The 250,889-nt window shown below is 39.0% G+C and overlaps 6 protein-coding genes and 2 pseudogenes across 18 annotated transcripts; 5 read left to right on the plus strand and 3 right to left on the minus strand.

The window, feature by feature from the left end:
* Positions 1-340: 340 nt before the first annotated feature.
* Positions 341-15,093, minus strand: LOC127617224 (ER membrane protein complex subunit 5). Its single transcript, XM_052089159.1, has 4 exons — positions 14,963-15,093; positions 2,256-2,308; positions 2,045-2,148; positions 341-1,150 (listed from the first exon to the last, which is right to left on the minus strand). Exons 1-4 carry the CDS (start codon positions 15,039-15,041, stop codon positions 997-999), a joined length of 390 nt encoding a protein of 129 aa, XP_051945119.1. The 5' UTR covers positions 15,042-15,093; the 3' UTR covers positions 341-996.
* A 10,249-nt stretch (positions 15,094-25,342) lies between these two features.
* On the plus strand, positions 25,343-39,752 carry LOC127663118 (four and a half LIM domains protein 1-like). Of its 2 annotated transcripts, none has more exons than XM_052154573.1 (6): positions 25,343-25,494; positions 36,594-36,775; positions 36,868-37,045; positions 38,444-38,613; positions 38,928-39,114; positions 39,326-39,752. In XM_052154573.1, exons 2-6 carry the CDS (start codon positions 36,620-36,622, stop codon positions 39,478-39,480), a joined length of 846 nt encoding a protein of 281 aa, XP_052010533.1. In that variant the 5' UTR covers positions 25,343-25,494; positions 36,594-36,619; the 3' UTR covers positions 39,481-39,752. The 2 variants fall into 2 exon arrangements, with proteins under 2 accessions (XP_052010533.1, XP_052010532.1); XM_052154572.1 differs by lacking the exon at positions 25,343-25,494 and adding an exon at positions 32,192-32,359.
* On the minus strand, positions 39,544-125,232 carry LOC127663102 (ensconsin-like). Of its 8 annotated transcripts, none has more exons than XM_052154541.1 (21): positions 125,190-125,232; positions 83,105-83,206; positions 76,733-76,813; positions 75,340-75,503; positions 70,752-70,860; positions 70,308-70,406; positions 61,562-61,660; positions 60,662-60,757; positions 59,871-59,966; positions 57,108-57,233; positions 54,866-54,981; positions 49,838-49,974; positions 49,445-49,686; positions 46,458-46,593; positions 44,499-44,679; positions 44,315-44,419; positions 44,141-44,194; positions 43,742-43,814; positions 43,452-43,641; positions 42,774-43,015; positions 39,544-42,519 (listed from the first exon to the last, which is right to left on the minus strand). In XM_052154541.1, exons 1-21 carry the CDS (start codon positions 125,191-125,193, stop codon positions 42,512-42,514), a joined length of 2,460 nt encoding a protein of 819 aa, XP_052010501.1. In that variant the 5' UTR covers positions 125,194-125,232; the 3' UTR covers positions 39,544-42,511. The 8 variants fall into 8 exon arrangements, with proteins under 8 accessions (XP_052010501.1, XP_052010502.1, XP_052010503.1 ...); XM_052154542.1 differs by having other exon boundaries at positions 46,458-46,569; positions 54,866-55,005; XM_052154543.1 differs by lacking the exon at positions 70,308-70,406 and having other exon boundaries at positions 54,866-55,005.
* Positions 125,233-157,581: 32,349 nt separating this feature from the next.
* LOC127663121 (transcription cofactor vestigial-like protein 1) lies at positions 157,582-161,094 on the plus strand. Of its 2 annotated transcripts, none has more exons than XM_052154583.1 (4): positions 157,582-157,719; positions 159,557-159,750; positions 159,849-160,247; positions 160,365-161,094. In XM_052154583.1, exons 2-4 carry the CDS (start codon positions 159,564-159,566, stop codon positions 160,403-160,405), a joined length of 627 nt encoding a protein of 208 aa, XP_052010543.1. In that variant the 5' UTR covers positions 157,582-157,719; positions 159,557-159,563; the 3' UTR covers positions 160,406-161,094. The 2 variants fall into 2 exon arrangements, with proteins under 2 accessions (XP_052010543.1, XP_052010544.1); XM_052154584.1 differs by having other exon boundaries at positions 157,602-157,671.
* A 9,050-nt stretch (positions 161,095-170,144) lies between these two features.
* LOC127663112 (pinopsin-like) lies at positions 170,145-178,239 on the plus strand (annotated as a pseudogene).
* Positions 178,240-178,798: 559 nt separating this feature from the next.
* On the plus strand, positions 178,799-188,035 carry LOC127663447 (filamin-A-like; annotated as a pseudogene).
* A 2,968-nt stretch (positions 188,036-191,003) lies between these two features.
* On the plus strand, positions 191,004-194,102 carry LOC127663119 (uncharacterized). Of its 2 annotated transcripts, none has more exons than XM_052154575.1 (5): positions 191,004-191,180; positions 192,435-192,572; positions 192,751-192,772; positions 193,073-193,147; positions 193,302-194,102. In XM_052154575.1, the coding sequence occupies exons 1-5, from the start codon at positions 191,004-191,006 to the stop codon at positions 193,685-193,687; spliced, it is 798 nt and encodes a 265-aa protein (XP_052010535.1). In that variant the 3' UTR covers positions 193,688-194,102. The 2 variants fall into 2 exon arrangements, with proteins under 2 accessions (XP_052010535.1, XP_052010536.1); XM_052154576.1 differs by having other exon boundaries at positions 192,438-192,572.
* A 926-nt stretch (positions 194,103-195,028) lies between these two features.
* On the minus strand, positions 195,029-249,309 carry LOC127663106 (rho guanine nucleotide exchange factor 6-like). Of its 3 annotated transcripts, none has more exons than XM_052154556.1 (20): positions 249,014-249,309; positions 219,875-219,996; positions 219,354-219,558; positions 219,166-219,236; positions 216,274-216,368; positions 216,048-216,143; positions 215,541-215,663; positions 210,691-210,829; positions 210,159-210,218; positions 209,018-209,164; positions 208,107-208,193; positions 207,896-207,977; positions 206,706-206,821; positions 206,418-206,585; positions 203,502-203,522; positions 199,940-200,030; positions 199,720-199,806; positions 199,130-199,226; positions 198,099-198,153; positions 195,029-197,655 (listed from the first exon to the last, which is right to left on the minus strand). In XM_052154556.1, exons 3-20 carry the CDS (start codon positions 219,553-219,555, stop codon positions 197,533-197,535), a joined length of 1,860 nt encoding a protein of 619 aa, XP_052010516.1. In that variant the 5' UTR covers positions 219,556-219,558; positions 219,875-219,996; positions 249,014-249,309; the 3' UTR covers positions 195,029-197,532. The 3 variants fall into 3 exon arrangements, with proteins under 3 accessions (XP_052010516.1, XP_052010518.1, XP_052010517.1); XM_052154558.1 differs by lacking the exon at positions 249,014-249,309 and adding an exon at positions 240,510-240,589; XM_052154557.1 differs by lacking the exon at positions 203,502-203,522.
* Positions 249,310-250,889: the final 1,580 nt, after the last annotated feature.

Genomic DNA, 250,889 nt, shown 5'->3' on the forward strand with positions numbered 1-250,889 from the left:
AGACTGTTTCAACTTCCCATTCTCTACTTACCATACATGGATAACAATAGGTAACCAAGTTGATGTCTCTCACCCAAATAAAGTTCCAATGAAAACATTAAAAGTTTATAGCATGGCATGAGACTTCCTAGTCATTTAGAAGGTCTTGTAAAGAACGTTAAATGAACATGATTAATCTTATATCTTCATGATATTCTCTGACAGAGAGAACACTCCAGTTTCAAAAACAATGGATACATCCTGCTTTTAGAATAAAGGGGCAAAAATGAGTGGATAACCTAGTTACAAATTCCTCAATACAATTTAAAAATTTATTAAGGTAAAAATAAGAAGTTGAGTCTCAACATGAAATAAAACAGAAAACATTGCCCCCCCTCAAAGAACAAATGTACCATTAATTCCAACTGAGCGTTCACATTATTAGAATTGCTATTAATCTACTTCATCTATCTTTCCCATGTTCAGATGTTTTAATAATTTGAATTAGTTTCAAGATTATTTGCATAACACGCTCAATTTTGCAGTTGAGCAGTCAGGTACTGGTTCTGTACACAAATACAATGTATGGTCCATAGTATTAACCTTATTTTGCAAGGGTGCAGGGAAGAACCTCTTGCAGTTAGGGTCAGCTGCGCAGCCAAAATTAAGGCAAAAACCATCATTGTACATGATAGGATTTGTGCCTTTTGTTCAACAGAAGGATGAAACCCCTTTCTGTGAGCCCATTGGAGGGCTACAGGTGTAACCTACTGACTTAAGACTCCAAAGCAATAACAAGTATTTACAAACATATCAGCTGGAAAAGGGGTTGGCACAGTCCATTGACATAATAGTAACCACAAGAAATGTATGTTTGTACAGCATATTCACATATACATAAAGACAGGAAAATATGCTTATTTTCCCTTTCCAACTGAGGAGATAACAAATAAATCAAAAGAAAAAAACAAAACAATAACAAAGCAAACAGGCAAGGCAGCCCACTGAAGTCCAGTCTCAGTGAAAATTTTCCAGCTTGCGTAACCGCAGGGGATTGGAGTGCAAGGCCTGGGCACTCGGAGTGGCTTCTTCCTCTGGAGCACGGAAGAGTACACTTCCTCGATGATTGAACAAGTACAAAGATGGGTGATTTCTCAATGTGTCAAATGTCCTGGTTGACACAAAAAAAGAAGAGACATGCTAAATTCTGACAATCAAACTCCATGAGGACTAAATGGCAAACATCTTCAGTAGCAATGTATGGAACATATGGAAATTAAACATTGTTGCTGGGTCACTTGTAATAGTGACGAGCTATCAAGAGAGCAAACGCGTAGTGTTAATTCTTTATTTTTAAATATATCTCGAGAAGTTGAGGTTGAGGTTGTTCACCCAAAAATTCAAATTCTCTCATCATTTACTCACCCTCATCCATTCCAGACATGCATGACTTTCTTTTGCAAAACACAATTTACTATTTTTAGAAGAATATTTCAGCTCTGTAGGTCCATACAATGCAAGTAAATAGTGATCAGAACTTTGCTCCAGAAATCATGTATAAAATCACCAAGGACACCAACATTTGCTCCAAGGTAAATTAAAGCTAATATCTTACGTTAATAAATTTAAGTATTGATTCAGGTCTCAGTAAAGGCAATAGTAAAAAAAGAATTCACAGCATCACAGTGAACATGTTATGAGACGTCATGAGGAGTTCTGTTCACTAACACAAATGTTATCTGGTGTGTAATTGCCATCAAATGACACTTTTCAATTTTCAAGTGACTGTGATAATCTTTTGCCTCTCAAATTTTTTATTCAGTCTCCACAGTTTTATATCAAATTATAGTGTAATTTACATCAGATAAATATGCTTTACAATGTCACTCTCCATTCCAGCCCACATAAGAATATTGTTAATTCCGTTTATGAGAATATTTAGCCAAAAACCGCGCCATTCATGGCAATCTCCCATTGATTCCTATGAGGAGTTCTGCAAAGCTTGTCAGAGCGAGCAATGGTAGCGGAGCTTAGTGAAGTGTCAATTACATCTGCATGTTCTTACTTGTTTTTGAGCTCTGAGGAAGCATCCATGTCTTTGAACTCGCCTGAGATGTGCACTATTCCATAACACGTGACCACAAATGACAACAATGTCTGTAACACTATCTGAAAACACAAGACAAGAAAAGCTGTATTAAGACAAATAATATATAAATACACATTATTGTTATTGATTCAATATAATCAGTCAATTGCATTGAAATGCAACTTACATCTATAGGTAATGTTTCATTTTCTTTTTCTGTCAGTCTCATGTACGATCGGTCTGAAAGAGAAAGAAAACATGGTTAATTTTATGCTTTTAAACCTTAAACGCAATACTCTGGGGTCAGATTCACGATGAAGCTATAGCTCTGTTTCAATTACGATATAAACTGATTGGCGTCCTCCACAGTCCCGCTTGAGTGGTCATGCAATGAAGATTTCCTGTGTAATTAAACCAGTCATTATATTAAAATAGTGGTAGGCTTGACACAATAGTGGTATTTTTGACAACTGTAGCTATTTTCATATTTCATAACACAAACTTTGTTATGCACAATACAGTAAGATGATTGACTTGGTGTGTTCTCAGTGTTATTTATAATTTGTTAACCATTTAAGTTCTCTTGCATTGTTGTCGCCAGGATATCCATGGCTCCAGCAGGAAAGGCACAGCCCACTTCCAGAAAGGAGTAAAGGGGAGCAGCAGCTCCTTTGCATTTAAAGCTACATACACTAAAACAGCCCGTTTGGAACGGGGCTACAAAACAGGCGAATAAACGATCTGAGGTATTTTGAGCTGAAACTTCACAGACATATTCTGGGGACACCTGAGACTTATATTAAATCACGTAAAAAGGGGCATAATATGTCCCCTTTAAGACAAATAATAAGAAGTTCATAAGAATGTTCCTAAGTGCAATTCTTGAAAAATTCTTAAGTTCTCAAATATCTTAATTTTTTCTTAAGAATAAAAACAGGCTTTGACATTGTCTGATCAGCCTGCTTGTGGGGTTGCCTTGTCTAATAGCATACAACAAATTCAATATGTGAATAAATGTATCCATTACCTATCTTTTTTTTATTTTTAATGTAGCAAGCACCTTGCGATATTTTTATTTTTTTAAGTAAAGGGTGTGAGATGTGTTAGATTAACGACATTAACCGTCATAGGAGAACTTCTTTGCAGCTAACAATTTGATACATTTTAATTTGGCATGGAGAAAAAGAACAAAAACTGCATTAGACAAAATGTTCTTGAGGAAATTACAGCAAGGAAAAAGTTCTCCTTGGGAAGCTTGATAATTATAACACGTCAGAAAATAAGAGGTGTGTAAATGAGAAAGGGTGGGGGAGGCGGTCTTCGCTGTGCCCAACTCTGATAGGGATGTGGCTGGGCGGTGAAAAAGAAAGTCTCAGTTATCTAATGTTGTAATTATAATGTTTCTATGAACTCTAAAGATCGTGGAGAGAGAGAGTGCTATATGCAGCACATCAGTTTGAATTAGAATGATTGGTCATCACATTAAGAAGCTTCAAAACAACATTTATAGTTTGAATTTGGTGATAATTAACATGGTTAGAAAGCTGAAAATATAAATATAATTAAAAAAAAAAAACATTTCAAAGAACCCAGTAAATTAATTAAACACACCTTTAAGAATTTAAGACAACTGTGAAGTTATCCTTACTTTAAGATGTTATTTACTATGATTTTTAATAAACAAATTTAGAGATTTTTTTCTTAAGAACAATCTTGAGAAAAAAAGATAAGAACTTATGAGGTTTTTTCGGGAATACAATATTAATTACTTTTTTCTTAAGTAAAATGGTAATTAAGAAGAACTTAAGAATGTTTTGTGAATCTGGCCCCTGGTCTTTAGTGACACAAGACATTATTCCACCACCTGTACTTCATAAATTTTTTGGAGTTGTGCCCACAACTCTTTAGTATTCCTCAACCATTCTCTTCTGAGATGTGTAAAATAAATAAATGCCAAAATTGCAAAAAAAAAGGTGTATATGGTCATTGGAGACGCTAGGTATGTAGTAGTGTTGATTTGTTTTGTTTTTTGCACTTCTTTAAATAATATTTTAATGATTATTTCATATCCATATGTTTACTATCACATATTTCTTTGTGTATTACAAGACAAATTCGTACTATATTCATACAAATCACAATTATATCATGTCGATTTTATGTACAACAATGGTGAATTATCAGTATCCCCTATGCGAGTACACACATATTATACATGCTATTTGTAACGCTGACGTTTCAGTAATTGACTTTAGATTTGACATTGCTTTTTGATGAATAAGCGACATGGAAGTAAACTATAGCAAGTGTAACACATGAACAGTATTATTTGGCTCTAGTCATTTGTGCATAATAATTAAATTATGTAAGTTGTGCATCTATTTAGACTCAAAAAGTGCCTGAGATAATACATACAATTTTGTGAGAAAGTATTTGCCCCCATCCTTATTTCTTCTGTTTTTGTGTATATCTCATACTATATAGTTATAAAAATTCAAACAAAATCTAACTTAAAACAAAGGCAACCTGAGTAAACACAAAATACAGTTTTTAAATGATAAAGCTATTTACTGAAGCAAATCCAATATCCAATATAGTGTTGTCAAAAATACCGGTACCAAGTCGGTACTCAAACAAAAAATTATTTACGATACCAGAATTTCTGAAGGTACCGGGGTACCGAGTACTGGGTCTACCCGGTACCCATGCTGAGCGGGAACTTTCGAATGCTCACAACAAGCAAAAGATTGCGGCAAGCAAATTAACTGCTGCTCAGTCTCAACTGAATCATGTCGAAATGAAAAGTGGAAAAAGCCAGGTAATTTGAGGCTGATGAAAAGGGCTGATTTTTTTACAAAAAAACCTATTTGTAAACGCTGCTTTCGCAATTTTCTGACGAAAGGAGGGAACACATCAAACTTAAAGCACATGAAAGACAGACACCCGGATTTATTCAAGCAAATAAAGCAGGCGAGTTTAAACTTTCAGTTTATTTTATGTATTTCCCAAAGTATTAGGGAATGATTAAAAAAAAAGTACATTCAGAACCATGTACCGGCGGAGCTCTTTAAAGGAAACATCCCGACATTAAATCTTAAATGCAGTCAAATGTATTGCATAATTGTTTTATTAAAGTTCAAATAATACAGAAACAGATCATGTTAATAACTATAAACACAGAAAATGTCATTTCTCTGTGTGGTCGGTGCCTCTTCTATGAGTTGCGCTAATGTCCCGATCTAAGGGGGAGAGATTGAAACTGCTCCCGGCTGAGAGAGACTCTGCCTCGGGGAACTCATCCCTCGCGCGCACACTTAATGCAGCTAGATTAGAACGCGATTGCTCGTGACTTTAATCGTAATATGATATATCTAAATATATGTCCATATGCATTTCTTATCATGAAGAAAAATTGCAGCTTTATTAATAAGAGAGCACTTTGCACATTAGTTTGGAAATTGTTTTTTATTAATTCTACTGTATGCTTGTTTATTTAGGTTTTGTTTTTTAGTACTTGGTAAAAACAAATTAAAAGTTGCAAAAGTTGAAGCAAATCTTATATAAGTGTTCAAAAATACTTTAAGCATACATTGTTCAGTTTTGTTATAATTAAAAAATTATATATTTAAATTAAAGTGTTGCTCAATGGCATATTTTTGTTCTTAGTTCTGCTGCTAATGTTTTGTAGACTTTGTTATTAAAGGAGTGTTGTTCAGAAACCTGTTTTTGTGTTTTGCGTTGGTACCGAAAATAGTATCGAGTACCGTGAAATTTCACTGGTATTGGTACTGACTACTGAAATTTTGGTACCGTGACAACACTAATCCAATACCAACTTGGCCTGCATGGTAAAGTATTTGCCCCTTAGTTACTAAATCCCCAAATCTATGAAAATGCATTCATAATGGGGTTCAGCTGAACTAAACACATTTAATGCCGATTAATGCCAATCAAATCAACACCTATATAGAACTTTTTCCACAGCATGAAGGTGGCTAAAAGGTCTCACCCAGTAGCACACTATGCCAAGGTCAAAAGAAATTCCAGAAATGATTAGGAAAAAGGTGATTGAAATACATAATTCTGGGAAGGGTTACAAAGCTATTTCAAAAGCTCTGGGACTCCAAAGAACCACAGCGAGAGCCATTATCTCCGGACTTAAAGCATCAACAACGAAAAGGTAAGTATACAGTACACGTTGTCATATCATTATAAAGTAATTAATTTGTTGACTAGATGCTACATTAGTAGAGAACAGCAGTATTTCTGCTGACAAGCCTGAAGGAACGCTAACTTTAAAGTTAACCTCAAGTGGTTAGAACAATGTGAAAAATATACACGCAAGTCCTACCCAAATGTTTAAATGTCATGATTGTTACCATTTATTTGCATTAGTTTATAACCAGCTGGCCACGTTTATGCATTCGTTAGCCACCAAATAGTGACAATAATTAATATAGCTGAGAGAAACTTATGAAGTCAGAAACTTCAATGATAATTAAAACAGAATCCTCACTGTAATACGATGACTTCAGATATCAGATCGATCACATTCTTGTGCTAAAAAAGGCTAGACATGGTAAAACAAATACAATTTAACAGAAAGCAGGTGTCTCAATATGCTTTTAAAATTATTTTTAAAAAACAGCGCTCCTGCATTATATGCTGAATAAAGCGTTCGGTGTGGACAATCCCTTACAGCTGGTGGAGGTCTTTGCCCTTTGCATCTTGCTCTCTTATAAGCATTTCTCAGATTAAGCAATGAGTTGTTTAAATGCTTTGTCAGGAAAGATGTTCAACTTTAAATGTGTCCCGAGATCGGTTCCAGTCTGCTGTGTTCTGTCTGATTGAACAGCCCCTGGCCTGGGCTCATAGTTTGAGCCGCTTCACCACCGAGTTCAGCCAAATACCACTGCTATCTGTTAATATTGCTACTCTAGTACAACTGTACTGAATAAAAAAAACAACGTGTTATTTTGCTGTTCAGTCTGGAGTAGTAGGAATCAGTTGCAAGTGAACACCACGTGACCTGTCTATTGAAGCACCCCTCTCCTCCTCATTTTACTTTTGACTTAACATTTGAGAATATGGAAAGACTAAAACGTTATTAATTTTATGCACATTATTGAAAATGAAATGCTCTTTTTTTTTTTAACAGCCAGGATAGGAATGTTCTATGCCATAATATAATGGTGCTGAATGGTTTAGGTATTTATTGCATCATCTTGTGGACTTAAGAAACAACATCAATTTAAAAATCAGTTGACTTTAAAATTTGAATATTAGTTCATATATATATTAATATTTATTTCAATTTAAAAAAGTACAATACATTTTCATGATTCAGTAAGTACTGTTTATTTTTGTAATAAAGTTCAGAACTAATTTACTTTGAGTAATTTTCACTATAAATTTTAAAAACTATCCGTTGATTATCAGTTATCGGCAGGTACTACCCAACCTGGTTATAGGTATTGGGAAATCCACTATCGGTCGACCTCTAGTTTGGTTGCAGGTGCTGCTGCTTAAGGTGTCACAACCAGCTATTAGGTTTAAGGAGGTAGTTAGATTTTCACATAGGTGATATAGTTGTTGGATAACTTTTTTTGCTTCAAGTAAAAACAAACATATAAATAAAAAATATATATAATTATAATATATATATATATATATATATATATATATATATATACACACATATACACACACACATATTTTTATTATTTATTTATTTGAAAAATGTACTTTGCGTTTACTCAGGTTGCCTTAGTTTTATGTTGTATCTCGTTTGAAGATCTAAAGCAATTTAATATGACATAATATACACAGAAAAAGAAGAAATCAGGAAGGGGGCAACTACCTTTTTACAGCACTGTATGTGTAGCTCAATGTATGTTTGACAGCCAGTTGCGTCTAATGAAATCTCAGTGTGAAAGTTCATCTCATCTCTATGATATATGAAAAATAAAACATCAAAATATGGATATATTCTATTCTGTTATTTTCTCATTTTAATTTTTACACTCTCTCTGCATTTTCTAGATCCATTTGTGATAGATATACGTGTCGGGTCTCTAAAGCCCTAATAATGTAATAATATTTTGGTGAAATAACCATGCATTTAATTGGGGCATTAGAGAGGCATTAAACCATCCCCTCTAAACAAAATTGTCCTGGGTTAAAATAGATTTTCTTTTAGCAGCACTATAACAGAAATAACAAATAGCATCCTTGCACATTAAAAGTCTTTACATATACTTGGTGTGTCACATAAACTACAACACATAGAGACTGTATCACCTAAATATCTCATAGAGACTGTATCACCTAAATATCTCATAGAGACTGTGTCTGTTCCACGAACTACGAAACACAATACCCTCAATAAATAATTTAGAAAAAATTTGATTACGGTCAAACTTGAACAAATTAAAAGTACACATCATATAAAAATAGGGCTACTAAACATTAGATCTCTTTCTACCAAAGCACTAATTGTCAATGAAATGATTACAGATCATATAGATTGGATGCGCTCTGTTTGACTGAAACCTGGCTTAAACCGGATGATTATATTAGTTTAAATGAATCTACTCCCCCAGGTTATTGTTATAAACATGAGCCTCGTCTGAAGGGTCGAGGAGGTGGTGTTACTACAATTTACAGTGAAGTTTTTGGTGTTACTCAGAGGACAGGATATAAATGTAAGTCTTTTGAACTAATAATGCTTAATGTGACACCGTCAAATATAAATAAAAAATCTCTGTCGTCCTTTACCCTTGCTAAAGTGTATAGATCACCCGGGCCTTATTCAGATTTCCTTAGTGAATTTGCAAATTTTTTATCAGATCTTGTAGTTACTGTAGATAGAGCCTTAATTGTTGGTGACTTCAACATTCACATATCCACGGTTGTCAAACTGGGGTACGCGTACCCCCAGGCGTACGTGGACTGATTTCAGGGGGTATGCGAAAAAAGATCGTTTTTTATTTAAGGGGCTACCGGAGGAGTTTTGAGATCTGTAGTCAAAAAAGACTTGACCCTCCCTTCGCCAGCAATAATGTTTTCTATAACCCTCCAAAATGATTGTGAAAAAAGGCATGACCCTCCCCGATAATTTATTGATTTCTTCTGTACTGGTTTGCGCTTGGCAAAGATGTTCAGATAGCCATTGTTTTTTTTACAACCAAACGACTAAACTCCTGCTTTCTCATCTTACTAGGGCTGTAACGATAGACCAAACCTACAATTCGGTTCATATCATGATTTTTGATTTTAGATTTGAAAAAAATCATGTTTTCGGTGCTGATGCAGTGGTGACGCGTTCATGTAACATGCAAGGGTGGCGCTGCCAATAAAGTATCTAAAAGCTGCCACAAAGAACCGGCAAAATTAATGATTATGAATATGTCAAATATAGCAAGGAGACATTTTAATTGTTTATTAATAAACAAGTGTTTGTCAGTGTCGACTGCAAAGATGAAGTTGGCGATGTTGACTCGCGATCTTCAGTAGGCCTATAGTGAACGCGCCAGAGAGAAATGCACATTTCATACGGATTACACAAGCAGAGAGTCTGATTTCTTTCGTTTTGAAGTGTTCTGTTAAAAAGTAGACATTTCAAGTTTTCTATATATTTCTCAGGCCTGTGAGGCAAGTACCTTATACGCTGTGTTTCGGTTCATTTATTAGACGAGAGTCCAGTTCACGCGCCGGCGCCTCCGTGTCATGATGATCTATTTTCTTCTATATTTACTTCTTATTTATTAAATCCAGGCAATTGGTTGATGAAACATTGATTAAAATTAAGATACAATTAATAAAAAACGAAATTCACTTTAAAGAAAGTTTTAAAGTCACTTTCAGAGCGGTCATGTCCAGTAACGGAGAACTGTCACGTCCAGTAACATTGTTTTTTCCTCATAAATGCGAACACGTAAAATTTAATAAAAATAATATTTTAAGTTCTGTGGAGGCCGACCCTCATCCGGTGGGTAGTATTAGCTACTTTTGTTTTGCGCAGTGTAGTTCATAGAATTACTAAAACATATTTTGCCACCTAAAAGTTAAAGATTTTTTGTGTCACGTCACATGTGTATTTCCCTCGTATTAAATATAAAACGTGTAGACTGATATTTTTCTAATGTCTGGAGCTTTATTAAGGAGTATGTATATATAAACAGACGTTTCAGTATTAAATGCATTTTCTGAGAATTTATATTTCAAGTTTTGACTGCAAATGTCACGTCCATAACGCTGGAATTGCCCAATTTTAAAGAATTTATTCTCAACTAGTTTTTTGGCGTAGGTCTACGTATTTTATTATATTAACTTCTACTAATAGTATTTAATTTAAGACCAAGTATAGGTACAGACTGTTTGTGGAAAATGATCTAAGACTGAAACTGTCCCCAATTCGGCCTAACATCGCTGCATTATGTAAGAACATCCAGGCACTTCCCTCACATTGATTAAACTGGTGATGTGGATGGAGAGGTGGTAGGCCTATTCTGTGTGGTTTAATACAATTTAGTTTACTGTTTACTATTTAGCTTACTATTGTTAATGTGTTCTCTTTTTTATTATTATTTTACAACAGAGAAGTTACGAAAATATACAATGTTATCATATGTGAAAAGCAATACTTATCAGTATGTGAAAAGTTAACAAAATCTTTAATGAGATGTTGGCTATGTGTTGTAGGCCTATTGTGTGTGAGATTGGGTGCATATCTGTTTAAAATCATTATATTCAGCACATTTGTATCATATGTTGACTTTTGATGAGATTTGTATCATATTTTTATGATTCTATTCACTATTCTCGACAAAATTGATCAAAATAAATATTATTAAATAAAAAAACCCTTGTTGTTCACAATTGGTGGACTCCGGAAGATCTATAATGTCTCAGGGGGTACATGCCTGTTACAAGTTTGGGAACCACTGACATAGATAATGAAAATGATACATTGGGATTAGCATTTATCGATATTCTCAACTCTCTTGGAGTCAGACAAAATGTAACAGGACCAACTCATCGCCATAATCATACGCTAGATTTAATTCTTTCATATGGAGTTGATGTTGATAATATAGAAATTCTGCAGCAGAGTGATGACATCTCGGATCATTACCTCGTCTCTTGCATGCTGCAATCAGCTAATGTTACTCAATCTACACCACGCTATCGTTCAGGTAGAACTATTCTTTCGACCACTAATGATAGCTTCACTAACACTCTTCCAGATCTATCTCATACTCAATAAACCCCAAAGCCCAGAAGCACTTGATGAAATAACAAAAAAGTTAAATACAGTCTTCTCTAGCACCCTTGATGTTGTCGCCCCACTTCGATTAAAGAAAATTAAAGAAATAAGCCTTGCACCATGGTACAATGATCACACTCATGCTCTCAAGAGAGCAGCTCGGAAAATGGAGTGCATGTGGAAAAATACAAAATTAGAAATATTTTGTGGTGCATGGAAGGATAGTGTCTGTAGATACTGACAGGCACTAAAAGCTGCCAGGTCAGCATATTTTAGTACACTCATAGAAAATAACCACAACAATCCTAGATGTTTATTCAGTACTGTGGCTAAATTGGTTAGGAATAAAGCCTCAACCGAACCAGATATTACGTCACAGCTCAAGAGTAATGACTTCATGAATTTCTTTACAGATAAAATTGAAATAATCAGAAATAAAATTGGAATTATGCAATCATCTGTCATAGCACCTCAGAAAACAGTGTCGAATAATTTCCCTCATGTGCAACTTCAATCCTTCGCTATCATAGGTCATGAAGAGCTAACAAAACTTATCGAAACATCAAAAGCCACAACTTGTTTGTTAGATCCTATACCAACTAAGCTCTTAAAAGAGGTATCTCCTGTAATATCAGAACCCTCTTCTTAATATCATTAACTCCTCGCTATGCTTAGGACATGTCCCAAGAAACTTTAAAATGGCAATTATCAAACCGCTAATTAAGAAGCCACAACTTGATCCTGGAGAACTTGCTAATTATAGACTGATTTCAAATCTCCCGTTTATGTCAAAAATACTAGAAAAGGTAGTATCCTCCCAAATATGTTCATTTCTACAGAGAAATAGTATATATGAAGAATTTCAATCAGGATTTAGGCCTCATCACTGTACAGAGACTGCACTTATCAGAGTTACAAATTACTTGCTCCTATCATCTGATCGCGGCTGCATTTCTCTTCTAGTGCTTTTAGATCTTAGTGCTGCATTCGACACAATAGATCACAACATTCTCTTGAATAGGCTGGAGAATTATGTTGGAATTTGTGGAATGGCATTAGCATGGTTTAGGTCATATTTAGCAGACCGCTACCACTTTGCCTATGTAAATGAGGAATTGTCAAACCAAACAAAAGTAAAATATGGAGTGCCACAGGGATCAGTTTTAGGGCCTCTGCTTTTCTCCATGTATATGCTTCACCTGGGAGATATTATCAGGAATCGTGGAATAAGTTTCCACTGCTACGCTGACGATACACAACTTTATATTTCTTCAAAACCTGATGAGATTTCACAATTCTCAAAATTAGCAGAGTGTATCAATGAAATAATAGATTGGATGGCCAGAAATTTCCTTCTACTCAATTCTGACAAAACAGAGGTTCTAATTATTGGACCAAAAAAAAAAAAAAAGCCACTAAAATATAATTTGACTCTAGATGGATGTTCTGTTACATCATCTTCAACAGCGAAGACCTTAGGTGTTATATTTGATACCAATCTGTCCTTTGAAAATCAAATTACAAATGTTTGTAGAACAGCATTCTTCCACCTAAGAAATATTGCTAAATTAAGGCATATGCTCTCGGTTGCTGATGCTGAAAAACTAATTAATGCGTTCATGACCTCAAGACTAGATTATTGTAATGCATTACTGGGAGGATGTCCAGCAAGATCAATAAATAAACTTCAGTTGGTTCAAAATGCAGCAGCCAGAGTGCTGACGAGAACCAAGAATTATGATCATATTTAGCCCCATTTCATCATCGTTACACTGGCTACCTGTTAAATTCTGTATTGATTTTAAAATTCTGTTAACTACGTACAAAGCTTTGAATGGTCTAGCTCCACAGTACTTAAGTGATCTTCTACCAAGCTATATTCCAACACGTTCATTAAGATCGCAAAATTCTGGCCTATTAATAGTTCCTAGAATATCAAAATCCACTAAAGGAGGAAGATCATTTTCATATTTGGCTCCAAAACTATGGAATAGTCTCCAAAACACTGTTCGAGATGCAGACACACTCTCTCAGTCTAAGTCTAGACTAAAGACTCATCTATTTAGCCAGGCATACACCTAATTTATCCTCCAACCCACAATTAGGCTGCTTTAATTGGGTCTGCAGGAACCAGAAACATTGAGCATGATCTCTAACTCTGCAATAAATTAAATGTCATCTACGCTTACATCTTTTTATTTGTTTCCCTGTCTCAACCTCGGGACTCCTATCCTGAGGTCACCAGAACCGGCTGGATCCAGCACCATTTCTGCTTCATGTTGGACTCCACTGCTACATGTCGCAGAATGATGACTAAATGCAGCCGGTGCCAGCCAAACATCACTTCAATCTATTATGACGGACTTCAGAGGATGAAATGTTTCCAACTCCAACCTGCATCACCTCGGTCTATTTATGGACTACGATCTTGAAATGAAATGCTTAGACTAACTATTGCCAACAAAAGCCTTCATCAGCCAATTATCAAGGACAATTGCATCTATGTGAACTTCTGCAATTAATCTAGATGGACTTCAAAGACTTTGGTTATTAATCTTACAGTTCAAACATAATCGATGTTTAATCGCTGACCCTTAACACTTAGTTTAATAATTTTAAACCATGATGTTACCTATACATAATCAATATTTACATTACATTCATAATGTTAGCCAGAGGGGAACTGGCCCCCAAAGTGAGTCTGGTTTCTCCCAAGGTTATTTTTCTCCATTAATCTACATCTTATGGAGTTTTGTGTTCCTTGCCACAGTCACCTACAGCTTGCTCACTGGAGTTATTAATACAATTATCATTTAATTATTTTTAAACACTATTAAAAATAGTATTTTATCTAAATTACACAATGATGATTAATCGACTTTATAGACATTACAGTTTTATCGTCTGTTAATGCTGATATTCTGTAAAGCTGCTTTGAAACGATGTGTGTTATGAAAGGCGCTATACAAATAAAATTGACTTGACTTGTTTCCCGACAGTGTGTGCCGAGATTTTGTACAAGTTCCAAAAACTCAAGAAATACTGCACGTTATGGTGTAATAGCAGACAAATGAGTGACGAGGTGTCATCTTACGGCAGACAGCGATATATGATGGTGCCTCATATGAAAAGGAAAAAGAGCAATGATCAATTCTACATTTATTTAATGAACTTTCCGTCCCTTATTAGCTTAGCTAAAGATAGAAAGTGTTAATGTAACATTAATAAGGCTTTACAAAAACAATACGATAAAACTCGCATACACGCATGACACGATATTTAATCTACATTAATATTTCATAAGTGTCAGCCAGACTGTTATGGTCAGAGATGAAATGGTAGAAAACAATTTCATTCACTGTGTTCTATTGATTTAACGGCTGTGACCCAACATATAGTGAGTTGCCTACTTAGACTGCATTTCTGTGCTATAACGTGCCCCAAAGTGCTGTCTAGATAGGCAGCTCACCAGGCTTTTGAGACACAATCAATGCGTCGTCTAAACTGAAATGCACGTTGAACTCTGCAGAGACGCCGCACACATCGCCTGTATCGAAACAGCTACAGCTTTCCGAAAATCAACCCACCAGTCTATTAGCTCCCGTTTCTGGGTGAACAATACTTACGCTGTGCCGCTGAAAACGCTGCGTGTGCCAGGGCGAAAAGGCCTACACCGACAACACCTTTCCAAAAGGACGAGGCCATTTTTACTCGAGAGCAACTGACGAGGCGCGTGAAGCTCTCCACATTGAGCGCTTCGTCGTCATCACCACCGCCGCACTAATCCCACTTCCGGTTTCCCACTTCTACATTTTATTGCGAAATTAATTGTATTGTAAAGCCCCTAACTTTATATCTTACTGTATCATGTATTTACCCCTTTAATGTATGTGTGTGTGTGTGTGTGTGCATGTATATATGTATGTATATATATATTAGTTTTCTTGTCATTTCTAAGACAGTGTATTTTTGTTATTACTGTACTGTATCTTTCCTTTAAATTTTGTAAACTAGTTTTTCTAACTACTCTATTTTTTTAATGAGACCTAATCTTAATTAAAATCCTTCCAGTTTCCCACTGCTTATGAGCGAAGACAATAATCTAATATTGAAATTAAATAATTACATATAAAAATTACAATTAGATGGTGACATGTAAGTTTAAACTTTTTTTTTTTCCTGAAACAAAAAAGGAATCTTTATCACAGATGATATTTTTTTTCAGTCCATTCCTTCTAAGCCAGAACTTGCTACCCAACACAAAGATAAGAGTGGAAAATGTTAAATGAACAAAAATGAAGTCATGTAAATAAAGACAAAAATTGTCTTAAAATTGTGTTGCCTTGTTAACTGCAACTAATTTTGTTAGTGCTGATACATGATACTTCATCGTTTTAAACCGGGCACTTTTCTCTTTTTTCTCTCTTCCATAAAGTGACAAAGTATATAAAGTAATCTTAAATCATTTTAAAAATAAGTGATTAAACAAATATAAAAAATTACATTTTTGTAGTCACATGCACACATGCAAAAAAGGAATCTTTAAAGACTACATTTTTTTAGTCCATTCAATGTAGGAAATAAGAGTGGAAAAAGTTACTGAAGCAAAATAAAGTCTTAAAATCATGCAGCCTTGTTTACAGAGTGATTGAACATAATTTTCCCTTTATACAGTTATATGTCTGAACAAGTCTATCTCCATCCTCAAGTTTCAGCTTAAAACTCATTTATTTAATGAACATTCCATCCCTTATTAGCTTAGCTTACATACTAAAGATAGTGAGTGTTAATGTAACAATAAAAAGGCTTTACAAAAACACTATGATAAAACTTGCATATGAGTGACATAAGACAATCGAACACTGCAATCATTCGTGCGAGGTTTACGATTCCCACAGTGGATGAACTGTTGCAAAGATGAGGTTGAATGGATGAGATGTTTTTAGCAAACTAGACCTGAAATGGGGGTACCATCAGCTGGAATTGACCCCAGGGTCGAGACACATCACAACCTTTGCCATTCACAACAGCATATATAGGTTCAAAAGGCTGGTATTTGGAGTTTCTTCGGCAAGTGAGCAGTACCAGCACGAAATAGCTACTGTTCTAGCTGACATTGAAGGAGTAGAGAACATATCCGATGACATAATCATCCATGCACCTGATAAAGAGTCCCATGATAAAAGAATGCACGCAGCACTAAAGAGACTGGAAAGTGGCGGCTTGACTCTGAATGCAGAGAAGTGCCAGTTTAACATGGACAAATTGGTGTTTATGGGCATGCTGTTATCAGAGAAAGGCATAGGCCCAACGCAAGAAAGGGTGAGTGCAGTCGTGGAGGCAAGAGAGCCCGAGAGTGCTTCAGAGGTGAGAAGTTTTCTCGGTTTAGCCGGCTATAGTAGCCGTTTCATACCTCAGTTCGCAAGTATCTCAGAAACTTTGCGCAGACTGACAAAAAAGAACATCAAATTTCATTTTGGCACTGAGCAAAAGATATCTTTCAAAATTCTCAAAGATAAGTTGGCTGAAGCCACGACGGTGGCTTATTTTGACAAAGACTCACCAACGAAAGTCATTGCTGATGCTGGACCGAAGGGCATCGGAGCAGTACTAGTGCAGGACCAAAGAGGAGGAATGGTTCCTGTCTGCTATGTGAGCAGGAGCTTGACAGAGTGTGAACCGAGATATTCGCAAACAGAGCGTGAAGCACTTGCACTGGTGTGGGCATGTGAACTACTGCACCAATACTTTTATGGTTGAAAGTTGTATCTGGTCACAGACCACAAGGCATTGGAGGCAGTTTATAGCCCTCATTCAAGATAATGTGCACGAATCGAAAGGTGGGTCCTACAGCCCTATGATTTTCGGGTGATTCATATACCTGGAATGCATAAAATTGCGGATCCTCTCTCACGCCTGCTAGGGCCATCTATGTGAGGTTCATAGCTGTTTGTGCGACACCAAACGCCCTGACTACCAAGGTTGAGCAGATCTCTGCAAATGATGTTGAATTAGAGACTGAGAACTGCCATTCAAACAGGCTGTTTCGATGACTGCCCTGCATACAGACATGTTGCAGGTGAGTTGTGTCATTGGCAAAATAATGCTCAGAGAAACAAGGATTGTGGTGACACAGTCGCTGCGAGGAAGAGCATTACAGTTGGCTCATGAGGGTCATCTTAGTGTAGTTGGAACAAAACAACACCTGAGAACAAAGGCTTGGTGGCCTGGAATGGACAAGGCCGCAGAAAGGTTTCTGAGGATATGTCACGGTTGTCAGCTGGTAGCGAAACCAGATGTTCCTGAACCAATATCTCCCACAGTGATGCTTGGACCTGCTTGGCCCATTACCTGATGGACATTCGATTCTGGTTGTTGTTGACTATTAGGTACTAAAAATATTCAATCCTCAAATCCACAACTGCAGAAGAAGTGATAGATAGTTTGGAGGACGTTTTCAGTCGGCACGGACTTTCCTTAACAATCAGGTCAGATTGTGGACTGCAATTCAAGTCCAGTCAATTTCAGAAGTTTTGTCAGGAGAACGGAATCCACCACATCAAAACAACTCCAAAGTGGGCGCAAGCAAATGGACAAGTGGAAAGACAAAACGCATCATTGATGAAACGAGTAGGGATTGCCCATGCTGAAGGCCAGGAGTTGAAATGAGAGCTATGCAAATATGTGACTGTCTACAACATGTCCATACAACACGCCACAATGGGCAAAAGCCCAGCGGAATTTCTTTTTCAGAGGAAGATAAGCGGAAAGTTACCAGACATCACAACACCAAGCAGTGATCTTGAAGCTTGAGACAGAGACACAGAGCAAAAATGAAAAGCCAAGATATACACAGACCATAGACAAGGCGCTAAGACATCAGACATAGAGGTCAGAGATCAAGTGCTTGTGAAGCAGGATAAAACAGAAAAATTCACATCAACATTTCACAGTATGCCTCGCAAAGTCGTAAACAGAAAAGGTAACAATGTTATTGTTCAGTCACCCACTGGAGCGAAATATGCCCGGAACACAACGTTTGTCAAGAAGTTTCATGCAGTGGAAACACAGACAGTGAATGGTGATATTAAATGTGCTCAAGAGCCAAGTTGTGATTGGGAACAAAAGGGAATTGCAGAGGAATGCAAAATTAACTGTGAAACATTTCAGAGAGAAGAACAAACCCTTAAAACATACAGGCCTCAGAGACAAATCAAATTGCCTGAAAGGTTTAGAGATTATCTTATTGAGTGACTAATGTAATTCAAAAGGATTGCCGGGGGAGAAATGAGATGGAGTTGAAACGTTTTAGGTTCAATGAGTTCCATAGACATTAAAGGTTATGTGAGTTAAAATATGTGTTGAAATATAGGGGATGTTCTATGAAAGTGTAAAAGCTGATGAAAAAAGAAAAAAAAAAAACAGGAGTAGCTATATGTGTCCTGAATGTTCTGAACTGTGTAAGTTGTAAGAAAATGTGAATTGCTTGATGGGATAAGTTCATATTCAAGTAGAGGGGGGATGTTGTGTATTGATGTGACATCATGACATGGAGGTAGAGGAATAAAGATGGATGACAAGTTCAATCTGGAATCTGTGTGGTTCGACCTGAAATAAAGTGTGGGGTTACAACAGGCACCTTCGGTTAATTTTCTTTAATACGCCTGTGCTTTACAAAGAAATATCATAATAACACATTATTACTTTGATTATGAGGAGATTTTTTTTTTTTTTAACTATTTTAATTTAATTATTAAAATTTCTTCCCTTTTTCCGGATGGCTAAAAGTTCACCTTGCACCTAGCCGCTTCTGCCCCTATTCTGTGCAAGTCAGTGTACTGTAGCAATCTATCTCTGGAAGTGTTTTTTTTCTTGGACCATTGAAATTTCTTGTTAGGACTAAATGTACACTGATTGTAAAGTGACCTTGAGCTTTTGGAAAGGCATTTTATATACCTGACACATTTTTTAGGCCTGTTATTTCATATATAGTATGTTAGATATTATTTATTTAATATATTTCTTTATTCAATAATTTTATTTAAGTTTGGATAGTTTTATATTTTCTGTCATATGCTACTACCCTGGCAATAAACAAGATATACAATAAACATCCTGACACAAACAAATAATATTACATAACAACAAAAACAACAACAACAACAATAATAATAATAATAATAATAATAGTAAATATAGCGGCAAGTAGTGATGATGGGCCCAAGCACAACTGGTCCAGTTCCACCCGGTGGCTTTCAGAAAACAATGCAATGTGGACACATGCATTTGGCATAATTCTAAACATTTTGAAGCAATTTTGGTAAATATAAGAGGACTAATTTAAAGTCTGCTGTAAGAGCTACACTTCCTGCTGCCAGTTGGTGGTGCTATGACCGTGACCCATAATAGACGCATCCATGTGATCTGCCCTCATTACCAAACATACAGCTGAAATTTCATCAAAATCACACAAAGCACACAGAATATATAAGGCACTTCTGTGTGTGTGTGTGTGTGTGTGTATATATATATATATATATATATATATATATATATATATATATATATATATATATATATACTATATTATATATATATATATATATATACACATGCACCAGTAGAACGGTCATTAAGACACTAACAGCTTACAAATGGTTTGCAATTAAGGTTAAAGTTATAAAAACGTATGACACTAAAAAGACCTCTCTGCTGACTCACCGGCAACAACGTCGCCTATAGGCACAAACCCACCTTCGCTGGACCAGACAGGACTGGCAAAAAGTGCTCTTCACAGTCACAGTTTTTTTTTCTCACCAGGGGTGATGGTCGGACTTGCGTTTATCATCGAAGGAATGAGCGTTACACCGAGGCCTGTACTCTAGAGCGGGATCAATTTGAAGGTGGAGGGTCCGTCATGGTCTGGGGCAGTGTGTCACAGCATCATCAGACTGAGCTTGTTGTCATTGCAGGCAATCTCAACGCTGTGCGTTACAGGGAAGACATCCTCCTCCCTCATGTGGTACCCTTCCTGCAGGCTCATCCAGACATGACCCTCCAGCATGACATTGCCACCAGCCATACTGCTCGTTCTGTGCATGATTTCCTGCAAGACAGGAATGTCAGTGTTCTGCCATGACCAGCGATCTCAATCCCATTGAGCACGTCTGGGACCTGTTTGATTGGAGGTTGAGGGCTAAGGCCAGGGCCATTCCCCCTAGAAATGTCTGGGAACTTGCAAGTGCCTTGGTGGAAGAGTGGTGGAACATCTAACAATGGCAAATCTGGTCCATATGGAGGAGATGCACTGCAGTAATTAATGCAGCTGGTGGCCACACTAGATACTGACTGTTACTTTGCTCATGGACACATTATTTCATTTCTGTTAGTCATTTTATTTCTTAGTTTTTGTTCAGCAGAAGAAAGTCATACACATCTGGGATGGCATGAGGGTGAGTAAATTATAAGAACATTAAAATTTTTGTGTGAACTACCTCTTTAAGACCAGCTATGAGGTTACATTTTTAGTTTTTTGTGGTGTTAGTGTTTCATTACATTTTGTTAATGTTTGCAGTTTTATTTTTGACAGTGTTGGAGTGGACACAGATCAATACTCTGTAAGAAGGCATTGGGCTATCATAGAAATTCATACAATGTCAGGTCAGAAGTGTCCTTTAATGATGCTTCTCCTCTCGGTGTATGTATGCAGATGGAGTGGAGAGGTGCATGAAACAGGAGAGTGCCTGGCTGTTCAAGATCTGGTACAACTTTGATCACAAGTATCCTTTATAGTGTACAGCTCCCATTAGTGACCATCTAAAAGAGCATAAAGGATCTGTCAGATTCAGGATTCTGTCCAGAGACAAAATCAGAGCTTTTAAGTTTATATATGTCTGATCAGCTCAACAACTTAATATCCAAGACAAAAATGAGTTCTGAGAGATAAGACTAATATTGTCAGCATTAGCTTGTCCACAAGCGTACAAGGTTTGTACTGTATTTATGTTGCACTAACATGTGGTTTATTTGTAGTGTTGCATGAAATTAACCTAAAATGGAGTTTAAAGTCATAAGAATTTTAGTAAATGTTTGATCAGGCAATTAAAACAGTTTATTTGTGTGTTTATGAAATACTGCCAGATGGTAACAGACAATATAAGTGTTTTGTAGGGAAAGGCCTCGCAAACTCACAATTGATTGCCATTTTAGAGACTGGAACAGCTGACTTAAATTACCCCTCACATATAGCTGATTATCCAATAGTCTGTGAATAGACAGTGAAGGGTGGATTCATGTATTCAGCTGAGGCTTAAACATCTGCTAGTGCTCTGTTATTTGTAACACATCTATTGCAATGACTTGGATGAAGAGCAACTTCATTTAGGTCAAATAAGTTTAGGTCAGCATATTGCTGAAAATGGCTTTATTTGTTCATATTTATAAATTTTATTTGATCAATTAAAAAAAATATATATTTGTCTGATATTTATTAGGGTAGATAATATGTAGAAAACTTTTGGAAATAAGTAGACTAAAATGGAAATTTGACATACTTTGACCAGCAATAATGGACCCAAGTTTTCCCAGCAGAACATTGCCCAGAGCATCAAACTGTCTCCGCCGGCCTGCCTTCAGCTAGTGCATCCTGCTGCCATCTCTTCCTCAGGTAAACGATGCACACGGCCATCCACATGATCTAAAAGAAAATGTGATTAATTAGACCAGGCCACCCTCTTCCAATTACTCCATGGTCTAGTTCTGATGTTCAAGTTCCCATTGAAGATGCTTTTGGCGGTGGACAGGGGTCAGCATGGGCTCTCTGACTGGTCTGCGGCTATGCAGCCCTATACGCATCAAGCTGTGATGCACTGTGTGTTTTGACACCTTTCTATCATGGCCAGCATTACGTTTTTCAGCAATTTGTGCTACCGTAGCTCTTCTGTGGGATCGGACCAGATGGGCTAGTCTCCCCATGCATATCAATGAGCCTTGGGTACCCATGACCCCGTCGCCGGTTCTCCTTCCTTGGACCACTTTGGGTAGGTACTAAACGTTGCATACCCATACCGGGAACACATCACAAGACCTGCCATTCTGGAGTTGTACTGACCCAGTCTACTAGCATCACAATTTTGCCCTTATAAAGTCGCTCCGATCCTTACGCTTGCCCATTTTTTCCTGCTTCCAACACATGAAATTCAAGAACTGAGTGTTCATTTACTACCTAATATATCCCACATATATAATATTGGTGTGCCAAAGTAGTCTACCAAGTAGTTGAAGCAATTAAATCCTCTTATATAGAGATTAATTCAACTATATGACACATTAGGATGTTCTGTACAAGTGAAAGACATTTTTACATTAAATAATCTGTGAATCCTATTTATTCAGGGGTGTGATAACTTTAAATATAATTCTTTTTTTAAACAGTCTTGAGCATACAGTACATGAACAAATAAATCCCAGATTTTACACTAGGCAGACCTGTGCATCCCAGCTAGTCCAATGTAGCAGAAGTGTGTTGCATGGGCTTAAATAGTTTTACTGGTACGTAGCTATGTGCAGCCTCTTTTCTAATGTGTTGCAGGTACTGACTGTGTACATGTGTAAATATTCTCATCTGTTCATGTGCATACAGTGGTCAATAAACGGAAGCCTGTGCTTTCAATTAAATGAAGTTTTCATGATGTTATGTCATTTGATTTTTACGAAACCGTTTAATTTCTTAGTATGCTTTGACATTGTTCCTGTTTTGGAACTGTGTAGATGCTTTCCCACTTTCTCATACTAATGTCTGTCGAGTAACTCATCACTGGATTTACATAATAGATGGAGCAGTTTTCTCTCGTTCACTGGAAATGCCCCATGCTGAAGAGAGGCCTGTCTTGATGAAGTGATCTGGTAACACGTTCCTTATATGGTCAGATTTCTCCACAAGAACCCATCCTATGCACAAAATGACTGGAAATGTAACAGGGAAGGCTTTCTTCTATGCCTAGTGTAACTTTTAATAATAGTCTGAATACTTTTGAAGCTAATCACTTATTTCAACATTGCAGAGTTTTGCAACATCTCAGCATGCTTGATCCAGAAATGTTTTTTCTCTTTCAGTGAATGTTATTGCAACCCTTCTCTTTAGCATAGAATCACATGTATTGCTTGTGTTTAGCATATCTTATTTTTTGTTTCTTTTAATGGGTGTTTTGGTTTTTATTTTTTTCAGTGTAGCATTAAGAGAAATTTGGAGGCTCTTGGCCATGTGCTGCTCTGTCTCTTCTCTTCTCTGTAATACTGTATGTGCAGAATTTGCCCATTTCTGAAAGTGCTCTAATATTTTGTTCTATTTTAATTACTTATTTTTTATTTTTTATTCAGATTTCAGATATTCTGTTTTAATGTGCAATTAAAACACATTAATTATGATTTGGAGAGATTTTTTTGGACACTATGATTAATAAAATTCCACCTTGAAAAGTGTGTTTCCATGTGCGATAACTATGGATTTCTTTGTCCTATCAACAAATGTATTTTTCTCTTGTATAGATGACATGTTGGAGTGCAACACCAAAGTACATTTTTTGACCATCCATACTTCCTGCCTAAAAGGTATAATGTCAAATTGAATAATAACTGAAAATATATTTTTTTAGCGCTCACATTTTGTGTTCTGTCAGCAGTGATGTAGCATAAGAGTCTCTGAGCAGGATCCAAATATCCAAACAAAAGTTATAAGCTGTTACTTTTGGGTATGTGATTTTAGTGAAACCCATCTAAATGCCTTTTAGGGTGTAAGAGGTTTGCCTGTCAATTATACAAATAATTGCTGAAGAATAACTAATCATCATTGTTGTTATTATTGTAATTATAATTCAACAGCATTTAATTCATTTGTCCCAGATATTGCCGCAGGTGACTGGACAACAAATAACCATAAATACCATATGCCTACTGCTTCCATACCTTTCACAGAGTTTGTTCTCCTGGACATGGACTGATGACAGGATGGAGGTTGTTTAAAGGTGATGGTATTTTTTGTGCACTCTGAAATGTTGTGTTAATTCCATGGCCCTGTAGATATAATGAATGTCATATAGGAGTTTGTTCACTATGTGGGTTAAGGGCCTCTCGGTACAGCCTGGAACATCTGTGAATTTGTGAAAGTCTTTCCTCTTTGTGGTCTGTGTCTTCTCTTTTCAATAGCTATGTGGGAATGTATTCTGCATAGACTAAATCATCAAGGATTACGCATTTCTAATTGTAAAGTATGAGATGACTAAAGTCGGAGCTATTTAAGTTTGTATGCACTCCATATATATATATTTTTTTTTGTTAAATATCAGATTACAAAGTTATCATAATCAACAGCGATTTATCAACAAAAACACACTGAATTCTAAATGAAATGCTATAAACATTTACATATTTCTCCTGAACAGATCACAAAACTAAAAATCTTTAATAAATAATTATGCAGCACTACTGAGATCACCAATTACCACAACTGCATGAGCATTTCTTCCTTTTCTCCATAGATTTTTAGCCCTATGGGTTGAGCTTGTTGATATGAACTAAGAGTGTTTGGGTCATGTTGTAGATTCCAGGGGGGTTGGGTAACCCAATAATCAAAACAAGCAAGTATGTTGTGCTGAAGGACTCCAGCCAGGTCTCCTAAGAAACCAAATTGTCCCTGTTGCTAGGGAGGGTAGAGTCACATGGGGTAACCTCATTGTGGTCGCTATAATGTGGTTCGCTCTTGGTGGGGCGCGTGGTGAGTTGTGCGTGGATACCGTGGAGAATAACGTGAAGCCTCCACAAATGCTATTTCTCTGCGGTAACACACTCAACAAGCCATGTGATAAGAAGCACGGATTGATAGTCTCAGGCAACTGAGATTCGTCCTCCGAGACCCAGATTGAGGCAAGTCACTATGACTTGGAGCGCATTGAGAACTAGGCATTCCAAATTTGAGAGAAAAAAAAAAAACAAGCAAGTACAGCCCCCCCCCCCAAATTTCAGGCTAAATCATCGCCCTTGGTTTGGGTCATTTTCTGACTTTTGCCCTCCTCCTTATGCATATGCTTTTAAAGCACGGTGACTGCAGACACCACCTCTCATCACGAGGAGAACTGCGACTCTCACTGTTCAGTGCGCACTGGTAAGTGTGAATCTATGGATTACGGTAGATACTTTTATGTATATGTCGCTGTTTTGTGAATATGCATTTATTCTGCATAAATTTTTTATTTAATATTAGCCTGAATGATGATCCTAGGCAATGTCCATGAATGTAACACTGTATTTTTCTCCTGAAATTACCCAATGTAACAGGTGGACTTCATCTTTATGACGTGTGTTTTTAAATGCTTATTATTGGTTATTATTTTTATTATCAGTACATTTTAATTATGTTTTTATATTAGGTTGCCTATTATTTAAGGCGCTCCCATCCACACATCAAAATTAACAATACATGCTTAAATATGAAAACAATGTCTATGATTTCAAGAAAATGTATCACATTAACTATGTTTCCATCCAAGGATTTTTGGTGAAAAAAGTTTTAGCGCATCAAAATAAAGGTGATGGAAACGCCACAAATGTCACACATGTCAACATAATATTTTTCCGTGTAACTCAAGTGCATAAACTTTATGTCGATACATCAAATGTCGCTGAAAAAATGGTTTGGAAACACTTTTTGTCGACAAAATTGGCATTAACGCAAAAATGTAGTGTCACATGACAGAGTTAGCTGTTAATGACGACAGTATTGAAAGCCAATTTATGTGATTATGGATTGATCTTTATGGCATATAGATCCGATCTGCAAACATGACACTTCCAGGAGTTCCAACACAAATATCTGGTATCATGCACATCGACAAGTGCACGGAAAACAAATGAATAATCCATTCTTTGCGATTAATATAATATCTGTATCCATCCATTTATTTATTAAATTTACTTTTCTACACCATTCAAAATAATAGACGGCAGTCACGGTATTAGCCCATAAAACATAATTTCGGTTCACAAAGATGTTTTAAATTAAGAATAAATAGGCCTACACAATACTAGGAGAAAAGATTTTTTTCTTTACACTATTAAATCATTGTTTAGTTTACTTTTGACAAAATGCCAGCAAAATCCCCTGTATTAAATTAAACAAATTACCAAACAAAAAGAGCATTACATTAAAAAATGTATTAAATGAATTTATTTTTAGACCTATATATGCCTTCTCTTTTCTCAAACTTAAATTAGCTTTACCCTGTTCTGTAGAAAAGTCGGCTGAATGACGTCCTAAGAATGTTCTGCACTTTTTTTCCAAGACTAAACTATCAGAACTATTTGTCCAATGCTGAGTTCACGTTCAGAAAATGAGCTTTTGAACATTTTAAAACGTTTAAATACTTTAAATCTAACCATCTTTACCTCAGATCACATTTACTGCTTCTTCAGAAAATGTCAATTTGCATTATGAAGCTACAATAAAATTTAGATAATAATCAAGTTCAGGTGGTCGTTAAAAGTTGCTGGAGAAATATGCGTGACATAATACTGTTGTGATGGCGATGCTTAGATTAGAAGATTGTTCAAAATATTGAATATCATGAAGGTATCACATGTGAACCCTGATATTTCACTGCATAATTTGTTTTCTTTAATAGCTGTGCACACTGCATATACACATCGATTGATGGTCCTTATACTGAGACAGAAAGTTCCCGCCACTACTTTGTGCTGGTTGCCAGCTTGAACAGGGCCATGACGATCCACTTTCAGGTCGGAACCGGTGCCAACCTGCGTGCGATAGGTGCAACATCAGGACCAATATTACAGTCCTATCAGAAGGGCAACTGTTCCCTTTTGATTGTAATTCCTCCTCTTCTGATTGTTTTTATTTGTTCATTAAAATTATAGTAAACTGGCAAATTTTAAAAAATTAGGGACATCTGGGAGGCGAATTGGCGATAAACACATTTCTGAATGGAAACGGCTTCAGGGCAGATTTATTTTGCGCTAAACCAAAACTTGTGCGACAGTGTTTTTTTTTTGTTGTTGTTGTTTTTTACGTCATCACGCGCACTTTATCAATAAAAGGCCATTTGAATGGAAACGGGCAGAAGGCGGCAAATGTCGCAATTTTATTTTTCGCACTTTCACTTTGTCGGTAACAAAATAGCGCGAAAGGTGGATGGAAAAAGGCTATGCATAATATTCGATGCTCTACTTAATCGTCAGCATTTAGTTTTTGCGGTAAAATTAGGTTTATGTGTGCAAAAAAGGACAAATGTCGTCATGATGAGGTTATCCAAGGCCAGTCAACACATTTCCATTGTTATTGATATCCAAACAAATAATTCAGTTAAGCGTTCTGTTAAGTTTTCTCAAACTTGATCATTTTTACACCTACAGAACTGTAGTTTTCAATTGTAAAGTTTGAATTACAACTTGAATTACAGCAAATGTTGTAATCTCGCTTGTCTTGTCCCCTTGTGGAGCATCTGAGGTCCCGTTATCTCTTTGGATCATAATACTCCATCCGACTCACATAGTGTGCCTTATCCACTGCGTGCACATTACATCCTCTATTCACAATTATAGCATTTAAACCTGATGATACTGCTGAATATTTATGTCAAGAGAAATTTAAGAGAGCTTTTGGATCGCAAACCGAATAAGTCACTGAGGCAACTGAACATTCTCAGGCTTTTACACCCACACCGTTGTCATCCACTAAGAGGCGTGTTTATGTCTCTTATAACAGCAGCTTTGAGAGCACTGCTTTTGAGGTCCTAATTAGGTAATGTGTTGCTGTCGAGACTGTGACCTCATTCTGTACAGTGGGGGCAGTGTTGAGTCGCTTCAGCTGTTTTTCTTCACTCCTGTCCTGTGCCAGTTGTGACTCTGAATGAGAAGTCCCAGTTAGTCATCTATTAACCTTGTCCGACCCCGCGTCCTTTATGTTTGTGTTTTATGTTCTCTATATACTGCGCATAATTTAATTTAATTTAAACCGACTGATCGTATGGTTGTTATCCTTGAACAACAGGTGTATTCCTTTAAAATCCTTTAAAAACAGCATGTATTTCTGTTAATCAGCAGTATTCTGACATATATCCTTGATGTATTTCCTAGATATCTCTTATATGATATGTTTCTGGCATGGTGTTTTGCCTTGATGAGTTAAATATCTTTGGAGCTTGTATTTTCTTTCATTTATCAAATGATAATGTGAAGGAACAAACAAGGCCGCCTCATTGTAAGGGTTTGCTGTAATGGAGGTGAAAAGTAAAAGGTATGGTGAGGACAAGGCTGGTTTATCTCTTACACAAATGTTTCTAAGTTAATGTATTCTTACCATGAACTATGACATATATCCAAAATATGTGACGTTACCAGCTGATGTATGTTTTTTAAAAAATAGATAGGCGGGGGATTTTCCACCAATATTTAATTAATGAAGGAAATAAAACATATTGGTGGCAAGGGAAAAAGACGAGGGCAATAATCCCATTGGTCAGAGATAGTGGGTAAAAGATAACAAAAGGTATATAACTTAGAACTTAGGAGGATAAAGTCAGGACAGACAGCTGGCTGGACTCATGTTTGTTGGTTTTCAATAGACTACAACTTTGGCATCTGGAACTCAAGACTCCGAGAGTTTTCTTACAACTTAGAGAGATTCATCGCGATTTTCCACGACAATCGCAGCTTTAGTAAAGGGTTAAACTTTCGACACACAGAGTCATGTGACAAAACAACATGGTGCATATTACAGCGGAGTTTGTCTTTGGGAGAAACACCAACAAAACTACACAGCCTGGCCAAAAAAAAAAAAAGCATACTCTAATATTCTGTTGGACCAACTTTAGCTTTGACTATAGCATGCATTTATCATGGCATTGTTTCGACAACCTTATGCAGCGTCACAACATATATTATTGTTGTCCTAAATTGCATACATTTTTGGCTGAGATCTTGTTTTGATGATGGGGAGTCTTCTCCAGCACATCCCAAAGACTTTCAATGGGGTTAAGGTCAGGACTCTGTGGTGACCAATTCATGTGTTAAAATGATTCCTCATGTTCCCTGAACCATTCACAATTTGAGCATGATGAATCTTGGCATTGTTGTCCTGGAATATGCCTGTGCTGTCAGGGAAGAAAAAAATCCATTGATTGGATAACCTGGTCATTTCAGTACGTTCAGGTAGTCAGTTTGCATTATAAACTATCTGTAGTGCTCAGTAGCGTAACCAGGGGTGGCCCAGGTTCCACCCAAATGAAGCCCAGGCCCACACAGTATATTAGAGATTATTCTATGACTTGAAATGTATATTTATAAAAAGTTAATAAAAGAATTTATAAATTCAAATGTTTGAAAGTGTGAAATAACTGTTTGAATGTGCCGCTTCTCTGTTGTTAACCACAATTTGGTAAAAAAAAAATTGGGCAAAAACTGGGCCCATCCATTTTTATTGAGGCCCACCGAAAAGTAATTGCCTAGTTACACCCTTGGTAGTGCTAGAGGAAAAGGTGTTCATACTAGAATTTATGCAAATATGTATGATGGCAGATGATGGTTGGCAATCATTTGACTGAAAGAGGTCGATTTCAGGTTACATGAATTTTGGAAAGAACATGTTAATTTCACCAGTGTTCATGCCATTCTTGAGGAGGATCCTTAAAATAAAAACGATGCCATTGACTTTGGAGTTATTGACTTACTGGGCAGCAAGGTAGCTGCCTTTAATTTCAGGCACTGCCCATGTTTATGAGATGGAAAAGGCTGGAATGCTGACCTTCACATCTCTGATGGCACACATGTTGTTGTGTACACCAACTCTCTCTGCACAGTCATTTGATGAGTCAGTTGTTTTTTAATAGTATTCTGATAAATGAAATGGATTTATCATTGTAATGCACACGGACCTGGAACAAGCATTGATAATTATGGTTAGAACTCAAAGAGTCTTGTAAGAACATTTGCAGAACTATTAAAAGTAACCAGTAAGAATAGTACAAATTTTTTTTTTTCCTTCCTCAGTTGGGTGAAGTGTTCAAAACCACTTGTGTTTTGAACTTCTAAAGTAGAAGTTAGGCTTTGTCCTTAGTTCATATTGGAAAATTCATAATTTACTGCTATAAGCCGGATCTGATGGTAGAAATTTAGACAGTTAGTGGAATGGAACACCTTGTAGCTATTTTGTTTGTTAGATTTGTTTTGTAACCCTTTACCTTCACTTTGGTTGACTCTTGGACTACTCGCACCTAAATTCAGAAGTACCGTCTGATCCTACTTCAGCATCTTCACAAGCGGATTCTTAAGATTGTAGGTTCTTGCCAACAGACAGCAGATACCAGCAGCAGGCCTTCAGCCATGTTCCGCTCTCTTATGGGGTCTAGATAAGGGATAAGTGGGCTTGTTTTAGAGTATTATGCCAGGTTGATTGAGCAGGGCTATTTCAGGCGACCCTGAGCGGCATGATCTTAGTGGAAGACAGGTGGATCGACATTCTGTTTCCATTGCCAGTCTCATTTAAAGGCTGAACATTAATAACCAATGAGTCATTTTAAAATTTTAACATCCCATGCAGACATACAAAAAAAATTATAATAATGTATCCATAGCATCATACATATTAGAAATATGCTTTATCATAATAGGGTCAAAATTATCTTTAAATTTGATACAACCTGTATATCTGAAAAGATAATCCTGCAATTACAAATTACAATACAGAAGAAAAAAAAAAGTGCACTTTCATAATGTTCTTCTGAAATACCAATGAATAAATATGATTGCACAGATGGAAAACTGAGCACAGCTTATCCCTTCTATCGAAAATAAACTAGCCTTTTTTTACAATGAAAATATAGATGTCAGTGGTAATTCATTACATTATTGACATGAATAGTGTGTCCAGAGGTGCTGCATGAGTGTAGACTGCTTCTAACTTTAGTCCTTTCAAGGAAATCGTTTTTCCCCATTTTTTTTTTTCTTCTTCAAAGTGTTTGCAGTCTGGGAGGATTATTCAACTCTCAAAAAATGAAATGTCTTTAATCATTAGTATGTGTTTGTATAATGTCATGCATGCCTATTCCTGAGTAACTACAGGAATCTTGGCCTAGTTCATATGAAGCATAGTTTTCTTCATACATCACAATCAGGAAAACCCAAAACACTTTAAGAAATGAGTATAGAAATTAAAGTGGAGCTCCATACTCAGTTTTACAAACAAAAGTGTTTAAAGCACATTTTTGAAATCTTCAATGGGTAGTTTACGTGCATGGTCAAATTGAGTATCAAAGGCATTTGAGGCTATGTGGCATTTTATAAAGTATTGTAATTATTGGCCTCTAAAAATCACAGAGACACAGTATCCAATGAGTAATGAATCTTTCATTGTTTACTTTTCCATCTCTCCCACACTAATGCCTCGACATTAATGAAGTTTTATTGCATGTTTTGTTTAAACGGACAGGCCAAAGTTTAATTCACAACATAAGCACTGATAAACAAAGTTGTTCAAGGTAAACTGATAGATTAAACATGGTCCCGCATACTGTTACATCGAATATGTTTGTGCTATTGTGCTCCAAAGGCCTTTTTTAGTGTTCCATTTGAGAAAACAAGCAAAAGACTCTCTGATACACCAGATCCCAGTTAATTCCTTGTTTTTCTCCACTCTTATGTCATAAGCAAGGAATTCAGTGTCTCTCCCTCTGTGTTCCCTCCCCTCCACTTATCCTTTGCACCATGGCCTAACATGGAGAGGGCAGCTGATCCTTTGCATGGGATTAGTGGGTTTGAGAGGAAAGGCCATGGGTGTGGTGGGCAACTGGGGGGCAACCGGGGGGCATGGTGAAGGTTGGGGCATCTGGGGTTGTATAAATGTCTAATACCTCAAAGAGAAGACTGGAGTTTCCTCCTCCTCCATCGTTCCATCTCTTTCTATTGTTCAAGGCTTTCCTGTTTCCTGAAACAAGATATGACTTTCTACAGGCACTCAGGTAAAGATGCAAAAGGGGGCTTTTGTTTATAGATGAGCTTATGTTGTGTTTTGATCTTTATTTAAAACTGTATGTCAAGTCATATTTTTTTGTTTAACATCCATATATAACTGGTGCTGGAAGATGGTGGAATTATTGTGGCATACTTGTAAGGAAGCGCTTCAGTAAAGCTTGTGTCTTTTATATTACCAATGTGGATCTTTTGGAACCGTTGTAATTTGGTGTTTATGCCAAAGATTTATGGTGTTATCTGAAGACCAACACAAAACCGCAAACACCCGCTAACCCAGTGTATCATATTATCAGTTGAACGTTTCATTGTATTGGGAGATATGGAAGTTTGTCCATGTGGCACTGAAGCACTGTGGTTTGGTCCACATCTAGGATGCAGCCTAGACCACTCTAGTTTAAAACAAATTAGTACTCATGATAGTAAAATACTAATTCCCAGATTTGCCAAATTCACAGGCTATAGACTAGAAGCGACAAGTCATGAAACAAAATTTGTATTATTGTTTGGAATATCTGTGAAATACATCTTGTATTTTGTATAGGGTTACTTGTATATGTTTGCTCTTTTGGTAGCACTCTCTTTGATGTTCTCCCCATGGCTGAATTTGATTTCACGTTGACCTTCAGACTGTGCTTGCTCTCCTATTTGGGACAAAGGGGTCCATTTGTTTCCTTTTTTAAGCACTCTGACAGAGCAAGCTAAACATGAACAGCTGATGGATGGTGTCCCAAAAGGCTTAGGGATAGAGCATAGTGCTCAGGACACATGGATGGTTAAATTCACAGAATCCACTTTGGAAGTCGGAAGGGACAAATCAGGGAAAGGACAATGCCAATAGGCTTAATGCAATGAAACAGTGAATTTTTACCCAGAAAATTTCCTCCCAGGTAATATTAGGAGCAGGAAAGTGACTCTGGCCTGAGATTTTAAAGCTTTAGCTCATGCCTTTTCCATGGAATTATCATTTCAGTGTTATGATTTACTAAAACCTTAAACAAAAGAAAATAAACAGTGCAGAGTATAAGTTTTTTTTTTTTTTTTTGAAGCGGCTGTACTGAATGTGTTCCCAGAAACGCCTTTCATATGTCTTATGTTATCTGTTTACTAATACAAAAAAATGAAATTATCCAAATGAAAGGAGAGTTTGATCTGAATAAGTCCATCAGGCAGATGTTTAGTGTCAGCAACAGCAACTTGGAAATGGTCAGCTCACCAGTTATCTTAAGAACTTTCAAAAGTAGCAGGTGAGGAAAATTTGGCAGTCAATCTGCTATTTTAGTTCCATTTTGTTTCTGGTGTGCTTCAAGAAATTGAAATTTTTTTTCTTCCAGTAAACAATTTCTAAATATCCCTAAAGGAATATTCTGGGTTTTATACAAATTAAGTTTAATCAACTGCATTTGTGGCATAATGTTGATTACCACATAAATGAACTTCAACTTGTCCGTCCTTTTCTTTTAAAAAACTGCCAAAGAGGTTACGGTGAGGCACTTATTATGGAAGTGAATAGGGACAATTTTCTGAGGGTTTAAATGTGAAGCTTATAATTTTATAAAAGCACTTGCATTAATTCTTCTGTTAAAACTAATGTATTATTTGAGATGTAAATTTGTTTAAATTGTAATTTTTACAGTCATTGTTGGGTTTATTGACATTGCATCTTTATGGCAACAAAGTTGTAATATTGGCTATAACGTTACACAGAAAAGGTTAGTAAGCAATTTTATCACACTGAAATAGTCAACGCACATGTTGTTTATGTCTTGTAGCTTTACTTTTGAAACAGTGAATATTTAACATTTACGGATTGGCCCCATTCACTTCCATTGTAAGTGCCCCACTGGAACCCAGATTTTTACTTTTTTTTTTTTTAAAGGAGGGACGAGTCTAAATTAATTTTGGGTGGTAATTAATATTATGCCACACTTGCTGTCAATTGAGCTTAACTTGTATTGAACCCGGATTATTCCTTTAAAACAAGATACTCTACTTTTACTTGAAAGGTAAAATTGTGTAAGATAATAAGTCTTATTTTCAGAGACTTGGATTAATCTTATTTTTCTTACCCCAATGACAAATTGTTTTGGACTGATTTCAGCATAAACCTCTAAGATTTGAGATTTTGCTTAAAATAATAATAATAATAATAATAATAATAATAATAATAATAATACAAATTTAGATTTTGGGATTTGAAAATTAAACAATTCAAGATATACAGTATTCTCTGAAAACTAGTCTTAACATATTATGCTATTTGGTTTCTCTTCTGGTTTTAACGATGTTTAGATATATTCATTGGAAAACAAGACTCAAATACTCATAATAAAATAATCAGAATTTATTCTACCCTCCAATAAGGAATCTATACCCAATTATGTGCTTTCTAATATCCTGTACTTTCTAAAGAGTTGATTTTGAAATTTACACCATATCATTTTCACTTTGACAGAATTGGTGGAATGTTAATGGGAGATGGCCATTTTTATATCAGAACCAAAAATATGATGTTGACAGAGGAAAAACTCCACTGGGAAGAATGAGTGTGCAGTTCTAAAAATACAGCTTGACAACGGCCATTAAATGCAGCTCTTACTATCAGGAACAAAATGTTAGCACTCACATCTGTGGGGTGATTTGGCTTCTGTGTCTTCATGCAAACTTGTTTGGCATGCAAGTTGCTAGGCTGTGTGTTGCAACAGATGCTGGGGCTTAAGACATACCATTTATCAACTCAACAATATCAGGCATAAGAGACAATGTTTTAAGCAAACATCAGTTTGAGTCAGAACTATAGATATATACATCAAATAGGATATAATATGCATGCATAGACCAATGTGAAGGGATGCCATTTTGGACAACACTGGAATATCTTATAAAGAAGAGGAATATCAAAAAGCCTATTTATTATTTCAAGACCATTTACACTACCAGTCAAAAGTTTTTTTTTTTTTTTTTTTCTTTTCTTCACATTTTAGAATAATAGTTAAGTCATCAAAACTATGGAAAAACATAAATGGAGCTATGGGAATTATGTTGTGACTTAACAAAATCCAAAATAAATAAAAACGGTGTTATATTTTAGCATCTTCAAAGTAGTCACCTTTTGCCTAGAATTTACAGACATCTTGGCATTTTCTCAACCAACTTCTTGAGATATCACCCTTGGATGCTTTTTAAACAGTATTGATGGAGTTCCCATCCATGTTGGGCACTTATTGGCTGAAGAGTCCCTCCCAAGGACTCAAGGTTTGGCTAGTTAGCATGGGCCAGTTATTCCATATGTACAGCATTTTGGTGGTAAAAAGCATCTTTCTCTGTTGACGGCCAGACAACTGCCATTGAGATGATAAGGAAGGCTAACGGATAGCTCTCTTAAAGGGTTAGTTCACCCATCATTTACTCAATATCAAGCCATCCTAGGTGTACAGTTTATGACTTTCTTCTTTCAGCCAAATACAATCAGTTATATAAAAAAAATATCCTGGCTCTTCCAAGCTTCATAATGGGAGTGAATGGTACCTTAGATTTTGAAGCCCAAAAAAGCACATCATACGTTCAACACTTCTCACTCGAGCTCACACCTACGTCATACGCCGGAAGTCGACTCTCTTGCAGACGGCCATTACTGGAAGCCAGTTATTATAGTTTATAAAGTTATAAATATGTATATTTTTCTTACAAAAATGCATCGCTTTGCTTCAAAAGGTCTTTATTAATCCCCTGGATCCGTATGGATTACTTTTTTGATGGATAGATGTTCTTTTTTGGGCTTCAAAATCTAAGGTACCATTCACTCCCATTTTAAAGCTTGGAAGAGCCAGGATATTTTTTTCATATAACTTTGATTGTGTTTGGCTGAAAGAAGAAAGTAATATACACCTAGGATGGCTTGAGGGTGAGTAAATTATGGGATAATTAGGTGAACTAACACAAAGGCATTTTATAGTAGAATCATTGGTCCCTCCAGCCACTCTGTGAGATTGAGCAACACCGACCTCTTGTGACGACTTGATAAATAGCACCTCAAACTGCAATGTACATAACAGCACGTGAAGCTGCATTGAATCAGACATTAATATAAATATTAATGCACAAAAATTAATTATAATATTTTTTCTTAATTAGACTCTCACTCATGTCCACGTTCCATATTATAAAATAATGATTTGCCTATCTTTGCTAAAGCAGTCATTTACTTTGCCCTTGTCTCTATAGGTCCACGCAGCTATCTGAGCTCTACCATGACTGAGCGATTTGACTGCATCTACTGCAGAGACAACCTGCAGGGCAAGAAGTACGTCAACAAAGATGGCAAGCATGTGTGTGTGCGCTGCTTCGACAAGCTCTGTGCCAACACTTGCGCTGAGTGTCGCAAGCCTATCGGTGCTGATGCAAAGGTTGGAATTATGCTGGGGTTGAAATTAAAATCATTTTAGCATCATACACTTGGCAATCTTTAACTCCTAGTTTTCTCTTTTTCTCTGTTCAGGAGCTGAACCATAAGAACCGCCATTGGCACGAGGACTGCTTCCGCTGTGCCAAGTGTTACAAGCCGCTGGCCAATGAGCCCTTTGCTGCAAAGGATGATGGCAAGATCATGTGTGGCAAGTGTGGTGCACGAGAGGACTCGCCTCGCTGCCAAGGCTGTTACAAAGTGATTATGCCAGGTGTGTGTATGCGGAATCCTTAGACATCTATTTTCTCTCTAGGCAACAAACATTTAAGTACAACCTCTATATACTTGAATGGGTTAAGACTGAAATCTCCAAAAATGTTTTAAATAACATCTGACAACATTGCTGACCTACAAAGGCAAATTAGTAACTAGGCCAACAGTGAAACAAATGGCTTAAAACTTGGTTTCAGTGTGAATATTTGCAATTTTAACATTTTGTTTTCTCAGCATACTTGAGCCAGACCCATCTGTCACTGGGCAGATCATATTCTAAGAGTAGGGTGCACAGGTGTATTGGCTGCTGATATTTATTGGCCAATTATTGACCAAATTAAAACCATTGGCATATCAGTTATAAGCATGAAAACGCTGATATGATTAATTAGAAACACACTTTGTAAAAATTCTGTATTCAAATGCACAATCCAGAAATAATAATAGCCACAATATGTAGAAGGGTTGGCACTTCTAAAAATGTCATATTTAATTTGTATTCTTTCTTGTTCTCACATTAATGCTAAAAAACAGCCATAAATGGACGTGAAAGCAACACTATGGTATAGGCTCCATACACACTTTGGAACAAGGAGATTTTGACTTCTGAGACATCGGTATAATATCCATTAATGCTGCATGAATTATTAAATTAAGATTGAAAACGCAATATGGCCTTGTGAGATTTCGAAACCTTAAAAGGCGGTACCAAAATATTGTCTGCAGTTAGCACTTCAGACAATGCTGCGTAAGCAAGCAGTGCCCTCTAGTGGCCTGGATGGTTTTATCCATTATACCAGTATAATTCAGCATTTAAAAGGGAGTTTTGTTTCTTTTGGATAAACGTTTTATTTTTCAATGATGTGGTTGACGTTACCGTGGAATTGCTAATCGTATTAAATGCCTAATTGTAAAATGAGTTTTGTTGTTTTGAACTGCAAAAACAGATGTGCAAAAAATATTTTGAAGTACTGAATATTTTTTTTCTTATCAGTCATTAATGTTGTCATTTAGTTATATTTTGCAAATAAGTTAAATATGTTTTCTCTCTTTAAACTGTAGTCATGTGTTCAACAGATTCTGGCAAAAATTTTATATCTCTGCATCACTATCTAAGAGACACTATTTTGGTCATAATTTTGATCAAATGTATTATAAAATAGTTACCGTGATTTACCTTGGCCATTTTTACTGAAAGGCAGAAGTTCCAGTCCTACAGCTGCCATATTGAAAATAACCATTTCTCCAATTAATTTATCTTTGAGTTGTCCTTTTCTTCCCCTTATACAGCCTCTATTGTCACGGCAGAATGAACCCACTTTTTTTCAACAAATATCTCACCTACACACCCACACACTATTGTTAGTAACAGCCAAGTCTTCGTGTATCGCTTCAGGTTCTCAGAATGTGGAATACAAGAACAAGGTCTGGCATGAAGAGTGTTTCACCTGTTTTGAATGCAAGCAGCCAATCCGCAGTCAGAGTTTCCTTACCAAGGGTGACAATATGTACTGCACTCCCTGCCATGAGAAGAAATTTGCCAAGCACTGTGTCTGCTGCAAAGAGGTCAGTTAATCTGGACAGAATGACTGCATTTAAGATCAAAAGACTTATCAATGGCAAAGAAACAACACTTAATCTGGACCCCTTTTGACCAGTAATATTCCTGAATGGATGATTACAGGTCGGAGGAGAAGATACCGTAATTAATTATTAAGACCGATTTAACTGTTTTGACCAATTATTTGAAAAGACCCAACGCAATAAATAAGTTCATCACTACGGCTTTCAACAAGTTTTGCACTACACAATGCTTTCTCTAACACTCTCAACTAGACATTTTCTGAACTCATTGTCCTTTTGTCCAACCTTTTAATCAGGCCATCACCACAGGTGGGATCACCTATCAGGACCAGCCATGGCATTCTGAGTGCTTTGTATGCCACACGTGCAGGAAGCCTCTAGCTGGAGCTCGTTTCACACCCCACGAAGATCAGTTCTTCTGTGTGGACTGCTATAAGACTTCTGTGGCCAAAAAGTGCTCTGGGTGTCAGAATCCCATTACAGGTAAAAATTTGCAAATACAGAAGCATTTTCCCATTTCAAATGATAATTTTTAAACAAATACACTTTTAAATAGGCATGGTTCAATGCAAAAAAAAAAAAAAAGAACAGTTGCAACAAACCATGTGTGTACTAGAACAATACTCACAAAAAATAATAATAATTGCAATTGGGGTATGTCCATGGCTGTAAATGCTTGTTGTCTTTGTTCCAGGATTTGGCAAAGGGACCAATGTTGTGAACTACGAAAACAAATCCTGGCATGAATATTGCTTTAACTGCAAAAAATGCTCACTTTCCCTGGCCCACAAACGCTTTGTCGTCAATGGGGAGGGCATCTACTGCCCTGACTGTGCCAAAAAGCTGTGATGGCCTAAATGGATGGTCAATAAAGCTTATTAGCAAAAACAATTAAGATGGAAACAGTAGTAAAAAAAAAAGTGTGAGAATGTTTTTCAGTTTTATGTTACATGTTCTTAGGAGTTAACAGCAACCATAGACACAGCTGGATTCACAAACCTAAAACAGATTTTTAAACTTATTATTGTAAAGCTTTGCTGAAATTGTAAAGTGTGATGTCAGAATGGGAATACAGCATGCATTAATACAATGGAAGTATTTAATTAAATGGCTTGATGTTGCTTTGTGGAAAAAGGTGTTTTATTTTTGAACATATTTGGCTGTTTAATTTCTTTAAACTGTATATACAGTATATGAACAATATAATAGGAACTTATAATGAAAAAATACATGCATGTATTGAGGAGACTGCAATAAATAACCCCAAACAACATTTTCATTTATCTTCCAAAACTTTATTTTAACAATTTATATTTTACCAGTACACTTTAGATATATTTACAAATATAATTTGTGGTCAGGGCTATTTCAAGACAATAAACTGCTCAAATAAAAGCAGATCCCATTCATGACCCTGGTCAAGTAGATTGATTGTCATGGCCGAGGTAAGCTCATGTGACGCGTTAAGGTATTAATATATAAAAATAAAATACAGCCCATTCTGCATCTAAGGCACCGTCCAATTCTACACCTGTATTAAGTACTTAAAGATTAAAGAACAGCTTTAGTTCTGATGTATACAGGACACAGTCCTCTACAGGTCCTGTTAATGGACATCAGCATCTGGGGTCTAAAAGCCACAGTCAAAACGAACCTGGAAAGTGTCTATCATATAACAAAGATAAAAAAAAAAAAATACAAATATTCACAGAAAGCAGTTGCATATAAAATACATCAAAGACACTTAAATAAATAACAAGGGATCTATTCCTACACAGATGGAATGATACTAATTAGCTAATTTTATCCTTGACTACCTGTAAGCTCTGTGGCCTTTTGAATGATAAAAATAATCGGTTAATAACCTATTACATATTTCAAAGGAAAGTCTTCAACATTAACTCAATTCAACACAAAGTCTTTACCACTAGACTCCTCAAGCACATGGAGACCCATCTTTTATTACAACTGCTTGGACATACCAATAAATCACTTGAACATTCTCAACCAATGAACAGTATATGTACATTTAGTCTGTTTTTCCTCAACCAGGTGACATGCTTCTTATCTGTAGTATTGCTAATCATCAGTCAATTTCACAGCAGCTTCATAATCAAAAACACCTTTAGACTTTGCTTGCACCCTCAATACACATTCTTCTGCCCTGCTCATGTCACTTCAAATTCTGTAACAAAAACAATCTAGTACTGTAATCTGTTGTGTAGTAATCTTAGTAACAGCATTTCATCTTGTAGTACAGAGCTAGAATTCCCTGGACCTCACTATAAAGTACAGTAACAGAGGATGATCCAAACCTGCTGCCTACTTCTCATTCCAAACCAGACAAAATGGCCAAATAGCCTAATACTGATTATTTCCATAATACTTAAATATGTGGAAATATAGTTTCAAATATTTATATTTATGCATATTCGAAGAGAACCAAATTTAACACACACACACACACACACACACACACACACACACACACACACACACACACACACGGAAATAAGAGTTGCATTTAGACCTTGGATGTTTAAAACTAACAGTAACTGCGAACACATGCACATTAGGATCTGAGAGTTTAGTATGACCCTGATGGAACTTTCGGCATTTGAGCACGCGTTAAATCATTCAAGTTTTGCTACAAGAACCCATTTGTTCCAACCCCTGGGGAACATAAACTAGAAACATGCAGAAACCTTGTCAAGCATGCAAGTAAGGTTACAGTAATTCTGTTATACTATGCAATATAGCCGAGCATGGATTCATGGAGACATCAGAAGATATTTTACTTTGAGGGTTGACTTAAATTAGAATTTGATAACTAGTTTTACTTATGTACAGGATATCAACAATATATGTATTTACTACACAACAGAAACATACACCATATAGACCTCACAAAGCAACAAGTGTTATTGTGCCAGTCTGCATTTGAGCTCCTACATCCTTAAATCTCTGAGCCTAAAGCTGTATAGATGAATGTTTACACTCAATTTGAATTTTAGCTTGGAGTATGATCGATCTGTTTTTATTGAAATCCGGACCAGAATTTGCTATCTGAAGTAGGAATGCATCTCAATGGTCTACGCGGAGTGAAGCTAGAGTTGTTGCCCAGCTACAGTAAGGATATAGTGTTAAACACTATATTGGTTTTTAAGTTTGGAGCTTTAAAAAAAAAAAAAAAAAGTTTGAGGAAAATACTCCGTCATCTTGTCAAACCTCATACTTCTAAGACCTCATACTTCTAAAACAGATTCCAATTTGGGTTACATACCTGAGTTCCTTTTGCATTTCTCGCACGGGTTTTAATAAGTATGTGTGTGACTGGAACCTCTATGTCAGCTGAAAATATTAGTTATCTATCATCAAACTTAACTCACTAACTAACAGGATCATTTTATAAAGCTCAATGTAGCAATGACAATGTTATAACAAACATGAAGAAACAGAGGCTGGAATTTAGCAAAAAGGTGCACATGGTAATTCCAAAGTAACCGACAGGAGACAACTGCCATTTGAATAAATTACAAAGTTGTCCTACGTTTAAAAGACAAAACAACAACAATAATGAGAAGACCGATTTAACATTGACGTATAACATTGACGTATAACTGCTAAACAAATACACAAGCACACTGAAGGAATCTAACGTTTTCCCTGAAGCATTTCTTTATCATTTTTCTTCCAACTTTTAATTATATTCCTTTGCTTAATCCATCTATTATCTGAAGAGCAGAGACTGTGAGACACAGTACACTTTCTGAGGGTTCCTCTGGCTGTCCAGATGAGTCTGAATGCTGAGACTCTGAGGTTCAGCTCGATAAGACTCACTGAGTGCAATATCCAGTTGGCCCTAAATAGACCTGCACATTCACATTTCTTAAAAAAAAAGAAAAAAGAAAAGAGAAACAAGTGGTCAATTTTACAACAAATACAATAAAATGTGAATGACTAAAAGGGATAGTTCACCCCAAAATTTGAATTCTGTCATGATGTTAGGGAGAATATTAGGGAACGGCTGCCTCTGTCACAATTCACTTCTGCTGCATCTTTTTTCCATTCAATGAAAGTGAATGGTGACTGAATTTTCCTATTTGGGTGAACCATCCTTTAATTAAGTCAAAAGCCCTCACCAGACAGAGCTTCAACAGGCTGGGCTGGATGGAGGGGACACGTTTTCTCTTCAAAGGCCATTCTGGGCCCCTCGGGGCCCCCATCAGCCATCAGGGGTTTGCCTTTTGCATGAACACCTAGATCAATCAGTTCCTCAAAGCTCCAGGGTCCGCCTTTACCATTTAAACCTGTCACAAGGTCCACCTTAGAGACTTCATTCACAAACTCAGAGCCCTCCATCAGACAGGACCTTGGAGGCAGGCTGCCAGAGGATAAAGCATCAGAGATTTAATCTGGTTGCCATCAGACTGTGTGATGACATATAAATAACAAATCTGAATAAAAAAAAGACACACTGTCAAATGAATAAAAAGTATATATTTTATAAAATGTAAACAACGCATTTTGGTTTAGTACAATGGCACAATTAAAGCCAGTTGTAATTTAACAAACAACATTTTTGTAATGATCATGTTTAAAATTTGACTCATGGGGATCATCATATTTAGGGGTCCTTGGAAACAAAAAGGCAAAAAAACCCCCAAAATAACCCCTGTATTATAACATTGCTAATACTGCTTTTTTTAAAAAATGCAATACGCTTCTTGAGTTTATGGGATACAGTGGTTTTTACTAGGATTAAGGGGTGGGTTTAGGGCACTCTGTTTTGCGTTATGCCTAAGAGATTATTTCTGTACCTATCTACTGAGGGATCCTCTGTGCTGGGTCCATTGCTGTTCTCCTTATCATCCACATCTGTTTCTCCATTCACACTACCAGCTGGCTCCTCTTGCTCTGTCACTGGCTCCTCCAAAGTCAGGTGATTCTCCTGGGAGTCTGATGGCTCTGCTTCCTCGACACTTTGGTCAGACTCCACAGCCTGGTTCTCTGAATTTTGAAGAAACATCTTTTATTTCATCCTACATATAAATAACTGAATTGATCTCTGCTGTTGCCACCAAAGCAATATGGTCATAAAGACACTGACCCTTATTTTCATAGTTTATTTGGTCCTCAGCCTCCTCTCCATTTTCATCAGTAATGTCTCTCTCATCATTACTCTGAGGAAAAAACACACACACACACACACACACACACACACACACACACACACACACACACACACACACACACACACACCATAGGCAACACAGGTGTCATGGAAATTTACATCTGTTCAAGTTAATATTTACATATGATTTATATCCATTTGTTTTAAATATTTATGCCAGTCAAATACGGAAGGGCTTCCCAGAGTCCCAGTTTCTGTCAAGTTTTCACCTCATCTAGTTTGTTTGGGACTATTCTTTGTAAAGCTGTTTTAGAACAATATGTATTGGGAAAAGTGCTTTAAAGAGGAATGGAACTGAATAGAAATTACACTTACCTTAAAATCCATTTGGTCTGTTTTTCTGGTTCTCTTCATAATTTCTTCAATTCTCTAGAGATGGAAAGAGAAAGAACGTTGATTACAGCCTCTGCCTCAAACACAGTCATTTCATGAGCGAGACAAAACGAAAACAAAACTGTGGAAATGTCAGTGTCATAATCCAGCGCTCACCTTCTTTCTCTCAATGCGCTCCTGTTGGTTCTGTTCCAAAATGCGTGCTCTCTCCAGACGCTGCTTTTCTGCCTCCTCTAGGGCCTTCGCCTCAGCCTCCTCATTCTGCCGTTGGACGAGCAATAAGTCAGTCACTCAACTGACCAATCATCAGCTCTATGAGGGTTTAAGAAAGCAGACTAACCTCTTTCTGAAGTTCAGCCTGTATTTGCTGCTCCTCGAGCTCTGCTTGCTGTCTCTGCTCCTCTTCTTTACGTGTCTGCTCCTCCTCTTCCCTCTTCCTCTCCTCCGCAAGTCTCTTCTCCTCCTCTAATTGTATCAAGCGCTCCTCCTCTGCAATACGCTTCTCCTCCTCTTTCCGCAGCCTGTTGAGACACGATACCTGAGGGCCTTCGGCACTTGAAAAATAGCTTTAACACACTGAGGCAAGGTTTACTTTAGCTTCTTTCATAATTACTATATAAGGATGTTACTTTTTTTTTTTTATAGAGATTGCGTAACAAAAAGCAATTTCTAGCTGATGAAATATTTTAGAGTGGAGCATAACTAGAAAAACGTATATATTTCACCATAGAACTTTTCATAATTTTTTTCAAATAATTTGACTCTTCCGTGCTTCGAAAGCACAATTTTGTAATTCCCATGTTTCTAGTTTACCTCAGTGCAAACTGAGGTACTGGTGTTAAAGTAGGATTTAATTATGGCTGGGTATCGTTAAAAACATTTCTATATCGATACCGATATACTTTTGTATATCAATTTTATGAAATCTGTTTTAACAAGATTACAAATATTACCTAAAAAAAACTTTGGTTTTATTTTTTAAGTTCGTTGACTTTTTTACAGACTCAAATGACTCATCTCCTGAGCCTTCTGGTCTCCTCATGCCAGGATCGGCAGTGGCAGAGGCTACAACATTAATGTGAAGAGGAAAAAACAAAACAAGAAAGCTAAACTGTTAATTCAGCCAACCATAAGGATAAGTACGGTTTAACAAGATAACTAGTTTAATGCGAGTTAAACTTGATCAGTTACTGTCAACTTAAATGCATTTTTAGCATCGATTTAGCTTGCTATCTATAGCCATACATCCAAATAATATCTAACTTTACATAGGTCCAGTTTATAGGACTATGTCACCGCACACAGAAACGTTAATTTAACACGTACACAAGTATGTACCACTACAAATTAGCCAATTTACTTTGTTGGTTTGTTTGCTAAACGTAAACCTACCTGTCGGAGTCCAAGTCAATGCGCCGCTGCATTCATCAGTAGTTTTGGAAGAGGACTCATGTGGTGGGAATGTTGCTGGAAGCTCTGTGGCAGAAGGATGCTGAGAGGATGACTGCACTGGCTCGGTCTTCTTGCAGTCGAAAACGGAGCAACTTTCTGCTCTTAAGTTTATTCCGTGCAGTGTCAAGTGCTTCATCAGATTTGTTGTGTTGCCGGTCTTTGCAGCAATTACCTTGTCGCAAATATTGCACCGCGTGCTGTTGGCATCGTGCCTGGTGATATGTAGCCACACTTTTGATCTTTTCCAAATCTTTTATACCTATGGGGGTTGGAACGCATCCACACTACAGCCTCAAGTGTGAGCCGCGTCTTTAGGCGTAACCGCCGTAAACTAGTGTTTTTCCTTGATGCCTAAACACAGCTAAATGGGCAAGTTAGAATGCTACATGCTTATCATTGATGTTGACGAGATTAACCACTTTGGTATTGAAATTTGGTACCGAACGACAAGACATTTTTTGATACTCGATAGTTTAGGGGTGTGGCAGGGTGGAGGGCGGGGCCGGGTCGTGATACTACACACCTGGTCCCGTATTAGGCTAATTATGCCTCCGTGAGGTTTAAAGGCTGACTGCGGAGGGCCGTGCGGGAGAGAGAGATCGTTAGCGGACATGTCCGTCATGTGTGTGTTTGTGTCTTCTTTTAAGTTTACCATTAAACTATTATTTATATCGTCAAGCCGGTTCTCGACTCCTCCTTTCCATTGAATACTTTACAAGGGGCAATTCGGTCGGTGTCTAAAATGTATCGAACTCGATACCCAGCCCTAGATTTAATGCTGGTACTCTCTCCAAAAAAGGACTGTCTTGCGGACATTGAGATAATGAAGTGAGTGAAATAAATGTACCTCTCCTGCTCTTCTTTCTGTATGCGTAGCTGTTGTTCTTTCTCTTTCTGTTCACGTGCCAGACGTCGGTTCTCCGCCAGGATCTTTGAAGCCTCTGCGGCTGAGCTGGTTCCTGTAATGGATTTGGAACTGGAATCTGAGAAATGCAACAAATACCTCATAACTATAGCACTATGTGGAAAATTGCATTGAGGAAAATGGTAGTAGAAATCTATCCAGAAGAGGGTGCTTTGCCTCAATCATAAACCTGCATTGCAGTGAATAGACACAAACACAGTAACCCCTGCAGTACCTGAACTTAAATACAACAATGGTGTGGATTTGCTGCTTAAGTTGCTTTGTATTGGCCAGACACTTTGCAAGGCAGGGAGCAGTAAAAAGCTTACCGTAATTTCCGGACTATTGAGCGCACCTGAATATAAGCCGCACCCACTGATTTTTAAATAAAATATTATTTTGAACATAAATAAGCCGCACCTGTCTATAAGCCGCAGGTGCCTACCGGTACATTGAAACAAATGAACTTTACTCAGGCTTTAACGAAACACGGTGTGGCAGCGGGGGCGTGGTCAAGCGCCCGTCCGGGAGAGAAAAGCGGTAAAGGCGCTTACACCTGAGCTAAATTATGTCTAACACCGGTGTCTAATTTCAGTAAGCATGGGGAGAGCGGCATAAAAAGGCAGCAGCCACAGAGCTGAGAGATTGACACACGTCAGTCTAGTGTTGGCGATAGAAGAATTGAGAAACTTTATAAAATTGATTAAACATTGCTGTGGCCATTAAAAGCCTTACCTGGAACGTCAAGTGCCCTGCTGAAAACTGTCACACTGGTGCCCGTGTGACCGTTTTCCCAAGAAGGACACGTGAAGCAGGGCACTTGAAATTAGACACCGGTGTTAGACATAATTTAGCGCAGGTGTAAGCGCCTTACCGCTTTTCTCCCGGACGGGAGCTTGACCACGCCCGCTGCCACACACGGCTTGTAATAAAACATTTGCAGTAAACAGTAGCCTACCAAGTCATTGGTCACTATCTTCCTCGTCCTGTGCACTGAAACCACTGAAGTCATCTCCTTTGGTGTCGGAGTATAGCCTCAGATTTAGTTGTCTTTTGCACTGAGTCAATTCCTCACGCTGCTGTTTCCAACGTCTTATCATCGACTCATTAAGACCAAGCTCCCGTGCAGCAGCTCTATTTCCTTTTCCTTCAACTTCAAAGCAGCATCATATGCGTTTCTCCATGTCTTTGCCATGGTGAGGGTGACAAAATTACTACCGTAGGGCCTAATCAGAATGATGGGAAGTTTGAGCGCTTGATTTAATCTAAACTGTAAACAAAAAAGTTGTTTTGACCTTAACCCGTTCGGCAATTTCATTGGTCTAATGAAAGCTTCACGCGCCAAAAAACTGAGCACGCCACAGAATGTTTTTTTTATTTTTTTTATAAAATTTGAAAGCGGGAAAAATCCATATATTAGCCGCGTCATTGTATAAGCCGCGAGGTTCAAGGCGTGGGAAAAAAGTTGCGGCTTATAGTCCGGAAATTACGGTAAGTATTTTCACAGTACACTTAGTGGCTTTTAGTGACAATTAAATAAATGAAATAAACCTGCTTCATCATCTTGGCTGAAGCATTTAGGGTTGGGTTCTAAAATTAACACTTTCAGAATGTTGGCAATAATTCTGAATGGTGATTTTCTTTCTTGCATCTATTTGCACACTGAATTGTGATTGGTCTTATCTTACAATTGATCCATCTATATTGCCAGCTATATAATTTTTTCCCAATTACATTCAATGACTCATGATTATTAGATTTCTTTTTATTTTGTACAAATAATTTTATAGAGATTACACAGGAAGAGCCATTTCTATTCAATTAAAAGTTTAAAGGGATAGTTCACCCAAAAATTAAAATTCAAATGTAATATACTCACCCTAATGATATCTCAGGTGTGTATGACTTTCTTCACCAAAACAGAGTTGAAGAAAAACAGAAAAATATCTTAGCTCTGTAGGTCCTTAATATGCAAGTGAATGGAGATTTCCATTTTGAAGCTCCAAAAATCTCAGACAGTCAGCATACACATCATCGATATGTCTTTTAAAGCGACACAATCTCTTTTGGTGTGAAAAATATCAGTATCTAAGTACTTTTTAAACTCTAAATCATGCTACCTTCCAGAGCGGCAAGCACGTGTTACGTAATCTCATTGGTATTTGAAACCAGAAAGAACTTAGGCACGTGTGTCACAGCCGGAAGAACAGTGCCGTTTACAAGTGAGCAGGAACGCTGCAGAGTAGCTTGATTGGTTTTGGTTTAGATCTTAGTTTTTTACTCACAAAGGTACATTTGTGTGCTTATCCTGGATGTGTCAACTGAGAGGAGAATGTGAGATTACGTGATCTCCACCCTCTCCTGAAGCTTACAGGAAGCGTTTGATTATAGTTAAAAAGTACTTACATATTTATATATTTTTTGCACCAAAAGTGATCGTAATGCTTTAGAAGACCACTGGATTAATTTAACCACTGGAGTTGTATCGCTGACACTTTTAAGGACCTACTGAGTTAAGATATTTTTCTATTCTTCATCAAATGTATTCTGGTGAAGAAAGAAAGTCATACACACCTGGGATATCATGAGGGTGAGTAAATAATGAGAGAACTTTCATTTTTGAGTGAACTATCCTTTTAATATTTTATTTATTTCCATGGTATTCAAAGGTATGGAAAAATTCCCATTTTTCCATGACTGTGGAAATCCTGATACAACTTTTCAAACAATTACTTTGCCTAATTCTTATTTTATATTTGTCTATCTCCAAGTATGTTTACAGACCTCTGATTCAACACTATAATTTTTTTTATTTTCTTTGCATAGTTTTGTATGAGATGTATTTTTTTATTTGTACTAAAATTGTAGAATAATTGTTGCACTTGAATATGGAGAGGATGGTTCGTACACATGAATATCTTGGTACTCACCCTCTTTGGCCTTAGGTGCAGACGCTGAGCTGGGTGTGCTGGTGTCTGGAGACTGTAGGGTGACAGGCACCATTGGAGACATTTCCTTTGGCTTGGAGTCCCTCTTGCGGAGGGCAGGGGGACCAGTGGGGGTTAGAGCGGGTTTCTGGATGGGCGGAGGTTTGGATGTGGCAGAGAGCTGAGGGGATGGAGGCCTCTGTTTCAAGCCGTTGGGTGAAGGAGGTTGAAAACGTGGACTCTGCCTGAAGGAGACAAATGTCAAATAAAGAAGAGAGATGGGATACAGACATTTGTGATATGCACAATGGGCGATGCAATTTGAGTAGATGATTGTAAAGGTTCCAAATCAAAAGTGAAACCCCTGCAGGAGAAAACGAATCATGAGAGCCTTACTTGGCTGCTCCAGGTGAGGGCGCTCTTGTGATGGTGTTAGCAGTGGCAGCAGGAGAGGGCGATCGATGACGACTGGAGGGTGAGGCAGGGCGTTTTCCAAGTGGTGACACAAAACGTTTATCCTTCTCACCTTTTTGCTTTTACAAAAGAGAGATAAAAGTGAGAAAATAAAGGAAAGATTATACTTCACTACAAGCATGACACAAATCAAGAATAAATGAGACCCAAATTTGACAGGTGCTTACTATATAATAGAATAGTGATCAAAGACTGTTCTGCTAGATCAGACCTATGGTGCAAATATTACTTTAAGATAGGGTTTGACTGTCATCTGACTGTTGTAAAGCTGCAACATATTTTTATCTTGATGGTTTTTCAATGTGACATGTCCCTTCAATCTATTTTTAACTTAATGTCCGGATGCTTATGGTGTAAATGGAACAACTGAACTAAATGCAGGACAAATGCATTTGAATAGAAGTGTCTTTTACTGCAGACACTTCCAGCACAAACACAAGGAAGCAGCCAGCAATGAGTACACCATGTTTTCAGTTTTGAATCTACATCATCTCTCCAAATGGCTATCAAACATATAGAGATCAGATATAGAGTGCTGTGGGTCAAACCACTGGAGAAGGAAGAGTACAGTAAAACAATCAAAGGGAAGTACATCAGTTTGAATTTACATTTCTCCAATGAATGTATCAAAGACAGTTCCTTTCCTTTCCCTGTGACATACACATGCTCAGTCAGTGTTCATTATATGTAGGACAGTGCTACAAATGAACTGCATGTCTGACCAAATCGACCAAATCACTGAAGTCTCTATACAGGGGAATCAGACATCACATGTAGTTCATATCAGATTATTTTAGTGTGAAACTTAACTAAACTTTTACAGGGCAGCTGTGTGATGGTTAATCATGATTTCATTTTTTTGGGTCTAATGCTAGTCTGAGAGAGTTCACTTCATTGTTGGCTGGCATCTCTTTGCAAAGTTAAACATGTCACAATTACACAAAAACACACAGTACAAGTATTTACAACAGGGCCAATTGCAATGCATTGGCCAAACAATTCCCTCTCTGTTTGTGTACTTTTATAAAGCATATTTCTGGCCATAGATTATTCACTAACCCTTAATTTCTCAAGAAAAGTGTGCATGGCACTTAGTCAAAAAGTGCTTGATGTAACCCATTTCCCAGACTCTACAGAGGACAATGCAGATGGAGCAATCTTCAGCAGGGATCAGATAGGGTTATTCAAAATGGACAGCTCACTGATTAATGTCAGGGATAAATCCAAGCTGTTTTGCAAAGCAAACATTAATGGACGTTCATATAAATGAGGCTTAAATGAGCACATACAGTTGAAGTCAGAAGTTTACATACACTTAGGTTGAAGTCATTAAACCTAATTTTTTTAACCACTCCAGTTTTAATATAAGCAAACTATAGTTTTGGCAAGTTGTTTAGGACATCTACTTTGTGCAAGACCCAAGTCATTTTTCCAACAATTGTTTACAGACAGATTGTTTAACTTTAAATAGACTTTATCACAGTGGGTCAGAAGTTTACATACACTAACGTTAACTGTGCCTTTAAGCAGATTAGAAAATTCCAGAAAATGATGTCAAGCCTTTAGGCAAATAGCCAATAAGCTTCTGATATGAGGTGTACTGAATTGGAGGTGTACCTGTGGATGTACTCCAATCTCTTTGCTTGACATCATGGGAAAATCAAAAGAAATCAGCCAAGACCTCCACAAGTTTGGTTCATCCTTGGGAGTAATTTCTAAATGCCTGAAGGTACCACATTCTAGAGGTGGACCGATATAGGATTTTGCAGATACCGATAACTAAGTTGGGAAGACAAACTGATAACTGATTAATCGGCCGATAGTTTTTAAAATTGATACTGAATGAAAAAACATTTGAAGTAGGGATGCACCGATACCACTCCTCTTCCATTCCGATATCTGAAATCTCAGTTATCGGCCATTACCGATCCGATACCGGTGTTGTTGTTTTGCATAATCAGTTTGGAATATCTTTACATTATTGAGTGAAACTAATTGGGTGTGCTCTTTAATATGTAAAGAAACACAAACCTCTAAATACACATTCATTCAATATCAAATGTACAGCTTATTAAGAAACACCTTTTCTATTTATACTATTATTAAATAGTATACTGGATAATGTAGCAGCAAAATAAACAGTAATTCCAGTCTTCAGTAGAAAAGAAGCTAGTGTTTTATTTTTTCCCAAAAATGTTTTGAATTTACTTTTTTTTTTCCTTCAGATGTTTTGTTCAATTTAGTTGTAAGACATCAGTCCATTTAATATAAATATTGTTATAAATTGTAAACAAATACTAATGATGACAATAATAATAATAATAATAATAATAATAAATACTTATTAATATTATTATTGACTTTTAATTTTAAATACAAAAGTAAAATATTTAAGTCGTGCACTTTTTAAACCATATCGCTTTTATTTTGACATTCCATCCAAACTCTCCAGGAAGTCCTGTATGTGTCTGTTTGAAAGCAAGTTCACATTAGTTTAATTCGCTTTTGTAAAATGCACCTCCAGTGCCATTCTAAATGCATATTATAAGTGAACCGAACTATTGAGCATCTACATCTGAGATGTTGTTTGTGAGTAGCACTCCAAGTGTGTGTGTGTGTGTGTGTGTGTGTGTGAACAGAGCAGCTCCATTTACTGACGCGCTGGTGCTGCGCGTGCATTTTATGTATTAACTTATTAAACAGCCTTTTGTGATTCACAGAGCTATTGCACATCTTCAAGTGGCTGATCACTTCACTTCTGGTGATGGGGTCTTTAATGTGAAACTAGGGCAAACTAGTGAATCTTCTATAAGACTTTGTTATGTTTTTGTTTGTATTTTGCACTGTTACGCTCGTTTAAATTCTCAAAGAATCTCATCTCTCACACACACCGATCACATGATGATTATCTAATCAAAATGACAAAAATACGTATTACTGTGAGGATAAAACATTTATCAAAATCAGATGCGTTTCTGATTGGTTTATATGTTTATCTTGACTGCGTGATGATATGTTTCTCAAATCTTTCACTACCTTTAAATATACAACTTAGCTGGCTAAAGCATAAACGTAACTGGATATAAACTAATGTAAATAGAGGGCAATACATTTTATTTGTAAATTTGGGTAGGACTTGCGTGTTTTTTGTCACATTGCTCTAACCACTTGAGGTTAGCTTTACTGTTAGCGTCCACTCTGCCTGGTTTGCAAACATACTGCTGTTCTCTATTAATGCAGCATTTATTCAAGAAATGAATTACTTTATAATGCTATGACAACATGTACTGTGTATACCTTTTAATTGTTGGTGTTTTAAATCTGCATTGTTCAGCTCCATGCAGTGTTCTGCTGCATTCAACTTGCAGACTCACGTGTCAAAACAACCACCATGAGATATGTGATAGTTTTTATTTTGCCTCTAGAGGGCGCTCTCGTACACTGTATGATGCCAGTGTGCCCTTACCAGCTGCTCCAGCACCGGAAACAACGGGGGAAAATTATCGGTGTGGACCGATATATCTACCACGTTCATCTTTACAAACAATAGTACGCAAGTATAAACACCATGGAACCATGCAGCCATCATACCGCTCAGGAAGGAGATGCATTCTGTCTCCTAAGGATGAACATAATTTGGTGCGAAAAGTGCAAATCAATCCCAGAACAACAGCAAAGGACCTTCTGAAGATGCTGGAGGAAACAGGTAGACAAGTATCTATATCCACAGTAAAACGAGCCCAATATCAACATAACCTGAGAGGCTGCTCTAGCAAGGAAGAAGCCACTGCTCCAAAACCACCATAAAAAAGACAGACTACATACAGTTTGCAAGTGCACATGGGGACAAAGATCTAACTTTTTGTAGATATGTCCTTTTAAACAAAAATGTAACTGTTTGGCCATAATGTTTGGAGGAAAAGGGTGAGGCTTGCAAGCCGAAGAACACCATCCCAACCGTGAAGCATGGGGGTTGCAACATCATGTTGTGGGGGTGCTTTGCTGCAGGAGGGACTGGTGCACTTCACAAAATAGATGGCATCATGAGTAAGAAAAAAGACTTTCAGCCAGGAAGTTAAATGGGTCTTCCAAATGGACAAAGACCACAGGCATACCTCCAAAGTTGTGGCAAAATGGCTTAAGCACAACAAGTGTCCATCACAAAGCCCTAACCACAATCCAACAGAAAATTTGTGGGTAGAACTGAAAAAGCATGTGCGAGCAAGGAGGCCTTACAAACCTGGTTCTGTCTGGAGGAATGGGCAAAATTTCAGAAAAAAATTGTGAGAAGCTTATGGAACGCAACCCAGAAACCTTTGATCCAAGTTAAACAATTTAAAAGTCAATGCTACCAAATAATAACAAAGTGTATGTAAACTACTGACCCACCTGGAATGATGATGAAGTAACATTTGAATTAAATAAGTTTCTCTACTATTATTCTGACATTTCACATTCTTAAATAAAGTAGTGATCCTAACTGACCTAAGACAAGGAAAGTTTTCTACGATTAAATGTCAAGAATTGTGAAAACCTGAGAATAAATGTATTTGGCTAAGGTGTATGTAAACTTCTGACTTCAACTGTACTGTTTTAAGGTGTTTTCTGTTCAAGAAAAACAGAGATAACACACAGGGAGCTTATCCTAGTTAAGAGTTCATTTTTGAGACTCTGGAGATTAAATAATTTGTATTCATCTAAAAGCTCTACTATATGTTTATCTTACATTTTCTGAGAAAACGGTGTGTATTAGTTTTAGATGATGAAAAAAACCAACATAACAGATTTACAAAATTCATGCAGATGTGGCATAACTAAAGAAAAAAACAAACACGGAAAAATACAGGACTGACTCATGTGCTCTCAACCACAAAAATTAGTTTAAGTAAAAAACAAACAAACAAAAAACACCCATTTTAAAGTGGAAGTTCACACGTATCTTTTGCTCACCTGGGCCATACTAGCGATGGCATCTGCAGATGTAGAAGTAGTAGGGCCTTTCTTTCGATCACTGCTGCGACTGCGCAGAGGTTCGCGGGCCGGTGGTTGCAACGGGCTGGCAGATGCTGAACGAGGACACATGTGAGACTCTGGTAAAGGACACGGTAAGTGATGCACAGCCAGGGACAGCAGGGAAGAGACGTCACAAGCAGCCGAGTGGGTGAGCAAAGCAAAGGCAGAGGAGGGAGATAGAGCAAAATAGAGGAAGAGAGAAGGGAATGGGGATGACAAGAGCAAAAAACAAGATTGGCCATAGTTAGATAGGCCAGGGCTGGTTGATCGGTAACTGTTGCTCAAAAGCACTGATAGCCTCGGGTTTGATTGGTGGGTGCGTGTGTGAGACAGAGAGAGAGAGAGAGAGGACGAGGGACAGACATCATCCTGGGCAGACAACACATTGGTCACCAAAACACAGGACACAACTTTACCAAAGCACACCTCAAACCAAGCAAGCACCTTAGCCTGTTGTTTAAAACAGCTTATTAATACAGCAAACTGAACACCAACATTCACTCACACCGTATTTCCACATTTAGAACATCAAACAGCATAACTTTCACAACAAGCCATGTCTGATGCTTGCCATTTGCTCATGTAGACATGAGGTGTATGAAAGGCTGAACTGAAGAATAACATTTATATTTTAGCTTCTGCTGGGATACTGTCCTTTGGCCACACTACATGGCTGACAAATACACTTAATAACTTTTTCAATTAAAAATGTCCTGCAGGGTGACATGCTGTAGTGCATCTAAAACTATAAATTAATTTTGCTAACTCTTTTATATGTATTATGCATGCAGCTTTAATGACTTGAAACAACAAAGAATTTGCATTTGTAAACATTTATTTGTCACACTGCAGGACAACTGAAATGAACTAATGAGGGCAAAAAGGTGAAACTAAAAATAAATTGTGACCCGTTATTACAGTTACTGTACATGTATGTTCATTTGAAAAGTTTGAATTCAGTCAGACTAAATTAGTCTCTTTAAAATGTCATAAATGCTTTAGTCTGAATTTTTGCGAAGTCAGACTAACAGACCTAGACAATGCGATTGTAGGGCAGCTTCGTCCAGCTTATATACACATAATTTGCACCGCAATTGCTCGCAGCTTAGTCTGTGTGTTCTGAACAGGTAACGCATGACTTGTACAATTCCTCAGCTGGCTGACTTCCTTAAAATATTCGATTGTGCATAGTTTTATGTACACTTGGACAGACTGTAGCTCAACTACGCAAAAACCTGCTATAGCTTGATTATAACTTTGTATGTAAACGTACTGTTTGACATACATTTAATAAAATCTTGCTGTTGATGAAGTAGTCCATGGACAAGTTATGCACAGCTTCCCATAAACAAAAGCAAATGAGAAAATGAGATTGCAAGCCTTTATTTGAATCGAGCAGGGATGTTAAATTTTTCAAGTATCTGGTGGAGGTGAGGTAAGGTGAGCAGAGAGGGCTGCCGTGAGGAATGGTTTGCTGTGATGGGGAGATTTCAGGGCTAATCCTAACCCACTATAATTAACTCTGACTGTTATCATCATGGAAAGCCTATAAATGTAATTGATCCTTAAGCTGCTGCTGATACATAATTATCTCTGTCTATTTTAAGATTCTAATGAGGCAGTTAGATGCTGTCATATTAAGTAAACAAGTTCAGAATTATTACATTTATCTGAACAGCTATCCCTTTCAAACTAGCTACATGAATGAAATAAGGCTCATTACATGTTTGCTGGTTATCTAATGGAGAGTTTGGAAGCTCTGGAAAATTAATGATACAAATTTTTAGGGGTGCGGTTATGGTCTGCAGGGACCTTGAGCTCTGTGTGGACCAGGTGGGGATAGAAGTGGCAACAGCAAGGCAAAGATTCATCCACTCATTCCTTTCTCAGGCACAGAACTGCTCAGCTAATCAGCTTACAAAAGATACCTCAGCAAGAGCCCAGGAACACCTTGGAAATGTTTGTGTATAACAGAAGGACAGCAAAGAAAAGACTGCTATGCTTTTATATTTAACATGACCAAATGTATTTTTCTGTTACTTCATGTGATCAGCGCTTACAAGACTTAAGCATGCCACAAAAACAACATGGCAACCACGCACCCCTGCAGAGCATCTTAAATCTACACACAAGCTGAGGTTTCCGGTACAGGCTGGGACTCTCTTTCTCTTTGAGTTACCTTGGGCATTGGCTCCTTCGGCTGACAGGGCCACGGCACTCTTGCTCCTAGCTAGTGAAGCCTGGGTGGGTGTAAGTAGGCGGCTGAGGACACCGCTGTCCATGGGGGTGGCCAAGGAGCGGTGAGCTATAGAAACGGTGTGCCCAATCAGACACGAAAAATAGAGCAGACAAAAGGGAAAAGAAAAGAGACAAAGAGGTTGAGGAATAAACACAAAGTAGGAAGGAGAGGGGAATGACACCAATGTGATTTAGAATGCAAGAATCAACAAAAATCAAAGAGAAAAGTGATTGTGCTTCAAATGTAAGCAAGTGGAAGGATGATGTAATCAAGGTGAGACTCGCAATGCTGGAGACAAAAAAAAAAAAAATTTAAATAAGGGGAGATAATAAGGAGCAGGACCAGGGCTGTGGAGGTGAAAATAAGGGGAACACAAAGCCAAGACTACGTTAGTAACTTAGAGATTGTTCACCCAAAAATTCTCTCATCATTTACTCACGCTCATGCCATCCCAAATGTGTATGACTTTATTTCTTCAGCAGAACACAAACATTTTTAGAAGAATATTTCAGCTCTGTAGGTCCACACAATGGAAGTGAATGCTGATCAGAACTTTGTAGCTCCAAAAATCACAAAGGAAACATAGAAGAAATCCATCAGACTCCAGTGCTTTTATCCATATCTTCTGAAGTGATAGGATGGGAGTGGGTGAGAAACAGATACAAATGTACTTTCAAAAGTACATTTTACTCTAAATATCCACTTTTACATCAGAAACCCACATGTGGTGCCTTTTTAGTTTCCCTTTCACATTTGAAAGTGTAAGTTAAAGTGGAGATTTAGAGTAAAAAATTACTTAAATATTGTTCTGTTTCTCACCCACACCCATTATATCACTTCTGAAGATATGGATTTAACCACTAGAGTCATATCCTTTATGTGATGTTTGGATCACCAGTCACTTGCATTGTATGGACCTACAGAGCCGATTTATTTTTCTAAAACTCTTTGTGTTCTGCTGAAGAAAGAAAGTCATACACTTCTGTGATGGCATGATGGTGAGTAAATTATGAGAATTCTAATATTTGGGTGAACTATACCCTTAAAAAGCTTTTTGAGACCCACCAGACAAGAGTCAAATGTTCACAGTCATGTTTTATACATTTAAGGTTTACACTGAATTAGATAAATATAAAACATTATTTTATATGTAGCATTTGAATTCATTCTGGTCTCAAACTGCAGTTTTACAGAATGAAATGTTGAGTTGAGGTGAAACTGAACTAAACTGTGGTATAAAGTGCAAGTCTTAATATAGGCACAAAAAGCCCTTGCTGTCATGAGATCCATGTTTGTAACTACAGTTACAAATCCAATGTGGGGGAAAACAGGAAAATAGAGTAAAAACGTAATGTCTCTTTTGATTAATCTGTTTATTTGCTCCCCCCCCCCCAGCACCGTATGATCCACGTTTGCTTACTGTAAAGTGGGGTGAGGCTGTTATTAAGAATGATTACTGAATCTTGATGATAAAGCTGAGGGAGCTCTGTATTGAGAAAGTGCTCTCAGCTGTGTTGGGGAAACTTTTGATCTGTAAATAACAACACAACTTTGAGAGTCTTCTTCATATTTTTTCCAATGGTAAAAATATTACAACTAGGAGTCTAAAGATAACTGCATACAGAATGAGGAGTACATATAGCACAAGGAAAAGCCGAATTCAGGGCCCTGTTCTTCATTCATCATGTTCCACAGATAATGTGATGTTCGAGTTATACAGATATGTAAATCAGCATTCAAATTATAAGGTGAAAGTAGCTGTGCTAAATGTTCTGTCTTATGATTGTTATTATTATTTACATTATTATCATTATATAAATTTAAATATTCCTGCTGGTTCAAGCTGTTCTTGAACGAATGGAGCATTGGCAGGGACTTCCAGGATCACCTTTGCTTAAAAGCCACAATCTTATCTGGTGTACAATAAATAAACCAGCTCTTGAGCAGGTCTGAGCTTGCAGACATGTTGCTATGACAATAACTCGGAGATGAGCTTTGAAGAATGAAATAATCCAGGATTGCATGAAATTTTAATAAAAATGTTATCCAGATAACTCAGTAATATATGCACAATAAACAGTTTGTATCTTTAGAAAGGGAATAACAATAGTTATAGCAACACACACACACACACACACACACACACACACACACACACACACACACACACACACACACGGCACCAGGAGCCAATCTCCATGGCTAACGTCATATGGGGGGGAAAAACAGCATTGCATTCACACAAACAAAAAAACACATTGTATTAACATGGACAAAGAGCTCATTCGTGGTGAGTAGCACAGTAGTGAGAACTCCCTGAGGGAACAAACAAGCGAAAGGAAGGGTTATGATGAATTGGAGGCTAAAGGCAGCAATAAACATCAAAATATGTCCGTTTCAATACAGCATTGAAATCAGCAGATTACATTCTAGGTGGATAAAGATTTGATGTATGATAGAGTCACTGTGCGTGTAAGGACGAGGCAAGCAAAGAACACAGGAAAAAAGATCCTGTATGAAAGACCATGTATGTTTCGACGTGGACCCTCCCCATCCCCACAATGCCATGCTGTGCTGGCATACATTGCCTGTTATCGATGAAACAAGAGCAGGGCAGGCCAGATAAGCAAATGCATTTTGCAATTATTTGTTAGTAAACGGAACACAGGCACATGTCAAATGTCCCGACTGGGACTTAAGCACCTGATTTGTCTGCTGTTGGTTTCTCTGGTTTGGTGGGGGTCTGGGTTTTAGCCCCCACTCGAGAGAGGGAGGAGCTTCGCTTCTTCAGGTTTGGGCCTACAGACAGAGCGGACAGGAGGTATTCAAATCAATCTGAAGTCAGGGCCTGTCGGTCTCAGAGCATTTGCATTAAAATAGTGTAGTGTGGTGTGAATGAGGCGATAAGTATTCTGTAATGCAGCTAAATTCTGACAAATCAACCTGAATTCATTTTCATTAATTTTCCATGAGAGTTTGCGATTACCATTGATATGAGCGGCCAACAAAATTGAAATTGAGTTTAATTGTATGCAAATAAGTAACAATGCATTGTCTACCAATGAGTGCAGACAGTGGTCTTCCACCTGATTTAATTGAATGCAAAGGTCGAGTAGGAACGACTCCTAGAAATCAACAGCACAAATACTCTGCGACCTCCAGCATTTTAATCGCTGTCAGTGTGAACAGGGCTTAATTGTGGAAATATATATTGTAGTTTTCTGTTTATTTATAACAGAAATGTGAAGAATGTTTGTTCTAGTGGTGTGCACATGCGATTGCAATCTCCATATCAAATGTGATTTTTTTTTTAACTGCTCAGCTAAAGTAGACAAATACAGGCTCTACTAAACCAAAAAGTTGATCTATGGGAGGTAGTGATTGCATAATTGACTGCTCAGTGGACAATGATGAGCAAACACTATCTCTGTGCTCAGAGTGCGAAAATGCATGGAGAAAGTAACCGCAATGGAGTGGGGGCGGGAATTCGGCACCTGTCTTTTCCACCTGATGCTGCTTATGCACTTCTTTAGAGGCCTGAGGAGCATTGCTAGGCAACCGGTTCAAAGACGAACTTCTCCGCTTTGCACCTGAGGGACAAAAGAGAGCTCAGCACCTAAATCAAGAACATAAATTTAATTCGAGAGAGCTTGAAAACAGGAGATACAGACTAAAACCAACCCCACAAAAGTGATTTTAAGTCTTCGACTTATTTTCTGTGGCATTACAAAAAGTGCTTAGAGTACTGCAGAGAAGGAAATGAAGATGTGATTCCAACATAAACAGTGCATATGTGAAATGGGCTGAGTCATAGGCAACTGCTCCTGTTAGAGGAAAATGAAACTGTTGGAGAAAACAGTATGTTGGCAAGAACCATATGCTACAGACGGTAAAAACACTTACTCTTTGTTCAAATCAAAACAATGCAGGATTTGCATTTGAATAATAATATAGAATGAAGATCAACCACAAGAAGAGACAACTGTATGAGACATGACTAGCAATCAGGATTAAAAATGTTACGATTTGCGTGATTCAAATCAGTATCTCCTAGACAATTCTGTTTTTGCAGCAGGGGTAACATGGACCAATTGGCATTAACAATTAGTCAGTTAGTATACTGAATAAGGTCTCAAAAAACAGATTACATAGAGGGTTAAGTACACAAAACAGTAGCAGTTCTTAGTGTATTTCGAGTTGGACGTGAATAAAGTAGGAGTCATAAGAGTCATTCAGACTACAAGCTGACAAATCAATTAAGAAAATACTGATTCAAACACATGCAAGACTGTCACCGGTAACAGTGGCTGCTTTGTCATGATTTCTCACATCTGCTCTAAGACATACATCCCAAATAATGCGAACGGAGGAGAGAGGGTAGGGTGGGCACTTACTTTTATTGGGAGAATTAAGGAGGGTGGAAGAGCATGAGAGACGCTTGCTGATTACTGAGTCAGTCTGCTTCAGGTTTATTGTAGAGTTAGAACGTTTGTCTACAGGGGAGGGCAAACACACAAACACATAGACAGATAGGGAACGGAATTAGAGTTCTACAGACCAGACAGGGGTTTGCAGGTGCAAAGCTGTGGTTAATTACTCTAATACAGGCTGGTATGTCTAAATGTTATGGAAAGGGTAACAGTTATGCATGTTAACCAAAAAATTTAAAGTATGCTGAATAGCAAAATATCAATGTGAAGAATATATGTGCAATGAGAAATTCTGAAATACTGCAATTTCATAGAACACACACACACACAAGTTTGGAATAATGTACATTTATATAAATGGACTAGTGGCTTTTTCTTTGCAATTCTTCCCATAAGACCCATAAGGAGTCTTCTCTTTACTGTTGTACATAAAACTGGTGTTGAGCAGGTAGAATTCAATGAAGCTGTCAGCTGAGGACATGCAAGGCATCTATTACTCAAACAAAAGACTCAGCTGTACTTATGCTCTTGTTTAGCTGTACATCTGGCCTTCCACATCTCTTTCTGTCTTCCACATCTCTTTCTGTGCAATTTCAAGCATTGTATAGTCTTGTATAACAATGATTGACTGATGAGTTTCTACTAGTGCCCGACCAGATATATCGTATCGCGTATATGTTTACCGATATGCAGAGATATGAAAAAAATTCTGAAAATATAATGCAGAAAACAATGTTTTAGAATTGGTGTCATGACGTAGTTTGTCCAGCAGACTCCAATGTTTACACAGCTGAACTGACAGAGGTTCTAGTGACGGTGGTTCTGCAGACAGTGCAGAGTTAAGTGCTGTCTTCACGGTAAGTTGCTAACTAGTTTGTGAAATACATACTGGAAAGTTAATAAACAATGACACCATAAGTTTCCCTTTTCAATATAACTAATATAATGTTAACCCTGTCCCTGACAACCAAATCACTCATGTTTATCACATCTGTTTGCTATGCTAGCCAGCTATAGTTTGTCAGAGCATCTTTTTGCAGCTCAGCAGACAATGGTGCGGTGGTGGGTTGTGTCTGTTGAGTTTTGATTCCACACTACGTTGTTACCTAGTTGGTGAGACGCAATGCTGGAAAGTGCAAAAAGTATATATTTTGCTCTCCATGACAACGAGCTTATAGCTAGCCACATAGCTTGTCAGCTGAATAGAAGCTAATGTGTAAACATGTATTCACCAAACTGTTTTTTTCAGGATTCGCAGTTTGGTATGACCTTCAACCGAACAATTCTAGTCATTGCATTTACAAAATGTAATATTTAAAAGTCTGGTTCCCCTTCTGTCGCTCTCTCCACATTGTGTCGGAGAAGCGACACTAGGGGTCTCTCGAGCGCGATATCCACCTCTGATCTATGAAAAAAGGCCAATGAGAGTTGGCAGCCAGTATTTGCATGTCCCGCCCCCGGACATACGGGTATTTAAGCGGCGCAAATACGGGAGTTCATTCAGAAAATTTCTTCGGAGCCGATGGTCTGTCTGCAGTTTGCTGCGAGTTTACACACCACTATTACGTTCCTGTTCCTCTGACGATCTGCATGCCGTTGGATATGACGGCGCACAACAGCGGCTTTCTCCTACTTTGCACGGCGTGCATTGTTGCTCCATGTTCTCACTGCAAGAACATGACCATGACCACCCCGCATTGCTCCTTCTTCCCACGGGATTGAGGATGATGCGGTTGGCGCTGGGGGCGATTTGGGGGCGGCAGCGGGTGCAGTTTCGCCGGGTAGCCCCCCGCGAACCTCCTGTTCCCCGACACGCTCGCTGGTCCCCGTCCACGCTCGCGGTGATAGCGGCTCGCCTCACGGCCTGGCTGTCTATCCTCCCGAGCCCAAAGCAGATGAGCTCGCCACTGCATCGGAGAGTGTGATGTCTGATGCCGAGGACTCCCCTGGACTGCCGCCTTCGGGCCAGCAGGCCCAGGCTGAGGCCGATGCTCAGATGTCTGACATGCTTTCCCGGGCCACCATGAGCGTGGGGTTGGACTGGAACCCTCCATCCTCCACACAGCCTTCACGGTTGGATGACTGGTTCCTGGGGACAGCGCTGTTCGTGGCCACGCATCCCCCGGTCCCGCTTTTCCCGGAGGTGTATGACGAGCTGACGCTCACGTGGAGAGCCCCGCTCTCTGCTCGCCTAGGTGCCACCCGCTCCACTCTCACCACCCTCGACGGGCGAGAGCCATGGAACGGGCGATTCCCCAGGTCGATAGGGCCGTTGCATACCATCTATGCCCCGGTAGCCCTACCTCCTGGCGTGGCCGCCCCGTACTCCCATCCAAGCCCTGTAGGACAACATCCTCGCTCAACGTGAAGGCCTACAGTGCGGCTGGACGCGCTGCCTCCGCCCTGCATGCGATGGCCCTCCTGCAAGTCCACGAGGCCGAAGCACTCAGAAACATGCACGGGGGTGGACCTGATCCTGATGTGCTGCAGGAACTGCGCTCAGCGACCGACCTTGCCCTGAGAGCGACGAAGGCCACAGCGTAGGCACTCGGACAGGCGATGGCCACCCTAGTGGTCCAGGAACACCATCTCTGGCTCAACCTGGTCGAGATGCGTGAGGCCGACAATAACCGCTTCCTGGACGCACCTGTCTCCCAGATTGGCCTTTTTGGCGACACCGTCGAGGACTTCGCCCAACAGTTCTCCGCGGTGAAGAAGCAGACGGAGGCCATATCTCACATCATGCCTCGCCGCACACCTGCCGCTATGGGCCCTGCCCCATCTGCTCGCCGAGGGCGTCCCCTTGCGGCGAAGAAACCAGCTCCTGCTCCGCCTCAACCCGGGCCCAGGTCTCAGCCCCAGCGTCGAGCACCCCGCAGGCGGCGCACGCCCCGTCTCACGAACCCCCTCTAGGACCCGGAAGGCTCCCAAGCGTTCCTGAGACAGTCGACCCAGAGCCGAAGATGTTAGCTCCGGAGGTGGTAAGACCGCTCCATCCCCCGGTGGAGGGCCGGGAGAAGAATCCTTTGTTTTTTCATTTGCCACACCCCCTGACGGGGGCTGTGGTACCCACATTCTAAATAAAAGAGCTATTTCCTTTGCCTCTGGGTCACCTGGCCCGCAAATGCCGTTCTCACGGCAATCTGCTTTCAGATTACGACAGTCCCGGTACGCCGGACGCGGCGATCCCGCCTTCTGCCTGCCCACGTCTGTCCCCCGGCCGGCCAGTTCAGACGAGTCCAGAGGACGCCAACATCAGACCTCCTCCTCAGTCACGAACCCGCCCCCTGCCGGGCGCGAGGAGCAAGGTAAGTGCTTTGAGTCTATTCTCAGCACCTCAGCCTCAGGCCGCAACGAAGCCGCCCGACGCTGCATTACCTGTTTCGCCCCGCTACGAGGCCCCGCCGGGTATGTCCAAAATACTTGTGGTTTCGTTCGACGGCCAGGCGTTTCAGTACAAAGTCCTCCCTTTCGGCCTGTCTCTGTCCCCTCGCGTCTTCACGAAGGTCGCAGAGGCGGCCCTTGCCCCGCTACGAGTAGCCGGCATCCACATTCTCAACTACCTCGATGACTGGCTCATCCTAGCACACTCTCGAGAGTTACTATGCACACACAGAGACCAGGTGCTCTGGCACCTCAGCCGCTTGGGGCTTCAGGTCAACTGGGAAAAGAGCAAGCTCACTCCGGTTCAGAGCATCTCTTTTCTCGGGTTGGAGTTAGACTCAGTCTCAATGACTGCACGTCTCACGCAGCGAGCGTGCTCAGTCGGTGCTGGACTGCCTCGCTTCCTTCAAGCCAGGCACAGTGGTCCCTCTAAAACTTTTCCAGAGGCTCCTGGGGCATATGGCGTCCTCCGCGGCGGTCGCGCCGCTGGGGTTGATGCATATGAGACCACTCCAGCACTGGCTCCAGACTCGAGTCCCGAGACAAGCATGGCACCACTGCACGCATCGGGTAAGGATCACCCCCGCCTGCCTCAAAACACTCCGACCTTGGACAGACCTCTGCTTTTTACGGGCAGGAATGCCCCTGCAGCAGGTGTCCCAACGTGTTCTGGTCACAACCGACGCCTCCCGGTCCAGGTGGGGTGCCGTGTGCAGCGGGCACGCAGCAGCGGGCCGTTGTAAAGGGGCACCGCTGCGTTGGCACATCAACTGCCTGGAGTTGCTGACCGTCCTTCTTGCTCTCAGGAAGTTCCTCCCGTTAGTTCGGGACAAACACGTCCTAGTGAGATCGGACAGCACCACGGTGGTGCCGTACATAAATCGCCAAGGCGGCGTACGCTCCCGCCACATGTCACAACTCGCCCACCGTCTCCTCCTATGGAGCCAGCAGCGACTCAAGATGTGCCACTCACATCCCCGGCAAGCTCAACTTCGTAGCGGACGCGCCATCACGACAACGCCTGCCCGGCGGGGAGTGGAGGCTTCACCCCCAGTCGGTCCAGCTGATTTGGGAACGGTTTGGCAAGTCCCAGGTAGACCTGTTTGCCTCCCAGGAAACCTCCCACTGCCCGCTCTGGTACGCCCTAACAGAGGCTCCCCTCGGGACAGACGCGCTGGGACAGACGCGCTGGCACACAGCTGGCCCTCGGGGCTGTGCAAGTACGCATATCCCCCAGTGAGCCTTCTTGCACTGGTGCTATGCAAGGTCAGGGAGGACGAGGAGCGAGTCACGTTAGTGGCCCCCTACTGGCCCACTTGGACTTGGTTCTCGGAACTCAGACTTCTCGCGACAGCTCCTCCCTGGCAAATTCCCCTGAGAAAGGACCTCCTCTCTCTGGGACGGGGCACGCTCCGGCACCCGCGCCCAGACCTCTGGAACCTCCACGTCTGGTCCCTGGACGGGATGCGGAAGAGCTAGCCGGCTTACCGGCGACCGTTGTGAATACAATCAACCAAGCCAGAGCCCCCTCTACCAGGCACCTTTACGCCCTAAAGTGGCGCTCGTTCGCAGATTGGTGTTCTTCCCGAACTGAAGACCTGCAGAGATGCGCGATCAAGTCAGTGCTCCTGTTCCTATAGGAGAGGCTGGACAGGAGGCTGTCCCCGTCCACCCTCAAGGTGTATGTTGCCGCCATTGCCGCCCACCACGATCCTGTAGACGGCAAATCTTTGGGTAAGCACGACCTGATCCTCAGGTTCCTGAGAGGCGCCCGGAGGTTGAATCCCTCCCGGCCAGGCCTAGTTCCCTCCTGGGATCTCTCGGTAGTCTTGGCAGGACTCCAGAGACCCCTTCGAGCTGCTTGAATCAATTGGACTCAGGGCCCTCTCTCTTAAGACGGCCCTGCTGATCGCTTCGCCTCTATCAAGAGGGTCGGGACCTGCAAGCGCTCTCTGTCAGCGACACTTGCCTGGAGTTCGGTCCGGCGGATACGCCTGTGATCCTAAGGCTGCGACCGGGCTATGTGCCCAAGGTTCCTACCACACCCTTCCGAGATCAGGTAGTGAACCTGCAAGCTGCCCCGGAGGAGGCAGACCCAGCCCTTTTGTTGCTATGTCCAGTGCGTGCCCTGCGCATTTACCTGGACCGCACACAGAGCACCAGACGCTCTGAGCAGCTCTTTGTCTGCTTTGGGGACGGCAGAAAGGGAATGCCGTCTCCAAACAGAGGCTCGCCCACTGGGTTGTCGATGCCATCACACTGGCTTATCACACCCAGGCCGTGCCCCTACCCTTGCGGGTCCGAGCTCACTCAACAAGGGGTGTTAGCGTCCTCGTGGGCACTGGCCAAGGGCACCTCCCTAGCAGATATCTGTAGAGCCGCGGGTTGGGCAACACCCAACACCTTCGCGAGGTTTTACAACCTCCGCGTTGAGTCGGTTGCGCCTCGTGTTTCTCAGGTCCGAGCCCGTGAGAACTCGGTAACACGTGAGACCGACCGGCCGGTGGATCGTTTATGCCCAGCGCCTTTTCCTGACGCCAAGGTAAAGTAGTCGCCTTCTTCCCAGGGCGCTCCACTCCGAGTCGGGACCCTGGTCGATTCCTCCCCAGCCCTCCGGGTCCGCGGTTCAGCGGAGGAACTCACCGACCCAAGCCACTGCGGGTACCCTGATGGCTACCCTGTACTGAAGACCCCCTTCCCTATATGCGTGTAAGGGCCCGGCCGTGATTGCTCTATGCGAGAAACATAGAGAGAAAAGAGGCCCAGCCAGGCTGGCCTGTTCCCATGTTGGCAAACATCGCCTTGTTCCCCTTCCAGGGTAACTAGAAGGATTCCGATGTTCTTATGGGGCATTGGGGAAGGGTACGTGCAGCCAGGTACAGACGATGCGTGGCAATGGATGAAATCCCTGCCCGCCTCTGTATCGGGCGGTTCACGCATTACCGGTTCAGCGCATGGCAAGATTGGAATGGGTCTCTAGTGTCGCTTCTCCGACATAACGTGGAGAGAGCGACAGAAGGGGAACGCTTGGTTACGTATGTAACCTCCGTTCCTCGAGGGAGGGAACGACACGTTGTGTCTTTCCTCCGCCATGTCACTGAACCGAGCCACTCTTGTGGCCGGACCATTCCGCTCCTCAGAAAAATCCTGAATGAACTCCCGTATTTGCGCCGCTTAAATACCCGTATGTCCGGGGCGGACATGCAAATACTGGCTGCCAACTCTCATTGGCCTTTTTTCATAGATCAGAGGTGGATATCGGCGCTCAAGAGAGACCCCTAGTGTCGCTTCTCCGACACAACGTGTCGTTCCCTCCCTCGGGGAACGGAGGTTACATACGTAACCAAACGTTTTCGACTATTTAAAGTTTCCACTGAACTTGTATAGCAGAATACGGTGTAACACCAGGTGTAAATGCTTCTTGTTTTACAACCTGCTCCTAATTGACAGGTAGCATTAAAATAGTCAGCAATTGACTGATACTAAACAGTACTACATATGTTTATTTAGCTATTTATTTTATTTTTATTTATTCTTTATTTTCTCAGTGTTCATTTCTAGAATTTGTTGTCAATGTATAATAATGTCAAATATTATTTGATAAAAATTAGGACTGTCGATTTAACGCGTTAATTCAGTGCGATTAATTTTATAAAAAATTAACGCAATTAATCACAATGCACCCGGACCGTAATAAGGAAGATTTCTGAGAAATGCAAGCTTGTAGTACCACCCGTTTACTCCAAATGGCAGTAAGGGAAACTTCAGCTGTGTGGTAATTCACAGTTTATACAGTGAAAAAAAAAACAACCTTCAGCAGATAGAACAATACAAATATGCGTTAAGAACAAAACACTTGGAGCGCAAATCCGATCTAAGAGATCTCAAGATGTGTTCTAAGTATTAAACTATATTTAAGTTGACACCGTGACCTAAAAATGTATGTTTATGATGCAATGCACCAGAGATGCTACACAAGCATGTCCGACGCAGGTGTACATTGACGGGTCCTCAAACAAGCCCTCATAATAAATCTTCAACTGATTGACAAATTCACTTGTGAAATGGATTGCTGCGAACTGTGTGCCAATGATTGGCTAATGTTAAATAATATGGTAGCAAACAATACATTGTATTCTAAAGCCGCTTTTTGTATTGTCTTATCAATGATCAACTCTTCTGCCACAAGAATGTAATGCATTTTAATTATCTGAATATTTTTTATATACATATATATATATATATATCATTTTTAAATAGTTAAAGAAAACCATGTATAATTATTTCATCATTATAAATTGAATTATTGTTATATGAGGGGCTATCTCAGCAAATATTTGTATATGCAATTAATCGTGATTAATTAATCGGGACACCATGTAATTAATTCAATTAAAACTTTGAATCGATTAACAGCCCTAATAAAAATATTCGTTCAAGAAAGCAGACTTCTGCACCTTTGCATAGTCAAAATCGGTGCACAATCCACAAAGAAGAGGTCTGTTTTCATTCCAGCTCAAAAATTTGCTATATCGGCCACCACATCGGTAATTGTTGAATTTTCACACTGTAAAATCGGTAACAGTCTCAAAAATCTCAAATCGGTCGGGCTCTAGTTTTTTAGAGAAAGCAGTTTTTTTTTTTTGCCATTCTTGACCTAATTTTGACCTTAAGACATACCAGTCTATTGCATACTGTGGAAACACACACACAAAAAAAAAAACACAAAGACAATGTTAAGCTTCATTTAACAAATCAAATAGCTTTCAACTGTGTTTGATATAATGACAAGTGATTTTCTAGAACCAAATTAGCAATTTAGCATGATTAAGATTAAGCATGATGACTTTTTTCAAATAGTGATGGTGCTGTTTTTTATATCAATAATGTCCTGACTATACTTTGTGATCAGTTGAATGCCACTTTGGTGAATTAAGGTACCAATTTCCTTCCGAAACAGCAAAATCTGTACATCATTCCAAACTTTTGGCCTCCAGTTTATTTATATTTATAAAGGGATGAGTCATCAGTGTTTTGTAACCTTTTAAGCAAATGTTCTAACTACTAGACCATAGTGAACCCAGTTAAAATGGGAAGGCATAAGAGCCATTACATCTGGATAAAAAAGGTGAAAACTAAATAAATGAGTAAAACTAGTGATAGCACCCTCAACCATCATTTAAAGCAACATGCATCCCAGGAAACTGGTTAGATGCTTTGTAGAGAAAACAAGGCGTGTGGTGAACAGCCCCAGTCAATTTTAGTGCATGGACGAGCAAAGGTAGTTTGTGCTAAGTCACGTCGTGGGTAGGCAAAAATTACAAACCACTTTGTGATGTCTGTCTCCCGGGCAGCTTGGAGACTGGAGAGGCAGGGGAGACTACTATAGCAATTGGGAAAGAGGTGGAGCAGCTATCACTCTGTCCTGTGGGACGGGCAGGGACAGACAGGTCGCTATTGAAAATGGAATCTCTCTCCATGGAGGGAGAGTGAGGTGGAAAAATACAGCTGACAACGTGACATTTTCATCCCTATGAAATATTGTGCAGTCTAGCACAACCACAGGACATAGAGACAACTACTTCAACACCAAAACAAAGTTTGTTCAGCAGAGTTGAGTATTCACAGATTTATTCATCATACCAGCAAACAGCGGCATGTAGGGTTCTTTGTCAAACAGTGATTATGGGCTGTTTATTTTTTGAATGAAAGCTGTTGAGTCTATCATTAGGTGGATTTGATGTTTTTGGCTTTAAATACCACCCCTTACCCTTTTTATTGTCAGAATCTGGAAGTCCACCCCAGGACCATCTCTTCGGTCTCTGCTCTACTCGATGATTTCGCTCCAGGGTGCGCCTCATCACTGCCTCATAGTGCTCCTACACGCACGCACGCACGCACACACACGCACGCACGCACGCACACAGTCTTTGTTAAACAAATAAAGCCATCAAACAATCTGAGCTGTGTGGCAGTGAAGTGTGGTGAGGGTGTAAACACTAAAACAAAGACTGTTATTCCTGTCCCCGATTCCTGTTTTTTGTTAGATACAGAACAAAGCACACATGTCTCCTGTTGTCCTGCTGCAAGACTAACAACAAATGAATTTGTTAATGATGCAGGACATTCAAATAATTATCATAATATTTTTCTTATAGTCTATTATGGAGAAGGCAATAAGTCTGGCCATATAAACACTGGACATCTGTTTTCTTTGGGATAAATCTTTATTTTTTTTTTTAAATTATTTTATTCAAGGCCATTGCACACCAAACGCGAATTTTTGCAGCAATTTCTTGGCACAATTAACATTTTGAATAGAAAAAAAGTATTATATTATAATATACACTCACTTAAAGGATTATTAGGAACACCTGTTCAATTTCTCATTAATGCAATTATCTAATCAACCAATCACATGGCAGTTGCTTCAATGCATTTAGGGGTGTGGTCCTGGTCAAGACAATCTCCTGAACTCCAAACTGAATGTCAGAATGGGAAAGAAAGGTGATTTAAGCAATTTTGAGCGTGGCATGGTTGTTGGTGCCAGACGGGCCGGTCTGAGTATTTCACAGTATCTGCTCAGTTACTGGGATTTTCACGCACAACCATTTCTAGGGTTTACAAAGAATTGTGTGAAAAGGGAAAAACATCCAGTATGCGGCAGTCCTGTGGGCGAAAATGCCTTGTTGATGCTAGAGGTCAGAGGAGAATGGGCCGACTGTTTCAAGCTGATAGAAGAGCAACTTTGCCTGAAATAACCACTCGTTACAACCGAGGTATGCAGCAAAGCATTTGTGAAGCCACAACACGCACAACCTTGAGGCGGATGGGCTACAACAGCAGAAGACCCCACCGGGTACCACTCATCTCCACTACAAATAGGAAAAAGAGGCTACAATTTGCAAGAGCTCACCAAAATTGGACAGATGAAGACTGGAAAAATGTTGCCTGGTCTGATGCGTCTCGATTTCTGTTGAGACATTCAGATGGTCTCAGAATTTGGCGTAAACAGAATGAGAACATGGATCCATCATGCCTTGTTACCACTGTGCAGGCTGGTGGTGGTGTAACGTGTGGGGGATGTTTTCTTGGCACACTTTAGGCCCCTTAGTGCCAATTGGGCATCGTTTAAATGCCACGGCCTACCTGAGCATTGTTTCTGACCATGTCCATCCCTTTATGGCCACCATGTACCCATCCTCTGATGGCTACTTCCAGCAGGATAATGCACCATGTCACAAAGCTCGAATCATTTCATATTGGTTTCTTGAACATGTCAATGAGTTCACTGTACTAAAATGGCCCCCACAGTCACCAGATCTCAACCCAATAGAGCATCTTTGGGATGTGGTGGAACGGGAGCTTTGTGCCCTGGATGTGCATCCCACAAATCTCCATCAACTGCAAGATGCTATCCTATCAATATGGGCCAACATTTCTAAAGAATGCTTTCAGCACCTTGTTGAATCAATGCCATGTAGAATTAAGGCAGTTCTGAAGGCGAAAGGGGGTCAAACACAGTATTAGTATGGTGTTCCTAATAATCCTTTAGGTGAGTGTATATCATGCCATATTTACCTTTTTTAACAAACAACTTTACGGTTAATTTTTTTCTTTTTTTTGTGCTAAATATTAATACTATTACTTTGACTTGCAGAGAACTGCAGTGTATACAGTATACTTTGTGTATTCAAAATGCCTCCGTCCACCAAAAACGTGATGTCTCAACAATATTGTTATTGTGGTGTTATTGTTAATAGTCATTTACAGTTTTAAAGTATCTAATAATGGGTCAGACTGAAGATGGGTTTTGGTGGGAGAGATCAGTGTTTTATTGCTTATTAAAGAGACTTGGAGTGCATAACTGTCGTCACATTTAAGGGTTTTGAACAAATGTGTAACAAGTAGATGTACACAGCAAAAAGATACAATTAAATTTATTTTAACAGTCATTGTGAGTGAGTGTGCATTACACAGTGATTTTAAACAAATGTACTTAACACAAGTATATACAGTATAAGTGGCAGTGGCAAATAATATAGTTTTAACAGGTAATATAATTTTTTTTTACAATTGGTTCTTTCTAATCACCCCTCAGACTGTGTGTAATACTGCAAGTTAACTTGTCCAGCAGGTGAACTGAAATAGTTTGTAAAAGTGTCTCAACAGTTTTCTCTAGTTGAGCAAATTAACAACACACTAGGGCTACAACTAACGATTATTTTGATAATCGATTAATCTTCTATTATTTCTATGATTAATCAGATACAAATTAAATTGTATTTCCTGTATATAATTCAAATGTGATTTTTTTCAAAAAACTGAAATGATAAAGGGCATAAGGTTTTGGTTTGCGTCACATTACTGAATTAATGACTCTATACTCTCACAAAACATTGAACAAAGCCTGAATCATCAGAAGTTAAGTTTAAATGTATTAATATTATTACTTACATTATTACATACAGGACATATGCGAAACTGATCCTTTACTTGTAAAACTTAACGAAAAATGCTCATCATTAAAGAGTAAAATGGTCCATCTGGGATGGAGTGAGACTAAAAATCAGCCCAGCAGAGGGCAATAGTGACACAAGATTCTGCCCTCACATAAAATCAGACATTACATGATGTGGCATTATCAGGACCCTTAGCATTATTATGCATTATATACAGTTTAATATAGTACAATCATCTGTAAAAGCAGTACAGATTCACTCTCACGCTTGAAAAGACTTATCCCAGTGCTCACTGTAATACATGTGCTTACATGAGCAGGAGAAAACACTTTAAAAACCGGCACACCTTGACTGCTGACTTCAGTCTGATATCCATGAAAGCTGCACAATTGATTACATTGAAACTGAAAATTGTGGTATGATGTTGGACAGTTTAATCAAAATGATTGTGCTCCCTTTCTCTATTGCGATCGTTTTGATTGATGCTGATGCACGCACTTGCTTGCTCATTAAAGTTTAACGGAGACTCGCTTGTTGTAAGAACAAACTGTTTTGCGAAATACGTGGCTGATTAGAACTCATAACATGTTTACATTTTAATGCTGTTTTCTATGTTTTATAATGAAAGTGATGCGCTGAGAGAAACAACTCTCGTGCTTCAAACAGCTCAAGCACTCTGTAAACGCACCAGACGCAGCAACCATTCCACATTAAACTATAGGCTTATTATAATCTTCTTTGAAGTGTTAATAAAGTGCTCTCGTGCGCTGGACAAATTGGGTCGTGTTTTTTCCGCTACAACTTGTCTCCATTGTTTTTCAAACAAGTTTCATAATGCAACACATTTTTAATGATCTGTGAAGTGACGTCAATGAGGCTTCTCCGTGCTTACCGCAAATATCCAACTAATCGATAATGAAATTCATTGTCGATGATTTCCATTAATGATAATTAACGATTAGTTGCTGCAGCCCTACAACACACTCGTCATCGCTACTGCAGCTTGAAGAGAATCATTTTTCTTTTTTCGATCTGCTCGCTATAGAACTTGTTTGCTTGTAAACTTGTCGTTCTTCTCATCAGTGATGTTTGAAGGGCAAACCAACTGATAAGGACTTTACAGCATCTACCTTAAAGTCGTGAATGTGTTAACGGTGATCATTCACGTTCAGTCGCTTTCTATGTGCAAGGGCCATTTGTTGGCAATTCACCTTTGGTGTGCAAAGGCCTTTAGAGAAAACATTTTAGGTGTAAGAAAACGTATAAAATATCTAACACATGAGCTCTGTTCAAAAACTAGTGAGCTGTGTACCTAGATAGCATTTTAAGGAATCACAGGCAAGACTGTTCCAAATGGTAGTCACCAGTGTAATGTTTTAGGATATTATTGGACAAATACTACAGCATCACATGAATTCTTCAGAGAATCCCTTAATGACTTGAAATAATACGGCAACATCAAACTTTATTGGAATCAATTGCAAGCCTCAATTGTTACTGCTTTTGTTAAGCGTTCCAAATTGGTCACTTATGAGGTTCCATTTCAGTAAGAATGTTGTAGTAAAAGCGAGGCAGCTCACCATGTTTAGGAAAAGAGCTATTTTGACAAATGTAAGTGAATATAAACAAGCAATTTGCAGAAAAGCCAATGCGAGACTTGAACAAATAGGTTAGTAACATGCACAAAAACAAGCCCCTACCCGATTTTGTGAGGGACAAATAAACAATATATGTGGCCATTAACTTGGTCTTTAGCATGGCTTAAGTTATTATACTCTGTGTGTTGGATTATAGTCTTTAGGAAAAGCCCCTTTAGCATTTAAATTTTGCTGTTGGGGGTTCAAAGTCTAAGACCCTTTACATTGACAAAACAGAAGAAACAACCAGACAGTTTACCTTTTCTTCCTCTAATTTCTGTTTCCGCTTATCCTCCACTGCTGCTCTCCTCTGTTCCTCCTTCCTGCGCTGCTCCTCCAGCTTCTTTTGTCTCTCCTCCATCTGTCGCTCAATCTGCAACTGGGCCTTGCGCTCTCGCGCTAGGAGTTGGGACTCACGCACCGCTAAATGAACCACACAAGATGTAAGATAAGCATGTGTGAGTTTGTATGTTGTCATTCTAGGGCTGAATGAAACGAGGAAAAGTGTTAAATGCAATTAGTTGTTGGATAATGCGATTACTGATTTAGATGGTTTCAGAAGCAAGACAGAAAGTTGAAGTAACCAAAGAAAGCTGATAAAATGTGTTAAAAAAAATTGTTCTTAGTCTTTCTGTACTGTGACAGGGCAGCTCAGACACAGAGGCCAGATGAGTACAAATTGAATGTAATCACAGATGCAGTTTATTGTGCAACCAAAAGCCCAATAATAACCAGAAAAAAAAAACATTTAGTGAATAACCTGGGACTTTTATTTATTAATAAGCCCGAAATACACTAAGGAAACACAAAGTGTACTCTTACAATCACTTACAATATAAGCACTATAAAGTGGACTTTTTCATATAACAAAATGAGCAGTAATTAATCAACAGAATCTGTGATCGCATGTCATAAATGTCTGGTATTCCGGTAATGTAGTATTATTAAAACAGACTTTTCTATCCTTTCTCTAGCAAAAAAAACTCAGTTGTGAATATGTATCTTCACACGAAACATCACACCTTGCACCAAGTTTGTTGTTGTGTGCAGCTAGCATATCTCAACAGAAAGGTTGAACAGCGATGGAAGACACACTGGTGTGCACCTATGTCCACTGGCATGGTACAAATCCACTCAACACCGCTTAAAAGGCTACATGTCTGCAAAATGTACAGCGAATGTGGTTGTCTATGAATGCTTTCAATACACTGTCAATAAAATTATAATTTATGCATTATTTCAGTTGGAAAAATGCAAACTTCATTCTCGAATGGCCAAAGAATGCAAATGTGTCAATTGAATTCTTGCAAACCAAGCCACAGCTAATTAAAATTAAAGCATGCAAACTGCATTTGAAATCTGAATTAAATCCAGTAACATGCAACAATGTAATTCAAGTACTTAATACACCACAAACTCAATCACTATCAGCAGATTTTCATATTTCGAAGACAGCATTTTTTGACTCTCAATTACATAATGTTGAGCTTTTCTGGACCTTTCTCTGTTCCGCTCTGTGAAACTCACATTTAAGCATGTTGCTCAGATTAAAAATGGCTACAAATCTCCATGCCAGTGAATGTGTATGGTAATTACGTTTGTGAGATGCAACTATTAGAGTGTTTACTCTAGTAAAATATTTGTTTTTTCACCTTGTTGCTTTTCCTGCTCTTCTCTTCTCTCTTTGGCCACTCTGAGTTTGTCGTCTATCCTCAGGGCTGCCCCATCAATGACTGAGAACACAAACACACATCATAACACTATGTTACACTGTAAGCATGTCATGTAAAACTGGAACACTTCCTGGGCCATGAAAAGGCTCTCGGCCGTTTTCACCGGTATCCAATATACAGATAATCCTTTCGCATAGTCTTACACGAAGCTCAGGTTTCAGATTCAGATCAGCTCACCACACCTGATATAGTATTAACACTGAGTCACTGTGTCAATGAGGACACTGTAAAGGAAGTGCCATAATGGCCTTACTGAGTGCAGAGGTGGTCATGTGACAACACACTCCTTACAACCAAACCCCAGAAGGATTGCAAAAAACTCTTAAAAATAATTGCACTGCGTGGGTTGACCAATCGCATTTCAGACACACCCACATATACAAATCAAATATTCAAGCTGTATATTCATTTTATTTCCATGGAGCAATAAACATGAGAAATTAGCTAAATTCTTGCTTTTTTGTTTTATAAACAAAACGATAAAAAAAAATAAAAAAAACAAGCATTTTTTTTTTTTGCCTATTTCTTTTAAAATTAAGAACAATTAAATTCAACAATTCAAAGCATAATTTATTTTATGTTTTTTTAATTTTGAAACACTAATGAACACAACGCAACGTACATTGACTAGGGTGTATCGATTCATTCATTTTCTCTATGCATTGATAACTAATCCTGACAATTCATATGAATCGATCTTGAAATATTAATTTTGAAACGAGAATTGTAAGTGTTGGTCAATAATCGATTGAAAATTTTCAAAATCGAATCTCGATTCAGCCAATTGTATACAGTAATTTAGAATATATAAATATGAATTTAGTTACATGTGCAATGTAAATGAGACATGAGATGTGCGGCTTCATTCTCTAGTGCATCCCGGAGCGTGCCCCCCACAGAAGCATGCACTGCACTCTATCACCCTTCACGGGATAACTCCTGCTCTCTGTTCCATCCGTAACTCACTGAAACTATTTCTGAGCAGCTTTCTTAATCTTTCAAGCACCTTATGTCTGATATCTCCTCTGGATGGCCACTATATGAGTAAATAACAGCTTACAATAGTGCTCTTGTCTAGGGATGCACCAATATTTAATTTTGTAATATTTGGATTAGTTTACCGATTCAGGGTCCCCACAGTCATGTAGGAATGTATTGAAACTTATTTTTTAGTACTCGCCGATACCAAGTCCAATACCTGAACTCAATATCAGCAGGTTATTTCAGTTTCATCAACAAAATTGTGTTTAAATAAATAAATTAAAACTTTAAATCAAATGAAAGTATAACAATACATTTTCAACATGAAATTTTATTATTTTTATCATGAAGTGATTTTAAACAGAACCTCACAGCACAATCCTAAACACTGGAGTTAATTTTGTCAAATAAATTGCTGCATAATAGAGCATCACAGATGTGAGATATTATAACGCAGTTACTATTGATTTAATACTTCTACTACTACTATATAGTAGCGATCTATTTCTGTCATACTTTTTTCATTTAAATTGAGCTTTACTTTTTAAGGGTTTCTGTGTTGTTAGACCAAGGAGCTCTGATGTAATGTCAGCAGATTTTCAATCCGGAAAATTCAGTAATTATTAAACCGCAAAAGGCTACAATATAAATATGTAGCCTGTATATGGCTTGTGCTAAAAAGCAAATTAGCACTATGCCTGCTGTCATCTGCTACAAACAGAGCATGCAATGCTCATAATAGTGTTTTCCGTGTATGAATCGAGGATCTGTAAAAGTATGAGCAGTTTGTGTCTCTATGTCTACAACACCAGCTCCACACAAGCACTCACATTTAAAACGCTGCACATGCAAACAATCTATTTATTTGATTGAAGCATAGCGTTTGCTGTTAAATAATCTCACTAAGCCATAACCAGGGCGCTACAGTGAGAGTAATTCACTCGCATTTGCCCTAAAATTAGATTTGTGCGAACCGGAAAAATGATTTACGAGCACAGTGTGCGATTAAAGATTACAAACGTAATACCCCCCCAACCCGCTGCTAATAAAATGCTGAATCGAAAATCAAATCGAATTTCATTATGAATCGATTCAAACTGAATCATTTTAAATGAGCAAAAATAAAATAAAAACAATAGAACTGGCTTCATGTCAACTGAAGATTTTCACTGGAATTACCGTTAATTTTTCTCCTGCATAATCTTGTAGACAACAATAAATGTTCTTAAAAGGCTACACATTTTTTATGTAATTCGTTTCTGTCTACTCCATTTTATAATGAAATGTGTAGTTACAGAAAAAGTGGTTTTGATGCATCCCTAATAAAAACATGTAATAATAATGTAGAATTTGCTCAATTATTCCAAACAAAGCCTAACTTAAAATAATAGTTCTGTTTTCAGTCCAATGTGTCCAGAATTTTCGGTTTCAGCAAAGAATTTTCATTTAGGTGCATCACTAAAGTTTATAATAGCACTTACATTAATTCTTCTGTTAAAATAATTTACTAGCTGTAAATTTGTTTAATTGTTTTTACGATCATTTAAGGGTTTACGGAATTACCTAATCATTGGATATAATATCAAAACTGGATATAACTTTAAACAGAATTAGTTAGCAAGCAATTTTATTACACTAAAATAATGTTAACATATAAACTGCAATCCATTGCTCTCAAATATTTTTCTTCATTTGGAAAATTGTGCCTCCCTGGGAACCAGCACCTTATCGTGGTGGAGAGGTTTGTGTGCCCTTATGATCCTGAAGGTTGTGTTGTCTGGAGCCATGTGCTCCTGGTAGGGTCTCCCAAGGCAAAGTGGTCTCAGGTGAGGGGCCAGACTAAGAATGGTTCACAATGGACTCATGGAAAAAACGGAAAGAGGAGGAGTTACCCTCGTCGGCGAGCGCCTGGTGGCCGGGCTTGTCACGGAGCCCGGCCGGGCACAGCCCGAAGAAGCGACGTGGAACCCCCCTCTACATCCCTTGGGCCCACCACCCATTGGAGGAACCGCAGGAGTCGGGTGCGCTGCCATATGGGCGGCAGTGAAGGCCGTGGGCCTCGACGGACCAGACCCGGGCAGCAATGGCTTGCTCTGGGGACGTGGAATGTCACCTCACTGGGGGGGAAGGAGCCGGAACTAGTGAGGGAGGTGGAGCGTTACCAGTTGGATCTGGTGGGGCTTAAATCGATGCACAGTTTTGGCTCTGGATCCGTACTCCTCGATAGGGGATGGACTCTATTCTTCTCTGGAGTTTCCCAGGGTGTGAGGCGACGGGCGGGTGTGGGGATACTCACGATTCCCTGGCTGAGAGCCACTACGTTGGAGTTTACCCCGGTGGACGAGAGGGTCGCCTCCCTACGCCTACGGGTTGTGGGGGGGAAAACTCTGACTGTTGTCTGTGCATATGCACCGAACAGCAGTTCAGAGTATTCGGCCTTCTTGGAGACCCTGAATGGAGTCTTGAATAGGGCCCCAGTAGGGGACTCCATAGTGATGCTGGGTGACTTCAACGCACACGTGGGAAACGACAGGGACACCTGGAAAGGCGTGATTGGGAGGAACGGCCTCCCTGATCTGAACTCAAGTGGATGTTTGTTATTAGACTTCTGTGCTAGTCATGGATTATCTATAACAAACACCATGTTCGAACATAAGGATGCTCATAAGTGTACGTGGTACCAGAGCACCCTAGGCCGAAGGTCGATGATCGATTTTGTAATCGTGTCGTCAGATCTGAGGCCATATGTTTTGGACACTCGGGTAAAGAGAGGGGCAGAGCTGTCAACCGATCACCATCTGGTGGTGAGTTGGGTCAGGGGGTGAGGAAAGACTCTGGACAGACCTGGGAAGGCCAAGCGAGTAGTGCGGGTGAACTGGGAACGTTTGGAGGAGGTCCCTGTCCGCGAGATCTTCAACTCACACCTCCGGCGGAGCTTTTCAGGCATCCCTGCGGAGGTTGGGGACATTGAACCGGAGTGGGCAATGTTCAAAGCTTCCATTGCCGAAGCCGCGGTGGAAAGCTGCGGCCTCAAGGTTTTAGGTGCCTCAAGGGGTGGTAACCCTCGAACACCGTGGTGGACACTGGTGGTCAGGGAACCCGTCCGACTGAAGAAAGAGGCTTTCCAGGATTTGTTGTCCCGGAGGTCTCCGGAGGCAGTTGCAAGGTACCGACAGGCCCGAAGGGCTGCGGCCTCGGCCGTGAGGGAGGCAAAGCAGTGGGTGTGGGAAAAGTTCGGAGAAGCCATGGAGAAGGACTTTCGGTCCGCACCAAAGTGCTTCTGGAAAACCGTCCGCCACCTTAGGAGGGGAAACGGGAACCATTCAAGCTGTATACAGCAAAGATGGGACGCTGTTGACCTCAACCGAGGAGGTTATTGGGCGGTGGAAGGAACACTTTGAAGAACTCCTAAATCCCAACACGCCCTCTATGGTAGAGGCAGAGCCGGAGGATGATGGGGGATCAGATTCTATTTCCCTGGGGAGGCCACTGAGGTAGTCAAACAACTCCGCAGTGGCAAAGCCCCGGGATTGATGAGATCCGACCAGAAATGCTGAAAGCTTTGGATGTGGAGGGGGTGTCATGGATGACACGCCTCTTCAACATTGTGTGGAAATCTGGGACAGTGCCTAAGGAGTGGCAGAACGGGGTGGTGGTTCCCTCTTCAAAAGGGGGATCAGAGAGTGTGTGCCAACTACAGGGGTATCACACTTCTCAGCCTCCCTGGTAAAGTTTACTCCAAGGTGCTGGAGAGGAGGGTTCGGCCGATTGTCGAACCTCGGATTGAAGAGGAACAATGCGGTTTTCGCCCTGGCCGTGGAACGACGGACCAGATCTTTACTCGCAAGGATCCTGGAGGGGGCCTGGGAGTATGCCCATCCGGTCTACATGTGTTTTGTGGATCTGGAGAAGGCGTATGACCGGGTCCCCCGGAGAGACTGTGGGAGGTGCTGCTGGAGTACGGGGTGGGGGATCCCTTCTTAGGGCGATCCAATCCCTGTACGCCCAAAGCGAGAGCTGTGTCCGGTCCTCGCACGAAGTCGAAGTTCATTCCATGTGGGGGTTGGTCTCCGCCAAGGCTGCGCTTTGTCACCAATCCTGTTTGTGATATTCATGGACAGGATATCGAGGCGTAGTCGGGATGGGGAAGGTGTACGGATCGGTGGGCTGGGGATCTCATCGCTGCTTTTTGCAGATGATGTTGTCTTCATGTCATCATCGGTCCGTGACCTTCAGCTCTCACTGGATCGCTTGGCAGTCGAGTGTGAAGCAGCTGGGATGAGGATTAGCACCTCTAAATCTGAGGCCATGGTTCTCAGCAGGAAACCGATGGAGTGCGTACTCCAGGTAGGGAATGAGGTTTTGCCCCAAGTACCTGGGGGTCTTGTTCACGAGTGAGGGGACAATGGAGCGGGAGGTTGGCCGGAGAATCGGGGCAGCGGGGGCGGTATTGCACTTGCTCTATCGCACCGTTGTCACGAAAAGAGAGCTGAGCCGAAAGGCAAAGCTCTCGATCTACCGGTCAATTTTTGTTCCTACCCTCACCTATGGTCATGAAGGTTGGGTCATGACCGAAAGAACTAGGTCGTGAGTACAAGCGGCCGAAATGGGCTTCCTCAGAAGGGTGGCGGGCTTCTCCCTTAGAGATAGGGTGAGGAGCTCAGTCATCCGTGAGGAGCTCGGAGTAGAGCCGCTGCTCCTTTGCGTTGAAAGGAGTCAGTTGAGGTGGTTTGGGCATCTGGTAAGGATGCCCCTGGCCAGCCTCCCTAGGGAGGTGTTTCAGGCACGCCCAGCTGGGAGGAGGCCTCGGGAAGACCCAGGACTAGGTGGAGAGATTACATCTCCACACTGGCCTGGGAACGCCTCTGGGTCCCCCAGTCAGAGTTGGTTAATGTGGCTCGGGATAGGGAAGTTTGGGGCCCCCTGCTGGAGCAGCTGCCCCCGCGACCCGACTTCGGATAAGCGGTTGAAGATGGATGGATGGATGGATGGAAAATTGTGGAAACATCATAGTGCCATTTTTCTTTTGAAGTTGGAGCAAAAGTTTAAGGAAAAATTATATTTGCCGTGGTCTCCCATTGAAGGCTATAGAAGTTTACCCTGCAATAATTTATGTCTACATTCCAAAACCGTGAAGTCACATTCTTAATTTTTTTTATTTAACAGTTTAAGTACTATTTATGTAACAGTATACCCTTGGTGATGTCACTGACACTAATTATCAGAAGGTGTATGCAAGATACAGACAGACAGAAACAATACAAAAGAGACAGACAGAATGACAGAATATTGATGCCTGGCATTTGTTACCTGGTCTGGTCTGGCTCTTTGTTGTACTGGCTGGAGCTGCAGGTGTTGGGCTGTTCCCTGCCTGGCTGCGCCGTTCCTCTGCCTGTGCCTGTGCAGCCGCAGCTGGAAATACATCAAGATACAATGCATGTAGATCAATAACTACTATTTGGCTGGGCGATAGGATGATGTAATCGGATATTGACGATGTCTTTCAAAGATCCCAATGCTGATTACGAAGTGATGATGATAGACAATATCGTGAAATGGCAAAACCATGGATCTGGGAAGTATATATAATAATATATTAAATTAAATATATTAAACAGTTGCCAAGGTGTGAAACTAGCACCCGCCACCCGCCAAATGCGACAAGGTTGAATCCAGTTTGCAAGTCATCCAAATGTATTTCATGCACGGGTAATTTTGCTCATCTACCCGCAACCTGTCTCGGAGTGACACATGAAAAGAAATGCTGTTCGTCACAAAGACATGTGGTTGAAGAAACACACTTTATTATGTTTTTAAAAACAGACAAAAGCAAAGCCATCAATGCTCATGTCCGATTCACTGTTTGTTCAGTGAATCAGTTTGTTTTACATGGTGTGCATGTAAAAGGTTTTCAAGATGTAATCACATTTTAAGGCATTTATCACAAAACATTTTTTAACATATCGCCCAGCCCAAAATACTATTGCTAAAAAAAAAAGGGTAAAAACCAAGCATAGTCTAAGAGACTGCTGTAGGAATGCTTGATTCTATTAAATCTTATGGATTTAAAGTTCCAACACAATGAAGGTATTTGTCCTGCCTGCTGCTGACCACCTGTTAGGATGGCTAGATTTGATTATACATTTTTTTTTGTGGGCATGAGCATTGGGCTAGTAAGACGCCATTTATGATGGTTGAGTCAAAGTAAAAGAAAAGTTGCTTAACACAAAACACTTTTTATAAAGCTCTTCAGCAGACCTGCTGTCAGCAGGAGGGCAGGAAGGATATAGAGAAAACTTTATCAACAAGCCTGTGTGCCTTTGTAACAATTCTCTCCTTCTACAGAGAGTGTGAAAAGATAGAGGGTGTTTGTTGTGAAATTGGTAATGCTGAGGATGAAAGAGCATGTGATGTCTGTATGGTAAAAATAAAGATCCTACTGATAGACCGTTAGCTGAAGATAGGGCACCACATAGCACAATCTACAGGGTGAGAAAAGGCCAACTCTCTAGCTCCAACTTCTGCCAAAACCCACTGGCTCTTTTCAATAAGAATATGTTTTGAAAAGTAAACACTTCTGCTGATAATCTTCTGGTACATTGTGAGATTGAGATCCACAAATTGAATATTGCGTGTCAGGCTTTCTGAAGGGATGTTTGTTCCCAGAGCCTGGCATGTGCTGCAGTGTAAGGACCAGTAGGGTAAAGGCCAAAGTATACTTTGTGTGCACGCATTACGGATCGCTCCGTGCACAGTATGCTTGCCGTAAATTTTGTCATATTCCAGTTCTGGACAGATTTTCTCAACTCGCAGACGTGGTCCTCGTCCGTGCGCATCGTCGGCACATGCGCCGGCCATTGACACTATTAAAAGACTATCACATAGAAGTTGTAGTGGGCATGTGTCAAATGCGTTCGTATTTGGCACGGTCAGAAGTGTAATCTCTCAAATGCAACACAGTTGACCAGGCGCGAGCCGATCCAGAACATGCAAAAGCCAAGTATACCTGGGCCAAGTTCACCCGTTAATCCCAAGTACCCTTTAAGTCCACTTTCAACTTTGAAGTGAAATAAAATAAAAAGCCCTTATTTCTTTTTGATTTTTCTTTATATTTTAAGTCTATTTGTCACTTACAGTAGCACAAAAAACAATCTGTGCAAGAGGAGTTTGAATTATAATAGCAAATTATTTATGTACAGAAGCAGATCTATTTTGTGATGTTTTACTTTGGTGAATCTATCTGAACCCTAGATATGTTCTTTCTTACGGTCTTGAATGTAGTAAATAATATAAGTAAATCTCTTTTTAACCACAAATCACTGCTGTACCATTTAAGCCCACTATGCTCCCTTTAAGCCCAGATCTCTATATTTCAATGGACCAAATGTCACTTTTTTGAATGGTTTTATGACTCAACACTCCCATGTGTTTACCGATCGCAAATGTATCTACCATGTGCTGTTAAGTAACTGTGCATGTTTACTAAATATATGACTTCTGAAATTGACTTATTGTCATTGTTTTATTGCATATTTAAGTATATTATTTTCATGTTTATTAAAGTATATTTTATCACCATCATTATTGAATCCTCGTTTTGTTTTTAGTTTACAATGTTATTTTAGTTTCACTTGCTTTAATTGTTATTGTGTTACAATTGTGTTAATTGTTTCAGAGTTTTTCATTTTAGTCATAGTTTGTCTGTTGACAAAATTTTTTATTTAAAAATAGTCAAGATTTCAACATGTCAAACTCATTCATTTCAGTCAGTTTTACTTGGAAAAAAAATTACATCATTTTAGTAAACCAAAATAACATCTTTTACCTAATGATGTGCAAAATGGACAAAAAAAAAAGTGTTAATATATTTTTCAAACATTAAGAAATGTTTTTAACATTTTCTATTGTGAACATGTGTCAAACATACAGTATAAATGTATATACTGTCCATGTTGTGAAAAACTTGAGATTTATTCATGCTTTAGAGAATTTTCCATGAAAGGATTAATTGCATTTACCTTGTTTCTTATGGATACCGTGTTGTAACAAAGTTCGTAATGGGGCTGCAAGGAGGAAGCGGGAGATAGCGACTATAACTCAGACGGTATTTATTTTATAACACAAAATTTCCTTTTCAACACATCACTCAATAATCACGCTTTTCAACGCACATAGCTTAACACAGTCTCAGGGTGTATGTAGTAGCTCTCTTTCTCTCCCCCTCACTGGGGTCTAGCTCGCTCTTAAATCCGTCTCCAACTCTCACTGTAATGACAAACAGCTGTTAGAGACAATCATTGCCATGTGATGATCCTTACTGTTTTCATCTCCTGATCTCGCTCTCCATTCACAAACCGGCGATCAACCACCCCCCCACATATACCCACCGCCTGACACAGGCCAGAGAGCCATCTGGCCTGCCCAGTACTCCTCTATCAAAGCAACCTCAGAACCACCCTCAGATCCTGCATATGCCGCTGCCAATCATTACTGTATATAATGATGTCATCCAGATAGGCAGCGGCATACGCAGAGTGCGGTCTGAGGACTCGGTCCATAAGGTGCTGAAACTGTACGGAGAAGGCAGTTTTCTCATGGGACACTGGTGTTTAGGCGATCTGCCAATAAGCCTTCGTTAAATCCAGCGTCGAATAAAAGCAAGCTGCACCCAACCAATCAAGCAGTTCGTCAATACGAGGCATTGGATTTAACCTCATAATCGACTTCCCCGACTCGCCATGTGAACTCAAAGGGACCTTGCACTTTGCGTGAAATTTACAGCTTGATGTGTGTAGTAATATAAGGACTTTATCTCCCTGTGTAAATTCCCATACCCGAGCTCCCCTGTTATACAGCTGGGACTGACATTCTTGAGCCTGTAGCAAATTCTCCTGTGATAGTTGCCCTAATGTGTGGAGTTTTGCTATCAGGTCAGCAACGTATTGAATTTTGTTTTTGCTGTTTGAAGGTCCCTCCTTCCAATTTTTCTTTACGACGTCTAAGACACCACGAGGCTTAAGCCCATACAATAATTCAAATGGGGAGAACCCCGTGGAGGCTTGTGGGACCTTTCGTACTGTGAATACCAGGGGTTCAACCCACTTATCCCTATTCCGAGCATCTTCGTGCATGAATTTACAAATCATGTTTTCAGGGTTTTATTAAACAGTTCGCCCAAGCCGTCCGTTTGCAGTTGGTACACACTCGTCCAAATCGATTTAATACCCAATAATTCATACAGCTTGAGTAGTGTATGTGACATGAAAGTAGTGCCTTGATCAGTGAGGATTTCTATCGAAATCCCAACTCGGGAGATAATTCTGAAGAGTGCCTCCGCAACACTCGCATCTGCTCCAGAGGGAAATCATCGGCGGGGAATTCTCTAAGTGCTCGGGAAGCAAAGACTACCCCAAAAAAGTTATGTAGTGCAGCTTTAATTATAAAACAAATAATTCTTCTGACCCTTAATTCTGACTGGATGGGCCTCGTTCAATCTGATGTAAAATGTAAAATGACTAGAAAAGCATGCCTGGAATAGCACAATCTGTGTTAGATCATGAATGGATGAATTGTTTATTAAATTATTAATAATAAAACATTGAGCTGTTTACTAACAATTGGTGTTTTTCATCATATGTAGTTGCCATCATTTAGAAAAAGCAATAAGACACTTGAGGCGGTGTGTTAAAATAATTTTAACTATGGGTAAAGAGGATTTAGGCATCCCAATTCGCATCATGCCAATGGCCCAGTCCCAAATGGAACCCTAAAGGCCTGGGTATATTTTGTTTATCAGCGTACTGGGTCATCTCGCACACGGCTTGTTGATTGGACTTTCAAAGTAAATGCGACCACACAGACTGTGGTGACAGATTTGCATCACGTATACCATTCAACAATGGTCCACAAGTCCAATAAGACCACACATTTACATGAAGTGTGCCATTTTGAGCAGGGCCTAAGAATACGTCTTTCCTGTGGTAAAATCACTGTAACACAAGGCCACGTGACTTATTGCTTCCTTAGATGTCCAATGCTCATTGAGAAGTTTTAATAAATGTTACATAATTTATTTAAACTTAATTTATGAAATACATAAAATGTAATTAAAGCTACACTATGTATCTTTAGACCCTCTAGCAGTTAAAAAATGAAACCGCACGTGTCTTGCGGAAGAACATTGTTTCGGTAATGACGCAAGTTGTGCTTCGGCTCGGCCCCTCTGCGCATGGATGAATGTGGTTCGAGGCACTGGTGTGCACAGAAATACAGGACATCTTAGAGCGAATGCACAAATAATGAGAGAAAGAAAAAGACGGATATCTGAAAACATGTCATCTGAGCAGGTAAGTGCCATATCTTATGCATGGCTCAATGCTAAGGATTTTTTCTACTGACCCAGTTGGGCCTCCGCATCTGAGACCGTCAATCCACGCATCTTAACACTTGGCTTGTTGAGCCCATTACCGTGGAGACCTAGCGCATGTGGAGGCTTCACGCTATTCTACGCTACATCCACGCACAACTCACCACTCGCCCCACCGAGAGTGAGAACCATATTATAGCAATCACGAGGAGGTTAACCCAACTTGACTCTACCCACCCTAGCAACCGGGCCAATCGGTTGCTTAGGAAGCTTGACTGGAGTCACTCAGCTAGCCCTGGATTTGAACTTGTGACTCCAGATGTGGTAGTCAGCGTCTTTACTTACTGAGCTACCCAGGCCCCCCTTATGCTGTTGTTTTGACTTATTGGAAACATTGATGTTTTTAAATAAATTACATTACAAAAGCTAGGCAACGTTTGTTAACATTAGACATAACGATTGATAGTCTGATAAGGTCAAACTTTGTTTGCATGCGCGTGTGTGTGTGAAAAAAATCTCTGGCTCGCTTTTAAATCCTTTCAGATCACGGAGTTGTCGCCACCTCTGAAAAGCCAAGCCGATACTGATTCGGTTTTATTATGGACTCTGTCGCTTTCCCTTTTTGCTTGTAGACACTGCTCTGTTCAGGGTTTCTTTGTTTTAACAACCGGTGATTCCCCGGAGGCTTGCCGTTTTTAATGATCCATGGTAAATTTTTCTCATTCGTTGTGACAACAAATTTTCAGCTTCAGCTACTTCCACACACACGCTACAGTAGCCGGAGCTTATTTTCTCTGTGTATGGACATGACGTGACACATGGGCAAATTATTATAGGTTTATCAAAGTGTATTTGGGTAAACACATGGTTTGGAAGATGGATCTTTGTTTCACTATCATTAATAATTTATTTTTATTTTTTTAAGTTACATAGTGTAGCTTTAATACATATTTTAAATGTTTCAATGGTGTTGAATGTATTTAGTGTGTAAACTAAATACATTAACTGTTTAACTACTGATGTATTTTACGTAATAAATAATTAATGTGTTGCTGTAAATGGTGAATTATATTTAACAGTCATGTTGGATATGTTTTATTAAATGTAAACAAAATATTGATATTTTTCAATGAATCAAAAAGGCTTCATTGGAACACCTATGGCTTAAATGGTACATCATGTACTGTTTAAGCCCATTTCTGACTTTTCACATATTTAATAAATTATTTTTATTTAATATTTAACATCTTCCCAATCCTGTAAAATTAGCCTAAAACGCCTAATCAAGGCATACCCAAAGTAAATTTAAAGCTGTTCTTGAACCGTTTGGAGTACATGCATGGTTTTGGTCACATTTGAAAGGGGACACTCTGAAGTTTTTTCCCCAGCAGTCAGAATTACTGTAAGTGCTACTGGTTCTGAGTAATAGAAGTTTGAACACAATGAAATAGAAGTTTTTTTTTTCCGCCTGAAATTTGTTTTGCATACAGATGCCTGCAGATGACTATAACTTGTAGCTATTAGCTTGAGAACACAATGGGATCACAGCATGAAGCCTTACCTAGTCCAAGTTCAAATTTTAGAACAATACCATTAAAAAATGAATATTTTACACATGTTTTTCTAAGGGTACACCCAGGCGTTTTACAAAAGTGCCTTTTGGATACTCCAAAAGGACCCTTTGGTAACCTAGGACAAAAAGGCTCCTACTTTTGAACGCTTCAACGTACAGTCATAATTTTGGGCTCTAATGAAAGATGACACTTAGAGCTATCATATTCCATATCCAGATCCACTATTAGTTTTGCTGACACAGAGCAATTGATGCATAAACACATTAGAGTGCCTTTTCCCTTCTTGAAACTAAATGTTGTGCATATAAAAGAGTCAAAACTAGTGCTATGGTGGACAATTTGTTTATATAAAAGATACACAACAAACTATTTACATGAATTTTTACACAAAGTATTTACAAACCATTATAAAATTGTACATGTTTCTAGCAACATGCCAGTCATTGTAGCAGTCACATTTGGGTACAAAGCACAAAGGCAGAACACAGGAAGAGTACTTCACTGGTGTCTTTGCATGACACTGCCTGCACTTCAGACGACCAGCGGTGCAAGATTTGGTGATGTGCAACGGCCTGTGATCTGCTCTTCGTGGAGCAGGAGATACGGGTCTGGCTGTGGAGTGCCAGCTCCTCAGCAAGGGTCTCTCTGAAAGCCCTCCTCTCTTGATGAGGTGCTGTCCTGCTGCTCCACTTTATGTGGCCGCTTGCTGAGTGGGGGAGAATAAATAAATGTAATTTACAAAGCTAGACACAACTTTTCCATCTTTTCTGTATTATATATATATATATATATATATATATATATATATATATATATATATATATATATATATATATAGTTTTTCTTTTCGAGTGTGTAAATATGCATTATTGTATGTAAATTTACTGTAAATACTGTATACTTTGCCAATGTACTATGGAACAAAGAGATGGGCCTACACCTCCCCCATGAATTCAGCATTGTAACAAATAGATGGGCCTACACCTCCCCACCTCCCCGCATTGTAACAAATAGACTCTCAAACACAACATATATTCTTATTTTCAACTTATATTTATTTATTTATATATATATATATATATATATATATATATATATATATATATATATATATATATATATATCATATATAGTCCATTTATATATATATATATATATATATATATATATATATATATATATATATATATATATATATATATATATTTACAGTAAATATACAAAACATCTATATAGCATGTCAATAGATCTGAAACAAACAATGAACTAAAACCTCACACACGCACATACAAATACAAAAAACACTCACAAACGGTTCAAACACTCACTGAGGAAACACACGACAAAGGGTAATTACAAAATGTGTTCATTATTCAAACTAAAGCTTATTTATGCGGAATATACAGTAATATATGTTATAAAACACAAGAAAACACTTACTTGTCCAGAGCCATGTCTCATCTCTCCATATTTCCTCTGCCTCCAAATCATCCGTATTGTTTTCAGAAATTTCATCTCCAAACTCAGAATTTTGACAATGAATGCCTTCTTATATCACATCCTGGGGTGAAAATCCTGTTTTTCGCGTCTGTTTCACCATATTTAAATCGCCAAATGTGTAAACAGTTCCAAAACTGTTCTCCAATGGCTTTATGCGCGGAGGCGCACAACTGTCGGTAAACTCGAGGCTGCTTACGCACACGCATAACAGAATCGTGCTCAAATCAATCCACTAAAGCCGCATATCACTGTTTTCAGAATTTCATTGGCTATACGATGCGTCAGTCATTTCCACTCTTCGATGTAACTGGTTTGATCAGTAAACAAAGGAAAGTGGGTATGCCCTTACATTCGACACAGACTGTGGTTGGGTATTGAAGGCTTTGGATAGGACATGGAAGCTCCTATTGGGTCAAATGAGGTGTCAATCGAAAGGTCAGAGTGCGTGCTTCCATTTTGATACCGGATATAGGAAATGTTTACATCTGAACTGAAGTTATTACTGATAATATGTGAAAGATTAGGCACAGCTGCCAGGTGCTTTGAAATGATGCAACAAGAGTCTGTGGATATTTATTGATGTAATAATGTGATTTGGACTAAACATTTTACTTGATTTGATCGTTTGGACATTTGACAATGAAACAACACCGTTTTTGTCGGGAAGTTATGGCTCAGTGGACTACTATGAGGCTTCATAGGTGAGTTGCCTAAATTTTGTTTTTGGTTGTTTATATGTTGGTGGTCTGACAAAGATATAGATTGTACCTGCTGTTGTGATTGTATCTTAAAAAGGTTTACATCGTTCGAATCACGAGTATTTCAGCTTTCCAAATATATGTATTATGTTTACTTTTTTTTTTTTGGAGTTTTATCTTTCAAAAACATAAACCTCTGAAACACACCGTGGGTCGAGTTCGGCACGTCGGACCGGGAAAGCGTTAAGAAATTGTTGGAAATTAAATAAAACTTCAAATGAGAGATTAATCGTTAATTTTATACTAATGAGGAAAAATAATAAAAATAAATTGTTATTAATATTATTATTATTATTATTGACTTTTAATAGTAATTTTAAATACAACAGTAATACATTTAAATCGTGCACTTTGTAAACCCTCACATTTTTATTTTGACATTCTAAACTCTCCAGGAATCCTGCAAATGTCTGTTTGTTGGCAAGTTCACAGTAGTTTAATTAGCTTCTTTTCAATTTCTGGTAAAAAGCACCTACGGTGCCGTTCTAATTACATATACAAATACATGCATATTATAAGTGAACCGAACTATTGAGCATCTACATCTGAGATTCTGTTCTTGAGTAGCACTGAAATATTTTGCACCGCTGTGAAGGCTAACAATAGCCAAGAGTGCATCACCAGCCTGTGTGGGAGTTTGTGCCAACAGAGCAGCACCATTCACTAACGCACTGGCGCTGCACATACTATACATTTACTTATTATACACAGCCTTATGTGATTCACAGAGCTATCAAACGTCTTCAAGTGACTTTGAATAAAATGCACGAGTAATATAAACTGCTTTAATGGTGTTTTTATGGTTCTTTTATGTTATTTTTGGAGCTTGACGTAATGAACATGACTAACACACAGTATCGGATTTGGATCGGGCTGATACCCGATCCATCTAAAAGCTTCAGTATCGGAGCCGATAACGATCCTGGTATTGGATTGATGCACCCCTAGTTTTTTTCTATGTAAACAAAGGAAATATAAATGAAAAATGTCTAAAAACACGGGCTGTCATTATTACCCGCTTTACTTTGATAAAAAAAAAATCCCTCTCTTACAAAATCGCAAATAAGATGGAAGTGACACAGTCAACAGACGAGGGTGCGAACACATGATGACAAGGTGTCAGCTGTGTGACAGCGCTTCACTTTAGACTTGAAAAACAATGAAGAAAATCTGAAAAATCATCCTTTCAGCAATGCAACAGCACTTTAAAAGATGACATCCAGTTTCACAAACCCGCCGGACACACACATGGTAAGCTCATCTGCATGCGTTTGCGGTGCTGTGTGTCCAGATGAGCGAGAGAAGTTGACCCATTCATTGCCACGTGGGACACGCTGAACTCAACAAAAACACATTGGAATGCACTCTAAACCTATTAATCTATACTGTGGTTTGCAATATAGGCATTTATGAAGCAACATAATATAATATCAATGATTAACGTTACACATGCACTGACGCACAAACGCGTTCTGTTTGATAAATCTGACCGAATCCAGATGATCCAAGGTTAATTTCAGCTAATTATCATTGAGTTCTGTTCTGTGCAAATTAAATACCATTTGAATATAATGCAATATTTCTCCTCTTTTGATGATTGGTTATAAAATAGATTGCAGTGCCCCACTTCTAATTAGGGCTGGGCGATATAGCCAAAATTGTTATCAAGATAATCTTTTTCATATTGTTCGATATTGATATTTATCATGATATACATTTACACATTTTTTTTATTTCAAAGTTGATGGAAGAAGAAAAAATTCATTCTAAACAGTCTCTACAAAAACAGCACAGGGGGTCCAGAGACAAAGCAGTGGGGTCTACAGGATCTTTTACCAATTTTACCATCTTTTACCATTTATCAATTGAAAATGAATGTTAAAAGATCATCTGTTTGTTCTGAAGCAAAGTGACAGCAGTCCAGTATTTGTTGGAATATTCTTACATTAAAATGAAATATTTCTTATATTTCTTTAGATTCAGATACCCAAGTATGGGGCATAGAAGCCATTGTGACTGTGGAATGATGCTGAATGTGGGTTCAGGGGTGTCCCGAGAGAAAATTTAGAATTTTTTTTTTTTTAAATGTAAAAAACATTTTTATATTTTCATTTAAGTGAGAGACTAGTCTACCAACTAGTAATTTGTCTTTCCTTATCCATTCCAGACATCTAATTAATTTTCACAAAATTAGAACAGAAATTGATTTGTTTATTTGATTCGTTTATTATTAAAGGCTCGTAACATGCTGATTAATAAGAAGAGAAGAGAAAAACGTTAAGGTCTAAAAGGTGCTTTGAAACCACGTTAACTTATGCGGAGCTTCATGTCTATACACATGCAGGGAAAAGAGGCAACGCGTGCGGAGCGGGACAGGGCAGAAATTATGCATGTTTGTTACTAGAACAATTTTCAAGATTACAGCGCAGAAAGATCAGAGCTGATGTCCACATCACTGTTGTTCTGTCGCGCTCTTCACTAGAGACGATTAGAGGGCGTAACCATTGTCGTGAAGTCTTGCAGTGCGGATGGAATCAATCTGGTGTCTGACGTAACCTAACAGTTAGCAATGCAGCTAGCATTAGCAAGTTCATCCAGTCAGACCCTACATTACCACTGGCGCATTGATCGAAGCTGAGAGCGTTTTCAATTCATTCCTATGAAAGCCGAGCGTCATGCTTGCAAGGTGGATCATAGGATTGGCGGCGGTGTGGAGCAAGTTCTCTCCTAGTGCTGTGAGCACCTTTGAACGGATTCAGTCCGCCCGCAGCCTGAAAAAGCCGAACAGCTTGTGTTAATTGTAAATATTGAAAATTCCTCAAAAGCTTATCGTGGATTTTCGTTATCGAGATATATATCGATATCGTTTTATCGCCCAGCCCTACTTCTAATAAATATTTTCAAGTTTATGGCAATTACTACAGGAAAATGTTACTGTACGCTGACAGTTACATTTCAATGCGAGTCTGCTGTTAAAGCCACAGCTGCGCTCTCGGGCCCCAAAGACGTAAGGAAATGAATGTTCAGATGCTTAAGGACATTTTACATGGTACGTGATCTGTAGCACATTCACAACAATGACAGCAATGCAAGAGTGAAAAAAGTGTCTCACGTGATTACTGTGAATATTGTATTTTGTTTTGCATTCCAATGATATTTTTTTAAAAAAAACATTATATGGCTATTATATCTTTATAAAATAGTTTAACCATGTATATAACGTATCCTCAATAAACAAGACTGGTGGGCAGACACTGTTTCTGAAAAGATAAATAATTTATTTCCATGGCCTGTTTTCCCATGTTTGAGTTCTAAACTGAAACGGGAAGATCACGTTCAACAAGTTAAAGATTAAAGATCTTTCATATAAAAAAAAAAAAAAAAGGTTGGGCACACCTGGAGAAGCAATCTCTGTCAGCTTGAATATACATATAATATATATATATTTTTATATTATAGATCTGCTTGGCTTTAGATATTGATTGCACAATTGTTTTTCAATTGGAAAAATACATCAAAACCCTCATCAAATTTTTGCAATCGGAGTTATTAAATATTTTTGTTAGATTACTTTGTTCATCATCAGAATAATTGTTAGATTACCAAAATAATCAATAGTGACAGCTCTATTAAAAAAAGATTTTGGTGAGCTTAATGGATACACTTACCCAAAACCTCAAATAATGGTAAAAAAAAAGGCTCCACCAGAAATCTGACAATAAAACGTCTCGGTTACCTACGTAACCTCGGTTCTCTCTAGATGAGGGAACGAGTATTGCATAAGCTAGCTTATGCTACGGGAAAGATTCATCTTTTCTGAGATATTGAAGCCAAAAAATTATCCTTAATTTTGTATCATTTGTCAACGCAGTGCAGCAACTGCAGACCTTGAGCGGGCTAGCTAGCGAGCTCATTGGTTGCTCTGCGGCAACTGCTGCAGCCTATAGACGAACTTGCGTGAACTCGCGCCCAATGAGAGGCGCCCGCGCGCTCACTGTCCCAAAGCCCGCCAGAATGGGCATGGCTAGGGTGCATATAAGCGCAGTTCGTAGGCTGGAACCCTGGTTTTCATTGAATGAAGCGAAAATCGTTCGTGGCGCGAACATGGCCAGCTACGCAATACTCGTTCCCTCATCTAGAGGGAACCGAGGTTACGTAGGTAACCGAGACGTTCTCTTACGAGAGGTTCTCTCAGTATATGTAAGCTAGCTTACGCTACGGGAACCCATTGTCAACGCCGTGCGCGCCAAGCAGCCACTGCATGAGCCCCAGGGGGGTGGGGGGACCCGGGGGAGCCCTTGTGAGTGGGGAAATAATATTTGGCCGGCAAGAGTGCAGGTCAGTGTGTGTGTGATACATAAGCACATAGTGGGAAGGGAAAAACAGAGCGACGGTGCCGGTCTGTGTGGAATGTGTCCCATTAGTGCAGCTCACCGGGGGAGCTGTAGCGTATTAAACCGCTAGTAGTTTTGCCTGCAGAGCGGGCACTTCCAGATTGTAAAATCTGACAAAGGTGGAGGGGGAAGCCCAACCCGCTGCCACACATATGTCCTGAATGGAAATCCCGCTGGACCATGCCCACGAGGAGGCCATGCCTCTGGTGGAGTGAGCCCTAATGCCTAACGGGCATGGCAGGTCTTTCGACGCGTACGCGGCAGCAATAGCGTCCACTATCCATCTAGACAGTGTCTGTTTCGAGGTGGCGAGACCCTTGGTGCGCCCTCCGAGCGAAACGAAAAGCTGCTCAGCTGCGTCTGAAAGAGGCGGAGCGCGCAGTATACAATCTCAGTGCTCTGACTGGGCAAAGGAGATTTGTGTCGCGTTCGCTATCGGATGCTGGCAGAGCCGATAGGGAAATAATCTGTGCTGTGAAAGGAGTACCGATCACCTTGGGGACATAGCCGTGTCTATGCTTTAAAATGACCTTGGAGTCACTTGGTCCAAACTCCATACACGCAGCGCTGACAGACAGCGCGTGAAGGTCTCCCACACGTTTAACTGATGACAGGGCAGTCAGAAAAACGGTTTTGAGTGAAAGGTATTTCGAATCCACGGATTCAAGCGGTTCGAAAGGGGGGGCTTTCATAGCTTCGAGAACTACAGAAAGATCCCAGATAGGAACCGATGGGGGGGGCGCGGGGGGTTCATCCTTCTAGCTCCCCTGAGGAAGCGGATGACCAGCTCGTTTTTTCCCCGTGACTGGCCGTGCAGGGGTTCGGCAAACGCCGCCACGTACACTTTGAGCGTGGATGGGGATCTGCCCTTATCCAACAGCTCTTGTAAAATCACCGACCATTTAGACGCATAGAGTCTTCTCGTGGAAGGGGCTCTAGCGTGTATGATAGTGTTCATTACTCCTTCTGGCAAAGCGACGGGTAGTCGTTGATCACCCACGCGTGCAGCGCCCAGCGCTCTGGGTGGGGATGCCAGATCGTGCCGCGAGCTTGAGAGAGGAGATCTGCTCTCACTGGGATGGGCCACAGGGCTGTCAGTGACAGCTGCGTAAGCTCCGGGAACCATGTCTGATTCTCCCAGCGCGGGGCTATGAGGAGCACCGAGTGACGCGTTTCCCTGATCCTCTGCATTACCTGTGGCAATAGCGAGACGAGAGGGAAGGCGTAAAGCGGGCGGTTGGGCCAGTCCTGGGCCAGCGCGTCCTCGCTTTTCGAGAAAAATACTGGGCAGTGAGAGTTCTCTTCTGACGCGAAGAGGTCTATCTCTGCTCTGCCGAATATTTGCCATAATTTCTGGACTGTTTGAGCATGCAGGGACCATTCCCCTGGGGGAAAATTGTCTCTGGACAGTCTGTCTGGGCCGTCGTTCAGGTGGCCTGGCACGTGCGTCGCCCTCAGTGAGCGCAGGTGGCCCTGGGACCATCTTAGTATGCGTTTTGTCAGATGGAAGAGATTCCTGGATCTGACACCGCCCTGATGGTTTAGATAGGATACCACAGATCTGTTGTCCGAACAGACCAGGACCTGGTGACCCTGAATGACCGGGAGGAAGCGCACGCAGCGTGCATCGACCGCTATCATTTCCAGACAATTTATGTGAAGGAGCTTTTCCTGAACTGACCATAGGCCGAAAACCGGCGAGCCCTCGCAGACCGCGCCCCAACCCGTGTTGGACGCGTCTGTCGAGATGACTTTTCGGCGAGATACAGCTCCCATCGTCACTCCCCGCTGATACCATTTGGCCACCGTCCAAGGCTGCAGAGCTGATATACAGGTCTGAGTCACTCTGATCGGCTGGCGGCCTGTGAGACGCGCGGGTGTTTAGCCAATGCTGAAGCGGGCGCATGCACAGTAAACCCAGCTGAAGTACTGCTGCGGCTGAGGCCATGTAACCTAACACTCTCACGCGCGTGCCGTGTAGATAAGCAAGCCGTCATTGCCACAGAGTCTAGTTCTATTCCAAGGAAGGAAATTGCCTGACTGGGCTGTAGTGAGCTCTTGGTCCAATTGACTGCAAGACCCAGACTGTTCAGATGACTGAGGAGAACTGTCCTGTGAGACAGAAGCTCCATATGTGACTGTGCCAAAATCAGCCAATCCTCCAAATAGTTCAGAATTCGCAAGCCCTGACTCCGCAGGGGTGCGAGCGCCGCATCCATGCACTTCGTGAAAGTACGGGGTGCTAAGGACAGGCCGAACGGAAGGACGGTGTATTGATAAACCTGACCGTCAAGGCTGAATCTCAAGAATGGCCTGTGACGGGATTTATCTGAATCTGAAAATAGGCATCTTTCAGATCGAGAGAAATAAACCAGTCCCCTGGCGCACATGCGCGAGGAGTTTCCTGATTGTAAGCATTTTGAACGGTCTTTTGCAAGCACCTTGTTCAAAACCCTGAGATCTAATATTGGTCTGAGGCCACCGTCTTTCTTGGGGACAAGAAAATAACAGCTGTAAAACCCGACTCGCTCAGTGAAGGCGGCACTCTCTCTATGGCCCTTTTGCACAGAAGGTTTGCTATTTCTGAACGAAGCATGCAGGCTGCTTCCGTGTTCACAGTAGTTTCGAGCCGCGCCCTGAAGCGGGGAGGGTGGCGATCGAACTGTAGCAAATAGCCCTGTTTTATTGTGCTTAACACCCATTTGCATATCCCTGGGATAGTTTCCCACGCTTTGAAGTGTAACGCTAGAGGGTGAATGGCCGAGTCGCCCTGATTGCCGTACACAGCGTACTTATTGTGCTTACGCATGACTGCTCGCAGACAGCAGGGACATGCTGTTCTGTGAGTGACTTCCGATTGAGATGAATGGGGAAAGAGTCACATCTGTTAAGTGATGCGCGAGCATAGTCACGGGCACGGGACTTACACATAGAGAGGTGTTTGCTGGCCATGTGACAGAGCAGGCAGAGAGGGGACGCGCGCACGGGCTCGTGACTCTAACACTCGAGCGGGCTGTGCCCACTTTATGTGAGTGTGCTCTGATAGGATCACGGGAAGTGTAATGCTTGTGTGTAGGGGTGAACACTGGATTGTGGGCACATTTTCTACACATAAGACATGTTTGCTCTCTGATAGGGACACGGGAAGTGTAATGCTTGTGTGTAGGGGTGAACACTGGATTGTGGGCACATTTTGTACACATAAGACATGTTTGCTCTTTACAAGATCTTTTTGTGTCGCCGTGAAAACGGCGTTTGAGTGCAGGCAAGCGGGTAGTATCACCGGCTTGTTGGCTGCTGAATTCACCACTGTAGTAGCCTGAGAGAAGGGGACTGACAGGGGCTAAGCTTTGACGGTGGTCCGCCGCGGCGGGACTGAGCCGTCGCTTTTTTCAACAAAGCTAGGAGGACTTCGGTTGTTCAGGTTTCAGCGCAATCTTAGGCCGAGGCCCGCTGGGAGGCGGTCTCGCGGCGGCTGTCTGAGCGCTGATCTGGGGCGGCCGCCCTGTCGACGCTGGGAAGTCTGGCTTTGTTGAGCTGGGCGCTGTGAAGATGCTCGTGCAGGAGGCTGGTTACGTGGGCGGCCTGCAGAGGAGCTAGCGCGGCGAGGCAGGAAGATATTCATGGCTTGGGTGGCTTTCTGGACTTCCGAAAAACGGTCAACAATGCCACTTACCACGGAACCGAAGAGACCAGACGGAGAGAGAGGCGCGTTGAGGAACGTGGAGCGCTCAGCTTCTCCCATGTCGGCTAGTGTTAGCCACAGGTGTCTCTCGGTTACAGTCAGCGAGGCCATGCACTTCCCTAGGGCTTGAGCTGCAGCTTTGGTGGCGCGAAGGGCGAGGTCCGTCACGCTCCTTAGATCTGTAACAGCCTCTAGGTGCCTGCCTTTCTCATCCCATTCCCGAAGAAGGTCCGCTTGGAGGATCTGCAAGACGGCCATGGAATGCAGAGCAGATGCGGCTTGGCCGGCGGCGGAATAGGCACGGCCAACACAGGCGGAAGTAGTTCTGCAGGCCTGAGATGGGAGCACTGGCTTAGACCGCCATCTCGCGGAGGGCGGGCAAAGGTGTGCTGCTACCAAATCCTCGACCGGGGGGGATGGAAGAGTAGCCCTTCTCGGCGGCGCCGTCCACTGAAGCGAGAGAGGTGGAGACGTGGGATCGAATCCTGGCCGAGAGAGGCGCGTTCCACGAGTTAGAGAGCTCGGCGTGGAGTTCCGGCAGGAAGGGAGCGGCCCGGGCCGCCGCGCGGTGACGGCTTTGAAGAAAGCAGCCGTCGAGTCTGTTGGGAGCCTACTCAGGGGGCGGTGACCACTCGAGCCCGAGGCGGTCGACGGCCTGTGTGAGGAGGCGTATCAGTTCCCCTTCGACTCCGGCGCGGGTCCTGCTGGATTCCTGGGCCGATGAGGAGGCTTGTGACCACTCCTCGCTGTCCGAAGCCATGATGGAACAGCAGCCCTTGTCCTCCGCCTCACTCTCCAAGGTGGCAGCAGTGCGGCCGCCGGCGGCAACTGCGGCGTCCCGGGGCGGGGAGGGTGAACGCGATGCTCGAGGGAGAGGCTCCGGCGAGACAGTCGCTTCTAATCCCGGTTCCGGCAGCCTTTGGGAGCGGCGCTTCTTCCGGCGCGGCGAAACAGAAGGCGGCGCGGCGGCTTCAGTCCTGAGCACTTCGAGTCGAGCCCGCAGGGTCGACATCAGAAGCTCCTCGCAGAGGTCGCATCCGCCGTCAGCGAAGGCGAGCTCTGCATGCCCCAGTCCCAGGCAGAGAGCGCAGATGATGTGGCGGTCTCCGGCGCTGAGAGGGGTGCGGCATGAACCGCAGGTGTGAGGCATCTTTAAAAAGACGCTCGTGCTCTTTTGTGAAGTTCACTGAGGAACTAGTTTGCTTTAAAAAGAATATGTCGCCGGATGGCGTAGCTCGCAGGATGGCTGAAGGTGGCGGCGGCCGGCTTCTTCGAGCGCTGTCCAAGCTTGCTTGATGCCCCTCGAACGGCGACGCGGCTTCTTGCAGTTTCAGAGATGCGAAGAGCTTCGCTGAAGAGATGAAAATCAGGGTTCCAGCCTACGAACTGCGCTTATATGCACCCTAGCCATGCCCATTCTGGCGCCTCTCATTGGGCGCGAGTTCACGCAAGTTCGTCTATAGGCTGCAGCAGTTGCCGCAGAGCAACCAATGAGCTCGCTAGCTAGCCCGCTCAAGGTCTGCAGTTGCTGCACTGCGTTGACAAATGATACAAAATTAAGGATAATTTTTTGGCTTCAATATCTCAGAAAAGATGAATCTTTCCCATAGCGTAAGCTAGCTTATGCAATACGAGAGAACCTCTCGTAAGAGAACAGAGGTGGTTATCAGGAGGCAGAAATTTACATCACTAACATAAAGCTCAAGAGCTGACCAAGCTTTAAAGAGCCCATGAAATAAAAAAATAAAAGGGTTTTGTGGCTTTTAGCCCATGTCTATTAGCTTTAAAGTCATATATGCATTAGTGTAACCCCTAAAAGTACACAAAAATAAGCAGATTTATGGATTTAAAACAAAGTTTTCTCTTCCATGAAAATGTCCCAAACATACTGATGCCTTGTTGCATTACACAGATTTTTGATCCAATCAAATGCTCTCTAGAACAAGAATGTATTTCCACCAAAAACCACTTGCATCTGACTAATATGGTGCTTGAAAGACTCAGAAAGCTGCTCAAAAAAATTTCAGTGAGAGTTAAAGATGTAACGGAGAGCAGGCGAGATCCCATGAAGGGCAAAGGAAGAGTGCTGCGCGTCTGCGAGGGGAGAGTTGTAAGGAGAGAGAATGAAGCCACACATGTCTCATTTAAATCACACGTAACTAATTTATTATTTAGATATTCTAAAATATTGTATACCAATTTGCTGAATCAAAATGAATTCAATTTTTAACAGTTTAAATGGATTGTTGACCAACACTAACAATTCTCGATTAAAAAAATCATATTTCAAGATTGATGGATAGGAAAGGGCAAGATTAGTAATCGATGCAGAGAAAACACCCCTATAAAACTATGTACCGTTACACCCCTAATGTGTGTGTGTTAAGTCAAGCATGATGAAGTGTTGCCTAATGAGCGATGCAAACAGCACACTTGTGGGTGTTCAGGAGATAGATGGAGGAGGAGGAGGATGTTATATGTAGGCCCTCAGACTGCAGCTTCTGAATAAAGGCAAGCAATTCATCCTCTTGGTGAAAGAGGCAAGAAAATAACAGCATGAAATGAGAGTGAGATCACAAACATGTTTCAACACCTTCAAGCAAAATATACAAGCATGTCTAAGACTTTTTGAGTTCCCCTTTGCTGTAGTTAATCCATGGAAGTTGTGTAGCAACTGTTGCTGAGAGACACAAGCCAGGACGGAAGCAGATTACACAATTGTGAATTGGCTAGACAGTCACAGAATCTGGCCAAAAAATACACAATCCTAATAAAACACCGCCACAGAGCACTTTAATGATGATTAATTAACTAACTACATTTCCAGGGGCAATAAAAGGAAAGGAATCAACAACATGTGCCATTTTTAATATGTGATTAGTTATATGTGAGGCAGACTAGTCTATTTATTTGTATACAGTATATATTGTAATAAATATTTAATACAAGTTAAATATTTAAGACATGTAAACCAGGCTGATACAATGCTGATAGATAGTTTTACTGCTACAAATAATTTTTACAACTACTGCTATCACAATTACAAATTGTCCTATCATTAATATAATGAAATTCATAATTCAGGGCTAAAATCATGTTTCTATAGTTTGTGCTGACTGTACAGTAAGCATGCTAAAACCTTCTCTGATGAGGTCACAAAAAATGAAAAAGAAAAAATGCAGTATGGTTGAAATACAGTGGAATAAGTCCTCATTAAATTCAGCATTTGCAGGATCAGTGATCTGGTGGACATGGTCCTAAACCAACCTAATACTACAGGGCTTCTTTAACACCGATAAGTTGTGTAGAACTTAAAAATTTAAAGGCTAGTTTTGCAGATCCATAGTTTAAAATAACTTTAAATGTTCAACTGCAACCACTGATAGGTCCAAAATAGCCACCAAAGAGCAGTATGGGTAATTTCTGCTGAAGTGAAAGTACCATCTCAATATACACACCTGCACCAAATGCTTCGTTAAAGTAAGCCTACATGTTTATATGATAAGCAAGCTGCTTTGAAATAAATTTAGTGTTGTTCTATTTTTTTGTTCTCTTCACTGTCCGAATGGCTCATTTTAAGCTTTGGATGATATGAAGAGGAGAGATTTGTCTGAAGAGCACTCGGGCCATAGTCCATCAGACCAACTGAACAGGCAAACGTCATCAGAGTCATACTCTGAACCTCACACTGTGGGCCCTGCAACATGCAGCATGCAAATGAACACCGGCTCCACAATGGACACAATGGAGACATTATCTGGACCAAGACCTCTTGCACTAAAGCAAATACATTCATGATGAGGAGACAATGAAGGCAAACTCACACTGACCTCAAACTGTTCCTTAGCACAACTGCAAGTAGTATACATGGCCTTTATGGGCATATCGAGTTAGGCTTCAATCAAACAGACAAATATACATAGGATTGCATACAGCTGGTAGACTTTACTATCTTACAGAGGAAATTAGACCATTCCTACTATCAATAAGCACACAGTAAACAAGTCATCATCATCATCATCATTGACTGTCATTTGCTTTGATGGCTGATTATATGTTTAAATTTGTCTTCAAACCAAGAAAAGAGACCCTAGGTTTTTTTTTTGGAGCAGACCGATTAAAGCACAAGTTGTTCCAGCGTTAAAATAATTTATTCTATACAGGCTTAAAAGCAATAGTTCAACCAAAAATTATAATTCTCTAATCGTTCGCCATCTAAAACCTTTATGCCATCTAAAACTCTTATTAATTTCTTTCCTCTGCAGAGCAAAAATGAAGATTTTTGCTGGAGGTATTAAGTGTTGTTGTCCATGCAATGCAAGTCAATGGGGTCCAACAAGGGTTGCCACGGTGTATGGTGCAACCGGTTTTACTTGGGACAAGGGAAAACACCAGTGTGAAATGTTATACCGGATAAAAGGGGGAAACATTATGAACAGAACTTCCAATATCAATACAATAGCCTTAAATGAGGAATAGTTGCTTAATGAAAAGTTTGTGACTCATGATAAACGAACCTAAATAACGCATTGAAAGCCGGATGTTCTTTACCAACAAATCAAATTACACAGGCAGCTAAGTACGCACACTGACAGAAGACGTTTAATTGCAGGTAGTGAATATAATGTACATGGTGAGTAACTAAGATGTCTCGGATTCGTACTGACACAAGAAATACTGTTAGACACACAGACTTGAACAAACACACTTTATTATATTTTTAACAACAGATGACAGAAACGCTGTCTTATGCGAACAGACATAGGTGTGCAGTCTCATGGAACACGCATGTGCAAATGGTTCTCACTCTTTCTTTGTTTCTGTATTTCCAGACAATGAAATCCACGACCGATAGCCCATGATGGAGAGAATGCATGGATGAAATCGCTTCGTTGCCAAAGAGATGTTGCCCTTTACAACGTTTAAAAAGCCATCTTTTCAACAACACACATTTTAATTGCACTTAATTTTTCATAATTATTTTTTGTTAAAATAAAAAAAATTGTATTTGGAATTGCATAACTCCTGACACAAATTAAGACAAATACTGAAACTTGAGTCGTATCTTTTTAATGATGTATTAGTTTGTCAAGGTAATAACATTTCATCTAATAGTCCGTCAAAATGTGCAAAGCTTATTACAATCACTGCTTATGGCAGAGCTGACACCTAGCATCGCTACAGGCTATCCTCCTTGGTTTAGAAAAAAACAATTCAAGGGCCCTTAGGTAATTGCACTCTTTTACGAGTGGACCATTTATGCATATTTTCATGCAGGCTGTCAGACTGTTCCCCTGCGGTCTGTTCCGCAAGTCTGTCTTGATCTATACATGGAAAGTGAATGAAGCCTGCATTAGTAACAGTTAATTTTGTTATGGTATGAACTTAATCCTAGTAAAGGCAAAAAATATATAATAACTTTGTAACGAAATCCAAGACTTTGTATACCAAATCCAAGGCTTTTATTAAGGCCTTAATTTGAGATTATTTTTCAAGGCTTTTAAGATCCTGCGGGTACCCTGGTTAATGTGTCTTGTCCCCTCACAATGACAGTAAATTAATTATTAGGCTACATTACATCAGTCACGTCACATAGTGGTCTATTTTCAGTTCAAAATGGTGAAAATAGACAAAAGTTTATTAATTTGCCTGATTATTTCTGTGATTCGTTTAACATTTATGACCTAAAAAAACTGTCAAATATCAAATGTTTAGTTTAGCAATTTACATCTTATCTCGCACTTGACCGACCATAAACTGAAGCGCGTCGAGTCGCTCCTTTAAGGTGCGTACACACTGCCAGCGACTTTATCGCTGCAGTGGCTGGCGGTGAAGTCGCTAGTGGGCGTTCCCACTACTGGTTGCCTAGTAACGTTTATAAATGACATTCACGGATGCCATTCCATTGCTGTTGACAGCGAATCTCTTTTCTTGCCACTAAAAACAAACATTTTGGAGGGAAAAGACTAAATATAAATGGAATCAGTACATAAAATGCTTTAAATCAAAGATGAATGAGAAACAAGGCGTGCTGTTTGCCATAGCGGCTCTTTATCTGCGGCGAAAATGCAAATGCTGGTCTGTCTGGGTCCATAAAATCCCCGCGATCTCAGATACACCTTTCCACGCAGTATTTTTCTTAAAAATGTCCTTGTACGTGGGAAGAGATATATCATAGAGCACCGGAACATTTCTAACAGCAAGTATTAGCCTTTCATCCATCTTTCTGTTACTGAGCTGAGAGAGAGAGGAGGATCAAGTGAGCTCTCCCGTCTTCTCTCCTATTGGCTGTCGCTTCCGTTAGTCGCTCCAAAGTTGAACTTTTCTCAACTTTGTCGCGTCGCTGGACACGCCCACATCTAGCGCCAACGGTCGCGACAGCTTGTGTCGCCGGAAGTCGCTGTGCTCGCATTGAAAATGAATGGTATTGAGTCGCTGTCGCGCGCGATGTCGCTGGCAGTGTGTACGCACCTTTACTGTTGAATCGCTCCGCTAAAATTCGTGCTGTGAACGTAAAGCCTGCCTACTTTGATTTGATTGGTCATCTCAAATATTCGGACATTGACGAGCAGTGACAGACCAATGAGGCTCAGATGAACACACACACACACACGCTCGGCGCCGCTGCGGAAGAACGTGCTGATAACAAGACTGAAGCGAACACGAAGGCTTATCACATATTTAAAGATGGAAAGGGAGAAAACAGGACAGAGTAACACAGCGAATATTGCTCATATATCATACCTGCAAACTCCTCAGAGTAAAAAAGGTGACAGTATTTTACCGCCGGGTGGGGGAGGAGGGGGATGGATGATTGGATACTTTTTTAAGCAACGTAGAATGTGTAACTTAAAAATAAACAGATTAGTGCTCTGAGGACAAGAAATGAAAACCAATGCGATATGATGAATGTCCAAAAGATAGAACCCACAGACTGTTTTGAAATGGGGTTGGATAAATGTTTTGCTTTTAAAACTGTGTGTGTGTGTGTGTGTGTGTGTGTTTTTGGTTGGGTGACAGTTGTAGGTTACAGTTTGACAAGAGTTTAGAGTGTGACAAAAGCACAATGTTGTATTTGATTGCGAGTGTACACAAATAAGTAAACACTTTGCAGTTTGAATGATGTCCTGTATTAACAAAATGATGGAGTATGTTTTTGTTTCCAATGTTCGAACGCGCCCGCGCGCCTCTCTCTCTCTCTCTCTCTCTCTCACTACACACACACACACACACACACACACACACACACACACACACACACACACACACACACACACACACACACTACAGCATTACAATCTTGACATCGCAGCCTGTTTATTATGCTGTGTTCACACAAAACGTGAATAGAGGCAAGGCAAGGCAAGTTTATTTATATAGCACATTTCATACACAATGGTAATTCAAAGTGCTTTACATAGAAGAGATTAAAATAAGAATAAAAAAAATAAGAATAATTGAAACAGTTTAGAATAAAATAAAATAAAATTACAAACAGTCGGACACACAGTGACACAGTGAGAGCTAAATTTATCGCTATCTAGAGTTTTATTTATTTTTTTTCCCTTGTATTCTCTGTGCAAATTCGTGCACCGAACCGTGACACCCGTACAGTTTCGGTTCAATATGAATAACTTACATGTACCGTTCCACCCATAGACAATACAATACTATTGTAAATTATATCACATAAAAAGCGGTAGCTAACGTTACTTGAATCAAGCAAACAAATAGCTTTTGTTTTTGCTCCAAAAAGCTTGACTTACCTCGAATTTCACATACGATTCCTACACGTTATGAGTTTCCATCAGACTCGCGTGGTTGACGCTGTGTGCTTCAAGATTCTGACGCAAGTGCTAAGATTCCGATTGGCCAAGAGAAAAAGTGCTAAGATTCCGATTGGCTCAGAGAAATGTCAATTATAAGAATTATCCAATAATGTTTCTCAATTCTAGCCTCCATGGCATGCAGATGAAGGGCGGGCAGCATACACCCCCATAAAAAAACTCTCCGGTTCTACGCGATTCGCGTAAATGACCCAATTGACCAAGAAAACGCCGATTTTCGCCGAAAAGCGACAAGTTTGCAGGTATGATATATATTTTTTTGACGACGTAGTTAAGGCGGCAGGCGTGTGTTGCTTAGGCGGGCGGACGCCTTAGTTTCAAAGTGCTGCGGGAAACCCAATGATCGGTTTTCACCCAAAACCGATCACGTCGCTTCAGAAGACACCACTTGATTTGTATGAATTACCGTTATGCTGCCTGTGTCATTTTCGGAGCTTGAAAGTGTTGCATTGTCTTCCCCACTGACTTGCATCGCATGGAGAAAAAAACACCTAATACCTCCATCAAAATATCTTCTTTTGTGTTCCACAGAAGAAAGAAAATCATATGAGTTTGAGAAGGGATAAGGATGAATAATCGATGAGAGAATTATAATTTTTGGGAGAACTACTCAATTAATAAGGCTGGGAATTGCCACAGACCTCCCGAAACGATACAACAACGATATTTCCTAGCCGATTCTATATATATTGCAATTCTATAAGTATTGCGATTTGATGTTTTCATATAAAAACTTCAGTGACTGCAGAATGACTTCTGACAAATACTCTCCACAACACCTTTGAAATAAACTTTTGGATTATTTGCATAATAACAGGAACATTGATCACAGCAGAGGCTTTTGATGTCCGACAGTGAACAAACAGAGCTTGATAGCTGTAGCAGCGGTGCATTAAAGGTCTAGGGGTGTAACAGTTCAAATTTCTCACGGTTCGGTTTGTATCACGGTACGATTTAGGGATGCACGATCCGATACCTGGATCGGTATCGGCTCCGATACTGCCATTTTTAAAGGGATCGGGTATCGGTCCAACATGCCCGATCCAAAGCCAATACTGTGTGTTATGGCTGCAACTAATTAATATTTTTATAATCTGCTAATCTAACGATTATTATAATTATTATTTGACTATTCGGATGATTATTGCAATGATTAATCATCAGCTCTTAACTGACTATTCAGCTTGTGCCCCGACTTAAAAGGTTGTATTAAATTGTATTACTAGCAATAAAGAGGATAAAATCATCTTTTAAAAATACATCTAAATGACATTCACTGAATTAAAGGGGAGAATACTTGGATTTTTATTGTTTAATTAAGATTTTCACTGCAAAAAATCCTTTTGTTATCAAGGGTTTTTGTTTTGCTTTCCATTTAACATTGTCTATAAATCCTTAAAACAAGATACATTTATTTGAGAAACAACATAAGATATTTAGACTTGCTTTAAGCGAATGTATCTTAAATAGAAGTGTATTTTTTCACTTGTTCATACTTCTGCCAGTGCAGTAAAAATATATATTCTCATATTCAAGATATTGTCTCTAAAAGCAAGTCTAAATATCTTAAATGTTTCTTCTCAGATAAATGTATCTTGTTTTAAGGATTTTTCGATATTTTTAAATATTTAAATGTAAAAATTAATTAAAATATTATATTCAAAATTCTCAGATAACAATTTTTTCTTCTGCAGCATAGCTGTTAAAGTAAATGTACATAAGGACTTTTAAATATTTATATTGTTATACTATAAGATACAGTGACACTGATATTATAATTCACTATGTTGCGAGCAATCACTATAAAAAACAATCTAAAATAAATCAGTGATGAGTCACCGCACGAGACAGTGTATCAACCGGTAGAAGTTTGAAACTCTCTCGTACTGTTTTTCACGCAGCTCATACAAGCAGCTCTGACCGCACAGACAAATACCAGTTTCGGAGTTTGCGCTTATTTATACAACCCACTTCCTAATTATTTGCATTAAATACAGTATATAACGCCGCAGTGCTTCCTTTTTAGACGCTCTGACAGACAAGCTTTGCTTAAGCAGAACACCAGGTATGGCTCTGTTTTATTTCACAACGACACCATATTTTACATGTATGTATTTGACTTATTTTACATTTTTGTATTCTAATACTCTGCGATCTACATCACCTTAAATTTACTTTTTTTTTAAGTTTAGAATGCATCTGGACTGTGAGCGGTTTCTTCCTCTCCTCAATCAAGTGCGAGCTGAAGTGCTGCTCTCCCGCATCATCATTAGTTGTGTTAAATGTTGTGTTAAATGAAATAAGACAACTATTCGACAACAAACATTTTTTATGTAAATGTTTTTATTGTCGACGTTGTCGACTAATCGTTTCAACCCTACTGTGTGTTAGTCATGTTCGTTACTGTCAAGCTCAAAAAATTACAAAAGAACCATTAAAACACAATTAAAGTTCATATGACTTGTGCATTTTATTCAAAGCCACTTGAAGATGTGCGATAGCTCTATGAATCACAAAAGGCGGTGTTTTATAATATATAAAATGCACGCACTGGAGCTGCGCATTTTATATATTCACTATAATATGGCGCTGCTCTGTTTACACACAACTTCAGCTATTTTTAGCCTTCACGCAGTGCGCAATATTTGAGCGCTACCCACGGACATCTCAGATGTAGATGCTCAATAGTTTGGTTCACTTATATGGATTTAGAACGGCACCGGTGCAGTTTTACCAGAATTTGAATAAGAAGCAAATTAAACTAATGTAAACGTACAGGACAGACACATACAGGACTTCCTGGAGAGTTCAGAATGTCAAAATAAAAGCGTGAGGGTTTTTAAAAGTTAAAGGTGTCACAAGGAGACTCATGGACGCAGAGATATGAACTCAGTAGCAGGGTTTATTGAACTGATGATTGAAACAGTGATGTAAACATTGTGAGTAAATCCAGTTGAGCAGAGTGGCAAACAGCAGGGGAGTAATATCCAGACAGGGTATAGCAATGATGAACAGAGATCTCACAACAGTCTTATGATACTTGCAGGCAATAATGAAGACACAGGTATAGGGCTGGAATAAACGATTATTTTTTAACCGATTAATCTAGCGATTATTTTTTCGATGCATCGATTAATCTGACGATTAATATTTTTCCCAGTCCGATTCGATTTCGATTATCTCCCCATTAATTGACTAATAGCAATTTATACATGTTGATTTACATATCTGAATGAAAAAAACATGAATTCCTTAACATTACAATATATGTTTATTGCGCTTAAAATTCCAAAATAAAAGACTATACAAGTGCAAAGTAATGCATTCGTAGTCAGAGGTAGCATTCAATAAAACCTTGAAGCCTTGAAAACACATAATGATATGCAGGTGTGTGTAATCAGAACTCAGGGGAGAGTGAGCGTTGACGGCAGTGAGGAAGAGAGAGACCAGTGGATCCGTGACATAAGGTGCATGATTGAGATGCATTACTATATATTACTATAATAATTTATTATTATTATCATTTGTTTAAAAATTATAATAATATTTAAGTTGAATGGGTTCCAAAAATAGCTGTGTGAATGGAAAGTGAACTGATATCTTACAACTGAATTGAAAAAAAAAAAAAAAGAGATGACTTACAATGGAATTACTGTTCATTTTGCAGCTACATTATCCAGTATACTAGTTAACACAGCTTTCCTTAATAAGTTCTACATTTATATTGACATAATGTGTAGTTCGAGGTTTGTGTTTCTTTACATATTAAAGAGTACACCATTTTAACTTCTGTCATACACACCGCAATCGAATGTGCAACATCACGATCTGAATGCGCATGTGCAGTAGTATATACTACTTTGCTGCAGCACGGAGTGAATTCATGGACACTTAATACGGCTTTTTGATAGATTTTTGAAAACGAGTGACATACTCGATAATGTGATTTCGCATATCGTTAAAACAACAACCTACACACCTACATCACTGGTAACAAGATTTCCGATATTGGAAGAGAAAAAAAGTGGTATCGTTGCATCCCTAGTACGATTCAGTATTTGCTATGTTCAGAAGAAATAAAAACATTACTCCAAATCCAAAATAAGAACACTGTATTTGTTAAACACTCCAACAGGTTTGACCTTAATAAAAATCATGGTTTTACTACAGTAACCATATTTTGGTATTTATAGTAAAATCATAGTAACCACAAAATCAACATGATTACTCTTATGGTTATAATATGTAGTAAAACCATGGTTACTATATGGAAACTATAGTATTACTTTTGTAAACCTGTGGTTACTTGTATCAAAACAATGACTTTAACTAAGAAAACCCTGGTGACAGCAGTCATGATTACTAAAATATTACTATGGTAAAACCATGGTTAATTTACTTTAGGGACCTGAACTATAAAAACATTTTCTGTAATTGCTAAATCAATACTTTAACTTAATACCTGCACTATTACGTGACATGCATCAACATAAAGTGCATTTCAAACTCATATTAACATATATTCAACATTCGGAAGATGTACATCACTACAGAGGGAACCTTGCTATAAAAACGGATACGAGAAGGGTCCGGGATTTCATGGCTTGAGTGTTTAATCTTACGCTGAAATCTCACATCTTCATCAACGGTGTATGGCAACATAACGTTATGGCAATGAACACCATAGTTATTGTTTTATCCTCTGAATTAACACTGAGTGCCTGCTTAAAAATGGAAGGGAGTATATGAAGTTTCGGCTCACCTCCGGCTCATGTCGGTGTAAATGATTAAAATATATGTTATTCGATGTATTACCGATGTATACGGCACTCACGTTGAGCAATGTCTGCAAACTTTTTTTGACCATCGCTGTTGTAATTGACTGCAAAAAGAAAATGTTCCCAGATAGAAGACTTGAATAATGCAGGAGGCTTCATGTCATCAAGTTGACCTACTTCAAACACATGCAGAGCTTATCCATTTACAGATCCATTCAGGTGCATTAGCAGTGGTCGTAACTGTGTGCGTCAAGTTGACGCTTCGTTTTCAAACCTTGTGCTCCAGATTCGTCATTAACCTCTTCCCAATCCTGTAAAATTAGCCTAAAACGCCTAATCAAGGCATACCCAAAGTAAATTTAAAGCTGTTCTTGAACCGTTTGGAGTACATGCATGGTTTTGGTCACATTTGAAAGGGGACACTCTGAAGTTTTTTCCCCAGCAGTCAGAATTACTGTAAGTGCTACTGATTCTGAGTAATAGAAGTTTGAACACAATGAAATAGAAGTTTTTTTTTTCTGCCTGAAATTTTTTTTGCATACAGATGCCTGCAGATGACTATAACTTGTAGCTATTAGCTTGAGAACACAATGGGATCACAGCATGAAGCCTTACCTAGTCCAAGTTCAAGTTTTAGAACAATACCATAAAAAATGAATATTTTACACATGTTTTTCTAAGGGTACACCCAGGCGTTTTACAAAAGTGCCTTTTGGATACTCCAAAAGGACCCTTTGGTAACCTAGGACAAAAAGGCTCCTACTTTTGAATGCTTCAACGTACAGTCATAATTTTGGGCTCTAATGAAAATGACACTTAGAGCTATCATATTCCATATCCAGATCCACTATTAGTTTTGCTGACACAGAGTAACTGATGCATAAACACATTAGAGTGCCTTTTCCCTTCTTGAAACTAAATGTTGTGCATATAAAAGAGTCAAAACTAGTGCTATGGTGGACAATTTGTTTATATAAAAAATACACAACAAACTATTTACATGAATTTTTACACAAAGTATTTACAAACCATTATAAAATTGTACATGTTTCTAGCAACATGCCAGTCATTGTAGCAGTCACATTTGGGTACAAAGCACAAAGGCAGAACACAGGAAGAGTACTTCACTGGTGTCTTTGCATGACACTGCCTGCACTTCAGACGACCAGCGGTGCAAGATTTGGTGATGTGCAACGGCCTGTGATCTGCTCTTCGGTGGAGCAGGAGATACGGGTCTGGCTGTGGAGTGAGACCCCAACTCTGCCAGCTCCTCAGAAAGGGTCTCTCTGAAAGCCCTCCTCTCTTGATGAGGTGCTGTCCTGCTGCTCCACTTTATGTGGCCGCTTGCTGAGTGGGGGAGAATAAATGAATGTAATTTACAAAGCTAGACACAACTTTTCCATCTTTTCTGTATTATATATATATATATATATATATATAGTTTTTCTTTTCGAGTGTGTAAATATGCATTATTGTATGTATATTTACTGTAAATACTGTATACTTTGCCAATGTACTATGGAACAAAGAGATGGGCCTACACCTCCCCCATCAATTCAGCATTGTAACAAATAGATGGGCCTACACCTCCCCCACCTCCCCGCATTGTAACAAATAGACTCTCAAACACAACATATATTCTTATTTTCAACTTATATTTATATATATATATATATATATATATATATATATATATATATATATATATATATATTTACAGTAAATATACAAAACATCTATATAGCATGTCAATAGATCTGAAACAATGAACTAAAACCTCACACACGCACATACAAATACAAAAAACACGCACAAACGGTTCAAACACTCACTGAGGAAACACACGACAAAGGGTAATTACAAAATGTGTTCATTATTCAAACTAAAGCTTATTTATGAGGAATATACAGTAATATATGTTATAAAACACAAGAAAACACTTACTTGTCCAGAGCCATGTCTCATCTCTCCATATTTCCTCTGCCTCCAAATCATCTGTATTGTTTTCAGAAATTTCATCTCCAAACTCAGAATTTTGACAATGAATGCCTTCTTATATCACATCCTGGGGTGAAAATACTGTTTTTCGCGTCCGTTTCACCATATTTAAATTGCCAAATGTGTAAACAGTTCCAAAACAGTTCTCCAATGGCTTTATGCGCGAGGCGTAAAACTGTCGGTAAACTTCGAGGCTGCTTACGCACACGCATAACAGAATCATGCTCTAATCAATCCACTAAAGCCGCATATCACTGTTTTCAGAATTTCATTGGCTATCACGATGCGTCAGTCATTTCCACTCTTCGATGTAATTGGTTTGATCAGTAAACAAAGGAATGTGGGTATGCCCTTACATTCGACACAGACTGTGGTTGGGTATTGAAGGCTTTGGATAGGACATGGAAGCTCCTATTGGGTCAAATGAGGTGTCAATCGAAAGGTCAGAGTGCGTGCTTCCATTTTGATACCGGATATAGGAAATGTTTACATCTGAACTGAAGTTATTACTGATAATATGTGAAAGATTAGGCACAGCTGCCAGGTGCTTTGAAATGATGCAACAAGAGTCTGTGGATATTTATTGATGTAATAATGTGATTTGGACTAAACATTTTACTTGATTTGATCGTTTGGACATTTGACAATGAAACAACACCGTTTTTGTCGGGAAGTTATGGCTCAGTGGACTACTATGAGGCTTCATAGGTGAGTTGCCTAAATTTTGTTTTTGGTTATTTATATGTTGGTGGTCTGACAAAGATATAGATTGTACCTGCTGTTGTGATTGTATCTTAAAAAGGTTTACATCGTTCGAATCACGAGTATCTCAGCTTTCCAAATATATGTATTATGTTTACTTTTTTTTTTTTTTGGAGTTTTATCTTTCAAAAACATAAACCTCTGAAACACACCGTGGGTCGAGTTCGGCACGTCGGACCGGGAAAGCGTTAAACTTGAGGTGAACCAATGCTTACCGAACCATGAGTGGCGAACCATATGGTTCATTTTTTTACCGAGAACCATTACAACCCTATAAAGGACTAAACGTAAAGAGTTAAAGAGACAAAACTTATCTGAGAGAAAACCTGTTAGCATGGAACTCTGCACAAATAAAGCTTCTTATATTTATTTACATTTACATTTATGCATTTGGCAGACGCTTTTATCCAAAGCGACTTACATTGCACTTATTACGGGGACAATCCCCCCGGAGCAACCTGGATTAAGTGTCTTGCTCAAGGACACAATGGTGGTGGCTGTGGGGATCGAACCATTATGTGCTTTAGTCCACTACGCCACCACCACTCCATCCCATTTATCTTTTATTTATTTTTTTAATAAATACAAAATACATTTTTCTTCAGGGAGATGATTTTCAAATTATTTTGCTGAAGAATATGATTTGTAACAATAGATTTTTTTCCCCCCAACCCTAGTAAGTAGCTTCTAGATCTACTTAGGCGTATGATGCTTTTGGGAAACACAGTCTGGTTCAACTGACAAGCCAGATACAGCAAAATTTGGCTCAACCAATGGCGGGAGAGCCTCTTTGGCTGAACAATGAAAGAAGGGTATGTGCATGAGAAACCTGTTTAAAAACAATCATTATTTTGGGGATTCTGCTGGTGGTACTACTGGTGCAGGAATTACATCCGCTTTAAATAAAAAGAACGACTGCATACATTATCAAGCATATATACATAGATGCGACTGAACACTTTGTACTTTCCTTATTTTATATAAGCATGCATTTAGTCGCAGTCGTTCCCAGAAGTAAACAAGGCGGTATGCCACATAAAAAAATTACATGATTAAGATACTACAGATTATCTGGTGTCAAAACAGTTATAATATAACTTTTGTTCCTAAGGTGACATCTGTCTTATCACTCTCACAGACACAATCAAAGCCAATCTGTTTGGTTCTTTATATTCAAACAATAATATTTTTTTTTCCATTTAAACAATTTTTCCATTTGAATTGAATTTAAAGTGAGTTGCATCATCCACTGTATTCTCACAACAGCTGCCAAGTTCAAACTGTCAGATGACAAGACAGAGCATTTAACAAAACCTCTCAGTCTGACAGAAAACAATGAAAGGCTATACAAAAACCAACAATAGGTTCTCTCTATTTCCAGCCATGCACATCCAAGGAGGGCCAGCAGTCAGGGAGAGTCAGTCCTCAGTGGGTCAGTGGGGTCCAGTTACCACTAACTGTTTAACTCACTCACCCCCACTCTCTGTCTCTTTCTGCTGCAGTAGCAGGCTGTTATTGGGACAACAGGAAGTGCTCCAGGGCAGATACCTGGGGAGGAATGTGTCTGCACTGTCCAATTATTCAGGCCTCAACAGAGGGCACAGCTGTGATTTTCTTCCCCTTCGCTCTCTATCTCCTTGCATAGTTGTGTGTACACACACACACACACACACACACACACACACACACACACACACACACACACACACACGTTGGTCTACCTATCATTATGAGGACTTTCCATAGACATAATGACTTTTATACTGTACAAACTATAGATTCTATCCTCTAAACCTAACACAACCCCTAAACCTAACCCTCACAGAAAACTTTCTGCATTTTTACTTTTTCAATAAAACATTGTTTAGTATGATTTTTAAGCGATTTGAATTATGGGGACACTAGAAATGTCCTCATAAATCACATTTATAGCATAATACCCTTGTAATTACTAATTTGTAACTTACAAAATTGTCCTCGTAAATCACAAAAACACACACACACACACACACACACACACACACACTAGTTCTTGTACAGGATTAGTGGGGACACCTGGGCTATGAAAGCCTAGGTCAGCAGTCACCAATTAGCAGACAGTCCAGGTCATCATGACATCGGTTGTCCCATCTCACAGTTTCTACATTTCAAGTGATCAACGTAACAAAACAACAGAGCTGTGTACAGTGAAAGCGCTCTGGCGTAGATAGAACTGATCTTTCAGCATTGTATCCTCAAATATTTTTCACTATTAAAGAATGCGCTTTGTTTATACTGTTAAGGCTAATTTAAATTAACTGGAATGCATTGTTGTCCCCAAGTGTGCCGCACAAGCCCTCAAAAGTAGGGCTGGGATAAACGATTATTTTTTAAACGATTAATCTATCGATTATTTTTCGATGCATCGATTAATCTAACGCTTCATTTTTCCAGTCCGATTCGATTCGATTCGATTATCTCCCCATTAATTGACTAATAGCAATTTATACATGTTGATTTACATATCTCAATGAAAAAAAAATGAATTCCTTAACATTGCAATATATGTTTATTGCTCTTAAAATTCCAAAATAAAAGACTAGGCCTATACAAGTGCAAAGTAATGCATTCTTAGTCAGAGGTAGCATTCAATAAAACCTTGACGCCTTGACAACACATAGGCCTAGCTTACTGAAAAAAATGCATCTTGTAATTCTTCTTTCAAATTAACAACTTGATGTCTAGCATTCAATAAAAAAATAAAAAGGTCACCCAAAATACTTGTTTAGAGCAACTGAAAGAATACAGTAACCAATTTAAAAGAAAATTAACAGCGACATTGGGAGCCAGCAGCCTGTCATGGCGTCCTTCCTGAACCAACAGAATTGAACATTTATGTTGAAAACACATAGTCCTAGCTTACTGAAAAAAGTGCATCTTTTAATTCTTCATTCACTTCAATACACTCTGTAATACACTCTGCCACTCACCTTTTTCTTAAACTCAAAAATAAAATTCAAGTAAAAGTGTACAAGAGCAAAATAATGCATTCTGATGTCTAGCATTCAATAAAAAAATATTGAATGGTCACCCAGCCACCCTTCCTTTTCACCCAACAAAAAATAAACAATGAAAATAAACATTCAGAATTCAACATTTATGTTGAACATACTGAAAAAAAGCATCTTCATTCACATGCAAATAACAACTTACACTCTGACACTTTCCTTTCACCTTAAGAATACACTGTGTGTGTGTGTGCGTGTGTGTGTGTGCGTGAATGCCCTACTCAAAAGTGAAGCCAAAACGTCTCGATCGCCCCCCGGTGACTGGTCCTAGTATAGGTCATAAACCCCGCCTCCCCATGTTATTCAACGGGACGTGAGACCAACTAAACAATTAAATAACACTTCACATATCTTTTTTCCAAAGATAGAAACTACAGTAAATGACAGAAACTATCACGTTGATGTAATTTCAAGTGTTTGTTTTCAAAATAAGTTTGTTTTTAGTTAGTTATTTGATGCTATAAAAACGGTGCTGTGACATCATGATTGACAGCTGTGATTGACAGGTTCTCTGAGCGAAGTAGTCACTGAAGCACCAACTGACTTTTTTCGGATCTTCGGAGGACTGAGGAGATTGGAGCTTTAAATTTAATATCTAAATTTCTATAATTAATTATTTCACACCGTCATAAGTCAAAAGTGCAGGGGCGTGTGCTTGCGATTGATTCAGCGAGAGTGAGGGTGGGGCCTTGATTTCGTGGCTTTATTTCCTGCTCACTACTGTGCAGGTCTGGTCCCGAAATCGCAACTGTGCAGATTCAAGTCCCAAGATGTCAGCGCCATATCGGGACACTGGCGGCTTCAGTTCTCACCAATGGAAAAGAGCGAAGGTGCGTTGTCCACCTTTTTTTACAGTCTATGGTTGTCCCCAATGTCTGCTGCTTGAACATTTTCTTATGGAACGCTGTCTTTGAAATTTTAAAGATGGAAGTAACCTGACGCTCACTATATCTAGGGCTGAAACAATTAGTCAACATTATCGACAATGTCGACAATAAAATAAATAGTAGACAAACATTTCCATTGTCGAATAGTCATTTGATCTTATTTAACATAACATGAGATCACATTAAACTCAAATGATGACACGTGAGAGCAGCACTGCAGCTCACACCTGACTGAGGAAGGGAAGATAACAGCTCACTGTCCAGATGCACACTAAACTTTCCAAACAGCTTCAGGTGATGTAGATCGCAAAGTATGAGGGAATTATAATGCAAAAATACAAAATAAGAAAATACAGAAGGAACACTCGCAGGGGAATAAGTGGAACTGGAGCTGCTGCTCCGCTGAAGCAAAACTTGCATGTCGAGCATCTTTAAAGGAAACACCCCAACGTTACATCTTAAATACAGTTATATTTAATGCGTTATAGTTTTATTAAAGTTCAAATAATACTTAAGCAGATCATGATATAAACATGATATAAAGCTTTTGACACTTTGGGATTTGTACACAACTATTACACAAGCTGCAAACGTTTACATTTATGGATTTGGCAGATGCTTTTATCCAAAGCAACTTACAGTGCACTTATTACAGGGACAATTCCCCCAGAGCAACCTGGAGTTTCGTGCCTTGCTCAAGGACACAGTGGTGGTGGCAGTGGGAATCGAACCAGCAACCTTCTGATTAACAGTTATGTGCTTTAGCCCACTACACCGCCATCTCTCTCATAATGAATGCAAACATTCATTGATGCTCAAGACGACAACACACTACTATATGGATACTATACTTTCTGTAAATACCTGTAATGTAGATTCTGAAGAGCAGTAGTAAATAAAAATAAAAACTTTTATCTCTTATATTTGTATAAATTATGAAAGGGGTGTGAACATTTACGAGCCAAAAGGGGATGCAAACTTATCTTCTCAGTCAGAAATTTACATAAACTTCATTAAAACAAGTAATTATACACTCCACAGATTTCATATTAGTATTTTAGGACATCTGCTTTGTGCATGACACAAGCATTTTTATTTTTTTTAATAATTGTTTACAGACAGATTGTTTCACTTTTAATTAACTACTGTATATCACAATTCTAGTTAGCCAGAACTGTGCCTTTAAGCAGCTTGGATAATTCCAGAAAATGATGTCGAGCCTTTAGACAATTCGCTTCTGATAGGAAGTGTGATACTGAATTGGAGGTGTACCAGTGGATGTATTTTAAGACCTACCTTCAAACTCAGTGCCTCTTTGCTTGACATCATGGGAAAATCAAAAGAAATCAGCCAAGAAAATTTGTGGACCTCCACAAGTCTGGTTCATCCTTGGGAGCAATTTCTAAATGCCTGAAGGTACCATGTTCATCCATACAAACAATAATCAGCAAGTATAAACACCATGGGATCACGCAGCCATCATACTGCTCAGGAAGGAGTCGCATTCTGTCTCCTAGAGATAAGCGTAGTTTGGTGCGAAAAGTGCAAATCAATCCCAAAACAACAGCAAAGGACATTGTGAAGAGGAGGAAACAGGTAGACAAGTATCTATATCCACAGTAAAACAAGTCATCTATTGTCATAACCTGAGCAGATGCTCTAGCAAGGAAGAAGCCACTGCTCCAAAACCGCCATAAAAAAAGACAGACTACAGTTTGGAAGTGCACATGGGGACAAAGATCTAACTTTTTGTATAAATGTCCTTTTAAACAAAAATGTAACTGTTTGGCCATAATGACCACTGTAATGTTTGGAGGAAAAGGGTGAGGCTTGCAAGCCGAAGAACACCATCCCAACCATGAAGCATGGGGGTGGCAGTAAAGGTGTGAATCTTCACTGGCTTCACAATTCGATTATGATTCAAAGGGTAAGGATTCGATTATAAAATGATTCTCGATGCATCACGATGCATCTTGTCCATCAATAACGTTCTTTTTTCAGTTTCTTCATAATGTATTTTTTACTCAATTTTTTCCCTATCTGCTTTTTATTTAACAGCTGTTTTAAAACTCAGAGTCACATTACATAAACTGGCCTTTACAGTATGAGCTGTGAACAACATTAAGAAAACAATTATTAAATGAAAACATCACCAACATATCCTGAACCGCTGCCTCGTCATTATTTTCTTCAGTGTTTTCCCCTGTTGTGTGCAAATCAGTGCAATTATGGGTGCGAGCTCGTCTTTCATGCTGTTTGTTGGCTTCTTATTAGAGATGCACCGATTGCAATTTTCTTGGCCGATTTCGATTTCTGATTTTTTGCAAGTGCGACCTGCCGATACCAATTTTTTTCGCTTCCAATTTTCTAAGAACTATTATTGACCACATATACAAACAAAATCTACCTTTCTTCAATGCTAAATTTTATTTTCATAATAAAATAAATTATTAAACATTACAATTTCCCCCAAACTGCACTAAGTTACAGGATCTTCTCTCACTTAAACAACTCTCAAAATAAAGTGCTCTGTGAATGGAAAGAGGTAGAAATAACAATTAACTACAAATGAGTTGCTTTATATAACAGATGTCATTTTCCACTATTTTTATAAATGGAACTTTTTCTCTTTATTACTCGTCTAACAAAACAATTCCAAAGATCTGAAAAACTGAAGTGTCCAATACGCTCAACTTACGTTAGATGTACAAATATCTGCTTCGGGAACGGCTTGTAACCGTTTTTCCCGGGAGTGTCCCGTTTTGTCATTTCTCCCAAAACAAAAACGGTGAAAAAAACTAAATGTACATTTAACAACAGCTGAATGGAAGAATTTAATTTCATATCCCGAAGCCATACCGACAATGCCCACACCTTTTGCAATGTGTGTCGCACTGATTTTAATATCGGACACGGTGGGAAATATTACGTTACTCAGCACATTACATCACAACGGCACAATTTCTATAGTATTTAGCCTGCCTCTGCCATCCAGCACCCCACTTCCCCTCTCCCGGAGTTGTGTACCCAAATGTTGACAGATAACAGGCTGCGTGTGTGACATGACACGAGATTAAACAACTCGGGCAACGCGACGTCGGAAAGTACCTCCTACTCTGTATTGAGGAAATGTATCAGATTTCTGAACCCTTTGTCCTCAACTATGGAGAACGGCTGGTCATCCAGGGCCATGAATTCCATAATTTTCCTCGTAATTGAAAAACGGCTAATTCCGATCCCTGGCCGGTCGATCGGTGCATCTCTACTTCTTATCGTGAATAAACTCTCCTGTTGATATGTGTGTGGGTTTGTGAAAGAATTTCGGGATTGTAGTTTCATTCGGGCACAAATGGTCTTGTGTTTGATACAGCTGGTCTACAAACAGTCGTGTTTGTGCACTTGACTTTAGTGTATGCACTTAACTCTTTGTTTCCACATTTGTCTTTGACGTGCACCACTGCTCTGCCATGATTTAAACTGAACCCAGAATCGATTCAGAATCAATTTAAATATGAATCGCGATGCATCACCAAAATATTTCAATCTTTTGGAAAAAGATCCCCCAAACCCCACGACTCTGGCTTTGTCTCAGGGGCCTCATGTCTGCATCCCTGCCCATTTTTGAAGAAACAGTTTTTACAAACTTTTTTTTTCTTTTACAAAGTCTGCCAACTTGGACATTTATAATAATGATTTTAAAAAAATTGGATTCCTCATGTCATTTCACAGCTATACTGACAGCATTTAATTTATTGTCTGAAAATAGCTGGGAAGGAAATGTAGAGACCGGACCTCGTGGAATTTTAATTGAATGCCCCTGGCCTAGGCTATTTCAAGGGCCAGAGTGGTGATGATGATGATGACTTTTGAACAGTGGGTCATGTGCACATCGTAGAGGCTAATGATAGTGTCCTCACCAGATCTGGGCAAACGTATGTTCTAGCACCTGTAGAGCTAAAATACAAATACAAGCCATTTGCTTCACAAATTCACCCTAGAGACCACTCAGAGAGCAGGGGAGCTGACGGTTTAAGAAGGAGAATTACAGCCTTAAATCTGTCAGCCAAGACTACATCTGACAAACATAGGTGCTTCCTAGTGGATTACAATAACAAAACAGCCTAATTTTATATCACATGTCTCTTACTGTCCATGTTATTTTTCATGCTAATCAATAACTGTCTAAAAAAGCAAGAGAAGAAATCCCAACCAAAACAGTGTTGTCTCAGGTCTGATTAGGCCTCAAAATAGTTGGTCTTCGCACACTCTTTTTGCAGACATAACCAAAAATGTGCTGCTTTTAGGACCAATGGACTCCACCCTTTATTATGCTTGCAGTCAGGCCAGGGTTAAAGCTGGCAAGAAATTTGCAGTGTAGATACAGATGTCAATTCACTTTGAAGATTTCGAACAACACAGCGACCTGCTTCTAGCAATGTAATGAATTTAATTCAGGCTGTGTGACTGTGAAGCTTCCAGTAAAGAATAAGCTAAAGTGACATAAAAAGCAGAAGTTGTTCAGGTCTATTATACTTACCAAACACTATCTTCCTTATACAACAGGGCCTTATGAGCTTCTACAACTTCTTGAGACCAACCACAGGCTACAGCGCAGGCTAAAGCTTCCAGGTTATTAGTGACATATCCAATGCATCAAAAGTGCAAATCATTCCTCATCAGCAAGGGAGAAAAGCATGCAAAGCAAGCAAACAAGGCATGTTTTCCTAAGGGAGAGGATCTAGTCAACAGAGCTGGCATTGCTACATTGAGCTGCTACAGTGAGCAGCTACAATGTTAATAGTAAGAAAACGACACACTGAACGTAATAGTGTTGCTTATATTCATTCTGATCAAACAGATGGTTAAGGAAAAAAGCTATACATTTCAAGCTATATGAGTCCATCTCCATGTATAATGAGAGTCAGACATCCTGTTGAGCAAAATGGCCCACACCAGCATCAACAAGACAAAAGCTCACACATATTCAACTCTGACAAGCCACAAGAGACACAGCAATACATCACGTATCAGTCAAAACTAGTTTAGTGCTGTCTACTTAAACATTGTTTAATTAAAATAGCACTACACACGAAAACTTTATGGGATTTTACTTAACATCTAGATCGAAAGATTTAGACATATACATTTTTAATTCGGTGTAAATGTTCTTCTACTCCATTTGTTTGCATGCAAACATGCACTTCGGACTATTTCTTTAGTATATACATTAACTCTTCCAACATCAATTTCAGCGTCTCGCAGTTTCAAATTATTACATTACAGAGCGTTTGTACATATAAAAAGCACCATATTAAGGCAATACCTAGTATACAAGGTTAAATACTTATTTTTTTTATTTTAAACAAAAGTGAGGTAAAGGCTATATGCTGTGCTCAGACAGGGCGCCAAAGAGGATATGATGTGGTGTCCCTGTCAAACCAAACATCACTTATCCAAGCTCTCCAAAAGTCCCCACAAAAAGACCATTAAAACCGCGTAAGTCGTCGAATATTCAGCTTTACTCACTCCATATCTAAACATTGACCTCCACATGCACAAGGAGTGAATAAACACAAAAACGTTGCCTGGAGCTGGAGTTAGTTTAGCATTTAGCTGGCCGATATCCGTCCATCAGAGCCCGCTAACTCTTCCCCTCAGACCTCTTAATGAAAGTAAAGGATTTAAGCTTTTAACCGTCCAAACAACCACCAAACAAGGGCACATTACTAACGAGACATTATGTGGCTCGTGAAAGCGACGAGAACGACGAAAACAGGTTAAAAACAAGTGAATTCTTACCCATTTGTGCCCGCAACCCTTTCAGAGACGTTGCACCCTCCGCCATTTTTGCCGAAGTTTTTTTTCCTGTAGTTTGGCGCTGACACATTACTGATCTACCGCAGCGCTGTAAATAGGCCGATAGCGACATCTAGTGTTCAACATTAGACATCTCAAGACCTACAATTGGTGGTCATCATTCGGTTTGACGTAAACCATCACCCCAGCATTATTAGGATAGATGAGATAGGAAACACTGCGGAGAGTTGCAATATACGTTGTTATACCCAGGTCCCGAGATGAGGGGAGATGCAAGTAATACAAAATATCACCCCCTTTGTGAAAACCATCACCCCTTTACAATCCCATTTAGATTGTGTCATATATTAAATATGTATCAAATATGCAACTAATCATGCAAGTAAAATATTAAATTTTCTGTTTGATAAATAACAGACTTTAAATATTGGCGATTAGCTATGGAGCAAGAAATCTGACAAAACAATTTGAATTCGAATTGTGTAAATTTGAATTATAGACTTTTGAATTTGAATTATAAGAGTGATTTTGCCAAATGTAATATTACGTTGTATTTTAAATAGGTTTGAATTTGACATTTTTAAACTCCAATTTCATATTTAACCAAGTTTAATTGTTTTGTTTTTTTTATGGCACAATTTTATAAATATGTATTTTCAAACCGCAAATTTTTGGTTCTGAATTCTTACACTGTAAATATTCCGTTTAAAAAAATACAGCTTCAAGTTTTCAAGATGAAGAAGAAATTCAGAACACCAAATTCAATATTCTAAAATTCAAAAATCTACAGAAAGTTGGTCAGAGATCAAGCTTCCGTATTCAACAGGGAAGAGTAGAGGGTCTCGGAAAAGTCGAACGGAGCATTTTGGCCAATTACAGGTCGAGGTGCAATTGCCATTCTGACCATGAAGAGGTTCTTAAACTTTTATGATTTATAATTTTATGGTTAGCACGTTAGCACATTCTCAGCACATGAGACATTTGTCTAAGCCAGGGGTCGGGAACATATCGCGAGCCACATGTGTCTCTTTGTTAAAAATCAGGTGGCTCGACGGGTCCCCGCGACCCTGTACACAGGATAAGCGGTTGACGATGGATGGATGGATGGATGGCTCGACGGGTCTCTCAGCAACACATGAGAGTTTAAAACTTTATAGAGATACTTTTCCAACAGAACGTGTGGGTGCGATTGCAAAGTTTGAAGTCAATGACACTGGTTTGATTTCCTTTTCTTGATTTTTAAAGCCTACTTCTAGTTAACAAGGTTTGAAATGAACACCCGCCAAATGCGGATTTTTCATGCGTAGTAGGCTATTCTGCTGATGTAGCTACCAGCTTCCACTACCTGTGGTATGTAAGACTTCTTGGAGTGCTATATTACAATAAATTTGACCAAAAAAAAAAAAAAAACACGCGTTTGATGAAACGTGATTATATTTTGACGACCAGATGAAAGAAAAGCCGCCGATGCGTTTCTGATTTGATGTGTGCGCAGTGAGCTCTGAGTGCAATGAAAGCGCTTCTCCAACACACGAACATTCATAGAGTTCTGGGACTTGTTTCCCAATAACTATTGATCTTCGCTGTTAAGAGCATTTTCTTGCGATTTTATGAACGTTCGTTATTTTTATGTGCAACCAGGGTGTGATATAGCACCCACAAAAAAGAGCTCCACTCCAAGAGCATCTACCAGCAAAAGGTGTCTCGGAGTGACACATGACAAGAAATGCTGATGTGCTTGAAGAAACACACTTTATTATATTTTTAAGAACAAACAAAAGAAAAGCAGTCACTGCTCATGTCTGATTCACTGTTCAGAGGGGTGCAACGGGACCCTAGCTGTCTCGTGAAACAAGCGCATGTAAAGAGTTATGCTTTTTCTGAGTTTCTTCCAACTGAAAACTGTTTGGGAGAATAATGTAGTCTATGAGAATGCTGCACATGATCTCCGATCATCTCGTGAGGTTCTGCGAGTTTAGTTCGCTCTTATTGTGAACGCAACTCTGCAAGTTCAGTAATATATACAGGTATCTTTGTATTAAATAAACAAAGTTGAAAGTGATTAAATCATAAAGTAATACAAGACATGTTCAACTTGAACCTAAATGAAGTTCAATATTTTTTCTTTAGGCAGCATAAATATGACCAAAACGGAATACAAACACATTTGATAAGACCACACATTTTTTAGGAACACAAAAAGTAGGCTTATTTATTATGATGATTATTATAATTATCTTTACATTTATAATTGTCTTTAGTTCTTAAGTTGTATGCTAGTAATTTTCACCTGTTGCTGCATACTGATGCTTGAGTGAGGGTAAATGGAGCCAAGATGGTAAATGTTTGGATCTGGGGAGGTGGTTATATAGAGGGTTTTTCTTTTATCACTTTGTTATTTTAATTGCTTTTTAGATGCATTTCAACGGTTTGAATTTTAGAATATTGAATTTGGTGTTCTGAATTTCTTCTTCATCTTGAAAACTTGAAGCTGTATTTTTTTAAACGGAATATTTACAATGTAAGAATTCAGAACCAAAAATTTGCTGTTTGAAAATACATATTTATAAAATTGTGCCATACAAAAAAATATGAAATGTCCAGGATTGGAGTTAAAAATTTTCAAATTCAAACCTACAACGTAATATTACATTTGGCAAAATCACTCTTATAATTCAAATTCAAAAGTCTATAATTCAAATTTACACAATTCGAATTCAAATTTTTTTGTCAGATTTCTGGCTCCATAATTAGCCGACCAAAATTTGATTTCGACATGTTTGGGGTTGCCAGATTTCAAGAGGTTAATCAGATTTGTACACTTACACAGTTTGGATATATTCTGGAAGGGCGACACTTTAGTCACGCAATCTGGCAACCATGAGCGCGGAAAGATATGTCGAGGTTAAGTGACGATGGGTTGACTTGTCCTTCTCAGGGTTCACAAGAAACTTATGCCACTGAAGGTAATGCAAGTTTTCAAAAGTTTCGCGGACTTGCAGAAATGGCAAAGAGAACAGTTAGAGTAAATCTTTTGTCTTTCTTTAAAAAGAAGAGAGCAGAAGATAAGATATTACAATGACAAATGTACAGCACAACACGAACATGGTTTTATTTTCAGGGTTTGACCCATAAAACGCCTTTGTGTGTAGAACAACTTTTGGCACTGCCACTGTTTAATCATCCTTCATGTAAACATCCCAAACTTCCCTTAGAGTTCGGTTATTGGAATAGAAACAAATGCATGAAATTCACACTAAACATATACTTGAATACACCTCATGAGCATATTTTGCATTTTTTAATTCGAAGTCATATTGATATTGATATTTTGATAAGTCAAAAAGACTCATTAAAAGCTACAATTCTTGAAATAATGTTAGCATGACTATTGCAGAATAATCTTTTATTGTTATTTCTTTAAAAAAAAAAAAAAAAAAACAGCAATTCATTTTTTAAAAACGCTTTTGTCCACAAAATCAAAGTCATGTGGTTTATCCAACATGTATTTGTTGTTTTTGTTGACCATAAAACCATAAAACAGAGTGGACACCTTGAGACCCTCGAGACATAGTGAAGTTTAAAAAAAAATAAAAAATGTATGGAAAGGCACATTTTGTTCTGGTCATGTGGTGTATCCCTGAGAAAATGTGATATTTCTGACAAAAAAAAATTCATCATATGTATATATAATGTACCTAGAAAAATGGGTTTCTAAACTTTTTTTTAAATGAAAGATTAATTTGTTTATACTCTCATATAGCCTATTCTTTGTGCAAAGGACGGATTACATTACTTTAGTAATGGTTAGACCACATCACGTTTTAATTTTATTTTTAGTATTTGTAGAAAATGCTGTAAAGATTTTTTCAGATTGAATGTACTAGAGACCAGATTGAACACAAAGATTACATTTCTAAGAACTTGACACATGCATTTTAATGTAAACTACATTTTAATAAAGATTTCTTAATGTTAACTCCTCAGATAACCTTATTTATCAATGACCCATAAGTATTAGTTAAAACCTTGTCATATTATTTAGCAAATTTGGGTAAATTAAGTGAAGTCAAGTTTACTTTAACTTTTGGAAGCTGGTGTTCTCAGCATGCACTAGACTTGAATAATTAATCAGCTTGCATGTTTTCACTGTTTGTAATTTGATTATGATGATTTTGTTGTACAATTTGGTAACTTCTTCTTTTGTGAAGTCTGAAGTTCATGTTTGAAACTAAATTTACCCTTTATGATTAAAAAATTATCTGTGGATTGTTACGTCATTGTGTTTTGTGAACCAAGTGTTGAGATCTTGTGCGCAGCTCAGAATCTTGTATCAATATGCAGTAATGCAAGGTAATGTTTTCTTATATTCATGTATTAAGCTGAATTTTTAATTCTAGGATAAAATCAGTGCTACATTTCTTGAGTAAAATGTATAAACAAATGCTGAGTTAAATTTTCTTAAAACTTAAAACTAACTTAAAATTGTGTTTACTTAAATTGTACATCTGTTTTTAAATGTTATTTCTAGTATAGCCTATGCAAATGGAGGGTAGACTAAATTATAAAACTGATATCATCTGAATCACCTGTTAACTTGTTTAACTATGCCAAACTGGCATAACAATTAATTTGAATTCCCACAAATACATGCAAAATCTGTTTTCAGTTGTTTTTTTTTACTTTCTATTTGTTTTTGACACTAATTTGCATGGGGATAAGAAGTGACTTCTAAACTAATTTGGAAATGATAAATATAGGATTATTATATCAAAGTTTGAGACAGTTACAGATTAAAGAAAATGTGCTACAACCTTCTCTGGTATCTATACCTGTGTATCTGGATGTTGTTTTTGAAGAAAAATTCAATATGACTAAAAATAGGAAACAATTGAGCTTGGTGCATTAAACAGTGGGGAAATCTAGAAATCTTGTCTCAACAACCAAAGGAAACTCGAAGTTCTGTCATTCAACATACAAAGGATAGTTTGTTGAATGAAAAACTGAAAGGATCAGCACTAAAGCTGTGGTCAACCTCTCCTTATAAGAAAACACCATATTCCCTTTGGCAGTACTGCTTTCCAGTCATTTAAGTCTACATCCTCTCATTTAGCCATTACTTGCAGGCCTCATTCATTTTTTATAGCAGGCTGACTGACCCCTGTCTCAGATACACTATGACTGTAAATAATGCACTAGCACTTGTGTCATTTAACACTTAAGCGGGCAACAATGAATGTGCCTGTGAGGGAATGTCATGGGTTCAAATACAACAGAGTATTTAAGCCCTAGCCCATACAGAACAGATAGATACAACAGAGGAATAATCTCAGGATCTTATGACAGTAGCTGCTATGACTAATTCAGTGCAGTGCAAAACAAACTGGTTTAACAAACTTGTGTGACCTGATCTAATGCAGGTGGTTTCGATGGAAAATGCTACCACTTATATTGTTGTAGAGAATGCTATAGGCTAATATACAGTATAACAGATAAGAATAACATGTTTTAATATACACCTATAGCATTTTGCAAAATACAGTACATAAGGTTATTTGAAGTCAATGTTACATTATTAAACACACTTCATCCAACATTTATAGGAACTGCGAATGATAGTATTGAAACTTTATTGTCAAAATTGTCATGAAAATGTAAGAAACACTGTTATGTGTATAATTTTAATTTTCAAAGTTTATTTAGATGAATATTGAAGGATTACAAGATAGACAAAAGCCAGTAGCAGTGTTAACCACCATGCAAACCTTGCAAATGCATGGGGCCCAGGGGGAAAGAGCAAAATGCTCAAGGGGTGATGCATTGCTCTGTGTTCATGTGCGAATATGTTGTTCCTCAGCCTTCTCTGAGCAGTTCATGTGCGTTGTGAAGGCAAAGTGCTCCAGGTGCACCCATTCATGCAATTCCAAACATTTGATGCAGCTTAAAGTTATTATACAAATCTAAAAACACGACACAGTAGGCTATCTCAGAAATGTTGGAGTTGGCAGTGCTTCACCACATTTGTTGTAATATGGCTGACTATTAATATAATGTAAATCAGAAGATGTTTCACCCCTTCCTTAAAACCTATGTAATGGCAACACTACTTCTGTTCAGGAAGAACACACAATATGTGAGATATTGGAACTACAAAAAAAGGAAAAAAGCAGTCAATGATCAACCTTTGTGGCTCCAAAAATTACACAAGGACGCATAGAAGTAATCCATAAGTGATATAATAGGTGTGGGCGAGAATCATACAAATGTAAGTCCTTTTTTTATTCTAAATCTCCAGATTCATTTTTACATCTTAAAGTCACATGTGGTGCCTGTTTAGTGTCACATTCACATATGTGAGTGAAAGATAAAGTGGAGATTTATTATAAAAAATACTTTCTATTCCTTCTATTTCTCACCCACACCTATTATATTGCTTTAAAAGATATGGATTTCAACACTGGAGTCTTAGATTACTTATATTACTTTTGGAGCTGCAAAGGTCTGATCACCATTCCCTTGCATTGTATGGACCTACAGAGCTGAGATGTCTTATAAAAATCTTTGTTTGTGTTTTGCAGAGGAAAGAAAGACACACATCTGGGATGGCAAGAGTGTGAGAAAATGATAAGAGAATTGTCTTTTTTGGGTGATCTATCCATTCAAGCTGGGTAAGGATACAATATTGCTTAAAAATATGATGGGCCTATTTCCCACAACACAACAATAGCTCAGTTTGCAAGAGTGTGTCAATGTTTGCCTTCAGAGAGAACAATGCTGCCTTCCAAAGGCAAAATGCAACTTTCCTTTTTGTCCAAATTAAATTATGACCGAAATCGGGTCACTTAGAGTATGATCTGACCTGTGACAGACAGGTTTGGCTCAGCTCTTCAGAGTAGGAGAAAACACGTGAAAATGAAAATTGCATTTTCAAGTAACTGGAGCCCTTCTCAGCTTCATTGTTTGTGTAGTTATGGACAGTTTGGGTGGCACTCTGTCTCTTTAAGATCACATACTGACAGCCACCATAAAATCTAATTAAATTTGTTTGAAGAGAGATGTCTGAAAGAGCTTATTCTAATCTAAACACTACCTATATCTTACCTAAACATTACCTAACTGTTTGCTTAAGATTTAAAACAACATCCTGTTAAGCTGATTGTTAGACACTTATGAAGCACACACAAACATATGCTGTGCTGTCCATCTAATGACAACAGAAAGTTTCTTTCATGACAGTATTATTGCATTCTGCATTCATTAAAGAAATGTATTGGGGATCATACTTTGGTGACTGCTTCCACTTCAATAATAGCTTCAATCACATGCTCTGTTTATGATACAATTGCATTATGCTCCCATCCAACTATATCAAGAACTCTTTTCCCATTTAGCAAAATTCATGCCTTTACAGCAATATCTCCACACAAAACTTTCACCATTAACCTTTAACTGGATGAGGTGTGTTCTCTCTCACATTTTTGAGTGAAATTCAGGAACTGGTTTCTTGGAACATCTAAATCACAACCATGGCCCTGGGAGTGTTTTTAGAGTGAAAATAAAACATTCACAAATATATGTACTGTAGCTGGTCAAATTTAAACTGTTCTGGTTTTTGTTCCCCATTGACAGGTGTAAACGGATCCTTTCATGTTTATTACTGTCTTTATGATTAATAAATAACTGATCAACAAGAAAATGGGCGTTGATTTTGTCTCCTGTGATAAGAGGTCCTGCACCGGATATATTTAGAGGGCAAGATACCCTGATTTACAGTCAAAACTAGGTTGAAGTTGTTGGTTTGCCATGGATTTTATTTCATTGCTCTGTTAATATTTAAGAGACATGTTATAATGCAGTAAGTAGTAATCTAATATGTGATGAGAAAAATATAATTTTATTTAAACCACATTTTTGTGTTTTACACTTTTTTATATTTTAAACGATATTAATGTTAAACACTTTGAATTTTTAAAGTGAACCATTGTCACACGTGATGAATTGATGATGAATATTCTTTGTCATTTTTAATTAAGATTTGTCATGCATACAATTAAGACATTTCTGCCTGTGTCTATTTACACATGGATATTTGGCTCCTCTCTCATTTGTGCAGGTATGGTAATCGAGACTTTCATTTTCTTTGCGTTTCCAATGTAAATAATTTAGAGTCAGTATTCTTCTCTACTCATGTGAAAAGTGCAATTCAATCTTTTCTATTCAAAAAATAAATAGTAGGATGCAGTTTAATGAAGATTAAAAGTCAAACTTCATATTCTGTAGCTGAAATTGTTGTTTAATCTGTATTCTAACTTTCAGATGCCCCTAATTCAAGTTTATGGGGGAAGAAGGTGTCCTTTACGAACCTTTGTGGTTTTTGGCAGCTGAGTAATAGTTGTACCATACCACCTTTAGAGGAACTAAGTGTATGCGTTGATTTTAAGCAAAAGCTTGGTACTTATGAATGGACAGCTTTTGACTACAAAGGTCCAGGGGCGAAGCACATGGAACTTGGCTTGACTGGGGATGGAGGCAATGTAAAAGCCTCACTTTTTGGAAAAGAATGGACAGTTGCATACAACTTGCCCTTTGACAAGTGGCACACAGTTTGTCTGACATGGTCAAGTCACACAAAGGTTTTCCAGCTGATCATCAATGGAAACAGTCACAATTTTCATTTAAACAAGTCATTTCCCAGGTTTCTTGCCGCAAATGGTACGTTGACTTTGGGAGTTTCACATAGTTTTGTTGGAGGTGTTATGGATTTTGAGACTGGGAAACACTTTATTGGGGATATGTCCTTGTTCCGAATGTGGGGAAAACAACTGAGTGCTTTGCAGCTGGCTGCATGGAAATGTGTTGGTGGGACTGTTGTCTCTTGGAGAGTGAAAGACTGGGACTATCACAGGTGCCCACCAATACCAGACAAGAGCTTGAAGTGTGGTGAGAGAAATTGCTCTCTCTTTCTTCCCTTCTCATTCTAAGCAGCTTTATATAGCAGGGTCGAAAAGTCCGAGATCACAATGAAAACCTGGTCTTCAAAATCTAATTTTAACCTTGAAATAATGTCACAATAATTGCACAATTTCATATCAAATAAGCACATTTGTGACAGTGATCATTTTAATTCCTTTGATCAGAAGGCAGAAATTCTTAAATTCATGTTATTTTTTAAGTTCAAATTTGAAAAAAGAATAATTTTCATTGGTGGTCTCAGACTTGGGCCCCTCTGTTTCTTTCTGTCTCTCTCTCTCTCTCTCTCTCTCTCTCTCTCTCTCTCTCTCTCTCTCTCTCTCTCTCTCTCTCTCTCTCTCTCTCACTCCATCTTTCAAAACATTAAGAGTTCAAAAATATTATAGTATAAGTGGAAATATAGGGCTAATGTTCCACATATCTTGTGATGATGTGAGATAGTTTTGTCATTGCAGTCTAATGAACTGTAACTTCAATATCTTTCAGAATGGTCAAAATATAAAATTAGAATGAGCGTATCTATTACACAAAAGACCAATGATGAAAAAACTAAGAATGATTTCAAGGAGATTGTTCTGAACTGGGTAAGATTGTTATTTTTTTTTCAAGGTTTTCACTTACAGTATTAGCTTAGAAAAAATAATGAATTCTTCATTCAGTCTTAATTTTATATTAATTCATTAATCAATTTATTTATTTATCGCAATATTTCAGCTTAGGTACGTTTTTCCTCAGAACACATCAGTCTATTCTGTGGTCCTGTCAAATTTAAGGTAATAGTATTTAGACTTTTTTTATTAATAAAAGGACAATAGACATGTAAATATAATAAATACATAATCAGGACGGTTGCCTGCCTTCATGTCTTTGCACAAAAATAATTACTGTGGCTAATGTTTACTGATGTCTAATGATTTAGGTAGAGCAAACATGTGATGTTATAGATGTTATTATAGAGAGTCCATGCCATTTTGTTTTTCTCTTTTAGGTTAGTGGGTTAAGCAATTGGTTGGACAGATAAGTATAAATTGTTAGATGAGACATGCAAGTTTTTTTAACCACCTGTGTCATTTGTGCTCCAATTTAGTTCTGAAACAGGAAGTGGTTTAAATAGACACAATAACGATAACATTCAGGTATAGTATCATGCACCACATCTAACTGATTTTTAGTATTAATATTATAGCTTGACAAAGTGTTAATATAGAGTTTATATTATGCTTCTTTTTAGGGAAAGCAATCAGAAAAGAAACAATGGTAAAATCAAAATACCAATTCTCATATAATACAAATAGGCCTATCATGAATATCACAAGAAGTTAATGCTTTATATTGACAGCATACAAATCAGCTGAATGTGTATTTGTCCAATTTATCTGTTCTGGTCTGAGGTTTGACTGTCTGGTGTTTGTGAGTGTGACACATGCAGCTGATGTGAGTGAAACAGAGGCTGAGATAAAGAAGCTGTTAATACTCAGCTACAACCACAACAAAAACATCATCCTGAAAACAGACCCAACGTCTATAAACATTGTGTCAGTAGGTAGGTGTGTGTATGTGTGCTAGTGATGAGGTGGATAGATGTTTAATTGATTTTATATTATTCGGATAATCAAAATGGACTTTTGCATTTTTAAAGCTTGCTTTCCCACTTTGAATCCTGCTGTGAGCACTACTGCATCTGTCACTCCTCACAGCACAAATAGTCCCAGCATAGGAAGTACAAACAGTACAGTATCAGGTCAGTTTTATTTAAGTCATTGAACATAATTCAATTTAAATAAGTATTTTTAATAAAGGCAGTCATTTATTCAAAGACACTAAAAGGTTAACTATGCTGTACACTCACATATATAATATACATTTTCTCTGAAATCACCTTTAGTAACTCCAACATCAAAACAAACTCTGACTATGGAAAATATGAGCTATATGTCCACTTCAGGCCTAATCCCAGGTGAGTTAAACAATAGCCATAATACATACGTGTAAGTATTGTTTGTATCCTTCTATTTAGAAATAATTGTGTTGTGGAATATTGTCGGTATAAGTAATTGACCATTATGAAAATCACTTTTGAGTAAATGTAGTTTTATAATGGCAACAGAAAAAGTGGTAGTAGACAATGCTAATATGTCCTTTAGTTTCATAAATTTGTATTGCTTGCCTTTATATGTTACAAAATGTATAGTCATATTGAGCTACTTGCAACATTAAATATAATTTAAAATTTCAATAAAATTTCAATGAAATTAAAGATACATTGCAATAATTGTCTGTTTTTTTTTAAATCAGATTTATTAGAAGGGGAGTAATTCTCTTTGATTTATTAGGTTTTGGAGACACTTTTTATAGAGTCTATCACAACCTAACAATTAGTGGCATAATCACAGACCCAGAACACACGCTTCAACAATGGGTGAGTAAAAACACACTGAAAATATTTCTTATAACTTATTATTATTAAATTATTATTATCATTATTTAATATAATTTGTTTCTTTTGTATTTAGCTTCAGCAAACACTGGGAGGTCATAAAATGGAATGTTTTAATCTTGTGCTAACAGGAGCTCCAAAGTAAGGACACAGTTTGTACACAAACTATAAAATACACAGAACAGTGTGAGTGTGTGTATGTATATATACATTATTTTCCTCACAATTCTACAAACAATACCCCATAATGACAATGTGAAAGAAGTTTGTTTGAAATCTTGAAAAATAAAAAACGAAAAAAATCACATAAGTATTCACAGCCTTTGCCATGACACTCAAAATGGAGTTTCCACTGATCATCCTTGAGAGGTTTCTAAAACTTGATTGGAGTCCACCTGTGGTAAATTCAGTTAATTGGACATGATCTGGAAAGGCAAACACCTGTCTATATAAGGTCCCACAGTTAACAGTGCATGTCAGAGCACAAACCAAGCCATGAAGTCCAAGGAATTGTCTGTAGACCTCCGAGACAGGATTGTATCGAGGCATAGATCTGGGGAAGGGTACAGCAACATTTCTTTAGCATTGAAGGTCTCAATGAGCACAGTGGCCTCCATCATGCATAAATGGAAGAAGTTGGAACCACCAGGACTCTTCCTAGGGCAGGCCGCTCAGCCAAACTGAGCAATCGGGGGAGAAGGGCCTAGTCAGGGAGGTGACCAAGAACCCGATGTTCACTCTGACAGAGCTCCAGTGTTTCTCTGTGGAGAGAGGAGAACCTTCCAGAAGAACAACCATCTCTGCAGCACTCCACTTATCAGGCCTGTATCGTAGAGTGGCCAGACTGAAGCAACTCCTCAGTAAAAGGCACATGACAGCCCACCTGGAGTTTGCCAAAAGGCACCTGAAGGATTCTCAGACCATGAGAAACAAAATTCTCTGGTCTGATGAAACAAAGATTGAACTCTTTGGCCTGAATGGCAAGCATCATGTCTGGAGGAAACCAGGCACCGCTCATCACCTGGCCAATACCATCCCTAGAGTGAAGCAAGGTGGTGGCAGCATCTGTGGGGATGTTTTTCAGCAGCAGGGACTGGGAGACTAGTCAGGATTGAGGGAAAAATAAATGCAGCAATGTACATTGATATCCTTGATGAAAACCTGCTCTACAACGCTCTTGATCTCAGACAGGGGCGAAGGTTCATCTTCCAACAGGACAACGACCCTAAGCACACAACCAAGATAACAAAGGAGTGGCTGAGCCCAGACTTGAACCCGATTGAACATCTCTGGAGAGATCTGAAAATGGCTGTGCACCGACACTCCCCATACAACCTGATGGAGCTTGAGAGGTCCTGCAAAGAAGAATGGGAGAAATTGCCCAAAAATAGGTGTGCCAAACTTGTAGCACCATACACAAAAAGATTTGAGGCAGTAATTGGTGCCAAAGGTGCTTCAACAAAGTATTGAGCAAAGGCTGTGAATACTTATGTACATGTGTCGTTTTCTTTTTTTTCTTTTTTTATTTGCAAAAGATTTCTATATACATATACTATCTATATATACATATATATATATATATATATATATATATATATATATATATATATATGTATGTATATAATCTACAGATTTAGCTGCTTAGGAAGGAAATTAGTACTTTAATTCACCAAAGTGGCATTCAACTGATCACAAAGTATAGTCAGGTCATTACTGATGTGAAAAACAGCACAATCTCTATTTGAAAAAGTAATTTTTTATCAAATCTAGGCAGGCCCCATTTCCAGCAGACATCACTCCATCACCTTGAGTAATCATGCTAACTTGCTAATGTGGTTCTAGAAAATCACTTGCCATTATATCAAACACAGTCGAACGCTATTTTGTTAGTCAAATGAAGCTTAACATTGTCTTTGTGTTTGTTTTTGAGTTGCCACAGTATGCAATAGACTGGCATGTCTTAAGGTCAATATTGAGTCAAAAATGACAAAAAAGAAACAGCCTTCTCTAGAAACTCTAGTCAATAATTATTTTGAGGAATAATGGCTATACAATGCTTGAAAAAGCCAAAAAACTGAAGATTTCATACAAAGGTGTACACTACAGTCTTCAAAGACAAAGGACAACTGGCTCTAACAAGGACAGAAAGAGATGTGGAAGGCCAGATGTACAGCTAAACAAGAAGATAAGTACATCAGAGTCTCTAGTTTGAGAAATAGATGCCTCACATGTCCTCACGTGACAGCTTCATTGAATTCTACAATAGTTTCTTGTTCAACAGCAAAGAGAAGACTCAGGGGTGCAGGCCTTATGGGATGAATTGCAAAGAAAAAAACACTTTTGAAACCGAAAAACAAAAATAAATTGTTAGAGTGGGCAAAGAAACACAGACACTGGACTACAGATAATTGGAAAAGAGTGTTATTGATCTTAAACCCATTGAGCTTTTGTGGGATCAGCTAGACTCTAAAGTGCGTGAGAAGTGCCCGAAGTGCTCGATAAGACAAGTGCTACAGGACGTTTGGGGTGTAATGTCACCTGAGTATCTGGTCAAATTGACAGCAAGGATCTGCAAAGCTGCAAAGAAGTTCTGAACATTGAAAAAAAAATTTGTAATAGTAATTTTGTACTTTATTAATGTCCTGACAATACATTGTGATCAGTTGAATGCCACTTTGGTGAATAAAAGTACCAGTTTCTTTCCATAAGAGCAAAATCGATACATTTATTCCAAATTTCCAGCACCACCAGTGTGTGTGTGTGTGTGTGTGTGTGTGTGTGTGTGTGTGTGTGTGTGTGTGTGTGAGCGTGTATTTATCACTTTGTGGGGACCAAATGTCCCCATAAGGATAGTAAAACCCGAAATATTTGACCTTGTGGGGACATTTTGTCGGTCCCCATGAGGAAAACAGCTTATAAATCATACTAAATTATGTTTTTTGAAAATGTAAAAATGAAGAAAGTTTTCTGTGAGGGTTAGGTTTAGGGGTAGGGTTAGGTTTAGGGGATAGAATATAAAGTTTGTACAGTATAAAAACCATTATGTCTATGGAAAGTCCCCATAAAACATGGAAACACAACGTGTGTGTATGTATGTGTGTGTGCGTGTGTATAAATACCACAGTCTTTATGCAGAATATGTGCAGATAAAAACAAATTTGCATTGCTGTCACAAATTATTAAATCATTTTCAGGTACAGCAGTACTTTTCAGGTTCAAGCACTGAAGACAGTGAATGTCACAGTGACAGGGAAGCTAATTTTTGAACTCTTAACAGAAGGATACTCGAATGCTTTCATCACTATCAATGTTCCAACTAATGAAGTCAACATCCTGCATATAGGTATTCTCTGATGTTTGTCTTTAAAACTTTAAAAACCTTTGTAAAATGTCTCTTGGTGAATGTTTAAAATTAGGCAAAACTAATATCCAAATTATCATTGAGAATGAATCTCTACCATAGTCAAAAATATGTGCATTGGATCTTTTCACATGGTGTTAATTTGTGCAGAGCCAGGCCTTTGTCCAATGGAGACTATGTACACAGTGTATGGTGTGTACACATGGCACATTATGATGGCTCAAAACACATATGAAACGGGGTGTGAGAAAGGCAAGGAATCTGCTTCAAGGTTTTGGTAAGACTTATGCTGATATAAATCAACGAGGTCAATTATGTTTGTTTCAGAGAAACACTGTTTTCTTATGTTAAAATATATCAACATTGTTATTGTTATATTCTGAGATAAAATACTGAAAAAGTGAAATTAGATTTCTAATTTAATCAGATCTCCAGTACAGTTACAGTACTTAATGTATAAGTGAAATATTGCTTGTTTCTATAGAAACAGATCAGGGTGGCCCTAGAAAAAGCTTCAGATAATCCTCAGTCTATCCATGTGTGTATATCATTGTGTCATTAAGTAAACAATCCTATTCTAGTGCTACTGATTATGGCTTATCTTATTGGGTATGTGAAAAGCAATATCCTTTAATCAAATTATTAATTTAACAATATTACATGCACTTAAACTATCAATACAAACATTCATTAATAAGCTGACCCAGACAGCAATCAAACTCCAATCGCCATCTGAAAAATAAAATGAATTGTTCTTTTATAGAGCTTTAGATAAAGTACAGTCTCTAAAAGACTAGATGTTATATCACCTTGAACAAGGCATAGATAAATGTTGTTATTGTTATTTATATGTATGGTAAGATCACACTATAAACCCTAATGTTGCCATTACTGGAAAAAAAAATTAAGTTTCAAAACTTGAAATGTCATGTTTTAGACTCATTTCTCAAATATCAAAGTTCAAAGTTCCTTGAACTTATTTTTCTTAAAAATTTAAATAACGTCATGGTTACTGCTGTAACCTCCATTCCCTGATGGAGGGAACGAGACGTTGTGTCGATTGTAGTGACACAAGGGGTCTTTCTTGAGAGCCTCGCGTACCTCTGAACTTGAGAAATGGCCAATGTGAAATTGGCAGACAGAATTTGCATGTCCCGCCCCCGGACATACGGGTATAAAGAGAGCGGACATGCCTCTGTCAATCAGGTTTTTGCACCGAGGAGCCGAGAATAAGGTACTGCGCGTTACAGTGTTAGGGATAGTGCCATGGCAAGGGGGACACAATGTCTTGTTCCCACCAACCGTAACCATGACATTCCCCTTCTGTCACTCACTCGACGTTGTGTTGATTGTAGTGACACAAGTGGTCCCATTTAAAAACGCCATGCACTACGTGAACTGCTGAGACAGGTGCAAGCAGGCTGTTGCATGCTAGAAGCAGCTGTGTCGGCCACACGTAACCCTCCCCAACGCCCCCAGTAAAAGGTGTCATATACTGCTCTTAGGTTCCCAGTAACCCACACGGGAACAAGCGACATGACTTGACATGGGAGCAAGCCGGCCAGCCGCTGCCTTTTCTCTCTCTATGTTTCTCGTCATAGAGTTTTAACTTAACCTTAATCTTAATCTTAACGCTATAGATGTGTCAGGGAAGGCGTCCTTTTCCATTGCTATTCTTTCAGGGGGAAAAGGCTCTACGGAGACCACAACCTGCCCAGACTGGGGGGAGGTAACTTGTGGCCAATACACACGGGTGTTGTCAAGCCACACAGGGACATGGTGGGGTGGTAGATCCTGCCTGACAAGGGAGGAGTTACTACAGACACGGTGACCGGTGGACAGAAAGGACTGCCCAAGGGAGACGTGGGTCCTGCCAGCAGGGGGTACTGACAGCTTCCCCTCCATACCTCTCTTGCAGGAATGAAAGCATTGACCGAACTGCTCATCTTTGTGGGTCTTCAGATCTGGAAAAGTACCAATTTGCGAACACCCGCAGCTTGAGGGCGTAAATGGAGACGTGGAGGTTCCAGAGGTCCCGTCCCTGAGAAAGAAGGTCCTTCCACAGGGGAATTTGTTAGGGAGGTGCTGTCGCGAGGAGCATGCGATCCGAGAACCAGGTCCAAGTGGGCCAGTAAGGAGCCACTAAGGTGACCTGTTCCTCGTCCTTCCTGACCCTGCACAGCACCAGTGCAAGAAGGCTCACTGGGGGAAATGCGTACTTGCGCAGCCCCCAGGGCCAGCTGTGTGCCAGCACGTCTGTGCCGCTTGGGGCCTCCATTATGGAGTACCACAGCGGGCAATGGGTGTTGTCCTGGGAGGCAAAGAGATCTTTTTGTTCCATACCAAGTCGGTACCAGATCAGCTGTACTGCCTGGGGTGGAGCCTCCACTCTTCGCTGAGCGTAACCTGTCGCGACAGCGCGTCTGTCGTCGTGTTTTGGTCACGTTTGGATGTGAGTGGCATGCAGCGACCTGAGTTGTAGCTGACACCAAAGGAGGAGATGGCGGGCGAGTTGTGACAGATGACGAGAGCGCACGCCGCCTTCGCAATTTATGTACGCTACCGTCGTGGTGCTGTCTGAATGGATCAAGAAGTGCTTGCCCCGAACTAGTGGGAGAAACATCCGCTGGGCAAGGAATACAGTCAGCAACTTTCTGCCGCGCATGAAGTAGAGCAAATACCGCAGAGACGAGGCGGGAGCCCGGCGAACTGAATCACGTAGCCGAGTCGGATGGTCCTGGCCAGCCAACGCGACGGGTTGGATAGAGAAAGCTATGCGTCCAAGCTCTGTCTGAGGGGCACTAACAGGACGATCGTTTTTGATGTACCGGGTGGGGCTTCGCAGCAGGGGGGAGCAGGTAATAATGCTTCGAGAGGCATAAGCGCGTCCCGAGGCTTGGGTGCTGAGAAAGACTCAAAGCACATACCTCCCTCTGCACACCTGGCAGGGGGCGGGTTAGAGACTGAGGAGGAGGTCCTGTAGGGACATCTTCAGAACTCGTCAGCACTGGCCTGCCAGGGCTGGACAATTGCGGGTCCGGAGGAAAGATGACTGCATCCTGGGAGCCGAGACTGTAAGACTTTGGTACCGGGGTGCCGTGAGAATGGCAAGCAAGATAACCCAGGAAGTGAGGAAATCGCTATTTTATTAACAATGTGGGTACCGAAACCCGAAGGAGGTAAGGAAAACAAGGTTTTTCCTCCGGGCCCTCCACCGGGGGATGGAGTTGTCTTGGTACAACTTGGACCCCTCTTCACCACCGGAAACTGGTGGGCGAAGTTGTCGACGGTGTCGCCGAAGAGGCCAAACTGGGAGACGGGGGCGTTGAGAAAGCGTGCCTTGTCAATGTCATGCATCTCGACCAAATTCAGCCACAAATGGCTGGACCATGAGGGTGGCCATTACCCACCTAAGTGCTTGCGCTGTGACCTTCGTAGCCCTGAGAGCGAGGTCGGTGGTAGAGCGCAGTTCCTTCAGCACGTTGGGATCAGGACTACCCAGGTGCAGATCTTTGAGTGCCTTGGCTTGGCGTACTTGCAGGAGAGCCATGGCATGCAGGGACGAGGCGGCCTGACCAGTGGCGCTGTAGGCTTTCGTAGTCAGTGATGACGTTGTCCTACAGGCCTTGGAGGGGAAAGCATAGTGGACATCCACGCGTCAGCCTCAGACTGGGCGAGCAGACCTGAAGGTGGCAGCCCAGAGGATTCATCAGCATCAGACGTCGCTGTGACGCTCTCCGATGCAGCGGTGATGTCGTCATCCAATTCCGGGGGCTCAATGGAGAATGCCGGCTGGCCACGAGGCGAGCCGCACTCATCCCAAGCTCGGACGGAAGCAAGCGAGCATGCCGTGGGGCAGGTGGTTCGAGGGGATTTACCCGGCAAAACCGTGCCTGTCATCATCCCAAAATCACCTTCATCGCCAGCCGAGACATCCTCAATCCCGTGGGAAGAAGGAACGACAAGGTGGGCGGCTGAAGTGGCTTTCTCTCGTGAGGAAGGAAAGTCGCGACCGCAATGTTGCCATGGTTATGTTCTTGTACTGAGAACATGAACCATTCATAAAACGCTGCCTGCGCGTGATCGCAGCCCAGTCACGCGAGGCAGATTTTATGATCATCAGAGGTTGAGAGAAATCGATCGCATCCAGAAACTACACAAAGGCAGAAGGACATCTTGAAAAAGATGAGTCCTGAAAAGGACGTTCAACACCTGCTGTGTATTGCTCTTTTATGAGTGGGAACTCAAACTCTTTTAGAGAATAAAAACTCTTTTAGGAGGAGAACACTTCTTTAGGCAATGAAAGCGCTGTCGAAGCACCCAGGAAGCGTGGACTGCACAGCGTGCTGAGAGAGAAAAACACCAGGTGGAAACGTGCTGTAGATCCAAAAGCAGTGCTTCTTGCCAGTAGAGGTGAGTAGAACAGTGGTGAACTCAGCTTTGCTGTTGCACAACTTCTCGGCTCAGAAGAAAATATCTGATTGACAGAGGCACGTCCGCTCCCTTTATACCCGTATGTCCGGAGGCGGGACATGCAAATTCTGTCTGCCAATTTCACATTGGCCTTTTCTCAAGTTCAGAGGTATGCAAGGTTAACTCCAACTCAGTTTTCCTTGTGTGTGTGCATCTGAAGTACAGGCATATATGCATTTCTGTGGAAAAAAAAAGTTTATTTAATGAATGACCTAAGATATAATCTTCATTATAAACCTAAATTTTAGTCCATTTAATTCAAATTATTAATTTCAATCAACAATATTTAAATAGCAAAGCTGAGTTAAGTGTACTTGCATCTAGTTACCTTAAATTAAATAGTGAAGTTAATTGTAAATGAACACCAAGTTAAATTAACTTAATTGCACAAGTTTGTAGATGTTATTACTCAATTGAGTTGAGGGAACGAGTTTACTAAATCAATTGAGGAGAGTCAACTAATTAGTATTTTCAGTGTAGGGAAAATATGTTTATAGGAATAGAATGATGTAGTATAGTATACAATATAGTATATAATAGAGACAAGTCCATGCGCCAACATGGTCTGCAAGCCTTTTAATACTGTATTATGTAACCTATGTGACATTTTTCCTCTTTCCTTTTAGTAAGTTAAGTGGAGCAACTGATAGAGCGGTTTGGGACCACCCAGACATGAGCAAGTGTATGAGGACAGTATCAGATTTTATTGATTTGGAAAATATCACAGTTACAGCTAGTAAGTATCAATAAAGTCTCTTATTTATTTATTAGAAAAGCATTAAAGTAATATTTCATCCCAAAATTAAAATTATTTCATCCTGTTCTCATCCTCATGTCATCCCAGATGTGTATGACTGAATTTCTTGGCAGAACACAAATTATGATTTTTAGAAGAATTTCTCAACTGTTATTGTCCATACAATGCAAGTGAATTAAGTTTCACTTTCACATTCTTCTTCTTGTGTTTCTGGTGATTCACATTCTTCATGCATATCGCCCCCTACTGGGCAGAGAGAAGAATTTCTAGCAAAAAAGGACTAAAATATTTTTCACCCACACCAATCATATCACTTCTGAATATATGAATTAAAACACAGGAGTCATATGGATTACTTTTATGATGCCTTCATGTGCTTTTTGGAGCTTAAAAAAACAAGACAATGCACACATTCACTTGCATTGTCTGGCAAACAGCTGAAATATTTTTCTATTATTATTATTATTTATATGGGGGCAGTGGTGGCTCAGTGGTTGAGGCTCAGGGTTACTGGCCAGGAGGTCAGGGGTTCAAGCCCCAGCAACACCAAGATGCCACTGTTGGGCCCTTGAGCAAGGCACTTAACTCCAGGTTGCTCTGGGGGGATTGTCCCTGTAATAAGTGCACTGTAAGTCGCTTTGGATAAAAGCGTCTGCCAAATGCATAAATGTAAATGTATTATTTGTGTTCTACAGAAGAAAGAAAGCCATATACATCTGGGATGGCAGAAGCTAATACATTTAACTCAGCTGACTTTAAAATGCATGCTGTCTCTGTCCCCAGACAACTCAGCAGATATTGTGAACATGATTGAGTATCTGCTCAGTGAACAGAACAGCCTGACAGATGTCCAGCTAAACATTGTGATTGAAAAGCTGTCTTTAATCACTATGGTGGGAACTTTGACCACAGAATTGTCCAGCAGCATTACTTACATAGTTTCAAAAATCTGCGATTACGCAACTAATCTCGGCCAAGTCACCAATGAGTAAGTATACAAGCGAGGGGGCATTCTGTATGAGCTTTTATCGTGATTCATACAGTTAAATGACAAACCAAATTTCTTTGTTATAAAAAATTGGATCTCATTTTGTACAAAACTTATCTCTTAAAATGAATGAAGGAAAAATCCTGCACACCGCAGTAGCTGGCAAGAATAAAAATATTTTTTAAAACAGCAATATTTTGGTTTTTCATTTGCCTGACCTAGGTTGCATGACCACAACTTTGCACTGTAAAAATGTTTTGCCTGGTAATATTCTTTTTTTGTGTGTGGGGAAGAATCCTTTCCATTACTGACCGCATGGGAGATAGAACAGTGTTCACAGGAGCCAATCACAATATGACAGCACCTTCATTAGCACTGCAGCTGATCAACCTTGACACCTCTCAGTTCCAAGGCCTCACATTTGGAGTGTCCTCCTTCCAGACTGACCTCACCCCTGAGGTGAGAGACAAAGAGAGATTGTATATCTAACATGGCTTTAGACCAAGATGATTATGGAAACCTTAGTCTCTTAGCAAACATAGAGATGTGATATTAAAATATCACAGTACCTTTGCAAGTGTATTTTTATACCATTCTGCCCAAGGTTTCTGTGTCCTTGTGTGTTAGTGAATTGTGTTATTCAAGAGGTTATTTTAGCGACATTTACAGTGGATGTCAGGTGTGATACTTGCTCTGACCAGCAGATAATTTTAGATCTTTAAATATATGAGACATTAAGTATTAATATTTGGCTTGATGGGACTTACACTGCAAGAAGTGGTAACCTGCGATTGTCACCTTAAAGTTATATTTCTTAATCTAATGCTTAAAATGTACTTTTGTTGATAACCACATGAAGCACATTTTTTAGGTTACCTGATCAAAATGTGGCTCCATTTTTATACAGTAAATATTGCAGAAGAGCTGAATAAATGTACACATATATAGATATACATATATACGTGCATATGTATATGTACATAACCTAATGTATTTTCCCTTCAAACTAAAATGTATGATTTAAAAGTTGCCATTTTCTGTCTATTTCACAAAAAAAAGTGTGAAAATTAATAATTTATGGTTCTTAAATGTACATTGTTACAACTGCTAAACCTTTGAAAAATATGTCTAAAATGATAAAGACTCTAGTCATATCGGTCTTAGAGGAAACATAATGAACATAATCATAATGAAAGTAATGAATTGCAACTACTCTCGTTACAGTACTTAAGTATATTTTTCTACTTTTTTAAAAAAGTAGAAATAAAAATAGTTCTTTTACTTTTACTTGAGTTGATTAAAAAAAAAACATAATATTTCTGAATTTTTGAGAAGAAGAAAGTTATAAGCACTCAATCTGTTTATAAATTAAAACGCGCTGTGCACAATGGAAGCACAGCATCATGAGCACAGCAGCTTGCATAAACTGCCGCCGGTGTCTTCTCTCCTCTAGCTTCTTCAAGACTTTATGCCCTGTCACTATACAAAAACTGTAATACTGTGATTTTTTGCATATTTCATTTTATTCTGGAAAGGAGTCTGTCCAACTTCAGGTACGATGGTCAAACTTCACTTGTTTTTAATTAACACAATGTAGTTTGACATATGTGGGGATATCTTATTTAGTTGCTACTATATGTCTAAAACACACTTTTAAATACCTTAAAAAGAAACAATGCTAATAGTGTCAGAAATAAATGGGGACTCAGGGCAAAAATGTCATCGAAATTAAAAAACAAATTAGAAAATTCTAAATATTGAGGCCAAAAATGCCCTTTCAACAAGTTATATTTTATTAATAATATCTGATATATTTACAATTACACATTGTGATCTTCTTTCGACTTTTCACTGAACATAATTTATTTTCCCACCATCTGGTTCCTTGCACCATCGTGCACACAGACAGGCTCTCCGCTTCAATCAATCTGCATCAGTTCGGTATCGTACTCCCATGTTAAATTCTGTAACCGTTTGCCCCTCTTGTTCAAAATAAATGATCCTAGCAGGTAACACTCTCACTTACGGTGTTGTACTTTCCTGCCCTGTTCTGCTGTTTATCTGTCTGAAATGCCTCACACACTAGAGGCCAAAAGTGCGGAAGGGATGGATGTTATATAAAGAAGGTATGAGAAATCACAAAACATAATGTAACCAAATGCTGCAATTCACTTAATAGTAATATTATCTCAATAGTATTATAATCTCAATATGTTAAATAACAATAGTGTTATTAAGACTTTATTATTATAACTGTAATACAATAATACATATACAGAACAACACTTTTAGTGTTTGAATCAATTATATCTCTCACTAAACACTGTGAAATGTTTATTTTTGCTTTATTTTATTCAGTTGGCATACAGGAGTCGATAACAGTTTGCTTAATAATCTCATTACATATCAGGATAATTGCTGCAATATCATAGAGGATACATTTCCTCTATGATATTGCATTATATTAGTTTTGTACAGTATATGTTAACTTAATAGACAAAATACTTGGACATACGTGAATGAGAATAAACCTGAAATAGGAATGTGTTTCAGTCACAATACACATTATGTAGTTTAGAGACATTTCAAATGTTACAAATGGCTTTTTAAATTTTTTTAAATTGTATTCTTAAAATGTTCTGTTTGTCCAAGAATCCTCTTGCAGAAATGCAGGTCTTTAGCATTTTGAAGCTGCTAGATTAGTTAGATGAGGAGCCATTTTCTCAAACTAGAGACTGTGATTTACTTGTCTTTTGTTGTACATCTGGCCGTCCACTTCCCTCTCTATCCTGGTTAGATTATTTTTCAAAACAGTAATGCATGGACAGGGTTTGGAGGGTTACTTTTGAAATATATTCCACTACAGATTACAGAATACGTGCTGTAAAATTTAATTTGTAACATATTTCCTTAGATTACTCTAGGTCACTAACGTATTCTAAATACTTTGGATTACTTCTTCAGCACAAGTGAAAAACAATTTTGTTTTCACTTGTTTTTACTATAAATACTCTGCCAGTACAGTAAGACAAAATGCTTGTATTCAAGTGGATTATTTCTTCAGTAGCAGTACTTTTACTTCAGTAAAAAAATTCAATCAGTACTCTTTCTGAACATCATCAATAATATAATTCAGTGTACCTTTAAAGTTTTAACACATTTAAAGTTGTAAAATTCTCTTCCTGCCTTTTTTGTAGATATTTTTTTCCCAGAACTTTTTAGTGCTGCCAGACACAGTGACTGTGGCATCCATATCTTTACCTTCTGAAATAGAGAACTTTTTTCCCCAAACAAGTGAAACCAGACCTCGCATTCAGTTTCATTTTTATGGCAAAGAAAACCTCTTTAAGGTAAATTACACATCAGGACCTCTACTCAAGTTTTCTTTTGGATTTCCTCACCAGTTTTCGATTTTATGCAAAACACAGCATTTTGTTTGTTGCTGCAGTACTTTTGCAATGCTCATTAGTACTAACTCCTGACTGCACAACATCTAGGACCCACAACTGGGAACCAGATTAATGCTGAACTCTTATGTAGTGTCTGCCAGCATCACCAGTGCCACAGTGAGCAACCTTGAGATCCCACTGGTGGTCGCTTTCCACAATCTGCAGCCCAAAGAGGTCTGTGTGGATACAATAATCCATTATTATCATAAACAACTGGAAGTGCACTTCAGTAAACTTTTATAACAATACAGTGCAACTTGATGAATGTTATCTCATATAACCAAGACCATTTGTAAGCTGTAACTTATCTGTTGTGATTAACTCTCTAATACTTTTGAATTATACTTAGAAAATTAAATATTAAGGCTTTCTCATCACACTTTTTCACCTCTACAGGATCAACACATTGTCCTCTGTGCCTACTGGGACTTCCGTAAAAACAGTGAGCTCTGTGATATACACTCTCAAGCAGATTTCAACCACACATCTACTGTAAGCATGTTGTTCATTTTAGTCAATATTCCCATGATAGTTCAGTGGCTGTTTTTGTGTTTGACAGATGGGAGAGGTGGATGGAACAGAGAAGGATGTGAGACACAGAAATCAAATGCCACTCATACTTTCTGCTGCTGTGATCATCTCACACATTTTGGAGCTCTTCTGGTGAGTTCAGAACTGGAATGCCTTAAGTAAAGACATTTGTTACATAAATAAAAAAATTAAAAAGTAAAGTAAGCATTTTTATTTCCAAGATGATAACTGGCTGCCACTCAGATGAGGTCATCTGACAAAAAAGTAGCATACTACTTTTTGCAACGTTTATATTAGAATGATAGATATTTTCATTTACTATTTTTTTTATTTTTTATTGTGTAGTATTTACTGCACAGTAACTACTCAGGATGCTATTAGTCCATTTTGAACAGCCAATGAGAATGAAAAGTTCTACTGCCATTAAAGGAATAGTTCACCCAGAAATGAAAATTCTTTCATCATTTACTCACCCTCATACCATCCCAGATGTTTATGACTTTCTTTCATCTGCTGAATTCGCATGAAGATTTTTAGAATAATTTCTCAGCTCTTTTGTTCCATACAATGCAAGTGAATGGGTGCCAAAATTTTGAAGCTCCAAAAATCACATGAGTCAGCATAAAAGTAATCCATATAAATCCAGTGGTTTTATCAATGTCCTCAGAAGTGATATGACAGGTTTGGGAGAGAAACTGATCAATATTGAAGTCCTTTTTTACTGTAAATTCACATCCCTGCTCAGTCTCCAATTTAACTTTCACATTCTTTTTCTTGTGCTTTTGGAAATTCACATTATTCATGCATATCGCCCCCTACTAGCAAGGAGAATAATTTCTAGGACAAATTGCCTTAAATATTGAACTTTTTTTCACCCATGGAAAAATATATGGATTTAAACACTGGAGTTGTATGGATTATTTTTTGCTGCCTTTATGTGCTTTTTGAAGCATAAAAATGTTGGCACCCATTCACTTGCATTGTATGGACCAAAAGAGCAGAAATATTCTTATAAAAATCCTTATTTGTGTTCTGCAGAATAATACACATCTGGGATGGCATGAGGGTGAGTAAATTATGAGAGAATTACAATTTCTGGGTTTTGGTTTCACATACTGTATATTTTTTTGTTTGGGTAAAACTGAATTTGCCTTTCCATCAGCACAAGATCAATGAAAGAAAACTGACAATCTGTGCACTGTAGCTAAGCCAGTGTGATAATTTACAGTTTTATGAAAACATTTGGCAACTAAAGGTCAAGCTTAATTAAATGTGCAAAATATTAGCATTGTACATGCCTATATTTCCTTTATTTTAATATTTCAGGATATCTCGAAAACCTCACTAAACCCTGAGGATGTAAGGATTGTGACCATCCTCTCATACCTGGGCAGTGGCATATCCTCTGTCTTTCTTGGAGTCACATTGCTCACCTATGTGGCCTTTGAGTGAGTTCAAAGTATTGTTTGGGAGCTACAGGGTTACCAGTGTAACAGTGCAAATTAGTAAAATCATTATGTATGTTTATATCCATGAGTGACTTAAAAAGTTTCTCTAGAGGGATTGTCAATAAGTGTGGATTGATAAATATGCCATTACGGATCTAACAGGAAGATAACAAAGATAACAAAGATAACAAGAAACTAAAGAAAGAAATTAATATTATGTATAAAAAAACTACAGAAAGAAAGAAAATGCTGCTTGTCTCCTTTTGTTCAGCATCCCATGTAACATGTTTGTTTTCTTACTACAGGAAACTGAGACGAGACAACCCTTCAAAGATCCTTATTAACCTCTCAGTGGCCTTGCTAGGGTTGAACATGCTCTTCCTGGTGAACTCCTGGTTTGCCTCTTTTAACACCAATGTCATCTGTATTACTGTAGCAGCCTTTCAACATTACTTTTTCTTGGCTACTTTTATCTGGATGGGAGTCGAGGCAATCAACATGTATCTGGCCTTGGTCAAAGTCTTTAATTCTTACGTGCCTTCTTACATCCTCAAATTCTGTGCTCTTGGATGGGGTAAGACATTCAGAATATAAGCGCATCTTGTGTTATTAGACGAGTAGTTCTGACTCTAAATTCTGATCGGATGAGCATGCCTGTGATCGCATATTCTGTATAAAAGCATCAAGTTGCTATGTTGCTATTTTTGCTATTACTTGGTAGAAAATTGTTTACTCTGATTATAATTAATAATAAATTAAATAATAAACTTTATTACTTTTGTAGATGTTCATAAAATAAATAAGATACCACTTTGTGTTGTGCCGGGCCGACAAGATAACATTTTTTATGGAACCTCATTTATATCAACTTTGTGCATAATAATTAAGAATAGGAAGATAAAGTGTTGTTGCTGCTTCATTATTCTTGAAATTTTGTTTGCAGGTTTACCTCTGGTAGTTGTAAGTTTAGTGCTTGCCATTGATAATCATTCATATGGAAGACGTCTTGAAGAATCCATGCCATTGTAGGTGACATAAGTAGACAGCAGGGTTGGGAGGGTTACTTTTGAAATGTATTCCACTACAGATTACAGAATATATGCTGTAAAATGTCATTTGTAAAAAAGACAGGGCGGAGGGCGGTGTCGGGTAGTAATTTTACACACCCGGCCCCTTATCAAGCTAATCAAGCCTCCGAGAGGGATAAAGGCTGACTACAGACAGTGGTGCGTAAGAGAGAGAGAGCGTTTACGGGCAGCTGTCTGTCCTATGTGTGTGTTTGGGTCTTTTGGTTTATTTCTTCATTAAACTATTATTTATATTGTCAAGCCAGTTCTTGCTCGCCTCCTTGCCCATCTAAACCCCTTTACAGTAACGTATTCTGTTAGATTACTCAAGGTCAGTAACGTATTCTAAATAATTTGGATTACTTCTTCAGCACTGGTAGATTTTTTCACTTGTTTTGACTATAAATACTCTGCCAGTACAGAAAAAATACACATGTTAAAAATACATTCTCTGAAAAACCTAAATATCTTATGTCGTGTCCTTTCTAAAACAAGATGAATTAAATTGATCTTGTTTTAAGGATTTTTAGCTATTTTTACAGGAAAACGATACAAAAATGATTATCAAGAATACGATTTTTGCCCTAATATCAAAGGTCTTACTACAAAAAAGAAATTATGATCCAACATGAATTTTCTTGATAAAAGATTATGATCGTGCCTGGTAACATGTGCATGTAAAATGACTAGAAATAGCATTTTAGCTTATAGCGTAAAGCTGACAATTTACACAAGGTTTATTTCTATTTCTTCTGCTCCAAACTTACTTAAAACTTACTTCTGTGTCTGCTCGAATGAATGTAATACATCATAAGAAAGTGTTTTACCACTGTTCAAATGCACTTTGGATCACATCATTTGTATGTTTAAATGTTTTCCATTTGAAAGGACGAAATATTAAATGAAACATATGACAATAAAATGCTAAGTAATTTTTTCAGTAATCAAAATACTTTTTGAATGTAACTGTATTCTAAATAACAATTATTTAATTGTAACTGTAGTGGAATACAGTCACTTATATTTTGTATTTTAAATATGTATTCCTGTTACATGTATTTTGTTACTCCCCAACCCTGACAGAGAGTACAATCCCATGTCAATCTTAGCATCACAGGCTTTAGTATTACACAATAATTATTATAGCCTACCATACACCATTTTTGTAATAATACTGTCAAAAACTCTTCTATCCTCTCACAGTTGCTGGTTAAAGAACGATGTGACCTTTTATGTGACGGTGGTTTCTTTTGTCATCCTGATACTGGTCTGTAATATCTGCGTGTTTGCTGTGGTGCTTATACAGATCCGCAAAATGCAGATCAATAAGCCCTCTGGCAGCAGAATAGGACTGCTGCATAACCTGCGAGTGGTGGCCAGCCTCACCTTCCTGCTGGGACTTACCTGGATACCAGCTTTCTTCGCCTGGGGCCCAGCCAAAACACCCCTCATATACCTGTTCTCCCTTCTGAACAGTCTTCAAGGTAAAGATTAGGGAGATAAAGTGGCTAATGCATTCAAAGTATGTGTAAAACTGAGTGCATACAAACAATGGTACTCCATTATGTTAACCAGACTGATGACCAAGTGAGCATGCGTTATTGTAATGTTTAAATTCTCTTGTGTTTTGCTGTATACGTCAGGGTTCTTTATCTTCCTGTTTTATTGTCTGATGAAAGACAACGTAAGGAAGCAATGGAGGATACATTTCTGCTGTGGAAGATTCAGACTCACTGAATACTCAGGTTTGGCTTTAATAAATAAATCAAAGGAAACATTCAGTGCTATAACATGGCTTTAAATCACATTAAGAAAGAAGCAGCGTTATGTCATACTATACAAAACTACTCTGACGTATTATGTTCTCTCATGGTTCAGATCAGTGAGAACTGAATCCTAGACCTATCCAACACCCAAAAGAAAAAGTGTTCTAGATAAAATTTTATTTTAAAGGGTCATGACACTAGGAATAAAATGTTCTTTTATCTTTTAACATATAAGATGTCATGCACTATAAAAGCATTCTGTAAATTTCATAACTCAAGACTTTCTCCTCACTGAAAAAAGAGCAATTGTTGAAACCAAGCTGCCAAAACCATTTGTTCTCTACTTCCTCCAGATTGTTAAAATTTGACAGCCACAGGAACAAACTTCCTGGTTACTTTCGTAACCTCCGTTCCCTGATGGAGGTAACGAGATGTTGTGTCGATGTAGTGACACTAGGGGCCACCCATGGGAGCCCGAGACACCTCTGATCTTGGATAAAAGGCCAATGGAAAATGGCAAGTGGTATTTGAATGCCACTACCCCGAACATATGGTATAAAAGAGCTGACATGCGTACCGCTCATTCAGGTTTTGTGCTGAGGAGACGAGAATAAGGTCTCGGCCATTTCAGCAGGTAGTACAGTGTTGTGGCAGGAGGGACACAATGTCTCATTCCCTCCATCAGAGAACAGAGGTTAAGAATGTAACCAAGATGTTTCCTATCTGTCACTGACTCGACTCAACTAGCTGAACTATGTTACGTGAACTGGCGGTGTGAGATGGGCAGGCTACTATGTGCCTCATAGCCAGCGCACCAGGCCAACACATAACCTCCCCCAATGCTGATATGAGCGTCGAACGGCCCTTTGGGGACAAGTCGACAGGTGTCGGTCATAACCACGACACACCTGGAGACCTGCTCTTGGGTAACACCTGCCCGTAGAAATATGAGGTCGGTCCAAAGGCTGAAGAGGTGGTGACAGACCGTCGTGATGGCCACGCGATGTGTCCCGTCTTGTACTGGTACGCCAAATCGAATGCAAACCGCAGGAAGGGTCTGTGTTGAGGTAGTATCAAAACGTGGAAGTACGAGTCCTTCAGGTCTACTGCTGCGAACCAGTTTTGATGCCGGACGCTGGCTAGAATGCGTTTCTGTGTCAGCAGACTCTTGAACGGGAGTCTGGGTAAAGCCCAGTTCAGTACTCGCAGGTCCAAGATTGGTCGCAACCCACCGCCTTTCTTGGGTACAATGAAGTAGGGGCTGTAAAACTCGTTCTTCATCTTGGCTGGAGGGACAGTCTCCATCGTGGCCTTTTTTAGGAGGGTAGTGATCCCTAGTATCACTACATCGACAAACGTCGAGTGAGTGACAGATAGGGAACAATGTTGCTCTTATGCATGGTTTTGGCCTAAAAATTTCCTTTGGAGGGCGGGGTTTTGAAATGAGGGGCCGTGCTCAGTCACGTGAAAGCTTCAGCACCTTTAAAGGAGACGCAGCATCAAAACACAGCATTTCTGACAGAGGGTCATTATGAGGGTAGAAAATGATCATGTTTTACAAAAATATAGTTCGTTCAAAAATATATTTGTTCAAAAAAACTTTACTAATATTATAAGTGAACCTCAAGGAACATATTAGAATAATACAAAAGGAATGTCATGACCCTTTTAAGTAAACAGTGTCTGTTATCTGCCATTGACAACCACCACAATTATCGGTTAGAGACAAGCTTATTTTTTTTTAAAGACTAAAAACCTATGACCTTTTGAAATTTGACCAGATTGGAGCCGCTCTGTGACTGTGGGGGCCAAAACAAAAGGTCTAAAAGTCTGCTCTCCATCAATAAAGTCAGAGACTACAAGTGACGGGAAGATCTCCCATTCCTCAAACTAGCCACGATGATGTTTGCCTGACACAGGACAGAAAGCGCTGAGCAGGAAGATGAATTCTTTATTGACTTGTGTGTGTGTGTGTGTGTGTGTGTTTATGTTAAATGATGTATATGGTAATTTACTGCAGATACTCATTAAATTGGAGTTTTGTAGGTTTGAGGGGAAATTCCCACCACATTAAAGTACTCACTATGTGCTAAAATAAGTTAACATTTTCTATTTTGTTTTGATTTACTGTGCTTCTGCATATGCATGTGCGTGTGTTTTCTTGACATAAAGGACCATGGTATCTTAGCAGTTGATTTCTGGCTAAATCACTTTACAGTGCACTTGTACACTTGAACTTTCCAATGTACTTTTTTTTCCCCCCCTGTTCTCCAAATTTGGGATGCCCAATTCCCACTACTTAGTAGGTCTTCGTGGTGGCATGGTTACTCACCTCAGTCCGGGTGGCAGAGTACAAGTCTCCGAAGTTGCCTCCGCTTCTGAGACCGTCAATCTTATCATGTGGCTCATTGTGCATGACACCGCGGAGACCCACAGAACGTCGAGGCTCATACTACTCTCCACAATCCCCGCACAACTTACCACGTGCACCACTGAGAGTGAGAACCACTAAGCGTGACCACAAGGAGGTTATCCCATGTGACTCTACCCTCCCTAGCAACCGGGCCAATTTGGTTGATTAGGAGACCTGACTGGAGTTACTCAGCACACCCTGGATTCGAACTCATGGCTCAAGTGGTGGTAGTCAGTGTCAATACTCGCTTTACTTTTTATTGTCAAAATATATTTATTTATTTTTTAAATAAGTGTTAATGACATTTTTATTTATTTGACTTAATAAGGTCACAAGTTTACAGAGGTTTACAGAGTTAACATGTAAACTATCTAATTTGTCTTTGTGGTATTTGCTACATTTGAAATAGTTATAGATAACTGTGACATCAACTATTAAATAGGCTAAATGACAGTTAAAACGATTATATTTGATCAACAATGTCAACAGGAATATTAAAAACATCAACAAATGCCTTAAAGAAACATTAGTTATGTGTCTTTTTTCCAGACTAGAGATGACAGTTGAGTGGTCTAACATGTTTAGGCACATTCTACTCATAGCTGTTAAAGTTCAGAGATTAACGCCCCAACATTTAAAGGCAAAAAGTGAACTGGTTTCTTTTAGTCAAACCTCTTTTTTAAAAAAAAAAACTAATTACTTCACGGAGGGCAACATTGAACAAATATTGCAGTGTGTTGGCTCCCATGGAATGAGCGGATGTCGCCTTTACTGGATTAATGTACTGTAGGCGTAATTGATCAGGTAGCACATTTCTGATTGAACAAGACTTGAGATACAACGACTTGTACAGTGAGTAATAAATGGTGGTTATTTCATCATTTTAGAATATAGGCCTAATTGTTATACAACTGAACATTAATTTACAATGCTTGCTTAGTGTTACAAACCAATCTGAAGACGACACTTTAAATGTCTTTTTATGTATATGATATGAAAATTACTATTTTCAGAGTATTTTCTGCCAATGTTGTTACTTAAACGTTTTTGTATTTATTTTATTTATAAATTATACTAAGTAAACGTAGGGCTAATATACTGTATACAATGGGGCTAAAGACTCCACATGGTAAAAAGTCTCTATTGATTTTCTCCCAAAACACTTAATAGAAACAAAAACTACCACAGAAATAACATAAACACCTGCATAACACTATACCCTGGAAAATGTTCCAGTTCCATAAGATTTTTGCATGCGGTGTCTAAAGGTTGATTCTGAGGTAATTTGATCTATTTTTTACCATATTTTTTTTAATGTTGCAAATTTATGTAGCTAGTGAAAATCCCTGAAATTAACACATTTCTTTTAAGAAAAAATATGTTTTTTTTAAAAATCAACAAATCAAACTTTTTCAGTAACTGTTCAATAAGTGAAAAAATAGCATTTGGGGTAAAAAAAAAAAAAAAAAAAAAAGACCCTGCTGGGGCTAAAGGCCCCTATTAAACACTTTTGATTTTCTTAAGTGTGGTGAATAGATTTGTTATGAACATTTTTCAAAGTGAGCTCATATTGACTCATCAATCAAAATAGAGATTAGTTTGGTTTTAGAATACCTTAGATGCAATAAAATGTCTAATGAGTTTTAAATTAACAGGAAATGGTTGACTTTTTCTGAAGTACTTATTTTGAGCAAGCATCATCTTAATTTGTTACTCAAAAAAGCATCTTGCTGTCTCAAAATTATTTGCATTAGTTGACAAATTGTGTAAGGTATCTAAACAATATAACTTTAAAGCCCTTTGGGGCCTCAGGTGTGGGGTAAAAGGCTCCCTCACCACCTTTTTTTCTAAAACTGAATTTTAATATAAACAGTTATTCAGTTATTATTTCTTTTCACTCATATTATGTTGCTCCATCTATATTCAATACAAATAAATAATTTGTTTGACAATGATACATTTTGTGATCAGAAAAAAGCTAAATTTCCTTGAGGGGTGCCTTTAGCCCCATTGTACCCTATATATGTTAATGTATTATATTATAAACTATCTTCCTATCTTTAACAAGTTGCTAGATAAAAACAACTACAGTTTTCCATTTTGTCAGGCTTGTTCACTCACATGCTTGTGGTATCTGTAACCCTTATTTGGCAGCTCGTAAGCCAACAGCTTTCCTTCAGGAATAAAAGGACTGTGTCTCGTCGTCTGTTGGGACAATAAGAATATGTGTTGTTTTTGCATGTTTTTGCTAAAGTAGTTTAACTAATATAGCCTATTATAAATAGCCTATATAGCCTACTTGAAACATTAATAATGAAGTCACACGATTATTGTTGTTAAAAGTGTTTGTCTAAAATAATGTGGCAGATATCAAGCATTCCCAGTCGAATCGAGTCTCATTTTCTGCAGATCAATAATTGATCATTTCAGCAGAAGTGAGAAAATGATCAACAGAAGACCTGATTATCCTTTGTCCACTGAACCATTCAGACTCAGCTGGGCTGTAATATATCCTATATTTACATCCTTCATTCATCAATACCGTATCAAAATGAGGAATGGCATAAAGTGATGGCATATTTTTCTCATCTGAGTGAAGACATGGCACAATGAGCAATGCATCCAATAATCTATCACCATTTTAAGACAGATGGTTAAATGATGCATTGCACACTGTTTAAATACATAGATCAGTGATGGAGGAGAATGAGAGCCCTGTGGCTGGGAAGACTGAGGAGCAGTCAGGTAGTGTTCTTCTCACCTACTTTCAAGGAGACATCAGCAGCATGGTGGATGATCATTTCTCCCGTGCTCTGAGTAACGCAACTAAACCAAAAAGAGAATACTCCAAAAGCAAAAGGAACCGCAAATCATCTCAAACAAGTAACTCTTCCTCTCAAATTTGCTTTTACACAAAATCCTTGACTTGCCTGTTTGCTATCAACAAATTTCTGAATACAAACAGATAATTTTTTTTTTAGTAGGTGGGTATGGATCAAGTCCATGGGAAGCACATTCACACACAGGGATTCAGTCCATGTTTCCTCCAGAACGGCTCCAGCTAGGAACAAGCTGTGAACCTCAATCGAACAATCACATTCCTCTGAATCACTCTGCAAACAGCACCATCCTGTGGTCAGGGGATTCGAGCCAGGGTATGAGTCTTGCTCTGCCTTCCATGGGACACCCCTTGGCTGTATCTGATGGTTCAGTGGTGGCAGGACACCAGTATACTCATTCTCTGTTAAACCTGCTTCACAATGATCGCCCCGACCTGGGCACAGTGGTGGTCAACCCCTCCAAACAAGACCACATTTCTGAATGGACAAAGTATCCCAGATTTGGGAACCAGATGAGTTCTGAAGTCAACCTTGACTCTGGTACACGTCCACAATCTTATCTATTAAATACAAAAAATACAATATATAAAGGCTCAAAATTTTGATTTTATAGATATTTTTTATACAAAATATTTATGACTTGTCCTTCCCTTTTAGGTGTACAGGTGATAGAGAAGAAGGATTTTTATTGGTGTTAATGGATCATTAATTAAGATTTAATACCAAGAACCAAAAGGTCTCTTGTCTCTTTCTTTGTACTGGCCAAGTGAAAAAGAACCTTGCAATACTTTACCTGAAGACTGCATCTCCAACCTGTTTAGAAACTTGCTGTTCGAGTACCACAGAACAGAAGATTGTGCAAGAGTTTGGCCTCAGGTTATATGGTTAAAGACACTTTACACGCACACAGAAACACATACAAACAGAATATTTTGTATTTCTTTCATATGATAAACAGAAAAGAACGTTCATTTGTAGCAACTAGATTAGACTTCTTTCTTGTTTTTTGAAGATTTTGTGACAATCTCAAACTTCTGACAGACTTATTAACCTATTTATGTAACATTTACCTTGTTAGAAAGCCACATCAGAACATTGAATAACTTTGTAAAATCAGCATTGGTGCACAATTATTTGTTGATTACAGTGTATTTGTAAATTATTTGCAAATTTATAAATTAGTAAATTGGCTATAGTATATAGAAACTGGGTAAAATATGGATGTTTTAGTTAAAGCCATTTAGTTAAATGGCTTGGCAATAGTGCATACATACAGTATAAAATATTGTATTATAGAGTCCAAGTATCATTAATGCAAGATGGATTCACATTTACATAAAGATATAAGCATAAAACATATTTCAGTGCATATTTTACATTAAAGCAACATCACATAACAGTCATTGTTTAGTTTTTTACATTACTTACATTGTTTCTATTTACAGGTGTTATTAACATACATGTCAACACTGTAGCCTAGTGGATGAAAACAACATTGCATCTCAATGTTAAAACTATATTTACAACAGAAGCATGATGCGAAGTCTGTACAGAATGTCTTATTTGCTGCCAGTCTTAATCTCACACCATGTTGTAGATATCAAAGTCCACTCAACCATGATGAATCCAGTTCATAGATGCAAATGGAGGAACTGTCATCTCCACACCCCTGCTTGTGGATTATTGATGTCCTTGCACTATAGCCTATTTAGCAGTTAACCATTGGTGGCCCACACATCCCTTCCCAAATAAAAATGACCAAAGCCAAGGCTAAGTCCAGACCCACACTCAAACTCACCTCTGGTCAGCACCACTCAAGCAATGGTCAATCACTTTTTCACATCTCAAACCAATGCAAGTAGATGGGACTTGTGAAATGGTCTGCTGGAGTTGTTTATGAGGCTGAAGATTGGAGGGTTGTTATGCCACTTAGCCAATTATATTTCTTTATTACTGTATCCGGTAAACTGGAACAGTTCAGCCAAAAATTTTAATTTAGTCATAAATGACTTACCCTCATGTCAAAGCACAATGAGAAAAGCTTGTTCATGGTTGTAAAGGTATTCAATGGAAAGGAGGAGGCGAGAACCGGCTTTTCAATATAAATAATAGTTTCATAGTAAACTTAAGAGAAGACACAAACACACACATGACGGACATGTCCGCTAATGATCTCTCTCTCCCGCACGACACCCTGCAGTCGACCTTTATACCTCGGAGGCTTGATTAGCCTAATACGGGACCGGGTGCGTAGGATCATGACCCGGCCCCGCCCTCCGCCCTGCCACATTCCTCCCTCGTTCTCTCAGGCTGGGAGCCCCCGGCCTGACGTACACCCCCTCTTTCCCTGGGGGAGGGCGCGCCTTCCGTACTGTCTGCCGGCAGGTCATCCCCATCTACCTGGACGAGGGAGGGGACAAGGGGAGGGAAACAGAAATAATTAAAATGGGGGGTACTTCCTGTAACAGTGTAGTACCCCCCCCAAAAACTGTAAAATTTAAAAGAGGATAAAGGCCAATGCAGAGCGACAGTGAGAGAGAGAGGAGAGAGAGATGAAAAAAAAAAAAACCTCTTACTCGCCAGTTCTCCGATACGCTGCAGCTTGTTCCTCGGCCACTCATCCACCCTTTATCGGACGACAGCCGCGCCTCTCCGGGCGGATCCGAGGCAGTCCTCCAGCCCCTGGCGGACGGAACACCCCACCGCGTTCTCGGGGAACAGAAGGGGTCTCCCCCGACCCTGGCAGCGGTCCTCTCCCTCCAGGCGGTCGCCAGTGAGCCCCTCCCCGCTCGCGGTCAGTGGTCTTAAACCCCACCGCGTTTCAGCGGCCGGTAGGCGACTCCTGCACCCCTGGCAGTGGCCCTGACCGCTCCAGGCGGTCCTCGTTCAGGTGGCTAGGCTCCTCGTCCCCCGGCAGATGGCCGCGGCTGCTCCGTTGGGGTGGACGGTAGTGGCGAGAACTCTACTACGGCGTATCCCTCCTCCTTCCCGGGTTTCGGCACTAGTGTGAAGGGATTAATGGAAAGGAGGAGGCGAGAACCTGCTTTTCAATATAAATAATAGTTTAATAGTAAACTTAAAAGAAGACACAAACACACACGACAGACATGTCCGCTAACGATCTCTCTCTCCCGCACGACACCCTGCAGTCGACCTTTATACCTCGGAGGCTTGATTAGCCTAATACGGGACCGGGTGGGTAGGATCACGACCCGGCCCCGCCCTCCGCCCTGCCACAATGGTGGCTTGTGTTTAAATTAGAATTTGTTTCAGGTTATTTTTTCACCAAAACCAAAATCATATGCCTTCAAACTTACAATATCATACAGAATTTGCATGGATTACATTATAATACTTTTAGGTACTATTTATTTATTTTATCCCCTTTTCTCCCATTTTGGACTGCACAATTCCCATTACATAGTCGGTCGTCATGGTGTTGCGGTTACTCACCTCAATCCGGGTGTCGGAGGACACTCATATGCCTCCGCTTCTGAGGCCGTCAATCCACGCATCTTATCACATGGCTCATTGCACATAACACCGCGGAGACTCTGCATGTGGAGGCTAATGCTACTCTCCACAATCCATGATCCAGACCAGGCTGGAGTCACTCAGCACACCCTGGATTCAAACTCGTGACTCCAGAGGTGGTAGTTAGCACCAATACTTGCTGCGCTATGAAGGCCCCTTTTAGTTAAAAACATTTTTCTCCCCTTTTCTCCCCAATTTGGAATGCCTAATTCCCAATGTGCTCTAAGTCCTTATGGTGGCGTAGGACAAATCTCAGTTGCCTCCAAGTCTGAGACATCAATCTGCGCATCTTGTCACGTGGCTCGTTGAGTGCATTACCGCAAAGACCTAGCGCGTGTGGAGGCTTCACGGTATTCTCCGCGGCATCCACACACAACTCACCATGCACCCCACCTAGAGTTAAAACAACATTATAATGACCCCGAGGAGGTTAACCTAACATGACTCTACCCAGGGCTACTTGGTTGCTTAGGAAGCCTGACTGGAGTCACTCAGCACACCCTGGATTCCAACTTGTGACTCCAGGTGTGATAGTCTACGTCTTTACTTGCTGTGCTACCCAGGCTACATTTTTAAACTTTAAAGTGAGTCGCTATTATACTGCCATTGTATTGAAAAGACAGACCATTCATTAAAACATCTCCTTTTTATATTCTGCTTGACAAAGCGAGCCATACAGGTTTGAAGTGACATGAGGGGCAGAATATTATGACTTTTCATTTTTGGGTGAACTATTCCTTTATGAGAATTTGTATAATTCTTTTTGTAAAATTTATGAAAACGTGAGATGACTGTAAAGGGAATGTCTCATATTTTGTCTGATTCTGCTGTAATCTTACTAAAAAAAAAGTCTTATTTTTGTTGTGGTGAACCTTAAATGTCAACATTGTATCTATTACAATAATTATCTTGTGATGCAGTGCATCAGCCTTAGCTCCACAGAAAACCTATCATTTATACCTGACTCTGTCCTACTGTTAATTCAGGGCATTGCCAAGAGAGAACTGCTGTTGTTGTGCTCACTGCACAAAGTAGATTGGAAGTATTTTATGACTCCTCTGGCATTTCAGTCTGCCTTTGTTAACATTCCAGTAAAGCCTCCACTTTCCTCTTTACTTTATCTGTAATTCTAATTGTCAGCAGTAATACCTCAGAGAATCCACAATGCACAACTCAATTAGTGGGGTGACCTATAGAAGTGTCACCTTTAAATAGGACATATTTATTTTCTGACATTATAAAATTGTATTATTATCTCACCTCTGTTGTCAGTGCCAATTTCCATGAAAATGTGTCATTTCTAAAACAATACGTTTTGACAGATAAAAATAAATAGATTGAATTAACTATCCTGAGCAAGCTGATAACACTGACCCACAAGTGTCCAGGGATTCTACAGCCAGCCGCTGTATAAATGAAGATTAGTCTGCATTATTACACTTCTAATAACTGCAGTGTCTGTCTGACAACACGTGCAACCTCAAAACCGTGCATGGTTTGAAAAGCCACTGTTATTTTATGTGATTTTACTTATTTTTGTGGAAATTCTACTATTGATAAACAGTATAAAACCAAACTCCCTCTAAATGGAAAATCATCACAAAGGTGATGGCAGCATGTAGGGCTGTAGCAAGGAATTCTGGACCCCTTGAATCTATATTGTTCTGGGCCCCTTTCATATAAAAAAATACAGTCTAGAATTTGTCGGGGGACAACCTGGACCTGTGGGCCCTAGAATCGTTACCACCTTCCCCCCATTAGCTACTGCCCTGGCAGTCTGATTATTATCAGGTATGGGCTTTCCAGGGAGTGGAAAGCTGCTGAGATCCTCCAACCAAATCCAGGTTGCTCCAAGATGACTCTCCTTGCTATTATTTAACTGTAAGCAATTTGAATCAAAACGTGACAGTCCACAACCAATTAAAAACCAATACATTTTGATGGGTAGTTGTCACCTTTTGTTTAGAAATATGATTTCTTTGCAACACTCTTTGAAATTCACTGCTCAAAAGCAGGCTGCTGAATGTGTTTGTACAATGTTTTGTTCAATCAATCAATTTCCCAAAATATGCACTGTGTTGGAGTTGACAACAGTTGATAGTGTCATTATTTAATAAGTTGAATCTTTAATCCTGATATCAAGCTTTGACAGTTTGCAAAAGAAAGAAAACTATTGCCTGTGTATGCCAGTTTCCATTCAGATTTTTGAAAGTACAGCAGATATAAGGTAATAACTAACTGCAAATTCACAGTGAATTACATTTAAATGAATACCATTAAAACACAATATAGTGCTGTAAGTCCTTCTTTGCAAATTACTGTGATTCAACAGCAGAATGCTGCTAACATAACAGTAATTATCTGTTCTTGTTTACAGTGAATTCACATTATAAAGTTGTCATTAACCAGTTAGACGCAAGAGAAGTCCTACTGTGAAATTACTGTGAAAGTAATGCAATTGTTAAACGGGAATATTCTGTAATTACAATTGAATTTCTTTTTTTTCTTTTTTTTTTTTTCGCAGATAATTGCTCAGGCTTCCATTTCCCAGAAAGAAAAATAAAACTCCATGTAGAAAATACACTTAGCATATTTTGCCAAGGTCTAAAATTTTGAACCACAAAACAACAAACCTTTGCTTTGTGGAAAATTCACATGGAAATGTTCAAGTAGGCTACAGATATTCAGCCATGAAATACTGAGAAACAAGCATTTTCCTATTCAGATATTACAAGTGGATATCCATAAATACTAACTTTTTGTGGAACCAAATTTCTAACAGTGTACAGGCACTAAAAGCATAACCTGTTATATAGGTTTCCTTTAGTCATCAACAAATATTTTTTTTTAAATTTGTTTTCTTATGTGCAACTTTTTAAAGCCTAGTAGCTAGTCTCACATAATTCATAACTGAATCAAAGTAACTACACTATTAACCTAAAAATTTGCTTCATTTGGTAACATCTAAAAAACTGTTTTATTCAAGTCAAAGGTATTAACATCACTGTCACCTTGAATATAACTGTCATGTTTAATCTGTTTGTGCCCAGTTCCCGTTCCATAGTCACGTGTTTCATGTCTTGTGATGTCCAGTTTTATAGTCATGTGTTTCCTGGTCATGTGATATCCTGTTTCCCTTCCCTGTGTCTTGTTTTCATTGGTTTATTGTCTTGTTAACTCGTTATCATTTCTAGTTTGTCATTGGTTTAAGTTTATTAGTCTGGTTATCTTGCTTATATTTCTGTCTGTTCATTGGTTGTCTTGTTACCCATGTCCACGTATTTAAACCCTCATGTTTTCCATGGTATTTGTAAGTTATTGTTAATATAGTGCTGTTTGGAAGTCCAAGTCCAAGTCAAGTCAAGTCCAAGTCCAAGTCCAAGTCCAGTTCACGTTTATGAAAAAACTGCACTTGGGTTCTTCACATCTTCTTCGTCTGCCTGTCAATGCCAAGCCACGTGATATGGTCTGTGGGGGCTGGATGACAGCGGCAGGATAAATACATGCAAATTGTGCCGTTGTGATTTAATGTGCTGAGTAATGTCATTTTTCCCACCGTGTCCGATATTAAAATCAGTGCGACACATTTTGAAAAAGGCGTGGGCATTGTCGATATGGCTTCGAGATGTTTAATTTAATTTTTCCGTCCAGCTGTTGTTAAATTTATATGAATATTTAGGTATTTTTCACCGGCACACCATCCTTCCAGTGATGCTTGATTCAACTTACCTCATCTACTACCTGCAAAGATATCAACAGAGCAGCTGGGTTGTAAATTGCCAGGCTGAGGTCACAAATAGGTTGAAATGTTTTATGATGTGTGGATTGTGTGAGTAGGATGCGTTTCATACAAGATCTGGCAGCTGCACAACCTTGGAATAAGATATTGATGTGATTATTCATATAACGAGGTTTGGGCCATACAAATTATGGGAGTTTCCCAGGACAAATAACAAAACGGGGGGAGATGGGTGTAAAATACAGGATATTCCCGGGAAAAACGGAAGTGTTGACAGGTATGCTTTACACTGACATCAGGACACAATTAAAACTTGTAATTACTTTTAGGCTAATATGTTGTCTTTTTTGTACACCTTGATGTCCGTGTACAGCAGTTCAGAAAATTATATACTTTTTGTCATTTGCTGGGAAAACACTCATGATATTTAAACATCGCTAAAGTCTCTAAGTAGAAATGCTCATTTGAACAAAATTGAATTAGATTTGTTTAGTTTGTGAACCAGGTGCTTTATCAATGGTTTAATGACTCACTCAAACACAAAACATGAATTCATGAAGTGTGATTTACAAAAATGTATGTAAATAAAATGTGACATTTATTGTAATAGTTTTTTGATTTTGATATAACCGTAATCTATAAAAGTTGCGAAATTATTGATTTTCTACATAAACACAATTAAAAAAATAAATAGAAAATAAAATATATGTATTCTTTGAATGTTTCTTTAAACGAGGAGTGTAACAGTTCAAATTTCTCACGGTTCGGATTGTATCCCGGTTTAAGGGTCACAGTTTCAGTATGTTCAGTATTTGCAAAAAAATCTATTTGGTAAACACTTCAACAGGTTTGCCCTTAAATAACAATCATTGTTTTACAACAGTAACCATAGTTTAACCATGGCATTTGTGGTAAAATCATAGTAACCACAATATGATATTGGCGTAAATTATTAATCATGTATCAATATATTACTATAACGGCATTTTAATGCCATTAATCACAGCGTATTATTGATGCTTGTGATAGATTACAGCTGGTCAAGGAAACAGGCAGAACAGTTTAAATAAACCTTCACGCGCGTTATTACCAGTTTAGCACTCGTGTTGAGCGATGTCTGCAAACAGTACCTGTTTTGTAAACGTCTTTTGAGCATCACTGTTGTAATTGACTGCAAAAAGAAAATGTTCCCAGAAAGGAGAAATGCATGAGGCTTCTCCATCAGTGTTTCGTTTTCTCCACTTTACATTTTCAACTATTCACAACGCTTGCAGAACAGTGATGTCATCAAGTTGGCACATGTGAAACACTGGTGGAGCGTATCCATTTACAGATCCATTTAGGTGCAATATTGGAGGTTGTAACTGCACCTGTCTGTTTGATACTTTGTTTTCTTGACCAAAACTAGTGCTCCAGATGCGTCATTAAACGTGAGGTGAACCGACCACGGTGCCAATGCTTCCCAAACTGTGGGTGGTTCATTTTTTTTACAGAGAACCGTTACATCCCTACTTTAAACGGTTAATTATTTTTAGCTAGTAATTTGTTTTATAACTTTATAAGTTATTACAGAAAGCGACAATTCTGAATGGATATCAGCTGGCTATCTTAAATGTGAGTTAAAAGGGAAAAAACACTATGTTAAAGAGTGGAATACATTAAATGTGCACATTTAAAATAGTGTCATTGGTGGCTGAGTCCCCCTAACATCGAAATCTTAGAATCGCCCCTGCATTCCTTTACTTACATCAACAGAACTAATTGTAAGGCTTAGATCAGGCAGAAATAAACTCACAAAAAAAAAGGTCCTCACTTTCAACTGCTTTTATTTTCAGCAAACATAAAATGTGTCAATATTTATATAAACATAAAAAGATTCACAGACATGTGACTAACAGAAATGGAATAATCTGGTAATAATCTGGTGTGGCCACCAGCTGCATTAAGTACTGCAGTGCATCTCTTCCTCATGGACTGCACCAGATTTGCCAGTTCTTACTGTGAGATGTTACCCTACTCATCCACCGAGGCACTTGCAAGGTCCCGGACATTTCTGGGGGGAATGGCCCTAGCCCTCATCCTCCGATCAAACAGGTCCCAGACGCCTGGATTGAGATCTGGGCTCTTCGCTGGTCATGGCAGAACACTGACATTCCTGTCTTGCAGGAAATTATGCACAGAACGAGCAGTATGGCTGGTGGCATTGTCATGCTGGGGGGTCATGTCAGGATGAGCCTGCAGGAAGGGTACCATATGAGGGAGAAGGATGTCTTCCCTGTAACGCACAGCGTTGAGATTGCCTGCAATGACAACAAGCTCAGTCTGATGATGCTGTGACACACCGCCCCAGACCATGACGGACCCTCCACCTTCAAATTGATCCCGCTCCAGAGTACAGGCCTCAGTGTAACGCTCATTCCTTCGATGATAATATGCAAGTCCGAACATCACCCTAGTGAGACAAAAACGTGACTCGTCAGTCAAGAGTACTTTTTGTTATAAGTTTTTATAACTGAGACCTTAGCTGCATACAGTCTGTAAGCTGTTATTGTCTTAACGACCGTTCCACATGTGCATGTTCATTAATTGTTTATGGTTCATTGAACAAGCATGGAAAACAACACTCTACAACAAAGATCTGTAAAGTTATTTGGATTTTTACCAAATTATTTTAAAATTACAGTGTTGCGGAAAAGTAACGTTTCTTTCATCTTCTTTTTTGTTTGTTTGTTTTTTTGTTTGTTGTTGTTGTTGTGCTGAGTTTAGTTCCTTAAGGTAGCAACTGCTGGTTACCTCTTTTTAAATTGTACTAAATTGTCTCAAATATTTCATATATCAGATTTTCTGACTCAAGGCAACTAAATAGTGTGAGATAAAGTCTAAACCCTTACAATTTACATCTTAAATGCCTTTGTATTCAAATGCGGAATTATAAATCATTCAAATCTTTCCAAATCTCCTTTTCAATTCAAATCCGTCAATCAGTGAGTAGTGTGACGATCACCCGCGCACCTCTCTCAGACACACGGAGGTCAGTGACTGCAGAAGATGTGGGGTGTTAATGGTGGGCTGCGCCTCAGTGAGGGGGAAGAGATGAGAACTGTGAATCCAGTCCTAAGGAAAATCACAGTGTCAACACCATTTAGCCGAGCTCTGAGGCTGATATGGTCGTCTCCATTTGGAGTTTGAACATTAGCAACAAAGAGAGTTCAGCACTCAATCAAAGTGTCAATGTCAGTTCAGGAAACCCCCTATCACCCCACGACAGCCCTGGCCTGAGCAGGACCGGTCACACGGTGATAGCCGTCTGCCTCGGATTAATTTTGTTGTTTGGATGCCTAAATAATCTCTTTGTCCTGCTCATCTTCGCGAGGTTTCGCTCACTGTGGACACCTATAAACTTTATTCTGCTGAACATCAGCGCGAGCGACATACTCGTGTGTCTCTTTGGGACTCCCCTCAGTTTTGCTTCCAGTCTCAATGGGAAATGGCATTTGGGAAATCACGGCTGCAAATGGTACGGCTTTGCCAATTCGCTTTTTGGTAAATTTTATCCAAGTTCATTCAACAATACGCGTAACAGGTTTCAGAGGTTTCGTTATCAACTTGTAGTGTCTGGTAACTAAAATCATGCATGCATTACTCTCTGGCGTACACTAGGCGTCTAGTTTTGCTGATGAATAAAATATAAATAGCGTCCTCAATAGCGTCTCTTTAATTTTTTATTTTATTTTTTGAGTTTTTACCCAAAAGGTTTATGACAATTATATTTATAAAAATGTGTAATAATTAATAGCAAATTGTATTAAAAACACTTTTAGTAATTTAGCCGGATGGCAACACCATATCTAGCTTATATTTGTACTGTTAGAAACATAGTTTGATTTTTCTTTTTATATGTAATTCCATGCTAAATTATTTTTCTCATACCACATCGTAATTACTCATTCATTATATAAATTGTATCCTTGAGTTTAGATAATAACAAATGGGCTGGATGTGAGCAGGTAACCAATATGATGATCAAAATATTGCATATGCAAATAGTTAGAAATTGTATCACACTAAAATCATCTTGTGGCTATGATTTTGAAACATAAGTATTTTAACATTTATGGATTGGCCCCCATTCACTTCTATTGTAAGTTCCTCACTGTAACAGATATTTTTTTCTTTTTCTGTTAAAACAAGGAGGGACAAGTCTAAATGCATTTTTGTGGTAATAAATATTATGCCTCAAATGCTGTTGATTGAGCATAACTTGTTTGAACCCGGAGCATTCATTTAGTGGTTCTGCTGTTAATAGTCTTAACTTCTTCTTTAACTTTTATCTTTTTCTTCTTTACGTGAGTACTTCTATCCCCTGTGGTTCATCATTTATTCCCTATTTCCTTGTACTTGTCTCATCTGGCACATAGTCAGGATTGTGGGGACCAATTGTAATAAGAATCAGCCATGAAGAAAACCCCATATACTGTAAGTGGTCCTACCCAAATGGTCCTGGGGAGTCATCTGAGCTTTTTGATGTGAAACAAATATGTTTTTGTACTGAAAATTGGAATTCCAGTATGCTCACTATTTAATTGAACATTATTTGATTAACCTTTTTTATTATTCGCTTATTTTATATATTTTTTTTGTCTGTGTATGACACACACTAGACGCATAAGAAAATGTGTCATCAAAAACCCACACACCTTCATATTTTTGGTCCTGAAATAGTTCTGAATACTTATTTTCACATCGTAGACATGCCATTACCACTCACAGCAGAGAACATTGTCTCTTTGGTTGTACCGTAACAAAGAACAATTATAAGTTAATGTCCTGTCTTGTGTCTTGTGCAGGTGAACCACAATCCCTCACTTGACTCGGCTTGTTAAATGTCAGTAAAAGAGCTATGATGATGTCATCACCGCCTTTTATTAATGTAGTTATAGTTTTCTAAATCAACACCAAATCAGAATGTGTTATCATCTACCTTTTTAGAAATAAGAAACACTTCCTTTACATGGCTAAATTCACATTAGATGACACACTGCTGTTTTTGGTCAGTCCTACATTTTCCACATATGCTCGGAATAGGCACAAATTAGAATCACTGACATTTTTAGCTTGTAGGAGTTGCTTTAGAAGTCAACACAATGACATTCTTGCCTCTAGTGATCTGACATTTGAATGGAGAGCTCATTTAAGGCTGTTAATTACTCTAGTGGGAGTGTTGTGACACCCCATGTCTCCCTTCATGTGTTTGCTGTGTAGAGGTTCTCTCCAATAACATGTGGACCTGCAAACCCATTAAAGGAGGATGCATGTGTACATATGATTTTAATGAATGTGTTCCTCTCACGGGTCCAAAATTTTTATTCTTTTATTATTTTTGGTTTTATTATATTATCAGCACAAAATATTAGGATAGAGTTTAAAATTAACTTAAAATTAAACAAAATATACATTTGCATTACAGAATTTTGAAGAATTTGGAATGTCTACCTTTTGCTTCGATGATACTCAAGCTGGCGTGGACCCCACAAATCAGATAATCTATGTTATGCCAGCATAATTTGAGAATATTCCAAACCTTCCTATAAATAGTGCAGATTGCTGAATCTGAAATGTAAGTTTTTGTTTTTTGGTCTCAGATGCTTAGACTGCACTTTATGACTGTACTGTATAACTTAAATTTAACCCTATTCCTCAAGGCTCACAGTTTTTGATCAAGTCTGTGTTGATCAAAACACTGCTGAAGCACAATTGAAATGATATTATCTCAACAGTTTGTTCTAGTTCCATAATAAAGTGTGAAGTTGCATCACTGTTTACAAGGTGATACAATCAGCTGTTACATAAGGGTATAAAGTCACTGTACCTTTTACCGTAGCAGCACTTTCTCGCTCTCCGATGCTGTCTGAAAAATGATATCAGCTACTTAATGAGCACCTTGAGTCTGTGGCTACATAGCAGTCTCGTTAAAACATGACCCCAACTGCAGTTTATTTTAGTTGTTTGAAATAGTGTGGTTATGCAAGGGTTGCCGGTTGTTAGGCTGATCCAGAAATAGAAAAGACATAGCGAGAATAATCTTGCTCTTTAGCAATTGTGCATTTAACCTCAGAAATCTCTCTAGGGACTGTCCCTACTGTTTGCAGTAACTTTCTTTTTCAAAGTCTAAGTCAAATTTGAGTTTATTGTAATTTGTTCAAATGCCTGACAGGTGAAGAATGCAGAACATTTAACAAACAGCATGGCATGTAAATGGTACCCCAAGGTACTTCAAAGAATACCAAGGTATTACAACGATTTGTAAAAAACATTGTAATATCATGATACTTTTTTGTATGTGTGAGAAATAACAGAATAGGGTGTCATTGGTGATGAAGGAAGGAATGAATGGAAGATATAAGGAGAATAATTATGTAATGAATGAAAAGTGCAAACAGTTGCAATTTTGTTTAGTTTACAAAACAATCCGACAGACAAGCACATTTCACACACAAAACTTGTTTTTACTGTTGTTTAACTCTTTGTGCCTTTTTAACTCCGCAAACAGTTCACACAATTATGATCTGATAAAGCAGTGTAACTACTATTTTCTTTCCATATTGACTTTTATCCCAAACAGGAATTGTGTCTCTGATGTCTCTGTCCATCCTCTCATACGAGCGTTATGCTGCACTTCTGCGCCCTACCAAGGCAGATGCAACTGACTTCCGCAGGGCCTGGTTATGTGTGGCTGGATCCTGGCTGTATTCGCTGGTATGGACTCTGCCTCCATTCATAGGTTTGAGCAGCTATGGCCCAGAGGGTGTCGGGACTACGTGTTCGGTGCAGTGACACCACCGCTCGTTCAACAGCATGTCATACGTGGTGTGCCTGTTCATCTTCTGCCTGCTTCTGCCCCTGATGCTCATGATCTTTTGCTATGGCAAAATCCTGCTCATTATCAAAGGGGTAAGTGAGAGACTTTGAGTTGGATCTGAGAATGGGAGTTGTGTTATTTTATACTATAATTTAACTACAATTCCAGGAGTGATGGAATTGTTTGTAACAGTCTGTGTCCGTGGCATTTCCCAACTAACAATTTTTGGTTCCCAGAACGTTCTGGGAATGTTAGTTTATTGTTATTAAAAATACTAACTAAAACGAATGTTCCTTGAATGTTAGGAATTGGTCCCCACCCCACCCCAACAAAGAAAAACAAAAATAAATTGTGAACCCTACACTAACATTAGGAGAATGTTCTGTGTTTGCTAAGTTCAGACAGACTGCCAAGAGTCAGTGTTTGGTAAGTTACTTTAAAAAGTTATTCAAAAAAGTAATGAAAGACAAGTTACTAATTACAACGACTCTTCAGATTAATTCATCTGAAAAGTAATTGTATAGCTAATTAATTTTAAGTTACTTCACAGAAAATGCTTTAGTTTTTCCACTCAGAAAATTCAAAATGAATATATTTTCTTGTTGATTATTGACTCGTTAGAGGAAACATGCTTTCAGCTTTCACAAAATGCAAACAGATGCACATATTATCATAATTCATGTTTTAAATGTATTCTACTTCTATAATATTATTTTAGAAATATGTGTAACCCAAGTAAAGTTATTTAAATTACCTGGCTGCATGGCTGTTATAACCTGGGGATGAATTTTTGTGTTTGTTGTTCCTTTGGGAAAAATTTTCAAAGCATATTGAACCGGTATTGAACCGGTGTGTCACAAAGCAACACACTCTTGCTCACGTGAGACTCTTGTAATATAAAGGGCATTATTTGATTTATGTATTTCTCCAAGATTTTATAAATCTGCAGGCAAATCACAAGCTACTTCTCACTTTCGTGTTACACTGCTGTGATTTCTTACAAATGTGATAAAAACTCTTGTAGAACATGAATTGCTAGACAGCATGAATAGATGTTTACTATTAGCACACACCTATGACCTGCAGTCTCCTCTCACCCTTTAGTGTGTTAAACTAAAGCACTGTACCCGGAAATGTATGGTAGCCGGTGCCCAATTAAAATGTTTATTTATTTTTATTGCTATATGCAACCCAGAAAATAACAGTTTGAGGCTTTAGGTTTATCAGTGCTCAGGGAGACTTTAGTGACTCATCCAGACCTGGTGTGGATTTCATAAACACATCGCTGTGTGTAGGAATAAGTAATGAGCCTTGCCAGTGGGTAATAAGGCAGTGAACCTGTAGTCGCCAGTGCGATTCTATGAATGAATCACCATTGGAGGTATTTTTAGAATGTGGAGCCTTTACTATTGGTGAAAAGCCATTATGTAACATTGTGATACATAATACACAGCCCTCAGGCTTTTCTTAGAAACACAAACATGGAATGCTGATGGGATTTAGAGGGTGAATTACAAGGATCGAAACCTGTGCCAATCAATGGACGACATGTCTGAGAGTGTAATTACATTGCAAAAAATTGTGTCAAAATGCCTGGCACTCCACGCACGCTATACAAAATTGATTTTCATTCTTCCCTTCAACTGAAAGTCTTGGTAATGAAAATGCATTCAGATGCAATTAAGTGGCACTTAAAAGGCTATTTATGAATGGAAGTCACTTTTTGATTTGCATATAAATAATTTGCATAATCAAAAGTGCCAGGCAAGAAATATTATTAAATTCTAGAAATTGAAAGTCCAGTCTCCACCAATAAAAATGCATTTCGTATGCTTATTACATTATTGATTTATTTTTTATTTTGTGTTCAAAAGATCAATTTGTTTTTAACCTCCTATTGATCCAGCAAATTTCTGAAGTGCACTTCCACTCAGGGGTAATAGGAATACACAGGCGAGAGAACACTTAGCCAGCTGGAGCTGTCAATACAATCCTAGTCATCTCATTTAGGACAAATGGAGCATGTAAAAGGTGTGCATGACGACATGTGCCAGTGTAGGTAGGCACAGCTCAACTGATCAGCTCTCACTTGCCACTGACAAGTCCTTACTGCTTATTGGAGGTTTGCCCTTCCATGGGCAACTTGTTGGAGATCCTTATACAGCGAGAGATTACGTCATGATGGGAAGGGGATTGGGAAGGTTAATAGACTCTGGACTATATGAGACACGACATCAAGATTTGATGTATAAAAAAGCCATCTTCCAATCTCCCAGTGATTCACAAACAGCTTATTTACATGGCAAGCTAATTCATACTAAGCACATTTACGTCATGAGGTACTAACTTTAGGATAGTGCATGTTCTCTGCAGCAGGATGCAAGATTTTTTACTTTGAGTTAGATGATTGAAAAGTTCTCTCTTTGCAGCCAGTTAAAATTAAAACTTTAAATATTTTCCCTTTTTGCTTAAGAGTTGAGCACTCTTTCCTAATGCTTAAATGGCTGCTCCTAAACACACATGCATTGTGTCTTCTTTACTGATTCAGGTAACTAAAATCAACCTGCTGACTGCACAGAGGCGAGAGAACCACATCCTTCTCATGACTTTCACCATGGTATCCTGCTTTTTGATTTGCTGGATGCCATATGGGGTGGTGGCCCTGCTTGCCACCTTTGGCAGGAGGGGAATTATTACTCCCATAGCCAGTGTGGTGCCCTCAGTCCTGGCCAAGAGCAGTACTGTGGTCAACCCTGTTATCTATGTGCTTTTTAACAACCAGGTGAGTCTACAGAGGAATTGCGTTCAGAGAATCTGAGAATTATTTTTAGTAGGAGTATAAAAAGGAGGAATTGCATTCAGAAAATCTGAGAAAATTTTTCAGTATGGGTGTAAAATATATCCTGATCAGTGGCAGATCCTGGCACAGACAGTAAAGGCAGTTGCCTGGGGCGGCAGTGCTCTCTGAGATGGCACAAGGCACCTGCACTGCACACAGCTATCGGAGGCTCAATTTATTTTAACACAGCAGTTTCACAGGATTGTGTTCCACTCTCCCCTCTCAACAAATGAGTTGTGACCCAGTGGGTAACACTTTCTGAGCAGCTCCCTGTGCTAGTTTTCCACCCCCTCTTAGTTTAACTGCTGTTTGTGACCTACTCCCTCATTTTGAGTCACTCTGACCCAGAAAAACATTTTGAGATAGTAAAGATTGCTGAACTCTCAGTTTTCTAATGATATTATCATTCTGTTATTAGGTTTTCCAAACCGTTGCTGTGATACAATCATTTAACTGTTCATATATGTTGAGACATTCCTTTTTTCTTCAGTGCATAAAACTCAAAATTGGTTTCTGGGTCAAAGTGACTCAAAATGATGTATTCAGTATTAATCGGATAAGCGGTCTGCCAAAGACAAAAAGTCATCAATAAATATGGATCCACCAATAAATAGGTTTTAGTTAACGACTTTATAATTTTATTATAAAAAATTTTAAATCATGAAGTCAATTCCACAAAGATTTGAACTTTTTTTTTTCACTCTTTAAAAAACAATATAATTTCTGTGACAAAGAGCTGTGTGAAGTCACTGTCCATTTAGTTTTTAAAGCATATTTTATTTGGAGTCTATTCTTTTTATTATTTTACCTTTGCTATAATTTTTTGTTAATTAACTCATCTTAATCTCCCCTTGGACACCATGTGAGTCAAAATTGCTACATCTAACCTAAATATTGTTTTACTAAAATATTAATTCATTTAATAATGTATTAAATAAAAATAAACAATGCTAGTATTACACATTCTGTATAATAAGATACTATACTATATTATACTATACTGTACTACTTATACTCAATATGTTCACAATACAATTATTGACCTATTTTCAGTTTTTCAAAATAATTATAAATCAATGTGTATATATAAATGTAACTCAAATCAAACCAAATCTTGACTACATTTTTAAATGGAATAATACATTGAATCATTAAGTAAAGAATCGCAATCAAATCATTGTCAGATAAATATTTGTAATGCTTTATTTTAATGCACATCTTTATTTCAGTTTCTGTCCTTTAATCTATTCTGTTTCATTCCTTGTTTGAATCCATTTTAAAATTAAGATTTTATTTTAAATAAAATGCATACCAAGTGAAAAGTGTCCTGTTCAATATAAGAAACCGTCTCATTCTTTGTCCGAATCAGTTCTACAGGTGTTTCATGGAATTTCTGAAGTGTGAGGGAGAACCATCTAATCAGCAGAGCAGCAAAGAATATCCCCAAGCACTCAGGCCTTGTGATGGGCCCTCATGGCATCACTGCTTCAAGAGCCCAACCAACAGCCCCCAGAAGAGGGAACGGCACACTCTGAACTTAGTGGTCCACTACACTCCCTGACACTCTCAAGGACTGTCTATGTTCTTTACAGCTCAACATGTGTAATGTTTCATGATAACTCTGTAGTGTAAAATTGACCATGTGATGATTGTGTCCAAATGAGAAGCAGACTTAAACCTCCATCTCTGCACTCTCCGCCATGAAATGTGCTATACATTAACTGAAAAACGACTGCTTTATCAAATGTCCTCAGCTTAAGCTGGTAGCTGTGTTTTTGAACATGGTAGCTGGTTTCAAGCTGGTCAAAGCTGGGAGACCAGTTTAGACAAGTTACCAGCTTGTCATACCAGCTCAAGTTGGTCAAGCTGTTTGTTGGAAGATGGTAGCTGGTCGACCAACTTGGACCAGCTTAGGAACAGTTTGAACCAGCTACCATGTTTGAAAACACAGCTACCAGTTTAAGCTGGAATTTCCAGCAGAGACATTTACAAGTCTACTTAATACTCCTAATGACCACATGAAATCAAAATTGGAGTTTTGTGCCTTTTCAGTTCATCTATATGCTTGTAAACTTCTAAAAGTTGACGCAGTTATTGTTAAGCAGATGTAAACATGTAAAATGCAGTTTTTCTCTTCCAGGTAAAAAATTACCAAAACAATTGATGGTGCACAATTAGCCTGTTTATTAATAAAATATTCTTTGGATTGATAATGTCCCTCCACCTTCTTCTGATTAGCATTAGCAAGTAGCAAGTCATGCTTCATGCTGTAACATAAACTAAAGGTAATAAAGCTGTTTAGGTTGCAGTCCGAGGTCTGTGGAAAACATTACTCGAAGACATGTGGATGTTTTGTTTTACAACACAAATTACACACATTTATACCTCAAATGTGAACTTTGAAGCAATATTTAAGCAATATCAACATTCACATTTGAGATGTGTGTAATGTATGTGGTAATTTATTAAGTACTGTGTATCACACCTTATTTTACAGATAAATCCAAAACTGACATTTTAAAAAACCTATAGGAAAATCCTGAGGAGAACCCATGGCGAATTAGCTGGCTTGCCTACAGATTGATGTCATGGCTGAACAGCTCTATTGACCCCAAGCAATTTCATGGGGTCTTTAAGAATATAAGAATATATTTTTAAATGTAAATAATGCATTAATTGCCATATTATAATGATTGTAAAAAGAAAACCTGATTAAAATTAGAATGAAGATATAGCATTGTTGTCACTTAGCGCACAGAGCACTAGTGTCGGGTCTCGGTGTTGTAGTGCTACAGATGCATAGTGTAATGGCACTTGTCGCCAGTAGTAGGAGCCACTGCCCATGATGTCATACAGTGAGTTGGCATGTGAGTCAGTATCTACCCACTCTCTTAGACGCACTACATTCATAAGAACAGATAGATATCTGAACTGAAAGGAAAGTTTAGTTTCATGTGTTACTTGTGACAGATAGATGTTTCTGTTTGTCTTTAATGCATGAATTAGCGAAAGGCCCAAGCCAGTGGCACGTATTACTCATTTGCAAGATTTGCCTTCATAGAAAACAGTATTGAAACTTTTTTTTAAGACTTCATGTTGTATTTGTAGATTTTAATGCTTCAGATGTTAGAATTTTTTATAGAGTTTGTATGGTTTCAAGTGCCTTTTGGCAGAATTGTGAATTGTTGCATTGAGATAGAGACTATTTATTTACTTCTTACCCATTAAAATGTCTTCTTGTCTTTAGTATTGTCATAACTTATATCAAGTAATGCATTTTTGTTATGGTCAGAGTTTATATGTATGTTTATATAGCATATATAACAGTTAGTTCCGGTCCTCGAATCAGATTGGACGAGAGACGTTCCATGTTCTCTGATGGTCTGACACCATCAGCACTCCGACACTTTACTGTGCGTGTATCACTCCACTTGTGTTCGTGCCGTTCTAAACTAAAATGTAAGAGCAGTGCATATGTGTTAAGAGCTACTGTTTGTCTTTTTTTTTTTTTTACATTACATATGTTAGCCAGCAGGTGGTGGCAAAATATAATTTTTGTGTGTAATATGAGCCAGTTAGGTGATGTGAAGTGAATCCGTCAGCCACTTTTTACATACACCTGCCCTTCATGATCACTTGTACTACTACTACTACACTACTAAAGCTAGGAAGTAACTTTAAATAGCATTAAACGAACAGCTTCAGCATTACGGCTCATCACAGCTGAGCAACAAAACAGACTGATGAATTACATAACATGGGTGCTGTTTAAAATGGCGGAGGACATTGCGGTTTCTATAGTGATTGACCCTTGCGCACCGGCTAACATGAAATGGGGAGAAATACCCCCGCTTGGATGCTATTTTTCCATTGAGAAAGCTGATCTTCAGAAAGCTGACTGCATCTCTGCTTGGGTATGGCAACAGGTGATGGCACTCTCTCCATCTCTCCCTCTCTCTCTCTCTACACACACACACACACACACACACACACACACACACACACACACACACACACACATCCATCCTTGTTTATCGAATATCTTGTTCAAAACAGCACAAGCTGTGATACTATTTCTGAAGTGACATTTTTTATTTACTATCAGAGGCTTGGATGCATCATTTGTTTTGAACCAGCAACAGCAGATTCTGATCCGTCACGTAAGAAAGTAGTTCCATGCACAAATGCGTTTTTCATGACCATATGACCATAAAAATTTACTTGTTCATTGAACTGTTGTATGTAAGCAAAATCACACTCGCAATGTTGCTATATGGCCCTAAATCAGTACTGCTGTAATTACCTATGGCGGCCGAATCACAGCAGTGCTTATGTATATTCACATAATATCACATTTAAAAAAAAATCAACAGCTTATTACATCATTATTCCAGCTAGAGACTTTGGCACTAAAATCATGCATTATAAGCATTTTCTTTCCCCCAGAAAGTGTGACCCACACTCTCTCCTTTTCACAAAAACACTGATAGTATACCGCACACTCCAACCTCTGTGAGTCATACATGCAGTCAGTCATTCATTCTCCCCTGCCCCACTACTTTCCCTAAAGGTGAAGGAAGCAGTAAACAGTGTCTTCTGAACAGTTCAAACCTTCTGCCTGTAATTAACTTGTACTAATAATGTAATTTGAACTTATAAAGTGTTTATGCATATTTTGCTAATGTCCACTTCATCACTGCTTCTCAACTGGTGGGTCGTGACAGCAGGGAAATACAATGCCATGTTCCCCCTTTATTAAAATGCACATTTTATGATAATGAGTTCATTGCTTTATACGCATTAAATATGCTTCTGATCTGCTCTGCAAATCTACCGTATCTCAGAAGCGCGCGCACGTCAACCGGACAGACCACAAAACTGATGCTACCCATTTAAATTCTAGTTAGAATCTTCTAGCTTAATACACTATGAAGTCAAACATCTCAAAAAGTAGACAAATCTGACATTAAAAACAGCACTAAGGAGTAAAAGTCAAATGACACATTATCACCCTTACTAAAATGTATCACGATTTTTTAGTAGTAACAGTAGCCTAAGTATCGTATTTTGACAAAAATATTATTGTTTTATATTAAAAAATCGTAATCTATATTCATGAAGCAGTAGGAGGAAGTACCCAGATGACCTAATATTTCCTGTGAGATGCAGACTGACTGGACAATTAACGATCCCATATTCCCTCGGGAGTTGAGGCGATATCACGTTCAAAACGCTGGATTTAAATGAATGGTGGTGAATCGCTAGTCGGATGGCTCTTCTCAATTGTAAGTGCTATATATACCAAGATAATTGTTACTTGTGCTTAAATGGTGCCTGATAACAAATCCTGAGAGGATGGTTTTCGCGGTTGTTGTTCTTACATCATATATTCAGGTCACAAGACAATGCCCACGTACCCGGATTAAGTGTGTCCGGAATCTATTCATACTACTCGCATGCATACCTAAAAGAACACTGTTTTGCCGGCAGATAAGTGCGTCTTTCATCAAATACGGTACACACTGTTACAGTACACAGTTTTTTCACAGTAATGGTGGTTCTTAGAAACTAGCCATTCCACTTGTTGCTCCAGAAGTGATGAAAATAACTGATGATGGATGAATTGGGAGAAGGGACAAATGAACTTGTTACCTAATACATTCTTAGTAAAAAAAAATTGTTTTCCACATCAAAGCAGCATGTTCAAACAGCAACGGCTTAAAACCTTTATTCCATTATTTCTGTGATTATTTGATTGTTGGTAACATAAAAATGAAGATATAGTAACGTTGAAAAGACTGTTTTGAAAAACATTATGTAGACCTTTTTCACAGACTGTGATGACGTGTTTCCACCTTATTTAGCAGCGTAAATCTTGCAAACTTTTATATGATCATTTTTGTACATTTTGAGAGTAAGTTTACTTTGTGTTTTATTACCCTGGAATTCAATTAAAAAAAAATATTTACCACAGCTGCAAGGGGGTTTCGATTACAGCTGCTAAAAGAGTGACAGTAAATTTGTCTTAATCCACCACTCACTCTCCACCACAAAGTAATTCAAATGTAATAGTGGATTTTTTATGAGCAAATGAGTAAGTGAAAATAATATTTGCTGTGATTTCCCATTCACCGGTTTACCATGCAATCGTTTAATTCTGCTTGAATGGATCCAGAAAAAGCTGCCCGACATGCTGTCCAGACTGGGATTCCTGGGACCAGACCAAGCCTGTGGACAATGCCAGAGAAGCAATGCAGCAGGCTGATGACTGGCTTAGTGTTCCTCAGGTGATCACTCCAGAATAAATTATTGATCCAATTGTGGACAAGCACACTGTTATGACTTACCTGTCCCAATTCCCCAAAGCCAAACTCAAGCCTGGTGCCCCAATGCAACCCAAACTCAACCCCAAAAAGGCCCATGCCTATGGACCAGGAATTGAACCCACAGGTAATGTTGTGATGAAGAAGGCTGTGTTCACTCTTGAGACAATCAGCGCTGGACAGTGTGAGGTACTAGATTACGTGGAAGTTCCAGCCAGCCACCATAAGAAGAAAAAAGTCACATACAACAATGACAAGAACCGCACCTACTCTGTATTCTATGTACCAAAAGTCACTGGACAACACAAGGTGACAGTGCTATTTGCAGGGCAAACACATCTCAAAGAGCCCATTTGAGGTGGATGTGGGAATGGCTCAGAGAGACTCCATCAAGGTCACTGCCCAGGGCCAAGGACTTGAGCCTGCAGGCAACATTGCCAACAAGACCACATACAGTGATGTCTACACAGCTGGTGCAGGAGTAGGAGAGGTTGAGGTGGTCATTGTGGACCCTAGTGGAAAAAAGGATACTGTTGAATTCCAGGTTGAAGATAAGGGTAACAGCAGCTTCTGATGCACTTACAAGCCCTCCCATTTGTTGGGGGACTTATCTCCAAGAGCCCTTACACAGTCCATATGGGAGAGGCCTGTAATCCAAGCCTGTGTAAAGCCAAGGGCCTTGGTCTACAGCCTAAAGGGTTGAGGATACAAGGAGACTGCAGATTTTAAAGTTTACACCAAAGGAGCTGGCACTGGAGACCTGAAGGTCACCATCAAAGGGCCCAAGGGTCTTGAGGAGCCCTGTTAGAAGAAGGACCTGCGAGATGGCTTTTACAGCTTTGAGTATTGCCCCACCACACACGGGAATTACATCATCACAATCACATGGGGTGGACAGCACATCTCACGCAGTCCATTTGAGGTCAAGTCAAGTCAAGTCAAGTCAATTTTATTTGTATAGCGCCTTTCACAACACACATCGTTTCAAAGCAACTTTACAGAAGATCAGCATTAACAGACGATAAAACTTTAATGTCTATAAAGTCGATGAATCATCATTGTGTAATTAGATAAAATACGATTCTTAATCGTGTTTACAAATTATTAAATAATAGTTGTATTAATAACTCCAGTGAGCAAGCTGTAGGCGACTGTGGCAAGGAACACAAAACTCCATAAGGTGTAGATTAATGGAGAAAAATAACCTTGGGAGAAACCAAACTCACTGTGGGGGCCAGCTCCCCTCTAGCTGTATGTGACGAGTTGGGGTGTGAGAATGTGTTGCTAGCTAACATCATGAATATAATGTAAATATTACTTATGTATAGTTAAAGTCATGGTTTAAAATTATTAAACTAAGTAAGTGTTAAGGGTCAGTGTTTAAACATCGATTGTGTTTGAACTGTAAGATAAATGACCAATGTCTTTGAAGTCCATCCTTGATTAATTGCAGAAGTTCACATAGATGCAATTGTCCTTGTTAATTGGCTGATGAAGGCTTTTGTTGGCAATAGTTAGTCTATGCATTCCATTTCAAGACCATAGTCCATCAATAGACCAAGGTGATTCAGGTTGGAGTTGGCACCAGTTCATCCTCTGAAGTCCATCATAATAGACTGAAGTGATGTTTGGCTGGCACCGGCTGCATTTAGTCATCATCATTCAGCGACACGTAGCAGTGGAGTCCAACATGAAGCAGAAATGGAGCTGGATCCAGCCAGTTCTGGTGACCTCAGGATAGGAGTCCCAAGGTTGAGACATGAAAACAAATAAAATAATATTAGCATAGATGCCATTAAATTTATTGCCGAGTTAGAGATCATGCTCAATGTGTCTGGTTTCTGGTTCCGGCAAACCCAACTAAAGCAGCCTAATTGTGGGTTGGAGTATAAATTAGGTGTAAATTAGCCTGGCTAATTAGATGAGTCTTTAGTCTAGACTTAAACTGAGAGAGTGTGTCTGCATCTCGAACAGTGTTAGGGAGATTATTCCATAGTTTAGGAGCCAAATATGAAAAGGATCTACCTCCTTTTGTGGATTTTGATATTCTAGGAACTATTAAGAGACCAGAATTTTGCGATCTTAATGAACGTGTTGGAATATAGCGTGGTAGAAGATCACTTAAGTACTGTGGAGCTAGACCATTCAAAGCTTTGTACGTAGTTAACAGAATTTGAAAAGTAATACGGAATTTAACAGGTAGCCAATGTAACGATGATGAAATGGGGCTAAATATGATCATATTTCTTGGTTCTTGTTAGCACTCTGGCTGCTGCATTTTGAACCAATTGAATTTTATTTATTGATCTTGCTGGACATCCTCCCAGTAATGCATTACAATAATCTAGTCTTGATGTCATGAATGCATGAATTCGTTTTTCGGCATCAGCAACATGATTCCTGATAATATCTCCCAGGGGAAGCATATACAAAGAGAAAAGCAGAGGCCCTAAAACGGATCCCTGTGGCACCCCATATTTTACTTTTGTTTGGTTTGACAATTCCTCATTTACATAAACAAAATGGTAGCGGTCTGCTAAATATGACCTAAACCATGCTAATGCAACTCCACAAATTCCAACATAATTCTCCAGCCTATTCAAGAGAATGTCGTGATCTATCGTGTCGAATGCAGCACTAAGATCTAAAAGCACTAGAAGAGAAATGCAGCCGCGATCAGATGATAGGAGCAAGTCATTTGTAACTCTGATAAGTGCAGTCTCTGTACTGTGATGAGGCCTAAATCCTGATTGAAATTCTTCATATATACTATTTATTTGTAGAAATGAACATATTTGGGAGGATACTACCTTTTCTTGTACTTTTGACACAAACGGGAGATTTGAAATCGGTCTATAATTAGCAAGTTCTCCAGGATCAAGTTGTGGCTTCTTAATAAGCGGTTTGATAATTACCATTTTAAAGATTCTTGGGACATAAGCAAGATATTAAAAAGAGGTTCTGATATTATAGGAGATACCTCTTTTAAGAGCTTAGTTGGTATTGGATCTAACAAACATGTTATAGCTTTTGATATTTCGATAAGTTTTGTTAGCTCTTCATGACCTATGACAGAGAAAGACTGAAGTTGCACATGAGGAAAATTATTAGGCACTGTTTTCTGAGGTGTGATGATAGATGATTGCATAATTCCAATTTTATTTCTGATTATTTCAATTTTATCTGTAAAGAAATTCACAAAGTCATTACTCTTGAGCTGTGATGTAATATCTGGTTCTGTTGAGGCTTTATTCCTAAACAATTTAGCCACAGTTCTGAATAAACATCTAGGATTGTTGTGGTTATTTTCTATGAGTTTACTAAAATATGCTGACCTGGCAGCTTTTAGTGCCTGTCAGTATCTACAGACACTATCCTTCCATGCACCACAAAATACTTCTAATTTTGTATTTTTCCACATGCGCTCCATTTTATGAGCTGCTCCAAGGTGAAGATTGGTACTGAAGCAGGACCACAGCAGGTGAGGGCATGGGGTCCAGGACTAGAGAGTGGTGTTGTGGGCAAGTCTGCTTACTTTGTTGTGGAGGCGTGGGGACTTTGGGATTCTCAGTAGAGGGTTCGTCTCCAGCTAAAATCAAATGTGATGATAAGGGAGATGGCTCCTGTGATGTGCATTTCTGGCCCATAGAACCGGGTGAATATGCAGTTCATGTGCTCTGTAGGAATGAGAACATCCAGCTCAGCCCATTCATGGCTGAGATCATGCCAGCTCCAGGAAAAGACTTCTACCCTGACAAGGTGAAGGCTTATGGTCCAGGTCTACAGATCAATGGCCTTTCAGTCGGTAAACCTGCAGAGTTCACTGTGGATGCCAAACTGGGTGGCAAAGCACCTCTAAAGATCCAGGCTCAGGACCGTGATGGGAACCCAGTGGACGTGCAGGTGAAGGATAATGTAATGGGTCATACAGCTGCAGCTACACCCCTTGCAAACCTGTCAAACACACTTTCATGGTGTCCTGGAGTGGAGTCAACATCCCAGAGAGTCCATTCAGGATGAACATTGGTGCAGGATGCCATCCTAACAAGGTGAAGGTATCCGGACCTGGGGTGGCCAAGACAGGCCTGAAGGCATTTGAGCCAATATACTTTATTGTGGACTGTTCTGAGGCTTGACAGGAAGACATCAGCATAGGGATGAAGTGTGCTGGGTGTTGTGGGACTTGCTGAAGCTGACATTGATTTTGACATCATTAGAAATGACAATGACACTTTTACTGTTAAATACACTCCCCCTGGAGTGGGCAGCTACACAATCTGGTACTGTTTGCTGATCAGGCCATTCCCATATGACACCCATCAGAATCTAGGTTGATCCCTCTCATGATGCCAGCAAGATTAAAGCAGAGGGGCCTGGACTAAATCACACTGGTGTTGAGATGAAAAAACCCACTCACTTCATTGTGAACACAAAGGCAGCTGGAAAAGCTAAGCTCGACGCTCAGTTCACTGGACCCAACAAGGCAGAGGTGGTTTGTGACTTTTGCATCATCAACAATCATGACAGCACCCACACTGTGAAATACACACCTGTCCAACAGGGTAATATGGGTGTCAGTGTATCCTGTGTTGGTGATCCCATTCCCAAGAGCCCATTTGCTTTGTCTATTGCGCCCTCCCTGGATCTGAGTAAAGTTAAATTGGCTGGACTTGAAGACAGGATGACAGTTGGCAAGGATCAGGAGACCACTGTCAAGTCCAAAGGAGCAGGTGGTCAGAGCAAGGTTGGCACAAAGTTCGTAAATCGGTACCCTGTAAAGTTGAACCAGGCTTGAGCCCAGAAACCATTCAGGGTAATTTCATCCCCAGAGATAAGGGACCCTATGAGGTAAAACTGACCTATGATGGAGCCCCCATCCCTGTCAGTCCATTCCCTGTGAAAGCAGTTGCACCCACTGACCCATCTAAGGTGTATGTTCCGGGCCAGGCCTGGAGCGTGCTAAGGTTGGCGAGACTGGACAGTTTGTGGTCGATTACACAAAAGCTGGTCCAGCAGAACTTACTATTGAGATGATCTCAGATAATGGAACAGAGGCTGAAGTTCATATTCAAGACATTGGGGATGGAACCTACCCAATTAATTATATCCCTCTGTACCCTGAATTCAATACTCTGACCATTTACTATGGTGATCAGGATGTACCAAACTTCCCAGCCAGGCTCAGTGTGAAACCAACTGTAGAAACCAGAGGTGTGAAAGTGTTTGGACCTGGAGTGGAGGGTAAAGGAGTTTTCCGGGAGGCCACAACAGATTTCACTGTGGATGCACATGAGTGGCTAAAAGAAGCTACACTGAAAAGCTGGAAAAAAAAAAAATATTTTCAGCCAACAATCCTGCATCTGTGTGGAAAGACCTATAAAGCATCACCAAGTAGATGACACCTCCCCCACGCTCTGTAGAGAGTCAACTATTGGCTGATGAACTGAACATGTTTTACAACAGGTTTGAAAAGCCCAGTCTCACACCTCTCCCCCACTCTGATCTTCACATCACACCAACACCTCCTGGAACCCCCCTCCCCTCCCCTTCTGCTACTCAATCTGCACTTATGATCTGTGAGGAAGATGTGTGCTGAGTCTTTCTGAAACAAAAGGCTAGGAAACTGGCCCCCATCTTCACACAGATCTTCAATAGATCACTGGAGCAGTGTGAGGTTCCCTGCTGCTTCAAACACTCCACCATCATTTCAGTCCCCAAAAAACCCAAATCATAGTATTAATGACTACAGATCTGTCACTCTCATGTCTGTGGTCATGAAGTCGTTTGAGAGACTGGTTTTGGCCTACCTGAAGGACATCACTGGACCCCTGCTGGACCCCCTTCAGTTTGCTTACTGAGCAAACAAGTTTGTGGAGGATGCTGTCAATATTGGACTGCATTATATCCTGCAGCACCTCGACAAATCTGGGTTTTATGCAAGGATCCTATTTGTGGATTTCAGTTCAGCCTTCAATACCATAATGCCTGATCTCCTCTCAACCAAACTGACCAAGCTCTCCATGCCCACCCCAATCTGTCGAAGGATCACCAGCTTTCTGACAGATAGGCAGCAGCTAGTGAGACTGGGGAAACTCCGGGACACTCACTATTAGCACCGGTGCTCCTCAAGGATGTGGTCTCTCTCCACTGCTTTTCTCCCTGTACACGAATGACTACACTGCAAAAGACCCCACTGTCAAGCTCCTGAAGTTTGTAGATGACACTACGGTCATCTGCCTCATTCGCGACGGGTCTGCAAACAGATGGGAGATTGATCAGCTGGCTGTTTGGTGCAGTCACAACAATCTTGAGCTGAACAAACTCAAAACAGTAGAGTTGATATTGGATTTACCTTCTGGTCATTTTGCTCATGAACAATTAAATTGCTTCAGGACTCCCCCATATTTGCATGTATCGATATTAAATAAAAAAAGAAACTACAGCTATACAGCTTTAAAAACAACTTAAAATAACAGTGCAGGGCGCCCCTTCAACAACAAATCTATATACATATATTATATATAAGTGGTTATGGAAAAATTTTGAGAACCACTGACCTAGATCTTGCCACAATGGCTTTACATCGTTATGCATCAAAGTTGTAAAACTGGATATAACTTCACACAGAAAAGTTTAGTAAGTGATTTTATCACAGTAAAATCAAGTTAACACATTTAATATTTATGTTGTGTGGCTATGGTTTTAAAACCAAAAAAGTGTGTATTTTAACATTTATCGACTGGTTCCATTTATTTCCATTGTAAGTTTCTCACAGTAACTGTGTAGAAATTATATTTTGTGGTAATCAACATTATGCAACAAATGCTTTCGATTAAGGTTATCTTGTATTCAACTGTTTAGATTTTGCAGATGACACTTGTTTTGACACTTGTGATTCTTTATTAGCTTATGGTTCCATGAAGTTCATTTAACATACATGGAATGTTCCCACTGCACAAAATGTTATTAGTGGAAAAGGGTTATTTAGACTATGAAAAGGTTCTTCACAAATGGTTCTTCAATGGCATCACTGCGTAAACCCCCTTTTTGGAACATTATTTTTTAAGCATTGTGCCTTAAAGGGATGGTTTACCCAAAAATGTTAATTCTCTGAGCATTTATTCACCCTTCTGCCATCCCAGATGTATCTGACTTTCTTTAATTTGACGAACACAAGTGAAGATTTTAAAAATAATTTCTAATCTCTGTAGGTCCAAACAATGCAAGTGAATGGGTGCCAAAATTTTGAAGCTCCAAAATCCACACAAGTGCAACAAAAAGTACTCCAGATGACGGTTGTTAAATCCCTATCTTCAGAAGCGAAATGATAGGTGTTAGTGAGAAACAGATAAATATTTATGTCCTTTTTTTTTTACTATAAATTCTCCTCCCTGCTCAGTCAATCTCCACTTTCACAGTCTCCATCTTCTGTTTTTGGCGATTCACAGTCTTAATGCATATCACCCCCTACTGGGCAGGGAGGAGAATTTATGATAAAAAAAGACTAAAATATTGATTTGTCTCTCACCCACACCTATCATATCACTACTGAAGACATGCATTTAACCACTGGAGTCATATGCATTACTTTTCTGCTGCCTTTGTGCGGATTTTGGAGATTCAAAATTTTGCTACTCATTTAGTGTCCTTTTTGAGTCCTCTGTAAATTAATTGTTAGATTTCCCCATTCAGTTATTTAAAAAATATTCACAAACAGGCACAAATCTGGCATGTCAGAATGTTTGAACTGCAGTTTTTGAATCTGCAGAAACAATTACAACAATTAAAATGTGTTGAAAGTGATCAGGACTTGGTGACACCTGGCCACTTAAAATTGTGTGCAAACACATGCACTGTTAGACTCAGACCATGTGAAAAGGTGACATCTTGCAGGAAGTTGCTTTCAAATGAGCCCCGTTGCTGGTATGAGCAGATCTCCAGAACTGCATGGGTGTCTCTGGAGTACACGTCTCTTCTCTTATCAACTTATCTTCTCTTCACCATGATAAACACCTTTCACACTAGCTACAATCCTCCACCGGTGCCTCCACGGGCAGGATACAGCAGAACTCAGCCACCAGGCAACACACCTTTAGTCAAGTTTTTGTCTGTGATGCTACTGCTTTTAATGATGCTTACCTTTGGAGGATTCCTCTACCTGTTCCAGAAGCTGAATGTGGTATGAAGTGTTCTTTTCTTGGTGGCTCTTTTTCTCACATTTTATTTACAAGGTTTATTTAAAAAAATGCCTGATTAAATGTCAAGTTCACACAATTTTAAATGATCTTTTAAAGTCTATTGTAGTTTTATAATAATTGAGTATTTATTATAATTTTTATAGTCATCTTGAAAATGCTTCAAGAAACTTTTACCATGGCCTTTTTTTTTTTTTGCTAGGTAAAGACTGTTAATAGTTGTTGTGGTAGAAGAAAAGTAAAAGGTGTCTCAACATAATGTTTATTATATTCACATTTTGAATTTGTTAGCTCACGATGATGGAGGTGTAAACGGTGTCCCCACATCATGTTTACAAATATATTTAGAAATTTTTAGCTAATCATTTGAGAAGAAAACATGTTAGAAAATATCAGATTTTTTACTTAAGTAATTTACATCAATATGATACGCTCATTGATATGCAGAGTAATTTTCAAAGCTCCAAAGCTATATTTAGAGTATGCAAAATCATGACAAAACCATAGAGAATAAATCTGCACTATTGTCATTAACAGATAAAATGAACACTAACAATTGACAAAGGTCTGAGAGGCCTATTCTCGACAGTCTATTTCCTGGGTTGTGTGGTTTGATGAGCAACGCAGCACAATGAGCATCAAAAGAAAAAAGAAAACCAATGTTCCTGTGACAAGAGGAAGCTAAAAACCAAAATACACAACAAATTATATAATCCCACATATGGGTAATTGGCTCAAGGTAACTCAGTAACAAGCCACTTGTTTATTGCCACATTAGTAATAAAAGTGTCATTTGATACAAACCCAGATTAAAAATATCTGTGGGTTTACGTCAATAACAAAATACAAAAAATCCTTAAGGGTCAAGCAAAGAGCACATGTTTAAACATTAACAAAACTCTTTTGAAAGCTAATCATTGAGCAGCATTCCAATACAGCTAATAACCTTGTCTTTGCAGTGCAAACGACCTCTTGGCAAGAAAACAACTCATTAAATGATGTGTTTCTGTGACTCAAGCAAACTTAATGTTACTATAAGTGTCAGTTGACATGGAAAACATGGAAATATTACATATGTATCACTCTGTGATAAATGTATGATTTATTATTTTGTCTATGCCGAGTTTATATAATAAACAAACATCCAAGCTTTACGAAAACAAATGGTTTGGCTTTAAAAGCAGTTAACTTAGAATGTGTCTTTTAATATTAATAAATGGCTTTTTCTTCATCGTCAGCAGCAGCTCCAGGGCAATTACTATGAAGATTTGACAATCCTACAAAGACTGCAGGACTGTGCAGAAGTCAATGTGGGGGAGGATGCAATGATAGACTGTAACAAACTGATGGACAAATATAAGGCTGTCATAGCAAAGGTAAAATTTGAAGGCATATTGACCAAACATGACATGATGTGCTTGTAAAGGGCAAATTAACTTGTTCTTTCTAAATACTTCGAAATAATTATTTCCAAATAAATACACACTTTGTAATATGATGTAAAGAGAAGAATTACTCTCTGTATCATTAATCTACTTTTTCTTCATTCCAAAGAATTCAGAAGCAACTGAAAAAGGTATGTTTTGCACATTGTGCATTTTTAACATGTATCACTCTATTTTGTAAATTTTTACGTAATAAGTATGATTCCTTCATTCTGTTGGCATTTGTGATTTAAGCTATTCAAGACCACTTAATATGATTTTCTGTACCATGTTGGAATCTGCACCAGAAGAAATTCTTAATATATCTATACTTAATACAAATATCTACTTATACTTTTCTAATCTTTTGAATGACAGTCATTTCAGATATGTGCCTTATATTTCTATATTTATTTTGATGAACTCACTGCTGTTGTGTTGCTCTCCTTCAGTGAGGTTACCTGGAATGCATTCTTTCAAAAGACCAGCAGCACACATGATTCTACAGAATGAACATACAGCTAAACGTAAGACCACACCATATATTCACAATACTAGAAGAGCTCATAATGCAGTGGCTGTCTTGATAAAGATGACAAGTTATTTAGGCCTACTATTACATCAAGTTATGTCATTTGATTTCAATGCGAGGTGACAGTGGAATTGTCCTTGTTTTAACAGCCCCCGATGGAAGTTCATCAAATAAGCTTCAATGGGACCAAGACCACTCATTCCTGCAGGAAGTACGGCTCAGCGGTTCAAGGGACATGTTGACCATTCAATACCCAGGAATATATTTAATCTATTCTCAAGTCACCTTCTCCAAACAATCTGACAGTGCATTAATGCAAGCTATAAAGAGTAAAGAACCTCAGGGAAGAAGGAACAAAGACAAGGAGATACTCCGGTCTTTTTGCAGCTTGAACCCAAATAAATCACATTTGTGTACTGCCTCACTTTCTGGGGTTTTCCAGCTAAAGAAAGACCAGCAGCTCTATGTTACAGTAACAAACATATCCTTGGTGAATAGAGACTCCTGCAGCTTTGGATTATTCAAATTACAGTAACGAACAGTCTGGCACTGAACTGTTCAAGTGATGGATGATACGAGTTTGCCAGGGGATTGAACGGATTACAGAGGCACGATAATTAAACATGGAAAATGACACACTGATGTACATGCTATTTGAAAGACATGAACCTGAGATCATTTCCAGTGAAGACTTCTCCGTTACACCATCACATCACAATCCTAGTTCAGGACATAAAAGGAAATTTGACAGGAATTGGGGGACAACATTTTAGTCATATTGTTTATTGCAAATTACACTCTGATGAATACCATGAATATTTTCCAATTATGTAGTAAATTTGTGATAAATTATTTATTGCTAATTTAATGTATTCTCGTGGTTTGCCCTTTACTTTCTGAATTGCTTTTTAATAACTATAATAAAATATTTACCATATTTATTCAGGGATACCCCTACAAAAACAATACTGGACCTTTGATTTGTACTTTCAGTACTTCTTTTAAACTCCAGTTCCCAGAGTATATGAATCTATGCACTTCTCAACTCTGTTATTTACACCATCAGTTACTTCCCAAAGTTCTTGTATCATAAAATTTAGAGTGTCCTTGTGGCATCTCTGTATTGGTAGGACTATGAAATTACATTAAAATATATTAAGTTAGGCTATAAACATCTTAACTAAAGTTATGTGGGTTTCACCATTTCTATCTAAAGTCTATTATGTTGTAGATGTTTATTTGTAAAAAAAATGGCAACAAAGCATGTTAAAACAACATGTGCACAATGAAATAGCTGATATTATTACTATTCCCACTGTTTCCAACCAGACATGAGCTATATTAGGCCTATTATATTCCCACTGATGTCTATAGGTAGAGAGAAGTCCAAATCTTTAGAGTTTGGAAACTAATATGTAGGATGAAATGTGCCCGCCTTCCAGTTGTTTCAACTTCAGTTTAATATTTGCAATCATAAACCAGAGCCAAATACGGTTGTACCTTTTTTACAGCATGCCATCCTCCACCATGGAAACAATAAGTTTTAACTGATATGCGTGCACTCATTTCAGAGCCATGCTCGTGCCTCCACATACAGGAAGTTCTCAGCCTGCTACACTCTCCCCAGCCTGCAGATTATTCATTGTAATATTGCCCCCTCCCCCTGCAAAAAAACACCGTCACAAAGCACCTGTTTTAATATGCACTATGCACATATAGCTCGGCATATCAAACATTTAGAAGGAATTTCTTCATCTTCCCATTCTGGATCCATCACGGGTAACTTCAGTGGAAGTAATTTGAAACAATACAATATATATATATATATATATATATATATATATATATATAAACATGCAAACAGGTGCTTATTATGATGTTACTTTTATTAAAATAATTCGTATTGAAATGAGGGCAAAATAAGAACATAAACAATTGAAAACAATCAAATATTTAAGCATTCATATTGCATAGATCAGCTCTGCACAAAAAAAATGTGTGGTCTGCAGACACGGGCACAAATGCGGATATTCTCCTGAAAGTGCTACAGATATCAGGTATTTCTATTCCTGACACATTCATGACATTAGAAGGACAAAGTGAAATTGAAGCTCCTTTTGTGTAGACTAGTAGCCACATCTTCCGAATTGTGTGTTTCCACATGGTATTGTCATTGTGCACAAATGCAAAAGAAAAGCTACCGATCAACTTCAATCTATTGCATTCCATATAATACACAAATTAATAGACAAATTATCGGAAATAGCAAATTTTTATACTCAAACCACTTTTAGACTGTCTCCATAATAACAATACAATCTAATGGAGTTAACACTTGAAAATAATATTTAAGGTTATGTGGAACACATGGCATGCAAGGTTTATTAAAAAGGCATTAAACACACGCACAAACATAAAATAGATTTACACAGTATCACCATAACAGCATTGTACTGTGCATCTCAGATCACATCTTACTGCCTAAACTGAAGTATTTATTGTAAAGTATACTCTTTTCAAGAGCGGAACTGGCTCTTAGACGAATGCACAGCAATTGTAACAACAAACCAGTCTTACATTTCATTGAATAGCCAATGCTTCAAAACTAACAATGCTTCAAAGCTGACCACTGATAGCTTTATAAACTCCACAAAGTTTTTCTCTATATGGCTCTCTAGATGCATTTCTCCTCTGCATAAAATTGAGGTTGTTCCTTAGAATCACAGCGATTGATATGTAGCACTAGTCATGAACATGTTACACTGGTAATGATCAGATACAGACACAGTATAATTTGTGTAATCAGCCATAATTACTCATCCATTCAATGTGACCTGTTAAGAGTAAATCTGGCAAGTATTCACAAAAAACAAACAAACAAAACTAAACAAAAAAAAGGATCCGATGCATCACTATACTGAAGAAAGAATGAGTTAGTAGAAAACACGTTGCGTGGTACATCCTGTTGCAATTGACAGGAAGCTATTTGCTGCGAAAAGGTTAAAACTCTATTTTTAATTTATACGTTCAAGCCTCCTTAGTATTGTAATGGAGGACAAATATCAGTTCCTAAAGTACCTTGTGTTTCTATGTACACTAGTCCTAAAATTAGTACCAAATCTACAGGAATCAAACATACTGGATGTTTTTTGGTAAAAGTCACATGTAATTGTCTCAAACCTCATAAAAAGGAGGTTGATAATTTTTGTCATCAGAAAATGTTATGGTTCAATTGCCATTATATCTATGATACATACATTTAAAAGGTATAAAAGTATATACGATATACATACATTTTTATGATGGATTTTACTAGTATAGTATTCAGAACTTGCAAAAATATTTCAGACAACTACATCCCTGATAGTTTTAGACTGTTATGACAATGATTATCAGAAGCATGATTATGACATACGATGGCTATTTTAGATATGTAAACCCAATGCTGATGTGAGAGACTGTCTGGAATATCACTCATTTAAAATGGACTATTTAAACCTACATTCCACTGGTGTATTATTAAAAAAAATTTTTAAAGCTTCAAACTAAAAAGATAAAAAAAATGTATCTAATTTCAAGATGGCAAATATGGCACCTCATGTCTATCACATGCAAACCACAAATTCCACAATCCATCTTTTGCATTCCTGACCTAAAAGCTTCCTCAAGCAACCATTTTCACATTATAAAAGCACAAATAGGAAAATACTTCTGGCCAGAGGAGTCCTGCAATATACCTTCATAAAAAACCATTAGCTATGACCTCCAAAACTATCACCTGGATATTTTTCATGTGTGCAATAGTGTCTTGAGTCTGAATGCTGTTGCGCAAATGTCCAAGGCAAATCAAGTCCATGAATGAGAAAAGTGAGGCAGATATTTGTTCAGATAAAAAGAGATTCCATCATCCTTTCAGTAATTTTTACTTGACTGGATTATTTTGAGTGCTTGATTGGGACCAATGGCCAGCCAGGAAAAAAAATAACGGTCCAGGACTACATCAGTTACCCGAGGAGTTCTAAACCACTAACATCTATCTGTAATACTTCCTGCAGCCGTTTTGAACAAATCACAGGAGCATGGAGCAAAACACACCATGATATTCTTCCACATAGTAAGAAATTAAATTCTGCAGCACACAACCAGTAACCAGAAAGTTGAAAATGATCATTGCCTCAGTTAGAAAAAAAGAAACATTATGAAAAATAGTGAGACATTTTTGAAAATTCCAGACATGGTGACTTTCCAATAGCAACATTCAGTGTATTGCAGTGCAGTGGAAAAAAACACGTTTGTGAGGACACACACATAAACACAAAAATACATACACGATAAAAACACGCATGGCAAAGGGCAATCACAGAATGTCCAGAGTGTTCTTCAATGGCCTCCTTCTTCACAGGAACAGTCATTCTTTTGTTTGGCCAACCTCTTGACCACACGTTCCAGCTCCTTACGAGACTTCTGCTCCTCTTCCAGACACTGCTTCATCAATTTATTCTCCTACATTCAAAAAACAAACCATCAGAAAACTATCAGTTATAGTCCAGGCTAATACAACTTTAGTCCAGGCTTAAAACTTAAAAAAAAAAAAAAATTATTTAAATGTACATTTATATAACTATACTTGCATTATATTACCCTGGCAATACAAATAAAAAAGTCAACACTGCTGTGACAGAGTTTCAGGTGTAGATGCTGAGGGAGTGACAGTAAATTTCACATCTTTCTCTCTTCTGACTGTTGTAATTCATCACTATTGTTTACCTCCTTGGAAAGTCGAGCAAACATAAAGCGGATTTTTCCTTCTATTGTTGGAGCAAATAGGCACACAAAAATAATATTTGTCTCCCATATACCATTTTTTAAAAAGTTTACTCTGCTGTAATTTACATCCGCATTCCAAAAACGTAAATGTGAAAAGGGTCCATACCTCAAAATCTTACCTTTTTTAATTCGTGGACCTCATCTTTCAGTGCATATACTGCATCTACAAGACTTCTGGAAAAAAAGGCAAGAAAACAAATACATTATTCAAAACAATAAGGCAAAAACAAAATAATATTTCACAATGTCATTACCAACTTTTCCACCATGGGGCTGAACAGTTCTAAGCACGGTACAGAGCGGTTACAGTAGCATTTCCACTTCAGCACGTTTATAATCTGGTCTCCGCTCGACCGTACTCAACTATGCCGATAGAATGGCTTTAGTACGTGCCGACTCACATTTGTCAATTTTCCAATAGCAAGATAGCTTACAATGCTTTTAGTTGTTTCTAGCTTGACTTATTCGCTAATATTTTGGGAAATGTAATAAAAGTTAATACAAATATTGTATATTTAGTGTATCTTTATGATTTCATGATGATTAATTAATTATTGTAGCCTTCATTTATTTTTCTTCATTATATATTCTCATATATTACTATAATTTAATACTTCTAGAATATTTTGTCAATAAATATCCTTTTTGCTAGTTTGGGAACTATTACTTTTCATGTCCAGTGGTATACACAAGCCCTCAGCAAATGATGACAAACCTCTTGCCTTTTTTTCTTTGCTTTCCTTTTTGGGACAAGGGCTGTGTCTTTTCTGTGCATTAACAAAGTAAAACAAATGAAAAAAGCAGTACTAATCATCCTCCTTAGTCCTCTAACTTTAATGCTAACCACTCTCTCTGCCGGCAAAAGACGATCTGTTAAGTACATTCAACAGATTTCAATACACAACAGTGGAAAAAGAAAACATAACCATGCCAACTGGCACGGATCAGCGTGGTTTTGCGACAAGAACTGTTTTGCCCCATGGTGGAAAGTGGCTGTAGTTAAGCATACTTCATCCAATTTTGTACAACTGGATACCAAATGGATGCTAATTGAAGAACAAGAAGCCAGTAAGTGTTCTGATCATCTTCAGATGTTGGTGATCTACAGTACATGTACAGTATAATTCAGTCATTAGACAACTGAACATACTTCTCTTCAATGACAGTCTGGCCGTTGCTCTTCATCTCCTCAATAATAATCTTTTCTTCTGGCAGCAGGACTTGGGGAACACATTCCTTACGAACAGCTGTGTTAATGCATAAATTAAAGGTCAGATTGTGGCTCCATTTCAAAACCTGCCTTCTAAGGTAGCATCCTAACTGAAATGAAATGTCTGATTGATTTGGAATGCTGTAGATAATCAAAAACTCAAATAGTGCGCTACATGACTCAAATTGAGTTTGGCATCAACATGTGCCAAATTAATGGTGCAAATGTCTAATAAGCATAACAATACATATGTTACAATAATAATGGTTAAAACGTCTGTTTTCAATAATATTACATTATTTTATTCTATATATATTAAATTAATAATCAAAATTTCTCTAGCTTCATCCACCATACTGGATTTATTTTTCTCTGAAGCTGCCTACAGAGGCAGCTCTTTCGGGTTCAGGACAGTGTGTCATTCATTACCTGGCAAAGTGCAAAGTTTGGTATTTCTATTAGTTTCAAACACTTATTACTTATTAAGTACATATAACACTTATTAAGTACATATAGTAGACAGGTCTTACCTGTGGTAGACTGGTGGAGAGTGGCTCCAGTGCAGTAGGCCTCAATCACTTTGAGTATCTGGGCATCCTCCTCTAGAGCTGCTGTACCTGTCAGTCATCAACCAACCACAACTTTATATTATATGTCTATCAGAAAATTTGTACAAATGTATTTGCTGAAAATAAGTAATATTTTTTAGTTCCAGGAAAATTATAAAAATTTTTTTTTAAATATACCTACTTTTTCTTATGAATTCATCATCTGATGGTTTTCTTTCTGTTTTTCTCTTCGGGAGGAACTTCTTGATGGGTCTGGGGCTTTTACTAGAGTCCTGAGAAAACAATCTGGTGTGAATGAAATAACAGTTTTCTTTGAGCTCTGACTAAAGCACAACCCTGTACAGTGCATACAGAAAGTATTCAGACCCCTTCTTGAGATGTTTCTACACTTTGAATAGAGTCCACCTGTGGCAAATTCAATTGATTTGACATGATTTAGTCATGAGGTCAAAGGAACTGCCTGCAGAGCTCAGAGACAGGATTGTGTCGAAGCACAGATCTGGGGAAGGCTACCAAAAAATAAATTGAAGGTTCCCAGAAGCACAGTGGACTCCATAATTCTTAAATGTAACTTTGGAACAATCAGGATACTTCCTAGAGCTGGCCACATGGCCAAACTGAGCAATTGGGGGAAAAGGGCCTTGGTAGGAGAGGTGACCAATAACCCGATGGTCACTCAGGGTGAGCTCCAGAGATCATGCGTGGAGATTGGAGAAACTTTCAGAAGGACAACCATCACTGCAACACTCCACCGATCTGGGCTTTATGGGAGAATGGGAAGACGGAAGTCTCTCCTCAGTGCAAGACACATGAAATCCTGAATGTTTGGCCTCAATTGAAAGCATCATGGAGGAAACCAGGCACTGCTCATCACCTGCGTAACACCATCCCAACGGTGAAGCATGGTAGTGGTAGCATCATGCTGTGGGGTGTTTTTCAGTGGCAGGGACTGGGGGACTGGTCAGAGTTGAAGGAAACTGAACACAGCAAAATACAGAGATATTCTTAATGAAAAAATGGTCCAGAGCACTCAGGACCTCAGACTGGGCCAAATGTTCACATTCCAACAAGAAAATGACCTTAAGCACATAGCTAAGACAGCACAGGAGTGGCTTTGTTACAACTCTGTGAATGTCCTTGAGTGGCCCAGCCAGAGTCCAGACTTTAACCCAATCAAACATCTCTGGAGAGACCTGAAAATGGCTGTCCACTGACTGTCCCAATCCAACCTGACAGAGCTTGAGAGGATCTGCAGTGAAGAATGGCAGAAAATCCCCAAATCCTGGTGTGTAATGCTTGCCGCATCATACCCAAAAAAGACTTCAGGCTGTAATCGCTGCCAAAGGTGCTTAAACGAAGTACTGAGTTAAGGGTCTGAAAACGCCAATGTGACATCAGTTTTTTCTTTTTAATCCTTTTTTTTTTTTTTGCATTGTCCTTATGGGGAGTGTAGATTGATGTGAAAAAAAATAAATAAATAATTTAAAGCCTTTTAACATAAGGCTGCAACATAGCAAAATGTGAAAACATTTAAGGGGTTGATTACTCTCTGAATGCACTGTAGCTAGCCAACATTCATTTGCATCTGAATCCCGAGTGAGAAATTAGCTTACATAAGTTATGACGACATCCAGGATAATTTTATTTCAAATTATTAGGGACTCATGAATGAAAACAATTTGCAGTTGAGAGACCTGTATCTGCTTGTGAACTAATTACTGCAGTCTGAGTCATTTGTTGACTTTGCTACAGAAGTGACAGTGTCGCTGCCACCTTTATGATCTCTTGTTTGAGTGAGTCATCTAACATTGAAAACCTCCAGTTTGAAAGCCTTTTTTACTAAAATTATTTTATCCAACTCCTGAACTTCACTGAAATGACAGTCAATTTCTTTCAAGACTAATACTTTAGGTCTGTAATGGTTAAATTAAATTATTATTATTTTTTTTTTTTAAAAACACTTGGCTTGTAGAATATGTATACCATCCTGTTAATCGTCAAGCAGGGCGATTATTAAAGAAAGCTTTTGTAAATGTTAAAAGGAGGTTAACTATCCAAGATTGTATCACTTTGATACAATAAATAAATCTTCCAATTGGCATACTTCCAGCTGAACAAATGCAAATGAGTTTTCAGTTTGCAGGATTTATACATGACATCAAAATGAAACTAAATGTACACACTGAAAATAACATTCAATATGACATTTCAAATTATTTTTATTTTACAGTAATATGCATTACTGTTGAATTACTCACTTTAGCTAAATGAATGTATAATAATACAGACAATAAGAACACAAGTGAAAAGGCAGCTAGCAGTGCATTGATACAAACAGTGCAACATTATGGCCCTGAGAGATTGAGTTAAGTAAATTAATTGATTGGACTCCTGAATGATTTGCCATGGATGCAAAATTACAAAAAGTGTTGGAAGCCTTTAAACATTAATACTCAAAGCTGACCAACTTGAACATGAGGTCTCAGAAGATTATATAAGTGGAAATTAACAATTAAACCAGGCAAATAAACAGACATTTGTGCAGCATGATTGAGCAAGTCTGCAGCTCTCAGAGGAAAATAAGGTTCCTTCCTTAGACCTCAAGTTAAGTGTTACAGTTACACAAAATTACAAACTATTTTTAAGATGTACACATTTCAATTTCATAACAAAATTCCATCAAACTGAACTGAGTAATCTTTAATGATGTTGAATGCTACCAATATACCTTTGGATTTTCAGATGTATTATCAGTTGATAATAGAAAAATTATCATAAAAAAGAGAAAGCTTTTCATTAACTTGAATTGGCATATTTGTGGGAAATAATAAAATGACATGGTTAAAGTGATGTTTTCTAACCCTACATTAACCATGGCAACAGACTATGTCATTATCCCTTCAAAATCACTAAAGATAGCTGGTAAGAAAATTCTATCTCCCCATTGTTGATTTCTTCTTAGAACCATCGCTGAACATTATTAGACTACCACCAAATCTAAAACCAATTTTTTGTGAAGATTACTCAGCATCACATTTCTGCTATCAAGGACAATGTGTGGTTATGCTTTTCCAGTATACAACAACCTGAGATCTTTGTTCATTTTATATTTAGTTAGTTATGTACTGTAGCTATAAAATAACTTCCTCATAATATGGTTTATATAAGTGAACATCTCCATGGCTAAACATGCACTGTATTATTTAGGGACAAACATATTCCCTGATGTAGTGGAGACAATTTTCAGACACAATGCTATAAAATAAAAAACGAGTCTGTTTTTGTTCTTGAAAAGATGTGAAAATGTCCTACTATTTTAATAAACCACTATTATAGTTTTTGTAAATGCACAAATAAAAGTTTTTCAACATTGCAAATTTTTTGTGGGCATCTTGATTAAATATGAGGAGCTTTAAAATTTGAGAAGCAGGAAATGTTTTGGTTTACATTGTTTATTGTCTTTTCCCTACCTACCAACAAATTGCTGTAGTATCTGATCCCCCTCACATTAACAAATAAATGCAAAAATGTATGCATACGTCACTGTGGAGTAAAGGGAGGATACAAAGCGAACAAAAATAAACCGGAAATCAGAGGCTTGCCAGAGCAAAAGAAAGAAAGAAAGAGAGAAATAGAGAGAGTGTTATATCAAAGAAAAGCATGGATAGAGCATGCAACACAGGTGCTAGCCAAACATACAGACACTGACACATGTACACACACTGACTAAAATCTACTCTTACCTTCAGGATATAAGACATCCTCTAAAGAAATCAGAAAACGGAGAGAAAATGAAGATGTGTATGAGAAAAAAGGTACAGTTTGACAGAAATGTGATGGGGAGAACAGTGAGAGGTGAACATTTCAGTGCGCTGAAAAAGAAGTACAGGTATAAACATGCATTCATGAGTCAGAAAATGTGGCTAACATCAGGTTTGGGAATCAAGAATGTTTAATAAAAAAAAATTATATAGGAACCGAATGATTTTCATTATGTTCAGTTCAGCAAAAAACACAGCAAAATACTGTAAGAGCATGGAAAAAATCAATAGACAACACATATTTATAGTGTTGCTCTTGCTGGTTGCACATAACAACAAACAAAACGGTGCTTAGCTAATCTAATCTAGTTTGTTTTGACTCTTATGAGATGTTTCTTTTTAATGAAGCGGTCAAAAAGAATCATGAATCAGTCTTGAATCAGTTTGAATTTCTCAATGAATCAGTTGGAGTGGTTAATAAATTAACTTCACAAATCACAAACCGATCCACAAGTCATTAATTTCAGTCATGTCTGGCTCAAAATTAACTGAGAAGAAATACTGTTTGTGTTGCGTGTACTTAAGGCTTGTGAGATTAAAATAAGTGTAACTACTGTCTGTTTGGTAACATGGTAATCTTTAATAAAAAGATCTCTATTTATAAAAGCATTTAGTTGCAGTAAACGATACTACAGAGGCCTGTTGCACAAAGCCTTGTTTCTGTGGCTACCCTGGTATATTTGAGTTTATTTGAGCAAACTGTTTTTTCAGGCTCAAGAAGATAGCAACTTAGGCTACATGGTTAACCTGTTCCAGAGTAGGTTTTATTCTGGGTTACAGATCGTAAAATGAAACTGAACTAATCAGCTGCGTGTAAAGTGACATCTGACGCAATGAAGTCACTCCCCCTTTATCTCTCGCTGCAAATTAAAGCGCACAGGGAAATGTATATATTTCATTAATTTATATATTAAGATTTAATATGTTATTACACCTGCAAATTAAGGTATTATAAGATGGGTTTTTTATAAGAACCTTTTATAGTTTGAGCAGCACATCATTTATAAATTTTTTGGCATTTCTTTATGTACTGTACCTGCATGCAGTGCATTATACCGAGAACCTCTAAAAAAATACTGATTGTAGAACTGTTCATAAGGTGATTCTCACACTTTAAAGACAAATGTATTGTGACGAGTCTTTGTTGTATATTATCACACAAAGTGACATTGCTTGCACTTCATTAAATTATATTAGGCTTTTAATTTAAATGAATATAAAAGCTTTTACATTTTCGAAAAATATAAAGATGTGTTTTCTTATTGTGAACCTATGTACTGTAAATTAAATGACACATTAAAGTCAGTTTTTTCTTTCGCAGCAGCAGCAGCAGCGTTTCTTTATGCTGTGTAAATGTAAAAATGTGTCATATTTTCATAATGGTCTCTTGCTCTTCTGCCACAGAGACATAAATCATGCTGAATTTCTTGCGAGAAATAAACAGTGTCAACTATCTACAAGCTTCACAAATTGGCTGCTCATGACATACGGCACTCATTCGTGTACACATGCTTCAGGGATAATCTATAACTCAGGATCAAACTCCGAGTTGACAAAACGCTTGAACCGAGGGACTTGAGATTGCTGAACCCAATTTAAACTGGTATGGCTGTATCTGGTTTTGTTAATTGGAAACATACTCTGAAACTTTATTCAACTAGCTTTGTGCAACAGGCCACAGGGCTTTGAAAAAGAAACCTTAAAATATGTTAACAAAAAAAAAGTAGTTAAAGGAATAGTTCACCCCAAAATGAAAATTCTCTCATTTACTCACCCTCTTGTCATCCCAGATGTGCATGACGTTTTCTTCTGCTGCACACAAATTAAGATATTTCATCGCTGCAGGTTTATACAATACAAGTGAATGGGTGACCACATTTGGACACTCCAAAGAAATCACAAAGGCATTGGAAAGTTAATCCATATGACTCCAGTGGTTAAATCCATATCTTCAGAAGTGATATCATAAGTGTGGGTAAGATACGGATTAATATAGAAATCAATGTTTGCTTGAATCTTCAATCAAGGGTATGCATGAAGAATGTGAATCACCAAAATCACAAGAATGTGAAAGTGAAAGTTAAAAGTGCAGCCTGACTGAGCAGGGAGAATTTATAGTAAAGAATGTATAGTAAAAAATGACAAATATTGATCCGTTTCTCACCCACACCTGTCAAATCGCTTCTGATGATTTTACAGGTGTGGCTAGACATTGATTTAACCACTGGAGCCATATGGATTACTTTTATGCTCACCAGTGTGATATTTGGAGCTTTGAAATCTTGGCACCCATTTGCATGCATTGTATGGACCAAAAGAGCAGAGAAATTCTTCTCAAAATCTTCATTTGTGTTCTGCTGAAGAAAGAAAGTCCCACACGTCTGGGATGCCATAAGGGTGAGTAAATAATAAGAGGTTAACTATTCCTTTAAGACCAATTATTTAAAGGGTAGTGGGATGACTCTTCAAAGTACTCATTTATGTAATCATTCACAAACTCAAATCGTTAAGTGGAATCATAATCGGAACCAGGATGGTTAAATTCCTTATGATTCCATCCCTTGACACAATCTTACAGACATGCAGTGCTCATCAGAGAGATGTTCAGGTGGGCTTTAGGGAGTTTCAGCTAATATGCAGTTATGAAACCAGCTAACATGTTAACCCCACAACCTGTGGTAAAGATGATGGAGGCTGCTTACTGAACAATGCACCAGGCATTACAAAAGTTACAGTCTCTGTGTGCACAGGTTTCCTGTTAGGACCACTGAGCATGCAGAGGTAAATTACGCTCCCACTCAAGAACTCTTATGACTATTTTCCAGACAGAAGGCGTACCTCTTTATAGCCCATAGCCGCAGAGGGCTTGAGGGGCGGCGCAGGCCTTAGGCAACTTAAGGACCAAGGTTTGGTGATCTTGGTGGATTCGAGGGGGCCTCGGTTAGCCACAGGAGCACTGAAACCCGGCAAGTGGTGGGTCATGGTTGTGTGTTTACCCTCAACATTCTTCCAATGCAAAACACATAACAAAATAAGTTTGTCTAAAGTGCATCATATTTAGAATACATATTGTGTCAAGTATGTTGTTTTCTGTAAATTTGCAAGGATCCAAACAAATCCAGACACCTTCAATATTGTCCCAACTGGACTTCCTTCCTTGGCGTAAGCATGAAGATGGTCTAACCACTCCTGCTGCTCCTGTGAACTATTGCAGAACACCATGATGTGATCTATCATTCCTCCTAAAACACAAATCAACATCAACCTCAAGGGAAAAGTAGAGACTTGTTGAAAAGACCATCACTGCTATTCACCACCATAATTTGTGTTTTAGATACTGTTCCCAAGCATGGACTGCTGATTCCTGGTGTAGACATCCTCACATGACTTCTTAACTAGCAGAACCGATTTCACCTAAAAAGCCAGGCTAGACAAGAATTCATGCTGGACTAAGCTGTCTTTTCAGCATGGAAAATGTACCAAAAAAAAAAAAGTGTTAAAGTTTGTGCTTCCTTAACATTTTAGAAGTAGTTTTTTTGCAAATATCCAATAGCGGTAGACCGTTTTATAGTTTTATAGATATTTAGAGATATCGGTTTTATCCATAAATCTGTGCTGACGGTTGCTTTTACAAACTATTGGCTTTCAGTAATTGGAAAACCTATGCCAATTTGGTTTTTAAATCCTTAGTCAGCACTGGAGGATTCTCCAATTAGATCGGAGTGGTTCTGCAGTATAAGCGGCATCTTGCGGTAAAATATAAACAATCACGTGAGGATTTGCCATTTCTAAATCTTTCATCATTGACAACATACATCCATATTTTTGTCCTCACTTCAATGCATATTTTGTTATTTTCACTAGACAATGAAATGTTATATGCAAAAAAAAAAAAAAGTGGGTTATAATTAGGATTTTGGTTGACAAACTATATCTGGGATTGTATTCCTTTTGGACTCATTTGTGGCCTCTATGTCTCTACTCATCATAGTAAGGAAAGATTAAGAATGTTTTTTATTCAGTTATTCATTCTATTAAAACTATTGACCAATTAATCAGTTATTGGACTTTTCCATTACCTTAGTTATCGGTATTGGTAAAATCCACTTTGGTCGATCACTAATATCCCAAATACCACAAATGCCCTCTACTGGTTAAGCTAAAGCTTACTAGATGCTGCTGTTATATACTATAAAAACAGGTCAAGAAACTAGCATTAATAGTACTGGCAATCACAGTATGCATATTTACAAGTTATCGTGATGAATGCACGACACACACATGCTGAGTATAGATGATTATGTACTAAAACAAACCTGTTATCTCAAAGGCATAATGGCCTGTTTCTGCATCCTCTGGCTGTTTGGTTACTGTGGTTCCTGTTAGCAGAATCCGTCCCTATGACACAAGAGGGTGTCAGTCACAAATGAGGCCCCTGTTCTTTGCCCTTTCATACTGTATATAACAGGTGCTGATTGATGAAAAAAACGAATTCATTAGAGCAGTGTAGCTTCCTTTCATACATACCTGATAAATAAAGCCACTCATTCTAGGACTAGCCGACAACATGACTACCACATTAGGAAACAGCATGAAATATCGCTCTTCTTTATCCTAAAAAAAAAAAAAAAAACTTATGCACATTAAATTCAATATGCAAGCAACATTAACGGTGTACAAGTTTACCACCACTAAATAAACACAATCATATTGTTCAAGAGACAAATGCATGTGTATGGCATAACCGCACCCATACATCAAACAAACACAAACATCATGTCTCTATGTCAAAAGGTTTTGTGCACTGCTCTAAAATGGTGGTCATCGTATTTGCTAAAGCACTCATACATGATCGACAAATATCGTACCTTATCTTTAGAAAACTAAGATAAATTTCAGCTAAGCAAAAGAGAGAAAGAGTACATTGAATACATTGAACATGAATGGAAGGAAAACACTCCGAATTACTTTAGCAAGAAAAACAATTTCACACTCATCCTACTAATTTTCCTTCAACTAAACCCCTCCTGATGTTATTAGGGCCTTCATCAGTGCCCTCACATAGTACTTTGTTTTCATTAAGATTGCCATATTTGTAAGGTTGATAATGCATTCAGTGACCACAGATGCAAAACATTTTCAGGGGGGAGTTGAGCTGTTGACACTTGAAAAGTTTCCATTTGTAAGTTAAAACAAGTAATGTGAATCAAGAAATGAGTCTGTCGCTCTGGCTGTTAAATATAGAAGGACCCGATCAGCATTTTTATGTGAATTCCTTGTTTTGCACAACTCCAGACATTTCATAAAGTTTATTCTGACATTGTACCAAAAAAACATTAAAAAAAACAAATACTTTGTACACATGTAACCATGTAGCTGTGAAAATAACATGAGGTTTAGTTTCACTGCCACTTCTGGGTTGACACTCTCTTCCTCACCTCATTTGAGCTGCTCTGCATGTGGACCTGTGACATGTAGACAACCTGACCCAATGATTTCATGTTCTCACCCTCCCAGCCCCGCACTGGCTCAGACAAGATCTGCAACTCCAGGTTCTTTCTTTTTCGCAGATCTTGACACTGAGTCTGAAAAAGACAGTTCAGATCGATTCAGTCAAACAGATATTAATGAGTTACAAAACATATGCATTTCATAAAATGAGAAAGGGGAAAGCCAAAAGTAAAATGGATACTGAAAATGTAACTAATGCGTAATTAAACATTGTTTAATAATCCAGTATATAGCAGTTACTTATGCGATTAACAAAACTTAAGTAGAGAATACAAAAAAATTGTGGATTGCAGTAGTAAAATATTGTTGACTTGGTGTGAAAGGTGCTCAAAAAACATCTCTTTTTCCATTCCAAAATTTCAGAATTTTTCTAAGACCTTCAGATCATTTCCTAAAAACAACCTGGAAAATGAGAGTATATTCTTCTGACTGGTGAATCTGTTGCAGAACACAGAGGTTGTTCTTTCTCTTCTACATATTGCAAGTCTTACAAGGCATAACATTTATGTTCCTAGCTGATGCTTTCCTAGCAAAATAACTTACAATAAAGTGCACAAATCACAGTTTCGGCATCTACCAGGACAGGTAACTAAGAAAACTTCAGAACAGGGGTAGACCAAATCTACATTCTGCCTCCTCTAGTGTGGTCTAAAGTACAAAAATGGGACTCTCCCTCACCTGGTAGAGAGAGAGGGAAGAAAAAAAAAAAAGAAAAGGTGAAATGTTCCACAGAACACAGAGTTCCAAATAACCTATGCTATAATTTACTACACTGAGACACATTTGACCTCAGAAGTAACTGTCTATGGAATGACTCATCAATTCCTCATTTGTTTTTTTAGACCACATCTTATAGAGTCACATTTGGAAACCTTAACCTTTACATTTCAGGTAATGAGGGTAAAAGGGAATTGGAGAGAAAAGATTTGAAATGTTTTGCCCTATAACAGGAAACTTCTCACTTCGGTCAAAACTCTGAACATGAGAAGACAAAATCACGAATAGAAGTGACACACAAGTACCAAGATAAACTCTAAATGGCAAGTATATAAGAGAACTGCAACATACCACAAGATTTTTAAAAGCAACTGTTGCTTTCAGAATGTCGCTGTAATCTGGATGGGCTTCCTAAAAGGAAACAAAGAGACAATATTTTACATTAACATACATTGTAAGCAATGAAAACGGTTACATGAATGTCCATTAGTGTTGCACAATACATTTTTAAATAAATAAATTCAAGATTACATTTACAGCTGCTGCGATTATTCATGTAAAATGTTGATAAAGCAACCAATTTAGATCTAGTTTCATTGTGACAAAATATTGTATTTGAGGTGTTTTTTTTTTGCAGCATTAGAGCACTATAACAAATCAGTCACATTTGTTGTGGGCATGAATGCACTGGTGAGTCAGAAGGCCTATTAGAAAGGACAATATGTCTGATCCACATATGCATTAAGTATTTTAATACAATTTCCATTCATCAAAATTAACAAAGCGATTACAATATCAAGGCAAATAATTGACAATATTTATTTTTGTCAAAATCGTGCAGCCCTACAGTCTATAAGTCTTGATCTTGGTGGCTTGTAGTTACCTCCACATGTCTCTCGAGCTCCTGCAGGAGAGTGGGGTACTTGTCGAGCCTCATGAAGGGTTTACTAAGGCTGGTGGTAAGAGTTAAAATCCCAGGAGCACTGGCGCCTTGACTCTCCATGAATTTGTCCAACTCTTCACTGTATAAGATATAAAGGTAGAGTTTTCTTTGAGACAGACTATTGTGGAGTTCCTGTAGAGTTCTTGTAGCTTAAACTGGTAAATCATGGTGCTAGCAATGACAAGGTCATGGGTTCGATTCCAAGGGAAGATACTGAACAGAGATTGAAATGAACACCTGACAACTGAGGGTATTTAATGCACAGTGGTGGGTAATTTTGCTAATCTATAAATATATTTGCTGTCCATGCATAAACACATGACATACAGTACAAATATAAAAAAATCTAAGTGTTTGTAAAAATTGGGCATTCACCTGCTACTTTAATTTCAAACCCTGATGCTTAAAAAACAATATATCCCCTTTTGCCAAAAGCATAAATCTGGATTCCAACCCTTTTTGACAAATGAATTTCCATGACCTTTCCAAGTATTTGTGATTACTAAATACATATTTTTAAAGGGGTTATGACATAAGGTATAACATTTTCCTTGATTTTTTTGACATATGAAGCCATTGTGCTATAAATACATACCGCAAGTTTCAGAACAGAAAATGTTCTCCTTAATAGAAAAATAGAATTTATTAAAACCAAGATCTAGAAACGGGCTGTTTGGAATTTGTGGAACTTGTGACATCACAAGGACCAAATACATCTGCATATGACTGCCTTCAGCAAGACATCAATGCCTGTTTTTCATCATTGCACCCTTGGCCCCACCCACTGTTGTTCACAGTCAGTCACAGGTGAAGAGGAGGGAAGGCCTGTCATGGGAGATTCATCTACAGCAAAGGGAAATTACACAGGCCACCTTCATGTGCCTATCTGGATTTAAATGTTTTTCTACAATAGATGAATGGCTTTGACCTTTATCATGCACCTTGCGCTGGTTTTAAAAGACGCAATATCAAGTTCGGTCTCTATATAGAAGATTCTTTTTAATTCAACTGTGCTGTTTCCTGTTGTTTTGAAGGTGACCTGGACCGTTTTTGCACCCATCTGTGCTATATTTAATTGTTGGTCTTTTGTAAGCATGCACCATATGGATGTCATTTATAGTTTTGATGCATTACCGGCAATGTGTGCCGCATTTTAAGAGCGGTACAATAGCAACGGCGAGCTCTGCGCACTTTGCAAGTTTAAATACTTTTAATGACATAAACCAGTGAGATTCTATACACTCCATAACAGTTCTAGGAGGACAATATGTCAAAGAATTCAAAATCCTCAGGCTCTGGAGATATTAAATGACACTTACGTGCTCAAGCTGACACCCCCGAGCAGGCTGCAAGCCTGGGAGTCGATTTAGTCGGGGAGGTGCTGGAAATGTGGCGAGAGATGCTGAACATGTCAGCATTGCTGACTAAGGTCATTGCTGACCTGGAGGGTCTTGCTCCGATACGTTGATCGATCTCTACCATGGAGGCAAAGTTCAATGATGTGGTTACAAGAGTGGGGGATGTCGAGAAATGGATCGGAATTACCTGCTAATCCACTTGTGACCAAGGTGGATTTGGAGCATGTTTGGAGAAGTTGGAGGACATGCAGAAACCATAGCCAGCGGAATAACGTAGAATTGTCAGAGTTCCTGAGGGAGTAGAGGGACAAGATAGTTGAACTTCCTGGATGGGCTCTTTCCGAATCTGCTCGACATAGCAGGCCATAAGCTGGAAATCGAGCGAACTCACAGGTTTCCTGCTCGGCAACTCGCGGAGGGAGACCCCGATCAATTCTGGCCAAAACCATCTGATAAAGATCTTGTGTTACACGCGTTGAGGAGTAAAGGAACGCAAATTACCTTTGCGTATTCAGAACATTTAATTGTGGATTGTGCATTTTGGCTCATATCAGCGTAAATTGCAATATTATTCAAGCTTTGCAAAGGAACTGAAAGATAGAGCAGTCAAACACTACAAGACCCTTCAGTAACTGGTTTCATTCACAAATGTTTCAAATGTCATGACTGTTTGATTTTTTGCTGTGCTTGAGTGAACATTTTGATACATTCAGATGAAATGTGTTTGCTGTACATAGTGTTAACCCAGAAATTCAGTTTTAAAAATTATAATGTAAAGTTTTTTTCTTTTTCTTTCAATTGAGTTTCAAAATGGCTGTATTTCAGGAACTGCACGAAGTTAGCCAATTAGAACAGTGGGTGTTTATATTGAAGTCTTAAAGGGCCAGATAGCTTGAAACCGAGGGCCAAAGACAGGGTGGAAAATGATCATATATTATTAAAATATGATCGTTTGGTGCAGAAAAACTTTACATTAACTGACATTATAAGTGGACCTCAGGGAAGATAATACAATTATAAAAAAATAAAATAAAAAATAAAAAACAGCAGGGCTGTGTCTCGTTTGGAAGGATGAGTCCTCAAGAGGTCGCATTTGTCGGCCGCATACGTCATCGAGTCTGTCTCATTTCAGAAAAGCGAGTAGGACACTTCAAATGCGACCTTCTTTCACGGGAATTCTGAAGATGCATGAAGTGTATCCTTCTTGGGCAATCACAAACCACAATAATTTGCTTGAACGGAAATGAAAAATACATTAATTTAAGTACCTCAGTAGATGGGTACAGAGTACATAATATGTATAATTATATTGATATATAAATAAAATAAAGTATTTGACTAAAAGTACACCTGTAAAATCAATTTTCTTTTCTCTTTACATCATTATAACTCTCCGATAATGCACCTCATACATTCCCTTCCAGTGGGACTTTGTTCCCTTCTCACACAAAGCACTTGTGCTTGTTAAAGAGTGACGTGCTATCATAGCAACCACGTTATATTCCATTTCCATTTGTCCTACGAAGGCCGTCTTGTTTAAATGAGGCTTATTTGAAAGAGGACACTACGGTATACTGCAGCCTTCAAAGGATGCGTCCTACCAAGCATGCAGCCTTCCAAATGAGAGACAGCCCAAGTCATGACCCCTTTCAAAATCATTTTGCTTCAGACCAATTTAAATAATTTAGACTAGATTGATTTTTGAACAGTTTTGACAAATACAATACATAAGTATGGATTGAGAGCACATTTTACTCCACACAAGAACAATATTTAGCCAATTAAATATTTTAGAGTAGTGATAAACTACAAAAATATATCTTCACATCATAATGTTTATGAATATTGAGATTTTGTACATTTACATGTCTTTTCCAGGCTTGGAAAACACAATTTTAAAATTCTGATACTTCCAGATTTCCTAGACCGTGGGAACCCTGATAATTGTCAACGCGTTTTCCTTTTAATTTTAGCGAGTCTTGATTTTCTAATGAGCAGCATGTTTACATTTGATATACAAGTCATATATTTCAGTATAATCAATTTGCAATCACGTCAACAATGACTTTCTCATATAATAATAACAACTGCAACTATGTTGGGGAAAGGTTGTATAGTGGGTGTGAAGAGCGTGCATCACTAGATGCTGAATTATGATAAACCATGTTTAGACTTAAGGTGAATCATCTGAACATATGCCTTAACTACATGATCAAACTGTGGAAAATGCTGCAAAAAGTTGCAGGGTGACATGCAAGTGAGAAAACTAAGAAAACATTTTAAAAAAAGTGTGTGTTCTGCCTCAATCAGCATAACCACAGCTATAGATATCCTGTTAGGTTAGCGCGGTTTCCTGTGAGTTGGAGGCTTGCCTGAGTTGCCTTTACATTCTGTCCTTCTGTCATGGAGCATATTGAGGTGGAAGAAGAAAACCAAGACACCTTGTTGTACCACATCATACAGGAAGTATGTAAAATGTGGCTCAATCATCAGCCGTTGTTGAATACCAGTGAATTTCACATTTACATACCAAAGAAACAAAAACAGGCAGAAGGATGTTAAAACCAGCAAAAGTGACATCTGCTTAGGTCAAGTCACTGAGGTCAATGAATCATGGATGAATAAAAGCTTGGTAGTGACACCTGGTGGTAAATTTTTTACACACACACACACACACACACACACACACACACACACACACACACACACACACACACACACACACACACACACACACACACACACACACAGATGATTTCTTTCCTTTGTGAATAAAAAAAGGAGATATTAATTGAAGAATGTCCAAGCTGCTCTTGTACAACGAAAGTGATTACAATTAAATTGAATGGTGACTACGGCTGTCAAGCAAGATTTTCCAAGGCCAGATATTTAGGGAATAACAACCTGGTACACAAAACTATAATATGGCTTCAGAATGCTTTGTGTATTGTGCACAAGTCATACTTACTATTGTCATTATAATGTTTTGTCTTTTTGGAGCTTGACAGCCCATGGTCCCCATCCACTCTCACTTGTATGGAGTAGAGCAGCTCGGACATTCTTCTAAGGCAGGGTTTTTTTTCCATATTTGTGGCCCCTTCGGCATATCGCGGCACCGTTTTGCACCCAGTTCGGCCCCGTTTCATGGCTAGCCGGTTCTACCTATGGCCAGTCCGCCCCTGACCCCCACCTACCTCGGTTCAGAAAACAGTTAGTGCTAGTCCAAACTCAAAACCACTCTCGCAGTTCTCACTTTGAACCGCTCAAACGAACAGAGCAATGTTTTGAATGTGCTTCAATCTATGAATAGCTACCAATGAATGAACTTATATTTAGGATAGGAGAACATATTTTAACACGGAAATGTCAGAATTTCACCTTTAATTCCATGCAAAGGCTAACGGCAAATACCAATATTTATGGGATACGGACCTGTGATCAGTGAGCACACCCACTGCAGAGGGATGGCTGGAGCAATAAGACAAGTAAAGAGTTCTGATCTGACACATAAGGTTCAAGTAACAGCCCCCAATGCGTTGCTGGCCCTCTGGAATCCTGAAAGGCAAAAATACACAAACAACAGATGCTCAAATCAGACATGCTAAATACTTGGTTTTATACATTATGCGACATTGGGCTTCAACTCTTTAAATTACTTGACAAATGGAGTTCTTTCCTCTGTTGACATATTTTCTATTGAAACAGGATGCTGGCTTGGTGCATTTTGAAAGGCTAGTACTTTTTTTAAACAGCCAATTGGATTTATTTACATATAGATAACTTCAAAGCTAATAGACAGAGACAAAAACCTGGGGTCTTTAACATTTCACCACAAGATGGTGCTATATACTGTATTTATAGTGAACACAGAGCCAAGCAATCATTTGAGTTTTAAGCATGCTTTATAAATACTCTTGCATGCTGAAACACAGCTCTTACTTGGAGCACTCCTCTAATGCAAGACACAGTCCCTGTTGGAAAGAGAGTATGTCTTCTAAATTGCCATTCAGGCTGGAGAAGTCTGCATTGGAGAGCCTGCAGAGAAACATAGAACTGTCATTGTCCACATGGGTATTAACTGACCGACCGTGTTTCCCAAAATGTCAATCGTCTTTGATATCAAATGGTCCCTGCAGCCATGGTAACATCTGGATATCGCTCTTACTTGTCACTACTCTGTAGAGGGCACAGGTAGCAGCCTAGTACCGTTTGCATTTCTTTGACAAACTCTCTCTCGTGTTCCAAGATGTCTTGTACCACCTGAGAGACAAAAACCACAGCAGCACCAATGTATAAGAAATACTTAAAAAAACACAATCATTACATCAGTGGTTCTCAACTGTTGTGGTACTGGCCTGTTCTGACCACGGACAGCAGGGAGAAACTATGCCAAATGCAAAAAATAAAATGCAACTAGCCACAGGATTGTGCAGTTAAAATAACAAAATAAATGAACATATCAACTGTTGTTATGATAAAGAAGGAAAAAAAACTTTCTGTATCTTTTGTTAATGATGTCAGTGCTGTGTGTCCAATCAGACTCTTTAGGCTTTTTGCCACAAATGTATCATTTGGTACAATCTAGCCAAATTAGGCAGATGCCATGGACAGGTTGTGTGACATACCCTCATCTTCAAAAACCATGAACAAATGTACAGAAGATAAAATAAATATGAACCAGACTACATTAAATGCTAGTTCACCTTCAACAAGTTTGAACACAGTTTGACCAAACCGTTTTTATTTTTTTGATACAGTAAATTGTTGCCTCAAAAATCTAAATTCAAGAGACAATTTTTTATTCAGCCAATGTCATATGTACAGTACCTCATACATTTAAAAAATATATATGTACACATCTCATTAGTATTCCTCAATATTTCTCTTCTGTATAATAATTAAAAATATATATAAATTGCAAATAATAATAATAATAATAATAATAATAATAATACATTACACTGGCGGCGTTAAGTTGGGAATAATGTACAGAATTCATCAAAGTGACATTCAACTGATCACAAAGTATAGTCAGGACATTACAGATGTAAAAAAACAGTATCATCATCACAATTTAAAAAAAGTCCTTTTTGATCAAATCCATTTCTATCAGAATACAGAGACAGACACAGATAATTTTGTCATATGAACGGATACAAATACAGATAATGGCTTCGCTACACCCTTACTCAACCCTACACATATTCACCATTTGCAAGCTGTACATCACAACAGATAAAATAATCTTGCTATTAAAATATAGATTACCAAAATAAAGATACGAGAAGGGATGTTGTAACGGGGCTCGTGTTTTTTTTTCCCCCTCCACTTTTCTCCCCAATCTGGAATATCCAATTCGCTCTAGGTCCTCGTAGTGGCGTAGTGACTCAGAGGGCGGCAAATCACGAATATCAGTTGCCTCCGTTTCAGAGACGTCAACCAGCGCATCTTATCAATTGGCTTGTTGAGAGCGTTACCACGAGTCATAGCCCGAGTGCAGGCTTCATGCTATTCACCGCAGCATTCACGCACAACACACCAGGCGCCCCACCGAGAGCAAGAACCACATTATAGCGACCAGGAGGAGGTTAACCCAACATGACTCTACCCTCCCTAGCAACCGGGCCAATTTGGTTGCTTAGGAGACCTGGCTGGAGTCACAGGGCTAGAGTGTTTTAATCCTACGTGAAAATCCCATATCCTTATCAGCAGAATAGGGCAAAATAACATTGGTAATGAAAACCCCAAGTGCTTTGGTTATTGTTTCATGTCTGAATTAGCACTGAGTGCCTGCTTAAAAACAGAAGTGAGTGTGTGCAGTTTCAGGCTCACCTGCAGCTATTTTACCCTGGGTGATGTCGGCGTGAATTATTAATAATATATCATTGTATTATCAGTACACGACTCTCGCGCTGAGCGATGTCAGCAAAGAGTAAAAGTGTTTTGACCATCGCTGTTGTAACTGACTGCAAAAAGAAAATGTTCCAGACAGGAGAATTAAATAACAAAAGCAGCTGGTTTTCTCTGCTTGCCATTTTCAACAACACACACCGCATGCAGAATAGTGATGTCATCAAGTTAGTCCACATGAAACACAGGCTGAGTTTATCCATTTACATTTACAGATCCATTCAGGTGCATTAGCGGAGATTGTAACGGTGCGTCTATTGGACGCTTAGTTTTATTTGCCAAAATTTGTGCTCCAGATGGGTTATTAAACTTGAGATGAACCAATGCTTACCAAACCATGGGTGGCGAACCGTCCAGTTTGTTTTTTGATGAGAACAGTTACACCGCTAGTACATATACAGTACATATTAGAACATGCCATTTCTTACTAAAAGTGGTGCTGATGTTTCAGTAATTGACTTGACTTGGAATTGACAATACTATTTGATGCAGAAGCAACAAGGAATTAAACTATAGCAAGTGTAACACATGAACAGTATGATTTGGCTATTGTCATTTGGGTGTAGTACTGAATTTATGCAAGTTGTGTAACTGTTTAGACTCAATTTATAAATGAACCATGAGATAATAAATATGCGTAGCTTATTTGTTGCTCAGTACATGTTTGACAGATAGTTGCGTCTCATGAAATTTCAATGTGAAGTAATGAATACTGTTCTATAGTTGTTGCTTCATCTCTTTGATAAAACATCAAAATATATAAGAATATATCCTATTTTATTACTTTCAGTCTTGAAAATATTTAGAAAATTTGACACTCTCTAGGAATTTTGTAGATCTATTTATAATAGATATACGTGCCGGGTCGCTAAAGACCCGAGGTATTTAATGATGTTTGGCGAAACACCCATGCATTTAAGTGAAAATAATTTTAAATATTGTTGGGCCTATGCTTTATGGTAACATAACTACATTTAAATGTTTAATTGCAATTTTTTTTACCTTTTGTACAATAAACAATTTAGGTGCTGTCTTGGGTGATAACTCGATGTGCAATATATAATCCAGGTCCTGAAGCACAATCAGTTGAGAAACACTGCATTGGACGACATGCTTGATATTTGTTCATGCTTCTTCAAGAACTCACCACACTGTAATAATTTTTTGTTAGCTGAGGGACAACAAATCCTTTTATCGCTTTTGGAGATATTGGTTTTTCTGTATAAAAGAAAGGGACATTTTAGTTAAAGATCCACTGCTTTAATTATGGCCATTAAGGCAAATTCTATCAATGCTTTGATGCATGTAGGAGTTTATCTTGGATTTCCCACTCACCACATGGCTTGACCTCTCGTACATAGTTGCTAGGGAACCAGCCGGTCTTGCAATTAAGGGTTCCCTCCCACCATCCACCTTCCTCCTGGCGTGTGACGTGGATGAGCTCACCCTTGCTGAAAGACAGCTCGTCCTCATTGTTCTGTTTGAAATTGAAGCGTGCCTTTACCACCAGCTTTCCACCACTTCCATTCTCCGACATCTCCTGGAAACATCAGCAACAAGCAAAAATGTATGCAGTTACCTGGGGCACAAACCTTTGCTTAATATAAAACTCAATAAATGTGTACAAACAAAATCTAAATATGCTTACTATGAATTTTAAGTAAAGCTTTCACATTAGATCACAACACTACATTAATTTCAGCATGTATGTAAACCTTTGAAACTAGAACCAAATACTAAATGTTTTGAAAAATATACTCAATGTGATTTGTTTCTTTGAGATATACATGCAGCCTGTGACCATGACAAAATCCAACACCTATTATCAGCTTTATGGCACTGTTCTGATTTCTTACCACTGATTTTGATTGCCTCCGTAAGGACTTGTTGTACTTTAAGGTGGGAACAGCTTGAGAGGAGGTTGACAGGCTAGGAGCAGAGGCACTGAGCTGTGGACATGTCCTATTAGGAGTACAATCTGGATATGAAGAGAAATAAAAATAACGAAGTTATAATACAAAAAAATATATATTAGTTGACAAGTAAACAAGATGAGGCTTGTGGAGAGAGTCATTAGTCCAAAATTGACTGTGTGTAATCATTGACCACGTTCACATACACTTAAGAAAACGGTTTATTCCAGGGTTTTTGCAAAAAGCAGCATTTTGAAACATCATGCAAACTAGAACGCTGACTTCCTTAAGTCGTTTAAGGGATTGGATTAAGACAGGGTTCTAAATGGGGACGTACCACCCACCAGGTGGTGTTCAAAGGATGCCAGGGGGTGCTGAGAGCAAATTAGTTGCACAAATGTGGGGTGTTTATCAGTCATATCTATCAAATATATCATCAAGTTCCTTGATGCGTTAACACATTTATTTCAGTACAATACCAGCCCTGGTACCTCGGTATCGATATTCGATACTAGGGCAAACAAATAAAAAAAATACATCTGATTTTTTTATGAAATTACATAGAAAATTACTTGTCTAAAAGAACTCCATAAAGTCTTATAGATACATGGAGTTTTATTTTTGGAAACTCCATGTATCTGGATTCTACATTAAATGTTTTATTTAAATGTTATGATCAAATTGTGTCTAATCAAATACATAATGTACAGCTTTTATCAAATGAAAATATAATACTTTTCAACTATATATATTTAAAAAAACAAAAACAAATGCACAACAGAGCTTTATAGTATTAATGAAAACAATCTGATTACCGGAGGCAAAAGGCTGCCATGGCTGAATCACAACATGCTGATATTCAGCACACTTGCTTCAAGGGATGGACCGATACCACTTTTTCTCTTCGGATCCGATTCAGATATCGGAAATCTCAGAATCGGCCGATACCGATCCGAAACTAGTGCGGATATTTTGCATAATCAGTTTAGAATATCTTTACATTATTGTGTGGAACTAATTGGGTGTGCTCTTGAATATGTAAAGAAACACAAACCTCTAAATACACGTTATTTTAATATAAATGTATATCTCATTAAGAACAACTTTATTGTTAACTATTATACTGGATAATAGTAATGGATAAAGTCATGAGTAGAAAATAAGTAGGTTTTTTTTTTTTGGCCAATTTTTTTTCAGCTTCTATCTGGACATTAAAGGATTCAGATCTCTTTTTTTGTTCAATTTAGTTGTAAGATATCAGCTCACTTTTCATTCACACAGTTATTTTTTGGAACCCATTCAACTTAAATATTATTCTAATTTGTAAAATCAATGATGACGATAATAATAATAATATAATAGTAATATTCTCAATCGTGCACCTTTAACTTTTAAACCCTCATGCTTTTATTTTGACATTCTCCAGGAATTCCTGTATGTGTCCGTTTGTAAGCAAGTTCACAGTAGTTTAATTCGCTTGTAATTCAATCCATCCATGCATCCATCCATCTTCAACCGCTTATCCGAAGTCGGGTCGCGGGGGCAGCTGCTCCAGCAGGGGGCCCCAAACTTCCCTATCCCGAGCCACATTAACCAGCTCTGACTGGGCTGACCCGAGCGTTCCCAGGCCAGTGTGGAGATGTAATCTCTCCACCTAGTCCTGGGTCTTCCCGAGGCCTCCTCCCAGCTGGGCGTGCCTGAAACACCTCCCTAGGGAGGCGGCCAGGGGCATCCTTACCAGATGCCCAAACCACCTCAACTGACTCCTTTCAGCGCAAAGGAGCAGCGGCTCTACTCCGAGCTCCTCACGGATGACTGAGCTCCTCACCCTATCTCTAAGGAAGAAGCCCGCCACCCTTCTGAGGAAGCCCATTTCGGCCGCTTGTACTCGCGACCTAGTTCTTTCAGTCATGACCAAACCTTCATGACCATAGGTGAGGGTAGGAACAAAAATTGACCGGTAGATCGAGAGCTTTGCCTTCGGCTCAGCTCTCTTTTACGTGACTAACGGTGCGATAGAGCGAGTGCAATACCGCCCCTGCTGCCCCGACTCTCCGGCCAACCTCCCGCTCCATTGTCCCCTCACTCGTGAACAAGACCCCGAGGTACTTGAACTCCTTCACTTGGGGCAAAACCTCATTCCCTACCTGGAGTACGCACTCCATCGGTTTCCTGCTGAGAACCATGGTCCCGCTTGTAATTCAAATTCTGGTAAAAAAAAAAAAAAGCACCTCCATTGCTGTTCTAAATGCATGAACTGTACTACTGAGTATCTTCAATCATTCAAAAACTTGCTGAAGCTGCACATGAATTTTATATATTTACTTATTAAACACAGCCTTTTGTGATTCACAGAGCTATTGCACATCTTCAAGTGGCTTTCAATAAAATGCACGACTCATATGAACTACTTTGTGTTTTAATGGTTCTTTTATGTCATTTTTGGAGCTTGGCAGTAACGAACATGGCCATACACACAGTTTTGGATTTGGATCTGGCTAGTCGGACCGATACCCGATCTGTGTAAAAGCTTCAGTATCGGAGCTGATGCCGATCCAGGTATCGGATTGGTGCATCCTTACTGACATTGTCTTTGTGTTTGTTTTTGAGTTGCCACAGTCTGAAATAGACTGGCATGTCTTAGGTTCAATATAAGGTAAAAAATGGCAAGAAAAGAAACAGCTTTCTCTTGAAACTCATCAGTCAATCATTGTTTTGAGTAATGAAGGCTATACAATGCTTAAAATTGCCAAAAAACTGAAGGTGTACACTACAGTCTTCAAAGACAAAAGACAACTGGCTCTAACAATGACAGAAAGAGATGTGGAAGGCCAGATATACAACTAAATAGGTGGATAAGTACATCAGAGTTGCTAGTTTGAGAAATAGACGACTCACATGTCCTCAGCTGACAGCTTCCTTGAACTCTACCCGCTCAATACCAGTTTCATGTTGAAAGCCTCAATAGTAAAGAGAAGACTCAGGGGTGCAGGCCTTATGGGAAGAATTGCAAAGGAAAAAGCCACTTTTGATGGTCAGGGTATGACATAGGTATGACATACATCCAAATAAGGTTGAGACCCACTGGATTAAGAGAAAGCGGTTTAACATACTTAGGTTTCTCTCTCTGTGAACGCAGCATTGTGGCCATGTTAAGGCATAAGCAGCGTTTTGATGGATCTTTGAAGAGTGCACATGCGTGGAACAGACCAGGATAACAAAGGTCACAGGATTGATCCTAACATTCACAGTAATCACAGTAATCAACATGTAATTCAACATTTTTGGGAGTACAGTGGGAAAAATAAAAAACTGTAAACTATATCCATTTATATACCCCAAAGTAAAATAGCGACTGTATATAAGCTCATACAAGAGTTTTTCATAAGCGGGAAACCCCACTATTGCAGTGCAATTCCGATGCAGGTCGCAATAGAAAGTTAAGGAAACAAGCACGGCAACAACTCTGGAATATCTGGAAAAAAGTGAAGCAACAGAGAATAAAATTGCAAAGTCTTCTTCAGATCCCATGTTTGTTATTAACACAAAAGTCACAGGAAAATTACATTGCTGTGGACAAAGCTGTTTACTGACCAAGCTGCATATATACAGGAGTAAAGAGAATGGTGCTTATACAATGCATGTAAACTGGAATGCTGTTTTCTCGCAAAAACCCACTTTCTGGTGTCCATGTAAACAAAGTAATTGGCTTGTAAGCCCATAAGTCCTGAACAAGGTAACTTAGTGGTAAAACCTGCTGATCAGAGACTGTTAACAGTCAGACACATCCCTTTTCATTTTCAGTTCAGCATGGCATGTTACGCTTTAAACTCTTGGAACACAGGTAGCTAACATGCATCAAATGCATGCCCTACTTGTGGAAAATATCGATACAAAATGTTTTATACATTACAGTGTGGCAAATATTGAACAAGCTGTAACATGCAAATTACAGTCAAAGCATATGATTTAATGAGGCCATGGTTAATTTCTGCCTCACTCTTCCACAGATTTTTGGAACGAATTGGCCTGATTTTAAGAATTTATTAAGGGAAATTTGTGATGATGGGTCCTGTGAAATAATGTCTCAGAAAGAACAACTGAATAATGGCCCGTTATTGCCCCAGCCTGAGTCGGGCAGTGGGGGTTTGTGGTGATGGGGGATTGGTCATGTGTCTGTCTGCGGGAGAGAGGGAGTGGTGTGGCTCTTCAAGCTAATTGACATGATTTCTAACAGCTGTTTCTCATTACAATGATAGAGAGATGCCTTAAAACAGTCGAAAATGGAGAGAGAGAGCACCACCATAATTTACATTTACATTTATGCATTTTGGCAGACGCTTTTTTCCAAAGCGACTTACAGTGCAATTATTACAGGGACAATCCCCCCGGAACAACCTGGAGTTAAGTGCCTTGCTCAAGGGCACAATGGTGGTGGCCGTGGGGTTCGAACCAACGACCTTCTGATTAACAGCCCTGTGCTTTTGCCACTACGCCACCACCACTCCACCATATTGCAGTGACTGGTGTGCCTTATTGTGGGTTTCAATATTATTATTATTATTATTATTGTTTTAAAGCTGAAGTCGTTGAGAATTTATTGAGTGTTTTTGTTGCTTTGAACTGACAAATAAGAAAGAACTGTGAAGGCTGCACTCAAACGAACTGAAGGCAGAGAATAAAAGCTGAAGCATGTCACCTGTTTCCATACCCAAACCTGAAGATCCATTACAAAATGTAAAAAAAAAGAATGTAGTACCTTGTTTAACTATGACACCATAGACACACAAAAATGTATTTAATGTCAAACAGCCACTTGCAAGTAGTACTGAGTCAGGATAGCCATCACAGGATTACATTGCCACCTCTAAACATCTCAATTAGTGCACACAACCATTCCAAAATGTGTTGTGTCTGAGTTAAATTACCAATAGTCCAAAGCTCACTGCACTCACATGTGTGTCACAACAAACAACTGCTGACAGCCACCAGTCTCCCTTCCCACTAATATTGGTGAGTATGTGGAGCAAGTATCAAAGGGAAATGACAGCCTACAGACATACACTACTGGTCAAAAGTTTGGGCACATCTTAAAAACCTTTTGATTTAAAGCATTAAACTTAAAGCCTTGAAAAATACTTTTTTTAGGATGAGTTGGAGTGGATAGTGAACAAAAAGCAGACAAGTGGACAGCATACATAGTAACACCTTCAATACTGTTTAAAAAGCATGCCAGGTGGCAACTACAATGTTGGTTGAGAGAATGCCCAGAGTGACCAAAACACACACGTCAAATCATAATAAACCATGATAATCATGTTTTATCTTGCTATGAGCAATATGTTGTTCATAAATAGAGGACACGTGATGAGGAGGCATGCAGTGTTAGATGAAAGCAGTCAGGTACCCTGTTTGCTGTACTCTGGGCTCTGACAGATCTGCAGCAGGCAGATTACTTGGTGTTGATCTCTCCTGCTCCATCTATGCAATAACAGCTCAGTATGTCTGCTGAATTTCACGCCGTAAACACAGTGCATGAGAATCTGCTCCAAATGCTCCACAGCCAAGACAACAGAGAATCCAGATAAGGTCCAGGAAAGGAACGTCTTCTCAACCCTTTAGAGCACTCTTCAGAGTGAGAGACTTGCTGTTTCATGCTACTTCATCATAGCGATTTATATTTGAATACAAATAGTCAAATCAACCTGCAAGTCTTGAAAACGTAATTCTCTTTTATGTTACTTTAATGCAGAGGTTGCAAAGCTATTTGTAAACTTTTAAATTTGGAGCACAGATTATATATTAATGACACATTCATAAATGTTAGAGGAGTGCAGTTTGGAATAGTAAATACAAACCGGATACATTTTAAATCTTAAGTTGTAACACTTCACAATGAGGTTCCATTTTTAAGTTAACATGAACAATACTTTTACAGCAATTAATCTTAAACTGTCACCACACTAGCAGACTCAAAACAACTCAATATCAGTAGAGGGTGTCACACATGCAGACTATTTTGCTGAGATCTCGCTTGCTCCATTTGGATGCATGCATAGGTGAATTATGGACCTGCCCAATGGGACTGCAAGGTCTCATAGCCCATGAACTCTTCAGGTGCTGGTGAATAAAAAAATGTATTGTACTTTCATTGCTATAACAGCATGCTTGTCCTACATAACAGAAAATAAGATACTGATATTTTATTTTCACACACACAACAGTTGTGTGTGGTACAAAAGTATTGATTAACAAAATTCCCACACCTTTCAGCCCTCCAAAGATTTCACAGTGGAGGGTAAAGTCTTTGAAGGGAACAGGGTATTAAGATGTTAACTTCTTAAATGGAACGGACCCCATAATCGAGATGAGTTAAAAAAGATATAACAGCACGAGTCAGAACTGCCTGAAATCGTCTCGGGTTACATGTGTAACCCTTGTTCCCTGAAAAAAGCGGAACGAGATGTTGCGCTGCTAAGCGCTACGGGGAACAGCTTTAGCTGTGAGCCGAGCTGACTAATGTGTGGAACACATCAATGAACATTGACCGGAATTTATAGCCTCGGCTGATGTAATCATTAGATGCACCTGAGGCCAGGCTATAAATGGATACGTCACCAGGTGTCGTCAGATACTTCTTTTTGAAGAGCAGTCCTGGGACGTCCCAGTGCAGCAAAGCAGTGCAACATCTCGTTCCACTTTTTTCAGGGAACAAGGGTTACACATGTAACCCGAGACGTTCCCTTTACAAAAAGCTTCACTACGATGTTGCGCTGCTAAGCGCTACGGGGAACGCAATACCCACGCCACCGCACTTGGGGCTGTCCGGACCCCTACGGTTGTGCAGTGTACTCACAAAAACGCGAGAGGTCTCAGACAGTCATCTTCAGATGTCGACTCAAGGGCATAAGAGCCCGGAGTAGCATAAACATCTAAACCATTCAATTTTGATGAATGTGTGCGGAGAGGACCAGCCTGCCGCATCACAAACTTGTTCAGGCATGAGCTGAGATGTCGACTCAAGGGCATAAGAGCCCGGAGTAGCAAAGCATCTAACCCATAAAGTTCGATGAATGTGTGCGAAGAGAACCCTATCGCAACACAAACTTGTCATAAAACTGATGAATGTGAGCGGAGAGGACCAGCCTGCCGCATCACAAACTTGTCCAGACATGAGCTTGAGATGTCGACTCAAGGGCATAAGAGCCCGGAGTGCAGAACATCCAAACTAAAAAAGTCCAATGAATGTGTGTGGAGAGGACAACCTGCCGCATCACAAACTTGTTTAGGCATGGGCTGAGATGTCGACTCAAGGACATAAGAGTCCAGAGTAGCAAAGCATCTAGCCCATAAAGTTCGATGAATGTGTGCGAAGAGAACCCTATCGCAACACAAACTTGTCATAAAAACTGATGAATGTGATGGAGAGGACCAGCCTGCCGCATCACAAACTTGTCCAGACATGAGCTTGAGATGTCGACTCAAGGGCATAAGAGCCTGGAGTGCAGAACATCCAAACTAAAAAAGTCCAATGAATGTGTGCGGAAAGGACAACCTGCCGCATCACAAACTTGCTGCAGAGGGAGACCTCTAGCCAAGGTTTTAGAGGAGGAGAGCCCTCTGGTAGAGTGCGCCCTGAAACCTACTGGCGAAGCTTGACCGCACGCCTCGTAGGCCCGGGCAATAATGAGGGTGCCACTTTAAGGGCACCCCACCCACCAAGCCGTGGCAAACCGTAGTGGCCACATAGAACCTGGCAGTGGCGAGGCAAGTGCCCGCTGACAGTTCTTTCTACAGAAAATCCAGAACTGAAGCAAACTGGCAGTTAGCTGGTTCTGTAATAAGAACTTTAGTAGAAGGAAACGCATGCAGACGCATTTGCGTTACTGCGTTCAGCCCCTCCCGAGGGGAAAGATTCCACAATTTGGGGCAGGGATGAAATATTGCCCTGTGCCTGAGATAGAAGATCCTTCCTGTTCGGAATCGCCCAAGGCGAGCCGTCGAGGGAAGAGATTAGCTCTGAGAACCAAGCCCTGTTCGGCCAGCGCGGTGCTATCAGTAAGAGGCAAAAACCCTTGCTGGCGAACTCTGGGCAACTACTACCTTAGGGTGGAGTTCTTAACTACCCCGTTGGTATTTTCTGTCTGGACAGTACATCTGCTCCCATATATGGGCATCCAGGGATATAACTGACCTGAGTGACAGGAGCTTGCCCTGGGCCCTAAGGAGAACCCAACGTGTCAGAAATACAGCTGACAAGAACGTGGGTCTCCTTGATGATTTATGTAAGAGGCTACCGCTGTATTGTCCACCCGCACCAAGACATGGCAGCCTCAGGAGGAAGTATTTCAGGGCCAGAAATACAGCCATCAACCCGAGACAGTGACTGTGACAACCGAGCTGACAACCCTCCTATCCCCTTAAGCTGGACGACCACTTAAGGCCACTACCCCGCCCGTCAGGGAGGCGTCTGTTGTTAGCAGTCTGCGACAACAAGACGCACCTAGAGTGGGACCCAAGGCAGAAAACCGGGGTCTGAACCACATAGAAAGGGAACGAAGCCTGAGGCTCATAACCCTATTTAGCCCAGGGGTTTTGGCCCTTGGAAGAAATCCCCTGGCTTTTGGCCACAACAAAAACGGTCTCATGAGCAGAAGGTCCAGAGGGATCACCGTGGACGCGTTCGCCCTGAGACCTGGAAATCATTGATACTGATAACAGTGCAACCTTGACCTAGCCTGACTTTGCTCAGGGTGATCTGAATGGACTCAATCCTAGCGGGAGACAGTTGTGCCCGCATTGTGATTGAACTCCATACGATGCCCCGATAGACAGTGTTCTGAGTGGGAGAGGACGCTTTTCTTGGCATTGAGCCTCAACCCCAGAGAAACAGATGAGCTAAGACGATGTCCCTGTGCTGAACTGCCAGTTCCTGGAACTGCGCTAGGATCAGCCAGTCGTCTACGTAATTCAGAATGCAGATGCCCCGCAGTCGCAAGGAGCCAGCGCTACATCATGCATTGTGAATGTGCGGGTAAAAAGGGCTAGGCTGAGTGAAAGAACCTGACCGTGGAAGACTTCGCCCCCGGAAGTGAACCTCAGGAACTTTCCACGTTGTGGCAGAACTTCTAAATGAAGTATAGAAGTGCGTCATTAGATCGATGGTGACCAGCCAAACGAGTTGTAGGGCTTGAGACTCGACCGTCTTGACAGGCATCATCTTGGACTTGAACACCCACGGGTAGTTCAAGCTTTAAGATCTAAGCCAGACGCCACCTCTCACCCTCCATGGGAAACGGGAAGTATTTAGTGTAATAACCTAACTCTCTCTCTGGAAGGGGAACACATACCATGGCCCCTTTAACCAGGAGATTGAGTTTTTTTTTTTTACAAAAAAGAAATCCGGTTTACGGTAGTGAGAACACGCCGTTGAAACACGGAAAAGCGGCGAGAGAATTAAATCCTGGCGCCCTTATAAGACCCACAGAAAAGAATATATCCGTTCCCTTTCTTAGACTGGTAGATAAAATCTATCCTCTAATTTGGAGCGTTTGGGGGTCTCTTTTTCGCGTGGCCAGTCCAATCTGGCAACCGCACGAGTAACAACATCGAGCAATTCCTCCGTAGATTTTTTTATCGCGGACGGAAAGCTTCGAGGCCGGAAGAGAATCGCGATCCACCTCATGATCCGAAGAAGCGTCGGAGCAGCCGAGATCATGTGAAGGACCAGCTGGGTTTGGGGAGAGTGAGAGAAAGGGGTCAACCCGTCTCTCGCTCCTCAGCCAAATCCATGCACGCAGCCCCACGAACGATCTTTTCGTGAGTGCTGACTCCGAAGCAAGCGAGGCGAGCACGACGCACTCTGCCTGTTAAAGCAAATCGCAGTGCTCGCACCGCCCTGCTGCAACGCAGAGCAGCGTGCTCTTACCCCCAAACAAACAGCAAAAACTGATGTGTGCCGTCTTCAGCTATAGAGCAAGAAGAGGGAACACGCACCGTTCATGACTTTCAGTCATTCTCTCTTTTTCTTTCTTTTTTTTTTTAGAAATATATATATATAATATTTTCTAAACAGAAGAGAAAAATAGAACAACGTTCACTACACACTGCCTAACTGATTCTATCTCCTAACAGAGGAAAGAAAGTTTTGACAGGGTGTGTGAAACACACAGAAACAGAATCGCTCTGAAAAAAGTTTCTGACGACACCTGGTGACGTATCCATTTATAGCCTGGCCTCAGGTGCATCTAATGATTACATCAGCCGAGGCTATAAATTCCGGTCAATGTTCATTGACGTGTTCCACACATTATTCAGCTCAGCTCACAGCTAAAGCTGTTCCCCGTAGCGCTTAGCAGCGCAACACCGTAGTGAAGCTTTTTGTAAAGGGAACTATGCTGAGTCTATGCTGGATGTAGCTTGAAAAAGTTAGAATTATTCTGTATAGTTGGTTAGTAATATATAATTGGTAGGACTATTACTGCAGGTAAAATACCCACCATCAAATAGGCTTTAAAAATAACTGTTGTTTATTCTTTACATTAGCATTACATGCTGTTCAGTAGATTAGTGCAACGCTACCAGTATGAGAAAGTACAGTCTTATATCATGGTATAGCACTTACAGAGTCTAAACACTCCCTCACTCAAGGTCTACTGTCTCTTCTGTGCCAGTAATAACACTATATCACTCGATGCAACAGTATCAAAGAGCAGTCATTGCTGATCTTTGCAAGTGGATTTCAGAGGAAAAGCGCTGCTGGAAATGTGGTCGTTCCCATGCACCTGAGATATGTAATTTAAAGAAACCCTGCAGTGACCGTGGTGGCATTCACCTTCAAGTGCTTCATGGTGTGGCCCAAATTCATATGACCAACACATCATCAGCTACCTCTGAGAGCCGTATAAACCTCCTACCCTCCATAGCATCAGGCAGAGTTCTCTTGAAAGTGGTACCGGTGCTACTACACCACAACTCAAAGACATTAGAGACTTATGCTATATTGGATGACGGAGCACAGTGCACCATGAACCTACCCACTGCTGTCCAACAGCTACAGCTTAGAGGTGAACATGAGACTCTAGCCCTTCGTGACTTTTGAAATCTCTCCCAGAAATAACCCAGAGAAACGTTATCAAGTATTGGGAGCATTTACAGTTCTAGATCTAGTGGAACAGACATACCCAGTTCAGAGAAGGTATGCACACCTAAGGGGAGTTCCGCTACAACCATTTTACAAGGTACGTCCACTGGTGCTCATATGATCAAACCAAGTTCATCTCGTTACTGCCAAAGAGCCTATTAGGCAAGGGGCCAGAGGGGGTCCAGTAGCAGTTCATACAGCTCTTGGGTGGATTCTTCAAGGAGCAGAAATGAGTACTGCAGACCATGCACCAGTGCAGCAGTGTTTCTTCCTCTCAACTGTCAACCCAGACGATCTTCTCTACCGAAATGTGGAAAGGTTATGGCAACTTGATGTTTAACCCTTTCACAATGAAAAACTGGTGGTCTGATCTAGGGAATATAAAGAGGCTGTGCATCTTCTTGAGTCCCGAACTCAGAAAGTCAATGTCAGAGGGTTACAGCGTTACGCCACCCCTCTTCTGTGGAGACATGGTGCACTTAGGCTCCATACAAGCTGTACTTGCGAATCTGAGGAGCACTGAAAGGAGACTCAAGAATGACCATGAGAAAGCCTCAACATATTCAGGAGAAATTGCTAAACTGATTGGGGAAGGTTATGTAGCCAAACGCAGGCATGAGGAAGAAACTCAGTCAGAGGTGTGGTACCTACCCCACCATCTGGTGAGCCATAACAACAAGCAAATACTGGTTTTTAACTGTTCATTCAGACATCAGGGCCTGTCCCTTAATGTTCAACTCCTGCCAGGTCCTGTGCTTGGACCATCACTTTTAGGCATACTCCTACGTTTCAGACAACATCATGTTGCTGTAAGTGTGGACATCCGAGGTATGCTTCATCAGGTCTGTCTGTTGCCAGAAGACAGACCCTTTCTCCGATTCATCTGGAGAGACCTGCAGAATGAGAACCATCCAGATGTATACGAGTGGCAGGTTCTACCGTTCGGTACAACTAGCAGTCCATGTTGTGCTATCTTCATTCTGCAGCATCATGCCCACAATTCTGAAGCCAAATATCCAGGTTTGCTACAAACAGTGCAGCAAAGCTTCTATGTCGATAACTGCCTAACATGTTTCCCTACTGTCTCTGCAGCCAGAGAAACAGTAGATCAATTACGCAGTATGGTAGCAGAGGGAGGGTTCGACCTCAGACAGTGGGCTAGTAGTCATCCAGCCATCATGGCTCATCTTCCAACTAAAGAATGCTCCTCAGTTACAGAGCAGTGGTTAGTTTATAACCAAATTGACCCTTTGGAGCCCACCCTAGGCCTCAGATGGAACTGTGCAACTGATGCACTTGGCTATCATTACCGGCCCATTGCTCATGCAGCACTGACTATGAGAGTAGCCTACCAGGCGCTGACATCACAATATGATCCACTGGGGTTCATACAACCATTCACCACCAGAGCCAAAGTGATCATCCAACAGCTGTGGGCTAAAAGGAGAGAGTGGGATGACCCAGATTTACCGCCTGACCTCCAAGCTGCCTGGATCAAGTGAGAAAGTGAGCTTGAACATATCAGTGCAGTGTCCATTCCTCGTTGTTACTCACCAGCATCCATAACTACCACAGAACAGCACAATTCCCTCCATGTGTTCTGTGACGCCTCTGAACAAGCATATGGAGCAGTGGCGTATTTGGCAGTACACACAAACAGCGATTTTCACATCTCCTTCATAATGGCCAGATCGAGGGTTGATCCTAAGAGGCAGCAATCCATCTTTCCTCTGGAGCTTTGTGCTACCATAGCTGGAGCTCAGTTAGCCAAACTGGTGAGCGGTGAGATGACTCACTCCATCCGTCAGACAATCCTATGGACAGACTCCATGACTGTGCTGGAGTGGATTCAGTCAGACTCCTGTCAAGTCTCTGAGATACAAGAATTAACAGACCACAGATCATGGAGGTATGTAAATACACATGATAACCTGGCTGACGAAATAACAAGAGGTAAATCCCTCCAAAGTCTGGCCGAGCTTAGTCGATGGAGTCAAGGGCCTTTATTCTTAAAATAGAGCCCAGAACACTGGCGTAAGATACCAAAACTCACACAGTCAGAGGGAGCATCTGAATTTAAAGGGTTTCCCTGCTATTGCCTAATGGCGGTTGAAACTGCTTCCAACCTCCCTGATGCCTCTCAGTTCAATACATGGTGGGAATTAGTGAAGACCACTCAACAAGCCTGTCAAGGGGCAGCCACATCAAATACGGCAAACAGTAATCTTATAACTAATAGAGAGGCAGAAGCTGTTCTGTTGAGGACATGTCAAGCTCAGAGCTTTCCAGAAGAAGTAGCTGCCCTTAAGGCACATAAACCTATCCTTATACACAGCCGATTATCCAGTCTTGCTCCTGAGTTGGATCCATTGACCAACATGCTCAGAGTTGGGGGTCGACTACGGAAGCTGATGAATTCAGATTCAGAGCAGCTCCACCTCATTGTGCTGAACCCCTGCCACCCAGTAACACAGCTCCTTAAGGAATTTGATGAGCACCTGTTGCACCCAGGTGAGCTTTGGCCCATATCTGGTCAAGATAGGAAGAAGAAATGAGAAGTGCTGGGGATTGATCTTTAAATGCCTCACAACTAGGGCAGTTCACATTGAGCTCATTAATTCAATGGATGTGGATGCCTTCCTTCTTGCACTCCGTCGGTTCATAGCCAGAGGGGGCCGACCAAACGAGATCCGTTCAGATTGTGGCACCAACTTCCATGGGGCGGATAGAGAAGCTTTTTTTTGTCATGGAGCCAGAACTGAAAACCCATCTTGCAGATTACCAGATCAACTTCAAGGTTAACCCACCCAGCGCTTCACATTTCGGTGGAGTACGTGAAGGCCGCTCAATAAAGAAATGCTCTCCAGATAGCAGTTGGGAACCAAGCAGTCTCCAAAGATTTCCTGTCCACAGTCCTAGTGGAGATAGAGGGGATCCTTAACTAAAAATCACTGGGTTATGCTTCAACAGAGGTGGATGACCTTGATCCAATCACGCCTAAACTTCGCCTTATGGGGCGGCAGGGATGCATCACTCCCTCAAGTAGCCTATGCACCAGGAGATATGGGGCGGCAGAGATGGCGTCACTGTCAAAACATGGTAGATCAATTCTGGATACAGTTCACAAGAAACTACTTACCTATGCTCCAGACAAGACAGAAGAGGCACATAACTTCAAAAACCCTGGAAGTAGACTCTGTTGTACTGATTGTTGACCCACAACTTCCTAGAGCTCAGTGTCTTATTAGGCAGAGTTCGAAAGGCATTACTTAGAAGTGACGGATGTGTGAGGACTGCGGAAGATGTCACTGGCGGTAAAACTTACATCAGACCAGTTGCCATCTGAGACAGTTGCCCGCTCTAGAGGGTAACACTAAAGACAAGTAGAGATTTCCTCTAGTTACCCATTTGCTGCTCAAATGTGGGGGCGGCTGTTGTAAATTCTTTACATTTTCAATTGAGTTATTTTGGAAACACACATTTGATATGCGTTTATGGTTAAAACTGCACAAATAAAAAGGCCAAGACCTATCTGATGACTCAGAATCCCTTACCAGAGTTCTGTAGCGGTCAATATCCTTCATTACCAGTTTTCAGTGGGGCAATCCCCAACAATAACCAATAAAGCATATTTGAAGGACTTGATTGGTTGGTTATTTTGATACATAAATGGTATAATCAGATAGTGGTTATGATATTATTTTTTTAATAAGCTGATGCTGGGAAATTTACTATCAAAATGTTTCAATGTGTACATTGCAACCTTCTACAGACAAACTGGAGATCATTTAAATCTCATTTTAGCTTTTTAAAAATTAACAATATACTAAAAGTCTAACCCTTGCTAGTCTTAATATGCCCCTGGAGTTATGACACACTTGCCGAAAATGGTGGAGGGGTGACAGACATACTCACTGCAACTCTCTCTCTTAATCCATGTCTCATGCTCAACAAACACATTTGGTTTGTAAATCGCAAGTTTTATCATGATACAATATGGAATTGATTATATTAGCCAACAATCTGATGTTTGTTGATACCTAAAAATCGACCGCGATGCGATTTTGATTTGATTCAATTCAGTTCAGGTGCCTGCAATCGATATTTCGATATTATGTGTCTATTTTATACAATCAATTAATTTTTATCACACAAATACAACCAAAATATAATTAGAATATTTTATTGAGCTCTCTGAAAAGTGCAAATCCAGTATCCACATTGGGACAGCCACAAGAAAATATTTGTTTTTGAAAATAATACAGAAAAATAAATCATTAAAATAAATAAAATCAAATACATGTGATGATCAATAGTTTGATGACAGCTTCTTGCCCTGTGGAATGAGGGAAACACTAGTGACAATTTGTCATCTCTACTACTACAGTCAAGCAAGTCTTTCAATCAAAAATACCCAAGACAGGAGAGCAATACATTTTTTTTCTTGGCTACAACTTCCACAGTTGTATTGATAAATTCTGTTACAGTTTACTGTGATAAATGTTAGTAAGTTTTGATGTGTTGATATGAAAAGTCTAGAAATGAATGTGGGGAGAGAGGTGTTTTTTCTTTTTCTTGTGTTCGAATGTTCAGATTGTCATGGCTGTTTAGCCGTTGTCATACAATGGCAGTTTATGGTGACCACCTCTTCAAGCTTTAAATGGATGCAAAATTATAATTCAGAAGTAAAATTATAACTTCTGAAAAAAATTCTCATGCAGTCTTCAAATGGGTCGCATGCACTACGATAACAATGGAAGTCCGTTATTATCTTGCACGTGAGCCGCTCTGCTCTATCCTGTCACAGATTCTATTGGTGTGGATCTAAATTAAATTTCATCTATGCTTATACGAACCAAACCAAAGGATAAAACACACCAGGTTCTGAAACAAATGCTCAAAACGAGTCAGGTGGAAAAACGCCCTTAGGAAGCAATTCATTGATTAACATTACCTAGTGAAAGTGTGTAATTGTGCATTTATCTCATCGAGGCTTGACTTTTCCACAGACTATTGTGGCTCCGCTTTCTGATCTCATTTTAGTGTAGGGAAAAAAAGGCAGGATAAATGTAAAAAAAATATATAACTATGAATTACAATCAGGGTTTATGATTGAAAAAAATGCAAATTACACAGAGTGCAATGAAAACATTCATATTGGTCACATGAAGAGACCACAAGAATAACTTTTTTCAAGCAAGCCGGACATGTTTTTCTGATTTTGAAGCCATGAACTCAGCAGGGAGTCTCAACGGCCTCCCACTGGCAGATGCCAATGTACACTTCATCTCCCTCTGCCTGGCTGCGATCATGTTAATGAAGTTCAGTGAAGAAATCACTGGAATAATAATAAATCAAATCGGCTAGTGTGGCACTGGCTTTAGTTGGTGTTAATTTTAACATACACTGAAGGGCCAAAACATTATAACAACCTGCCTGATATGTTATTGATACTGGTGCATGGACTCAACAAAACCCCTGAATGTGACACGTGGTATCTGGCACCAATACATTAGCAGCAGATCCTTCAAGTCCTGTGTGGTGGAGCTGCTGTGGATCTGACTTGTTGGTCCAGCACATCCCACAGATGCTTAATCGGATTGAGATCTGGGGAATTTGGAGACCAGGGCAATAACTTGAACTCTTCATGTTCCTCAAACAATTCCCAAACAATACATGCACAGTGGCATGGCACATTATCCTGCTGAAAGAGACTCTGACCCAGTCGTCACGCCATAACAATTTGGCCCTAGTCAAAGTCACTCAGGTCTTTACTACTGCCCATTTCTCCTGCACTCAACACATTGAATATGAGAATTGATTGTTTGCTTACCATCTAATCTAATCAGACCCTGACATATGCCCTTGTTAGGAAACGATCAAGGTTATTCACTTCACCTGTGAATGGTCATAATGTTTTGGTTCATCAGTGTATACTCATACATTTTTTTTAAATAAAAAGTTGTATCTGTTAACATCAGTTAATGCACTATGACGTTGAAAACATGAACTGACAATGAACAACTGTATTTTTATTAACTAACATTTACAAAGATTAAAAAATGCTATTAAAATATATATTGTTAATTGTTTATGATACCTAATGGATTAACTAATGTTAATCAACACTACCAAAAAGAACAGCAAAAATAAAGATTGTTTTTAATTAGTTAAGAATGTTGCTTTGTCAGGCTGGCCAGGATGCTCTACAAATCAAAGCTATGTTTTAATGGTGACACAGGGCCCCCCAGCGTTAACAATTTTGCTTATTTATTGGTGTCTCTACATATTAAGCTGGGACAGGAGATACAATTTCACACTTCATCTTTAAAGAAGCCGTTTTAAGGATACCAAAAGTGGCAAATCCGGAGGCTGGCTGCTGTGTGAAATTTTTGTCCAGTGGCGTTGGATGAAGACAATTCCAAGAAGAGCACAGACTGTATCCAAATATGCATAAGTCACTATAATACATAGTATTCCAAAAGCATTATGTCAATGGAGTAGTGTGTCCTCAGTATTCATAAAACAGTAGGCAAGAAATACCAGGATAGCCTACTACATCTGACGAGATTCTGAAGTCTACATCCACTAGACCCCTTTACAATCCCATAATCCCACAAGAGCTCTTTTCAACAAGTGCTATATCAAGAAAGTTGTTACATGTGGCTAAAACGGTACTTGTTTAACAAAACCAGAGTTTTGTTACTATATCATATATTTGGGTCACGGGACTATGACAACATTCACAGGTGTATTATGTCTGGGAATATGTTTATCCCAATCACCAGCACACCTATAGAACGAATGGTTTTTAGTGTCCTAATACAGCATTCTTCATCAAATGCAGTACATTCTCTGACAGTGCGCAAATTTGGAAGCAGTCACACTCTCTCAGAAAAGCAAAGGTCACAGAAGGACTGTGGAAACAAATGACAAGGAAGCAAAAACTGAGAATAGCTACATGCCTCATGGATTCCACATGCTTATGCAGATGCAGTCAGCTGCCCAGACAGGCCACACAGAATGCAACTGTCTGTTGCCTCCAGTAGTTGAGAGCAGCTGAAGCTAAAAGACACAGATGAGGGCAAAAGCCTACTGACAAACCACCTCTTAACATTCAAGAAGTCAGCCATCCTCATTCTCAGGAATATGTTATCCGTATCTCAAGCTCACCGCACTCTTCAACTGAATCAAATGGCCTACTGTTCATTTCACCAAAGAAATAATCTTGCATGGGCATGTGATAACTAGACGAACCATATTTTGCTGGCTTCAAAAAAATTTACTTACTGATAGTGGAAATAAAATATGTTTACTTTACCACTTTATAACCTAATCATTATATCATCTCTGCAAAACAAAAAGCAGCTGATGCAAGGGGGTAGAAGGGGAACATTTGATACAACAGGTCCTAAGGCTAATATATATATATATATATATATATATATATATATATATATATATATATATATATACACAGCAGGAAATACTGTATATGGCTCATTTGCCTTGCAAACATAACGTTGAGTGAATATGTAGAGCCCGCAATGCTAAGAGCTTGTAAACAGAGACATTGTTTGTAGTTTGAGTGACTAGTGGGAGCTAATTTTCTAACAATGTCTTTTACCCACAAGCCTTGCACACATGCCTTGCGTTAGACTGCCATTTCAGAAATTGTCTGCTCTGCAAGGCAAAACTGTCACTTCTGCAAAACATAGTGGCAGAGGAATCAAGGTATCAGTCAGCAAAAACTAACAATGACATACAAGACAGTAATCAAAAATGCAAAAATCAACATTCAGTCATTGTTTACTCGCCCCTGTGGTGTTATAAGCCCATTTTAACATTTAAAAAATGTGTGCACAGTCATACAATGGCAGTTTATGTTGACTATATCTTCAAGCTTCAAAAGTATGCAAAAGAATAATTCAGAAGTCTACTAAATTATTCCATGAGACTCATGATGTTTATGAAAGAATACTATAAGGGTTGATGAGAAATTAACCGAAATCGAATGTATTATTTAGTGAAACTGTTGACCGGAGTGATACCTCAGTGAAAACATTCGGTAGGTGTAACATTCTCAGCCAAATTCTCAGACTCATGACATGCTGGCTTCAATATACTGTTATGAGAATGATTTTGTACCAGTGCAGGTTAACAGCGAATGAGGTTACCTAGCGTGATGCCGAATATAGGAACCAAGCGATCGAACAAATGTCCTACTGGTCTGGTTAGGACAAAAACTCTGATTAACATAGAAAATATATGTGGCAGGGCGGAGGGCGGGGCCGGGTCGTGATCCTACACACTCGGTCCCGTATTAGGTTAATTATGTTCCGTGAGGGATAAAGGCTGACTGCAGGGGATGGTGCGGGAGAGAGAGATCGTTAGCGGACATGTCTGTCGTGTGTGTTTGTGTCTTCTTATCATTAAACTATTATTTATATTGAAAAGCCGGTTTTTGCCGCCTCCTTTCCATTGATCCCTTTACACTTGTGCCGAAAGCCGGGAAGAAGGAGCGATATGCCGTAGTAGAGTTCTCGCCACTACCGTCTACCCCAACGGGGGACGAGGAGCCCAGCCGCCTGAAAGAGGACGATAGCCGCCGACCGCGAGGGGAGAAGGGTCTCCTAGCCGACAGCCTGGAGCAGTCAGGGCCGCTGCCAGGGGTGCAGGAGTCGCCTAACGGCCGCTGAAATGCAGTGGGGTTTAAGACCACCGACCACGAGTGGGGAGGGGCTCACTGCCGACCGCCTGGAGCAAGAGAACCGCTGCCAGGGGCGGGGGAGACCCCTTCTGTTCCCCGAGAATGCGGCGGGGCGTTCCGTCCGCCAGGGGCTGGAGGACTGCCGGGGGCTTCCCAGCCTGAGAAAATGAGGGAGGAATGTGGCAGGGCGTGATCCTACACACCCGGTCCCGTATTAGGCTAATTATGCCTCCGTGAGTGATAAAGGCTGACTGCAGGGGATTGTGCGGGAGAGAGAGATCATTAGCGGACATGTCCGTCATGTCTGTATAAATAATAGTTTATCATTAAACTATTATTTATATTGAAAAGCCGGTTCTCGCCTCCTCCTTTCCATTGATCCCTTTACAATATACCTTTTAACGCATATTATTTGCCATCAGGTTAGGAAATGTTGTGACTGTAGCGCCCTTCAGCCTCTGTCTATCTCTTTCAGTTTGATTGAGTATTCTGGTTCAAAAAAATAAGATTAAAACTATTCAGACATGAGTCTCATAGAATTTTGTTTTGAAAATTATAGAAAATAATTTTGCATCCATTAAAAGCTTGAAGAGGTGGTCACCATTAATTGCCATTGTATGACATCACTTGGCAAAAACAAAGTGTCACAATTTCTCATTTTGCGTTAAGAAAAAGACTTTTTCATTTTTGTTTTTGACAAACATGTCAACAACATCATGAATTACCTTGAGTGGCGATGTTTATTGCTGAGAGTGTTGACAGCACCTTGCCAAAGTTCTCCCCACTATACAAAATCTCTAGTTCAAAGCCCTATGAAAGCAATAGACACAAGTCAAACTGTCTGCTGACTGTGCCACGAAGCAGAAGTAGTTCAGAAATCATAGAGCCAGGTTTCATTCCTTTACATACGCTGCAGAAGGAAAAGGGCTCCGGACTAAAAAAATTACTTAGGAGCCATTGACTCCAAAACTGAAACATTATTGAGTCAAATCACAGATTTTCTCAATTTAGTTTGCCGTTCAGAAACAAGATAGTCAGTTGATAACCCATTCATCAAAAGGTTTAATAAACAGATTTAATGTTCACACCCCTTTCGTAATTTATACAAATATGAGAGACAAAAGACTTGTTTTTATTTAGTACTGTGCTTCAAAATCTACATTACAGATATTTACATCAAGTATAGTATGCATATAGTAGAGTGTTGTCTTCTTGAGCGTCAATGTATATTTGCACCTTGTGTAATAGTTGTGTACAAGTCCCTAAATTGTCCTAAGTGTCAAAAGCTTGATACATAAAATTATATCTATCGATAGATGGAATTGTTTTAAAATATTGCCTTAGTCTATCTTTACTGTTACCAGATGGCCCCAGACATCACTGTTGTCAAGACCACCTAAACCGAGACAAGACCAAGACTTTGAAGTGTTAAGACCAAGTTAAGACCAAGACCAGACCAGTGTGAGTCCCACACTGCATGACTTCCGATAACATGTGGATCTCCTCCATAGGCACTCCTCAAATTGATCTGAGAGATCCGAATTCCCATAAAAACACCCACAGAAAATAATTTAAGATACATTCACCTCTTTCATTGATATTTATATATCTATATATATATATCTATATATATCTATATATAACATATATATATATATGTATGTATGTATCTGTGTGTGTGTGTGTGTCTGTGTGGTTTATGAATAAACATTTTTTAGGTTACAAACTGGTAATTACAAGGGTATTATTCTATACATTTTTCCAGCCTGTTGTATTAGTATATATGTATCACCCCGTATTTATTTTAAATACAGATCCTATTTTATTGTTATTTACACAGGGCAAATATACTATTCATCAAATGTAGCTACTTTCATTACGCATCCTATTTTAATGGGGATATAATTTATTACAGCTGACAGTTACAAGGTTTGAACATCACTTGTATGTGAAGATCAAACTGAAATTTACTTTTTAACACTTCTGTGTACAAATTTGAAGGCTGCTTATTGGATAAATACAGGTAAACGTGATATTATGCGACTATGCATCACTTTACAAAGAGCTTATGACCTACTAGTTAAGTCTTGCCTTAAAAACAGGTGGTGCAACCAAATTAAGCACTGACTTAGTTACAAACTAACTAGAAGTTACTAAGCCCTTAGTGTGAACTTAAAATCTCAAATTAAGTGAGACCTTAGGCACAGCTGGTGCAACCCTACCCTGGGTATTCTATTCATTCATTCAGTTCACTGTCTGAATCTTTTTACAAGTGTGATGATCTAGCATAATTTTGTTGGCATCTGAGGAGTTGCGTTTGACAGTGGACTAGAGTTTGTTGGAACAATAATGTTCTGATGGACAAAATATTTAAACTGGTTGAATAAAATACTTAAATGGAAAATATACTGAATTGGCAATTTTAAAACTCAGCTGTCTACTGTCTCTATGCTTTCACTAAAATACAGGGGGGAAAAATTGTATTTATTTATTTTTAGGAATTTGATAATTTTCCACAGCACACTAGTGATCACAGTGGTTGGGAAACACTGATTTAGGTAGCCAAATTGCATTACAGGAGATTTGCCTGACATCTCTCAAACAGCCACAGTTTCTTCTCCTGTCTCCTGCATTCACTTTCTTGAATGCGTGTGAAGTGGGGCAGGGAGGGGTGACAGTCGTTAACAGTAACAAAAATTTTAAATAAGAATTGAGCCAAGTTATTGCTTTCATTTGAAGGAAGTACGTTTTACATCCCATCACAGTAATGATGTTAACAAATAAATCAGACAATGCACAGGCAATTTTGTGATATCCCCGCAGTTGTGGTCTTGAAATAAAATCCTGAATCCTCTTTGTCTGAGACGAGACAGAGTAAAAATGCGGTTGATTCAGAGATGAGAATTAAAAAAGTGATCTCGAGACCAAGCCCGAACTCGAGTTCTACAACACTGCCAGACACAGAGACTACAAGAGTGCAAATTGAATGAAATCCCAGATGTAGTTTATTGTGCTACTCCAATCCCAATCAATAATTACTAGGAGAAAAAAGTGGTACACAATACAGGAATGTTTATTATAAAGAAGCCCGAAACACACATGGGACTCTTATTTTGAAATGTAATCGCTCCGAATTGTGAGCTCACTCAGGGCTGAGAAAGTGAAACTGATTCAAACTGCTAACCTGAGCTCCGGTTCAAAAATATTAATTTGTTCATGACTCTCTTGTGCTGGGTTTGTTGTTGCGTGCATCGCAGCGTGCTCATCCGATACAGAATGGGTGAAAATTGGCCCGAGACACCCTGGTTGTACGTGCTCTAAAGATGTATTCAATAACTCACAAGATGATGATATCTGACGAAACCGCATATGAAAGCACACAACCCGACTGTAGCCAGTGGCGACTACATTTTAAATTATTGTCGGAATCAAATATTTTAGTCGCAGTCTGGAGCCCCGAGGAACCTCACAAAAAGCTTAATTGATTAGGCAAATCATTTTCAAGGTGACCCAAATTTTGAGATGTAGCTGCAGGCAAGTTGCAAGAGTAAATTCTTGTTTGTCATTTGGTCTACTAGCCGCTGTCAGTTGCTGGGTACAGAGTCAGAAAACGATCCCCTTTCTTCCAAAGGCTAAGGTTTCACATTTTAAATAAAACATCAGAGAAGCATCAGTCCATGTATTCACTGAACATGGTTTAGCTATGGTGGCTGCAATGAGATGAAAAGTTATGGAACTTCAATGAGAACTGCGTTGATCAGTATGGTTGGGCGATGTCCCCTAAATTGGGGGGGGTTATTAATTATATATAATTTCATATAATTTTCAAAAATTATATGACAAATTATAATTTCGTTATTTTACTAACCCAACTAATGACTCGTCGGCGCTTTATCAGTAGGTTGCACGACACGTGAAGCATTTTGGTTTTAGCTTTCACTTAAGAAGAGTTGTGCACTTTTTATTTTAATAGATCTCTTTACATAAATACTATTTTCCACTTAAAAACTATAATTTCGTTATTTTACTATCCCAACTGACTCATCCGCGCTTTCCAATAGGTAAGGGGGAAAAATATTTCTTCCACTTAAGAAGAGTTGTGCACTTTTAAGCACTTTTTATTTTAATATATCTCTTTACATAGATATTTTTTTTTTACTGAAAAACTATAATTTCGTTATTTTACTAGCCCAACTAATTAGTAGCCTACTCATCCGGGCTTTTTAATATATTGCGCCTAAGAAAAAAAAGTCGTCTTTGGGCAGCCTTCTTGCGAAGAGAGCAGCCACAGCCACGCTCATGAGCAAAAGGTCGAGGCAGAAATGACCATGTACCTGCAGGAAATGGCCATTGATGGGGAAGAGGACGACAAAATGTTTCCGTTCATTGCAAGATTAGCACGGAAATATCTGTGCATATGTGCTACCAGTAGTACTCCATCAGTATGGAGCTAAAAGAGTCTCAATAAAGATAAATGCACACACTACATTCACATATGCACACACATGATTCATACATGCACACACAGGATTCATACATGCACACACAGGATACACAAATGCGCACAAAATTCACAAATGCACGCACAAAATTTAAAAAGCACAGAAGATTCACAAATGCATAAAAAAATCATAAATGCACACAAAATTCATAAATACACACACAATTCAGAAATGCAAACAAAATTTACAAATGCACACAAGATTAAGAAATGCACAGGACAAGATTCAGAAATGTATTTCTGATGCATTTTGTCTTTCCCACATCAGGCAGTTCCCGAGTATGTTTAATACTGATCACCTCATCGTGTTTCAAGTGGTCTGGTATACTTAACATCCTCTTCCCAAGGCCAGCTTGGGCAAGTTCTAGCTCTTCTAAGCCCTTTGGTGTTAACTGACTGGGTTCCGAAAGGACATAAATATGAAAGTCTGTCCTTTTCACAATGCAAGGGGCAGGGGTCGAGAATCGTCGTTTTCCTCTTGGCTGATCAGTATTAAACATACTCGGGAACTGCCTGATGTGGGAAAGACAAAAAGATTTGTAGGGAAACCAGATATTTTTGTGTTTCGTTTAATTTAAATAATAAATAATTAAAATAATTAAAATAATTTAAATAATGTCTCAATAACAGTATAAAATACACTAACGCTATTCATTACTGTTCCAGACACCAATATTAAATGTGTCAGAATAATATTATTCACTGTCAGTAAAGTAAACATGCGTCACTTAATAAACAATACATAATGCTTTATCTATGTACCAAAAACTTTGGAGGACTGATTAATCTTTTCTTAAGCACCAAATGTAAATTTGTATGTGAATTTCTGCTTTAGCAACATTCTTCACCTAAACATTCATGCCAATTAAGCTATTTGAAATAAAGTTTGGGACAAGTTCAGCACCTGCATGGAACACCCCCAAAATAAAATTAGTTTTTGAGTTCAGATTCCCAACCCTACCAGACAGAGGGCAATAAGAATAGTTAGATGAGGGACTATGGTCTCTCTTTATACTTTACTAGCAAATGTAGAAATACTAAGTTAAATGGATCACCTTCTCATAGCCTGTCTCACCCTACCATCGCTAACCGGCAGAGGAGCACTGCCTCCAGCCCTGACTGCTGCTGTACTCTCTCTCGGTGCGTTTGGAGCCGAGGACATCTCCGGGCCAATAACTGCACAAAAGCCCAAGCTGCTACCTCGGCTTGGGGCTGACAGACCCTGTCAAACAGTCACTTAATTCACAAGAATTTCAACTTTATGGAAAGATACTAACGTTAGCCTGACCCTATTAGCATGCAGACGCGCTAGCGTAGTTCGCTAGCTCAGCTCGCTAGCTTATGTTGATAGTTGCACAAATAAACCGGTTAACATTAACAATTAAACAACATCTCATAACAGGGCTATAACTAGCTAAACACGTTAAGGTATACTTACCACTCCCCTGTCGTTGCCAGAAGCCATGTTGAGGTCTCAACTGAGTGACAATGACCGTGAACGCGCCCGCACCACATGCACGCGCTGTGTGAACGCGTTCATGTGATTGGCTCAATCCCCACGTGGGGTGCGTTCTCGTGATTGGCTAAAACAAGGGAGATATCTGATTGGTTCCAGATCATTCCTTGTTTAAAAAAGGCATTTGTGTGTCGAGCCAAGTCAGGGAGTCTCAAAATTCACACACAAATGCAGTGAAGTTCACAGACCGCAAAAAGTTTGTAAATCAATATATATTTGTGCGTGCATCAGAAATACATTTCTGAATCTTGTCCTGTGCATTTCTTAATCTTGTGTGCATTTGTAAATTTTGTTTGCATTTCTGAATTGTGTGTGTATTTATGAATTTTGTGTGCATTTATGATTTTTTTATGCATTTGTGAATCTTCTGTGCTTTTTAAATTTTGTGCGTGCATTTGTGAATTTTGTGCGCATTTGTGTATCCTGTGTGTGCATGTATGAATCCTGTGTGTGCATGTATGAATCATGTGTGTGCATATGTGAATGTAGTGTGTGCATTTATCTTTATTGAGACTCTTTTAGCTCCATACATCAGAGCGGGTCTTCAGCACAGCGGGTAGTGTAGTTACTCCAATCCGCAGCTTATTAAAACCAGATAAAGTGAATATGTTGGTATTTCTGGCCAGAAACATCGAAATTTAAACATGGTCTATGGTGAAAGATAGTAGACTTCTTTACGCATTTTTCGCCATCCGTTGCGGAGCTATTCGATTTCGCAGATTATTTTTTAAACGTTCATTCGTGTAGTTCATATGACCACTTTACAATATTTCAATAACATAATTTATTTTGTAGCCTGTGCTGAAGTTAATTGTGCTGCTAATTATAAGTGAAATGTTAATGCCGAGTTTCGGTCTGAGTCCCGTTTTCTTGTTCTTTATTTGTTGTTCTTCTATGTTTTAATAAATGTGTGTTATTCATATTCAACTTGTTTCTTTCATTTGATTTGACATTATGGATTTATGGCCAAGGAAATTTTTCTTTAAAAGTATTAACCAGACGAAAGTTATTTGACGTTCGCTGGTCTGGGTTGATCTTAAACTGCCGCTTCAGTGTATACAAGAGCTATGTGACATTAAAATATTTTAATCTAAATGTACAGTGTAAGACATGTAAAAAAAAAGACAAGAAGCTAACAATGTCAAGATCAATATTTGTGTAGCCTGCCTGACACGGTATTTTCACAGACTAACACGTCACGTCTCTGGCATATACTACAGTATTTAAAATAGCATATATGCATTAGTTATATTCTCAATTTAATTTACAGAGCAATCCCTGCAAAGTTTTTAGGTTAACTATAGAAGAGACTAGGATTAGTGAGTCAGGATTAGTGAGTCACACTAGCAAGACTCGCAAAAGGGGGCGTGGCATCACGATGGTGGCTCTACATCGTGATGTTGGTCAGCCATCACGATGGACGATATCATCGTCCATCGTGGCACAACCCTATTGATCAGTACTGTTTGAGATACTTGAGTTTAACATGAAACATTTTGATTTGTTCTGAAACAGATTCTTCAAATATATAATGCTTTACTTTCTGTCCCATGATAGATTTAGTTAACGTGTCTTACATCAAGCTTTGCATGTTGTGCTACGTTACTTCCCGATTTAAGCTACTTTAAAAGCAGAAGTGAAAGTTGTGTGAATGGTCCCCTTGTCGAATCACATGACTTGCATCTACAATGGGCCTTTTAGAGTATGAGAATGTTTTTCAAAAAAAGAAATGACCAGAAGGTGGGCTGGCCCCAGCTATTCTCACACTCTAACCAGTTCCATCCTGCTGCATTCCACTATCACCACAGATTATAGGGAATATAATAATAATACTAATTATTTGTGCATTCGAGTGAGACTTCCAGTCTAGACAAAGATCTCAAACATCACCCTTTTATTGTAACAAGTCAGGATGATTCAACTGTTTTTGTTGTAACAGACTGATATATCCACCAGGCATTTTTGCTCTGCATTTGCTGATAACTGTGCCTGATTGTTTTAAGTAGGCCCAGTGCCAATTCCAAAATCTACAGCCAACATTGTCCATGCAATGTGCAGATTTGTATTAGAGTTGCACTACGTGTGTGTATGTGGGTATGTAAGTAGGTGTGTCTCTGAGTGTATGTACGTATATGTATAATTATTTATTTGTATTATTCTTTTTTTTTTATTATCTATGTCTTGCTGCTGTTTTTGTATTGTTTTTGTATTGTTGTGCACTGGAAGCTCCGGTCACCAAGACAAATTCCTTGAACATGTAAGCATACTAGGCAATAAAGCAGATTCTGATCTTCTGTGTTCATTTAAATTCAGTAAATTTGTGGGCATCATATTTGCTATCTGATATATGTGGCATTGCCATTATATTGGCCATTCAAAACCCCATATTATTCATTCTGTAGTCTTTTTATATTTGTGTAACAGCAATAGCCTTAGCAAGTATAGTATTTAGGCTAAACCTTGCAGAACCGAAACTAAACCTAAATTAACTTATTTGATGTTCTTTGTATTTACATCATGTGCACAGCTTATCAGTCTGCATCCACATTTTAGCCATAGATTTAGCACAAGAAAGCTGTGATTTTCAGTGCAGAGTGTGTGGCATCATATTTTGTAGTCTGTGTGTTTGAGTCAGGAATAAGAGACCTTGCAGATTGGCACATTGTAGTGTGATCATCACAATGCCTTACAGTCTTCCTGATAGGCCCGCAATGTTGCTGCAGGTCAAGACACTCTTTTCAGTAACCCAAATGAATAGAATTTATTACATTGACATGCACAAGTGAAAGACCTAGTATGCAAAGCAAGCTTCTTTTCTAGAATGTTTTTAGATCAGATGTGCAGAACCCAAAAAAAAAAAGCCCTGTTATATATTTGCTATCCTCAGGGAAAAGGGCAGCAGAGTAGGTCTCTACAAAATTCCCAAATATATAGACCTATTATACCTTCTAAAAATCAATGCTCATAGGTACATCTTTAATTTGACGTTTACCTTGCATGACATTAGTCTGAACCAGTTGCTACTGATTTCAATATTTGAAAAACACCTCTACCAAAAACAGTAAATTAATACAGATTAAATACATAGAGAACTGCACTACAAGTATAAAGGATATTTTTCTTAAATGCATGAACCTTCTTCTAACAAAATTTTTACATTTGGGTGATTCAAACTCACTCAGGCAAAAGATGTCAAAGCAAATTGATCTTACCTCAATCAGCTTCGCATCTGGGATCAGGAGAATACTGTAACCAATAGAAGAACGAGGATGTAAATATTCCTAACTTTGCTTTGCCCACACTGCAACGCGAATATTCATCAGTTATCCAAAAATATCTCGTTTTTGGAAAGGTATGTCAGTCTAGCCTATAAGCCAGACTGTATCCAGCCACTGTTCTCCAGTAACGCCGCATTTTCCGTTCAGTTAAGTGACTATTTATTTGCGTGCGCCTTGTCCTGTTACACATACACATTGCCCCGTACCTCCGCTAGATCTCATCGTGTCATGTAGCGCTAGGAAAATATATTTTGGAGGAAGTGACGATGTTGTCTTAGCAAAACCAAAGTCTTTATAGCAAGTCAGTCCACAATTTTATTTTAATTTCTTTGTCTTGTTTTATTTTTTATTGTTGTTTTTATAATTGTTATTGTTGTTGTTGATATAATGTACTGGACGTTTATTTTATTTTTGTATTTTTTTGTTGTTGAATGATCTCAGCAATAAATTAGTAATTTTTTTTTAAAGTCAGTCCACTGTCGGCCATCTTTGGAACACTCTCGTGAAGTTATTTCCAGTCATGCCTGTGCAGCTCGAATCTATCAAAAAACGATTTGTCAAGATGACGGTCTAAGAAAATTTTTCAAATAAATAATAAAATATGATATATAAAATAGTGGGATCATAAATTAGGATCCTTTACCTCATATTACGCTAAAACAAAAACGCAATTTCCCGGACTGAATAGCTACCGCGCATGCGAGTTCTAGAGTTGATTGGCAGGTGATGTCTGTATCTAAATGTTGATTGGCTCCTTTAACTGTAAGGCGGGACTTCCTTTCTACATCCGTTAACCGCTCAAGGCTTCATGGTTGAGCGTTCAAATTTCTCCCATTCATTTTAATAGAAGTGCCCCATCTCTGTTAAATACACTCTGACAAATCTCGAAGGGGCCATTCAGACCTAGGCGATCTTCTAGATGCAGATGTCTCGATACGCTTGTTTTTTTTTTATCTGACACGGCAAATGAAAACGCGACGCTCCTGCACGAGACGCTGAAAAACGGCCGAAGACGTCCGACTAGCGCTCGTTCAAATAGAAATATAATGGAAAAAGAGCGCATACGGGCGCGAAAACACGTTCGGTGTTAACAGACCTTACTTAGCTCGGACCGCTTCCACAGAGATACCTTCAACCAGGTCCTTATGAGAAAATGTCTCGATATTATTATCAAAGCAATATGAATTTGCTAAAGGGTATATCAAAAACACAACAGTCCCTTTGCGGAACAAAGAAACGTTTACAAGTTGTTGTCGTGATCAAAGCATTCGTTATCATACTGAGATCTTAATTTTTTTCTTAAATCCCACCACGGATTTACAACAAGTTTAAATGGAAAAGTATTCATTAACTCAAGATAAATGTCGTACGGCGTCTGCCAGGAGTAAAACAAAAAAAAAAATTGGCAGACAAGACATGTAGATGTGTAATCACCCAAGATCTGGCTAAATGACAGTTTAGCATTTTGTATTTAGCAGCCTATTTTGCACCAAAATGCAGTCTATTGAGTATAGACAAAAATGTCGTTGTTTGCGAATGCGGAACACATTCTCATTGTAACAGGAAGCTAGATTTTAGATCTCGCTTTAATTGTACATCGTAAGTCAACCATAGATGAAATACATGCTCCTCGCGCAAAAAAAAAAAAAAAGTGTCCCCAAGTGCTGCGTTTTTGCAAAATAAAGTTTTCACAAAATGTTACTTGAATTAGCAAAGATCCCGTTAGCTTAAATTGATGCACGTAACTTAACGGAAAACATACCATTTAATTATTTTTAAATAAATTAAAAGTGTGCACGTTCACAATGGT

The sequence above is a fragment of the Xyrauchen texanus genome, chromosome 23 (assembly GCF_025860055.1).
Source record: "Xyrauchen texanus isolate HMW12.3.18 chromosome 23, RBS_HiC_50CHRs, whole genome shotgun sequence".
In the NCBI taxonomy this organism is placed as follows: Eukaryota; Metazoa; Chordata; class Actinopteri; order Cypriniformes; family Catostomidae; genus Xyrauchen; species Xyrauchen texanus.

Bases quoted from the DNA above. Each gene is read 5' to 3' on its own strand.
- LOC127617224 (XM_052089159.1), bottom strand. From the start codon at position 15,041: ATGGCCTCGTCCTTTTGGAAAGGTGTTGTCGGTGTAGGCCTTTTCGCC. The intron at 2,149-2,255 runs GTAAGTTGCATT...TTGTGTTTTCAG, and splicing joins ATGAAACATTACCTATAGAT to ATAGTGTTACAGACATTGTT. The intron at 1,151-2,044 runs GTAAGAACATGC...TGTGTCAACCAG, and splicing joins TCCTCAGAGCTCAAAAACAA to GACATTTGACACATTGAGAA.
- LOC127663118 (XM_052154572.1), top strand. From the start codon at position 32,338: ATGACTTTCTACAGGCACTCAG. The intron at 37,046-38,443 runs GTGTGTGTATGC...GTATCGCTTCAG, and splicing joins TTACAAAGTGATTATGCCAG to GTTCTCAGAATGTGGAATAC. The intron at 38,614-38,927 runs GTCAGTTAATCT...CCTTTTAATCAG, and splicing joins ACTGTGTCTGCTGCAAAGAG to GCCATCACCACAGGTGGGAT.
- LOC127663102 (XM_052154541.1), bottom strand. The intron at 70,407-70,751 runs GTAAGGGGTGGT...CCCGTCCCACAG, and splicing joins AGATTCTGACAATAAAAAGG to GACAGAGTGATAGCTGCTCC. The intron at 44,680-46,457 runs GTACATTTATTT...GTGTCTCAACAG, and splicing joins CAGAAAGAAGAGCAGGAGAG to GCTGCGGAAAGAGGAGGAGA.
- LOC127663121 (XM_052154583.1), top strand. From the start codon at position 159,564: ATGGAGGAGAATGAGAGCCCTGTGGCTGGGAAGACTGAGGAGCAGTCA. The intron at 159,751-159,848 runs GTAACTCTTCCT...TTTTTTTTTTAG, and splicing joins CCGCAAATCATCTCAAACAA to TAGGTGGGTATGGATCAAGT. The intron at 160,248-160,364 runs GTACACGTCCAC...CTTCCCTTTTAG, and splicing joins TGAAGTCAACCTTGACTCTG to GTGTACAGGTGATAGAGAAG.
- LOC127663119 (XM_052154575.1), top strand. From the start codon at position 191,004: ATGATAAACACCTTTCACACTAGCTACAATCCTCCACCGGTGCCTCCA. The intron at 191,181-192,434 runs GTATGAAGTGTT...CTTCATCGTCAG, and splicing joins TGTTCCAGAAGCTGAATGTG to CAGCAGCTCCAGGGCAATTA. The intron at 193,148-193,301 runs GTAAGACCACAC...TTGTTTTAACAG, and splicing joins GAATGAACATACAGCTAAAC to CCCCCGATGGAAGTTCATCA.
- LOC127663106 (XM_052154556.1), bottom strand. From the start codon at position 219,555: ATGTCGGAGAATGGAAGTGGTGGAAAGCTGGTGGTAAAGGCACGCTTC. The intron at 216,144-216,273 runs GTAAGAGCGATA...GTTTCTCTGCAG, and splicing joins CCTCTACAGAGTAGTGACAA to GCTCTCCAATGCAGACTTCT. The intron at 206,822-207,895 runs GTTTGTTTTAGT...TTTGTGTTTTAG, and splicing joins TTATGCCTTTGAGATAACAG to GAGGAATGATAGATCACATC.